A 288,358-nucleotide genomic window follows, 5' to 3' on the forward strand; every position below is an offset into this window, starting at 1 on the left:
AGATGGGCTTTGAAAGATAGATAAAGTTTTAACATTGACGACTGGAAAATGAAGCAGGCATTCTGAGTACAGGAAAGAGAGAGAATATAAAAGCAGAGATCACTATCATTTCTTCAGGCTTTAGAATAGTCATATTCTATCGTACATTCAGACCCTCAAATTTCTAACCCAATCATTTTTAAATATGTCCTGTTTGGGGTGTACTGCCATTAGTCTGCCCTCTATGGCTGACATGGATTTCATGGGACCACGGTTTGGTAAGCTTCATCGCATAGTGGTTGAGGGGTTTAGTGAGGACCATGGCACCACACAGCTGGATACTTCCCATGTCTGGCATATGACAGCAGTGCAATCTTAGCTGAGTCACCTATCATCTCTGAACCTCAGTGTCTTCATCTATAAAATGAAGGTGATGACATTATCTCTCTATACAAAATGTGATGAGAGCTTTGGCACAGTGCTGGTTCTCACTGAGCTCAGCGTTCAATAAAAGGTAACCATTGGTATCATTTTATTTCTTCAAAATTTGAATTACAGAAACCACATATAAATATATAAAATCCCTAAAAATCAAGTGCTCATAGTCTTGACATTTTTATTGTAGGCATTTTCCAATTATTAAAAAAAAAAAAAAAAAAAACTTTTTTTCTTTCTTTGAAGTCTCCCTCTAGGCAATAGAAAAGGTACCGTTTTCAACGTTATCACATCACGTGGCCTTTGTCAAATTAAGTAGTCAATGTGTGATCCTTTCCAGAACTGCATTTGCTCTCCTCCTCGTGTGACCTGCCTGAATGTGGAAGAGTTTGTGAGTGAGGACAGTTTGGGCACTACTCTTTCCCCGTCCTCACCTTGGTTGCTCCCTCCCTCTGCTGAACTTTGTACAGACTCAGGTACAAACATGTTAACAAGCGAGAGAAGATGAAGTGTGAGCATCAAAAGTCATTTTAACTTTAATAAATACAATATCTAATAATATTCAATTTTGAGTACAAACAGAAAAATATCTGAAAAGTAAATGGATTTTTTATTTTTCATTACCTCTTTTGACTAAGCATGAAATTCTGTCTTCGGGAAAAAAAAGAAAGGCTCTCATAGAAAGAACATGTGCAGCTGAGTTCTGTGAAAGGTAACATGGAAACAAATGGGCTGACATCCATGATTGGCATTTGAGTGGCAGATAGAAAACCAAGCCCCCCAAAAGCTAATGTATGATACAGTCCAAGTGGGTAAAGCAGAGCTTGGCGAGGGGTGAAAATTTGAATGGAATTGCATAAAATGAAGCAGAACATCACAGAGAAGTTAATTTCCCTTCAAATCTGATGTTCCAGGTTTGATACCCCCAAAGCATTTCCACTGTATTCCACATCACCCCAAAAAGCAATATCCACTCTTCATTTGGCAGTTCCTTATATTCACAGCTTAAATGACTCTAGAAAATGAGATATTTTTCTTCAACTGGAGAAGAGAAAAGAATTTCCTATCTTAATAATATTTCGAATTACAAAACTTGAAAGCAAAGAAAAAAGAAAGGAAAGAAGAAAGCTGAATGTATTTTTAATTCATTTAGTCCAACAAAAATAAAAACTTTGGAACGAAAAAAAAATTAACTTTATGTGTATCCCCATTAGCCAAATATTATTTTCTTCCCATTTCTATGATTAAAAAAGTGGCCTTTATGTTTCTTTTGAGTAGTTGTACTACAAAAAGCACAGAACTGGAAGTCAGGAATCCTTGGGCTGAGTCTTACGTCAGTCACTATTTGTGTTACTGGGTATAAATCATGTAATCTCACTGGGTCAGTTTTCTGTCAACATGAGGTAGCTGAATTGGGCAACTGCTACATATCCTACAAACCTAACATCTAATAATGATCTCTCTGTGTGGATTTATTTCATCTGCCCCTACCCTCTCTTCTTCTTCATAGAGATAATAGCATCTGACAGTTAAACCAATAGGAATAAGTAATTGTTTTTACCAATGGTTCCGAAAGTAGGGTCATAGATGATAGGGATTGGAGAGGGTTTTTAAAGATATGTTTTCATTTTAATTATTAAATATATTATAATTATATAAGTACATATCTTTATTGAGATATAATTGTCATATTCCATTATATTAATTTCAAGTGTACAATATAATGGTTAAATATATGATAAATTGTGAAATGATCACCAATATGTCTAGTTAGCATCCATCACCACACATAGTTACAAATTCTTCTCTTGCGAAAAATAAATATATATTTTTATATTTATATGATTATATAAATATACATAATATAATCAAAACAAAAACTTTCATATGTTTTTAAAACCCTCTTAGAGACCTACCATCTATAGCCCCTACATATATATGTAATACACAGATGAAACTGTTAAGTTTATAAAGGAATACCCTTTTTAAATTATTTGGATGTCCATTATGTAACCATATACAGCCATTTATATTTGTGTCTTTGTTACCCCATTGGGAACAAGTTACTACCTAAAGATTCAGCAAATTGTTTCAGTTTTGTTGGTAAATATGAATGACTGTCCCATAACTTAAAATGTCCTAAATATAAAAAACGACAATTGCCCCATACGCCTTCACGTGGATTCTTTTAAGCAGTTACATAAGCCAAACTTATAAAAGTGCAGATTTGAAAGCTGTTATCATACCATATACCTTAGTTCAAGTTCACTCTTCTAAAGTTGGAGGTCACCTTCCTGTGTTTGAGAAACACTGGCGTATAATACCGTATATATCATCTGAACAATAAAATATAAATGCAATAGTTTTTCTTAAGTAGGTTTTTCCCTAAAGTATTCCTATTTAAATAAATGAGGAAAAAATAGTTTGTGTCCTAAACAGTGGTACAAGATTCAAAAAAACTCTAAGAACCAGAATACATCTTTAACATGAGCTAAACACTGAAAGGAAACAGAAAATTAGAAAGAAAAAGAATATGCTGCTTCTAAAAAGAGGGGGAAACCGCACATTTTTCTATCAGTTGTAAAGTCCATGGTACTTTCCCACAAATCAACACTTATTCTATCTTCTTTGTTTTGAGTAACTCCACATTGGTTTTTTGGGTCATATTAACAATGTACTTCTCTGCTCTCCAGAATAACAACTGCTCTCATCTATAATGTCATATTCATTTCTGGAATATCCATATGACAATCAAATATTTCTTCTTATAGTTCCCTGACTTCTCTATTCCTTTCAGGTGTTCCAAAATCTGAATTGCATTGCACAAGTTATCTAATAAACCTGACTCTCTTCCAAATATCCCAGCAGGCTGCCCTTTTCCCATAATGCCATCCAGATGGCCCTCAACCCACATGAAGCTATTAGAAACACAATAATATTCCTAAAGTCCTTGCCCCATCAACTCCCTCTTCTCATGTTCAGTTTATTTCCTCGATCCCACTTGCTGAATTCAGATGAGATACAGGAAAAATTTTGAGAAAAGCAGAGGCTTAAACAGGGCCTCTGCTATCTTTGTGTTTGTGTGTTTCTATGGGCTTCTCTCTCACGGACAAAATGAAAGAAGAACAAGATGAGCTGGATTATAAGACTTGCTGACCAATGAGGGAAAACTAAAGGCAATTGGCATGACTTAAACCACACAAATGGCTTTAAATCTACCAGCAAACCCCCAGTATCAATGCACATGTAAGTGAGTGGTTAGAAAGCAGCGCTCCTCAGGATATTTCCTCTTATATAAAAACTTATTCTCCCAAGGCCTATAGGGCTTCTTCACCTTGAAAACACAACAAGAAGAAATAAGTCATAGCATAATGAAGATTCAGCAATGAGAGTTTTCAGCCACTGGAATGAGAAAAAAGTGTTTGGACCAACATCTCTGAGCCTCAGGTTAGTCCTGACCAAAATGAGCATAGGTGAATTTTATGACAGCTCAAAATCCCTTCCAGACCTATATTTCTCTAAGGAAAAGAAAGGGTCTGACCGGACAGATTTATTAAAGGTCAGTACTTAGTGAGTCGTACTTAACTAGCAGCTAGAGGTCTTCAGGGCTTTTATTTCTCTGCCCCAGGATGCTTGAGAAGGAAAATGCTCACCTTGAGATTCTTAGACATCTCCTTGCCTTCTTCCTCTTATCCTGCATTCACACCCATGAGTGACAAGTGTAGGTAAATTCCAAGGAGGTAAATGTAGGTAAATGTCTAAATATACACAATTATGTAGTCCTGCAAGGGAAGTCAATGGAAGCAGGTACAAAAGCAGGGTCAAAAGCTTGCTTCCAATTCCGGTAACCAAAAATGAAACTGGTTCCAAAACCATCATCATGCAGATGGACTGGCTTTTGTCGCTTGTTTTTAAAAATGTTCCTAAGCATAAAAAACCAGCAACCAACAATTTCTTGCTTTGGCCTAAGTACTGCGGGTGTTCTTCCAGTCCATTTGCTGACTTATAGTTTCCATGTTAATAATAGCTAATTATTTGGCAAAAACAACCAACAACCTATTTTCCCTCGATCTCCATAATTCAAGTGGTTTAGAAAAGATGATTCTCACATCATGGTGGTTACTTTTCATCTAATTGAATTACATAGATTCAGAACTAGACTATTTGATCAAAATCCGAAGACATTCTTTTATAGCATTTTGATCTTCAAATGTCTTAAGGAAGATATATAGCCTATTTTCTACTTTTCCTTTAAAAAAATCAAAGCAGATACAAACTTATAAATGACACTCTGGAAGGATACTTTATTTTATTTTTAGTGTGTCAAAAATACACCATTTAGGATTTATTTGCAATTTGCCCTGGTAAGCAGCTTCAGTTTCATTTTCCAGCAGCACCTCCACTTTTTTTCTGTGGGGGGTGGAGCGGGGAGGGAGCTGCAAGAAAGATATCTGTAAAATATTTGACTGAATGAATTATTCTCATCTAGACCTCTCCTTAAGCCATGGGAATGTCAAGCCTCTCTCCACTCCAAATTAGTTATGAAATAGAGCTTTAAACATAAGGTAAGGTCTGAAACTAGTAAATGGAGGCTACATAGAAGCAGATGCTGACCCCTGAACCCATGACCCCCTTATGACCTGGCACTAGTCTTTTAATTCTGCTCTATCAAATGCCACTCTGCTCTTTTTTTAATCAGGGTTAATGACCTTTTGCCATGCCAGGATGACCAACTTTCCCAGAAAACCATGAGCTTAGGCAAAGGCTTGTACATCAGTATGTTTTTATTTGAATACCGTCATCCTCCTTCTAACATCCAACATTCTCTGCTAGGGTTTCCAAACTTTAGTAATTCTTGTCTCACTATCCCGGTTGTGACACATCTATGCTACTATCTATACTACTATTTATTCTATGTTAAGCCTTTCTAATAATTCTACTCTTAAAGGAATCTTTATATCACATTAAAAATGGAAAACCAATATTTCTCTAATACAGTGGCCTCTAAAGTTTTTGGTTCACATATCGTATAACTAAAATTTTTGAGAATGTACATCTTGTCATGTATTGTTTTATTTATAACAATGTACACATATTACAAATATATTATTCACATTGTAACAAACAGAAAAACGTAAAGGATAAGTTAAGAAAGGAATATAAGTAGAAGTTCAAATATTTTCTTCTTGCACCAAAATAGATCATCTTGCATAATTCCTAGAGTATGCATGGTAAACTTTGGTGACCACTTTTCTAATACACATTAAAATAAAAACATAGCTATTAATTCTTTTTTTAATTTATGTACTAACTAAAATCATCTAGAGGACCACCACTAGTGTGAATATCACACTTTTCTATTTGCAGAGGAAAGCATTAGCAATACAAAGAGAAAGACTCCAAGTTCTCAAAGAATGCATTAGTCTTTTCACTTTCAAGTCCTTCGTTAATTGGATGACCATTTCCAATTTTTGAATCAGAAGATGAGAAGAGTAGCCCTCATGAGTTTGGAAGAATTTTCATCCTATTCCTCCATTTTCCAAATAGCTCATGTTGACAGCCACAGACATAGATGTGATAACCAGTATGCTGGATAGACACAGCTCTATTTTCAATAATTGGATAAAGCAAAGATTCCACTCCCCAAACACATATAATTTCTAGTGCTTCAACAACCAAAAAAGAAGACACTGATCCAGAGAAGAGACAACCAAATGAAGTCTTTTTCAATTGATTGAATTGATAGAATTGGCTTAGGCTTTTGTATTTTTGTTTGGTTGGTTTTTATTTGCCTTTTGCTTCTTGAAAATCATAGGAGGGAATACTTCAGAAACAACTAAACATTATTGACTACTAACACAAGTGCCCAGGTTTTTTTTCAGATGAGAAAAAGTAAGGGTCAAATTGGCTGTGATTGATCTAAAACCACATGCTGGAGCCAGTATTCAAAAATGAAGTTTGTATTCAAAGCCCCAGGCTCTTCCCAGTACATAGTGGTGTCTCTTTGCTTATTCCAAAATAATGCTACAGAATATTTACAAGGCTTTCCTGTATTTCATCTAGCTCATTGGTTTACTTCTGAATTTCACATATTGCCTAAAGGATGTTACAACAACAAAAAAAGAATGCTATTTAATAAAGAAACTCACAACATCAAAATTAAAATAGCAACTGTTTTCATTTTTCTATGTTCTCTCTCAGTTCTATATCATAACCATAAAATTAACTATAGACATAATAATTAAAGATAAAGTTTATGTTGGGATTTCTTAACATTACATCATACACATCTTCCATATTTCTATAACTTCTTCAGAATGGTTAGTTCAATACTTGAATAATCTACAGATTTCATTAATTATGATGTCATTCTATCATGGCACTCAGATTATATGCAATATCATTTTGCTACATGAAGCTTTCTTTTTCTTTTAATTATTTCCTTATGCTAAAATCTCAGAAAGAGACTCTCTATAACTTTTTTTTTTTTGAGGAAGTTTATCCCTGAGCTAACAACTGCTGCCAATCCTCCTCTTTTTGCTGAGGAAGACTGGCCCTGAGCTAACATCCGTGCCCACTTTCCTCTACTTTATACGTGGGACACCTGCCACTGCCTGGCTTGAGGAGTAGTGTGTAGGTCCGCACCCGGGATCCGAACCGGCAAACCACAGGCCGCCAAAGCGGAACATGAGAACTTAACTGCTGAGCTAGCAGGCTGGCCTCTATAACATCTGATTTATCATTTTCTAAGTGCAGTACCCACTACACCATTGTCATAGAACCTGCCAACGTCACCACAACCTTGCCAATATTAGGAAATCCCTTTTTTTCTTCCTTCCTTAGTTCTTTCCTTCCTTCCTTCCTTCCTTTCCTCCTCCCTCCCTTCCTTCCTTTCTTTCTCTTTTTTCTCTCTCTATCCTTCCTCTCTTCTCTTTTTCTCTCGCTCTTCTCTTTTCTAATTTAAGAGAAATAAAATTAAATGTGTTATTTTATTGTACAGCATTTCATCTTTACTAAGAGGATAAACAATGTTCTATGTAATTATGGACTAACGTGTGTCCCCTTTGTGAATTGTGGCTTTATGTCATTTTCCCACTCATTATTTGATTGGATCAAGCCTTCCTTACTGAGTTCATCCATCATATGTTTGTTTGTTAAGCTTTATCACTCACAAACACATGACCGTCGGCAAGTTATCTCAGCTCACTGTTCCTGGGTTCCTAACGTATAACATGAGAATAATCATCTCAAAAGTTGTTGGAAGCATTAAATGAATCAATACATACTAAATTCATAGAACATTTTCTGGCACAAAGTAACTCCTCAATAAATATAGTATATTTTATCTAAAATATTCAATATATTGCTGGCTTGTAAAGGCATCTCCCCAGTCTCTGTTGGCTCTCTATTTATTGATTCCTTTTTCTTTCCATACATTTATTAATTCACTAACTTACCAGACTGCATAATTTTGCTCATGCTTAGTTCTTGCTAGAAACATTCTGATTTAACGATCACCTTATAGATTGACGGGCCACTTTCGGATTACAGAATTTCAGGTCCAGTAACAAGTTGTGGGCATTGTACAGAGAGAACTCAGAGCCCCACAGACCAGTCATCTACCCATGAGTGTCACCAAGGGCACTGAGGGTTATGAACCAAGTTCAAGATGTGAGCTTGTATGGAAGGGACATTGCAGTGGGTCTCTGCGCACGCTATAGAAAGGATGATCATATGCTATTTTACAAAACATTTCTTAAACACCCCCTATGTATATGTTACTGAGCTATGAAGAAAAAAAACTAGTGAATTCTCTACCTTATGTTTCTTGAATTCATTCAATAAATATTTCCTGAATGCTGTGCTTCATATACTCCCACCCTCATAATGAGGAACATAGAGATTGTGTAGGTTTAGAGTATGGGAGTAGGAAAAACTTTGAATTTGATCTTGATTTTCTGAGACTGTGGTCCAGAAAGACATGTTGAGTAAGCAGTTGGAAAGATTGGCCTGGAGATCAGTAAGGAGGATGCACCAGAGCCATAGACAGCAGCAAAGTCACAAGAATAGATGAGATCGAGTAGGTGGAGTGTGTAGAAAGAAGAGGACCTAGAATGGAGCCCAAGGAAGACAGACTCATAGAACAGGTGCCCACAAAAGAGGCTGAGGAAGAGTAGAGGGAAAAGGAAAAGCAGCAACTAAGTTGTCACAGATTTCAAGGGAAAAGAGAACTTTTTAAGAAAAAAGAAATTACTAACAGTATCAAATCACTGTGAGAAGTCAAAGAACATTGGAATTGCAAGTGGCCTTTAGATTTATAAAAAATGAAGAGAATTGTGGCCATAAGAACATTTTCAGCAAAGTGGTGAAAAATTGGAGTAAGTTGAGGAACAAATGGTAGTTAAGAGAATAGTGAGAGCGGAGAGGCAACTGGTTTTAGAATTTTTGTTCTGAAGGGTGTAGATATATAGAATAGTAGCTGAAGGAGGCATGGGATGGAAGGAGGGTTTTTTTTGGTCTGGGTTCTGTGAGCGTGTGTGTAGAAGATGGGAGAGACTTGAGCATACTGAAATGCTGATGGGACTCAGCCTAGTTGAGACAAAAATGTGTGTGTGTGTGTATTTATAAAATCTCTCAATATGTAGCAAACATCTATATCTATATTTATAAAGACATTAACATCTTATGTTTTTGGAAAGCTCAAAAAGCTGGAACGCAGTAAAAAAAAAATGTTAGATAAAAACATATAGGACTCTGATAATCAAAATGGATTTTACAAATTCATGCACTAAAGTTTCTGGGCACCAATATGTGAAAAAGAAGGAATTTGTTGTCAAATATGCCTGCAATCCAATCCTAACTTACTAGTTGTGTGATTTTGGAATGATTTACTTAAATCTAGTCAGACTCAATTTATTCATCTCTATAAAAGGGATAATACAATTCTCCTAGCAGATGTTTGTGCTGAACAAATAATAATATTGACTACTTACTGTTCAGGGACCGGGAGCCAGGCCTGTGGATCTCAGTGACATTGGTTACTGAAAGCACTACAGATATTGTTGGAGAGGTACATATAAATGATACAGGAATGGAGTTTGAATGGGTATTGACCCCAGCAGTGGTTGCAACTCACTTTTTGAAATAGCCCAAAAGGCCATCTTGCCTTTCGTCCATGACCCTCCGTGTCTATGTTGGAATGAAGTGAGTAGAGCCACGTGAGTCCCATCAAAATTTCCCTGGGTTAATCCTTCCAAGTCATGTGAAGATACTCATTTTATCTTTTATACTTTGCACCATTTTTATAATCATTTTGTTTTTTGCCTTTCACTAGAGGAAAATCGGAATTTGCAATATGCAATGGATTTTGAGATAGACCTAGCTATGATATGCTATCAAACAAATTATCACTTAGAAATATTTCTGCTTAGCATCATATAATGACATCTTAGGCCTTCAAAGTTCAGAGTAGAAAGGTGTGAAGAGTTGTTCCAGAAACATGCACACTAGAGATGCCCTGTGCTTTCTTCTACAGTTTTCTGTGGGTGGATTCTGCTTACCCTGATAACAGAGAAGAGTTCTAATCTTCGGTATCTTCATCCCTGTGTCACTTTGTGTTATTATTACCCTCACTGTTGACTTTAATAACCACAACCACTGCTGATAGCCAGCAAACTTTCATGCTTTTTTTCTGTTCTCCCTCCTTTTCCTCTTTTGTTTCTATCTCCTTTTATCTCCTTCACATTTGTCAATTGTTGCTGGAAATGGTTGATCTTCTATAAGCACCTCTCTGCTTATACGGAGTATCTCTGGAGTCACTAGTTCCAAAAATTGTCTGAGAGAGCTGGGACTTTAATAGAAAAGACAACAGTTCTCATGCATTGAGCATTTACCGTGTGCTGGGCAGTGTCCCAAGAGCTTTCTGTATATGAATCTGCACCAGACCCCTGTGAGTTAGGTATCAGGATTATCTTACTTTATCTGTGAGGCCGCTGAAGCATAGACCGGTCAGTTTCATTAATTAATTTTCTCCAAGTCATCCAGCTAATAAGTGGTTGAACACTGGTAAGCAGGTCTCACGAGCTTTATGATTTTTCTGCCTCTGATGTGTCCTCATTTATTTGAAGTCTGCAGTAGTCTATCCCCTAGCTAAGCAATCCTTATTATTATCAACTTAACTATTGCTCTTATTAAGTAGGGTTGGCTTCTTTAAATGCACATGTCCTGAGTTCAGAAGACCACCACTGAACCTTCCCTCCATGGCATCCAGATCTATATTTTCAGTGATCCTCCTGAAGTCTATCACACTCCGCACCTAGCAGCTCACCTTGCACACAGAGGGTGATTCCGAAGAGATTTGTTAACCAACTGATGGCTCTAGGGCTGGTTTTTAAGTAATAAAATTCATCACATGTAAGGAATTTTGTTATAACCTCTCTGAGTTAATTTGACAACACATAGTGAACCAATAAAAAGCCATTAAACCTGGGGCTGGCCCCGTGGCCGAGTGGTTGGGTTCGCGTGGTCCGCTGCAGGTGGCCCAGTGTTTCATTGGTTCGAATCCTGGGTGCAGACATGGCACTGCTCATCAAACCACGCTGAGGTGGCATCCCACATGCCACAACTAGAAGGACCCACAACGAAGAATATACAACTATGTACTGGGGGGCTTTGGGGAGAAAAAGGAAAAAAATAAAATCTTTAAAAAAAAAAAAAGAAACCATTAAACCTTTTTTAACCACACAAAATGAGGGGCCTTGATAGAAAAGCTCAGAAGTTTTCAGGCAAATAATGTAGTACAACTGAGTGACAAGATGGTTAAGAACACTAGATCTCTTTTTAAATATTTACTATGTCTCCACAGCAAATAAAAAGAAAAATGGTGATTTCAGAACATTTGGAAATGAAAAAGAACAAAAAACTAAAAATTTCCTTAAACCATATAGGTACCTATGTCACAGGGTTTTTTGAGGATTAGGTTAAACAATGCATACAAAGCAGCTGTCAGGACCTAACATATGGAAAGCATCAGCAAAGTTTCATCATTGTTACTGCTTTCATTTCTGTTCCTTGATTAGTGATCTTCAACATTTCTTTGTTTCATATTGCTGCCCTTTGCCTATTTTTCTATCAATAGGTTTATATTTTGCTTATATAATTATTTATTTATTTTTGGAATACATAAATACAATTGTATGATTCAAACACCAAAATTTATAAAAATGTACTCACTGAAGAACATCCTTCCCACCCCTATCCCGCATTAGATGCGCATCCATATCCCCAACTCGGTGATCAGTCTTCTTTGTTTCTTATTTATATTTCCGGAGGACAATATATGCACATGCAAGCCAAGCAAACACACACACACACGTGTGATATATAGTGCATATATATATATATTCTTTTTCTTCTATACGAATCATATCATACCATATACATTTTTCTATGTCTTTCTAATTCCTCCTCATTGGTCTTCCTTTTCAGAAATTTCCTGGATATTCGTGTTGATTTTCATATGAATTATACAATCAACTTGTCTAGTTTTGAAGAAAAAAAGACTTGGTATTTTTATCGGGATCATGTTAAATTTATAAGTAAACTCAGGAAGGATTAGCATCTTAATGATGTTCAGCCTTTCTATCCAAGAACATGCTATGCCTTTCCATTTGTTCGAACAATCTTCTGTGGCCTTCAAAAGTATTTTAAAATTTTCTCCACATAATTCTTACATTTTTTGTTAAGCTCATGCCTATGAATTTTATTTTTTTATTATTATTGTAAAACAGATGTTTTTTCCTATTATATCTTCTAATTTGTTGTTTATGAATGTGGAAAGTATTGACATCTGTAAATTAACTTAGCATCCTGACATCTGAATGGTTTTATTGTTGTAGTACTTTTAGTTGATTTTGTTGGTTTTTCAAAGTATTTAATTATATCATTTGTATCATAATACTTTCAACTCATTGCCAAATTTTATTCTTTTTATTTCTTTCTCACCTATTTACATTGGCCAATTCAACTAGTACAATAATAAACATTGATTGTGGACATCCTTTTTTCTTCTCTTAATATTATATTATTGGATATCCTATTATTGAACCATCCTGCCCATATGGGATTATTCTTCTAATATGCGGCTGGATTCCAAATGCTATTATTTATTTAGGATTTTTGTACTGATATTGTAGAGAGACATTGATCTAGAACAGTGATTATCCTATCTGACTCCATATTACAATGAATAGGAGCTTTAAAAACAAAAGACAAAAAACAGCAACCCAATAGTGACCCACTCCCACTATACACCAGCCAATTATATCACATACTATGAAGGTGAACCGTCAGTATCTGGGAAAGCTAAGGCAAAGCCAGGCATGAAAACATTGGCATATCATTTAGTTTTTGTATAAATTCAAACGTGTTATTATTGCTGTTTTCAAATCGGTGTTATGCTCATTTCTTAAAAGTATTTTGAAACTTTTCCTTTTTACCCATGATCTGGAATTATCTGCTTTTTAGAGATTTGGTGGTAATTCTCCTGTGAAATCATCAGAAGTTGGTTGGTTGTTTTTTTATTGGGGGGGGTGGAGAGGGAGGTATGAATAACTGAAAATGTTTTCTATTTCTTCTATGGAAAAATATTTGCTTATATTTTATATTACTTTTATTTATTTATTTATTTATTTATTTACTGGTGAGGAAGATAGCCCTGAGCTAACATCCATGCTAGTCTTCCTCTATTTTGTATGTGGGTCACCGCCTCAGCATAGCTGATGAGTGGTGTATGTCTGCACCTGGGATCCGAACCCGCAAACGTGGGCCACTGAAACCGACTGCACCAAACTTAATCACTATGTCACAGAGCCAGCCCCATCTACTTTATACTTCTTTTAGAATCAATTTAAGTAAATTATTGTACCTAAAATTTTAAATTTATTTGCAAAATACTGAGTAGTCAGTCTCCTTTGATTTTATTTTCCTCAATTTTGTGGTTATTCTACTTCCCTAACTTTGTGAATTATATTTTAGCCCTTTTTTATCTTTAATAATTTAGCTAACAGCTTAACTATACCGTTTTTGTTCCTTTTCCATTTTTCTAACTCATTAATTTCTGCAGTTCCTTCTTATTTCTTACATTCATTTGGTTGTCCCTTCTTACATCAGATAATTAATTTTTGTAGTCTTCATTATTTATTTGCATAGGAATTAAAGGCTATGAATTTTCTATGAACATTGCTTTAGCTATATCCTATCAGCTGTAATATTTACTATAGTGTGGTCATCATTTCTTAAATATTCTGAAATTTCAGTTTATATTTCCTATTTGATCCCAGAGTTGAGACATTTTCTTCCAGGACATGGGGAACTTTATTTTCTGATTTTGTTAACAATTTTAGTGTTGTTGTTTTGTAATCAGAAAATGTTTGCTTTGCTATTTATATTTTTGGAGACAATTTTGGTTTCCTTGGTTGCTTAGGACGTGATCAGGGTAAGAGTTCATGATTATTGGAAAATAACGTTTTCCCTCTATTTTTATGGAATAGAACTAAACACACAACACATAAATCTATTATTTGTCTTCTGTATTCCTACTTTTTTTTCACTTCATCTAATCATGGGCTATAAGAGGTGAACTATTATTGTGTTCCTATTTTTCTTTGCATTTCTTATATTTTTTTATATGTTAGTGTTATGGTATTGGTGCATATAAAATAACAATTATATCTTCGTTGCAAATTTCATTCTTCAGTATTACAAAGGGACTGTCTTCATCTTATTTATATAAAGCTGTTGGCCTGAATTCCTTTTTGTTTGATATTAATACCATGTTACCTTTTATCTTTTCTGTTTACATTTGCATGGCATGTCTTTGCCTATCTTTCAATTTTTCTAAATCATTTTGATACATGTATCCTGTCCTTATTTCTAACATAAGTAAGAATGCTTCTAATGTTTTCTCAGAAAGCATGATGATGGGTTATATATAATAGATGCTCTCCATCAGGGATGATTCTGCCCCCCTAGGAGATAGTTGGCAATGTCTGGGGATATTTTTGGTTGTCGCAACTGAGGGGGGCAGGGTGCTACTGGCATCTACTGGGAATAATGCAGGGATGTTTCCAAACATCTTACAATGTACAGGACAGCCTCCCACCCACACAGACACCCACAGAATTACCCAGCCCAAAATGTCAACAGTGAGGAGGTTGAGAAACTCTGATATACAGAATGAGTTTGTTCTGTGATACAAATTTAGATCACTAGTCCTTTAATATTTGATTTTAGATGACAACATACTGCTATGATAAATGTATTTGGTCTTAGTTCTGTCGTATTATTTTATGTTTCTTTGTAGTTATTGTTTTTTAAGTCTTTACTATCTGGTCTGTTTTCTTTTGCATGTTTATAGATCTAATGTTTAAGAACGTGGTTTTTAATTTGTTTTAATGATTACTTTTATAGCTATATCTTTATATAATATCTTTGGTTCTCTAATTTTGTGGGCTGTATCAAATAGTTTCCTACTATGAGCAATGAAAAAAGTATCATGTTTTCTCTTTCTTGGCATCCCATTCTGTTCCTCCCCCACTTGATTTTGGTGAATAGTATTATATTTAACATTTACCTTTGTACTACTAAGTGGTTATATTTCTACAAGTTGATTTATCAGTGGTAGATAATATTAATCCACAGCTATTACAGATGAACAAATAGTCACAAATCTTATTTTCCATCTGCTTTCCTCTTCTATTTTCTTGGTGATATTATTTTTACAATGATATACTGCTACTCAAAGCGTGGTCCAGGGACCAGCAGCATCAACATCAGCTGGGAGCTGGTTGGAACGATAGAATCCCAGCCCTCACCAAGACCCAATTTTTAAGACTTTGCACTTTAACAAGGTTCCCAGGTGATTCGCATGTACCTTAAAGTTTGAGAATTGCTAACCTATAAATTTTACATTCTGTCTGTCACTCTGTTTTCTGTGTTGGTGTTAGTCTTAGTTCTATCAAATATATAGAATGTTCACTGCCAGTCCTTTTGCTGTATTTCTTGAAGTTATCTCTTATTTTCTTAAAGTTCATTTTCTAGTAATTTCCTCTAGAGGAGCTCACTGTGAGAATGCACCTTGACTTTTTGCATGTTCAAAACAGTTGGTTTATAGTCTTTATACTAGAAGGAGAGTGTGACTACTATAAAACACCACTCATATATTCTTTCCTTAAGTATCTTGTAGATTTAATTGTACTATGTTTGGGAATTGAAAATTGCTATGGAGAAGTTTGAGACCAGCCTGATCTTTAATCCCTCAAAAATGGCTCACTCTTTTTTGCCTGGCTGCTCAAGTCCTATAACTTTGCTAGAATGTTCTTGGTGTTGAGTGAAATGGGTCAATTTTCCTAGAACCAGGGCCCACTCAACAAGTAAATTCAGTCTTTCTTTTCATGAAAATTTTCTCAAATTATATCTCTAAATAGTTGTTTCATTTCATTAGTATTGTGTTTTCTTCCATAAGGAATCCAAATAAATTAATGGTGGGTCTCCTTTTCATGTCTTCTATTTCTACCATCTTCTTTCTAATTCCTTTTATCACTTTCTTTATACCTATTATATTTCATTGACTTGTCTTATTCCTACCCCATATCCTTATCACGGGCTCCACAGTGCTTCCCATGTCACCTTTTTGTTTGTATTTCATTATTTTCCTTCCACTTCTTTCCTGAGTTTTTCCAGCTCACTTTTCATTCTTTCTAGCCCTCACCATTTCTTTCCTGAATTCTTGCATTTCTGCATTGTGGTTTTGCTTTTTTTTAAGGAGATGATTTTTTAGAAAAATAATGGCATCACATTTATTCACAATTTTCATCTGTCCCAGCAACACTGTTCTAGTGAATGTTTTTGTCAATAAATGATGGTGCTCTTTCTCTCCCTTTTAAATTTCATCCTTTATAGATGCTGGATCCATTTTGTGTTTTTATATTTGTATCTGCGTATTGTATGACTTGGGGTATTTCTGGAAGAGTGAGCTGTTTGTAAGAAGTTGCTATAAGTGTGAAGGAATCAGGTATGACCCAGGCTAGCTATTTCCATAGAATCTCTTCCCAGATAAAGCCAGGGTCCTTCCTGCCAATGTGGCTTATGTTCATAATTCTTCATGGCATCTCCACCTCCTCCAGCATGGTGAGCTTTTTTGGGGGGGAGGGGGTGGCTCTGTCACCTCCCCATTCAACCCCACCTTTGAACCCTCTTTACAGACTAAGAATCGACCTACTGTCCTTTATGGTGTGTCTCTGACTCCAGGAAGTACATTTGTATCAGAGAATTATAGCACCTGGTGCTGTTGGTTCTGTGTCCTCCATATTCTCCCAAACGGATCCATGCAAACACTACTGGCAGCCCTCGCAAGCATTCTACAGTCTGTATTCTAGTTCAATCCAAAATACCAGCTAGTTTTTTTTTTTTTTAAAAGGTTTTATTTTTTTCTTTTCCTCCCCAAAGGCCCCTGGTACATAGTTGTATGTGGGTCCTTCTAGTTGTGGCATGTGGAACGCTGCCTCAGCGTGGTTTGATGAGCAGTGCCATGTCCGCGCCCAGGATTCGAACCAATGAAACACTGGGCCGCCTGCAGCGGAGCGCGTGAACTTAACCACTCAGCCACAGGGCCAGCCCCACCAGCTAGGTTTTTGCTTTCCTTTCTCCATGTTGCTTTTTTGAGAGTTCCCAAGAAGACAAAGGAAGAAGGCTGAGTTTACGGACACATGTTCCTAGGAAAATTCTTCTCTCGCTGATTTTTTTAAGAACTCTTTAGATATATATATATATTAACACTGTCTTTTGTAAATGTTCCAAATATTCACTTGGGGCTTTTTGTTGCCTTTCCGTTTTTGGCATAAATAAAATTTTAATTTTCATTTCATCAAACCTATTTAATTTTTCTCTATGTCTCCTTTCTATGCTTTCATTCTAAAATGGCTTTCCCCACACTGTGATCTATAAGTTGGTAACATATATCACATCTAGATATTTCTTCTGGATTTATTTTTTACATTTAACTTCTTAATTGATCATAAGTATATCTTCATATATTGTGTACGGTAGAGTTCTAAATTCTTTTTTTCATCTTAATTATTGCAGTTTTATAATGTATTTAGTGCAGCTTTTCTCTATCACTTTTCTTTTTCAAAATTAATTATCTTTTTATGTTTAGATTTCTTTCCGGAAAATATTCCCAATTTGGAGATATTCAGTCTCTCTATATATAGATATAGAGATAAATATAGATAATTCCTTCTAATTAATTCCTTCTAATTAATTCATTATTTGACAATAATAATTTTCCTTTTTCTTAAAGATTGGCACCTGAGCTAACAACTGTTGCCAATCTTCTTTTTTTTTCTTCCCAAAGCCCCCCCAGGACACAGCTGCATATTCTAGTTGTGAGTGCCCCTGGTTGTGCTATGTGGGATGCGGCCTCATCATGGCCTGAGGAGTGGTGCCATGTCTGCGCCCGGGATCTGAACCAGCAAAACCCCAGGCCACAGAAGCGGAGTTCGCGAACTTAACCACTCGGCCATGGGGCCGGCCCCAGACAAATAATAATTACTTCCAAGGAAATACAGGTAGCGGGGAAAAAAGTCATGATACATTAAAAAAAAATTAGGTTTAGTGATTCAAGTGTGTGTAAATTATAAATAAAATCAAGATGGTGAATGGTTTAGAACTTCTTTCTTTACCTTCCTCTCTCCATTGTGCTTCATCCAAATCACATAACTTTACTCCTTTTCTATCAATAATCACAACTTGGAAAAAAATAATACTTTCTTAATTTTAAAGTAAGTATAACTTTGAGTCTCAGTATATTCTCCTAAACTAGTTCCTTGAGTTTTGTTTTTTTTAATAAATCCTTCTAGTAATTTAAATCCTTGATAAACAGGGGAAAAAATAACTTAAAGGAGAAGCAAGTAGATAATAGAGAGAACTGTGTGAAACACAGACCACAATATGTTAGATAACATTTAACACAACATAGTGGATTGTTGCCAAAATAAACAATAACAAGAACAATAATCAAAGACTACTAATAATTAGTAGTAGTCGTATTTCACTGGCTACCATTTATTGAGCTCTGGCTTGCCCAGAATTGTGCAGAGTTCACCTAGCATTTCATTTAATTCCTCACAAGCACCGAGGAGGCAGCTGTCTTGATTAGCTCAGTTCCGTTATCAGGAAAGTGGAGCTTACGGAGGCTAAGAACCTGCATGGGTTTGGTCTGCATTGAGGGGGGAGAGAAGGATCCAACCCGGTCTGCCTGATTCCAAAGCCTCTTCACTTCACTATGCTTGCTTGAGGGCACTGTTCAGAGAAGTGAGTATATCAGCAAAAATTCTGCCCGGAAGAACTCGACTCAGTGTGTAAACAGATCAGTAGGCTGTAACTGGATTTTCCAGCTCTTCCCAGAAGCTTACTGCGGGTGCACTGTTGTCATAATGTCACACAGCCGGCGCTGGAAATTCTTCTCTTCTCCTTCCCCAGCACAGTGAACTCACTATAGCAAACATGACCATGCTGGCCACTAAGTGTGCTGTTAGAAGGGTATCCAAGGTGGGAGAGGAGTCAAGTCATGAGGTTAGGAAACAGAAGGAGGTGGACAAGTTAGACGAGCCAGCAGCCATTCATTTGACACTCAAGAAATATTTATTAAGGGCCTGCCCCATGCCAAACACTACTAGAGAGCTTGAGATTCATCAACAAACAAAACAAAGATCCCTGTCCTCATGGAGCTTGTATTCAAGTAGGAGGAGATAGACCAAAAAACAGCCAACAGCAAAATTAGGTCGTAGATTAGAATGGAATAAATGCTCTGGAGAAAGAACAAGAGTAGAGGAGGTGAGAGAGTGGGGTGAGGGGCATGCAGCAAGTGTTAGGGGAGCTCCCATCAAAGCAGTTTCCACTAGGGAAAACTCATTCACATGCCAAGGCTTTCAGAAGTGGTAGAAACACTTGCTTGGTTCTAGCCCCTTTCCCTGTAACAACTGCTAAAGTGCTTATTGGCATCAGTGTTACCACGATCATCATCATCACGATATTATTATTGACTATCATTTATTAAGCAATTATGACATGTCAGACACCATAATGAAACCATTTTACAAATGATTTCACTTAGCACTCGTTTCATGTTATCTTTTCAATTTATCTTTAATTGGCACTTTTGTATAATCTTGTTTGGCCCATGAGAATGGGCCACAGGAGGTCCCACAGTCACTTCCTTCATATTCCTCATGGGGCTCTCCACAATGCGAGGCCTTCAGGAACAGCGTACACAGAGCATAGACACTCAGAACATATTTGCTGATGACTGAAAAACAAATACAGATTCATGGAAAAACAGTGTGAGGACCAAAAATATGGAGGGAGAAATCAAATGGCAGGGGCCTGTGTGCACAATACCAGGAAAGCTGTGAGAAGAGGGCAGCCAGCGCTCAGCAGGAAAATGAAAGCAGAAGCACCACTGACCACCAGTTCTTCGCACTCCCACTTTCCTCCTGTTGCCATTTTCTTTTCCTTTCCTTCTTTTTCCCCTCCCGCTCCCTTAGACATTTCACTTGCCAAGGATGCTGCCTGAACTGCTCCTGAGCAGTCTGTGCTCTCTCGTAATTGATAAATGGAGGTGTTTTCCAATAACCTTATAAATCACAGTATGCAAATGGTTACAATCGGGATGGAGAAAAGGGAATCTGCTAGGTTATAGAAGACATAAGTACCTTGAAAATAAAGAATAACCCGTGCAAAATGACAAAGATAATTTCTTTTAGCATAATTGCCTGGCTAGGTATTAGCCATGAAATTACAGAAGAAAAAAAATAAATAACCAAACACCAACAACAGATATTCCTATTTTAAGAGAATAAAAAGGCATGATGTATTCCAAAACAGTTTGTGATCATTAAATTACATAACCTGTTATGTTTTATCCCTAAATGGCTTATTTTTCACTGTTTTACCCTGTTTGCTACCTCAAGTTCTCTCAAAAGTAGGTGGAATATGAATCTTAAATTAATTTTTTTATCACGTCAGAAAAAAAATCACATGCCAAAGCCAAAGAGGTCAAAACATCAAATTGCTGGGGTATTTCTCACTCTGAGATATAAAGAGTTAATGTTAACTTTTTAAAAATATACGACTGCTATTATTGTTGAATCATTATTTTTGATTCAGCACTTAACATTCATAACAGGAGCTTCTTTAATTTTGTGGGAAGCTTTGCTAAATATTAAATATTTCCAAGACTCTTTACAGCCAGGAATTGTGGATTTCTGTATACAGCATGCTATTGTTATGATTTAACCTAAAGAAAGCCAAATTAAAACTGATTTACTAAATAGGTTAAGGATAGCATACTTATTCACGATTTCAACCCTATTTCATGCTTAGACAGGCAGATCTTAATTATACACAAAAGAATACAAATGTTATTAGCATGATAATAATTATTTAGAAGATGTCCTCTTTAAAAAAAAATTTAAACCAGTATTGTCTTTTGTGCAGCTACATTTTTCCACAGAATGACAGCTTTGCTAGTCATAGATATGTTCAAAGTACATATACAATATTCAAAGCTGTACAGCAGACATGTTATCTGCATGAGCTCGGATATGCAGTGCCAGCGACGCACCGCACACTAATCATCATGTCCTACCCACAGTACTACATGCAAATACAATCCTTTGTGACATTTTGTCAAATATTTTGAGGATTCTATACTCCTTATCACACCTCCATCCCCATGTCCTCATCAACAATCAGGCACCCAGAAATCAGTTCCACGGATGGCACAGACTCCAGCTAATCACAAGCATAATACCATGCCAAATTAATGAAAAGAAAATTAAAGATTATATATAAGTTGCTAACAGGCAGGACACGGGCAAGGCCAACTCAAGTTTGCGTTTACCGCCTTGCTGAGCCGTGTACGGCAGAGGCAGCCCTGGGAAAAGCAACTTCACCCTGTATTTGTATAGCCAGAGATGTAAACATTACATATAGTACCCAGCATATGACATAATGGATAAATCAATGTAAAGGTCCTGCATTTGGAAAACCTACACCATGAGTCAATACCTATTGTCAATGAGCCCATACGATCAGATTGAGAAAATGTAGAAATGTTTCAGGACTAAAGAGTTGGCTCCAGTACAAGCAATGCATTTTTGAACATTGATTTGCCAGAAGTGTATCTGTTGTCTGTTGCTCCAGGCTGGCATTTTTAATTATTTCTGGGACAAATGGATCAGTGATACACAGAAAATCTGTAGGGTTTCTTGTCAAATTAATAAAATAATAATGAAAGTAGTCATCTCAGACTGCAAACTGTCAAAAATCCTTGAGAGATCTATAGTAATCTACATGGTTAAACAAACTAAAATGCTCCTGCACGCTATTTTAAATCCTAAGTGCGATGACATAAAATAGATTGTGCAGTGTCCATTGTCTACAATGACACCTACTGTGACAAAACCCAACTATGTTTAATGACCTTTTTAAATCTTATACCTAGAGTCCATAAAAGCATTGTAATTCAGTTGTAAAACACACTTTAATAATCAAAATGCAGCTGTTAAAATAGCATTGCTCATAATTCTAACTTGAGGCAATTTTTTTGTTTTTAATGCAGAAGAGCAGACCACAGTTTAAAATTCCTATGAGGTCACTATCGGCCATTACAGTGTTTTTTTGCAACTTAATAATAGATGTTTTAAAGTTTAAGTGCAGCCTCAGGCACTCATAAGCATTTATTACAAATCGCTGGTTGCCTCCCTTATGCAGAGAGGAATAACATTTACATACAGTAGCACGGATTAATAAGATAAAAAATTTGAAAAAGCCGTCAGTCAGGGAGCGAAACTGGTGCTAATAAAGCCCACTATATTCTTCGGAAATATCAAGCCGTCTGTTCCAATATTTTGCCATTCCCCATGAGGTATACAAATCCAAATCAGATAAGTCTCCAGCAACGGCAAAGACATGCTGCTCTGCTCTCCAGTGGCACCCGCGGAATCTTTTATTTATCTTCAGAGCAATTGTACATTCTAGTATACTAAAGACTGAAATAAACTGAACATCACTCATCAGAAAGTTTCATAAAACGCGGCCCTCTCCTTCCTTGTTTGCTAAACCATGATTAGTGAGAAAAATGCACCGCAAAGTATGTATCATGGTAAGGAAACATAAGAGTAGGCATGGGACCCCTGTAAGCAAGGGCTAGTTAAACAGAACCACATCTTGCTGGAGTTTAAAATGATGCTCACGTGAAATCGGACCTAGAGGAGAGAAAATTGCTTTAGGAAAGGGAGTCTTGCCTGTCCTCCGTTTTGGAGTGGCTCAAACCCAAAGGTGCAGGGGAAAGCGAAAGCAAAACAGCACACATAATTTTACACAATGATTAAACTGCAAAGATCCTTGTTATAACAAATCACTGTGTCACTCTCCCCAACTGCAGCATAACAAAACTGCACATAAAATCATTTCTGCCCCTCGGAACACTGCTAATTAAAAAGTACAACCGTGAGCGTTCTGATTGGGGATGAGGCTGCCCGTTATTTCCAGCCCTCGTGAACATTGATAAAAGAAATTTATTTATTTATACATAATTATTATTGTTACCCTACTGAACAGTGCTGGGGATTTAGAGAAATGAGACGCCACGGTTCTAATTTTTCTTCAAGAAGTCTGCCATATTAACTCCATTGAATAATTACTGAAAAGTAATACACTCGTGTAATATTACCTTATGCAAAATTGCATTAATCAAAAAGTGAGCTTGCTGCAATCAAGCAATTTGGGGGTAGGGAAGGCATACATGCATAGCATATTTTCCTCAGGACTTATTTTCCTTACAGCAGGGTATTAACTAATAGTTTTGTAGCAATGATCCCATGAAAAAAGGGAAGTAAATCAGAGGGGGGACAAAACACAGCCTTGCTCTTACATAGAGAGGGCCACATAACTGGCAGAGGAATGACCAGTTACTATCTTGACAGCCTCCTTCATTGCTCTGACTCTGTACACAATAAAATAAATCCTGCTTGACCTCTCCAAGGAGCCAGACCATTGTTCCCCACACGCAGAAGTAAATGTAGATGCTTAATTACACCTAGGCAGCTTTAGAGAACATGGGGCTTATGCTACAAAATGAACAGTTTCCTGTTGTGGTAGGCTTTCTTCGGAAATTAAGAAGGAAAAAAAATGTATACGTGTGGCAGATCATTCCAGGTGTGCATGAAACGTGGCAAATTAGCAAGGGTTCTTGTGCATACATAATGTCTCATAAATACCGGAGTCCTAACAGCACTAATGCAAGTGCAATCATTTTTATAGCCTTTTGTCTTGTAAGTTTTGCTGAGAAGAGTGGAAGGTGCCTCTCAGATTAGAATCTAGCCCTGTAAGATCACAGGGGATGAAAGAGCATTCATTAGAGATGTGCATTTCATTTCTTTATTATTAAAAGGCCCAGTGGCAGGGTGGCTGGCTGGGCTGCTGGTTATTTTGTTGTTGTTGTTGTTGTTGTTTGGGTTGTTGTTTTTGTTGCATTCTTCTTAGTGGCCGTGGCTGTGAAGTGTGGTTTCTTCCACCAGCCTCTCCCAGGCTGGCTGTGACTAGTGCCCATTTTGAGATTAGGAGATTAGGTTATTCATCACTTCAGGTGCTCCCCGCTGTGCCGCTACTATCAGAGCGCAGCCAAATCAAAACATCTCTGGAAGGCATTTCAGAATAATTGAATGCATCATAATTTCCCTATTAATACATATCTCATATTACAGATTATGCATGAAATGTTCACATTATCTGTTACTTTTTGTTAACGTCTTGCTCTTTGCCAGTAAATTTAATACACAGAGTGAATCAGCATGCCATGATGAAGGGATAGGTTACTGATAGCCATTTTTTTTCAGGATTCAGTAGAAAATTAAAGTAAATCGATCATTTTATAGCCCCACTGGAATGGCTACAAGGGCATGTTGCTAAGCAAATGGTAATTTAAATGTACTGTGTAATTTTTCTACGCAATTTACTGAAGGCAGATTTTATTTCTCAGTTAATATCAGATGCTCTTTATCTGTTAGTGCATGATGTATTCATGATAGACAAATTATTAATCTATGTTTTGACCAAATGTTGCAGCTTGACAACTAGTCATGTAGGCACGAGAGGAGTTAAATCCTGTACCTTGGAAGAATATGACTATTATTAATACCTGAAAAAGTCAGATGATTAATCCAATATTCACTGGTATAAAAAGCATGCACTAATTTCCAACAAAAAGTAATCAAAGTAAATCCTAATGAAATTTCATAAAAATGTCCACGTCTCATAACAAAAATTTATATTCAGTATTTTCAAATTAATCACAAATTTCTATCTCATGAAAATTATCGGGCCACAAAAGACGCCCTTTTTTAATATTTTAAGATTTTTTTCAACATTTTAAATTTAACATAGAAGCATTTAACTAAGTACTGGAAATATAATAAACATTTTAAGACAATTACATGTTATCCATGGTGAAAACTTGTCCTCGGGCATATTCAAATAGTAAATAATTATTTTTCCTTTTCTTTATAAAAAAGCACTTAGCCTATATACCAGGGTAGTTTCAATTTTATAATAAAACAAAAGTTCCATATTTTAAGACAAATAAGATACATAAAAGTGTCTCTATTTGACGACGCCCATCATTTTTATGAAATTAGAAAAGCAAAAGAAGGCGGGCCCCATTTCCCATTCAGGTCGCTGAAGTAAAGGCGGGATCCTCCTGCTGCTGGTGTACAGAATGTATTATTGTCATTAATGAAAAAGTTAATGGGCCATTTTCTTATATATCAATTTACATTTTACAATTTGAGTATACAAATGATATGTACAGCAGAGAGCTGATTATTTTTGCTCAAGGAAATAGTTTTAATGTGTTTTTATGGACATCAAATGTTGTGAATAATGATGCATCCACAGAATGCAAATAGGATGACAGCTCTTGGGCTGTGATCAACAGTCCTTGGATAAAAGGTCTGCTGGGACAATGATGTTCTGTGGAGGGCCTGAACAGTAAAAAATGGGAAACAAGGAGGACACCGGGATATTTGAAAGGTAGATCAGCAGACGGGATTTGGAGTATGTCACTCAGATTCAGACATCAGATAATAGTCCCAGTATTAAGAGGAAAAGGCATTTAAAAGAGAATGTGTCTGTGTAGCAGTGAACTACAGACAGAAAGATATTGCTGATTCTGCTTGATAAAATCAATTTCTGAAATTAGATATGGCTCACCATATAAGAAATGAATTTTAATAACACATTTATACTACAGTCTCAAATCCCCTTCAGTTTCCTAATGTGGAGATCACGTTTCCTCACCACGGAAAGGCGGTCACTCTGCAGGCAAATAGGAATGTCAGGAATACTACACAACAGAGTTCTTTGGAGGAGATGTGAAGAATAATTTCTTGAATTGACCCAAACTAAGTCCCTTTTCCAAGAGGCAGGGAATTATGTCAGATCTGCGGTGAGACCACGAGTGCTGTCCCTAAAGAGCAGCCATTCCTCTAATTGGCCATTGGAATTGGTGGGCAGGTGCTGTCTGCATATTATAGCCCTTGCATTCCATCCCAAACCTGTAAGGACAACTGAGGATTTTGGCGACCATCCCAGAACTGACCTCACCAATTTCTACCTGGGACCAGGTTACAACATAGGCCTGTAGACATGCACACACACACACACACACTCAGGCTACCATGGCGGAATACCAAGACATCTGGATGTAAGTGAAAAGTTCAGTCACTCATTCATTTCCCCTTTTCATTTGCATATTTGGGAAAGAAACTTAGTATTCTCCTGTCAATGAGACTTCTCCTTAAAAACCAAAACAAAACACTTTTAAATAAGAAAAAAATAGAAGTGAGGCTGAGTTAACTACTTAAAAAAAATACACCTTGGGGAGCTGGCTCCATGGCTGAGTGGTTAAGTTCACGAGCTCCACTGCGGGCAGCCCAGTGTTTCGTTGGTTTGAATCCTGGGTGCGGACATGGCACTGCTCATCAAACCACGCTGAGGCAGCGTCCCACATGCCACAACTAGAAGGACCCACAACAAAGAATATACAACTATGTACCCGGGGGCTTTGGAGAGAAAAAGAAAAAAAAATAAAATCTTAAAAAAAAAAAATACACCTTGGGTGATAACTTTCTGCATAAGTAAATATGATTGAAAGAAGTGCTTATGGGACCATGTAAATGCAAAACAAAATGTTTCAAAAACATTTCCTAATATGTTTCTTATGATTTTGAAAGAGAAAGGGGCCACAGACAGAAGCAAACATGACCTGAAAAATAGCACCCATGGTAAGCTGCATCAGGAAAAATTAAATTAAATGGGAAGACAAAATCCTATACCAGTTACATTTTTATTAAAATATGGGGATTTCCCAAACCATCGACAATGCAGCAAGACTAGAAACGTATATTATGTCTTCAGTATATAATAAGAGACAGCTGAATGTAAAGAAATACCTATCCATATGTGAATACAAATAAGAAACATAATGGAGATGGACAAATTGCTCTTCAGGATGAAATACAGTGATGGAAGTGGAAATCTATTGCTCTGAGAATCCAGGATTATCAAATCTTTATTTTTCATTTTTTTAACAACGCAAGAATTGACAAATTGGCAAAGCTTTTGTTCCCAGATTACTTTCTTATATATTTCTTTCACCACTTCCTACTCTGCCGTGCAAAAGCTCACCTTTAAGTGTTACTTAACCAATGATAAGCAAAGTTTCCTGGGCTGCTTTCATAAGTATTGCCTAGAAAACTGCACAATGAAAACCACCACAACCACCACAAAAATGAATACCACCTTTGAAACTTCCTTCCCCTAAACAAGGACAGTTATGAGTCGCAGGAAATGGAAGACCCATATGCCTGCATTGAAACCTAGATAACTGGAATTATTTGAAATTTGAAACACGGAGCACACAAAAAATTTAAATTTGGAAAGGCTCCTAGAAAATTATTTAAGCTTCCAACATTACTTCGAAGAGAGCGTCCTTTCCACCCACCTCTATGCAAAACAAAGTTACTTCTTTAACTTCTCTCTCTGGTCTGGAAATCAACATACCTACATCCTCTTATATTTGAATTTATCTTCTCTGCCAAAATCCAGCATCAGTGCCTTTAGGCGCACATAGGAAATGAAGTGGGCTGGATCTGCTATCTTTAGCTATCCTTCTATGCGTGACTAAAAGCTGAAGAGAGTTAACTGACCTTATATGTACATAAACTACTAGTACAATAAAACTATTTTCTCCTAAAAAAACTATGCACATAGTTTCTTTATCTTTTTAAATATATATATGCATACATATACATATATATGTTTTAACTCTAACATGTAAGCATAAAGGTATTTTAAAAATATATTTCATTGCAACAGGTCATTCAGTTAATGGAATTTTATTATATAGCTTGAACTATATTATTTTGAGTACAGTTGAGTGTAGCAATTTTTAGTGCAAGTTAGAATTGATCAAGTTTATTTCCTCTACTTGATTATCCAAGAAATCAAAAGTGCTAATGGACCCTGAATATTTTGTCAAAATCGAAAGGATAGTATACATAATCTAAATTTCAGCAAAAGTTGTGTTTCACCTTTCCAGTCTAGATCTAAAAATCTCACTCTGGCTTTCTTTATAAAGAAAATGAAAGTGGTCTCCAACAGAACCAGGCATCACTTGAAAAAAATTGACACTCAAATGATTTTAACTCAGAAAGCCAGAAAATGACGAGACAACTGGTCCCAATCACCTAAAGGAGTCATCATTTTACAAAAGTATTTAGTCTCATTTTTCCCATAAATAATGGTATAAAATTAAAGAATCAAAAAAAATTTTAAAAGTCACCTATGATCCCAACTCTACAAAATAACCTGTATTATTTATTCCATGTCTTCCAGTTCCTAAACATACATACATTTTACATATTATAGATAGCATGTGCATTATACTTTTCCACTTAACACTACGGATTAGGCAATCTTCTTGCTTATCAGAACTCATTGGTCTTTATAGAGACTTTTTTTTTTTTGGTGAGGAAGATTGCCCCTGAGCTAACATCTGTGCCAATTTTCCTCTATTTTGCATGAGGGACCCTTCCCTAGCATGGCTTGATGAGTGGTGTGTAGGTCCACACCCAGGATCCGAACCTGCAAAGCCCAGGCCACCAAAGCAGAGCCCACAAACTTAACCACTACACCACTGGGAAGGCCCCTACAGACTATCTTTTTAATAATTGAATAATTTTTCAATTGGAAGCCGCATCGTCATTTTGTTTTCAAAGAGGAAGCTTTTATCCTCTGATAGAAAATTAAAAAGTTAAGGCCAGAAGCATCATTTCTGACTGCTTAATATCCCCTGTATTGATGTCAGTACCACGATCTACCAGGCTTCTGAACAATGAACTGAGGATCTTAACTTAGAAGCCACAACTTTAATTTCATTCATACTCTCAAACTTTAAGAGAACTTAACCAATCAAGATCACTGAAAAGTACAGAAGTTGCAGTTACGCCTGCCCATCTTTGAGGGACTGAGCTTGCCTCCACAAAAGGCTTCTCCAACAAAAGAATCATTTGCAAATTCCAAACTCTCTTTGGAGCTATTCTCCAGGACACCGAGGCAGTACGACAGCCAGGACCATTTGTAGGTGCATTTTGCAGCCAAGTGAAAAATACATAGAAAACATCTCACAAAAATGGACCAAATCAATAAAGCAAATAAATGCTCCTCTTCAGCACGCAGCAGGTACAGCCTTATTTTCCCACCATTCTAAAGTAAATCAGCAATCTATCCTGAAAAATAAAAAGAATATTTCACCACAAATTGACTGCATTTAATAAAATGCAAGCTCTCTTGCCCACACAGAGAAAATCTGAAATCAATAGTCAAATTCGCCATCTTCTTTTAAGTGAGAGAAACTAACATATAACTTTATTGTTGCCCCATGAATTATCCCACGGTTCTTCACATTGTGGCAAGAACCCTGCCAATTCTTCACTTTTCAGGTAAAGAAGAAAGACAAAGCACAGGAAATAAATCAACAAATGACTGTCTCCTTTGGCAAACAGATGGATTAAAAAGAAAAATAATTTCCTTGTTAAGAATATACTCAGGACACCAATACACGAAATGTATTGTTAGGAAGCAACTAACATTTTTTAAATTGAGAAGAGTTTCTTCTGTAATGGATTTCTGCAGCACTTTCTCTGAAAAACACCATGCAGTGTTGAATTAGTTAAAGGAAAGAAGGAGTTTAATATGGTGCTTCATCCACCATGGTGGAGTACTTTCAAACGGGCACCAAGATGGACGCTTGGGCAAACACAAACTGTGGGCAACGTTTTATAATTCCAACTACTGTGGTAATGCCTCTGCCAAGTAAGCTTGGGAAGAAGAATGCTCCTGAAGGGCCATTTTCCTGGCCTTCTCTGTTGATGGGAATTTGCACGTGTAGAAAGGTCCCAGGGCAAAATGTGTGGCACTTCGGTGCCCCCTTGTGTCCAATTTGGCACCAGCATGAACCACACCAGGACTATGTGGAGAGTGGAGCAGGAATTTTTTAAATCCCACAAGAGTGCAGGTGGGGCGGGGAAGAATTGAAATTTTCTACCTCTCTATCTGTGAAAAAGTCACTTGCTGGTGCAATGAGAGATTTCCACGCTGCTGTTTTCTCACCACACTTAGGATGCCCTCCACCTGAACCCCTTGGATGAATTTCATCTGGCGATAAACCAGAAAGAATAGTCCTGCATCCCTGGCTTCCGGATCCCCATAAAGAAGGAAAATCATTTTAGATTGAAGATATTATGTTCTTGTTACCAAGATATAGAAAAACTGGAGATAGTATTTAAAGTCTTTTTGATAGAGTCTTGCTTGGCCTCAAACCTCTCCCAAATTTTGAATCTTGCTAGGTCATTTTATGCATTTTCGTGACAGTAATTATTTCATTCCCCCACCATTATTCTTTTTGCTACATGCAAAATGACTTTGTAGAAAATTGGGTCACCAATGGATGCAAGAAAGTAACTGCATTTATCAGCTCCATTCTCACTCACCTACACATACCTCAAGCATTAAAAACCAATTCTACATGTAATAAAGCTTGGAAATTTTTCAAATTCAACGTTGGGTTGAGAGCAAAGGACAATTTCTCCCATAAATACAAATTTGCTTGTGATGTTTATTTCTGTAGATGGTTTGACTACAGATCCAGAATTGGATTGCAGTTCTGTCTGCAAGAATTACCTGGAAACCATCTACTCCTTCTCAACACATTTATTCGCACAGCTCCAAAGACATTCCAAAGTGGAGGTTATACGTTTTCTGTGACAGAAACGACTGTTGGACATTTCAAACTTCATATTGTATCAAAGGATGGGAGGATAAGGGAGCCAGTGAGAAATCAGAGAAACAAAAGGCTGGGAAAATAAAGCAGTGAGAAGGGAAGTACATGAATGAAGAAAGGAAAGAGAAGAAAGTGTCAGGCTGCCGATCTCGGTGAGAATGCCTTTTCTGTGTCTAGTGGAAACAGTACAATTGTGACTTCCTTTTTGCTCTTTTTCTGGAAATCATTAGAAATACATGTGGGAATCACAAGATTGCACTTAACGGCTGTCTTTATGTTTTTGGTAACACAGTGGGTCTCATGGACAATGGACTTTCCTCTGTTCACCTTCAAAGGCAGGTAATCCCCGGGTTGTCCCACCACCACTGCTGCTCACTGATTCCCTCCTCTGTCTCCCCCTGCACATTTCCAACACGATGAAGAGGAAAGCCCCTCGGTGACTTTTCAGAATAGTAAACTACAGTTGAAAAATATTTCCACTGAACATTTTCATCCAAAAACAAACCAGAAAAAGGCTACAGATTGAGGAAAGAGCAATGATTTTTCTTCTTCAATCTCAGTCACAGCCTCCTCCATAGCTTGCAACAAACAAATGGTATGCTTTCCATCTTCATCTGCTGTCAATAGTATATTTACTTGACGTACTTTTCCTTCGGTCAGAATGGTTTGGACTTCCATGCCCCGTGCCCCCTGCAACTAAGGACATTTATTTATAAAGACTCCCTCTAGGGAGGGTTGTGAGTCTCTGGAGAATAGGAACTGCCAAAAACAGGGATTGAATCTATCACCTTGACCTCCGTCATGGTACTTTTCAATCCAGGATTTGCCACCTTGTCTGTGGCACAGTACTGTGCCTAGAATACTTGCAAGATAAGTAATGTGTTGAAGCTACTGTTAGTAAAGTACAAAAGTTTGTGAGTGATTTTCTTTACTACATACACAGATGAGAGTAGCTTCAAGGTTTTCCATGAAATAAAATCTATTCCAAGTTTTTGCTTTGGGAGTTGGGAGAGAGAGATGAGGAGTTACAGCTGGTGCCCCTTCTCACCCAGAGCTCAGGACCTAATGTCCAATCCCTTGACGAGGAGATGCACTCAAAAATAACCACCAGGTAGAATATTCACCAGAAGAGTTAAACTATCTTATCTTATGACAGAGACCTTCAGCACAGAGTTAGCCTGGGAAAGGGAGAGCAATCCTCAGTGATCTCCAGCCCAGAAGGAGAAGACAAGAAATATTCCCAGTGTCTAAATTCACATAATCTAAGTTGGAGAACTTGACAAGGGAAGCACCCACATTCTGAAACGTCTTCCTCAGATCATCTCATAAGCTGTGCTCTTAGTTTACTCAAGTTTCTGCTCAAAAGCTGCCTCTTTAGAGAGGCTGTTTCCGATCACCCCATCTAACAGAGCAATGTCAACCTACTCTAGATCCCTATACTATGCTTTATTTTCCTGGGTAGCACGTATTACCGCCTGACATTATATTATACTTGCTTATTGGCTATCTCCCCCAGTTGACCGTAAACTGCATGATGGTTTTGTCCACTGTTATATCTCCAATGCACAGAAGAGTGTCTGCACAGTAAATATTTGTGGAATGGCCAATTGAATGAACTTCGAGTACATCCAAATAAGTATTCCCTATATGTAGACATGCCTTTAAAAAAATCTGGAAATTCTCTGCTTCAATCAATTACCTTATGCTTCTCCAATTTTGGAATGACATACCTGAGAGTAGCCACATCAGGAAATATTCAAATCTCCATGGTTAACATATTTGATATTTTGCTTTACAGTTCTCAAATTTTATTGTGCATCTGAATCACCTGGAGAGCTTGTTGAAAATCAGATAGCTGGCTCCATCCCCGAGTTTCTGATTCAATAAGTGGGTGCCTGAGAATCTGAATTTCTAACAAGTTCCCAGATGATATCGATACTGCTGGTTCGGGGATCACACTTAAACATCACTTTTTGTCTAAAATTGGGCAGTCATGGCAGCAGGGGATGGTTGTTAGGTACTTTAGGACATTAAAACACAGATACATTATGGAGTACAATATAAATTTTCCCTGCATTTTTAAAATAAAATAGGGACTGTTAAGAAATGGCTTGCTTGCTGTGGGTTGACTCAACATGGACTAAGAGTTTAACTCTCCTGTGTCATTAAGGATACTTGAGTGCACACGGTTGAAGAGAACTGATTTAAGCCATGCCGGAGTCAAGATAGACACTTCATGAGTGCTACAAGTTCTTGAATGTAGTGAGTCCCTCAAGAGTTGATTCAGAAGGAAATATCGGAGCCTGGACTGTGGGTGGGTAGGGAGGGGAGGCCCTCTATTAGGTTAACAACAACTTTGAAGTGGTCACAGGAAACAGTTCAGCCTAGCAGTTAGTGGTGGGCAGCCAGGGGCTCGGCGTTGCCAGAGCTCACCACACAGAGTGTGGCTGTAATGTCATGCTCTCAGTTATCTGGGTTAGCCATCTGTGGGGCCTGCTGCTTTTAAATGGTCCTCTTGAGCCTTTGGTTTTCAACTTTCTCTTATACCAGAGAAAGAACAGAAGCGAATGTAATTTAATGTCTTATAAAAAGGCAGATCCTATGTTGTTCACGTAGCCATGGCTCACAGCTCCTTGCATGACTGTTGTGATGGCTCCTTATGAAGACTGATACAGGGCAGACTACCACTAAAATCCAAGGCAGAGTCCTCTTCTGGCTTGACTGTCAGGGAAATGAAAGCCAGTCTTTCTGCATCAAATTACTCTAAATACATTTCCCAAACGTACAGTGTGTATGAAGAGCTCCAAAACTGGATAAAACAGCAGGTAAGCAAGGGAAAGAATATTTCAATGCTTCTGGTAGGTACTGGTTCTTTATCAAACGATGTGGCTAATTCACTTTACATAAACAAAATAAAATCTTGGCTTTGTGTATTCATAAAAATCTTTCAAAGGCTGAAGATCCTTTCCTTTACCATTAATTTCTTCTTTAGAGCTAGTCCAGAAATTAGTGCCCAGGATCAGTTTGATATTTAGAACAATAAGACCTCTCCTTAGGCTGGTTTTTCATAGTAGTGGTAACCTACTTTCTACTCCATTTCCCTAACTTTCTTTCTGTTCTCTTCCCCCAAATAAAAGGAGGGCATGTCCTTCATGGAGAGAGACACTCACCTGCACCTCTCTTCCATCCTAAAAATGCTACTCAGATTTATCGGAGGTTTGCTTAGATTTGAAGCTGTCCTCACACACATGCTATTTTCTACCCAAAATCCTTCTGGCAGGAAACTTTCCTCCCATTCTGAAACTTTATTTATTTCTGTTATTCCAGATGTATGTGCCAATCAGTTTAGCTCCTGCCAATTCTTGTTTATTAATAATGCTAACGAAAGAACTGAAATTCTACCAGATTTCAATCTCTTTTTTCATGCCTCAATAATGAGTCCTAAAAGAGATGAATTCTGATATTGTCTCAGCAACTCAAAGGACTAGGTATGATCAGAGATTTGACTGGCTTTTGCCTACCTTGCACAAACTCAGGAGGGCTATTCGTACTGCTAACTGCCACTGTATATGTGCAGATAATTTGCATTTTCATTGTTCTTTATTTTATGTTATTAGTTATTCATGAGATGAATATCACATTCAACAACTAATCTATAAAGCTTTTGCTTTAAATAACAATGTGCCGTTTTTGTTGTAGGAGGTGGAATGGAGGATGGATGTCCCATTTAGAAATCTTGTACAAAGGATTGAAAAATGAATGACACGTAGGCTTTTCCTTGCCATATGTAAAATTGGGATCTCAAAGAGAGTGGCATTAGAGTTGGGAGAAACAGACTGTACTACATACGTATGTACATATAAGGGCCATATTAACCAGCTGGACCTACTGAGAAAGGTCCCTCACCAGCCAGCCAAAGGGAAGAGAAGGTCAGATTTAACCATACTACGTAATGAACCTGTAAATGACTAATTATTCCTCTCACCAAACAGCACAATCTGCATGTGAGTCGAAAACCAACACAGAAAGCATCTGAACTCATTTTTTTTCAGTTGGATATAGTCCAAGTTTCACACACATTGCTTTCCACTTTTCCCAATAAAGGCTCGTGTCTATATTAACACAAATTGAAAAGAAAAAAGTGCAAAGATTCCACGCTCTTTCTTAGTTTCAGGAAAGAGTATTTAATTCAGTAGAAACCATTCAAATTAGTATGTGAGGTCCCGGCTGTGTTGGGCGATTCTGTATGTGTGTGCATACACTGTGCACGTACATTTAGCTGTGCCTCCTCACCTATCTCGATATGAATGTTGATATAGACAACCCCTAGATAAGTTAGTTTTAAAAGCAGATCAATGATTTCATTTACCAAGAGGGGAGCATAAGGCCTTTACTATACTCAAAGGATTTCACCGGAATCCCACTGTGGTTATCTAGGTAGGGGCTGCTTCACCTTGGAGGCAGTGAATTGCTAGGTCTTGACTTGCTTAGGAAGGAGGTAACTATCTCTCTTAGGGAATAAAAAAATCCATAAGGAGAACTCCATATTTTTTTCAATAATACAACTTTGAAACTCAGAAATTCTGATAGAAAGATACTGGTGCCAGCAGTAATATGACCTAATTCAATGGACAAAACAGAGAAAAATAGCAATCTAAGATTTAAGATTTTTTGAAGACGAGTAATACATCTTTTTCATCCTTTCATCTTTCACAGTACCTGATATTTGGTAAATATTACAGAGTAATGATAATAACAATGATAGCTAACATTTACGGAACTTCCTATGTGCCAGGCATGGTTCTAAGTACTTCATAGGTTTTAATTCATGTTCTCCTCAAAAAAGATCCTGTCAGGGCTGGCCCCAGTGGCTTAGTGGTTAAGTTTGGCACGCTCTGCTTTGGCAACCGAAGTTGGTTCCCAGGCGCAGACCTACACTGCTGGTCAGTGGCCATGCTGTGGCAGTGGGCCACACACAATCTAAAGGTAGATTTGCCACAGATGTTAGCTCAGGGTGAATCTTCCTCAAGCAGAAAGAGGAGGATCAACAATGGATGTTAGCTCAGGGCACATCTTCCTCAGCGGAGGAAAAAAAAAAGATCGTGTGAGTGGGCTACTATCATCCCATTTTACAGATGGGCAAATAGGTGCAGAGAGTTTATGAAACTTGACAAAGGTCACACAGCTAATAAACAGCAGAATGATATTCACATTCAGAGGTCTGGCTCCAGAGCTCAATCTTGTAACTTCTGTGCTAAACTGCCTCTTATTATACAGCATAACAGTAGCTGAACAGAATTGCTGAATTTTATTAAGGAGCTGAATTCTATTGTCTCAGACTAGAAATGTGAACTCATGCAAAATTGAAAAGTCACAGCCAAACTTAGGAATACCAAAAATTACACACACACATACACACTCTGGAATTTATGGTGATTATATATATAATTTTATGGTGACTATATTCTAACAACAGTTAGTTCAAAATAACTGATATTCCCTGAGAAAATTTAATTCTTCAATACTTTAGAATCCATTTGGCCAATAAATCATTTGGTAACATTTGTAAACTGCAAATACATAACCAGTTGAAGATAAAAATTGTAAAATGTGGTCTTTCTTTTGTCATCTCCTTTGCTCTTTCTTTCAGGGTCCAACTCTTCTGTCCTCCCCACACCCAGCTGTCTCATTTTGGCCTGCATTTTATGAGCAGCACCCTTTTTCTTTAATTCTACCATACAAGGAAATGTACATATCACGTGCCTTGTTCCCCAGATGCTGAACTTTCGCAGACAATGCTTTAGTTCTGAACCCTTTTTTCCAGTGAGGTTTAATCGGATGCCTCAAATCTCAAATGTATGAATAGAAGTGTAGAGGACCCGGCGCCTCTTTGCTCAGCCCTTTCCTTCACTAGACCCTAAAGTGTCTGAGACACTGCACAGATCCTAAGCCACCAACTGCTTAGACTCAAACAAATGCTCGATTTGATGGTGGAGATTGGACCATAGCACGTGCACGGATATTTGAGGCATGTCCCAAAGAAGAGCCTGCACATGGTTGACTCCAACCCAGAAAGTTCAGTTCTGCCTTAGCCCCATTCTCCAGGTCCCTCATCTGGGTCTTTGTTTTGACATACATTTTACCCACAAGGGAGCCAAATGAGGACAATAAGGGGCTCTCCACCCTTCCGGAGGAGGGTGTCTTTTTGCTCTCTCTCCTCATTTCTCTGAGCTTAAGCCCTTAGCTTCCTTTCTGTTATTCCTGCTGTTCTTCAAGCTGTTTGAGCTCAGCCTTGTGTGAAACTACCCAAAATCTGGCTATCATGCTTCCTTTCCAAAGGCCACGCTCCTGCTAAAAAAAGGGTTTGACTCCCATACAGGTCCCACTGTATAAACAGAGGGACTGTTTCAGCCTGGCTCCACAACCAGTCTGCTGCTCTCTGATGCCCTGTAGACCTCAAAGGCCCACCCTAGGTGAGTGAGGAGGAAACCAGAAGGGTCTTGTCCAGGAGTAATAGGAGAAGAAAATAATTCTTTGGAAGAGAAACTCATTCTTGCTTGGGGACACACCTCTTGACAATTTCTTGATGCTATTTGAATGCTTCAAAAGTTCTAAAGTACTACCCAATTATGTAGTTTAGCTAAAAAAATTACACAATTAGGCATATTCACTGTAAGAAAAAATAGAAAATACACAGGAAGAACAAGAAAAAAATTGAGCTATAATCCCTCCAGATATTTTTCCATGGACATATGCTCCAAAGTGGGATAATAGTAATTTTATAGATTTCAATTTTATCATAATCATCTTTCAGTATCCATTATATACATCTAAAGCATCATTTGTAGAGTTTGTAGGATTTTTTTTCCTAAACAAATTCCCCATTGCCCAGCTTTAGATTGCTTCTGAACTTTCTCTGCTTTAAGCATCGCGGCAATGACTAAGCAATGAGTACATCAGTGGGGAGGAAGAGCTCTGGGTTCAGAGTGGGTCCAAATCCTAAATAACTGTGTAACTTGGACACTTGGACATATTTTATCAAATCCTCCCATGCCTCATTTCGCCATCTGTTTCAGGGGAGAGTAATTGTAAGAACATAGCTCGTTGGACTGTTCTGAGCCTTAAGCGAGAAAATATATGTAAAGTGCTGAGGACCATGCCTGGCTCATTTCGAGCAGCCAATAAAAGTTGGCTGTGATTAAATAACTCATCATATGATTACTTCTTTAGAACATATTCCTAGAAAGGGAGTCAAAGGGTCACAGGGCCCAAACGTTCTTGAGGATTTTATCTGTATTGCTACTTGTCTCCCATTTTCCTCTCCCAGTGATTAAGAGTGGAAGTGAGAGCCTGCCTCCCACATTCTCCCTGTCTTTGGAAGGTAGTCCTTTTGACAGGAGGCAGCATGGGGAATGGAAAGGGCCCTGAGCTGGGGACAGATGTCCTGAGGTCCAGTCCCAGCTTTGCTATTTATTCAGTAACTACGTGGCCTTGAACTCTCAGTCTCTGACCCTCAGTGTCTTCGTCCGTTAAGAAAAGGGGGTTTGAAAAGCAAGTAGCAGTTTTCACTCTAAAACACTGAATGGTGGAGTAAGTAAAGTAAGTCATGAAAGTACTTTATCAACTATACCTTGCCACCCACACATGAGGTACTTTAGCCCACCTGGGATTCCGCTCTGGCTACCCCTAGAATCATTAAAAGGAGCCTTCTAATTCAATTCAGTTCAATTTAATGGTTATTGAGCATCTATTTTGTGTCAGATACTGAGAAAACCTCTGAAGCCAGAGATGCAAACGACAATGGAAACAGATATCTTGTAAAAATGTAGCTGAGAGGGAATCCTCAGGAGGGCAAGCGAGGGTACAGATATTTAAGGCAATCTAAATAAAATTAGGACAAATTTGATAACCTTGTTGCATACTTTTAAACCCCATCGAAGTTTTTTATCCAAGTTGCCAAACTATCACCCCAAAGTTGTCTGCAGTCAAGCAATTGAGGAATGGGGAGATATTCCTGAACATTCATAACATCAATTACAAAAAGAAAAGGAAAGAAATAAAACAAAAGAAGCGAAAATAAGAATCTCTGCCTTGTTCTGTAACTCAGAAAGTGTGCCTCTGAGTCTTCCCATCCACATACTTGATGGTGGCATCTGCACATGAGTATCTGGTTCTACGGCCAGAGAGGAGGGCCAGCGGAAAGCAAGGACGCACTGTGGGCCCTGGCACACACATCCCCTTCTCCACCAGCCAGGAGAGACCAGCCTCACCCCACCACCTCCCGCCTCATTCTTATTCTCGAGCCCTCACAAGCTTCTTTTCTGTCTTAATCAGCTCTGATCTGCTTTTAGCAGACAATAATAGGAATAAAGAACAGCATAGATTTTGGCATGTGTGTGCTTTTTCCCCCTCCTTAATCTTCTATGCAAAAAAAAAAAAAAAAAAAAGTCGTCTCTCTTTTACAGGCTTGTATTGTTTTAGAAAAGAAAAAAAAATAAGTCAGGAAGAACTGTGACCATAACAGACGACATCTCCTTATAGCAAAGCTGCATATTCCATTATCGGCAGGACCGATCTTAATTTACAGTAGACATTGCTGCTCCTGCATTTTATGTGGAAATAACAGAAACGCTTCTTTATGAAACTTGCAATGAAAAACATAAATAGTATATCTTTTAACGATTAACACCAACGAGTTCTACTGATGCTGAGTAACATGTGCTGAAGAGATGGATTATCTCTGAAACATAATTTTACTAAGCACTGCTATGTAATTTGTTGAGCATTTAGTAATAAGTATGTCTAATAAAATACGAAAAAAAATATTTAGAAAATGAACCATAATTTTAATATAATTTTAATTAATGGGAGTGCAATTGCAGTGGTTTAAATTACATTCCCCAGTGGTGAGAAGCCTTTCAAACCTAATTTGTAAGCCAAGATGGTGGCTCTAATGACTGGCAGCAAAGTTTCTTCAACAGATTTCATGGGGCATGATCCAAAGATAATAGGTTCTCAGCCCAATGACAATCCAATTACAATGCCAATCAAAGCCAACTTCATGCACTCTAATTATCAGATTTAGCTGTCAGCTCAAATACAAACATAACACTTTTATTTAAATAAAAATTTAATTTAGAAAAAAAAAGACGACTTCATGTGTGATTTATTGAGACTGCCAGAGCAATCTAACTTACTTCCCTGGTAATATAATAAAATCAGTCTTGTATTAAAAAAAAAAAAAAAACGTGGAAACTTCCCCCCCCACCCCCACCTATTCTCCTGTATCTGCTATGGTATATTATTTAAGAGTTAATTTAAGCAAAAAGCATAACCTAACATGGCAGGAGATATTTGCCAACTAGAAGTAGGTTAAATAGAGTAGCAAGGTTTCAGGGAGACAAATTTCCAAGTGAATAAATGACAAAACCTAATTAGTTTTTACTAGTCATTAGGAGAAACTGTGTTTCACCTAAAATCCATTTTCCTAGGCCTGAAGCTGAGGACCCTGGCTTTCTCTTCTCTCTGCATTGAGTCATAGTAGAAACGTGGGCAAGCGAGAAAGGAAGGGAAGGCACACAAGACCCACATGAAAATGATGTTAAGACATTTGATATTCAAATCACAAAGACTAATAATCTAGAGCATCAGTAATGGGTAGCAATCGCTCCTCACCACAGCCCCAGGACTGACTCTCAGCTTTTGTTAGAGGTCTCCCTTGAGGATGAAGAATGAAAAGTATCTCTCGGAGCAGCCCTGCCCAGTAGAAATGTTGTGTGAGCGGTAAATGCAGCTACATAGGCAACGTTAAATTTTGCAGTAGCAACATTTGATAAACAGCCAGAAGAAACAGAAAACTAATTTTAATAATATAGTTTACTTAACCCAACATAGCTAAACATTTCAACATGTAATCAACAGTAAAAAAAGATTAATGAGATACTTTCTATTCTTTTTTCCCACAGGAAGCCTTCAGAATTGCTGTCTCTTTTACACTTAAGTGCCCCTCAATTTGGTCACATTTCATGTGCCCAAAAAGAAGGCAAAGAAGTAGCTGCCTTCAAGGTTTAGTCATATGGCTCCAAAGATGACTTACACCCAGGAAAAAAAAAATATATATATATATATATATGCACTGGTTTTCCAAAGAAGCTAAAGCATCCTCTAGTATTTCATTTCTTAAGGCTGAACGGATATGCTACATATATATATTTAAGGGAGAGTTTCGGGAGATTTTCCTTTTCCAAAACGTACCCAGTGAACATGTAATATGAAGATATGCAATCTTTTACAATATAGATTTGCATAAAATTAGGACAAGCCTGAGGCTCCCTGAAAGTCAGGCAGGGAGGTGACATGAGGAGGGCAGTAACAGCGCTGCACAGGAACCAGGGACGAGCTTTCCCTCTACTGCCTCTAAGACCCTGATTACAAATGGAAGTCTCTCACAACCTTCCTCCGGGATCTCCCTTCTTCAGTTAGGGGTGCTCTGTCAGCCCACCCTTGGGGATTTATTTGCCCATTTTGGTACTCTCTCAGGCTTCCTGTCCTTACTCCTGAGGCCAAGATGGGACCCTGAATGCCATCCTCCACACTTCCTGAATTCTTCTCTGATTTAAAAGGAACTTAAAATTTTCAAACCTACCATGTAGTGTTCACAAGAACCACAGCAGGTTAAAATAAAGGGTTAATTTGTTTCATCCTATATACTTGGAATTGGGAGTCACCTGAATTGCACATGCAAATAGATGCAAACATATGCAAATCAGGGTTTCTCTAGATAAATTGAGTGAAAAAAAAAAGCCTTACAGTATTAGTAACATTGAGGGATTTTGTGGTGTTTAAAAGGAAATTATTTCCTTCCTCCAGTTCCTAATGTGAGTAGCTTTCTCAGTCCCGTCTGAATGAAACTACAAGTTACCAGATCTCAAGGAACAATAATTTTTAAAAAGATTGAACCGGATATTAGTCCGATTGAGATTATGTTATACTTAAGCTTTAATCATTACATCTTAAATGCAACTCTCCCAGGAAAAATTAAAAACTTTCTTACTAAAGAACAAAGGAGTTCTCCAAATAAATTTTTGCTTTAGGTCTGACAATAACATAATGAAAAGTGCTTTTAAGAACATGAAGAGTAATGATACACTGCAGGAATGTGAAGGTGACAGACAGCAGAATACACAGACCTATTCGTTATTATTTTCAATAATAGTAACATACATTATGGTACGTTTGCATGTATTATTCCACTCTACTTCCGGAACCAATCCATAGCCTGTAGTGATGGATTTGTTCTTACAACCATGCCATGAGGTAGCATAACTGGTATTATCATTCCCAATTTGGATATGACTTCTGGAGTTCTAGCTTCTGACCTCACATGGTTCTTCACATGAAAACCAGATCTAGCTGCGTCCTGGATACCTGCACCTGGATAGACCAGAGATACCTCAGCCTCTGCAGGTCCAAAGTCAAGCACAACCATAAAAAAAACCTGTCCTTTGAGAGTGCCTTCCCTCAGTCCCTGGTGCCGTCATCTAACATGGCAAGAGAAAACATCAAGTCCTCCTCAAACCTTCTCCATTCCCTAGTCTTACCCTCAGACTTAAACAGATACTGAGTTCGCACAGATGCCTTTAAAAAGATCCGACTCTGGGGCTGGCCCCGTGGCCAAGTGGTTAAGTTCACGCGCTCTGCTGCAGGCGGCCCAGTGTTTCGTGGGTTCGAATCCTGGGTGCGGACATGGCACTGCTCATCAAACCACGCTGAGGCAGCGTCCCACATGCCACAACTATAAGGACCTACAACGAAGAATATACAACTATGTACTGGGGGGTTTTGGGGAGAAAAAGGAAAAAAAATTAAATCTTTAAAAAAAATAAAATAAAAAATAAAAAGATCCGACTCCAATCCTTCACAGTAACAGAAAGAATCACACTAGGGAGGGACGTCTGGAACTTGCAGCCTCCCTCCCACACCCACAGCTTCACCTCCCCCTTAGAACTCATGCAAATTCCTGTTAACAAGGCCACCCAGGACTGCCTCCATTGCATGTTTTTGCCCAACAAGGAAACACAACTTTTTCTTCAATTCCCCAAAGCCCAGCTCAGACAAAATGAAAACAAGACTCCACTAAGCGAGGATAATAGAAAGGGAACGAATATGGAGAATAACAAGCAACTAGATAGTCTACTATGTAAAATCCAGCTCAGTCATTTTTAGTGTGTAGCCCTCTAGGTGTGGATGGTCCTTGCCTAGCTCCAGAATTGTCGCCAGTGATAGATGGTCTTCTCCTATTCCTGAAGGGTGTACCACAAAGCTCCAGCACCACTGTCTCCTTAAAGGGCTGACATGGGGGCCGGGCCTGTGGCCCAGTGGTTAAGTCCACGTGCTCCACTTCAGTGGCCCAGGGTTTCGCCGGTTCGGATCCTGGGCGCGGACATGGCACCACTCATCATGCCATGCTGAGGCTGTGTCCCACATAGCACAACCAGAGGCACTCACAACTAGAATATACAACTATGTACTGGGGGACTTTGGGGAGAAGAAGGGAACAAAAAGGGGGAGGGGTGACCTGAAAGAATGAAATCAGAGAGACTGGTCTAGCCTGGTTAAGGTCCTTCCTATGAACTTCATTTCCCTACATGAGGATCTCAATTTCCCAAATGTCTCTCAGGGAGACCACCCCAGGCCCCTACACCCATAGAGGCCTGGGATTACTTTGTAACCTCAAAAGAACTCAGAAATCAAAATCTAACTCAATAAATCTAAGGCACATGAAATCTACATATGTGGTGGAAGGAGGTCCTTTCTTCACACAACTCCGTGTTTTCAAAATGTCTCTCAACTCTGTCCTCTTCTTTCCACCAGCACTCCACAGACCTGTTAGTCAGTCAATTCTATTTCTCTTCATAATAAAGTCTATGAGCTTTTACTTTTTAATGATAAATGCAATTCATGTCCATTTTAAGAAATCTGCAAAATAATCAGAAATTTAAACACAAAAATGAAAGTCACCCATATGATCTGCACCATCTCTTATCTGAAGGCATGCAGTTGCCCATCAGTTCTTCTAGATTCTGGCCTCTCCCCACTACAGTGCAGCCACAATATTGCCTCTGCATTACATTCACTGCTCATGGATTAAGCATAATTTAATTCAGCAAGAACTTTTACTGATTAGCTCCGAAGTGTCAGACACTGTGAGATGATGCCGAAAAAGATTCAGACTCTCTCTTCACAGAGATCACAGTCATTTTACTCCCCTGTTTGGAGACCTGTGGCTTTGGAATACACTCCAACTACCTCAAACATCTTAGCTCCTTTTCAGCAGACATTGCTGGATGAATTGCCCATACCACCAGGCCCTCATGCATACATGCATCTTGTGCTGCAGCCACAGTGCACCCATTGCAATTCCTCCAGGCATGCACCTGCTTTTAGAAACATTATTTCCTCTACCTGGATCTCCATCCGCTACACACACACACTGCCACCACCACCACCATACTACCACCCTAAGAAGATAGTGTGGATTAAAGAAATATATGTTAAATACAATGAATAAAATATTACATTGTACTGGGTTCACCTGAGATTAAGAGATTTAAATTTGCTCCAAGCACTTAGAATTTAAAATTACCCTTTGGTGAGGACAGGGTATGATTGAAACATATTTTTGCAAAGTTATATCCACAAAAACTCTTTTAATATCATTTGCACCAAAAGGTGAAGTACCTATTAGAGGATACCGGGTAGAAGGCATGCCACGGTCAGTCTCTCGTTTACATTGGAAGAGCAAATTGGAAGAAGTCCCATAATTCTGCCAATCCAGTGGCCTGAAAGAGGTGGGATTTCAGAAACTCTTGGCATAAAGGGAGTATTTTGGAATATGGTGCCAGGAGGCTATTTCAAGCAAAACTGGAAGCTGTGTGAAAAGGCTGAAATGAAAGTGGTATTTTTGGTTGAATAGTCAAAGACGTCCATAAAGAAAGGAAAGGAGAGATTGGAGCATGAAAGGCCCTAAGTATGTTCAAAAGAGCCTACACTTTAAGACTTTTTTAACGACTTTCTTAAATTTAGGAGGGACATCTTAGATGTGGTGCTAGAAAGGAAAAAAAAAAAAAAGACCTTCATTCATGAAGTCCTGTATTTGCATGATTGTCTTAAACTAACTCATGTTTTAGCCACGCTTTATTTCACCACTTCTCTGAGTTTCCCCTAGCAGTTCACCCCGGATTCACCCCCTCCTCCCCAACTGGTTCCATCCTCCAGCTTTGTAGTCTCCTTGGGCAGCTGGCCCTCTACTTCATCTTCCAGCTGGCACCTTGTCTCATCCTTCCTGCCCTGGCATTGCTAACATGACTAATTTGAGATTCTGATCTACCTGGCTTGGTGTCAAGGTTCTCTATCTTACTGTACTCCACAAGGTAGTCGAGAAGCTATAAATAGCAATTCTAATGACATTCCCACTCTCATTTTCCAGCCTCCTGAAGACAAGAGCTGATCAGCAGAAAACTTCAAGGAAAAGTTTGGAAACCTAAGTCTGAATATGAAGCACAAGTGTGAGAGCATAAGAGCAGATCTATCATGTAAGTATTTTCAAAAAGAGGTTTTATGAAAGCGATCTTAGTCATTTTTACGACAACATCACTGATTGAGGATGAGATGTTCTATATTTTTTATGAAGAACCTAAGCCTCTCCTCCCACCAGAGAGGAGGATCCCACTAACTTCTTCATCACTACTCCCCATCTCAGCCCTTTGTCTTTCCTCCAGGGTCTCACACCTTCTGATTACTCCTCAGTTCTCATCTTCAGCAGTTCTGCTGGCTTCTTCTTCTCCATCTACAAACAAGCATAGGGCCACCAGATTCTTTAAAATAAGCAAACAATCCAGCAAGCCTGCCCTTTCACGAACACATCTGTTTTTCTCTCTCTCCCCACTAAAAACCTAGTGAAGAGTAGTTTATAACAATTTCCTCACCACCCTTTTCATATATCTAAAATTTGATTTCTGCCCTCCCTCAAAATTTTATGGATTATAGAATCGTCATCATTTTTTTAATGGACAGAACCACATTCCCGCCTTCCTGCCAGAAAGTTGTGATTGACCATCCTCTGAAAGTCAGTGCATCACATAATAGTTTTAGCCTTGTCTATCTCTTTTGATTGTAAATATGATAGTAACATCTTCACCCTACAGACTGCAACATTCATTTTCTAGGTGGCTAATATATATCACTGCAATGGCATAATCTGGCCCACAGAATTGACATTAGTTCCATTCCCAATGTGTCTACTGTGAGCCCTTGGAAACAGTGGGTTGCCAGACTTAACCGCTAACTCATGTCACCTCTGTGTCTAGGCAACTTGTATGAATAGTTTCTGAATAGTGCATCAGTTTTCCAAGAGGTGGCTAGGTCCCTTGTATCCTATCTAGTTTTTACTAAGTCCTTCCACATGGGGACTAGACCATATATCCTATGCCTACAGCGACTGAATTCTCCAAATGATTATTTGAGACCCCAAGCATCTACACCACCAGGTGTTCGGCATAATTCTGCTGCCATGACTGGATTCATTTTAATTCCATATCTGACCCATTCATGGCAGCCTTAGAGCCAAGCTAATCCATTCCACTAGCCCCTTGTCCAATATGACCTTGGCTTCCTCCTTCCTGAGGGCCTCATTCTAATGCTGACATCTAAGAAAACTTTCAACAATAATCCCATCTGAATTGTGCTATGTACAACCTATCTCACTGCATTTTCTTTCCAAACAAATCATTCTAATGTCCCTGTCTCTGCTTAGGAGACCTGGCTCAAAGTGAAGTCAACTTCCCATTTCTTTCCCTCAGTATTCCAATCTGTTTTCAAGTTTATAGACTCTATCATCATATTCGTTCATTCTCTTCCCTCCATTCTCACTTTCCCTAGTAGAGTTGAGGTCCTTATTACCTCCTAGGCTATTGCTAGAGATCCTCCCTTGATGCCCACCTCTGCCCCCAACTCCGTCTTTTCCCTGTTCCACTATCAGTCTTTTTAAAGTATAGCTCCCATCACATCTCTCTCCTATCCAATAACTTTTAATGATGGCCAATTCCCACCAATTTAGAGGTAAATTAATCTGCCTGGCACTCAAAGTCCTTTCCAAATACAAGTTACCTCTCTAGCTCCATTTCTTACCACTCCAAATGTATTTCATGCTCCATCTATATAATGCTGCTGACCATTTCCCAATATGCTTCACTTTCCCATCTCTCTGTCATTGTTTGTGCTGTTATCTTTGCCTGGAGCATCTTTTCCTAATCTCCATGAATAAAAATAATCCCTACCCTCCATGGTTCTTTATATGAAACCTCTTTAGATTTTCCTAAGCAATAGTAGTTCCTCCTTCTTTTAAACTCCTATAACATCTGGTTTATCCCTCTACTGTGGTTCTTATCATACTTCCTGCATCCTGTCTCTTTATATCCTTGTTTTATCTATCTTAAAGGACTTTAATCTCCCTTATGGCAGGTGTGGTAGGCAAAGTTATAAAATAGACCCCCAAGATTCCTGACCTTTGGTGTATACAACTTCTTTGAATTATTCAATCAAGTATTAATCTAGGTACTGCTGTGAAAAGATTTTGCAAATGGAATTAAGGTCCAAAATCAGTCAACATTAAGATAGAAAGAGTATCTGTGTGGGCCTGACCTAATCACATGAGCCCTTTAAACCAGAAAGTTTTCTCCATCAGAAAAGGAAGCCAGAGAATCAAAGTTGAAGGGGGATTTGAGGCATGAGAAGTTCTCATTGCTGGTTTGAAGTTGGAGGGGACCACGTGGCAAGAAACGCAGGCAGCTTCTAGGAGTTGTGAGCAGCCTCCAGCAAGAAAGCTAGTAAGAAGATGGGGACTTCAGTCTTGCAACCACAAAGAACTGAGTTCTGCCAAGAATGACCTTGGAAGTGAATTCCCCTTGTGAAACCCTGAACAGAGAACCTAGCCACCTTGTGCTGAACTTTTGACCTACAGAAGCTAACAAATAAGTGCTATTTTAAGCTGCTAAATTTGTGGTAATTTATAAAACAACAATGCAAACTAATTTAGCAGGGATAAGATCTTACTTTTCTTATTATACCCAGCAATGTCAAGCTGAGTGCCTTGTACACAAGAGTGTATCAATAAATCTTTAACTTACAGTTGCATAAAAAATATTTGGAATATAAACTCATCAGCAAGAACAAACAGACAAGCAAATAGAATGAAGTCTTTAGGCCTTTAATTACTAGAGAGAATTTAGGAAATTTTCAATTTGTTAACTCTCATAAGGTCACATTCTAGCATATCTTGAAAATCTTGAGTGTAAGTCACCAGAAGAAACTCAGTTCGGAAAATTTGTTTTGTTTTTTAAGATACTTATTTCAAGAAATACACAATTGTGGCCATTTGGGAAAAACACTCCTGCTGATATTACTGAGCAGACACCTAGTTCTGTACCTGTGGTGGCAATGAAGAACCTTGCCATCTACATTTCCAAAGCTAGAACTTCAGCTCTTAAATAAAATTATTAATTCTTCCTTTCAGCATTACTACTATCTTCCTACTAATTTCGTAAAATGGTTTTTCTCTCTTCTGGTCTCAAAATGTGACCAAACTTTATCAAAAAATGAAGAAACATTTTTACTTCAAACTAAAAGCTAAACTAAAGCTCCTCACTCTACACTAGCCATGAAAAGTCTGTCAAGAAGAAAGCAGCTGTCCAGCAGATAGAGGAAGACCCAGCTTCATGTCCAAGCTCTCCATCACAAGAGTTCCAAGGTCCTGGGGAGCCACTTACACTGAGATTCAGTGTTCTCATTGGCTAAACAGGCTCCCAACGCTGCCCTCTCAGAGCTGTTGTAGATTCTAACGAAAAATGACGAACAAAAGGCCTTGAAAACTATAACGGTCACAGCATTGTAATTATCCAATGGGAATCCCCGACTCTCCCATTGGCCTATATACACGCTGGTAATTGTTTTCAATGAAAGTATGGAAAGATTTGTAGGCAGCTAACATGCGTGTTGGGCCATCCATAAGTTTTGCCTTGGTCTAGTCAGACTATTATTTACCCAATAAACTGTAACTGCAGTGGAGACCCAATAATTTAGCATCTGAGAGGGATCTGCTGCGGGAGAAGTTATTACGGTCCATCAGATCAAAAATTCACTCTTAAAGAAGTGTCCAAATAGACATGGACACAATGGGCTCAAATCATTACAGACTATTTTGCCAAATAATACACATTTTCAAAATTACTGAAGCCCCTATCATATACCTCACTGTGTACTTATCCCATACATAGAAGGAACTTTAGTGTTTTTTAAAAAAAATGAGATAAAAAGAGAAAAGAAAAGGTAAAGAAAAAGGACATATAAGCTACCATTTCATAATATAAAGACTACCTTATAAATGTAGAGAAGTCCAAAAGTCTAAGAGGTAGAGACAGGTGTTTTCTTTCTAATTCACATTGTGCAGCTTGTTTTTATTATTTTTTTTTACCCGAAGTCCCATCAGCTGAAAAGACACTGTCAGCCTTCACTCTAAATGTTCTGCGTGTTGTCTGTTTATGTTATTTTAAAAAGGTCTGAACAAAGAGCTTGCCGTATTGCAGGCAATTTGGAAAACCACCAAAGTTACAATAGATGGAGACTATCTTTGCTTCCTTTGGTTTTGCTCCACAGAAAGGAACCAAGGCACCTCTCTTTGATGTCTATTTTGTTTTGTTTTTGTAATCACTTGTGCACGTGGTGTGTACATACAGAATGAAAGAGACTCAGGTTCATGAGAACAATGATAAAATGAAAAGACTTAAAATTCTTAATGTTAAAAGGCTTGATTAGGATAAATACCTCAAATTTCACACACAGATGTAACTAGCTGAGATTTATCAAAAGTTTATTTGTATTAATTAATGCTTTCCATTTAGGAGTAGGAGAGTGTATGCTAAAAATAAAATCACCATTCTACAATCACCAAGTGAGTTCTGGAAACGTTCATATGATGGTTTTATTTGTATTGTTTTCTTGTTACCCACCCCCAACAAATTGTGTGTGTGTGTTCTCTCTCTTTTTTTTGCTCTCTCTTCTCTCTCTCTTTCCCTCCATCTCTCTCTCCCCATCTCTCTCTCAATCCTTCTCTCTTTCTCTCTGATATACAGAGAAAACATCAGATTAATTATAGTGCCCCTAACTTTAGTTTTTTTGTTTGACTCATGAGACTGGAGGGCATTTCACAGCCTATCTCCTTCTAATAATCCATTTTAGTATTTTAAAAGGTATTCCTTAAAAAATTTGCTTACTATTTTATGAGAGCTTATAAGTCAGAACCTGCTTGTTCATTCTTTCTCTTTCTTTTATCAAGATCAGTATTTTTTTCCCCTCTGTCTAGAAATGATCCCTTCAAAAAGTCAGCAAAATATTTTGGCTGTCTTCAGCACCACTTTGGGCTTCTCTGTTACAAATTGTATAAACATTTTCCAGACAGGGGAATTTGAAGGGTCTAAATTATTTTTTTAAATGATGTCTGTATTCTAGTACATTCACATTTGCAAGGGGAAGATGGAGGCAAGGAAAGCTACCACAGAACATAATATGTCTGGAATCAGGGGGCTATTGAGCTCTATGCAAATCTGGGAAGGGAAAATATCCTCCTCAGACATTATCTACAGCAAGGATTCTGAGTTTCCCAGGCTGATGAAACAAATGCTCTCGTTGGCTGCAGTCTGTCATTCATATTGAGCTCACATATTTTACTTCCTGAAACCAAACAAATACTGATAAACTACTTCAGTGAGCCTTTAATCAAAATTTCGGCAGTATGCAGTTGGCGACAGAAAGATCAGTCTGTGGAGCCTGAAACCCTTTCATCATCAAATATACAGAAATAATAATTATATTTATCTGTTTGGTTCAGGCTGCACACCAAGATTTACCCTTGCCCTAAGGACATAGAAATCATCAGGCATTGTCATCTCCAAAGGAAAAAAAAAACTCCTTAATAACTTAGAGGTTAAACAGTTCTCAAGAGTTGTGGGGGCTGAGGAAAAGGAAATAAAAATAATACATTACATTTAGCATTTTTTTCCCTTGTAATGCTAAAATCAGCTATGTGGTGTACTAACCAATTAGCACTTCTCATATAATAACTCTGAAAGCACTAGTCAGCATCTAGCCTGACCAATAAAAAAATTTTGAAGGGAAAAGAGATTGTCCATAATTCTGTTCCCCATTCTTTCAGCAACTGTGTCTGTACAAACGTATTTCCATCCAACTTATTCCAAAAACAGTTGAAAAATCAGATCAAATGAACAGAGGAGTTGAATTTGAGAGACACTGTATGGTGGAAATAGGGTATCTTAATTTGGATTCCTACAAAAGCAGAAACTGAGACAAGGACTTGGTGAACTGAGGTTATTTGGATGTGAGTTCAAGAAGATGGAGTGAAGGAGCAGGGAGTAAGTCAGGGAAGGAGGGAAAACAAGCAAGCATAAGTTCTGAGCTGACTATCACTGTGGACACCTGAGGCTTATCCCCTCTGGGGTCCCTCAGGAACCAAGAAGAAATGAACCTCAGAACTATGCCAGTGCAGAATTAGAAGGCTGGAGCATTTATCCTCTGATCCAGTCCACAGTTGAGAGCTGCCCCTACCCTGAGAGCTTCAAGTCCGCATCTTCAAGGCTACACCTAATAAGGGCTAAACCAGCTAAGGCTTAAGAGAAAGCTCTGAAGTAGTGAAGCTGAGAGAAGCTTGAGGTGGGAAGCCACCAGCATGCACAGGGATTGCTCACTAGGGCTGAGGGGGCCAAGGGAATGTGGGTGGGGGCACCAATACCACCTACTACATATTTCTTGCTCTAGGATAACTTGAGAAGATCATTTTATGTTCCTCTTTAAAAGTAAGTATAAGATATCAAGCCATGAAAAGACATGGAGGAACTTGAAATTCCTACTATTAAGAGAAAGAAGCCAATCTGAAAAGGATACACACTGTTCGATTCCAACTATATGACATTCTGGAAAAGTCCAAATCATAGAGACAGTGAGAAGATCAGTGGTTGCCAGGGGTTGGGAAGGTAGGGGGCTGGGGAAAATGAATAGGCAAAGCACAGAGGATTTTTAGGACAGTGAAAATACTCTGTATAATATTATAATGATGGATATATGTCATTATATATTTGTCCAAACTCATAGAATGTACAACACCATGAGTGACCTGTAATGTAAACTGCAGACTTTGGGTGATTATGATGTGTCAATGTATGTTCATCGACTGTAACAAATGCACCACTCTGGTGGGGGATGTTGATAACGGGGAGACTATGCATGTGTGGGGACAGTGGGTATATGAGGTATATGGAAAATCTCTGTACCTTCTTCTCAATTTTGCTATGAACCTAAAACTGCTCTAAAAAATAAAGTCTTAATAAAAAAGTAAGTATAAGAGCATTGACCTAGTAATTAACACCACATATCATTTACGTGGAATTACCTTTGCAAAATACACACGTATTCAGAGAAAGGTCTGTATTATCCCCTCTGCTATTTGCCTCAAGACGAATACCACCACTTTCCTCCTCCGGTTCTCCTTTTTAGGTCCTCTTTGTCACACTTTTCTTCTTACCTTCTTCTCACTCACCTCAACAGTTTTTCTTCCTCCTTAGTTGTATTTGCCTTTCCACAATCTCCAAGAGTTGTAGAACATGCTCTTTACCCAATTAAGACAAAAAATGGCCCCCAAATTGCCACTAAAACAATATTTGGTCATTTGATTATTAGAATATTAGCTATTAAAACAGCAAGAAGCTCTGTCTTATTTGTCACATTGAATATTGGAAAAATATCTAAATTAAAGTTCCACTTTGGTCTATTTTTAGAGAAGGAAGAAGAGGGAGAAAGGGAGACAGAGACAGTGAGAGAAGACGGAGGAGGAGGAGGAAGAAGGGGAAGAAGCAGGGGAGGAAAAGGAAGGGGAGGGGGAAGGGGAGGAGAAAAGCAAGGGGAAGAGGGAGGGGCGTGGGGAGGAGGAAAGGAAGGAAGGAGCGAGTCTGTGATTTTATTTGAAATCTTTCCTGGTCAGTTAGGATATATCCTATAAATCCACCACTTTGGGATATATTTGCCCATTTTTGACACTTTCTCTGACCAAACAAGCCCACAAGCTTCATTCTAATTACTGAATCTAGAGGTCATTAGAGTCTCCTGTTAGAACTTACTACAATGTCTACAGTTGCCACATCTCTAATTTAAGAGGACACACACCTGCTCTAATTACAGGGCCCTTGAGAGATAACAAGATATAAGTAACATGACCAGATGAGAGTCAATTGCTGAAATTGTTTTCTGATAAAATGTGTTTAGCTCCAGAGGCTAAAGCTCACTAGCTCACTAACTCTTTCCTATACAGCATCAAGGTGTCAACAGGAACAAGGCCAGTGGGAATAATTGAAATGCCTCTCTTCATTGGGAAACTACCCATACAGGAAACAAAACCCACACGACATAGCAGTAGATGTTAGAGTCATTTCTGACTTGTTCTGCCATCCGAAGAGAATCTGGACATGAGAAAACTGTAGTGGAATATCCCAGTGCAGATATTATCCAAAGCTTACATCTCCCCTCAGTAAACATAATCTTATGCACCAAACTACCATCCTTGGGATTTAGTCCTCAGTTTGTTTGCTATGTTTTGGGGTTTTTTTTCAATTTTTTGTATACAACCTTGAAGAGAGTAGCAAAAATGCATTTTATTGTTTTTCAACCTGCAGCTTTCTATTAATGGGTGAGAAGTTGAACAGAATAACATTACATAAGAACCGGGAACCGTAAGCAGAGCATTCAAGACATTTGCCAACTTTAAGTCCATACTATCTTACCTATAGAATAATATTCCTGCCACTTAGCAGGTCTGATTGTCACCAGCCTATCTCACTGTAAGAGTCAAGGATAGGACTTAGTGGTCTAAGCCAAAAGAGTTTATGTCATGCTCACACAAAGTCTGCTGCAGTTCCAAGCAGCTCCCAAATGAAGCAACTCAGACATACAAGTTCTTTCCATCTTGGGTCTCTACCATCTCAACCAGGGGCCTCCAGGGTTGCCACAACAGGGGAAAAGAGAGCTGGAGGGTCATGCACTGACTCCTAAACACATTGCCTGGAAGTGAAATATGTCTGTTCACAGCCCATGGGCCAGAATTAGTAACATGGCATTGCTAGTTGGGAAAGGCCTGAGATATAGGGAGGAGCACTCAGATATTCAGGAAGTAGTAACGGTCTTTGCCACACTTCTCAATAATACATTCTTCACACCCACAACAAACTAATATTCCTCAAATACTATTTTTATGATGGTCCTTCCTCAGTACAAAGCTTAGGAATATTTTCCCAGCACCTGGTGTTTTTATGTGACATAACATTTAGTCAATTTTTTCCAATAAGTTCAAGTCTTCAAGAGGCCATAATTAAGATAATATTTTTGAAAGAGATCATGATGAAGATTCTGTAGGTTTGGCACAAGGACAGGGTTCTGGGGATAAAATAAGATCATGGGGAGCAGAGCCTATGTCTGTATTCTTCATCATCGAATCTCCATCACTATCACCTATTACAATATCAGGAAATACTTTTAAAATTTAATTGAACTGCATAATTTTTCCTGTGGCTAGTTCTGTCCCTTGAAGCAAGTCTACCCTCCTTTCCACTAGGAATGGCCTTCTTAGGTCCTCTCTCCTACTTCTCTCCAACACACTCCCCACCCCCGCCCCCCATACACAGTCACAAGTACAATGATGATGAACACAACAATAAAATTTGGATTTACAACTTACAAGGCACTTTCACAAGTATTATTTTTGAGCCATCAACTCCTCTGTAAGATATTCAAAGTAGGTATAATTATTCCATTTTATAGAAGAAGTAGAATGCCAGAAACATTAAATATTTCCTACTTCTTCTGACTTGGCCCAGGTTCTTTTCGCCATTCCCATATTCATGGTAACCCATGCTACACGTTTTTCCTTATGCTGTTCCCAGCCCTGCTCCACCCCCCTGCTCCCCTCCACCCTGCGTTGCAATGTCTCCTTCTTACTCTTTCTTCTAGACCTGTTCACGTTCTCCCTCCTCCAGAGTATCTGTTTGACTACACCAAAGCATTCTTCTCCCTCCTAATTCTGTTTGGATGTATGATCCACATGTGCTCTGAGTCTTCTCTCTAAACAGTCTGGAAACTCTCATGGGGGGTAAATTGTATCTTCCAACCATTTTCTATGCCCCCAAGCCTATAGCCAAGCATTCAGCAGTATGCTTGGTGCATAGTTACTGACCATTTCCATTACACTTCGAAGCAAGAAGAAAAGAATCTGAGTACCATCCATGCTTATTGAAGAACCCAATTCTAAATGACACCTAGGTTGACTTGGTTTATAAATTCCCATATTGATATCTTACAGCTATTATAGAGTTTAAAGCGACCCTAATTTTAGATAGATCTTAAAAACGCTTTGTTTATGAATTCAGAGATCCTTATGAAGAATTAAACACCTATTTTTACTCTAAGGAACATTCCATAAAGATAGAATAAATGGGCCAAGAATTAGTAGCAAATCTTTTAATAACTAATTGAAAATAGAAAAAAAATAAACCACACGACTTAACCACTGTCAATTTAATTCAGTCCCTGCTTTCTTGCAGTAAAACTAGAGGAGGGAGGGCAAGGAGATATTTCTGGGGAATGGAATAGGGGTCCTCAACGGCATCAACTTCAAATTAGTGAACATAATTAAATCCATTTTAAAGCTATTTTTCTTCCACTTTGAGTACTGTATTCTATTTAATAACTATCTATTATGTAAAGTAGCACTTATATTTTTTGTACAAAGGCTGCCTATAGTCCAAGTATCCTAAAAATCGTTAAAGAAGTTATCTCACCTGTATTTTACACAATCCATCTCCTAAGCAACCCTTGTTATCCAGACTCTGAGTGAGTCCTCTTTTGTCTTAGTGAGATTACAGAAACTTATGGTATTTCTGAAGTGAGTTGATTTTTTCCAAAGTACAAGAGCAAAATATTTTTAAAAATTAAATTGCCTCCTATATTGAACATGCTTGCTCTGTTACAACATATTGTAACAGTAAGATATAGACCCAAATCAAATACCATTCCTCTACATCGCCAGTGGGATTTTGTGGGTGGTGAGGAAAACGCATGACATTCTAGTTAAAGAGGGTAGATGCAATTCTCTGTGCTTATCATCAACATCTTCAAATCACACACTTCCACAGCCCAGCATTCTCTTGGCTTACACTCATAATTCTTTTTAACTTTACTGAGTGGGGAAGCTAGAGAATGGGCAAGGAGATAAAGATGTGGGTAAGGTTTCTAAGGGGTTGAGTCAGATATGTATTTAGATATGCAGAAACAGAATTTCACATTAGGATCAAGAAAAGGGTAACACACTGGCTTATTTCTCCCCCAACAAGAAAGATTGAAAAGCTAAGACAAAGTAGGCCGCAGCAAAGTTTAAAGTGTAGATGTTTTCAAATTATTCAGGGCATTTATGCTAATTGTACTGACAAAGAGTCTATGATTATTTTGCTTCCCTCACTGAGAATATTAAAAGATCTAGGCTGACATAAAGGGGTATGTAAAAGCGAAGTTTTATTACAGATGTCAAATTTGTTAAAGAGTGATTCATGATAGATTTCTTTATTGAAGCAAGTAATAAGTTTAATTACAAATCTTTTCAAATCTTTTTTTCCCCCTTAACTCAATAAAGAAATGGAAGAAGGTATGGTTTATCTTCAAAGGGGAGAGAAAAATTATTCATGGGGACAATATGGCAAAAACTCATTTAATCCCTAGAAGTTTAAAATTAAAAAAAAAAAAGGAAAGAAAGAATCAGCAAAATATGGCTGGAACTGGTGGTGTATGATTACACTAAGTACTTTTTTGTGGAGACAGGAAAAAGATTTATGTTCCACAGCAAAAGAATGTGTGTAGAGTGAATGATACCGAAAGGTAACTGAACAGGGGCTGATGCGGGAGATAAGGGAGCAAATGCTCATGCAGTCTTGTGTTGGGTCAGAGACATGTGGCGGGAAGAATGTTAAATGTCTCTGGCTCTGGAATGATCACAGATGATTTTTTATAAGTGTACTCTTTACTTTTCCACTCTACACATCTGTTAGCTTTTTAAAAATTAAAACACATGTACTTCCAAATTTATATACAAATATCCTTGCATTACGAGATTGACTTTTAAAGAAATATGTTGGGTGAGGGGAAGCCCATGTCATTAGGGGCCATTAGAATAAGTACCTGGATTCCAAGTGGGATAGAAAGAATGCCCTGCTAATACACTCAAGGCTGAGCCCTCCCCTCCCTTTCCAGACAAATTTGGTGCAGTTTTTCAGTTCATTTGATGGTGAAGCAGTTGGCCTAGAGATGGATAAAATGCGATAGACAGTGCCCACTGTAATGGAAACCATGTCATTCATCCTTTCTAATTTTCCAAGCCAGACGTATTTTTCTCCATCTTTTGGATGTCTTGTGTTTCTATTTCTCAAACTGCATTATAGTAGTTATTTTGCACTCATTTTTTTTCCTGCATCACAACTTTTTCCTCATTTGCGGGTTCCCTGTGTCTCCACATTCAGTGTCTTACAAAAATGAATTATGCGATTATTAAATTGTAATCCCTCTGTTAGTGCTATTTATAGCAAAGATAAGTGAGTTGACCATTACAAGAAGTATGTAATGGCTGCCTATTGCATGCCCAGCTCTATGGGAAACAGGAGAAAAAGCCTCCTTACCCTCAATCTGCGTACCAGTTGGACGATCAAGACGAAGGCGGACTAAACCAGATTTGATTATGGATATCTGCTCAGATGCCAAGTATAATGAAGGGTTATTTGTGAAGCACAGGAAAATCAGTGTAAAAGCAATTTGCGGACAAATAATAGAATGTGGGGTTGAATTCATCAGAGAAGGCTTCAAGGAGGACATGCAGTACAAGTTAGGCTTTGAAATATGATACATGTGCAGATGGACAGAAACTAAAAAGTGAAGAAAGTTACCATTCATTGAGAACCAATTACGGGCCAAGCTCTACTAAGTCAATCTGATTATACTCATTTCATAGTTGAGAGATACGGGACTGGGAGAGATTTAGAGAGGTTTAGTAATACATTTCCCAGGAACAAACCTCTATTAAGTTGTATAGCTTGGATTCAAATCCAGGCCTGCCCAGCCCCAATGTTTGAACACTCTTCACTACATGGAAAAAGGAATACTAGGAGGGATAAGAAATACAGGTGGTGGAGGCAGTTAGATGATCTGCTTTGCTAGCAAAGCAAACCATCCTAGACATCATTTATACCAATTCCTTTGTTTACAGATCCAAAGGTTGTAAAAAATAAGGCGAGATCAGCAGAATCTTGGCAAACAGGCCGAAGAGACACACTCAAGCTTTGGAGACGGGCATGGGGTATTTTAAGATCATTTGTATGCCACAGGCTGAGCATTTTTCTGTGGCATAGGGCTCTTCAAATCCAGTCTATGCGTGATCTTCCCCTCCCAAAGGAACTCTGAACATTTGGTGTGTCTCTGGGTTTAAGGGGCCACCAGAATTTCTGAGCAAGGAAGAGGCCAAACGAAGGTGAGCTGCCAGGTGAGATGCTTCGGTAGCCCTGAATAAGGCAGCGCTGCTCTCAACCCTTAAACCTCACTGACTCAGAGGTCAAAAAGAGTTGGCTTCTAGAAGCCCTGCACCCAGAAATGAACGAATATTTTTTGGAGTATTGGCTACATGCGCAGCACTAGGCTCCTAAGTCTACAAGCCCACAGTTGTGAACATCACTTGAGAAACTCTGGCTTATGTAACGAAATGTAGAGGTCAAGCACACGGGCTCTGCTGCCGACTCCCTGGGTTCCATACTTCACCCTCTCACTTCCCTGCAAGGGGAACTTCAGCAATTTATCTCCTTGGGCTTCAGCTTCCTGATCTGTAAATGAGGAAAATAATACTACCTACCTCACAGGGTTATTGTGAGGATTCATTTAGATTATCCAAGTAAAGCTATTAGAAAAAACCCAGCAGCTCTTAGAAATAAACGTCAGAAGTGAGGAGGAGGGAGGGGAGGAAGTCAGGACTGCTACTGCCGTTTGTTGGTCCTATTATAACTGGTCCATTTTTAATTTCTTCTTTGATTATCTGTATACTCACAACAAGTCTTTGAGGATGCAAAAACAGATAGCTATTCATAACTGTTTTGCTGGATCTGATTCATCAGTATAGTTAGCGGTATTGTATGGAAACGTATTATAGGTAGGAACATATTAAACTGAAATTTTTCTGGGTTTTTTTTTTTTTTTTGAGGAAGATTTGCCCTGGCTGACATCCACTGCCAATCCTCCTCTTTTTGCTGAGGAATATTGGCCCTGAGCTAACATCCATGCCCGTCTTCCTCTACTTATATGTGGGATGCCTGCCACAGCATGGCTTGATAAGTGCTACCTAAGTCCATGCCTGGGATCCAAACCGGCGAACCCCAGCCGCTGAAGCAGAGCACACAAACTTAACCACTAGGCCACTGGGATGGCCCCCTTCTGGTCTTTTTATTTTAGTGAACTTTATGCTACAGTGAACTACTGTATCGTTTAGGACAGGATAATATGTGCTGTGGTACCAAATAAACCTTAAGATTTCAGTGGCTTAACACCCTCCCCACACACAACACACTCTTTGTGATTTGGATAATTCTCTACTGGGTGACTCACGACTTGGGCTGCTTCTGTCTGGCATCCTCCATCTAATGCCCTTCACTTCTAATACTCAAATGGAGACAGCGAGGGAGAGGGGAGGGAGAGAGGGAAGGGGAAAGAGAGGCAGGGAAACGGAAAAAAAGTAAGGATGCAGCAGGCCTACCACTTTTAACGGCCTTGGACAGGAAATGACAGATCACTTCTATTCATGTGCCATCAGTAAGAAACACACCTACATGGACAGAGACTGGGAAACGGAGAGGACACATGGAGAGCTGGTAACTAACATTTTCTTGTGTGTTATATCCCAGCCTAATCACCAGATTTGTGGTTAAAATCCCTGAACTAGAACAACTGAGGAGACTCATGGCCCCCTGTGACCTCAGTGTTTGGCCCCACTTATGGCAAAGGGATATTCCTCAAACTGTACAGAACTGAAATATTTATATGGGTGGATTCTGGGATACAGAAAAGGCTTTCAATATAGACCTTTAGTAAAGGACCTCAGTCACTTCCTAAGAGATGTTATGAGAAAAAGAAGAGAATTTTACGAAGAACCTGATAAAAAGTTGGAACCATTTTATTCCGTAAATGCAAAATGTTACTATAAGACAGCACACATTGAGACACAGTTTTGTAAGAGCTGGATCTGTGCCTATCCCCATTAGAGAAAGACCTTTCCTGTAACAGTAGCTGCACTAAGAGTGTCTCTCTAACCAGAAACTGGGATGCTGGAGTGGAGTTTATCCTCACTCAAATACCTAGACCATAACCTGCTCGTCAGCCATTTCCACTTAAACAACCTAAGAATTTTTTTCTTTCAACTAAGGATTCATTAAAACAAAATTTAATTAATTTTTTTTTTTTTGGCCAAAAGAGACTTTATTGCCTCTTGGGTTTTTTCCAAGATTTTATCAATGAAATAAGTTGTATTAAACCAAGATTAATTTTAAATATTTCGTAAATCAAATGTTTGTTTGTACACATATATATGTGCAAAAGCTCTCTTAACAGCCTACAAACCAATGAAACATGAGAACAAACGAAATAATTACTGTGTCTATGAAACTACACTCAATACTTTGGAAAAATAGATAAAGTTGAGCTACCCTCACAACACCACCACCACACACACACAAACACACACACACGTGTGTGCACGTGCTCACACACATGCACACAGGCTGTAGTATTAGTTCCGGGTAAGGTCACCATAGATTGAAAAAGTTAACAACAAAAAAACTTGAAGGATTCTGCTATCAGATTTCTCCAGAAGCATCTGTAATTTTTCATTCTACTTGAAAGAAATTGAAATTGAAAATCACAAAAGCTAGATTATTGGCATACTTTATGCAAGAAAGGCTATATGGAATTTCAATCATTGGATCCATACTCAAAGTTTTAATTTAAAATAAAATAATTCTTATATATAGATATTATTTTTGTGACTTGATCTTATCAACTTTTCCAATAATTTGAACAACTACCAGTCCGAACTGAGTCAGGTAAGAAGACATTTACTATACATATATATATAGACATTTCTGTCTTCAGTGTGCAACATCTGGATACATTCATCCCACAAAAAATTATTGAACATCTACTATATCTTTTAACTATTTCTTGCTTATAGCATGGATTAAATAATCATATTAATTTTACATCAATTATTGGAGTGCAGCGTACATGGTGGAGTAGATAATGCTTCCCACACTAATTTGAAAACATTTTTTTAATAGAGCATCTTGAGGTACTGGTACTCCATGGAACACACTTTGGAAACGCTGATTTAGTCTGGACTTCTACCATTCATCTAAGCCTCTACTTGAATATCCCCAGGGATAGCTCACATGATCAGAGGAACTTACGTCATGGCCAGAAAGCATTGATCATTACTGTTGCAAAGCGGCTGTTATGGGTAGTGTTGGTTGAAATAATAATAATGATGATGATGATGATGATAATTCTGATCCAAAATCTGCCACCTTAAATCATCCTTTCCTTTGTCCCTAGTTCTGCCTGCTACAGAATCTTGAAGAATTAGTAAAAAGCAAGATTTAGTTATGGAAGTGGTGACTAAATTAGACAGATTTAAACAGTGAAGAAACCAGATATTTTACATTCAAGCTGAAGCTGGAAAATCAATGCTTTGTTTCTCTTTACATTATGACATTCGAAACTGACTTATTTTTTTAAATGCATCAGATATGGTTGTTTAGCAGTGTTCTATCCAAGTGTCGCATGTCAAGGAGCCGACCACTCCTGCCTGAGAGTTCAGAATCTGTTTTCCATAAGCTAAGGGTGAGTGGTCTCTGTCTAGCCATAAAGATTGATCTCTAAGAACCTGAGAGACATCTTCGAATTTTGTTTCCTGAGAAGAAATCATGGTTTTACATTTGGTCTAAAAACAGACCCTTCCAACAAATATATTAACATCCTTAGAACAAAGCACAATCTGATATCTTTCCTTGGACACTTGAACTAAGCTATAGACATGAAACTCATACTAACAGCCTGAGAAATGCAACTTGCAACTTCCAGTCATTACCGGTCAAATGGAATTTAATGTGCGCTTGATGAGTAAGTCAAGGGGAGAAAAAGGCACCCTTGTTTTGCAGCCTTCATCAGCATTTGCTCCTGAATCACCCCACTTCTTTCCTCCCTTAATAATCAAGTAATTCTCTAGCCTTTCATGATTTTGCTGTGCACATCTTTTTGGCTATCTAATTAACACTGTGATTTTTGTTCCACATATGTTGTATAATAGTTGATTCTGTCCTATCCTTACAAAACATATTAAGCTTAATAAATATATTTATGAGAATTACTTTGTATAGTCCTTATGCAATCAACCATGCTGGGTATGATGGCCCAAGACGATGAAAACCCATTGACTTTTTGTAGCAAATTAGTCTACCACCTAATCGGTGAACCCTGCTAAGCTTTTGAATTATGACGAGAACCAGCAGCTCAGTTAGAACACTCAAATGAATTATATCAATTCATAAACTTGTTCATGTCCAGATTTCATTAGCCACACATTAACAGCATTTTATGTTTATTACTGCTCTGACATAATCTATAAATAACTGAAATGCTAATCATAGTGTTCTGCCGGGCATCATCATTTAATCATAAAGAGATACATTATTATAAACTATAATAGATAATAACAAGTCTGGGTCAATGGCCGCATATTAAAAGATCACAATTATATCCTATAAGGGTATGTACCTCATACATTTGGTGACACATAGGTCCATATCTAATCACTTGCAAATGTTTCCCTTCTGACATACTTATTGTACAAGGTGACACAATTAAGAAAATATGCTTGTAAAACAGTACAATCCTTGAACATCAAAGTAAACAGAAAACAATTAATAGTGGTAGAAAACATCTTCTTGCCAATGCCAATTCAATTAACTCTTTATTGGTGGGTTTGTTTTTCAGCGGAAAGGGAATTCACGTTGCTAAAGAAGAAAAAAAAAGATGTGCATCTTATCAAAATGTAACTAGGAAAGCTATTAAATAAAAGCTAAATTCAGTTACAACTGAGTTAAAATTGTAAAACAAAGCCTAACTACTGATTAGATCTTCTCCAAGTCCTATTAATGGTTTATTGCAAACTGTAACACAGTAATCTTATATTACATTATAAAATAATTTCATCTGAGAGTATTCACACTTCCTTGCGAGAAGTAATAACTTCCAAACTCAGCAAAGCTACAGATTTCAAATGGCCCTGCTCTTACTGTTCATGCCATGAGGCTGTCATCACTGTCGTGTTTTGACTAGTTGATGACAGAGCACTGATCAAGTTTGGATATCGATTTAACAAGATGATGTGGTCATTACCTTTGTAGCTTATGTGATGCCCGTGTTTTTGCTTCAGGAAAATATCCTGATGAAATACCAGCTGCTACACAAATAATTTCTAAAATGGATTATCAGCGGAAAGAATTTTGAATGAGAAACGAGGCTGACCCAGAGTCCAAGAATTAATGACAGATTATTAAACTAAAGTATTTTATACCGAGAATTAGCCACTAATTTAAAGCCTCAGTCGAACAGGACTCTGAGATGGAGTCTGTCATTGCAAGCACTTGCACCTCAGAGCTCAGGGTGAATCGAGGGAGATAAAGAAAGGAATGTAAAACACTATGGAAACCAACCTCTGGAGACTTAATATTCTGATCAGCTCACCTCCGAACATCTGGCTCTTAAATGTTCAAGCACAAAAACAAGAGAGCTAATGAAAGCAGCACATATTATCTCTCCCATCAATGTACCTCACAAACACCTGCTAAAATTAAAACAAATTGAATCTTGATTGCTGATTAAGTACCCCTTCTTTAGCTAGATATTCTGTCATTATTTGCCCTGGCGCACAATGCATAAACTGATGAATGGCGAGTGGTGGGCTGCAGCAGCAAAGGTGGATAAAAGGCGATTCAAAGTAGATGAATATAAATGGTAGCAGATTAACTTTGTGTACTCTAACCCAGCAAAAAAGTGAGTTTTCACCCCCACCCCCTACACAGGAATTAAAGTGCTAAAACTACATTTAAAACAGAAAGGTGAGTCTGTGCATTATAGACACCTCCTCCCTCCAGCCAAGTTCCTTGTCAGGCAGGCCTTGCTGCATTTAATTTACTCACTACAGCTTGGTGACTGAGCTTAAGAAGTACTCTTGACCTGTATTACTGACTGCTTTTATTCAGTTTCTTAGCTGCTGCAAATGCTTTTTTCTTTTTAGATTTGCAAACCTTTCCAGACACAGGCTGGTAATACCAAAAACAGACCCTTCCATGACACATTTGGTTTGTCCATATCTGAAACAAATACTTGGACTGTGGTTAAAAAAAAAAAGTTACACAATTTACTGCCAATAAACCAAGAGACTATTCAGCGTGCACACTTCAGTTAGAATAAAAATACCCATTCGAGTTTTCATCACACATATATAAATACCTTCCTGTGCAAACACTGATGACAGATGTGTGGCTAATCTACCATGTTAACTTCATTTGAGAAATTGTGGTTTTGTTCAAACTTTATTAGCTAAACTCGAATTGATCCTGGTAAGTTTTAACTCAATATTTTACCTGGTTCAAGTATATTTCCAGAATTCATACAACTCAACAGCTCCCCTTTATTTGCAATACATTCACATAAATTTTCTGTGAAAATAATCGACTTGTATTTGTTTCAATGTCTTTTGATTAAAACAAACAAAAAGACTTGGGTGAGAGAGAAATAACAGTGTGTAAATCCTTCTTAACACTACAACCGACACAACCTGGTTTTATTTATTTATTTATATATTTATTTGACTAACACAATAAGGTCACAACAGCACATATGTTGGGCATATGCATTTCATCATTGATGATTATGCTCTATCCAAAAAGTAGCTTCAAAACGACAGGTTACTCCAGGATCTCCTATAGAGCATTCGAACAAAGGGAAAGAAATGTCCATGAATCACTTATTGTTCCATGGCTTTTTTTCTTATTGCATTCTAAATTATTTAAATATACTATTAGGCATCATATTGGAAAAAACAGATGTTTTCTAATTATGAACTGATTTTACAGTGTGATGGTGTCACATATTTAAATTACAAATACACATTTTTAGCATTCCAGCTGTGCTTTACAAGAGTTTAATTTGCTTCTTCTGATATGTCACATTGCACCTGCCTTTTTAAAACTCCTATAAATGTAAAACATTACTCAAACACAATTATTAAGACATGTTGAAGAATTCTAAAGATTCTGAACAGCTTATAGAAGATGAATTTTATATAGAGATTCAATAATGAATCTACCAAATGTGTATTTGGAGTAACATTTACAAATATTTTTAGAGGAATATGAATTTGGAGTGATGATTTGTGTGTGTGTGTATATATATATATGTGGATGTACGATAGTATGTATAATATGATTTTATTTTTATAGAAGCTTCCATATTAACTGTATCTTCAAACACAGTCATACAAACTTGAGTTTAAAATACCTGCTGTGTATTAACAACATGAAAATAAAAATTTAGCAACTATTATGAACTTAAAGAGGACTTTTATTGGATGGAAAGCAAGACGGTACTATGCCCAAAGATTGAGCATTGGTTAAATTACTATTCCTTCCCTTTTTAAGGACAACTCTATCAAATAATCAGATTGTTCAATCATTTCAGAAAAATAAATTCTGAAAATTGAAAATTTAAATTAATTTGAGTCATCCTACAAAATCAATGACCAAAGAGTCAATAGTGAAGGACCCATTTTTGCTAGATTGACTTTATCTCATTGTGAGGTAAGGATTCTTAAGAGTGCTTGAGTTCTGTGAGAAATATTTCATCCACATAAAGTTAAATGATATCCCAGGGCTTAAAATGCCATGTGATGAGTATTAAAACTAATATATTCACATACATATGTGAACGAAGATACATCCATAGGCAAAGGCATCAACAACAAAATAGACTTTGCAGGGAGGAAGAACTATTCCTCTACTCTCTGTGTTCTTCTGGCTGTTCTAAGAATTAAACTGACATGAGACAGAAGAACAGGAGAAAATCAAAGTTTAGTAACATATATACAGGGGAGAAATCCAGGCAAACTGAGTAACTCACCAAAATGGTGGAAGCTACTAGCTTAAATATCATCTTCAGCTGAGGACAAAGGAAGACGTTGGGGATAGTGGTTTGGGACTTGAAAGGGGAGGAAGGCAATTTACATGGAGATGGAAAAGCAAATGTTTGATAAACAAATGTTGACTATGCCTTGCAAAGACAATGAAAGATAGAGAGGACTTTGATTAAAAGACTCTTGCTAAGTTCCTCCTTGTCTATCACACCTAGTTTATATTATACTATAGTTATCTTATGATATCAGCTGTTTCCTGAAACAGGCTTCTATCTTAAATTCTTTTAGGTAGTTACGGGGAAGATCAAAGTTTCTTTCAGACTCTTTTGTTCTTAAAAATAATCAAGTCAAAGAGACACATTTTGGGGTGGCAAATTCTGATCCCCCACAGTCTTAATATGAGATGTTATTTAAAAAAAATGGAAATGGACCATATGCTTTATTTCTGGAACCCACAGAAATATTTTAAGCCTCAAAATAAATAGATTCAGAGAAATCTATATATGAAACCCATGTATAAAATTGATATAAAAGTAATATTTCTTTTACACTTATTACACATATTCAAGAGGTACTTATTTCTTGGTACACTCCCTAAAAATACCAATTATTATTTCAGAAATGTATATTCATATTAAAAGTGGCTATGAGAGAATAGCTCAAGAGGAAACAAACCAGATATAAGTTATTCACCCAATCCTGTTGTTTCAAAATAATAAGAAGCTTTTCCTCAACATTATTTTGAAGAATTGACATGTTTAAATGATAGTGTGGGGTGTTTTTTCCCCCTTTTTCTATTTTCACAATAATGGCTGAAAATAAACCATTTATAACCTTTCAAATCTTAATATGGCTAAATGATTTATTTCTGTAAAAACTGATTTCACTGTCCTCGGAATAAAATATTCAAGACAAAGCCAATAAGAATGTATACACTATGAAACTGGACCCCCCACCTCAGTGTGAGTAGCTAACATAATGGTGAATTGACTTTTTTTAAAGAGAAGTCTGAAGATTAAATGAGGATGGTAAAAGTATTACGGTAATAAATTTTACTAGCAAACAAATAAAATCACATTGTAAAACCTTTCCAAAAAAGAGGCTTTAACTGCAACGCATAATCATATATAAAAACCTAAAATGGAAATTTTTATCTATTAAAGTGTGAACAAGCTAATTCAGAATAAATGGGAGGGCATTTGGAACGATAAAGTGTGCAGCCAGCTCTCTTATTGAACAAAGGCCTTATTTTAATCATAAGGTTATTGACTGCAAAGCAAAGTGTTTTTGCCAAATACAGAACTTTCAAAATGGCTCATCCATAAGTCTTATTTTCCATAGGCTATAGTGGTCTGCACAGCCTAAGACTGCCTATCTTGACCAGATTTCTTTTCTTGAGTTTCCCGGGCCATGCATCCTGCTCTCTGGGCTCAGCTCTCTGGGTGAGTCCTGAGCAGTCCTTCTAGCCCTTTGTGTCCTTCAATCTTAAAAAAGCCCCTGAGATCCAGGGAGCCACCTGTGTGAGTAGAAGGTAAAATGAGGGTGACGTACCCCTTGGCTCTTTGGTTCTGGTTACTGGCCCTTATCTCTACACCCCTCCCCAAAGCTTCTTCCTGGTTCTGGATTTGGCTTCACGTTTCCCACCATTTAAGAGTGGCCATCTCAAGGTTGGAAGACACTAAAGTGCCTTTAGATTTCTACCAAGCAGGGAGTCTAAGGAATAAGAAGAGGGAGTCTCAAAGCAGGGGCCCCAATTGTGCTTTGAAAAGGAGTCCTAGACTAAAGATGTACAAGAGCAGGCAATATTTAATCTTTCTGAAACTGACAACCAACACTACATTCAGTCTGCCATAAAATGACAGTGACAGCCCTCACTCTAAGTAGGAAAGTCTCTTGAAGTTGCAGAAGTTCCTGCTCTATTCTGAACAGGGACAGGAATGTGAATTCAAAAGCTGCATGCACGAATGAGAGACATCTCTAAAAATGGCTCCCTTGGGATGCACAAAACTTAAGTCTAAAGACAGTTTTCCTAAAATGTTACTCTCAACACACAGCTGAGACCACAATGTACAGATTATTCAATTTAGGCACTAAGACGGCTAATAATCAGAATTGCAAAGATCTTCTAAGTATCATCAGTTGACCCAAACTCCCAGATCCTTGGCTTCTTCACACTCCCAGCCAATTCGCCTTTATACATTCCTTTTATTTATGACGCATGATAAGTCCTCTAGATTCTCTAATATGAACACAATAATTGTTTCCAATATTCCTAAATGAATGGTGGTGAGGTCACCACCCTTGGATCCTCAGAGAAGCCTTGGTTCTGATCTCCTACTAACTACTTTATTTATTTTTTAAGATTTTATTTTTCCTTTTTCTACCCAAAGCCCCCAAGTACATAGTTGTGTATTTTTAGTTGCGGGTCCTTCTAATTGTGGCGTGCAGGATGCCGCTTCAGCACGGCTTGATAAGCGGTGCCATGTCCATGCCCAGGATCCGAACTGGCGAAACCCTGGGTCGCCAAAGCAGAGAGCGTGAACTTAACCACTTGGCCACGGGGCCAGCCTCAACCAACAACTTTATACTGAAAGTGTCCTTACTCGCTACTCAGTTTTACCCGAAGCCTGTGGGGCATCACTCTTTATGAATCATACTTTGCATGCTTCTGTGTTAGGATAGGGGTTATTCAGGGGCATCTGATTTCACCCTTCTCTTCACACCCTTGAAACACAGGGGAAAAAAGATAAGTTGCAACAGTGGAGAAAACTGGATATAATAATAAATAATCTGATATATTCCAGGAGAAATTTCATGAAATCAAAGAGTGGATGGAGCCCTGAGATAAGACAGGAAGTCTACAGGAAAAAAAACTTGGGGCTTTCCAGTCACCTCCACTGTGCACCTCTTGCCAACAACATGATGGCCTGCTGACTATAGAACCAGGAACTGAGTTGAAGCTGCTTTAGGAGATTATCAGAGCTAATCCATCTTCACTGTGCCACCCCATTCTTAACTCCTGTCCATCCCTCCTGTCCTATGTTCTTTCCATAGGCTAGAATTTTATTTTATTTATTTTAGTTTTTATTTTTATTTGTATTTATTTATATTTTTTTTTTGGTGAGGAAGATTTGCCCTGAGCAAACAGCTGTTGCCAATCTTCCTCTTTTTTTTTTCTCCCCAAAGCCCCAGTACACGGTTGTATATCCTAGTTGTAAGTCATTCTAGTTCTTCTATGTGGAATGCTGCCACAGCATGGCTTGATGAGCAGTGTGTAGGTCTGCACACCAGGATCTAAACTGGTTAACCCTGGGCCACTGAAGTGTAGCATGCAAACTTAACCACTCAGCCACAGGGCTGGCTCCCATAGGCTACAATTTTAGAAAGGCATTATATGAAGCAGTGAAACAGGCAGTGACATAGTCAATCTGAGACAAAAGCATGTGAAATCAAGAAGAGCCCTGGAAGAGATGCTGTTTGGACGTTACAGATTTTATGTATTTCTTCTGAAATGAGAAAATCCAAATGATGCCTAAAATTATTCAAATTGAGATGACCAAAACAGAACAGAAAATTCCTCCCCAGTTCAAAAGAATGTCACAAGATAGATGATTGCTTGACACTGGACATTTGGCCATCAGCTTAAGATCTGAGAGAAATTCTAATGACAAGGAAAACAGTGAGGTGTTCCAAGGGGAATCGGCCAACCTGGCATGATATATTCACAAAACCCAGCCCGGACAGATCATACCTTACTCTTGGACAAGCAAATCAATCAAAAACAGTTTAGCAAAAGATTCTCCAACATAAAATTGGAGGACAACAACACACAAGCAGCAGAGAAAAAGCACAAAAAAGGCTTTTCCTTAACTAAAGAGGGGAAAAAAAATCTCCTTAGTGTTCTCATTAAGATTTAAGAAAACTTGCCCTCAAAAGCAGATGAATGATGAAATGATCAGGAAACAGACTAGTTTGAAAAGAGAGTTAGTTGAGACATATGTACAGGTGATAAACAAGTTGAAGGAATTAAGAAAACATCTAAAGGGATCCAGGATTCTCTTATGATAAGTGAATCTGCATCAAAGAAGCAATGCACAGACTGTGTGAAAAAAATGTGGTCAGGGGCATCCAAGTCAATGCCAGGAACATTTCCAGAAGGTAGAGAGAAAGGACAGCAACAGAAAATAATGAGGCCCAAGGCAAAGACTATAGGAAGACAGAATGGAGAGCCCGACTATGGACAACTGTAAAAAAAAAAAATGCGGGGGGGTGGGGCGTGAGAGGAGAAGTATAAAAATATAGCAATAAGCTATTTGTATCTGAAAAGAAATATAGGTTAGTTACAAAGAAGTAAAAAAGCCAAGCTAGTCTTACACTTGCGTTGGGCTTCATTAAACACTAGGTGCCAATGAAACAATGCCTACATAATTTTGTGTGGAAAAGTTTGTGACCCAAGAATTCTATATACAGACAAGTGTATATACCTATAAGGGCAATTAAAAGATATTCTCAGATATGTAAGGGCTCAGAAAGTATATCATCCAGGTCCTCAAATTACTCAAAGGTATATGTAAGCTAAGAGAGAATACTCAAAAACTTTAAAAATGAAAATAGCAAAGTATCACTAGAAAATAAATGATAGTAAATAAATAAAATATTAAATCTAAAATATGTTTATTAAGATGAATTAGTATTTTAAAAAACAGTTCTTTCAAGAGAAGCATAATGTTTAAAAACATCATTATTTAACATCTATTATCCAGATCTAACACCTCAGATTGTATTAACACAAACTGGGAAGTGATTTAAAGAAAAGAAAGTAATAAAAGAAGATAATTTCTTCATCTTACATAGTAGTTAATCAAAAGTAGTATTTTCTCCATGCTGGTAATTAAAGAAATATAGGCTTAAGAAGTTTTATTTTAAGGGCTGGCCCAGTGGCACAGCAGTTAAGTTCGCACGTTCCACTTCAGTGGCCCAGGGTTCGTGAGTTCAGATCCCAAGTGCGGACCTACCTACTGCTCATCAAGCCATGCTGTGGCAGCATCCCACATACAAACTAGAGGAAGACTGGCACAGATGTTAACTCAGTGCCAATCTCCCTCACAAAAAAAAAAAAAAACAAGAAAGAAAAGTTGTATTTTAATGTAAAGATAGTTATTAGTGTTAAAAACAAATGTATACCTAAAGCATTCTACAGATACAAGGCAGTCCCAATCAGAATCCCAATGACATTCTTCATAAAAATAGAACAAAGAATCCTAAAATTTGTATGGAAGAACAAAAGATCCCAAACAGCCAAAGGAATCCTGAGAAAGAAGAACAAAGTTGGAGGTATCACACTCCCTATACTACAAAGCTACAATGATCAAAACAGCATGGTACTGCTACAAAAACAGACACACAGATCAATGGACCAGAATTGAGAGACCAGAAATAAAACCATACACCTATGGATAGTTAAACTTTGACATAGGAGCCAAGAATATACAATGAAGAAAGGAAAGTCTTTTCAATAAACGGTGTTGGGAAAACCGGACAGCCACATGCAAAATAGATCATTATCTTACACCATAAACAAAATTAACTCACAAAGAATTAAATACTTGAATGTAAGACCTGAAATCATAAAACTCCTTGAAGAAAATAAAGGCAGTACACTCTTTGACATTGGTCTTAGCAGTATCTTTTTGAAGATGTCTACTCAGGCAAGGGAAAGAAAAGAAAAAATAAACAAATGAGACTACATCAAACTAAAAAGGCTTCTACAAGGCAAAGGAAACTATCAACAAAATGAAAAGACAACCCACCAACCAGGAAAAAATATTTGCACATCATATATCTGACAAAGGGTTAATTTCCAAAATGTAGATAGAACTTATTCACCTCAACAACCATAAAATGAACAACCCAATCAAATAATGGGCAAAGGATATGAACAGACATTTTTCCAAAGAAGATATAGAGATGGCCAAAAGGCACTTGAAAAAATGTTCAACATCACTAATTATTAGGGAAATGCAAATCAAAACTGACAATGAGATATCACCTCACACCCATCAGAATGGCTGTAATTAACAAGATAAGAAATAACAAGTGTTGGAGAGGATGTGGAGAAAACGAACCCTCATACACTGCTGGTGGGAATGCAAACTCCTGCAGCCACTATGGAAAACAGTACGGAGATTTCTCAAACAATTGAAAATAGGAATACAAAATGATTGAGGTATTCCACTACTAGGTATTTATCCAAAGAACATGAAATCAATAATTCACAAAGATATATGCACCTTTACATTCATTTCAGCATTATTCACAATACCTAAGATGTGGAAGCAACCCAAGTGCCCATCAACAGATGAATGGATAAAGAAGATGTGGTGTACATACAATGCAGTACTACTCAGACATAAAAAAGGACAAAATTGTGCCATTTGCGATAATTTGGATGGACCTTAAGGGTATCATGCTAAGCAAAATAGGTCGGACAGAGAAAGACAAATACCATATGATTTCATTTATATGTGGAAGATAAACAAACACATAGATAAGGAGAACAGATTGGTGGTTACCAAAGGGGAAGAGGGTGGGAGGAGAGTGAAAGAGGTAAAGGGGCACATAAGTCTGGTGATGGATAAAAACTAGACTAGTGGTGGTTAACACAACACACACCAAAAAGCCACTGAAAAATGATAATGTACACCTGAAATTTACACAATGTTATAAGCCAATATGATCTCAATAAAATAATTTTCAAAAATTAAAAACCAAAAAACCAAGTGTATACCTTATAATTAACTGTAGGGAATAAAAGCAAATAGAAGAAAGGATGGAAGAAATAAAAAAAGAAATTTAATCTATAAAGCAATAGAGAAAACAAAAGCAATAGACAGCATAAAAACATTTCAAACAAATATAAGAAATGATATCAAATATATCAATTATGACACAAAATATTAATATGGAGAACTATTTTTAAAAGCCAACAAAATATTGAGTTTGGAATAAGTCATTTCTGATGTATGTTGCTAATAGAAACACGGCCAATACGAAAGGACAAAGTCAGATTAGAATGAAAAGGATATCTTTCAATATCATACTATCAAAATAAAAACAAAGCTACAGTCGCAACTACAATATTAGACATAGACGAATTAGAATTAAAAACTTAAACAGAACAAAAAGAATCATAATATAATAGGCAAAATCTGCCATGTAGTTAAAATAATAACAATAATACCAACAACTAAATTTTATGCTCCGAATAATATAGTACCTAAGTTTATAAAGGAAAAACAATGGGAGACATTAAGCTAAACTGAAATAAAGAAGTAAATGATTTAAAGAATTTAAGGAAATGGTGATAACAATCTGCCATTTATTGAATGCTTATTATGTGCCAGGCATTGTGCTAAGTTCTTTAATATGTAGCTCATTAGATCTTAACAACTCCTTAAGGTTGGTTTATGACTCTTCTCACACATTAAGAAACCACAACCAAGACTTGCATAACTTGCTCAACTTCACACAACTGGTAGTGCCAAAAATGAACTTCCAAGCTACATCTGTTTCTTAAAGGAACTGCAAAGAAAGTTCTAGAAAATGGCCAAATATAAACTAAATATACAAAAATGAATCATTTTCTTCTATAGCTACAATAACAGAACAGAAAAGAAAAATGCTTCTCAAAGTACAACAAAAACATAAAGTTCTCCCCAGAGAGAACCGTAATAAAAAAAAATACTCAGGAAAAATACTCAGAATATCACAGATCTCCACTGAAAATCATAAAAGAATACATAAATAGACCTTTTGTGTCTCAGGTACAGAAAACTGAATTTTGTAAGAATGTCAATTCCTCTCTACTTCATGGGTTTAGTGTTATCACAATTAAAATCTCTGCTTTTTCTTTAACTTGACAAAGTGATTTTGGACTTCAGTTTAAAAGGAAATATAAGACTTTGTTTAGACTTATGTCACGTGTCTGCTGAGAACAGATATATCTATCTTGCCGAGCATCCCTAGCCCAGAGGAAGAACTCCATAAATATTTATTGAATGAAAAATAGCTAAGAAAATTTTGAAAAAATATTCTAATTAATGTCTCTAACTAAATAAGCTAATGTTTCTAACATTCTAACAAGTGAAAACTTCTCAATGAAGGTTAATATCTCTGATGTAGACAAAGGAATACAAAAAGTCTTTGATGGTTCCAAGGAAACAATTAGAAATAAAAATAACTTGTTTATGGGTATATTCATTCAAGGGTTATTAATAACAGTAAAAAATTTGTCCCTACCTAATGATAATAAATCAGTAAAATTAATTATATCATGTCCATATAAAGAATAATATACAGGCTTTTAATGCATTATTGAATATTTAATGGCTTTCATTCAGTTTATACTTTGTACAAATGCTCATAACATAATGGTAAAAGAAAAAGCAAAATGCAAGAGTATAAACAAATCAAGGCCTGATTTTTTTTTTCAAAAAAAGAGAGAGATTTGAGAAGCACTGAAAAAAACACACGAAAGAAATATATCAAAACATCAACAGTAGTTATATCTGGGTTGTGGAATTATTCATTACATTTTATTTTCTTATTTACATATTTCTAAAATTTTCATATTTTCTATACCGAGTTTACTTAACTCTTAGGATGAGAAACAGTGATCCTCTAAAGACTAGTTTATTCAAGGTAATAGAGCCAGATTACTAAAAGTGAAAATAAATCTGGCCTTCCTTTCTATTTTGGTGTCTCCAAATTTCAGGGAACGTCAATTTCCATATGCTGTAAGATCCCAGGAAAAACCTGATTTTTCAATCTGTACAGCCAAAATAGGAACTTTCCCTGAAAGGACTATTTTCTACAGCCTCTCTTACAAGCTCCACCTGAGACAGAAAACACCAAATTGAAAATATTTGTGTTTTTACAAAATATGACCAACTTAAGATAATTTCTTCAAAACACTCTTTTTCTCTCAATGCTTGTGCAGCAGATAAGAGAAAGAAAGGACTCATTGAGATAGAAGGGAGGAAAAATGCCCATGAAGAACATAGAGACATCAAAAAATAATAATCAGAACAAACAACTTCTCAACAACAGGGTTATCAAAATCATGAAAACACTAATTAACAATACAATGCTTGTGAAAGATAATATATTTTTAATGCCTTGATGTTCCCTAATATTAAAAAAAAAAAAAAAAAAAGGATATCCAAGAATTACAGCAAAGCCTTCTCATGTGTGTTTCTCAACTGGAACATCATATCTTGACATTAAGAATTAAACTAAAGATCATTTCATCCATTAAGTTGAATCACCTTTGGAAAGTATGAGTGTTTGAGAAGAGAAACTAAGTTCCTACCTGTTTCCGGAGTTTTTAGCAAGAGAGCAAATAATTTGGATTATATATTCTAAATCTTTAGAAGAAAAGAGAAACATGCACAAATAGTCCCAATAAATGATTGGTAACCTTTTAATAAAACTTTGTCCATCTATGTAGAACTATATCCTCATTCCAACACTTGTAGACAAGTCTCGATGCCGATGAGTTCATTTGAGGAATATATAACTTAACGAGTTGTCAGGTTTAAAATAGGAACGTGCATCTTACTCATGAGTCTTTCGTTTTTAATGGATAAGAGATGTTGTGGCTTTTGAAGCTTCCGGATAAGGAAGCCTGGACCAATGCTTTTAGGGACTGACTCTCATTATGCACTCACAGGCACAGAATTACCCTGGCAACCACCCCAATGGGATAGTCTACGATGGGAAATCTAATTTTCACTCAGCAGAGCTCTGTAGATGTGGAAACCCTTAAATAACTTAGAGTCAATATTAACAACAATATCTTTTAAAAATAACATACTAAGTTATATGGTGCACTTAGAGTTTGCCATTACATGACTTGCTGTCATTCTCACAATAGCTCTGCGACATCAGCAGGAAAGGCACGATTTCTATTTTGCATTTGAGGTCATGAGAGCTCTGAGTAATCAGCAGTTGACAAGATCACAGGGCTCAGACCACGGGTGGGATGCGAACCTAGGCCTAAGGAAGCCTTTTCTAGTATTCTTTTCACTAAATCATGTGGGTTTTCAAGGAAACAAGTTTCCAAATAAGGCCCCTCCTACTCTCCCTTGGGTAGCTTTAATAAACTCAGTGTAAAACAAACAACAAATTGGCTGTTCCCAAGCAGATGGTGCTGCTCAGCTGCGGTTAAGCAAGGAGGCCTGCAACATGCCAAACTTTCACAAACATTACTTACTTACTATTTTATCATGCTGGTAAAGGCAGACAATTCACATGCGGTGTCCTTCTTATCATAGCATGGGCCACAGTCCTGCTAACTGCCCTGCTGGAGCAGACCAGCTCATGTGTGGAAGGGAGGGTGTGGGGATGTGGCTAGAGACACCGCACTGCCAACAAGTCTAGCCTCAAAGGAAAACTCCCAAATCCAGACAGAATGGAAAAAGGCAGTGGGAACCAAACCCATTGGTCTGTGGCAAATAGGTTATAGCTGTGCCACATGAGAATAATGGCTACAAAATCTTGTAAAAATTCAAAATTTTTATTTGGGACTTTTATGAAAATTCAATATTAAATATTAAATTTTCCCAAATGCTTGGTTTTCTTTTTCTTACTAGAATTAAACAAAAAGTAAAATATAATTACCTTTTTTTAACCAAAGTCCATATCCCTTCTTGATACCTTTCAAGTTTTACTATATTTTCTATGTCCTGAGGTGAAACTCTTTGTAAAATATTGGCCTAGAGGCTGCCCATCAGTCCTTATGATGGTGAAACAATTCAGTAGAGGAACCAGGGGGATTTGTGACATTCATTCATTTATTAAATGATTAGATACAAATTTATTGAGCATCTACTATGTGCCAGGCATCATTCTAGGTGCTAAGATACAGCAAAGAACCAAACAAAGTCTCATGGAGCTTACATTCTGAGTAACGAAAATAGGGCAGTGAAAACATACACAAGTAATGCAGGGTCCCCAGAATGAAAACACAGCAGGGTCAAAAGTGAGAGAGTGACTGCCAGGGATGCCATCTGAGCCGGGCTCAATGGGCAAAGTCTTCCTGAGCAAGACTGGCAGGAAGTGAGTGTGTTCGAGCAGCTGGAGCAGAAAGCACAAAGTCCCGGAGGGGGAATTTTCTTGGTGGTTCAAAGAACAGCTAGGAGGTCAGCATAGGTGGAGCTGAGAGAACAAGGGAGAATGTGTGGGGGACAAAATCAGATAATAAAAGATCCAAGCAGACAGTCTGCATCAGAAAAACTTGTAATCACACCGTAAGAAGCAGGCTAAGCTGGACACTTCTGGTATAGCCCCAGAGGTCACAGGAACAGGTGAGCATCTCCGCAGCCCGCCTTAGACAGGCCTTTGTCTCTCCTTCCAACTGTGCCAGCATCTCCCAATAAGCCTTTCTGAGTCCATTCATCGCCCACACAACCACAGCAACCTGTGTGACTGCCACAAGTCCAGCGGCTCCCCAAAGATCTGCACCGGAGAATGAAATCCCCACACCTACAGGCTTATCACAATAGGAAGCCATCCCACGCTCTGAGCCTGCTCTGCTCCATTCTTACGTATGCTAAACTCTAAAGACACTAGTTAATTGGCAATGTCCAACCAGGCTACTCCTTCTCAAGTCTTCAGACACACAGCCCTCTCTGCTGTGAAACCCTCTCCTCACCTCCGAGACCCGCTCATTATTATCTGCTGAATTCTACTCATTCTTCAGGGCTGACATACAGACAACCCGCTGGGAAGCCTCCGCCAACCATTTCTGAAAAATTAGTCCCTCTTACCATAGCACTTACCTACTCCCCCGCTTCTATTCTATTCTCTTCACCCGGCCTTTCTAGATGGCCAAGTATGTGCCAGTGTCCTGGAGTAAGGTACAAAGACAAACAAAATGCAGTTGTATTCTGGAAGGATTTGTACTCTAGTCAGAAAAAGATGAAAATAATTTTATATTGCATTATTACTATATCAAATGCTGTAACATGAAGTGCTCTGGGAAGATGAACTTTCTTTTTCTTTTCTGCTAGGTTGGAGCAGGTCGTCAGGAAAAGCAGCAGAGGAGGAACACCATTTCAGTAGGATCCTGAACGATGACTAGAGACTCACTCGGTGAATGAGAAAGGGCAGGACACGCCCAGGACACGCCCGGGAGGAAGCAGCAAGAGGACAGGCTTGGAGATGGCAAGTGCCTGGCATCTTTGGGGAGGAGTGAGCAGTTCAGGATAGCTGAGCTCTGGTGGAGGGCAGCTCCAGAGGAGACAGAAAAGGCAGGTGATGGCAGGTTCTGAAGGGCCAAGAGTTACTTAATAGGCAACAGTAGTCAGAGGTTTGCAACCAGAAAGTGACACCATCAGATGAGGGTTTTAGAAAAAAATAGCTCTGGGAGCAACCTGCAGGATGAGATGAAGGAAGAGGAGGGCTATTGCAGCATTTGCCCAAATTATACAGAAATTAAGCTTTTAATGGTTTTTTTTTGTATTCTGTTTTGTTTGGTTTCTTGATTTGGTAGAATTCTCAAGAGCCATGATAGTGTTTCTGTGTACATAATAGTCACTCAACGTTTGTTAAATGAAGCGAGTGAATGAATGAATGAATACATATATCTCATGGGGAAATTTTTTAATTTGAAAAAAATCTAATCCAGGAGTCAAGTTTCCTAAAACTGTGATGTCAGGATTATGTTGAAAGAATTTATCTTGCCTCATTGTGGAATCAGGTGTTCCACATAACTAGTTTTCCAAATAGCTTAAGTGTTCATGTCCTGACACCAAAAAATCCATCTTTTAATTTCAAGGTAATTCTTTCAAGACACGTTGCTTTTTTACTTCCTTAAGTTGAAGCCATAGAACTTAATTTTTTCTTGGAAGACACAAGCTCATGGATACCCACTGCAGCACAAGGAGGTGGCATGGTAAAACAGAATGACATCATGACGTAGGAGTCAGACAGACCATGGGAGAATTCTGGAACTGCCACTTACTAGCTGTGATGGTTTTGTCAATTTACATCTCAGCTTGAATTTGCTCATCTATAGAATGGGAACATTGATGCCTAAATCGTGGAATGAAGTTAGATGATTATGGAAAAGCACCTGACACATAGTAGGTGCTCCAGAGACTATATTTACCAAGAGAAATGCAGTTATGAATTTTTCAGGTTTATATTTTCCCAAAATATCAGACTACCAGCTATCATTTCTGATGTCATTTGTCTGCATCTAACAAATCCTCCTTTTCTCAATTCTCCTTCTAATAAGCTAATTCTAATTTTCTTTAATTATTACCCGATAATATATGCCCCTTAATAAGCACAGATAAAGCAACAAGTGTCTGAATGAAGGAAGGCCTAGGAAGATCACCGTTTGGGTGAAAAGGTTATGTGAAAGCCAACAGGAGTGCTCAGAAGCCCAGCTTGTTTACTTCCCAATCCCAAATTGTGTCCTAAATGTTAACAACACCAAGACTGTCTTCCTCCGAATACCTAAGATGTGATTACGTAGAAAGTAGAAAAGACACAAAGCTAGACTATTTGGAGTAAATATCTGTTGATAAAGGTATAAAGCATTGAGGCCAAAAACAAATTCACTAACAATTTAAAATGAAAACTAAAATTTGAGGGAAAGAAAAATGATATGAGAAACTAGAAGGAAGAACAAATCCCCGTAGACTATGATAAAAGACTTTAGTCACTGGATAGGTAAAGGAAAAATCGAGTTTATTGGAAGTAATTTAGTGACTACTTATGGAATTACAATAAAGGTCACAAAAATCCCAGAATTTGTAAGGCAAATGTAAATATAAATATAAATCAATTACTGGCTTATTATTTCATTAAATTGAAGATGGAAAGGACCAATTCTTGAGTCACAGTGTTTGCCTCCTGGGGTCCTAAATAGCTTTCTCTGTCAAATTAAAATAAAAAAGATAAATAAACATGAGAAATTAAGAATGTCGAAGTCTATGAAGGGAAAAGGAAAGAAGGGGGAAAATAATGTTTCACAATTATTATCCAGGCTAAGAGAAACAAAATTACTTGATCATAAATTCAAGATAATCTGGTTTTCTTTATGAGTTCCCATTTTATTAATGAAAGGAAGGTAACACCTTATTGTACCCGGGTGAATTAAAATGCCTATTTGAAGAAGCAATCCTCCATAGGGGTCTTTAATAGAATCTGTGAATGGTTCTAGAGCCAGATAATTTAGCTGTAAAAAGGCAATATTAATATTAACCTCTCCATGTGCACAGACCTACCTTGAGGGGCATAGGGACAGTGAAATGTTAACAGAATGAACCAGACACATCATTTCTTTTCTTAAAAAATCTGAACTATTTCAGGGGCAAAAATTGGATAAACCTCTTCTACAAAATTGCTTGCAACGTGCACTGTTAATTCTTTATGCCTCTTGCTTCTAACAACACTGGCCAGCAATTCAGCACTCTCAGTGCTGCTCATATTATTTTCTGACTTTGTATTCAGAGCATATGACTTGCAAGAAGTCTAATAGCCAAGCATTTAATTGAAATAAACGGAATAGAAAACGAACTTCCAAATGCAGAACAGTCTCAACAGGAGCCATGACAACACATTTCCAAATTAGAGGCAGGCGCTCAGTAGGGTCCCTGAAGTCTATGACTTAATACAATAAAAACAGGTAATTCGAAGAAAGAGGCAAATGTACTTTAATTGAGCAACTGGTCAGTTGGTGAGAAATATAGACATAATAACAAATGGCTCATCTCTTTGTCCCAGACATGCAGTTAGTTTTTAATGGAAATGCCAATATATTGCACTCTCGCTCTTTATAACTCCCATCACCAATACCATATCTGCCCTCATCACCACCTTCCAGACTACTGCAAACCTCCTAGCATCGCTGTACCCAAACTCTTTCAATGCATCCTAGGTAGCCCAGTTGGATTTTTCTTCCTGGTGCCCCACGTTGTCTGTGGCACACCCCCAGTCAAACACCTTCAACTGCCCACCATTAGTTACTGAACTCCTAGTTGAACTTCTGTTAGCTGCCATAAATGACCTTTCACCATAAGGACTCAATCTACATTTCCAGCCTTCTAACTCATTAATCCTGAAAGATGGATTTCTCTAAATTCTATGATTTGCTATTACCCAATGTCTCCATGCCCTTCATACTCCAGTTACATTTTCCCAACATCTAGATTTTCTCCTTTATCCCCATCTCCACATATTAAAATCCTATTAGTTCTTCAAGTCCTAATTCAAATGCCACACTTCCATGATGCTTCCCCCTAATTATTCCACAAAGAAGTAGGCTTTCCTAACCCTCATAGGTTTTTTCGATACTTATCAACTTTCACTTCATACTACAATTACTTATAAATATATATTATTTCCTTCCCTCCCACTCCACTAAGACAAGGTCTTAGAAGAAGCGGTTTAGCTTAGTTGGTAAAGAACAGGCTTTTCAATCCAACAAAGCAAAGTGTGATACCAAGCTCCTTTACCATCTAGCTATACAAACTTAAGCAAGAAATCAGCTTTCTTAAACTGTTTGCTCAACTGGAAAATGCTTGATAATTATGCCTGCCTTAATTCATGCTATGAGGATGAATAACATTGTATGTAGTGATAGCACAATGCCAGGCATATACTAATTTCTCAATAAATGATAGCTATCATTACTATGAAAGTGGACAGTACTTATTATCAATCTTTGTGTTTGACAGAGCACACAATAATTAGCATACCTTGCATATACTAGGTATTCAACAAATGTGTATTGAATGAAAGAATTAATGAATGAGAATGCGGGGGAGGAAGGAATTTTTCTCTACCTTTTCTAGGTTCTTCTGGCTGATCTAAGAACTAAATTGACATGAGACAGATTAATAGGAGAAAATCAAATTTAATTGCATAGGTAGAGGAACCCCACATTCATGAGAGGGTCAGAGACCCCATATACGTGAGAGGTTCATAGACAGAAAGGTAAAATGAAGTATATATGCCATCTTGAGCTAAGGAATGGGATAGGGGCCTGAGGCTTCAGACGGGAGGAGAGTAATTCATGTGACGATAAGAAGAGCAGATGCTCACTAATTAGAGGTTTGCCCTGCCATACAGATAGGTCATAAAAAGTTATTTCTTATAATAACTCTTATTATGGGCAAGACTCCCAATTTATATTCTTTAAGAGAGAGGTAAAAGTTTTTCTGGAACCTGCAGGGTCTTGATTGCCTTTAGCTCAAAATATTCCACATGCCAAAGTGGCACATCTTGGGGAGGCCTGTTCTGAGCCCCTTCAAGTGAAAGACTCAAAGATTGTTTCTGATCCCACTGAATGCTCTCAAAAGTTAGCAGATGGTGAGAAGCCTGACTAGAGGTGCAATGTGGTCACCACATTCCTTTCGTTTGAAAACACCATTACTACGACCATCGTTAACCTTGGGGAACTAGAAGAGAAATGAGAAACTACAAAATCCAATCCAATGGAGTAAAGTTGAGGTCCTGAATAATCCAGAAGAACAATCCATCCCAAAACATTTAAATTTGATGTTGCAATGTGGTTTTGATATTTGTATTTAATTTGGGAATCATTTATTATTTTAGAATTCACAAGCCATCTAATTTAATTGTTACAAATGACTCTCTGCTTACAACTATTTCCTCTTCCTTTCTCCCCAAGAGAAATAGCATTCTCCCCCTATAAATGGAAGCAAGCCACCTGCTTATTAGGAGTTATTTTTGGCTGTGGATATTATACTTGGATGTATATATTTTACAACTTCTCAATATTGAAGGGAAGGTAATTGTAGCAGATTGCATTTTCCAGAAGTGACCACAGCAATTTGAAGTCTTACATTCTCTTTCAGAATCTTCTCACTCCCCATGAAAAGGTGGAGTCTATTTCCCCTTCCCTTGAACTTGTTAGGCTTATGACTGCTCACATGAATAGAGTGGATGGACGTGATGGTACATGAGTGCCCAACTCAAAACGATACAGCTTAGCTTCTGCCCAGGTCTCTCTCAACATGTTATGAGCAAGCCCAGAGCACATGGAGAGGTCACATGGAGGTCTTCTGGTCAATAGCCACAGATGAGTTTCAGCCTACAGTGAGCATCAACTGCCAGAAATCTAAGTGAGCAAACTTCCAATGATTCTCAGCTCCCAGCTTTCAAGTCTTCCAGCTACGGCCGCAGACATTGTGGATGGAGACAAGCTGTCCCCACCATGACCAGATTAAATTTCTGACCCACGGAATCAATAAGCCTAATAAATAATTGTTTTATGCCAGTGAATTTGGGATGATTTGTTATGCAGCCATAGTAACCGGAATGATAATTAGGTATCTTGTTGTTTTTTAAGTGTCCAGCTGGATTGTAGGTTTCATGAGTAGGGGAAAACTGAAAAGAAACAACAGATGAGTTTGCACAAGTTATTTTAAACCCTTAGCATGATTGATTCGCATATCAAAAATGTGGCAGGTCCATCCTGGGATAATTAAAAGTTAGAATTTTTAATAGTAACAACTGGAGACAGGAATGAGGTTTTGCTCTACTATTTACCAGGAAGCGAGAAAGAGACAAATGGACAACAGTAACCAATCCAGTTAACTAGCAACATGCAGAGTTAATCCAGTATCTGGAATAATTTAGCAACTGTCTGAAAAAGTCTGTTTTTGCCTATCTGAGAGTTTTGAAATAAAGCTACATAACTATTAGGGCTTTTCCCACTTTTCTTGTTTCATTGTCTAGCATGAAGCCTCATTTTATTATCGCACATGAGAAATCTTGACTCTTAGCTAAAATCTGAGAATAATAGTGGTACATGCCCATTATAAAAACTGCATACACATCTGGAAGGAACATTAATGTCTTGTCTTTTCCTAGTTTCTATTTTTTGGTCCATAAAATATTATACCCATTACATGGATCAGACAAGTGACGGCCAGGGGAATTCAGTATCTTACCAGTTTATACAGCTACTAGGAGCAGGAAACCAAAATTCAAGCCCACTTTCTTTTATTCCAAGTTCTTTCTCTAATGATCCTACCTCTCAATAGAAGAATGAATGATAGTTATACTATATAAACAAGAATGTCAACTTTCTTACTTTCTAATAAAAAAACAAATAAAATTGGTCAATATGAACCATTTCCTCTTTTCAAGGTATATGGACTGTTACTTCCATCCCACAAATTTGCAGCCAGGAAGGCAAAGGGAGGCTGCTGTGGCTTTACAAAAAGGCTGAGAGACGTTAACCCTCCCAGCTTCCCATTCCCAGAGGAAAACCGAGGGAGGAGGTACCATCTCTATACAGTCTGTAGGATTATTTTTTTTTTTTGGTTTTGCTTTTTGCTTTTTTCCATCTCTCTACCTGTATCAGTCTTGTCTGTCTACCTTGTTGCCTTGATTAGTTAAACCAGAATCTTCTATTTAGGCTCTGATATATCTAATACTTCATCTGGTTTCTTGCATTCAAAAAAGAAAGAAGAGAAGAGAAAAGAAAGTCATCTGTAGCGTCTTGTTTTCCCAAGTCTTCATGAAATTCATTAAGCCCCACTGACGCTTTCATTTACTTTTAGACAATATTTCTCCTTGCCTGGGAAGGGAAATACTTGCTGGCTTACTACAGGTTGAATATATACATAAAACCTGTAAATCACAAAGGATCTAAATGCTTTCTACAGTTTTTCAATGCTCTAGACTTGAATAGAAAGAAAGCTTTAATGGAAAGAGGAAAAAGAAACCACCATTTCAAGTAAATTAAAAGCAACCTCCAGGCAAAGGACTATACCTGGAAAATAACTTTCCTTCTAGTATGAAATTTAGAATAGAGGAACAGAAGGAGCCCATTTCTAAAAGCAGCAGCTTCCAATCCATTCATTTACCACTCACTAAAATTCAAAAGTCAGTTCATTGTCGAATATAGTCATTACGCCATAATATCGGGCTCTAACAAATTGAGATTTCTTTTATGTATTTGTTCTCTATGCTGGATAAAAATAGCAGTAGGTGAAAAAGCCATTCAGAAACTTAGAAGTAGACAGAATTGCTCAGGAACATAAGCTTAGATTCTGATGATGCAAATGTATTTCAAGAAACTTCATTTCCGCGCAAGACCTATTTAACAATTCCTTAACAATTGAGCAATTACTGAAGTCCCGATACTCTTTGGATGCTCACCAAGTGAGTGAAAGTTGATTAAGCTGAAATTTGTGGCAGGTCTCCTGGTATGAAGAGAAGAGGGCCTGATGCCCTTGTTAATTAGACAATCCTCTGTGGAATGGAACAATATGGTGCCAAAGCTGTGCACTAAGTTCATGACTCTATCATTAACCCGCTGCACGCTCCTCGGGCCTACATAATACACAGGGAGGCTGAACCAGAGCTCTCTGCTCCTGAATCCCCCTCACCTTGCCGTCCAGCCTGAAGGTCCATTTCAAAACCTCAAAAGCCCACAAGGCTCTTTTGGGGCCGTGGGTGGGGTCTTGGGCAGGGTTGGAGCTAACCACTAACCATACAGCTGTGGTCTCTAAATGGCTCACCCTGCAACAGCCTCACGCAGATTTTGGCAGGAACATATTCACAATTCCCCACTGTGTGTGCAAAGCACACTGAAGCAGTAGGAGACATTCTTCCTGCTTCTTTAGACAAGGTCAAAGTAGCTTGAAAATGCTCAGATGGGAGTTTGGAATGTGTTGTGAAAACCTTTTCTTACTAGTCAGATAACCTGTCAGTGACAATAACAACACACACATTGTTTGCCAGCTGATTAAGTCACTTCCTGGAAGGCATTGACCAGATTTTCTTTTCCTCTTAACCAAATAAATGAGTGAAGTGGTTTAAACACATTTGACCAGCAAATAATAAGATTATGTAATACTTTTGGTTAAAGTATTCCACTCTCTAAAATTAGCAGCTTTGCTTTTATTCTCAGAGGAAAGAGACATTTGAGGGGAGGAGGGGAGCCTCCAAGGAGATACTTTAAGAAAAAAAATTCCTGAGTAAATTTTCCCTGAAGTCTTGGGCTAAAAGAATCTTCCTGTGGGAGAAAGGATCCAATGGAGGGGCTCCCCTGATCACAGCTTCCCATTATGATCACAGGGACTCGGGCACAAAGTTCTCCAAGGGAGGCCTCCACTTACTGCTGGGGGGAGAGGGCAACAGAAAGTGTGCAGACTTTTGCTTCTCTAAGGAGGGGAACGCATATTGGACTTCTTTGGGTGGCAAGATAGTTTTATTATGAAAATGACCTTTCCATAAAGCTGTTGGAGTGAATTAATGTCAACTCAGTCAAAAATAACATGAGATTTACTCAATACTGATTTGCTAATAACGCTAGCGATAATAGCAGTAGTATCATTCTCAGTATCCAGATGAGGAACTGAGGAAGTAAAAGATCATTGCCTTACGAGAGTTACACAGCTCAGCGGCTGGTATAGAAACCTATTACCCTTGGTTCCTGACTCAGTCTTCTCTCATAGATAATTTGGCATATTGTCTATTTCCAGACACTTCTCTGTCTTTGTTTTTTAATAACACCTCCAGCAATCAGAAAAGAGACTCACTGTAATGTTAGCAAGGTCATCAAAACTCGGTAGGAGAAAGGGTTGAAGTAAACAGTAAAGCAGTGGTCAGTAGATTCTGTCTGAATCCCGTTTATCTGCATCCCTGATTAGCATATACTATAGAGAATTGTGGGCAGTTGGCTGTACTAGTTCTTCATTGATTTGATCTAATTTGACTAACAAAGATTGCGTGTTCCAAGGGTCTGATAGCTCAATAAAATAGGAATATATCATCCACCATATCTCATTCTATTTTTGATAAGCAATTCAGGTATTAAAAATAAAAAAGCAGCAAGCCCCCAGCTGGAGATTATGAGTGAACATTATTCATGTGGAAGCCAAGAGAAATACAAAAACAAAAACCACAAAGATTTCATCTCTGTTTCTTCTGCGCGTGGACCTGGGTGACAGAGGGCAAGTTGTCCAACCTCTCCTCCATGCTCCATCTTCACCTAATAAATGCTGCCCTGCCCAGGGTGCTACTCAAATGCTACTTCCTCCCCAGAATTACCCCTGATCATCCTGGATAGAAGAGGCCAGTTCCTCACCTTTCAGTTCTGAAGCAGGAATTGTATTACCATTCCTGAATCATTCATTTCACTGTATCTTACGTGGGATTTATGTGTATATGTGTATGTGTTTTGTCACCCAAAGTGGAAAAAAACAGACAACATGGATCGTGGAGTAGGGCACTCCAGACCTTAGGGCTGTACCTTTGCATGTCCTTAAGCAGGTTGCCTAACCTCTCCATGACTCAGTTTCCTCACTTGAATAATGAGGGTATTACTCATCTCCAGTGTGTATAAAGATTCAACAAGGTATAAATGCATGAAGCGCTAAGCAGGGCACTGACATAGAGGAGACTGTCAGCGAGTGTTGGTTTCTCTCCCTTTCTCCTAACAAGATTATAAACTCCCAGACTGGGATCACATCTTACATGTCAGCACAGACTTGAAAGAGGCAGTCATTTCAAATATTTGTGGAATTCATATTTTGAATAATAATGAGAGAAGTATAAAAAGGTAAAAGACTAAAATAACAAGTACAACAGAAAGAAAACTGATATTTGGACATATGACAATCTTGTTTATTTCAGGAAATATGAGGAAATGATTCCTTGTGGCTGCTGGAGAAGAGGGAAATGATAGTTCCATGTGGATGGGGATTATAGTGCAAGCATTTGACATGGAGGCTGACAAGAGAGAACGGAAGGAGAATCATGCCTGGAGAAAGAATGGGTGAGGTGGCAATGAATGCTAGTGTTTGAAAGTGAGAAAAAGTTAAAATATTCCATCTCTATTATGTTTCCTTTGATGAAGAGACTGTAATTTGTTATAAAAATTTTTAAACAGCATTATGTAAGAAAAAATCATAGGAAAAATTTTTAATGACTTATCACCTTCATGATCACGTGATATCTTCCAAACTAAAAATGCAAATTCGACCCCAAAATTTGGCTAGGGGAGATCTCAAATCACTGAGAATTAAAATATACTAATCATACTATATTTTCCTTAGCAGATTAGTGGTTACTAATTAAGAGTTATTTCGAGCTCAAAGGGAAAACAAATATAAAACTTGAAAGATGCATCCCCGGGTAATCTTTTACAAATTTGGAAAAAGGAAGAAGAGCCAAAGAACCTGGATACTCTTAAGCTCATGAAATGTATCAGTGTCAAAGCCAAATAAAAACTATCACCTTCTATATGGACTCCACCTTAGAAATGCGCTATTGAATCATTTCAGTATTTTACTGAACTCTTCCATTATGACACCCTCCATAGACTAGGCCCCCTCCTCCCCACCTCCCTTGTTTTCTAAAAAAATCACACTGGTAAGCACCCACTCAACTCACTCCTAAGCATCCCGCATGTTAATTTCTCAACAACACAAATTTAATTTGTCTCAGCATTATTCTCCTGTGGTGCGTACCCCTCCATATAAACAAAATGGGGATTCGTTGCCATGACAACAGAGTGTGACTTTGATCAGCTTCAATGATCATTGGCAGTCACATGCCTTTGATAGATACCAAATTGTGAGTAAGGTTTGATTATCCAATTTTTCAATCTCTGATTATACAAGAGGCTACTCCCATTTGCCAGAGGAGTTGGGAAAGAAAAAAGAAACAAAACAAAAAACTGTAAGATAGCTGTACTTTTGAGACAACGGCATAAAGTGCTTGGTGGAATGTAAAATCAATGAGGTAGTGAGTACCTGAGAATGACTTTCCTTCCCCTTCTGTACAATTCCGTGCATGGGCTCTACCCACCCACCAGGAAGGAGAGGCTGTTTCCCTTCCCCTTTCATGGCAGATGCAGGTGATATTTAAGGTTGCGTGTGCAGGTGTTTTGGGGGTTGATTTGTGTGGGAAGAGGAGAGGTGGTAGCCTGTAGCTTGACAGAAGAGGAGGGAAAAAAAATCTGAACAATGTGTTGAAAAAGACTACAGTCTGAGCTGCACAGGACCAGCTGTTTTTGCTAATTAGAATAACAAAAATAGCACATGCTAAAATGTTTTTCTTTTTTTTCTCAAAAGCAATGAATGCTCTAGGAACTATAAGGAATGAGCTTTAAAATCCATTTAAATGGAGGAACATTTCAGGAACCATATGGGGAAGGAACTGAAAGGGAGGAGAGTAGGGAAATAACATTTGATTTTCGGCTGAATTTTTTTGAAAGATGAAAAATCGGGGCTATTTTTCCTTTTTTCTTAAGATTTAATAGGAAATGTTTTCATCATATCTCGATTTCACAAAACTGCTACTGCTTCTGTATTTTACAGGAACGAGGTATGTGAGCATCAAGCCCACTCCAAACCAAGGGAGGGCAGGCGCTGCGAAGAGCTGCATATGCTCTATCATGCATATTGCATGTCTCATCTCCTTTCTCACGTTTTCTCTGAAGCAGTAAAGAGTAATTCAAAAACTTTGAATATAGGAATAACATTTGTGACAACAACAACATTCTGGACATCTGCACTGTTAGAGTACTTATAATAAAGTCACATGGCCATGGGGAAATTTCACAGAATTACAATCTCAGTAATTTGCCAAGGTGTATAACTAGTTTGTTTTCAGCTGTTCTTCTCATGAATAATTATCAAGCAGGAATATCCTAAAGCTAGCACAAGCTGTCACTTAACCAAAATATTCAATATTTAACATCGAATTTAGAATTTCATAAATGAAAATAATACTGTAAAAGCAAAATAATATACAGTGTGTATATTTGCATGCCTAAATGCACACAGCTACATGTTAAAATTCAGATTCCAAAGCATCCTTATCAAAGGAGAGCATGTCTTGAAAGTTGAGGAGGAATAGAAGAGATCTAAGCACAAGGAAATCTCAGCCATTTTCAAGTACAGCTTGGTCTTCAGTCCTTTAAGGACTGCCTCTCAAGGCAAAGTGGGAAATGAAAACCAGCCTCTGCATATTGATGGTAGCTGATTACAATTGTGTTAGAATCTTTATTGGAGTTTTTAAATGTTTGAAAACAAATACTATATAATGGGTAGCATAGTATATAGGTTATGTTTTTAAATTAATACAAGTGCATCACTAAACATTTTAGCATTAATTTCTGGAGTGAATATCACAGTTCAACCTTAAGTACCTTCTAAAAAATTTACTCCTATAGAGAAGGTGACAAGAATGTCATTTCTTGTAATACACATCACCAAGTTATATTAAACCCGATTTTGCATACATATTATATATATATGTTATATATATATATATAATTTCTAGTACCTCTCTAAAAATTATTTGACTAAAGCAAATGGAGATTTCTTTCTCCATTCCAGAAACCTATAAATGTATCGTGAGTTTATAAAATGGGTACTTGAAGCCATTCGAGCAATTCTAGTGTATATTAAGGATTTTTGTTCTACTGTTTACTTTCCCATTAGTAGAAAACTTCTCAGTAATACAGCTTAAGAATGTTTTTTCACTTGAGTAAAAGATAAATGATATTGGGGAAGAAATTCAAACATGAGAAGCAAATCTATATAACTGAATTGTGGGTAATAGGTAGAAATTCCTTTGGGGGATAAATAATATTTTCACTTGGATAACACCATTCGGTTCTCTGAATAGAATATTGGTTTCCCCAAAACTTTAGGGAAATAATTCTATTTTGTCTGTCTTGTGATTTATTTTAATCACACCTATATGAGATTGATAAAAGAAATGTATTCATTGGAACTAGGACTTATTACAAGTAGAACAAAGGTACAAAATGGCTTCCATCTTAACTTGTAAATTATCAAAAGTTTTCAGATAGTTACATGACTTTTCTTGAGCCTGAAAGTACATAATCCTAGTGAAAAGAGTACTTGGAAATCAAAAATAAGATTAGTGACCCAACTAGGTCTATCAGGGATTCCTCAAGATTTATGCCAATTCCAATTTATGCTTTAGTTTTCCCATCACTAGAAATGTGACTGTTAGGCACAATAAGAAAGATATTAATACTATTGCCAAAACAATGTGCTAAAATAAGTGGATTTATTTGATCACAACCCAAACACATGAGTGATAACCTTAAAGCAGGTAAAAGGTGGAGTTGCAAATGTTGAAAACAGAAATGGTTTATTTTTACATATCAATTACTTTAACCACTGTATCACACATGTTCCTGTACATGATTGGCAGATCAGAAGAACCAGTCTTCAAACTGGTTCAAACTTCTCCCTCGTTCTCTATTTCTCCACTGTACACTTATAAACCTGCCATTTCCTCTCCATCCCTGCTGCTGCTATTCAACTTCATTCTCCCATCTTTACTTGCCTGGCTGATTTTAATTGTTCCAACCTCAGTCTTCCTACCATCCATCTTTCCCCATTCCAATCCACCATCCTCACAAATGGGGGCCCCATAAACCTCTTCAGTTTAATCACCTGCACCCTATCATCACTCCTGATCTCATACTACACTCTCTTATGTCACCATGCTTTACCTTCTGCTTAGGATGCCCTGACCTCTCTACCCAGCCTCTGAATATCTATTTATACCCCGAGATTCACTTCGCTGTATTGTCTTTCCAATTTTCCAAGGAGAAAAGTAGTTTTGACTCTAGTGTACCATAGACATTTCAACCTAACTCTGTCATAGTCCTAATCATAATACTTTGGAGCAAAAGCCATTTCTATTCTACTAAGTCTTGGGTATATTTTTAAAAATACACATAGTAGGTGTTGAATTTAATTGATCCCTAAGAAAACTGGTCTTGCTGGAAGAAATAAAAGTACTCCCAACAAATGTACTCATGTATAACCATTTAATGTAGATAAGAGAAGACTTCTGGTATATAATGGCATCTGGCCACCATCCCCTGGCACTGCCTCTCCCAATTGTCAATAACATACATACGAAATGGAAAACTCTAACATAGAGAATTAAGACTGACAGGAAACCCAGTGCCAGAAATCTGGGAAAAATTTAGAGTGATTATAAGGCTGATGCTTCAAGAGTCAGAAAACAGTCGGTAGCCTATCCAAGCATCACCTCGTAAAACAGAAAAGTCTACCTCCTTGAAAGAGCATAGAGTTTTTTGTTTTTTCTGTTCAAAACGAGTGCTGATTTTCAGGCAGGCAGAATATTATACTCCCTTCCTGTCCCTCATATTTCTTAGCTATTCAGATAGAAAAACTCTCAGAAAATAATAGTTGAGAAAGAGAGACGTGAGAAGATAATTACAGCCCATTGCATCCTGGGAGATATTGTACCCACAAATGCAGTGTGGAAGGAAGAACTGGAAGAGTCCTGCTCTCAATGAATCCTAAAGGTTATAGTTTCAATTAATTCCATTATTCTGGGTGGGTAGTGGGGGTAGTGGAAGATTCCACCTCAGCAGAACAGGACCACACCCTGTCAATGGCCACTGGTCACTGCAAATCAGGAAGGAAAATGGACACATTAAGCTCTCCAACAGTATGTAGAGAAAGGTGCAAGGAGCAAAAATGAAAAACAATGACCTGGGAAAAAAGTTCTCATTTGAGTAAATGTAAGAGAAATAAAACAACAAGTGACCTGAGGTTAAATATGGTAAAACAAGCAAAGAAAATATCGTTCAGAAGTTTTAGATATTTCTCACTCTTATAGAAACCATGAAAACATTTTAGAAAATTGTTTGCCCTCTTCAATATACCATAAAAAGAAAGAATAATCTGAGATAAAAGGAGAATAGATTGGGATGAAAAGTCTACTAAAACTTGAATTAAAATTAAAAATCTCCTGAATAGGAGAGTTGAGATATACAACCTAGAGATGAGTCCTGAAATAATTAAACATAAGTGTTAGCCCTAAATAGCTCTTGCAAATATATTTTCAAATCTGAATGCAGATGTCAAAAATAATTCCTATAAAAGAATAGATCTGAAGTAAAAATAATTTAATAATATCAATCAAGGTCAAACACCCCTTTGGAAATGAACCAGTCAGGAGTGGGGATGGATAAGGAACTATAAAAGCATTCCTTGTGGATAAACAGAAGATATTATTTTTTTCTCGAGTTTAATATTCAGAAAAATAGAAGTTGGATATTTTGGAAAATAAGTAGAAAAAGTATCAAGATGTCTCCTTGCCTAGTCACTGGAGAAGACAAACGTCTAGTCCATTAAAACAACAGCAACCAAAACAAAGGTAACAAAAAAAATAGAGAAATGCAAAAATTGAAGGAAATGAAAGAGAACATAAAAAGGAAGATAAGCATAACAAAAGAGATAAGACCAAATTTATCAGTTTTGAAAAAACTGGAAATAGCTGGAAAACTATCGGATTGAGTCAAAAGACACACTCTGTGTGCTGATACTATGATATCCCTAATTTGGAAGTGCATGTAAATGTTAAAAATAAAAGAGTGAGTAGAGATTTCTCAAGCAAATACAAATTAAATCAAAGTAGAGGTGACAGTGTTAATTTTGGACAATGGAGGTTTTAAGGTAGGAAGCATAAAATGGGATAAAAGAAATTTGTTTTATATTGATAAAAGTTATGATAATGAAAATATAGCAGCCATGAATCTTTACACGTCAAATAATACAACATTTAAGAACATTAAGGTAAAACTGGCAGGCAAATATGAAATGAAAAACAGACAGAAATAAAGTTGTCTTGATAGATTTCAATACCTCTTGGACAGATCATGAATAATTTGAAAACATGGAGAATTGGACTATTATCATTAAAACAATGGCAACATGGAGAATTGAATTAGTATAGTTAATAACAAGATATGTATTGAGCTGCCTACTCTAAAAGAGAGTTTATTTGTCTTTGAAGAATCCATGTATAATATATTTAAAAATTGATTCGATACTAACTCATGAGGGAAAGCTGAATAAATTATCAGAAGCAGAAATAATACAGATCAAATAATCCGATTACATATCCTGCAACTGCAAATCTTTTAATCAACCTTAAAAGACTCCCCAATCACTTGAAAACATTTGTATCAGAGTATGTGTGTATATACATACTCACGCACATGCACACATACACACATACACACAAATACTCGCACACACACATATTCTAAAATATACATTAATGTCACTATATTTCATAATGTCTAGGATTTGCTTTAAAATACTACAGGAAAAAAAAGTTGGGGGCACAGGTGAAATGAGTAAGGCAAAATGCTGATAATTCTTGAAACTTGGTGAAAGGTACATAGGGGTTGATTAAACTATATATTGGATATGTGTGAAATCCCACATAATATAAATACTTTAAAAAGTACCACAAATCATAATTTATGGGTTGCTTAAAAAGCTGAAAACTGGAGGCAAATTCATAATCCTAAATGCTATCAACAAAAAAACATAAGAAAATCAGAAAGAAGAAAATATTAAAGATAAAAAGTAGAAATGAGTAAAAATGTTTAAAAAGTGAAAAATCTAAAATTAATAAGTAATTATAAGAGCTAGTTTTTGTAAAAATTATTACAGTAAATATTCAACACGTTCAATCAAGAAAGAAGTTACAAGTACCCCAAACTTAAGTAAGTAATGATAATAATGGGGAAAAGAATTTAACATTAAAAAAAAAGAAACTACAAAAGCATTAATGATCAATTAATAAAGAAAAGATAATCTAGAGAAATATCTATATGATATTTAGCATTTTTCATGGTAGATTAGTACTGTCTAAGCATTAAAACAATGGAAGGAATTAAAAAGTAAAAATTTTGATGGATATATTTTATGGTAACATTTACACCTATACATGAAAATGAACAAAAACAAAATTAAAATTCAGATGACAAACATGAGGGCCTGAATTAGGATAGTGATAATAAGGATGCAGAGGAAAAAGATTCAAGAAACACATTAAAATAGATAAAAATGGGGGAAACGATTATTATTTGAAGATGGGATGATAATGATGTCACACCTAACAGAGAGAACATAGGGGTATAGAGGGTAGATGACAAGTTCAAATTCAGACTTGTTGATTTCAAGGTTCATCTAAACATCCAGTTGGTAGGCCATTGGATTTATAATTCTGAAGCTCAGGAAGAATTTTGGAGCCAGTGAGACAGTATGGGGAGTCATTAGCACACAGCTGATAGCTGTAAGCATGAACGTCAGTAAAAGCATCCAGGAAGAGAGGGTAGAACAAGAAGAGAAGAGGGTGGAAGTTTTAAAACTGGATAAAACGATTTTTTAATGTCAGAACTGTAGAAGTGAAGTCCATGAAGGGAACCAAGAATGAGAGCTGGAAGAAGAACAAGGAGAAAAGAGTATTGTAGAAGTCAAAGGAATTGATGAGCAAACAGCAATCAGGAAGCCGACTGGGAGGAGACTGACATCTGATGGTCACAAGTTTTGGGGCATCAATTAGTGTCAGATACAATACATCTGGAATTGCTGCCCAGCAGACATTTACTCCAGTCCTGGTCTAGGGCCAGAGATGAATGAGAGCCTTGTACTAGCCAATGGAATCAGAATCTTGAGACAACCAGAAGTCCTGTTGTTTTGGATTACCAAAAGTTTACTGTGGAGACGCAGTGACTTCATCCTGCCCTAGTACAACTTTCTGGGTTTGTTTCTTATTTTCTGATCTGGCTGAGAGTTGGCTAAACAGGGCATGAGGCTCATCTATGACAAAATAATATGATGGGCTGCAAGTTGCACAGGTGTCCAATGAAATCACAATGCCATCTACCGACAATGGTAGAACAGAGGGATCATCACTTACACCCAAGGGACTGTATTCTCTACAGTCAGATCCCTATTTTCCTTGACCCAAGTAACTTTCAAAAGAGAGTAGTTCTCTGCATAAAGTTAGGGCCAGTCAAAAGACTACGAATTACAGTGAATATTTCAAGGTATTGTCCAGCAATGGGCAGGAGTTGACACAATAAAATAGGGTCTGCCTGGCAGTTAGAAATAAGGACCATGCCAAATAAATTAATTAATGAGTTTCAAGCTCACTGCTTAATGAGGTGGAGAGGCATTTCAACAAACTCCAAAAGCTGAAATTCAGGCATAAAATGAAGTTTGAAAAGCTTATAGTGTATAGTCAAGCTCAATACAATGCATATGGTAGTGATCACTTTAACAATCACCTTCCTATGACAACGACTACTCTTCTTGTGCCATCTATGTAGTATAATAATAATAATTAGAGCAACTAGCCATAATAGCCAAGATATATTGAGAATTGACGATGTCCCAGGTACTAGTCCAACTGGTAAGATAAGGAGCCAGAATTCAAACCAGTTATCTGGCTCCGGAGCCAACCTGTTCAGCCCCGAGGTCCTACTGCCTCCCACCCGCTTCTGCACTGGAGAGGATGAGGCTTTGACTTCAGAGAAACTGCTTCAATCTGGTCTTTGCCACATACAAACTGCAAGGCCCTGGGCAATTTCCAAATCCTCGGAGGCTTTGCATATTATCACTCACTGAAGATAACACCTACCAGCAAGTGGTAGTAAGAACTGGATGAGACTATCTAGGTAAAGCACTAAAGAGAGAGAGAGGAAATCCTCCACAAAGGGTAACCAGGAGATGTTGAGGAGGAGGAGGAAGTGGAAGGGGAAGAAGAGGAGGAAGAGGAAGTGGAAGAGGAGGATAATCTTTTCATTGGGGTTATATTAGTTTTCTACTGCTGTTGGGACAAATTACCACAAACTTAGTGGTTTAAAGCAACAAAAAGTTATTATCTTACAATTCTGTATGTCTGAAGTCTAATGCAGGTCTCTCTGGGCTAAAATCAAGGTGCCCGGAGGGCTACATCCCTTTCCGGAGAGCTTCTAGGGGACAATCTGTTTTCAGGCCTTTCCAGCTTCTAACGGCTGCCTATATCTCTTGATTTGAGGCCCCCTTCTGTTTGCAAAGCCGGCAGTGGTGAAGTGAGTTCTTCTCATATTGTTATCACTCCAACTTCCTCTTCTATTTCCCTCTTCCACTTTTAAGGATCCCTGTAATTCAATTGGGCCCACCCAGATAATCCAGAATAATCTCCCTATTTTCAGATCGACTGACTCACAACCTTAATTCCATCTTCTACCTTAATTCCCTTTTGCCATATAACCTAATACATTCACAGGTTCTGGGAATTGGAACATGAACATATTTGGGGGGGGTGGCATTATTCTGCCTAACATAAGGACATTTTCCAGAAAAATATTCTTTAACTTCTTGAGGACTATACAGAGTCATACTGAGTTAACTGACCTCCTATTAACACTGTCTGTAAAGCGTATAAAGGATGGGGTAGTCTACCACCACATTAATGGGCAACCACTCCTAGGCTTTATTTGTTTGTTGTTCAAATAAATCTGCACATGGAAGATGACAGTCATCCTACAGATTGGTGCTGTTGAGAAAGTGAACTGTTGAAAAGGGAGTATGAATTTTTCCATTGCCTAGTTCTGGCCAATATGATAAGAAAGGGAAAGGACCCAAATAAAAACATTTTATGGGGCCAGCCAGGTGGCACAGCAGTTAAATTCACACGTTCCACTTTGGCAGCCCGGGTTCACTGGTACAGATCTTGGGTGCGGACTTACACACCACTCATCAAGCCAGGCTGTAGCAGGTGTCCTACATGTAAAATAGAGGAAGATGGGCACAGATGTTAGCTCAGGGCCAATCTTCCTCAGGAAAAAGAGGAAGATTGGTGGCAAATGTTAGCTCAGGGCTAATCTTCAAAAGAAAGAAAGAAAAAAATTTATTCTGTGATACTTGCAAATCAAAGTACATCTGAGAATGGAAGATTATCTGTTCAATTAAAGGTCATCCACACACATATATTTCATTTTAAGTTACTTTCACAGAAACACATTTTTCTGTATAATCTTCCATAATGCTAGTTCATTCATATCACTTTCTTAATCAAAAGTCACCCGTGGTTTTCCATTATATACAGAAAAGTGCTAAACATTCTTAGTTCATCCTTTAATGTCCCAAACAGTCTTGCCCTTATATAAGGTCACGCATTTCTAAGCAAATTTCTAATCACTATGTCCCAGAGAGAAATAGCCCTGGGCCACACCATTTCTACCTAGAATGCCTCCCCTATCGCCACCTAATTATCTGAATTCTTCTTTATCCTCAAAACTCCATTTAAATATAATTCTACCTGAGATGCTTTTCCTGATAAATACACTCACCCAGTGCTCCCTTGCTCCTCTAAAATTTCAGTAACAAGAAATGCCAGTACCCTCCTTTGTCATTCATCATGGACAAATGTCTATGGACCCAATCTTGGTGAGCGCTCACTTTCAAAATATTTGAAATGAAATGATTGCCTGATTGATCTGTCTATCCCACAATATTGTCTCTGCAAAGTTTTCTAAACCAACTCTGATGTTTGAGGTTTTTCCCAACACATACTCTGAAAGTGTATTTCTAAAAAGTATTATGCAATTTCATAGACCCAAATGAACATTTAAAATGGGATAAATTACAATAAAATAGTGTGGTACTTTCCTGCCACCAGATCGCAGGGATACTATTATCCTAATAAATAAAAATGGATATGATAAACTGTTTTCAATTATGCACTATTTGGAACTATATTAAGTATTCTAATAAGAGGAGAAAATGGCAATATAAAAATGCTTATGGAGAAATGCAACAGAATAAACATTTAATGAAAGGTTCAGAGGGGAGAAATGTATTCTATTCTTTTGAGAAACAAAGCTTCTTGATACGAGAGACCGATTCCACTGCAGAATGGGGAGGTAGAAGGAGTGCAGGAAAAAGAAAGTCAACCACTGAGGAGGCGGAGGATCCTGGACAAGTCAGACAACATCGCCAGCCTCAGTTTACACACTTATAGAACAGAGAACACTGGCCTACCGGGTTTCCAAGACTGACCCATCTACCGAAATTCTAGGATAATTTGATGTAAGGAACCACCATCTAGGTAAATGCCATAGTTCACAATTCATTTCGAATAATCTTTGTCTTTTTAACAAAAGATCGTTCTAATATACATAAATGTTATTCAGAGTTAAAACATTATCTTTAAACTCATTAAAATTAAATGATAATAAAAATTTACTTTCTACCTAAAGGAAGAAAATATAGCAATCGTTCTTAAAGATGTAAGACAATCTTAATTTTAAAATATATGTTACGAGTTTATTTTATCATATTAAACATCACTGAAATGCTCTGTTTTAATTTCTATGCAACAATTGTATACTGCTGAATAGACCCTTGCTTTCATAAAACAACACACTTCCACATAATTTCCCCCATGTGATCTTTCTATTTGTGAGATAGTTACTGAATTAAAACACTTGATTATGAGCATGAGCATTTTAGCTGCTTTTTCTATTTATTTAAATAGGTTTGTCAAGCACATATTATTCGAAAGATTTGTCAACCATATATTACACACAGACTAAAAAATCTTTTTTCTGTACCACAAGGTGGCATCTTCTTATTTTGGTATAAACCTCTGAATATTAACTTAATTTGAATAATTCCATACACCTGAACTATTTTTTAAAATTTTAAGACAATCATTTTAACAGCTGTGCAAATATCTGGCAATTCTGTTGGCTAATGCAAGTAATACTTGTGGATATTTATGTTCCTGGAATATTCAGAATATTGAATCTCCAACAGAATGATGAGCTGTTCACACTAAAAAATCAATAAATATTGTTCTCTAAATGTTAAGCTCACAAAGATTAGTAACACAAAGCATACACTGTAAAAGATATGTATCTAAATGGAAGCTTCCTTAGAAATAGCCAAAAATGTGGAAGAGACAAAAACAGATCAGTTTACAAACTATTTTTAATAGCCAAATTAAATAAGTAATTCACATTTATGCAATGCCTACTCTGTGGCTGCCACTATGCCAGGCACTTTCATATATCTTTTCACAACATTTCATGACAAGTTTCCCCAAATACACTGATTCTAAACCCAGAAACAGTAGTCTAGTGCTTCTTAAACTTTCAATGGCTATATAAATCATCTAAGGAGCTAGATAAAACATAAAATCCCAAGCCCCATTTCCTAGAAATTTCAAGTCTAAAAGAGTGGGATACAAAATAAAAATGTACAAATATTAATAAGGAATTCTACCACATTAAAAATGAACTGTAAGATAACCCTGAAAAAGTAATCTCAAAAAGAGCGACTACTAATACAAAATAAATTGGTGAATATATGAAATATATTGATAAAATCCTAAACTTGCTTCTGAAAATCATGATTCTTAATATGGTTCTCTTGAAATTTTGTATCATTATTTTCTGTCCCACATATAATGATGAAAAATTGAAGATGAGAGTGGTGAGAGTTTTTAAGATGGGAAAAAAGGAGAATGTGTAGTGTAAGATTTATCTCAGTCACTACAGTCTCCTGTAGCCAAGTTATCCAATAACTTGCAAGTTTGTAAAGAATAAATAGAAGATGTACTCTATGGGGACACAAAAAAATACAGTGACAATTATTTTAGGGCCACAAAAGCACTGTGCTAGGGAGTGGTTCCACAAACTTTCTGCCTCAAATTATTCACTGATTACAAGATTTGATCATTGGCAGCCCCTTGTCTGTGGACATATTCTGTCCTGGCACATGAGTACCCCTGCAGCTAAAACACTGTAGTTTACTACTCCTTAAGATAGCATGATTATTGACTAAAGATGCAGGCATTGTCCATGAAGAAAACTTTCCAAGTCTATGAAAAACGGGGCTAATAAGATCATAGAGCCACATTGGAAATTGTTCCCAGAACCATAATTGTCATCCCACAGGCATGCTCCCTTGCATGCCCTGGTACCTGCACATTCACACTCATGAAAGCCTCAGGCAATTCCTGTTACATTTAACTCTGCTTTTTGGTAGAAAACCAAATAATCCTGCAGAACCACTGTGATCTACATTGGGTCTACCAGATGTGAGATGTTTAACTTGTTCCTTTCTAATCTTTTTAGTCTTTTGCGTGCCATCTCTGGCATGTTTAGAAAGAAATAGAAAAGGTGCATTTTAAACAAAATTATAAACTGGAAAATATCCCTGCCTCACACCATACATCAAATTTAATTCCAAAACATTAAAAAAAAGAAAAGACATACAATCACAGGGCAGGAAAATTATAATACCTGAAGCCAAAAGTGTACCATAACAGAAAATATTGATGAACTTGGTTACTCAAAAATAAAAACAGGGCCAGCCCTGGTGGCCTAGTGGTTAAGTTTAGTGCACTCCACTTTGGTGGCCTGGGTTTGGTTCCCCAGCACTGACCTACACCACTTGTTTGTCAGTGGCTATGCTGTCGCAGCAGTTCACATATAAAAAGAGGAAGATTGGCAACGGATGTTAGCTCAGGGCATACCTTCCTCAGCAAAAAAATAAATAAATAAAATATATAAGTAAATAAACAAAAAGCAAATCTTCAGTATATCAAAAAGATTATAAGCAAAATTAAAAGGCAAATAGTGAATGGGAGGAAACACTTGCAAAATATATGATAACCAAAGTGATTATACATGTTGTATATAATTTTGATAAAAAGAAAATGACACGCTTCTTAATAGAAACTGGTCAAAGTGGACAATTCACAAAGAAATGCAAATATCAATAAACTTAAGAAAAGCATCCAACATCAATAGAATCAAATTCAAATTACAACAGTGAAAGGTCTTTTTTATCTTTCAGACTGCAATATGTTTTATTCTAACACCTAATACTGAAAAGGAGAAGGGAAACAGCCCTCTGGAATATTGACATTGGGATGTAAACTGGTACAACATTTCCGGAAGGCAATTGAGCAATGCATGCAAAAAGTTTTAAAATGTGCATATTTTTAACTAGCAAATGCATGTGTAGTAAAATATTCTAAGGTAAGCGTGAAAAGATATAATGTCCTTCTAAAATTGAAAACCTAAGGGTTCAACAATTCCTTCAATTGGTTATATTGCAGCTATTAAACATGAGTTGCAGAAGAAATCATTTTAATGAAATGAAAAGGTGTTTATAGTCTTAAGAGAATAAGGAGTTATGAGATAAAATAAACACTATATTCTCAACTTCAGAAAAAGAAGATATATAAACAGAAGAGAAAGACTATATGGATACATATTGAAATGTAGGCAGAGATCATTCACAGGCATTTGATTACAAGTGCTTTTTTAATATCTATTTTCAGTTTACATTAAATTTTCCAAAATTTCCTGAATGAGTGTGAACGTTTACCTTATATGTCAATTTAGCTAGGCTATGGTGCTCAGTTGTTTGGTCAAACAGCAGTCTCGATGTTGCTGTGAAGGTACTTTTTTAGATGTGATTAACATTTACAACTGTAGACTTTAAGCAAAGCAGATTACTCTCCATATGTGGTGGGCCTCATCCAATCAGTTGAAGACCTTAAAAGCAAAGACTGAGGTTTCCCATAGAAGAAAGAATTTTGTCTCAAGACTGCAACATAGAAACCCTGTCTGAGTTTCCAGTTGGCCTGGCCTGCCCTGCAGATTTCAGACTCAAGACTGCAACATCAACTTCTGGCTGAGTTTCCAGGCTGCCAGCCCACCCTACAAGTTTCAGAAGTGCCAGCCCCACAATCCTGGGAGCCAGTTTCTTGAAATAAATCTCTCTCTGTCTCTCACTGTATATGTATATGTATGTATATGTGTGTGTGTGTGTGTACATCCCCTATTGCTTCTGTTTCTCTGGAGAACCCTGACTAATGCAATGAGCATGTGCTAGTGCTTTGGCATAAGAAAGAAATGAGCAGGCAGATCTTTAGAAATTACACAATGAATTGGGAATGAGAAAAAAAGACCAAAATTCTCCTAGAGATAAAGCAATGTAGCTGAGAAAAAAGATCCAGTGTCTACTCATTATTTAAGGGTCACTGTCTGTCATACACAGGGTAGACGAAAATGTTATATTAGCCCTGAATAATCACATCTCTACCATCTGTATTATGTGAATGACGAAATTTGTCACTTGTCTGCTATTTACAGGTGAAATTTTAATAATTTATACCATATAACCATTTTCTGATAAGATAAACTGCAGTCCTGAGGGTCTTTCACTTGAAAAGTAAGAAACATTTTCCATTTTGTTGCCTTTTCATATTAATATCTGCTAGTCTATCACGCTAATTAATAAATGTAGCAGGCATTGTAAGTCTCAGGGTTTTTTTCTAATTTTGTTTAATTTATCAAATGGAAAATAATCTAGCAAAGAGTCATTAATTTAATTTCTTCTGAGAGGGAATCATTACTAGATATGTTAGATTTTCAACAATGTAGCTTCAAAACAGCTGTAGCCATGGAAAATTTTTATAGTTTTAATTGAACATCTGTGCATTTTAATTGATTAATTTGAAGAAAATAGAGGAAAAAAGAAAGAACAGTAGGTAATATGAATTTAACAAACCACTTTTTTGTTTTCTCTGCTTCTTAGTTAATGCTTTTTCAGTACAAACAAAACAAGAGATTATCAAACAACATTCAATAATTCCCATGGCCATAAATACAATCGTGCCGAATCAGGAGAGTAGATAAATGTTTTACAATAGGATTGTTTTCAATCAAAAATATGGACAAGGATACATATGTGAACATATATAGTGTTTATAGGGTCACTGTCACTATGGCAAATTTTGGAACAAGTCACTTAGGACAAGGTCCAAATAGTGTAACTACTCGCCAACACCCCAGTCAGAGCTGCTGCCACTACCAGGCACATAAGGATGAGCAGAACCGAGGATATTTCAGTAACTTCTGCAACAGCCCAAAGATCACCCTTCCTGGTATTTCTTTTCTCTTTTAAATGTATAGCTTTCTTATCAACTCACATTTTCTTAATACTTCACCTATTTCACTATCAAAACTTAATTATCACAGGCATGGCGGTAGCCTCAGATTTCTCATTTTTTGCCAGTATTGGGAGAGAATGTGGCTCCAGAACAATATATTAGCTATAAAAAGAGCTGTGACAAATCTGTCGAGGCACAGCAGTAAACTAGCCACATCGTTCTAATAGACACTGAGTCATATGAAGAACTGGGGGGAGTCTGCTCCCAGTTATCATTGCTATTAACTGGCATACGCATTTCATTTTTAAGATCTAAAGATATTTTTATCAACACTATTCAGAAACTGAGGAAAAGGATTAATGAAGAAAAATGGATGCACAGACAGGAGAAAAAAAAGCATTGTCAAGAGATGAAACAAAAGTAAAGTCTCTTGTAGTTTAAAGGGACAAGTTCTAATAATTTTGCATAATCCTGAATAAAAATAATCATCATAGTAGTATTTTTAATAATATATTTACAGTAATTCAAAAATTAGTCCAGGGGCCAGCCGGGTGGTTCAGCGGTTAAGTTTGCACGTTCCACTTCAGTGGCCCGGGGTTCACCAGTTCAGATCCCGGGTGTGGACCTGCCCGCCACTTATCAAGCCATGCTGTGGTGGGCATCCCACATATGAAGTAGAGGAGATGGGCACAGATGTTAGTTTAGGGCTGATCTTCCTCAGCAAAAAAGAGGAGGATTGGTGGCAGATGTTAGCTCAGGGCTACTCTTCCTCCAAAAAAAAAAAAAAATCAGTCCATTTTAAACTTTAAGTAAGATATTAGTCTTGGTTCTTTCTGTGTTAGAAGAATTTGTACAGAGAAACATGCCCATTTTAGAAACTGATCTGTTTCCTAAGCACTTTTAAAACTACATGAGCGGCCATGCTGGGCAGCACAGTGTTTGACTTATACCACTTGCTCATTTAATGTTTGAAAGCACTTTGAGGGCTTTCCGTTTAGAAATTGAAGGTGCTAATTACAGATTAGTCTAATATATCCATTAAAGAAGGTAATAAAGGACAGATAGCTGGTAACGTGCTTTTAGCTTCTGATTCTCTACTTACATGAATGTAATATGAGTATTTACTTCACAATAGTTTATCACTACCTAACCTGCAAGCAAGTTATTCCCTATGAAGCTAGCTATTCCCTATGAATGCTGGGGTGACTACCCCTGTGTAAAATGTCCCCATCCTAGACAACAATTCACATTCCCAGAATTTTTTTAATGTAAACATGTTACCAATTCTCACCACAAATTTGTAAGACATTCAAATTAGCAAGCCACTTATTTCAAATGGGTAGTATTGTGCATATATGTAGGTAGACATTTAATGTATTTTTAAAAGATAATTATAATCTGTGATGAAAGGAAAAAATGATTCACCAGAATTTCTTTCAGGGTGAGCATAATCTTTGTTGAAAGTAACTCTTTGATAAAATTAGAGCAGAACTAGACACAGAGATGACACTAAATGCGAATGGAAGTTTTCTTAATGAGATCTGCCTCTACCTCAAGTGAATGGGATGGGTATTAGAGAGCAGAAAAGTAATTGTGAAAAGAACCTATAGCTGCATGATGTGACATCTTCCCCTCTGTCATTCCTCTTCTCCCTCACAATATACATACGCACACGTGCATAAATAAAACCCATGGAGGACTGGGCTTGGGGTCTCAATTGTCCTGTGCTGCATGAGACAGCAACTTAGATTCAGGAGCATGAAGATTCAAAAAAAGCAAGACAAGGGGACCACCAATGGTTATTTATCATCCCAGGAGGTGCAATTGGTCTCGAGAGTCAGGAGATCTTAAGTCCCTGGGTTCCACAGCTATAGAACAGGAGCTGAATTCCAGACCTGAAGAGTAACTTGCAGGAATACTGAGGAGGGGATTAAAGTTTCAAAACAGGAGTTAACCTTGAAGACCTTTCCAAAGTGGAAAGCCTCAGTTTCTATTAATATATTTATAGTTGAGAGAAACGATTAGCAAATTAGCCTTCTAATTATACTTCAGTATTATAAACTAATTGCTAGGTAAACCCAGAGGCCTCGATCAAAGCTGATTTTACATAAAGGTGCTCCATTATTTTGCCTTTTGGCGTAGAACAAAATCTTATAAAATGCAAACACTTTCTATCCATGCTTCATAGGTGTGACTATTGAATTTCAGCTAAGACACATGGCACAATTACAAAATATAATCTTATTAAGTTCTAGAATGGAAGTAGAGATGTTCACGTTCCCAAGAGAATTTTGGCAATAAGGACATCTAACTCACATTTTTAGGTCCAGAAAGTCATAATGCAGCAGATCCAAATATTTATATAATCAAAGACTACTTTTGCTTTTCTCAGGAGTTCTGTGTGTATTTTGTGTAAAGTGTGGATTTTTAGCACAAAGGTTTATAGATAGGGCAATCAAACAAAATTTAGAATAAATAATAGGTTAGTAACACAATAAGGCAACAATTAGAAATCATGGGAATGAATTGTCAAACAGAAAGTATTGAGAAAATGAAAGAAACGTTGAGAAGGGGATTGTGTTAAATTCTCACCACGATGAATACTGGAAATACCTGAAACACTCTCCTGTGAAAATCAAAGTGAAAATCAAAGAGACATGACATGCTAGTCAGCATGCAGAGTATTTTTGTATGTTCATATAAAATATGCCAGAAATTTTGAAATACTGAAAATTGCTCATCAACTTCCATTGCAATCTTCATGTGTCAGAAACCTCAAGATTTGAATAATAGCCATAATTCTTATAATTCTTTACATTTATATTTAAAGAATTGAAAATTAAATTCATATATTAAAAAAAGTACAAAAACAGGCATAGTGAGACTTCTAATTTCATCAACATGGCAGACAAGATAGCCTGAAAGTTCTTTCTGCTGCAGATATCTAGAAGGGCTAGATAAAACACAACAAATATCCTTTTAACACACAATTCAGTGAGCAAGAAAGTTAACTGAATCCCCAGGGCTTGAACTAAAGAAAACCCTGAAAACTAGAGAAGAAAAGCTCATGCACTGCCGTGGGAAGGGCTGTATGGAGGTGTCTATAGAGCTCTTTCTTGGAAATCTAGGGTCTTGGTTTTTGTTGTTTTGTTTTGTTTGAGGAAAATTGGCCCTGAGCTAACGTCCGTGCCCATCTTCCTCTAGTTTATAAGTGGAACACCTGCCACAGCATGGCTTGATAAACCATGAATAGGTCCATACCTGGAATCCAAACTGGCAAACCCTGGGCCACCCAAGTGGAGTGCAGGAAGTTAACTGCTGCACCACCGGGCCAGCCCCCCAGGGGCTTGGTTTTTAACACACATCCAGAGACAGGAGAAAAAGCCCTAAGCTTCTGAAGAAAGGAATGTAGTTATAATAATATCAGGCAAGTTAATCGATAAGTATTACCAGAAATAAAAAGGGACACTACATAATGAACAAAGGGTCAATTTATCAGGAAGTCGTGACATGACGAACTGTATGAACCTAATAACAGAGCTTCAAATTACCTAAAACAAACACTGGCAGAAATAAAGAGAGAAACATGCATGGTCTTAGTTATAGATTTTGACACTTGCCTCTCAATAACTGATAGAACAAGTATACTAAAATCAATAAGGATATAGAATACTTCCCCAGTTGATCTAATTGACATTTATAGAATAGTACACCCAACTACAGAATACCATTCTTTTCATGTTTGCAGTGGACCACAAATAAAGCTAAATAAATTTAAAAGTACTGAAATATTACAGAGCATTTTTTTAAGACAACAGAATTAAGACCTGGAATCAATCAAAATAAAGTAGCTAAAAAATCCCAAAATATTTGAAAATTAAATAATACACTAATTTGAACTGTGGATCAAAGAAGGGATCACAAAGAGAAATTAGAAAATATTTAAACTGAATACTAATAGCAACCCAACATATCAATAGTTGTGAGATACAGTTTAAAAGAAATGTATGGTATTATGTTTATACTAGAAAGGAGCGAAAAAAGTATAAAATCAGTGATCTAAGTTTCTGTCTTAAGAGGAGAATTACGTTAAACCCAAGGAGAAAGAAGAAAATAAAGAGAAAAGCAGCTACAATGAAATATAAAAGAGACAATAGAAAAGTGACAAAGCCAAATTTTATTTTTAAAAGATTAACAAAATTTATAAACTTGTATCAAAACTCATCAAGAAAAGGACAACGCAAAATTCCAATATTAGAAATGAAAGTGGGGATATCAGTACAGATCCTACAGATAACAAAATGCTATTAAGAAAATATTATGTACCAATGTATGCTCATAAATTCAAGAATTTAGAAGAAATGGATAAATTTCTTATAAAACACAATTTGCCAAAAGCAACACAGAAGCAACAGAAAATCTGCATAGCCCCGTATCAACTAAATAAAATTAAATTTTTACTGAAGCCTTTCCCACAAAGAAAACTCCAGACCCAGCTGGTTTCATTGGTGAATTCTATCAAATATTTAAAAAACAAAATTGTAACTATCTTAAACAAACTCTTTCCAAAAATAGGGGAGGAGAGCTCATTTTCCAACTCATTCTATGAGCCAACATAACTCTGATATCAAAACCTGGTAAGGATGTTCTCAGGAAAAGAAAAACAAAAATAAAGAACTACAGACTGATGCTTCTCAGGAATAAACACACAAGAATCGTTCACAAAATATTATCAAATTAAATCAAACAATATATAAAAAGGATGATACATCATAACCAAGTGGTTATGATAATACATCATAACTAATACACCGAAGGCTGGCTTTATATTTGAAAATAAATCAATGAAATTCATCTTATTAACAGAGTGAAAAAGAGAAACTGTATGACCTTCCCAATAGATGCAAGGGGAAAAAAATGACAAAACGTAACATCCATTCATGATAAAATCTCTCAGAAAACTAGAAATGAAGGGAACTACTTCCATCTAACAGAGGGTATCAGCTAAAAACTACAACTAACATCATATTTGATAGTAAATATTGAGCATTTTCTTTCCAAGATTGGAACAAGGCATTTCCATTCTCACCATGTCATTTTACTAGAGGTCTTGTATAGTGCAATAAGACAAGCAAAAGAAATAAAGGCGTAAAATTGGAAAAGGATAGGTAAAATGGCCTTTATTCAGACCATATAATTACACACATAGGAAATTCTACAAAAAAGCTCCGAAGTAAGTTTAACAGGGTCTTAGGATACAATTTTAAAAATCAATTGTAGTTCTATATACATGCAGCAAACACTGAAGAAAAATCAATTTCAAAAAAGCAATGCAACTAAAAATAGTAATGCATGTGATTCCCTGGGATTACCTCCCAAACAAACCATCTTCCAGAAGCCTTTGTTTCAGGCTAACACAGGCAGCTAATATCAAGCAAAATACACATGACACTCCACAGAGAAGGCTGGAAGTCCAACTATATATAAAAAATCAGGAATTACAGATTATTTTTATTTTTTCATATTGCTCAACCATACTTTCTAATTTTCCCAAAAAAACAAATCACATTTACTTAAAGAGAAAATAGTTATCAACTTTCAAAATTCTATTAAGAAAAATAGCCAAGTGATTTCAACATTTATAGTGAGTGAGCTAATTTGCCAAAAATTATTGACTAACGTATCAAAATTTAATATATCAACTTTAGAAATTTAAATGACAACATAATTGTTAATAATAAGTGATCGAGTTAAATATAAATATTTCAAATATTCCACTGAGGTCAAAAAGTTGGTTATAAGGTCTTTTCATAAATTAATATTAAAATACATAATATTCTATCAACAAATCATGAAAATATAATTATTTTTCTTTTCATATGTTATTCAACATATTTACTGAATATCAACTATATGCAAGTATTATTCTAAGTGAGGAGGAAAATAGATAAAAACTATTGAGTGCCAGACCTGTCATAAATATTTCACACACAAGGTATCCTTTATCCTCCCCAATAACAGTATAAGCAGATGCTAACATAGTCTCCATCTTCATATGGGAAAACTGAGCCACACAGAATGAAGCAACTGGTGTGAAATCACAGAACAGTGGGTGTCAGTGGCAGCATCCAAACCTGGTGAATCTGATCCCACAGTCTACAGCCTTAACCAAGATGTTGAACACAATGCTCATGGGTAAACAAGACAAAAAGGTTTGTGTTCTCATGAAGCTCACATGTTAGTAGTGGAATACAGAACAAGGCAAATAAAGAAGAAAGTAATCAGATAATGATAAGCTTTGAAGGAAATGAAACACTAGAGACAGTGAAGGATGCATGTCCGGAAAGCCTGTGAGATGGCATTTAAGCAAGACCTAAATGCTGTGAAGCAGCCAGTTCTGTAAAAATCCGGGGAAAGAGTGTTCCAAGCAGACAAAACATCTATGGAAAGGCCCTGAGTAAGAGCAACAGTGAGGTGTCTGAAGAATAGGAATGAGGGTACAGAGGAGATGACTTTGGAAAAGTAGGGCCTCATAGACAATGAGAAAAAATTTGGCCTTTATCCCAAGTATGATGGGAAGTCATCGGAGGGATTTAGGAAGAAGTCAGCACCATTGTTGTATTTGTATTTTTAAAATATCCCTTTATGGAGCATAGATTGTAAGGGAAGCAAGAGGGGAAACAGAGAAACCAGGAGGCCATTGCAGTGGGATAAGGGAGAGTGACAGGTCACTTAGGCAGAGCGGCTAAGGTGGGGAAAGAAAAGAAGGACAGAAGCAGACAGAATCAGATATGTTCCAGAGACAGACCCAGAAGGACTTTCTAATAGATTCGTGTGGTGGGTGAAGAAAGAGAGGAAACAAAGATGATAACTAAGTTTTTGGCTTGAGCAATTTCGCATGGTGGTAATACCTACTGAAATAGGAATGATGGAGGATGAGATGGCCCGGGGGAAAATCAGGTTTTAGATGCTTATTTACATCTTAGGTGAGATGTCAAATAGGCAGTTGGATAAGTGAACTGAAGTACCATGAGAGGGGTCATCCTGGAGACAGGAATTTGGCAGCCATCAGTGTAGAGATGGCATTCAAAGCCTCCAGACTGGATGAAGTCACAAGGGGGAGTGTGTAGGTGGGGTGAGCGAGGAGCAGGAAGCCAAGTCCCCAGGCATGCTAATTTACAGGACTGAGCAAGGACAGGTGCCAGTGGAGAAGCCTGGAAAGGAGCAGCCCCTGAGGCTGGAGGAAACTAAGACTGGCTGGATAAGCAAAAGATTAGCAAGAATCTTAGAGACCAGAAGGAGGGAGGGCTCATCTGGGTCAAACTCTTTCTTCAGTGTTGAGTGAAGGGAAGCAGTATCTTACTTTAGACCACCAATATGTTCTTGCAAATCTTGTGTAAATTTAAATCTCTCATTCTTATAGAAAAGCCTGATACCTTAAAGAACACTAAAAAAAAGAATTTTATAAAGTTAAATATCTTTTATAAAATGAAGAGCACATCTCAAATAATCAGATGAATAAACCAAGATTCTCATATAAAACAGAATTTTTACCTTGCTTAAAACAGAATTTATCTTGCAGTACACCCAGTCCTGGGTGAGATTATGTTAGGTTTGAACTCAGATGCCATCAGAGGTAAACTCTAATATTGGGTCATACTGTGCTATCTTTACCTTCTAGAGCTCACGTAAAAATTATCAGCATCATAGTTGCTAACACTGATTAAATGCTTACTTTATATTAATCAATTTAATCTCACCAGAGTCTTATGAATTAAAGGCTTTTATTATATACACATTTTTATTTTTTAATATGAGGAACTGACCCTAAAAGGGGTTGAAGTGACTTTCTCAATGTCAGCTAGAATCTCACATTGGTCATAATTAGAGACTTTGGTCCTTATTTTGATGACAGTTAAAGATCTCAGGGCTCTGCCTTTAAAATTTCATGGTAAAGTTTGTTCCCTGCTCTATTTTCTCTGCTATCCATCTACCTTATACACCCATCCTGCCAATAAGAGAGCGACAAGAAAAACAAGGTAAAGGAACAAGAAAAGAATGAATGAGAGATGGAAAAATAGATAATCCTAACTGAAAACTCAGCTAACAAAAGTGAGCATTATTGAATTTTTGAGTTTCCTAGCAGCACAGGCAAAAAGGAATACACAATGGATTACAAATTTCCATTTTCTAATAAAAGGAAACACACCAGTTAGGCAAGAGACATTTCTTGTCCCAATCCTTAAGTCCAACAGTATTACATGTGTTTCTTTTAGGGAGCCTGAACCATATAAAGATCAAATACTTCACGAGCAATTCCTCCAATGGCAAAGAAATGTTCTTCATCTGATTTTAACTAGAATTTTCCAGTTAAAATGTGGTCAACAGCTCACTGTTCTCTAGTATGAGACTGGTATACAGTTCATGGTCATCTCACTTTTTTAAAACAACCTTAATAGCTGTCCAATAACTTAAGGTCCACGACCTGAACTTTTACAACTGTCACACAGGCTCAACAGAAATGACCTACTGTATACTCTGTACAGATGGCCTATATGGCATCTCTCTCAGAGGTGGCATCATCTATGTGAAACGAAATCTTGGCAAAAATTTCAACACATTGCTTGCCCCCCAGCTCTAATTTATGTCCCTTCACAAACCAATTGCCATGGGTTTTAACTAATGAAAAACCGATTTGTTTTTAGAAAACATCCTCATTATTGGCTAATATAACAGAAATGACCAGGAAAGAGCATGATTTAATATGAATTAAATGTGAATACAACTCAGAAGCTTTCTTCTTGTTGAATTAGATAATCAAAACTATTAAACAGTATTTCAAAATGCTTTTCATAATCCTAGGACCATTAATGTCATGTTCAAATCACGGTGGATTTTCGTTGTTGTTGTTGCTTTTACTATTCATAGGGATACAATGAGTCATTGGCACATTTCCAGTGCAAGATGCATTTGAATAATACATGACATGCCCTTTAGCTAGCATCATGATGCCAGATTTAAAACAAGGTAAGAAGTTTCCTCCGTGTACACTTGCAGTGTTCAGCTGTTCATAATCTATAGCGTTAACAATTTATCATCAAACCCAGCGACTTGCTGCCAACTTATCAAAGTGGCCACTGGATGCATATGATCAAGTCTGAGCATCTGGCTCTCCTCTGTTCCTGACATTAGCACAGACAACAGAATCAGTGGACTATTGAATGCAATTACAGTAAGCGAGACAGACAATAAAGATTGATAGCGCCTTCTCTTTTTATCACACACAAAACTAGTGGGGGTTAAAGCTTTGCCTTGAGCTGCCTTCATTTAACAATGATTGAAAATATGCAATTGTGTTGGTAAAACACTGTAGCCTGTACCACTTCATTTACTGGACACATTATCAAATTAAATGAAAAGTGAACTGCCAAAAGCAACAGTTATTATATATTAATGATGAATATTTACTTAGCATTGTTCACAAATCATACAGAGAACAGAATCCTTCTTGTTATCTTCTTTGCAGGTTACAGTTGAGTGGGTTTAACATTTCTATGTTTACGTTAAGTCTTCCGTCTACAAATCTCTAAATACAGACTTGCACGATTGGTTTTGTGACTATCCATGTGATTACAATGTGTAATTAATAAAATGCTCGAGTTGTAGATGAATCCTAATTATTGAAGAGCTTTTACCCCCTTTATAACAATTCTCATTCTAGTAGCTATTTTTGTAGTAAGAGAAACTTAGCCAGGATATGTGTTGTGACCGAGAACTCCAGCTTCATCGGGCTTCCAAAATATGGAATGTGAAAAAAAACCCCAAAATACGGACAAGTCAAAAATTTATATTTTGTACTTTTCTCCAAAGAGTATTCTTTAGTAGCTATGGGGTGATATAATAGTTCACCCATAATTTAACCTCTAAAATAAGAAATACATAAGTAGCAGAAGGCAAAATGGATCAGTACAGAAAGGTTGCACAGACAAGGGAAATGGACTCAATTCCACAGTCATACAGGAGGAATCTGCATTCTAAGTAAATATCTATAGATCTGGGAATACAAAACTAAGTGTCTCATTGTTAAGGAGACAAACATTTGGTGTGCATACTGACATGTCAGAAAGACATGACGGCAGGCAGACGTGACTGTTCAAAGTTATGTAGATTAATTCAAGGTTCTTTTAAAAACACACACATCTGGCCCTGCCTTTCCAATGATAGATACAGGAAAAGAAGGTGCTCATATATGAAATGTACTCATATGTCTTTCCTAAGAGCTCAATAACCTGAAGAGCTCCGTGACGTATCCCAAACACAAAGAAAATAAGAAGAGGTAAAAGAAAAGTGGAGGTGAAGAACCACCATCCTACTAGTTATTCTGTAAACAATTAGGTACATGCTCAGAAGCACTGAGTTTGGAATTAGAGCACCAGCCATATGCAGTTAATATAAATAGCAGCATGAGGTATAGGATATTCAGCAAGTGTGGAAAACACACCAAAGGAATAACATCACCACAGTAGACTGAGAGTCTGGAAGCCAAAAAGGAGTGCTGAATCAGTCTTCGTGAAATGTAAAGGAAACAGTTCTGCTCTGGAGAATTTACCTTCAAGCAAAATCTAAGTGAAATCACTCTTTCTAGGCAAATTCAAATTCTCAGGTCCATGTTGTCTTGAAATCCTTTGGAGATGTGTGGCCTTTGCCGGTTATCCTCGAACTCTGCTAACCTCCAGACTTATCTCAGGAGCTTTGTAAAATGCAGATCCCTGGGTCCTGATCTTTGCGATTTTCATTCAGTACCTTTTGAGTGGAGCAATGGGTACTCACTACGGAATGTTTGGCAAAGAAAGTATGAAAAAGCAGAAAGAAAACCTATCACCTATAAAGCCACCATTCATGATCCATCTTTTTATCCATGCAAATATTTTTACTTATGAATGTAAATTTCTTAAGTCAATAATATTTTCAGTAACTTTGGGGTGTCACTTTAAAAAAATTTAAATGAAAAGGAAATATATGCTTATGGCTAAAAATCAATACACTACATATCAATACAAGTAAAAACATGAAAGAATGCTCTCGCTATCCCCTCAATGCTTTCCCTCACAGAGTTACTATTAAATATAGATGTGTCTTTACCATCTCTTTATGTATTCAATTTATTCATGTATATATTTATATTACCAAAATTGGACTACACATACTGTTCTGTGAATTGACTTTTTCACTTCATGTTTTTCTGATTTATCTCTAGATCTATCTAAAACCATCTATTTTTCCTATTTTTAATGGCTATATAGTATTCCATAATATAAATAACTGTAATTATTTTAGCCTTTATCTTACTTTTACTGTTGATCCTAACTTATTAGTTAGTTTTACCAAAAAAAAAATACATATATATGCTTCCATGGACATCTTTATTGTATCTTCATTTACATGTAGGTCTTTTTGCAGTATAGATTCCCACAAATGGAATTTCTACTTCAAAGTTACATGAATTCAAAATTTTAATAGATTCTGAAAAATTGCCCTCCCAAAAGGCTATATCATTTTCTACTCTCACCTACAAAAAGTATGAGGGCCTATTTTTCCACAACTCATTGATGCTAAATATTTTTCATAATTTAAAGTTTTACCAATCTAATGCATTAAAAATGACATCTCATTTTTTAATTTTCATTCTTAGCTTCATTTTATATGTGTATTAGCCATTCTCATTTCTTCTATGAACTGCCTGTTTATATCCTACACCCATTTTTGTATTGTGTGATTTATCCTTTCCTTATGACTTTCTAAACGCTCTCTACTTGACTTTTAACTTTGTATAATGTAAATACACATAAGCTTTTGTCTGTTCCTTAGAATGGTCTTTCTCAACTGACAATTATAAAAACTCATCTCTTGTGTTATATTTTTATGGTTTCTAAAGTTTAGATTTTGAATATCTCTGGGATTTATTTTTATGTACAATATGAAAATATGTGTTTTTTTTAAAAACTCCTCCAAAATAAGTGATTCTTATTACCGTCCAAATACAGCAAACACTGCCATAGATTGCAGTGGAGCCCAAATGCCTGTGTTTGAATCCCAGCAATTTGTTTTACTGCACTGTTCATCTGTAAACTTGAGATAATATACCCGTCTCATAGCATTATGGGAAGATTAAATGAGATAAGAAATATAAGGAGGCTAGCATGATGCGTCCCACAGAGAAAATGCTCAATAAACATCAGCTGTAAGCGTCATTAGCATTATTATAACATAGCTCAAACACCTTGTTTTTGTATTCAACTCCAAGTGTCTTTCTTTTTCCCAAATTTCTCCCAAAACTAAGGGCTGTGACTCAATGTAGATCTTCATGGGACAATCCCCTTTATAGAGCCAAAGGCACCTTAAGGAGATGCTACTTTTTACTTCCTTGGTCACCAGACTATTTCTACAGTAGTTGAGCCCTGAGGGCCTTAAAAGCCAAGTGCCAGCTCCTGAGAGTGGATTACAACACAGCATTTTGAGTGGTGCTGGCAACACTCTGCTTAATCAAAGAACGCGTCCGGCACTCAACTACACATTTTAAAAACACCTGTGGGTAACCTCTGTCTGGCAGTCCAGCCCTGAATGCCCAGTGGACCCTGCTGTGTCTGGGACTCCTAGACTCTAAGGCTGAGCCACTCTCTCCAGTGGACAAAGAAAGGGCCTCGTGGCCCATCCCTCTGAGAGATCAGAGGACACACACCTGGTCTGTGCCATTCATGCTACACAGGCTGAGATTCTCCAGAGGAAAAAATGCCAGGTTCCTGAGAACCCTCAGGCTCTCAGAAGACCCCAGCCCTTCTTTTCTACTGCCCTTCTAACTAGTTCCTCTCCTTTCTGATGAAGGACCTTTGGGTCTTTGGAGGCCAGGAGGTGACATTAAAGCGTGCTTGCTTTATCCACACTTTGTGAGTCCAACTCTCTATCAAAGTCTGCTTAAAAAGAACCTGCTCCTAACTCCACCTCTAAAAGCAGGAAATAAATCTGTAATCCGAGAAAATTCTGAAAGGATATTACATTTGTCCAGCACCAGGGCAAGTGTAGCATTCCATAAGTATCTGTGGTTATTATGATTATTAGAGAAATAATATTTGCTGAATACTGTTTTCATCTGCCCGGGCTGCTGTAACAAAATATCATAGACTGGGTGGCTTACTCAACAGAAATTGATTGCTCACAGTTCTGGAGATCTGGGAAGTCCAAGATCAAGGTCCAGGCAGATTCAGTGTCCTGAGGGCCTGCTTCTTGGCTTGTAGACAACCATCTTCTAGTTGTGTCCTCACACAGGCTTTCCTCGGTGGTGATCCTGGAGAGAGAAATCTCTCTCTCTTCCTCTTCTTAGAGGGGCACTAAGGCTATCATGAGGGCCGCACCCTCCTGATCCAATCTCAACTTAATTGCCTCTCAAAGGCCTCACCTTCTAATACTATCACACTAGGGGTTAGGACTTCAATTTATGAGTTTGGGGAGGACACAAACATTCAGCCCATCAGAAGCACTTGCTGTGAGCCAGCCACCATGCTGAGCACTTTCCATGTATTGTCTCAACTAATCCTCCCAGCACCCCTTTGAAGCACTTCTATTCGTTAACCACAACATGCAGAGGAAGAATCAATTGGAGGTGCAGGGTAGCTGAGTAACTTGCTCAAGGTCAATAGTTAGTACGCAGTCAAGTGCACTCAAAAATCTGCTCTCTTAACCCCCAAGATAAAACTGGCTGCCTACTGCCATGCTGTCATAGAAAGAAAAAGAGATGACTTCCTTTTGCAAAAAAATTCAAACAAGATTTGTTTGTTTTATGAAATAAACTTTTCCCCTTTCTCCAACCTTCACTTCTTAAAGCAACAAAACACAACCACCTACATTAATTGTAATAAATTACTTTCAATCGCTTATAACAAAAGTGCAGAAGAGAATGAAAGTTGGGGCAATAATTCTCCAAGTATGTTAGTAGAAATGAATGAAAATACTATCATTCTACCAAATATTTCGAAAGTCCAGTTGTTATGGGCTGGAATTGTGTGCTCCCAAATTTATATATTGAAGTCCTAACCCTCTCAGGATGTAATCATATTGGGAGATAAGGTCTTTAAAGAAGTGATTAAATTAAAATCAAGACTTTAGGATGGGCCCTAATCCAAGATGACTGGTGTCTTTATAAGAAGAGGAAATTTAGACACAAAGAGACACCAGACACATGTGCATGCAGAGAGACAATCACGTGAAGACACAGGGAGAAGACCGCCATCTGTAAACCAAGGAGTGAGGTCTCAGCAGAAACCAACCCTGCCAGCACCGTGATCCAGACTTCCAGCCTCAGGAACTGTGAGGAAATAAAGCTCAGCTGTTAAGTCACCCAGTCTACCCTATTTTGTTAGGGCAGCCCTAGCAGACTCACACACCAGCATTCTTGTCAAAGAAACGGAGGGAGCTAGAATGTAGGACTCACTGGGAATTTCACTCGAACTCACAGCTTCTACAAAGGCTGCCAGTAATTTACAAGAATTTTTTTAAGTAAGGGATTAAAGTGGGAGTCTAAAGGGTACAAAAATAATCTTAGGCCTGGGGAAAATAACTATTTTTGCTTGAAAAGAACCCCAATTTTCATAATCAAGACTTTACAAATTCCCTGTACATAGATTGGCAGATATTTTCTTCCTCTCTCTCTCTCTCTCTCCCCTCCTGTTAGCATTTCATTCACCATCCTTATTGTGCTCAGCCTCACCTTCTCCACAGGTAGATAGGTGTGCTGATTAGACTAAAAATACATCTCACTACAGAGAAATGAGTTATGGCTAGAGACATGGCATGAGGTTCTGACCAGAAAACTTCTCCTTAACATCTAATTCACATTATATATTTGTTGAGCAGCACAAGTAGAAAGAAATCAACTAATATCTGCTACTTGTGGTTTACTCACTCACATTACCTCATCACTGCCATGTCTCCTCTTTGCCATCAGTCAATGGTCCAGGAGCAAAATCAAACACTGACCTGAGCTGGAACGTTCACAGCCACTCTCCCCTAGGAGCTGTGGGATAGCTGGCTTTATGCCAGGAGAAGTCAGCCTTCCCTCATCCGTGTTCACTAATAACCTTTCCTCGATTCTGTTTGGATCTTAATGACCTCAACCCTTCACAAGAGGTTTGCCTCTTATTTTTGCTCAACATGCGCACAAAATGGCAGATAACCCAAAGAAATAAATATAATTTAGATGTAAAATAAACTCTATCTACTAGTGTGTGTATGCATGCCTATGTGTCTCATTGGCATGCACCAGATTGGACTAAATGGCAGGAATTTCCCAAGGGAAGATAACCTCCAGATACTGCTACAAAAGCTTTATTCCCCACACTCTGCAAATTATTTAATTTAAACACTGCTTGATATGACTCTCTGAGGAGAAGGGTGTTTCCCCAGATCCATTTTTAATTTGTTGGTGTGTATATGCATGTGTGCATATAGAATGAGTCCCACAAACGCTTTCACTGCTACAGTGAGTCTAAGCACGAGCTTCTGATTGCAGAACCAGGGACTGCAAATTGCTGTGCAAAACTAGGAAAATGATGAGATGCACATGTAATTTCTTCTCTTTTTTTGATGAGGAAAAATAGGTAGAGGTTCAGTTGTTCCTCTCCTAGGGTCCCCAACCCCAGACATTTCCCATTTCCTTGGGACATAAAATTAAGTATTTTTAAAAATCTCATGTGTGTGTGTGTATACATGCACCATGGTTAATTTCTCACAGTAGAAAATGGTCACAGTCATTGAGGCATTTTACTAAAGCAGGAGAAGCAACGCAAAGATTAAAGAATCAGTTTTCACCAGCAGTGGTAGTGCTGCCAAATTTCATCATGAAAAATCTTGCCTTTGTAAAGAGTTTACAGGTCCCATTAAAAGATTCAAATGAATTTCTCCCCTAGACAGAATTTCTTTACATAAGCTTCCACAGAAGGGCTAACCCTGCCACAAATGCAAACTTGCACACACAGGGCCCACACTGGAGATAGTCTTGTTATCTTAGTTAAATCAATTTCAAAGCAAATAAGCATTAGACAATAATTTCAATATTAACTTACTCTTCTTGCTTCCTCATCAGAGCAAGCCGACCGGAGGTGAACTCCTCTCACCTTTCACCTAGGCTGTCCCTAGTCTCTCCCCATGTGGTGCCCTCCACACAGGTAAAGCGACCTCCCTCCTCCTACCAGCCTAGGTATTTATTGACATAAGCTCGCATTCTGGGGCATTATCAGCTTAATGCATAATTCAGAATCTCTTGCATGTGGCCTGCACTTTGGCCTTATCCCCTGCATTCTGAAGGAAAGATAAGAGGAAGTATTTCCAAAGTGGGTACACAAAAGGATCCTGAACACTAACATCGCCCCCCTATGCCACCATTCCTCCACCCCTCAGAAAACTGCACACCTCGCAGCTCCCACACACCCTGGAAAGTGCCCTGCTGAGAACAAAACAATCCCAGAGATGGTCCAAAAGTTTACACTGAGCAGGGCCCGAGAACCTTAGGGAAGAAGAGGTCTCTAAAAGTGGAAAAATCACAATTATTACCTCAAGAGTCACATTCTAGACCGGCAGCCAGATGTTTTCGGCAAAGCAATAGTTTCAAATCTCTGTAATTCAAAGAAAAGAAAAACCAGCTTTAGAATCTTTTTTTTCCAGTGGGGCAAGTGCAAGAGGAGAGGGGAGGGTGAACAGGAAGACAGGGGCAGACGAAAAGAACTCTTAACATGGTGGAGGGAAGATGAAAAGAAAAAGCCAAAAGGGAGGGGCAGGGATGAAGTGTTAGGGTGCGAACTGATTGGGGACAAGAGGGGAGAGAAAGATAGGAGTTCGAGAAGAGAGGGCTTCAAGATCAACTGTATTAGAAGGTTAATTCAGTCAAAATCAATTCAGTAAAAGTGGCCTCAGCAATTTTTTTCCCCATACTGAATTGACTGCCTTCTGATTGAATTGATTAACTTAACTAGTTATTTTTAATGATGTGTGAAGAGAGAGAAAATGAGTAGATAAGCCCACCTGCAAATGCATAGATCCAGGTAACTTGTATGCTCTGATTTGAACACATTAAGAAGTTGACCAGCATTAAAAGAAATACACACACACATACGTATGTATGCACACGTATGTGTGTGTGGCAACGCTGTGCTTTGTAGAAAAGTGCCATTGCTGTCCCCCAGAATATTTACAAGCACGCTATATACATACATACATATAATATATATACTGAGTTTTGTTCTTTCCATGGTCCAAAAATTAATTGTCTTTTTGGGAAGCAGTTTATCTTTGATAGACTAAGTATGCTGTATAAATTCACCAGTATCAATTGTCAGCACCATTTTAAATGTAAAGTTTGCCTCCCGCTAATGCTCTTCTGTCAAAGTCAGGACATGACACTAAAAATCATAAGGTCATCAATATCAGTTGGACATATTACTAAATATGGGATTCTAGTAGATGCTTTTTACATGCATTTTGAGTCCACCAAGCAATAATTCCTCCTTTTTTATAAACACAAAGACATGAATTATTAAAAAATTAAAGACATTTAGAATAACGGTCCTCCATACGCAAAGTATTTATTTCAACTTTCATCATTCATAGTTTATTGCATTGATTTTTTTTCATCAGTTTACTTAGTATTAGGCTTCCACTGAACTCATCAATAAGAAATGAATTTTGGTAACTTTCAAATCCACTATATTATTTTTCCTTTTATTTGTAGTGAATTTTTCTTCTCTCAATGGTATTACTGCAATAAGTCAGTCATTATTTCTTTATGTTTTCCCTTCTTTCTTTAGTATTTCATTTCCCTTTACAGCACATCTTGTGATCACAAAGAAAGCAGAGACACTTATTTCTTTTAACAGTTGAAATTGCTGCAAGTGATTTAGCTGTCATTTAATTTGATTCGTCTCTTCTGTCTGTGGAGAAATATGTTTAATGTACTGGAAATTATGTTAATAAGAAAAAGCATTATCTCATTTAATGAAATAAATATACAAATATTTCAAAATAAAATAAAGAAGCAATCTTCACGGAGAAAAATGTCTCTTATGGTTTGCATAAAATAAACAAATGAGAAAAAAAATCATGAATACATTGAAACACTGACAAAAATTATGCCCACATTCAAAGGGGAGGAGAAGCTTGGTAACTGAATTACCCACAATTTAATCAAACATTTTTTGGAAAAATATGGGCACATACTAAGGATCAAATTATTAATTTTATACTTCTGATTACCTTAAAGATCTTTTTATTTTTCTGGAATGGACACTGGGTTTTTAAAAAGTTTTCTTTGTATTTTTTTTCTTCTATTTCAACTGGTCTTTCAATGATTGCTATTGCTTGAATTAATAATCATCAGCAATCTCATTGAAAATATGACCCAACCCATGTAACTATAAAAAAGGTTAGAATTCCTTTGATTCTGCTAATCAAAACAGAGTCAATGAACTCGTTTCAAAGCTTTTATATATTAAAATTTATCTAATGCATAAAAAGGTTAAGTAAATATTGTTAGTGATTTGCGCAAAACTTGAAGCAATTATGTAATAAAAGCATGACCACAGTAACAGAAACACATAATTAGCAATTTAATTACTGGCATGAAGACAAGCTAAAGATGTCAATAAAAAAAAAATCTTTAGTGACAAGCCGATTTTATTCTCTTTACTGCAATTTGTGAGAAATAGTCACCACCTGATGAGCAAAACCATTTTAATACAAAATACCTTCCCCTCCACAAACTGAAATACCCAATTTCAAATATTTCTGATTTCATATCATTGCATAGTGAATCATTACATTTTCTCCTATTTATATTAGCACTTTCTCTTCTCTGAAAATACAGTATTTCCAGTCAGCAAGTAAAGAACATTATGTTTTTTTAAATGAGTTAAAGTAGCAGGTGTTCTTTGTTTCAATCTCATTTTTTTCCACCTTCAATAATGTGTTTGATAGAAATGCTTCCCTGTATCTGACATTCCAAATATCCTATCTTTTTTCAGCTCCTAACTTTCAGCTGAGAAACACACATAAACCATGGATTATTTTAAAAGGAGACAAATGCCAACTATAGTAGAAATAGTCAGCTAATTAGGCATTCCTCTAGGTCTTTCACAATTTCTTTCTCTACCCCAGCTCTGTATTTAGAGTTATAGGTGGGAGATAAAGGAGAAAAATGGGTAAGTTCAGTGTATTGTGATACGGTCCACTTGTATTTTTTCATCACAATCCCATTTCAGATTTTTAACAGTCCTGAACTACTTATTTTAAAGTGTTCAATGAATGCTTACTACCTTATATGTCACTGGTATTTTACCAGTAGCAGAAAACAGATATTTCAAGATAGAACCATATTGAAAGAAGTTTTCCATCTTGTGATAAAAAGTGAATCATCTTGGCTGGTGTTCAATAGCCACTTGTACAAGCCCAGTGCATGGAGTGAAATCATGAAAGCCAGACTTGCTAAGAAGCTTGGTCTATAAATACTCTTGGGGGCATGATGGAATACACTAAAAAATAAACTCTCGCCACTAAGAATATAATAAATAATAACTCTTAATAACATTACCTTTTATAATTAACCTACTGATTCTAATCATTTTGACATACAGTTCCAATCAGATATCCTAACTAAATATTCCAGTCTTGAGAGAAGGGTATATAATACAAATTCAAAGTTTCTAAGGGAATTGAAAATGTTTTTAAAAGCATATTTTACTTAGCTATAACTTGATAAATACGAAGAAAGCAAATAATTGAGAGAAGACATTTTTGAGACCTGTTGGCTAACATATTGGTTACTAGAACTATTCATTTCTTACATATATTTGGATTGGAAGTCCCTCACTTCCTTAAGAAGTTCCCTTTTCTGGTGAGCTTTTGATCACTGTTCATTATATATCACCATCAGCTTCTAAGTTTCCATTTTAATCATAAACCTAAACTTTGTTGGATTTTTCAACTGCAATCATCTAGGCTTGAAACTCTCTTTCCTCCTATACCTTTATTGTCCAGATACAAGTTGCCATTAACAAGCACATTAATTTACAAACCTCCACGGAACACCTCCTATATTAGCCATTATGGAAGATGGTTAAGCAATGTACCTGCCTTTGGGAAGCTTCCAGTCTCGTTAAGAAGATAGCGTCCCCAAAGGTATCGTTGCCTCATAATTCAAGTGTAGTTATGATAAATTACAAGCAGCTGACACAACAAGTACAAGAAGGTTTATAGAATAAAGGGAGCACAGTGTCTTCGTGGGTAGACCCCTTTACAAGTGGGTAGAATGGGGAGAATTTTGAAAAGCTTTAAAAAGCAACATTGCATTTGAACTTATGAACTAACCACCCCTTGTATAGGTGAAGAAACCAAGATTCAAAGAGGTTAAATAATTTACCCAAACAAAAATGTATTAGAATGAGGACTCAATCATAGGTCTGTTGACTCTAAGTTCTAGGCATGAATAAGAAAGCATTTGAGATGAAAGAATGATCAAGGGAGTATGTCGGGTAGAGAAGAAGGGAAGGGATTCATGAAACATGCAGGACGAAGGTGGGCTGATTACCTGGGGAGAGTAGCAAGAGTAGTGAAAGAAAGATTGGAAATAAAAAAGATGGGAGCAATGGAAAATTGGGAATGTGTTCTCTAGGTAGTGAGGGGTCTTTGATGGTTTCTGAACAGAATGATAAATGCAGAATAAAGCATGAGTTGAAAAAGGTGAGAGACAAAAGCAAAAGGTGCATGCTGCTGGCCCTCCATCCAACTCCTTGACCTGGGGGCAGCCACCTCCTAGTTGCTGGGAGCCTGGCTGATAAAGACCCTCAATCTAGCAGGATCCACTTCACTGGAGAGGTTAAAACCCCTTCCCCTAACAACCCATGCAAAAGCCAGCTCCTTCAACCTGAGGGACATCAACTTGGTGCGCTAACTGAAGCTAGACTCTAGCTAAGGCCACATGCCCTGCCCTGCTTCGTCACTCCCTTTCTCCTCTTCAATGCATCCCTGTCTCAGGCTCCGCAGCTAGGGAACCCTACTGGAGAGGAGGCAGTTAGTGCCTGAGCTGTCTTCCTCTCCCTTAAGGGAAGAACAACTCAGGATATTAACAGCTGAGTGACAGCAGCTTTACCCTGGGGCTCACCCAGAAAATAATCAGTGCATAGGAAAAGCAACCAGGGTACACATGCAGCCCACCTAAATGTAATTTCGCTTTTCTGGGCTTCTTGCTTTCATTGTTCAAAGAATCAAATTTGTATGGCATCTATGGGGGGAGGTTTATAATTCAACCACTGCAGTCTGCACAGGAGATACGACGAAGCCTCCACTAACAGTAGATGTAGAAAAAAAGGAATACTCTCTTATGACAGTCACCCACCAGAAACTCTGACTTTCCCCATCCAAACCCCATCTGAGCTTCACAGCTTAGCAAATCATGAGCTTCCATTTCTCATCCAATGGGAAACATCCCTGCTGCCTGCAAAAAACAAACCCTAAATTCACATCTATGTAAACTGTGAAATGAAAGAGAAAAAATAATATTTTCTAATACTGGGAAACCAAATAATGTTGTTTTCCTCTTTAAATATAATAATCAGATTTCTCTTGCACCCAAACATAAATATTACAGGACCTTGTATTTTTATCCAATGCACCGATATTCTCCATTACACCATTTAGAGACATTAAATACTGTCTACGTCTAGGTGAGATTTCCTGATTCTTCTCTCAGAAAAACACTGGTGCTACTCAACATGACGATTATTGGCCACAGAAAGAAAAATTTTGTTCAATGAACTTTCAGAGTATCTAAGATGCCTCACAACAGTTCTATAATGAGGGAGGGAAGCACAGAGGGAAGAGGGAGAAGAGAGAAGGAGAGGATGATCCACGGGAGAGTATGGAGATGTCCTGCCCAAACCACATACCTTCATGAGCTAGTACAGCTTAAATTTTCTTCTTAATGAAAATCCTTTCGTTTTCACGGGAAACTTCTTTAAAACGATTTGGATCTAATATTCAATCTTTCTCCCTCTTTTCCTATATTGATAACTACCTGATAGCCCATCTTCTCTTCCTACTGTGTAGCTGGGTAACAAATTTATGCTCAGAATGAATATCCTGCCTATGCAAAGGGATTGGATGACTATTTGTAAAAATTAATAGAAATGTCAGAGAATGTTAAAACATGGCAGCAGTGTTCTCAAACTTGAGCAAGCTTAACGTGGGGAGCCTGGTAAACATACAGATTCCTGGGTCTCACCCCCAGAATCTTGGATTCAGCAGATTTGAGGACAGGCCAGGAATTTCTCAGTTTATCAAGTACTAGGGGTGTTTCTGGTGCAGATGTCTGCAGACCAGACCTTACAAACCACTGCTCTAATGAACTCATACTAGTCTTTGAACCATCTTTGTGCATGGTTCATAATCTCCCTTCTACTAAAAACCTCTTTTCTAGCCTAGATGACTGGATTGGCGAATGGTGGCTTGACTGTTCCTAAATTACATGCAAGGAATCATCAAATTCCTTCTTCTAAAACAACGATGCCTATCTTGAAACCCACACCCATATGGAGGGAGAACATCACCAGTCACCAGAAGAAAAGACAACCCCTGAGTGTTGATGTTACTGCCCCTGAAATATAGCCACCAACTTCCCCTAAGTAGAAACTAGCCCTCATGTTAGATCATACCATTTGGAGATTAGACTTGGGTCTCAGATCAGTTTTGAGAATGGACTGTCATCATTTACAGTGATTCTTTTAAAAGTTGAGTAATTTTTGCCTAAATGCAAAATCAGCTAAGTGTAAACTACAGATTTGTTGCTGACTTATTTTCCCTAGAAGTAACGCAGAAATACTCAGAGAAAGATATTTCACTTCCATTTGGGATAAGGTAATCCCTCTTCAGCATCATGAGGGTACACAACTGTGCATCAACAGGGATGAGCCAAAACTCACTTTCTCTCATTTCTGGCAGTTTCTTAAAATAAACATTTGAGGCCACTAAAAGGAACCCCAATAGTAATGGCAATGATGAAAATGAAAGAGGCAGACCTTAACACTATTAAATGTAAAAACAAATTAACATTAGATGCTTCCCCAAAACACAGTCCATCTTCTGGGGCAAGTAAAACGAAGCCGAAATACAATGTGTGGGAAGAGGTGCCATGAAGAAAGGTGCTTTCTTTTTCTTAATTGAATGTAATCCAACAAAGATTTGGCAGACTACATATTTAAAAGGTTGAGAATGCTTGCAGAAATTGATTCATTCACACTGTTGTGAATCATTTAGCACACACTTCAGAGAGAGTTTAGCATCTTAGTCTCTGCCTCCCACTTCCTAAGAAAGGCTGTTAATCAAAATGAAGACTCCTAGATGCAGCCTTGGGAATGGACAAAGAGATGAGAAGGAAGGAACACTGCATGGAATAATTCTCCTCCTCTCTAAGGGCAGTTGGAGCTTTTTTTTGTTTTTCTCTAAGGGTAGAAGGTTTAATGCAGTAGCGTCATATAAATTAATACACAGATTCTCAGACCAAGGTCATTATTACAGTTGCATAAAAACAAAAGCAAGTCCTATACTTAAAAAATGCTTTTGAATGTTCCTGAGTCAAACATATACCACCCATTTCACTTAAACACAGCTCTCTCCTGAATTGTAAGAGTATAAAGACAAGCATTACTATAAATTATCTAAACTAAATGATTAAAAGCATCTCTATTTGTAAAAATCTTATTGCGATTATAAAAGAAAATTAAATCTTTCTTTAAAGAAAAAATTGTATATGCCATTTTAATACAGTTTTGTAAAATAATAAATCTCCCAATTCAGTAGTAGACTTTAGACCAGGACATTAAAAAGAGACTGTAAAAGCTTAAGTTCACACATACTCACACACATACATGAACCTAATAATTTAATAAGGTCAATAAAATGTGCTAGATTTCTTTTATTTTGAAAGTGCCAGTAAATTTACTAGCACTTTCAAAATAAAAGAGGATAGATAAATTGTCAGTTAAGAAAATATGCAAGGGATAAATTGTTCATGGTTAAGGTTTTAAACGATGTTTCCGAGTAATTAAAATAATAAAAAATCATGGTTAAAGAAAACAATGCATAGAGTAAATATGTATTTACTTTACAACTGATGGAGAAAAACAAATGTAGAAGTTTATAAAACCAAAGTAAGGTGAGCCATAGCAGTGGATGGGGTGGTTGGAGTGCCCGGCCACACCTCCCATGGAATTCCTCACTCCCTAGGTCACGACCACTATTCACAGAGCTAAGCTCTTGGATATGGGCCCTATCCCCAAAATAGTCTTCTCCCACAATTATTGCAACATAATAATAAGCTGTATTAACATCATATTCATCTAGGAAAAATAATAATAGAAAGGGGAAAGTGAGGATGAGGAATTCATTTTTCAAGTCTCTGTGATAATAGAGAATTCACAAATAACAGCTCATTTAGAGGTCATTTACATTTGGTTTTAATGTAATGCATTATATACAGGCATAATATACCTACTGATATCCATTTTCATCTATCCCTTTGCTAGATACAAACACAAGTAATGAGAGACAAATTTACTGCTTTGTCATTTGGCCTAAAGCAGAAACTGTGATCTTTAATTCCTTATCTTAAAACACTTACTTCATGCCTTCGATATGTCGATATGTTATATTTTTGATTTAACTCTCACAACCACCCTATCACTATCACCATTTTATAGCTGATGATGAGGGAAGGGAGTGGGTGAGTAACTTGCCTGGCTTTGTGCATTCACGCCCTGTCTCACCAGTTCTCGTTCTGAATCAAAGGCAGGGGGAAGACATCCGGTGCAGTCATCGTTTTCATATTCATAACCCTTGGTCAGAGCTTCTGTTCTCAGGCCTCGGTCAAGTGCCTTATTCTGTGTAAGTAGGTTACAAAAAGAATTTCATAACATAGATTCTCTTTCCCTCCGTGTATATAATTAATTTTCACTTATGTAAGACTGGCACTTTGTGACTAGAGATGTGAATGCTGAAAAAGTAATTCCTACAGACTGAGGGCGAACTTGTATGTTGTTTAATCTTGAGCAGTGCTTCTCAACCCTGGCTGCACAATTAGAACCACCTGGGGAGCTTTTTAAAAAATCTTTGCCCAGGCCCCATCCCCGGAGATGCTGACTTAATGGGCTGGGGTGGGGCCCGGGCACTGATATTTTTTCAAAAGCTCCCCAGGTGACTCTAATGTGCAGGCAGGGTTGAGACCCACTGATTTTACAGCATGGGTATGGCAGCCAGGTATAACAACACAACAAGGCAGGAAAGCTGATTTCTAACCTATGGTATACAACAGATTTATCTTATAGGCAAGTGGATCTTGGTTTGTAAGCAATAAAATGGGAATAATAGTGTATTACATACCAAAGCTAAAGAATTAAATTAGAAGCTTTTATTCTTATCCCTTCCAGATATGGGTTGACTTGAAGCTTAAGGCACTTGTTTTGGTATCTTGGAGGAGGGAACGTGGAACATAAGTACAAAAATTAAAGGAGGATATTATTAACACCAATTCTTAAAAAAAATCAATGTTCTCCATTTAGACAGGAGGAAAAATGTATTTGATAAATACATGTTAAAAGCTAGCTTAGAATAAGTTTTGAAGTGCATTTTCTCAACCTCTCATTTCAAATTCACATTTACTATTACACAATTTAAGATCCTTGGAGGCAATGAGGTATTGTTATAAGATGGATGGATTCATCTTCCAACGTATTAGAATAATGACACTGCCCACATTCAGGCTTCAACCTTTACCTGAGAAATTTCTGTTAGGAAAAACCCAACCCTGAGAGACATGTGTCAAAACTTAATCATTCGACTTCTCAAGAAAAAGTTACAAAAAATTATAGCAAACCACCATTTTCTTTTAATTTTTAAAGAAAAGTATTCCAAATAGTAATGACTTTCAAAAGCATTTTCACTCCACTGATGCTTTTCAGGTTCCCAGCCACAGCACCGGGTTAACAGTAGCATTGTGAATGCCTTAAAGTAAAACCAGTAGGGCAGATATTTCATTAAAATCTCAGAGTCTTTTTTAACTCCAGTGGTAGGACTGAGTGACATGATAATTACATTACATAGAGATTTATTACATTTGATATTGGCCAACATCCCTTGGCCTATATTTGTATCTGTGATATACCTGAGGTTTTCACAGAAAGCAAGACTAGTACAAGAGTGATGAGGAGCTCAAACACAATACTTGACCTAAATACATTATGTAGCACTGGATATCTGTTAAATAGGTCAGCCTGGGCTCTTAAAAGTTATGCAAAACTTATTTCTGCCACACAGGAGATATGTCACTAGTCAAGCTGTATAAAAATCAGCTTTCTAGGCAGGAAGAAAATGCTCCTCATCACTGGAGAGAAAAAAACTCTTCCACCATACATAAAATGTCTTAAATACCATACTACGCTTGTCATATGTCTTTAGGCCACAGAAAGTAATAAAAGCAATGAGGCTGATGAAATGCCTAACAATTCCAGGATTCATTTAAGTGATGGGAGTTCTTTGAACACTGCTATAGAAATTTTTACTCTTCCAGCAAAAGCAAATGGGATTTTGAAGGTGCACAGGTTTCAGCTACCAAACCAAAGCAATGTATATCGTCACAGGATGCAGACCTGGCTGATTGCTTTTAGCAGTGATGAAACATGGAAAGGTTTGTCTCTTCAAGGCTAAGGTGTTTCCACCAGTACCTCCTACTAGTTTGGACCAAGCTGTCCAGTTCTTCCCCAATGTGGGTCCGTTACCTGCCTTAGATGTGCAAGTGGTTATTTTTAAAATACTAAATAAATTGAAGGCTCACAAAATTCTTTCCACGATCAAATCAATAATGTTTGATAGGGCTAAGCTTTCTACCTGACCACTAGGCACTGAAAACATAGGTAATGCTTCTCAGAGTGTGGTTCCAGGGATCAGCAGCATCAACATCAACTGGGCAACTGTTAGAAATGCGAATAATAACATAGCCCGTAGGGACCCACTGAATCAGAAACTCTGGAGTGGAGGCACAGTGATTTGTGCCTTAACTGGCCCTCCAGTTTGAGAACCTCTGAACTAAGCTGTTAATTACTTAGCTTGAGAGCAGACATAACAGTTCCAACTTAACAAAACAACTCTCATTGTACTTAACAATTAGGGATATGAATCAAGGTAAACTAAACGACATCCCAAAGCTCATATCAGCCAACATCAACCTCTCCCTCCAAATAAACTTTTATGAACAACGGGCAAGTACAATGTTTACAAGAGGTCCCAAACCCCTTCCAACTTAAACTTAAAAACTCTCACAGGGCTTCTCTCCTTCTGGAAATATGAATTAAAGCAGTGGACTTGTTCAGAAGAAATAAGATGTGAAAATAAACGCAAATTGTTCAGACTATTCACTATTCATATAGTCATGCGCCGCATAACAATGTTTCAGTCAACAACAGACTGCATATATGTCAGTGGTCCCATAAGATTAGTACAATATAGCCTGCGTGTGTAGTAGGCTACACCATCCAGGTTTGTGTAAGTACATTCTATGATGTTCACACAACGACGAAATCGCCTAATGACAGGTTTCTCAGATTTCTCGGAACTATCCCCATCGTTAAGTGACACATGAGTATAGTTTAACCTTAGGAATTGAAAAAAAATTATACAGAGTTTAATAAAGAAGTTAATTCATAGCAAGGTGCCATTTGTGGGCTTTAAAAAAAAAAACACACATTTCCTTAAGCCAGACAGAGAAAGACAAATACTGTATGATTTCACTCATATGTAGAAGATAAACAAACACGTGGCTAAGGAGAACAGATTAGTGGTTACCAGAGGGGAAGGGGGTGGATGGGGGGCAAAAGGGGTAAAGGGGCACATATGTATGGCGACAGATGAAAAATAGACTATTGGTGGTGAGCAAGATGCGGTCTACACAGAAACTGATATATAATCACGTACACCTGAACTTACACAATGTTATAAGCCACTATGACCTCAATAAAATAAATAAAGTGGCAAATTGGGGTAGGAAAAAACCCCACATTTCTGGAAGAGTGCACTGTCATAGGTAGGCACTGGGGAATATAAATTCCACAAATCCCCACAGATTTATGAACATAATAATATATACTAAGTTTGGATGTTTGGTCCTGATCAGTAGCTCTTCCATGCTAAAATAAAATTAGATGCTTTAGACTTCTCACTAATACTGAATTTTTACCTCTCACCTCATTACCCTCCACACACTCTTAGTAAGTTTAGTTTAATGTATTTGAGTTCCATTTCCGAGAGCACAAACTCATGATTTTGCATGATTGAAAGACATTCATTAAAGAGACAGGAAATGAAGTGTATGCAAATTTGAAGAAAGCTAATAAACTAAATTTCTTTAAAGAAAAAAACCTATCTGTTCCCAGGAACGCACTAAAAACAAAACTGAGAGCAAAACAGATCACAGCTGCTCAACTAAACTGTAATACGCTCAGGGAGATGGCACCCACCTTATCCCATGCACCTGTTTACCAACAGTGAGGCGGCAGCAAAACCTGCATGAGGAAATTCAAAGGCAAAAAGTAAACAAGCTTCTTCCTTTTGCATTATCACCCTAGAGTCTCAAACAGGTTTTTCCTACCAGCTTCTTGCTGATAGACTGAGCTTCACGGAGGTTAGGCACATACTGCAGGTAGCTTTTGAGTCCAATTCAGTTCCTCTGGGACAAGTGATTATTTTCTTCTCTCTGACCTAGTGCATGCAGCAATGCTCCACATATACAGTATTTCTGCCCTAAAGTCATTTGTGTCCCGCCACCTTACCCCTTAATGCTCATAATCATGCTAGGCAAAGTGACAAAAAGAAGTCTGCCCTTAGTTTGCATATTGAAAACAAAATACATACAATGCTGCTGCTGCTTTTATTGCTTTGTTATTTCATCATTATTCACCACAGTTCTTGCCTTCATTTGCAGAGTTTGGGTTTTAATGTAATGGCCATTCAATAAAAATGTTGCTTTTAAGGGTTTGCATATCATCCCATTTTCTCTTCAACCCTTCAGCAACCATATGGCAAGCAATCAGGTCTGCAATCACTAGGTCCATATTATGTAGAGCATGATTTCGGCATTATGCTATTACCCATCTGTTTCTGTAGAAAAAGACATGAACCCGTGTATAAGAGGTCAGTGATTTCATTGCACACCGTATTCCAGAAATCTATCTCTGTTCACTTGAGATCACTTTTGTGATTTACTCTAGTCTTCAGGCCAGACTTTCTCTCCCTCTCTCCTTTTTTTTTTAAAGAAATACAGACAATCAGCACAATTTGTCTGTCTGCCTATTGTATAAAATTATTTGCAACTGTCAGAGTAGGCACTTAAACTTTCTTACTTAAGGATATTTATCCAGAGATTCTGCACTTAAAAAAAAATGTGGGCGGTAGAGCGAGGAGAAATCAATCTCACCTGATTTTACATTTTTAACTGTCTACACAATAAAGACGACAGAATTGTCAGGCAGAAGCAGACACAGAGGAAGAGAAAGTTCAGGCTCCAGCCTCCAATTTGAGGACTCCTTGCACTAACCTAGACTAACCAATTTTTCTGGGCTCAAGAAAGATCATCATATCTATATCCACATTTACATTTCGTTTCTGTATATATATCCTTGACCTGTGGGTTCACAAACATGATTTTTGAATAGCCGACCCCATTTGAGTGTTGAATGTTAATTCAGTGGAATTACTTAGGTATTCCGTAAACAGAGTGCTTATAATGAAGTTCAGATGCAATCAATTATGCTTATGAAAAGACTCAAAGTTTGGAATTCCATGTATTGTAATGAGCCAATGACTTTGTTGGGTAAAACTTGTTACAAAATACTTCCAGTGTCTCCTGTATTGTATCAAGCAATTATTGGCTTGAAATTGATTTAGGAAGCAGGATAGGAACACACCAAATGGGTGTGAGGCCTGAGGCACAGAATCTTTTGCAAAATCTACTGAGGCCATCAGAAGGGGTTGAGAGCAGATGTGCTTTCTGCCCAACCCACTGGTTCTCAAACCTGGCTGCATGTTGGAATCAGCTGGGGAGGTTTAAAAAATTCTGATACCTGGGTCCAAACCCCAGAGATTCTGACTTAATTAATCTGGGGGGCAGCATGGACAATTAGAGTTTTAAAAGTTCCCCAGGCGTTTCTCTTGTGCAGCCCAGACTGAGAACTCTGGTCCAATAAGACAAATTAAATAAAGATCATCTTACTTCATTTTACTATTAAAAATAGGCAATGGCTGAGTAGGATGTAAATACTACAAAAATTAGTGAAAATTATAAAATTTTCAAGGTATAACGAGGCCAAAAATTACAGGCTGACAACCATCAATTACAAAATAAATGCTATTCAACAGTGGAAATAATAATAGTGGCAAGACTTCTATATAGATCTGGCCTACAGTTTTATTTACAATTTTCAAGAAAACTGCTTGTCATAGAACATGAATAAACAATATTAATACTTGAACTTTAGTAAAATACTGCCAAATTTAATTAAAACTCTACAATTTAAAAAGATCATTACAAGGTAAGGGTTGGAAAAAATAAAGCCAAATTACTCAGTATTTATTATATACATACAATAATTATTCACGTAAAAATTATACAGGAAAAGACTAAATATCCCTTTCATAGATCATTTCTGTGACCGTACACTCTTAAAGTTTTGGCAGGTGTTATATTTTAAAAGCAATATTCTTAAGGACAAATACTTCGGAAAACAAAACTGAATTATTCACAGGTTTTAAAAAGATAAAGTTTCAATTACATTAATGTTTAACACAACAGGCTACAAGCAAGAAAATCTACAATTGAGGCTGACTTCCAGAACTTAGCTCACAGAACCGAGCAGGAAATGTACGGATAGATGGTAAGCAGGTTTGTATTGCGGCTGTTGGGATTCTTTTTGCAAATACCCCGTCCACCTTGACAACCAGCTTACAAACAAGTAAGAAATAGATAAATAAGAAAAGTCTACTAACCCTTCCTGATCTGCAAGGGCAGAAAGTACTCCAGCACAGAACTATAGTTTTTCTTCCTCCTGTCTTCCAACACAACCTCCTTCACTGCTCTCCTTTTTCCTCCAAACCTTCATGCTTTCTCATCCTTTATTTCCTCTCTACACATCAAAATCTATCACAGACATTTCATTCATCCAAAGAGCAAATGCAGAAAAACAGTTAAAATATGATGTTGCTCAGATGATCTGTATTTAAACAAGACCCAAAGGCTTAAATGGATGGAACTTTAACGGCAATGTGCAGGTATCAAAGTGGATGGGTCTGCATCTGGGCACAGTGAACACACACGACCAGGTAGCCTAATTCCATTTTCCCATGGCCACGGCCACAGCCACCCACAAGAACTCTTCTTGATGCAGGAGAAGAAACTGTTTGTAAGACTATAATCTTGCTGGTGGATGCACCCCAATCTACACCAAAAATGGCAGACTCTGCTCTCTCACCTCTGTGGGTTGGACATCAGCACCTTATGGAAGGTGATCCACAGAGATTGATTCTAGTGGGGTGTTGTACACACTACGTAAGTCCCTCTAAATTTGTTCAACTTCATAGTCACTCCCATGTCTCCTTTAGATATAGCTTTCGGTATTATTATTCCTTAATCATTTACTTTCTATTAGAACTCACCCTCTGCTTCACACGCCCCAAATGCTCAACCAGCTGAATCAGGGTTTGGTTAAGAGGATGTGAGGAACCTAGTTTTCTTAGTAGTGAAGAAAAGTCATCATTCATCCTTTTCAACATCACTTGGCATAGAAACAAACTGTGCTGATGGATTATATGTTGATATACAAGTCATTATTCATTACCCAAAAATCCTTTCCAAAAGTTACTCAAATTTGGTTACAATATAGAACATATTTACAGTAAGATTAAATGGTTTTAAGCTTTCAAAGAAAGAAAAAGGAATTATTCCAGTTGTGAAGGTTAAATAGTTTCCATGATTATCATAAACTTGGCCCTGCGCTTCCTGGCAGTCAGGGAAAGAGAGAAACATGGTAATTTGTATGAGCTTTATCATCATAAAGAAGAGAGCACAACAGTTCTTCGAATTAGACAAAGATTTTCCTGGCACTAAATTTTGGAAGGCTGTCTCATGGGGATATTATACAGGTGGAATTCACTAGCATAATGCCCACTGTCTTCGGTAATCTTTTTATTGCAAAAGAAGACACGGGCACTAGATCTCTGTGCATGGATTTTGCGTACCCTCCTCTCCCATGGCTTCTTTTTTTAATCCATATTTTCTATTCATAATGTGCAGGTATTTAATCTTCTTTTTTCTAATCCATATTTTTTATTTCCAACAATATCATTATCATGTTTGTTGTTGCTATTATTATTCTCTTTAAAGTATTGTACTACATATGCTTTATAAGCCACCCTACACCCTTCTGGTAACAACGCAGGGTGTAGAAAGTAAAGAAATAATTATTAAGGAGTTAATGAAGAAGTGCTGATCCATCAGGTTTGGAATGCAAGACTTAGTTAAGACTCTTGCAACTCAAGGCGAGATTTCTGGTAATTTGCGGACTGCTGTGATGGAAGTCGTAGCCCAGTGACCTAAAAATCTAAGCATGAGACTCCAAGGCATTGTTTTTCAGACTTTAATGTGCATGTGAGTCACCTGTTAAAGATGAGGATTCTGATGGAGGAGTTTGGAGTTAGGTCTGAGATTCAGCATTTCTAACAACCTCCAAGTTGATCCTAAAGCTGCTGGTCTGCAGACAAAACTGTGAATAGCAAGGATGGATAACCAATGACTGACGTTGCACTCTCTAGTCAGGGCATGAGTATTCCATATTGCCAACTAGAAGTCCCAAGCCTGGGAAACCAAGTGAGCTGGTAGTAAGGTTTCATTTTATTGAGAAAATTGTGAAACTTAGCCATATAGTCTCTGCATGCAAGTGACCACTTCTCTGTGAGTGCTTCTGGCTATATGTGAAAAAGGCTCTTGGTCTCAAATCTCAGACAAATTTATTCTGCCTAATTGCTAATTGGTTTTAGTTGTTTGCAAATTTTGTCTCCGGTCAACTGAGATAGTAAGCATCTTGAAGGCAAGCACTATGTTTATACATCTTTGTCATCCTCCACTTCTCCTAGCGAATAGTAGTTACAGGTGTTTCAGAAATATGTGTTGGTTGTAAACAAATAGTCAATCAACAACCAAAACTCCAGGATATGGCCTTACCACTGGTGAATCACAAGCAGTATTAAGGTTTTAAAATCTTGAAACCTTTAGTGTCAAAGCATTGTAAAGATAGAGACTGAGTAAAACTGGTAGCATACAGTTGACAAAAAGCCCATCATATTTGAATTGCATTATCCATGAATCTTGCTCAAAAAGCCATCCATTCATTCATGAATTCATGAAACATTTATTGAGCACCTCATTGCTTACAGTCTTTTGAAGCTGATAGAAATAAGGCTGACAATGAAAATCCAAAAAGAATAAGAATAAACTAAAAGCACCGTGTTAGTCTGGGTCCTCTGAGAAGCAGATGCCAAGACAAGATTATAGGAGAGGCTGGGAGAGCCCTCAGATCATGATGCGGTCTGACTATGAAGGAAGAATGGGTAGCTTCTATATTGGTAGACGATTCCTAGACCGCCCTGCCAGGAAGGCTCAGCAAGCCATAGGGGAGGCCTTGTTCCAAAGTCGGCTGTCAGAGGAGATCCAAGTGTCCCAGGAACAGGTTTGACTTAGCTTGCTGCCAAGCTCAGTGATTGGCTGAGCCATGTAGGAGGGCTTAGACTAAATTCAGAAGTGGATTCAGAGCACAGGAGCTGGGGACCGTGGTCAATTACCCTCTCTCTAGTTGAGGTGTGCAGGTATATCCCCATGGCTGCCACAGGCAATTCATAGATGTTGGTACACATATGAGGCTACTAACTGAGTCTTGACACATTCAGAGGTGTGAGTAGATGTAAAGAATGTTCTAATTTGATGCTCTCGCAGAAAATCTAGTGAAAGTGTGGGCATCATATCATCAAACATGTCTGTAAGAGTAAATATACTCAATAAAACCATATGTACCTTAACGTAAGGGAAATATATGAACATGCTATATATTAACAGATTCCTCTGTTCACTCAAATTGTATTATTTGAAATTCATGAAACTGTTTTTAGATACTTTAGGGATCTAGCAAAATAAAACACACACACACACCCCCCAAGTTAAACACTTAACTCCAAATCTTTGTTTTGCTTGATTTATTCTTTAAACTATAAAGTCAATTATAATCCTTGTGTTTATCTTACAGAAGTGGTATTCTACTTGTATTTGCATATGTTTAAAATTGTCCAATTAATTTCTGTATAAATTTCCTATAGATTCAAAGCTAGAAGAATTTAAGACGCTTTTTAATTTATTCATTAAAGTAACCCAGCTTTTTATTATTTTCTTTATGCATATCTACCAGTCTCACCAATTGAGTCAGGATGAATTTGAGAATATTATATACTTAATATCTTTAAAATAAACTTGTGTTGCATTGATTATAAAATCTTTTTGTTAGTTGATATCCGGTAAAAATTCATGGTTTTATTTTTCTATTTCTACTGAGCCTTTTCTATATGAGTCGATATTCTATTTTTTGGCAAAAATAACATATAATTCCACACTATCTGATCACCATTTCCCAGTTCAGTATTAAACGCACTAGGGGACATTTTGAGTTCGATTTGTTATACCAATCAAATTTAATAATCCAATTCATTTGGTTGCCTGCGTTGCCATTCTGTGGCCAGCCATGAATCAGCTTCCCCTGAGTATAGATATGATCGCCCAGTTTGATGTTCAAAAGAGTCTGGATGAGCACATTTTCGGTCCCTTGGATTGTCCATTCTCATGCCCAAGGAGGTACACGGCAGGTTAGGAGGGCACTGTCATAGCTAAACTGTTTGATCCCTGCTGCTGTTTCCCAAAGATAGAGAAATAAAAGATGCCTGTGGCTCCTCTATTATTCCATTTTGTCTTGTTTTAAATGTGATGGCCTAACCTCTCACACAAGCAGCAGGGAACTTTGAACTTTTCAGAATTTATTTAAAAATATTCAGCTCGGTATTTGTTAATGATATAAAATTACATCACCACAGAATTTACCATGGACCTGCGAAATACGAAATAATTTACAAGACTAAAGGAAGGTTTTTCCTCTCAAACCTGAGAATAAAATTTCAAGAGAAAAGTCTCTCAAATAAGATCTCAAGATATTACAGGCAGAACTGAAGAAAGCTTATGTCAAAACCCAATTCTTATGGGAAGAGGTCAAACTCCAGAGCTAGGAGAAATCTGACACGTTATTCTGTGATTAGGTCATATGAGAATGCTTAAGGGAAGTGAGACGGAGGAAAGTTACACGGAGTATTATATCCTTGCTATTAGTGAATGTTTGCCACATTTACACATAGGTACACACACACACACACACATTACAAATACATAAATACATGTATGTATGTATACTTCATAGCAATCCCCTTGGAATGAGGTCTTTTCCAACATACTGCGCTCATCATAATTAAACATTTCAGAAGAAGGACTCAAAGGAGCCAAACAATCTTAGCAACAAGATTATAAAGCCTTTCTATTCCAATACACCAAGTGCAAATAGGGCTGCTGAAACAATGAGGGAAAGAGAAAAAGAAACAAAAGAATACTTAGGGTAACAACTCCAAAATGGATTATTGTTTCTTGGAAGGGAGGTTCACATTTAATGAGCATTACTGCATTTTTATAACTCATATTAAAAGAAAACAAAATGAAAAAACAAGAGAAAAGTTAAGCTGAAGAGATTCTCAACTACAAATCAGTATGATTACAATCTAATTTGTTACAGCAAGTTTTGTTGTTCCATACTCATAAAATTACCACATCAGAATTCTGCACAAAAAGTAAGATGTCATACTTATTTAAGGGGTCTTCAAATTATAACCATGTAATTCCATGAATATACTCTTAAAACTTTTGAAAACAACTCTCATGGGACTTTCTTAAATTGACATGGAATGATTAAATAATAACAACAACTGTACAATAACAGCAGCAACAAACAGCTCTTTTAAGAAAAATCCTTCCTGGACTTTGACTACCTAGATACGGATACAGAGGGATGGCAAATGGATGGCACGTCTGTTGTCATTCCACTCTCCTACCACCATGGGATCCACTGATAATCAATAAGGAGACTCTTGCAGCTAATCTCAGACTTATCTCAGAAGCCTCAATATAGCACCAGAAGCAGCCCCTGCCAATCAATAGGATTTGGCAAGTGATTTGCAATCTAGTTGCCATTGCAGACTTAAAGCATGTATTCTTTGGAACACTCAATTCAGCACTTATTTATCTACCTCTTGATATTATTGTGTGTGTGTTTGTGTGTGTGTGTATGGGAGGAAGGGAGACAGAGAAACTCTCATGTACCAAAATTCATTGTAAATTCTACAAGAGCAGAGACCATGCTTCTACTCCTTTAGCATGCCCCTGGGCACCTAGCACAGTGCTTGGCTCATATTAGTTAAAAAATATTTGTTCACTTTTTATTCAAAACATTAGGTCTACCAGTAAGGTTCTTACCATATTTGTCCCTATTTGCTTGTTTGATTACAGCAATATATTATGACCCAATTGAAATAAAAATTAAAACTATGACACCAAAAAGCAACTGGAATGTTTGAGTGAGTATAGAAACACTGGTCTGCAATCTCCCATCTGCAACTCGGAACACAAAAAGCTCTGAAAGGTTTTTCATAACTCATGTGGCAGCAAAACCAGACCTGAACTAATTTCAAGGAGATTATTTCCAGTCTTTATTTATCCCACTCAGTGTGAATATTCATACATTGCAATGCAGAAATATGAATGTGTTTGATTATAGGGTGCTGCCCTAGATCCAGCTGGAGGTATTGCATAATCTGCGGTATAGGCACCATATTACCTTTCTAAAATAGCAAATTTCTGAATGCAGAAATACATCTGCCCCATGGGCTTTGGGTAAGGGACTGTAGACCTGCATGTGCGGACTTCCGGCAACTCAGTTCCTGACCTATTTCACAAAGGAGCTATATCACTTAGTCTAATTAAATAATTTTTAAAGAAGAGACATTTGGAAGAGACAATGCTAAACAAATCAACTTTTATGCCATATCAGATCTTGTCATATTATGAAGAGTCGAGGAGAAGATGAGTCTGGGCTGTTGATCTCTTTACATTGGGAACACATTTCCCATCACTTCTGCATAAAGGCATCTTCAATCTATGTACAACCACTGGGAATTTCACACTCCCTCTACTGGATTTTCAGAATAAATCCCATGTTAAAGGCTGATTAAATCATATTAGAATTTCATTTGACCCAGTGTATTTGTAAATACATACAGCAACGTTAGTGTTCCCTTAATGGCCTGGCTTCACTGAAGATACTAATACATACATAGGAAAGAAGTGCATTTGCATGAATTATTTTTAATGTCATAAATTTTAAAGAAAACTTATTTGAGCCCTACAAAATGCAAAAGAATAAAAAAAATCAAAAACATGATTTTCAGTTTTTAAGAAGCAGAAGTTGTACAGCAATAACATACAAAGGCATTTCACAGGGTCCCTTTAAGCTTGCAGCATTATTCACTCAGCCTTTGCCAAATGCTTCCTTTTTGCGTGAGTTTGCCACCTTCCAGCAATGCAGTTTATTGTCGCATGTGATGGGGAACAGACCTGTTTGTGCTGTCACAATGGCCAATAAAACTGAGCTGGAGACTCTTCATTTTAAACCTAAAATAAATAACTAGATTTCATTTAAACCTCCCTGTGTGAAGCACCGCAATCTTCTCATAGTCTTCACTTTAGCTGCTTTTAATGCCCAACTACTTAGGAATCATGAGAGTGTTGGAGTGTTTAGTGACTCTGATCCTCCCATCAGTAAACTGATCCGGTGATAAAATGGAAAGGGCCTTGTACTATTTGCATTTTTACTCAGTTTAGTCACAGATCACAAAATAAATTAGTAAATTGAGCAACAAGCCTTCCCATTTGCAAAACCCCAACGTTCGAAGTAATCATCTATGCTTAAATTCACAAATCCCTAAAAATGTAATAATTTCCCTGTCAACGAATGAAAATAACAGCGCTACAGCATCCATTTAGAACCCCCTCCATGCCAAAGGCCCTGGGCTGTGTTTGAATTTGGAATTAAAAAAAAAAATGAGAAATGAATAGATTGTATAGGTGCATTTTTCTGACTTCCTTCCCTCCTTTCAAATAGTTAGGACATATGATGAAGACGAGGGAGAAAGGGAGAGAAGGAATCTGATAACCCAGCAGATTAACTCATAGTCAAGTACACTCAGATTTAAATGGCCACTGAAATAATGTCATATGTAAGGTCTCTCAAGCAATCAAGAGAATCTGGCTTAGATCCTTTGGCCAATGTGCCAGCTCAAACAGGTTTGCTCCCCATCACCCAAGACAAAAAGAACTCCATTGCTTGGAGATAGTAAGCTCATGCCAAACTCTACAAAAATTTCAAACTCAAAATATTATTCTTCTCCAATAGAGGCAAGAGTGACTCACAAGGACACTGACACACATTCTCAGTTCAGAGTAGGAAACCTGGTGAAGGACTCTGGAGCAAAGACTATAATGAAGAGTTTTCCCATCTACACAGTACTCCAAGCAATGTCTCATCTCACACTGGCCTTCCCCCAAGAAATATTTAGCTTCCCGGTCTTAAGGGAAGTTTAGGTTTGCAAATTCTGAAACCAGAGGCCCAGAACTTTGCTTCTTTCTAAAAGAGAGGGCTCTTGGTGGAATCGAATCCAGACATCTGTGGTAAGAAAGCCCACGCCAAGCCTTTGGACCACCTAAGCTGAGTTAATCATACTATACAGTAGCAACCAGTACAAAGGCCCTGAGTTTGCTCCAGGCTAGGCAATATCTTTATCAATATCGCTGCAGAATGAAATGCACAACTTTGAGTCTTTTTACTAGTGGTATCAGGTAACCAATTAAAGGTAATGGAAAAAGGGAGGGAAAAAGGCCAATACCCAAACAATTTGATTTTGGAATGTCCAAGTTATTCTGTTTCAACCAAAATTACTGAACACTAGAAGCAACTCAACAATGAACTTTATCAACAAAAATCCAAATATCAGCCCAAACTATTTTGTTTTTATTGTGCTTAATTTCTACTGATGGTTGTGAATTGTCAAACATGCCACGGGGAACAAGGTACACGATCTAATAAATATAGTACAAAGGCTGCCATAAGCACACAGGACTCTAAATAGCTCATGGTTTTATTGGCAACTACTTTGTTTTTAATAACCACAGTTTTAAAATATAATTTACTGTTATTTTTTGAAAACGAGCTCTCAGAGTTAAAAATAAATAAGTAAATCATAGTAGCAATGTAACCCTAGGACTATATTCTTATATAGTGAGATATTTTCTTTATGTGTCATAAAAATACAGATGAAAAACTACTGTTCCTGGTCCTTGAGTTTGAAGCACATTGTTTCTGAAAATGTAATATGACTCCACACTACCTCTACCAAAGGTATAAGTAAGAAATTAAACAAAAAAACAAAAAATTCCTATCTCATTCATCATAACACATTCCTTCCTAATGCTAACCTCATTTCTTCACTGTGATACTCCTCAATAATAGTGGTCATCCAAGTACTGTTAATCCTTTTAGCAAGCACTAATAATTATGCATTAGTACAAATAACATTAAAGCCTTTTTTCAAATAATTACATATATAATGGATGTGTCTTTTAAAAGTTGTTTACAGCTAATTAACCAATGAATAATTGTTTTCTCTTCCTGAAACAGGGAAAGCTTATCTTGGAGTCACAGTTAAAAATGCTTTTTTCCAGTTTTACAGATGTTGTTAGCAATTAAAACTGTTAAAACACTATTAAAAAGAAATTCTTGTATTAAAGGGCTTACTCATTCCAGTTGTTGCGGTTTCTCAGCTACTGCATCTTTTAAGAATCATTTCCAGTTTGCAAGGGCACTGGTGGCCTGAACACAGCAGACCCCTTTCTAAATAGTTCAGACCCTTTAGTATCGTAACACCGTGTGCTTGTTGCTATATGACTAGTTTAATTGTGGGCTGTAATAAAGGTCATAATTAATATCCCAACACAGACACTAACAAACAATTTTAAATTGCCAGCATAATCAAATGATGCAAACATCTATGAGCTACAAAAGTTCATTGCCGCAACTGACAATTTCTTAATTGTATTCAGTCATTCATGGAAATTTTATTAACATCGAACTGATGTATCCTGCCCTTACTCTGTCACAACACCAGGGATCTAATTTCATTATTTTCCACAAGATTTGCTTGACTACTGCCATGATTCTAATATTGCTTTAGTCCAGATGTTTATGCTATTTAAATTAGGAAGAAAAGGCTTTTGGGTAAACACAATTAAAGAAGTTTTTTTTCAAATTTAGTTTAACAAACTTCTTTTAATTAATGCATATAGCTGCAATGTTGAGGCTTTTTCACTGGTTTTATGTTCATTTCCTACGGTGTGCAACATACATTGAGTGTACAGCTATAGCTAAATATAACCACCTTCTAATTTTTCACTTACATCTGAGTGCTCATTAAAGTGAAAAATACAAGCACACAACTGCACTTTTAACTTTAATCAATCTTGTGTGTGTGTGTGTGTATGTGTGTGTATGCACACTTTGCAACCATACACACAAACACATCACAAAAACACAGAAACACTTATATATTGAAAAAGACGGGACAAATTTCTCTCATATTTAGTCACCTCTAGAATCCCTTTTTTGTAAAATAATCCCATAGTAGTAAGTGTATTTAACAACACCCCACACCCGCCAAACATTCTCTAAATTATAATGGCATTTTCAGTGCACTGAGAAGCATTTAAAAAACAACAAAACAAAAACTCTGTTAATGGATTACTGGTGCAATATGCTTCTGGAACTCATATGTCCAACTTATAGGAGTTCTAATAAATAAGATCTTTGTTCTCTCAGGCAATCATTTTCATTCTTTGGCTTCTTCATTTATTATAATAACTCAAATACTGGCATGTTGTTTAATACTGGAAAGCCAATAAATTTGTATCACGTTTGGAAAAAGTGTTACAGGTCAAAATGGCAATGTATAGCTAATGGATATTGTACATCAACTCTTAAGATAACATTATTTACAAACATTGGATAAATTATTAAATTGACTTCCAAGGAATGCCATCTCCTATTTAAGAGTGTTTGCAGATGTTATAGAATGCATAATGAAAGTCTCAGCCACTTGAATATTTTTTAAACCAAAGAATTAGTCTTAAATTCAGACAGTCTGAAGAAACTAGTGTTTTTATGCAAAACAGAACCTCAGAGATACTTTTAAAATCATCTGTGAGAATGCCACTGACAAGAATTTCAAGCTCACCTTGTTTTAATATCTTATTTCAATTCTGATATTACCTCAATCAATTATACAACTTCAACTGACTGATGAAACTCCCCCAAGTATATCTGAGCAAAAACAATACAATTTCTAAGATCTAGGCTCAAAATGTCTCAATATTTCATTAGCACAGGGATATTTACAAACAACTACAACATCTGCTATCACTCTGAAATCATACCTGCTTCCATTTATCTGGAAGAGGTTAGAATTTTCTCAATCCACAAAATCTTTTCCCCACCAGGAGTTCAGTAGAAGCATAATATCACTTTATGGATGGGTTTCTTCTACTATTATTATTTCCCTGTTACTGCATTGACCAGGACTGGCTATTTCTTGGACAGCTCATATTACCTGGAAAATCCTCCTACTAAGAAACACAAATGACATCGAACATTTCCCCTCATTTTAGAAACTTCATCATAAAACGGAGCCTGGCCTCCTTCCTGCCCCGTGTAGAATTCAGGTGACAATGCAAGTTGACACTTGCTTAGGGATTGTTCTTGGGTTTATTTATTTATTACACGATTACTGTTACCCTGAAGGGAAGAATAATAGTCAAGCATCTGGTTATTCTCATTCCTAAAACATAATTACAAAAAAACAGAAGAGAAAAACTTGATTTCTCTAATTTTAAAAGACTTCCATAAAAAACATAACATGAGGTTTTTGTGTGGTGTTTGTGCCTTACTGAAAAGATTTGCCCAGGGTGGGTTCTATACCTTTAAATGTTAGTTTATTTCCCTCGTGAGCTCTCTATTTTAGAGAGCTACGTTTGGCAAAGTTTCCAAGTATACCGTGTCAATTTTATAAAAACTAAAAATATTGTTGAAAAAATATTATCCCAAGAACATACGTAAAATTATAAATATTCAGCACATCAAGCTTTTGATATACTTTAGTGCACATGAACTGAGTAGCTGTCAAAATTACAACAGGCAACTCAAGTAATTATGCAGATTTATGCAAAACATTAACAAGAAGAATTAAATGCACAAATGAGGTGGCTACACTTGAATTGTTAAGATTATGAATAATTACCATGAATCTTTTTGCTCTTAATATAACTTGTTTTTGATAAACAAAGCCTTAATTATCAGAATACTTTTGAGAATTTTGGTGACCTTCATTAATCTTACAAAACAAGTCTCTTGTGTTCTGCATTGTAAAAGGCACATGCTCAGAATAAGTACACGAAACCTTGGGAAAAGCATATGTTAATGGCTACTACAAACTGGTGAAGAATACCTCTGGTTTCAGGTACACGGCATTCTGCACACGTAGCCAAATAACACTGAGCACTAGAAGGTACTTTCAGCTGGAAAACAAAGCAAGACAAAACAAAAAAAAAACCATGTGACCGAACTGTGGAGGGAGGCAGGAGGAATAGGAGAAACTCTGAAAAAGAATTTCAATTTTGTAAAATATTGGGTTAATTTTGAAACAGAAGGAAAATAGCAACCTATTAATTCTTCCTTTCTAAGATGCAATGAGTTCAATAAATCACTTCTAAAATAACAAAGTACTGAAAACACTCAGTCATAACTCTTTTACATGTATCTTTCAGCCACCAATTTTCCTTAGGCAAACGCCTCTCCCAAAGACTATGGAAATTGTACCCACCACCTTGGGTTACTAGGCACAATTTTCTGAATGTGTTCTTCACTCAGCTCCATTGGTAATTTTTACCCTGCCCTCCTTCTCTCAGATAAGCAGTGGGACCTCTTCATGTCCCCTCAGTTAATTTCAGAATTAATTTGCAACGCTGTCATCAACACTGTAACAATTCACTGATCAACAGTTGCAATTCTTCATAACACTGTCAAACTCCCAGCTGCCACCGTGGCAAGCTGCACTGCCCCAGCTCCAGACACACTGCTTTGGGACTGGTGCTAGAAAAGGACTTTGGAAGCATTAAGGCTTTAAAGCTACCCACAATATCTCTTCCCTAGAGAGCAAGCTGTCAGATCAACGGTGTTTTTGTCATTAAAAAAAAAAAAAAAAAAAAAAAACATTCTCCAAGAGACTTGAATTTGTTTGGGTAAATGTCAAATAGCTTTGATGCATAAAAATTAACTTAAAGAGGTCACACTCCGACAGGGTACAAGCTTGCACTTTAAGAATGGTTGTATCTTTATATATCATTACATGACAAAATAGACCAGGCCAGGAAGGTCTAAATATCCCAGGGACAGTACAGATTGTGCAATGACTCAGAGGAACAGACAGTAAATACTGCTAAATTATGCCCAGACGAGTTAATAATTCTCAAGCATATTTCTGAAGACCATCCTGGCTAAAACACATTACCAGCACATTGCCAAGTCCCTGCCTGCTGTCCCAGAAACTTTAAAGATTTAAAGAGAGGAACTTATTTTAAATGATTTTTTTCCCCTAGGATTGTGTCCAAGTCAACAGAAAAGTAGCCGCCTGGGACAATCTGCTCCCATGTCTGTCCCTCGTCTCATCACATGTGTGACTGTGCTATTGGAGTCACACTGCTGGCTCAACACTGCAGACACACAGAGGGGTTGACCAACAAAAGAAAGAAAACGACGGCCCTTTTCAAACTGAGAACAAAGAGACTGACTTTAGTTTTAAAAAATGGGAGAAATTTATCTAAACTTGGCCTAGATCAATCAAGTAATAACAAGATCATTTCTTCTTTCACAAAAACAAAAATGTAAAAGCTAGATGTGCCATCTACAGCAAGAAAGAGTTTTCTTTCTACTCATCCCTAATTCATCAGCAGTCTTTCTCATCAGTTCTCACTACTTGTGGCAGACAGTATTCAATGGTGTCCTTTCCCCTTCCTGACACCCACCCCCATCACACACACACACGCATACCACTTTCTGATTTTGCCTAGGTGTTTACCATCCTTAATGAGGTCAAAATACAGATAGAACTCAATAGTATCATAGCCATTATTTCTATTCATTATCTACGATAGGAAATGAATACAACTTCCCCAAATGGTGCTCAGTGAAAGACGATCAATATAGGAAGTATATCCAGACTCATAGTTGGGAAATCCACACACGTGCTCAAATGCCTGTTCCTCTGGATGCTCTAGACCAAAATTTCATCTTAGTTTTCTTTTCCATCTGTGATAGACAAATATACAACCTTTTATCCAGGAAAATGTCACTTTTTTGTTGTTTTCAAAATTATAACAATATCTTAAGGTGAGAAATCTCCTGAACTTTATAGTACATAAATCAAACAGTATGGAGAAAAATGGTTAAATGTAGCACCCCAAAATTTTAATTTTTTTAAAGAGGAAAACATAAAGGGACATAAAAAGACCTGCTACTGATGGACTACAGCAGTTGAGGAAGGGGACTAGGAAACGGTTAGACATCCTGTATGTACACAGTAGCTCACACACTATTTCATCACTCTTCTTAGGGGATGGGTTTTCCCTTCTCTTTTCCTGGTGACTTGACTGGAAGTATCCTGAGAAAAGATACAGAGAGTGCAGAGGGGTTTTTCAGTTTCCTATTTTCATGTGAAATTTCAACTGGACTCTGTTAAAAATTAAGACAGAGTAGATGTTCAAGTCATTAGAAATGATATCCAATCACAGTGCCTGAACTTGAAGGATATTTCCAAGAAGAGTTCACTCATCCATCCAATTTTCACTCAAAATTATGTATTGAGTACCTCCTGCTTTACAATTGACATGTCAGTCTCAGAAACCCACATTTACATGGTACGTTGTTTGTTGCTGTTTGATGATATTCCTGAATCTCCTACTATCTCTCACAGCTGATAATAGAGAGATTTGGCAAGAGGGATGCAGGGTCATTTGGTCTTGATCTCAGATGCACAAAAAGCCTCAAATTTAGACCAACATTACACATAGAGCCAGGGAGAAAGCTTGGCAGAATTGAAAGATGATTTTCATCATAGAATGTTAAACAATTGTCCCATTATTGGACTAAGGCGAAGATAACCTTCATCATATTCTTTTCTCCTTCCAGAAACTCAGAAAATTCACTTCTCAGCTCCCTTGCAGTCAGCTAGGCCATAGGACTAGGATGAAAAGTGAGCTAAAATGATATGTACCCCTCTGTCCCTCTCCAGTGGAAGGAGGCCATACACATGACATCCCTGACAGTAGAGTAATGGGAAAGTGGAGCATTAGTCAGCCTAGACTGCTAAATCACTGGGGTTCCCTGGAGAATCATCCAGATCTGCCGTGGACTTTGCAAGGTGGCGGGGGCGGGGGGGGGGGCGGTGCAGAACTTTGATTCTATTAAATTACTGAAATTTGAGGGCTGTTTGTTACTTCAGCATACCTCAGCCATTGCTAATACATTGACCTTAGTATTTACTGTTTTAAATGCTGTGATTGTGATTTGCACAACAGTATAGCATTGTGGGGTTACTGAGGGTATTTGCTGTGTGTATGCTGGAGGTAGGGGAGGTGATTGTAAAGGTTAATGTTTACTTGTAAACATTTAAAATGTACATTTTCAAACATAACATTTGAAAATGAGAATTTAGGGGCTCTGCCTTTTTTTTGGATAATTTCTTCTCAACATTCATAAGGATCCTGGGCCTTCCTCCATCCCTGAGAACTTCTGACTGAATGATCTGCAAACATAGGAAAAAGATGCACTAGGAAAACAATAATTAAGTCACTGGACTGACTGTCACAGATCACAGTGCCTAGCCTAACTTTGAAAAAAGGTTGTTAATCTCTTTGGTTTCATATTCTTTATTCATTTGCCAGAGACAAGAGTTGCCTATCTGTCTCATTACAACCACTGTGGTCAAAGGTTCAAAGAACATTTAGAAAATAATATTGCTAAGCAGGGTCCAAATCTTCAGACCCAGAATTAAAGAGAATGACTGTCAATTCCATGAATCGACTATAAAAATATGTCGTAATTCACTAGGCCAATTTTCAGCACTTAAGCCAGAGTAGAGATCCAGCACAGGTTTCATAGGACACCTTTTGAACCCAGAAATAAAGTGGGTAATCTTCATGGTAGGAAGATGTACCCAAGAGGATAAGTCTCCCACTAAATATCCATTCTCCCTTCTTTGATTGGAATAATCTTGCGTGTATTTAGGGAGGCAATGTGCTCAGCTAAGAGATTCTATTTCCCAGCCTCCTTTGAATCTAGATGTGATTATGTGACTATGTTTTGGCCAATGAGAAGTTAACAGAGAAAGCTCTTAATGACTTGACAGACAGCTAGAGACCCTCTTTTGCTTCCCCCTTTCTGCCTTCCTGCCCAGCTATGACAGCTGGAGATCAGGTGCCATCTTTCTACTGACTGATGCCAAAGATGGTGGAACATAAACATAAGGAACTCAAGCTCCTGATGCCCCCGGGAAGTCTGCCTGCCTGCCCTGAACTGCGCTCTCACAGGCTTCCCTTCATATGAGAGGAAAACTTCTAACTTATTAGGCCATTGACTTTCCCATCTCCCTTACTATCAGCAGAACACAATTCCTAACTGATAGAACAGTGTCACAGGGCAGGCCCAAGGGACAGGGCTGTGAGAGTCTGGAGCTGAGATAACTGCCTGACGCTGTCAACTTCCCAGGAGCCTCTCCCAGAGGAGTTTCTGACCAAATCTCTGCTCTGAGCACGGGACTGAAACCTCAGGAGACAATATGACATTAGCGGTTAAGAGCATGGTCTTTGGAGTGTGACCATTCCTGGGCTGAAGCCCAGCGCTGCCACCTACTATCTAGGTCTTGGGAAGTTATAGAACAACCCTGAGCTGCAGTGTCCTCGTGGATAAAGTGAGAATAATAATAGTTCTTCCTTCATCCCTTTGCTCTGAGAATTAAAGGAATAATATGAGAAATGGGGTGAGCATATTGCCTGGCATACAGTAAGCCACAAAAGACTCTCGATTAACCCTATCCTCTAGAGAGAATTCCAATTATTCAATTGGCCTTACAGGGTTGTTTTTACTTCCTTCAAGAGTGTCATGGATGGGTGGTGTCTCCTAACCCCATGTCAAGCTCAACAAAGTGGACCACATATGTCCTAGAGGCACCTGAACACCCATCTGGGGCTCCCTGTCCACCTGGACAAGGAAGCAGGGCACAGGCCCAGGTTAGTCTTTTACGTTAACATTAACTATAGGGTCCAGTGGCTGAGATGGAAAGAGCTATGGTTATCTTGGTTAAAAAGAGAGTAATTTTATCCTTGAGAATTCAGGATCTGCAAGTTGACAGCACAGATTACTCGAGAACCCAAAACAGTCATTACCTTTATCTCTATCATTATAGAAATAGAAATATAATAGAAACAGAAACACAGATATAACTATATGACTGTTTCTATGTTTCTATATGGTGTTCTATAGGATTTAGCTATTTTGAAAGTAGTAAAATTGCAACTTTCCTATAAGTTTGAGATTACATCAAAATAAAAAGTTACAAAGAAGAAAAAGGCTCAGCCCTCCTTAGCTCCTACACATCATTCAAGAACAACTTCAGGTCCTGCTTCTGTGATAGAGCTGTCAGATTCAACTTCACTCCGCACTTCTGGACTCTCACAGTCCAGATCTTACTATGTGAACATCATACATGTTCACTGTGCCATAAATACATTTGGAAAGAATGAACATGGAAACTCAATGGCCACTTACCTAGCCTTCCTGCTTCCTAGCTACCCTTGACACCTCCCCTGGGATAATCATGCTGCCCCTCTGTTTAAACTCCATCAGGATTTCCCCTTGGTCCATTGCAGTGGCCTTCATTTTTTAAAAAAAGTCTCCAGAACAATTCTTTCAAGAAAAGGTGACTCAAAAGCCCAAAAGATAAAACAAATAAAGGAGGAGCCATCCTGGTGGAAATGGGGGCAAGAGGCCCAGAGCACTGCAGATCAGCTTTCTTGCGTTCCACAGCCACCATCCCATCATCCCACAGAGGTTCCAGGGAGAACAGTTGGAAACCATTAGCTTAAATACTCAATTTTAACTCCTTGCTTTTCATCACTCACCTCCAGCCCTTGCCCCCCAATATATAAAGCAAACACTCAGCCATGTGGAATTGCCCACGGTTTTCTTCACTTTCATCCTTTCCTTGTTTTGTTCCCTGTATGAAGAATTCCGTTCTCCATCTTGCTGCCTGGTAAAATCCAATCCATGACCGAAACTGCTGCCCTTTGTCCGTGAAGTGTTCTCTGAGGGATGCAAGGCACATTGGTCTCCTCTTCCTTTGGGTAGCCATAATGCCTTGTGTGTGCATATCTCTTAGCTTTCACGGTACCTTATTATAATCATATGCATTCCCCATTTTCATCACTCTCATTGGGTGGTATTCCTCAAGACAAGCCCTATACCTTATTCATCTTTGTGTTCCAGGTGCCTATCGAAAAATCTGGTATATAGTAGATGCTCAGTAAGTCACTGTTAAATGAATGGCTAAACAACTGATACATCATAAGAGTGATTATTTCATATTGTTTGCTACTTATTTTGTTACTCTGCCTTTTCTTTATATGCATATAATAAATAATTTGAAGACAGGGACCAAGTCTTATATTTTTCTTAGTTTTACCTTAACACAATTCTAGGAACACGGATACACCAATAAAATACTTTCTATTGAAATAAATTACATTTGAAGGAGTTGGCATCTTGTCAACAAATATATCTAGGGTGTTTAACACATGGCAAGTTGTACTAACATCCAAAAACATGCAATGAAAATAAAACATTTGCATTCTACCCCAGAGACAAGACAGATATATTTTTGGTAGCAAGAAATCAATTTTGGAAATAAAAGTGGCATTTAAATGTCATAATAATTTAAGAACTTAGAGTTTGGGGACATTAGATGTTTTTAAAGTGACCGTGTTATTTCAGAGTTCAAGAAGCCAGAACAAGAAAGAGCTAAGCATAGTCATATCGGTATGGTACATTTTAGAAAAGGTGATTTCAAAGTGTTATGTGGAAAGATAAGCAAGATCTCAGGCCAGAGACTCATAAAAGAAAAAGCTTCTCAAGACGGTAGAGAGATTTTCAAAAATGAAATTCTGACACTGCAAAAGGGAGAGCTATCTAAACAGTTGTGCAGCGGCCCAGGGAGCAACATGACAACTGTAGATTCTGTAAAGGTGCATGCAGTAGATTAAAGGAGGGGTAAATCACCAATGGAGAAGAGAGTACCCTCTAGGGAGGAGCAGCATCATTTGAGTAGAAAGCCCAAAGTGAGTGGAGATTTGTGAGCAACCCTAATGACAACAGCCTTTGAAAGCTCTATCAGAGCAAGAGGAAGACGCAAGTGTCAGAAGTCTACTTGGGACAGAAGGTATAAAATACCTGATGACAGAGAGAGAGAGTAAAGCCGTTCAACTCTTTTTCACTTTCTCTCTCAAAGAAAGTCATTTTTTTTTAATGTATAAAAGAGTAAACACATTAAAGGGGGCACGTGAAGTCCAGGGTAGGTGGAAAGATGAGTGACAGGGGAGTTCGTAGCACCTGGAGATTGCCAACAACTTTATGGCTCATGGGCTCGTGGCTCAGGACACTGAGAGAACTCACAATTGACATTTTGGCCACATCTTAGGAAAGCGCTGATGGATCTGAAGAGGAAAAATATCTTCAACATGAAATGAGTTCTACAGTGAGGGATCATAGAACTCTTCCCTTAGCTGTGTCCAGCATCAGTGATTTGATTCACCATGTAGATGTCATGTTTATTGAATACTTGGATGCTTCAGAGCTGAGAAAACTCATACATCAGATGGCACAATGTGGGTCTAGAAATATCCCAGCATGTTGTGATAATGGGTTGAATCAACTGAGATTCAATTTAATAGGGACTAATATCTTCCACTGGATAAAAAGAGAATTATTACAAAATGTAGAAGATTTCAAAAATGAGGCCTAGAATTGATGGCTTGATTGAAAAGCATTTAGGACTCTTAGTTAGCTGTAAGCTCCATGTGCATCAAATATCATGATATGGCTGCCAAAAATGTTAATTCAATCTTAAGCAGCATGAATAGCAGCAAAATTCCAATAATAAAGATAATGGCCCCACTCTCCTATTAAAAATATGACCTACAATATTTTGCTCATTTCTGAGAGCTATATTTAAGATGATACATCACTCACTGAAATACATTCAAAAAAGAGCTATCAAATAGTGTGGAAACTCAAAATCATATGCTCTGTATAATGACAGAAGGGACTGATGGCCCTCTATCTGCAGAAGGGACAATTAGGGAGATTAATACACCATCTTCAAGCATTTGCAAGGCTCTCAGATCAAATTTGTATCAAACATATCCTACCTAGATCTAGGTTCCAAGAGTAAAAGTGAGAGGGAAGCAGTCTTTGACATGGCAGAGCAGTTTCCGAACTTTCTGATCTCAGAATCCGTTTACATTTGAAAAATGTTGAGGACTCCTATAACTTTTAATTTATGTGGGTCATATCTGTTGATAATTATCCTATTTGAGATTAAAAATGAGAAATTGAAAAATATTTATTAATTCACTTAAAAACAACAATAATTAATCCATTACAGGTAAACATAAATAACATTTTGAATGAAAAATAGCTATTTTCTAAGACAAAATAATTTTTAGAAAGAGTGGCATTGTTTTTCTTTTTTTCCCCAAATCTATTAAGGGTCTGGTTCAATAGGACACAGCTGGATTTTCATATCTGCTTCTACATTCAGTCCATTATGATGTCACATGTCGCACAGCCACTGAAAAATTCCACTGTGGGAGGATGGGAATGTAAAGACAAATAATGTCTTAGTATTATGAAAATATTTTCTACTCTGAGGGCCCCCTGAAAGAGTTTTAGGAACTCTCAGGGTCCCCAGATAACTTTTGGAGCACCACTGGACTAGTATAAGGAGAAATTATTAATAATTAGAATCATACAAATTGAGGTGGATCACCTCATGAGACAATAAGTTCTAAGTTCCTGGAGCTGTTGAAGGGAAGGCTGAATTACCACTTGTCAAGAACTTCCTGTTGTAGGAAGGGAGTATCTATGGCAATGTTAGAAATTGCTTTTCCACAGATACATATTTTTAGAGAATGTATCGTTTAAAAAATATCCATGTCAGGGGCAGTTTCCATGGCCAAGTGTTTAAGTTGGCACGCTCCACTTTGGTGGGCTGAGGTTCACTGGTTCGGATCCTGGGTGTGGACATACACATGGCTCATCAGGTCATGCTGTGGTGGTGTCCCACATAGAAGAACTAGAATGACCTACAACTAGGATACATAACTATGTACTGGGGCTTTGGGGAGAAAAAAAAAGAGGAAGATTGGCAACAGATGTTAGCTCAGGGCCAACCTTCCTCACCAAAATGCATACCTAAAAAAAAAAATATATATATATATATATATCTCTCCATGTCTATCAAGTCTATCAAGTAGGTATAGTGATAGAGTAGCTGGGGAATGCAGAGGTCTGTGGTTCAATTTCTCACATGCTGCAGAACTCCCTATGCAACATTTCTGAAGGAGGTCAACCAACATCAAGGCTTAAACTCTTTGGTGAGAAACATCTATTTCAGAAAACTCAACTACTTCCATTCTCTAAATGTTACAAATTCTTTTGTTTCCCTGGAAATCTCCCTTTCACTGCCCATAAGAACAATCTAGAATAATACTTCTCCCTCTTCTACACGACAGGCCTTCAAATATTTAAGACAGTGATTTTATGTTTAGATGCCTTTTTAATAAACAGGTTAGGCTTTTTTTGTGAGATAAATATGATTTTGTTGATCGTTTAAGCTGTAATCTTATAACACGTGGGCTAAAAGCTATTCCCCAAAAAGTATTTTTAATGAAAAAATGACATATTACCAGGAAGTTATTGAACCTTTCTCTCTACAGAAGTTTTTTTTTTAAATAGTTCCTTTAAAATACCATGCTGTGTTCCAAAGGAACTCTATAAATCACCCAGGTTCCCCCTTTACCTGAACGATTAATTTACTAGTCTGAAGTTGACTTGTTGAAGGTATTTTTTAATCTATCAAAATAGAGTTTTAAGTCTGATTTATAGTAGATTAATCAAGATAGAATACAAAGTGGTTTTGTGTTTTGTGAAGTTACATTATATGAACTCTAATTCAGGTTACTGAACTGATTATTAATGAAAGAAATATGCATTATGTATCATAACCTGGAGTCAAAATCGGTTTATGTTTGAGCTGACCCATCAGTGACAAATGAACTTCCCCACCCACTTCCCCCCCAATAATAACGGAAAATACTGATCAACAGCAGCCTAGGCGCTCAGAAAACTTGCATTCTAGCAGAGCTATGCTAATTGGCTTCACTTTCACGGATACTCAAGGCACACACAATTAAACCCTAGGGCTCTGCATCCCCTCTCAGAAACCCATGAGGAAGAGGTGAGTAATTACTCCTGTGGTTGCCTGAGTTTAGAACCACATCTGGATTACTAGCTGCATCCTAGTATGCAAAATTTCATCCTCTTGTTTTACTAACAAATTCTTCATGTTTTTCTTGAGTCTTAGGTACAGCAACTAAATTTGGGGTACCACTTGGGGGCCTTGTAAACAATATAAAACAAAGCCAGTCTTTCAGAATGGGAAATGTCTATTATCTTCCAAACTTGAGGAGGTGCTTGTGTTATTTGAAGTTCTGAAATCATGAAGAATAATATAATATGAGGAAGGAAATTTATTTGTCTTTTTTTGTTTGTTTTCTATCAGCATGAAGGGCAGAGTGAAATAACTACAGACTGCTGCTTTGCCTAAACTTAGAACACCCTCCAATTGAGAACTAAGTGAATTCATCTCTTCCAATCATTGCTGTAAATAATATCTACTTTCCTGCCCGTAAACCACTAACATCCTATTGTTTTCTATAAGGTAGGTCCTCAATCCTCCCATTGTCAACTTTTCCACTTACCATAAAAGCCTGCCTCCACCCTTTCTTTTTATTGAGGTAAAATTTACATGTAGTTAAATGCACAGATCTTAAGAGTACAATTTGATTTCTTTGGATAAATGTAGACATCCATATAACCATTGCCCCAGTCAAGAAAAAGATCATTTCTACCACCCAAGAATGTTCTCACATGTCTCCTTCTAATCAATCATTCACCCACAGTTCTGTCTGTTCTTCAACTTCATGTAACAGAACATACGTTATCATATCAGGCTTCTTTCATTCAACGCAATGTTTTTGAGTTTCATCCATGTTGTTGAATGCATCAGTATGTGTATATGTGGTTGGTTAGTATTTGATTGTATGAATATACCATAATTAACTATTCTCCTATTTGTGGGCAACTGGATTGCTTCACTTTGGGGCTATTATGAATAAAACTGCTATAAACTTTCCTATACAAGTCTTTGACTATAGATGTAAGTTTTCATCTCTCTTGGGTAAATATCTAGGAGTGGTGTTGCCAGGTCAGAGGGCAAGTCTAAGTTTAACTTCACAAGAAACTCCTGTTTGTATAAGAGTTTCAATTGCTCCACATCTTCACCAAGATTTGATATTAGGAAGCTCCCATCCATCCTCCTTTTTTTTAGGGCTAGTTTCAATTAAATCAAGTTTCTTACATTAAGTCACTTACATTTGTAATCATCACTGCTCGTGTAAAAAATGTTTTGACATTCCCACCAGTTTTCCAAAGTAGGTTCTACAGTTTCCACCAGAAATATATGAGAATTTTGCCTATACATAATACTATCAACCCTTCCCGCCTACCCACCCTGACATACAAACTTTTTAAAAGGCTAATTCTCAATTAGATCAATTTTCTTGCAATATGTCTCTTAAAATTTTTAATCAGCTTTTGTGATCTAGAGAATGTCAAATAAAATATTCCCAAAGGTGAATAAATTATGATTCATGCTACAGATAGAATTTTAAAACTGGGTCTTTGATATAATCTGCCCAAAGCCTAAATTTTACAGAACAGAAATTGAGACACAGAGTTTAAAGAACTTCCCGAAGGAGAAGCACCTAAGAGGGGACAGAGGCAAAATTATAACTTTCTCCTCATCCTGTCTGACAACCTTCTGACAATTCCACGTTGACCTTTATTTTTGGTTCAGACAAAGACTGACATTCTACTTTAAGGGGCAAATTTAAGTCCAAACTGTCTTTATGTGACTTTATTCTCTGAAAGCTAATACCAAGTGGTTTATTATAACTCTTTACACTCATGCGATTAACAGTATCTCATATTTATTTAATAGCATTTTCAGAAAATATTAAAGATATTTTCTGAGATAGTAGTGCATCCTAGGTCAACCTTATATGTAGGGAAAGATAATTTCCCCATATTTTATAAAGGGCAAACAACATACAAAGAATTAAGTAATTCCCAAGATCAAGGAGGCAAAACTCGGGCTTCCTAACTCAGAAGCTTACCACCAAAGCAGACCATTTCTTTTGCACAGGATTCACTAAACAGTCACTATTTTTATACGTATTGTTGTACTCCATTTTTGAAAATGTAAGATTGACCCAACTTTTTACCATAGCACATTTATTCCTGGAGAGCTTTCACACAGAACGGTTATTAGTGTGAAGGAGACATGGCATAAATTGCTTTTTAATCATACTGCTCCGGATGCCCAAGCATAGCATGCCTGCCCTGAGCACACCCCTCCCCAGATCACTGTGAGGATGACCTCACCTCAGGCTTTTTGTGTGTGCTTTGTGTGTGTGTGTGTGTGTGTGGTAGTGCTAACCAAGCAGGCAAAAGAATGAATTTTTTATAGATTTATGTCAAAATCAATCATTTTAAAAAGTTGAAAAATCAGTTTTTAAAATCTCCTGTAACATAAAGAACATTTGATTTGCTATAGATCAAAGAATTTAACACATTTCAGATGTATTGAATCTACAGAAAAAATGGAAGAAATAAGGAAAGTTAACATTTTCTAATAGTAAATCCTGAAGAGCCTTTTGGAGTAAGTAGACATGATTTATTTTTATATTATGGAAAACTGGGTGCTGAGAAAACCCAGTTTATTGCATTACATCATTTTTCTAATACTGTCTTTTCACATGTATTTTCCTCTAACATCAAACATATTTTAACACCTCTATTTGGGGCAGTTTTTATAAACAATTACGTTTACCTTGGAAAAACATGAATGTTTTTTATCTCAGGTATTCAGAACACCTTGTAAAACTTCTATCACCAGAAGCTAAAAATCTATCATTTGGTTTAGTTAATATTGAGTTTGCAGGAGTAAAATCCTCAGCCGACAGCAGCTGTGTGCTGCGTGGTAAATCTAGAGCCGGCATTAGTCTATCAGATACGCAAATATTTATATCCTCATTGGCTAAGTGAACTGTTCGGCTCTGAAGAAATGATAGGTTTGTTTTGGAATACTATAAGTGACTCCCTTTTCTAATAATTGCTTTGCTTGTGCTGAAATTCATACTTCTAATGTGAATTTGCTAAAATTTCCAACACAAAAACTAGCAGAAATTCTTATATACCTCTGGAAAAAGAAATCAGATCAATAGATATCAAAGGATACAAAGAATTGGATAGACCAGATACGGAAAAAAAATTTATTGCAATTTTGACCTTCAATTTTCAAATATACAAATAGAGGAATTCTTAGAAAAATACAGCATTCATTTTAAAAATTTTAAAAGCAAACATATTAGGGTGTATTAATGAATAAGGATTCAAGTCTTTGCTTTAGTGAATGTGTCTTACTAAATTCAAATAATCCCTTGTTTTGGATAAATCAGAGCTTTTTTCCTAATTTCATATAATTATAAATAAACCTATAGTAAATATCCAAATATATATATATATATCTCTTTGTGTGCACTTCTGCTTTTGTTTCTTTAGGATGGACTTCCATAAGTGGAATTGTTGAGCCAAAGGGCATTAATAGTTTTAAAAATCTTGATACTTATTGAAAATTGTTTAATCTCTATGAACATCAGTTTCTTAAATTGTGAAATGGGATAAATAAGATATACCTAGCAAGATTGTTAGGAGAGGTAGAGACAAAAGTTGTCAATTTTCTAATTCTTCCAAAAGTGTGGATTTATTCCTAAGGAAATTAATTATCAATTTTCTGGAAGAAATTTTATTTTTCTCATTTCTAAATAAGATAATTATCATCCTGTCAGAGATGACAATTATCTATGATTTGGACACTATGGTCAGCATAGAAATACTTACAGCCAACAACAGTGCCAGGCTTTTTACACATATTTCCTCCTGTATGTCCACCTTTAACGGCTCATGTAACCTCACGAAGCAGGTATTAATATCATAATATATAGACGAAAAAATCAAGGCTCAGAGAAGTGGAGTAATCCACCCTAAGTCTCCCAGCTATAAAGCAGCTCTGCCCCACTCGAAGCCCAGGCTTCTCCACGTGCTGTGACAATAGTTGTGTGCTGTGTCATGAGAAAGGGAGATCGTTTAAATAGGTCATAAAAGGCTTCATTGTGAAAATGATGTGTGAATTAAGTCAAGCCAAGAAGAAGAAGAAAAATCAAAGGAGAAGAAACAGCAAGAACCAAAACCTTATGGGGAAAAATTATGTTGATTCACTGAATAGCTGCCATATGGGAACCACTGTCCCAGGTGATAGAAAGATGTAGATGAAAATCACTCTCAGCAAGATTTCATAAGCAGGTAGGACAGACCAGTAGGTAAAAGTATTGTATCAATACAACTATTGTGTTTGAGCTATGCCCAGGATGTTACAGGCATGGAGGACAGATACCTAAACCAGGCCAATAGAAAGAGGCCACCTAGTTTGAGGCTTGAAGGATGAGTAACGATAAACTAAGCAGAGAATCATGCAAGTGAGGGAATTTCACGCTGAGGAAGTGGCAAGTGCAAAGTTGTGAAGGTAAGAGAGACCATGACCCATGCTCCAAGGTGCTGGAGGTTCAGAACTCCCAGCACAGATGGATTTACGAAGATGGCGTGAAATGATGTCAGAGTGCTGGCAGAGCCAGATAACAATGGTTCTTTGAAAAGCACTATGGTAGGGGCTTGTACTTCATCCTGAAAATGATTTATTCTTTCACAGACATTACTGAACCCTTTTGTTATAATTACTACTACAACAATGGTGACAATAATGGTAATGAATGCCTAATGTTTATGTTTTATATGAATAATCTAATTTAATCCTTAAAACAATGCTATGAGGTGAATACCCTTATTATTATGTGCCAATCATTGTGTTAGTCTCTATGGATAGAAAAGTGAACAAGAATGTTATGGATATTAAACAGAGAAGGGCTTATTCAGATTTGTATTTTCAATGATCATTTTAGCAGGGCTTTGGAGGATGGCACTGAAAAGGCTATCTTGCAAGATGAAACTGATCATGAAATATCTACCATACCCAGGCAAGGTGTGAAGTCCAGATTTAAGGCAGAAGTGGTAGGTCTTGAGAGAAGGGAGTAGACCTGGGAGCTACTTAAAAGCAGGCCATGGTTACCAATTTTATATGGAGGATCAGGTGATGGGAGGAATCTGGGATATCAGCTACGTTCTGGCTTTAGCTTCTGGGTAGAGGTAATCCTGTCCTCTGAAACAGACAAAACAGGAGGAGAAATCGATTTTATGCAGGAAAATAATCTCTTTATACCAGGAATGCAGATTTTGGAGTCATAGTTTAGAGGCAGTACGTCCACAGTCATGGGTATGTGGGAAAAGCAAGAAGAGAAAAGGGATGATAATGGACGCTATTGTTTAAGGAGCCATTGATCAGTTATTGGTAGTGTTATTACGTGTATGGCTAGAGATCTAAAGCTGAGGGGCAACAATATATATTTGCAGTTATACACATGTAAGTGGAGGTTGGACCTATAAGTGGAAATGAACTTCCTAAAAGAAAGAATATGAATTGAGAGGGGGGATGAGGATGGAATTAAGGAAAGTATCGACATATGCTGTATATATAGATGAAGACCATTCTAATGAAGACATGATAGAGTCTTCCAAAATATAAGAAAAGATAAAAAGAACATTTCAAAGAGCAGAACATGGCTTCATGTTGATCTGATTATACTTTCAGCCTCTCCTGTTCCCTTTCAGATCACATCACCCAAAAACCAAAGAGCCAACTATAGCCAAGTACCATAACCTTGACCTTGAAGGAGGGTGAAAATAATTAATTGAAGGGCATGAAGTGTCAAACTCCTGGTCTTCTAACCAAAAATTGCTAACCAGGGGTCGGCCCAGTGGTGCAGTGGTTAAGTTCCCACGTTCCGCTGCTCAGCAGCCCAGGGTTCGCCGGTTCGGATCCTGGGTGTGGACATGGCACTGCTTAGCAAGCCATGCTGTGGTAGGCGTCCCACATATAAAGCAGAGGAAGATGGGCATAGATGTTAGCTCAGGGCCAGTCTTCCTCAGCGAAAAGAGGAGGATTGGCAGATGTTAGCTCAGGGCTAATCTTCCTCAAAAAAAAAAAAAAAAGAAAATTGCTAACCAACTATAGACCCCTTTTCTAGACTCATCTCAAATTTCTAGTCTAAATACTCATTTTTTTCAATTCCTTTTGATATGCGAAGCAACTAGTTAAAGATTTTAATTGACATTTTTAAGAAGTCATTGAATCTCACTTGAAGTCTTCAAATTGAACTGATATGTTGAAAATTAATCTTGTGGAAACTAGAAAAGCTGTTTTACATGTGACATGAAGAAAGACAATCTCAGCTTTACTTAGGCTGAGGGAAAAAAAACTTTTTCTATCATAAGTTTCTCCTTTTTAAGGAGAGATAATGGGTTAGAGACTATTTCCACAATTGCTTCTAATGCCATTACTGCCTGAGAAATAATACAGCAAGACACTTCTAGCTGATCTGCTAACCACGCTTTCTTAATACACTATTCCACCAAGGTGAAAACGTTTAGGGTTCTTCAATTCATAAAGAAATAAACTTCTAACTTGTTGAAAGCAAAACCAAATATATATATATATATATATATAAAACAATACTTATGATGCTATATAAACAATCTTTTTTTTCTACTTTAGAGCAAAGTACTGTATGGAGATAGTAATCAGCTGTAATTATTGCTTTTGAAAACTCAAGCGTTAAACCCACAAAATACTTTAAAAATAAATGCAGGAAGCTTCGTAAAATACATTTTCTCAATTCAACAAAGAAAAAAAATCAAACCAGTTAGGACACTCAAGTGTTATTTGCAGCAATCATGATAAGTCAATTTTGGCTTAAACCATGATTGTTATAAACACTCACAAAACATATTATTTACCAGATGGCAATCTTACTCAAGCAAACACATAAAACTTATGTTTCATTATTATCAAATAAGGATGAACTTGCCACTGGGATAACCTCCAGTAGTTAAACAAACACATCTCCACAAAATGAGTGCTGTGGTTTCTATCATTGGATAAGTATATAGAGCAAAGGAACTGTCTTAATATTTAGCAGTATTAGCTTATAGTCAAGAACCAAAGCTTACAACAGAATATACACACACGCAAAATGGCATATTCTTGTCTGCGCTTGGACTTCTGCTTCCACTTTCTTAGTAAAAAAGCTATTGCATTTAGTATTCAAAGAAGAAACAGTCTAAAACTATGACCTAAGCCAAAATGCCTGTATAAATAATTATTAATTGGTGCTATGAAATGTATAAAGCAATCCTAAGACTTTTTTATTACTACGCCTCCACCATATACAATAGCAGAATCTATCGGCATCTATCATCTGTGGAATGTGGACTATAAGAGTTATACTTTATAAGTCATAATATCACAGACTAATGGCAGGATACTAAAAGTCTATTTGTGACGAATGCCAGATTATCATATCAGTGTGTGTGTGTGTGTGCACGTGTGTGTGTGTGTATGTTACTATGCTTGAAAAGGGACCCTTTTTGTAACTGAAAATATTTTTTAAGAAGATAATAGAAATTTAGAAATAGTTTCAAAATTAGTTTTTTATTGCATTATAACAATTAAAATGGAATGAGAACTGAGAGCTTCGTTTGCTTATTTATTTGTTTCCTGGCCACAAGCAATACTCTCAAACAAGCTGTCACTCAGAAGCTCTATTGGAAAATGAGGCAGACATTCCTTGAATTTCTACAAGCACGATGAGGGCCCAGAGGTATTACAGCAGAGGGAGCCACAGAAATAATAAGAAATTGAGACCATGGACAAAAACATTAGGACTCAAAGAGAGACAAAAATGACAGATCTTGTCTCCTCATTTTGTCAGGTCCTACAAGGCAGAACTCAAGCACTATGGAATGAAATACTACAGAGCATTTATGTCCAACAGGACAATAGAAAGTCCAGATTGTCTCTCTCTAGGCTACCTCACTTTTTGCAATACTTTGTGCTGAAAATCCCCAGGTTTCTCTTTACCCCTGAAATTAGTGGCCGTAGCAGAAGTCGGTAAACTGGCAGCTTTCTGAATGCAAACACAATTCTTACACATGAAGATAACAAAAGCAAAGAACCAAATTCTGGTCTTTGATGAGTTCAATAGATATATTAAATTAGAAAAGTATTCTGAAGACTTTCCTCTTCCCCAAATGGTTCTCTAAAACTAATAGTTAAGGGCAAGGACTTCTCATTGGAGGGCGCTGAGATGAGGGACAATCTCTCTGGAGAGGAGTTGGCAGGCACTTCACCTGGCAGAACGTCTTGCCATTGAAGGACAGATTGCCTTTAGATTGCAACTTCCTTGAGGGTCGAGTCTTTCTCTATTACATTCTGAATTGCACCTAAAACACTGAGGACTTTCAAAGAATATTGGTTTGTGACAGACAAAATGGATCACTTTCACTGTACATCAGTACCAAAAACTTTAATGCACTCGAGCAAGGTCATTTCATCATTACCAAGGAGCCAGAGAAAAGACAACTAGAGAGAGAGAACCTTTTTGACAGTTGTTCTTTTGTGAGTGCTCTCCTAACTTGGACCAAAATTGAACTATGATTCCAGAAAGAAAAAAAAGTATTTGATGTGCTTACAACCTCTAATATCCCAGTAAATTTACTTGGGGTGTATTTTTCGTCTGAAGGTCTATTATACTCATTTCTGGCTCCTTAGAAAAAAAGTTAATGACCCAGGCAGGACACGTGGCAACACATCCAAAGACCAACTTTTTAAGTGGCCATTTTATATATATAATTGAAGTGTATATTGCTATTAGTCTTTCTTGTTTCCACTCAAATTAAATGCTGGTGGAAATTTTATAAAACTGATAACACAATTGTAGCATCTAATAAAGACATTTATTATTCATTGGTATTATAAACACATTTCCTTTAGATAATTAGTGTAGCTTCATTACAAAATCGTTTGGAAAACTATCTCCCATAATTCCTCCATCCTAATACACCCTGACTTACTAGCCTACCACCCATCACAGAGCAGCCCTCCTCCTAGTGATGGGGTGACAGAAAATTCTCTTTGAGATAAACACAAGAAGATCAGTTTTTAAATGAGCTATCCTCACATAAATGCCCAAAAAGTGCAATTCAATAATTCTACGTTGAATTTCCTCAACTGCAAAGACTGATATTCCTTAAAAGTGAAAAAAAAATTATTTTATGGCTATAGAGAAAAAGAAATTGAACTTATTTCCCTACACACTTTATTCCTTCATGGACAGAAGGTAACAGTGAACAGCATTTCTCTCTGTTAATGTGGCTTGAAATTCTGCAATACATTTGAATAGGCTCTCTACAGCGGACCGCTGGGAAATATCATCTATACACATTTGTGCCTCTAGTTCTCATATACATCCCTCAGTGCCCCTGGTTAATAATGTGATATTTCCCTAGATAATGAAAGGCATAGAGCCACGACCCTTTTCGGCAGAAGGAATGCATGACAATATAAGTTCTCATCTGCCATGAAGGCTGGGTACAATAGCCTTTCCTCTGCAGCAAATTCAAGTGTGTAGGTGCTTAGAGAGGCCTCTGTTAGTTGGAATCTGAGCGCCATCTCTGAACATTGTCGGGAGCTTCCCCATGGTGTCAAATCTGGTCCATGCTCTAAAAAGTCTCAGTGTGGGAGGTTCTTTGCATTTTCATCTCTCCAACAGTGAAAGGGGAACAACACATGGGAACTAGAGTAAAAGGATCCAGACTCCAATCTCAGTCTTGCCACTTCACGGCAGGCCACTTTCTCTTGCCAAGCCTCAACTTCTCCATCTGAGAAATGGGGACAACTCTAATGCTCATTTCATGGGCTTGTCATAGGAATCTAAGGAGACAATGTGCCTTTAAGTGTTGTATAAATTCTTGAGGATATTGTACACTTTCGTTATTGAGAATATAATTATGATTTATTAATGTTAGCATACTACGTTAGGGCTATTGTTTCCTTGGAATGTTTAGAACCACAAAAATCAGAAAATAATTCCTATTGATCTCATAACAAGCATAGAAACATAAAGCTGAAAAACAAGACGCTTGTAATTAAGCACCTCTATTCTCTCTAATTTTTAGAGTACAATACGATATTGTAACTCTTTACTTTTATTAACTGCCAGAATCAATCTCAGAACACATTTTCCCAATACTCTGGAATAAAAAAGATGGGACTTTTTTCCTTAGACACACAGATGCAATTTCATCTAGATGCACGCATTTCAGAGGCATTATTTCAGCCATAGCGCATATAATGAACAAACTGTAATCATGTCTTTGTCCCAGCTCAATTACAAAATGAACTCATAACTTAGAGCCCTGCAATAAATATCTATTTCCAATTTTAGGCTGATCATTAAATATGGTTCACACTAGGAATCTGTTAAATGAAAGAATGCTAAAATTCACTTACATCACTTAGAGTATATTGATTCTGATGACTGTTAATCCACATAAAACAAGTGGTACATCTACGGAGACAACAGCATTTCAGGAAAATTCCACTCAACTCCCGTGAGTTGCTGGCTGTGTTCCCTTTATTTCTGTACATCCTCTCTGTCTCTGTCTCTCTGCCTCTCTGTCTCTGTCTCTCTCTCTATGTCTGTCTGTCTCTGTGTCTCTCTCCCCATGTGTACCCTACCCTTTCTTTGGTGGTCCCCTTCTTTTCCTCTCGGACATTGGTGTTCACTTCCTTTCATCATCCTCCTCCTCCCTATCAAATCCTACTCTCAGGAAAGAAGTGAAATGAATTATTCACATTTAGAAAGGCTTAGTGAACAGAACTCAAAAATTATAAATCCCAGGAGCAATTGCATTTTACTAGGCAGTTTGTCAATCTAGTAAAATTGTCCTTTACCCAGAAACCTCTTAAAAAAATATACCTGTCTGGAGATGTTAGCTCTGTTATTTTAAACAAGTGAGTCATTCTTTAGAATTCTATTTCTTTATCTGTGATACACGAAGATTGAACTATATGGAGTTTCCAATATTCAACAATCTTTTAAATGTTAAAAATATGTGGTAATTTCATGTGGTTTAACTCAATAGATTAGAAGTGATAAACATAAATACTTTGGTAGGCTAGGTGGGTAGCATAAATAGATCCAGTAGGGAGTTGTGAGAAAATAGAGTACTGAGGTCTTTAGGAACCTACAGAACACACACCTCGTTTGAAGAGATTCAGACGAGAAACGACAAACAAACAAGCAAAACTCATTATGCCAGTCAAACTAAACAATGCTGAGGTGAGGGCTGGTGGACCACCAGTTTGTGAATGCCAAACTACACAATTACAGAGATTCCCTCCAGCTCCAGCTTTCTGTCATTCTGTGAAGTGCGTCTGGCTAGGGAAGAGGAGTTCTCAAAAATATTACCTTCGTTCTTTCGCAACCATCGAGACATCACACAGGAGCTATGTTAAAAAGTGATAACTTCAACAAGCAACATTCTGCTACTTCTCCTGTAAAGACAGGCTCTCAAACAACAGCCACTCTGATTAGGAAACCAGAAAGCAAGAAAATGACAAGTCAACACGAATGAAAAAGGAAAGCCAATAAACTGCCAAATTTTCACCGTGACAAATACAGAGGTGGTAGAACTCTGCTCTACCTTCTCCATTCCAGAAAATGACACGCTCCTCATCCGTGGTCATAAAAAATAAATGGGGCAACTCTGAAACGCATTACATACTATGATTTATAAAGATAATGACAAGTTAATCTGAATTTTAAAAATAGGAAGAAACGAAACCAAAAGTTTTCATCCATTCTTTAAAAAGTGTCTTTACTATATGGATCTCAAATATATTGTCCAAGAAGAGCTCCACTTCCCCATTCTTAGCATTTGCTAGACAATAAACAGAAAATCTAAGCCACGCAAGAATGCAAATGCCACCGTGTGAGTTTGGTTAGGTTAAATGCATGCTCATAATGAGTTATAGGTTTAAAAAATCAATTTTACCCTCTTGAGTCAATTGTGGAAGTCTTAATATTGACCACGTTTACTCAACTGTCTGCCCCATATATCTTATGGCTATTTTAGGGCTTATTTATAAATGATATGTATATAACACCCTGTCTTAAAAAAAAAAAGTGGTTTAAAAAATTCTTTTGCTTTTCTCTTCTCTTTAATGGGGAAATGTCACCAGCTCAAAATGTCTATATGTATAGTATGTAGATCTTTATGAGAACATTTACTGACTACAGAAAGAGCAACTACAATAAGCAGTACAGAGGATCTTAAAGGTGTATTTCTTACAATAAAAAGGAAATATGTAATCAAAGTTTTACAGAAGAAAAACATTTCTTCTTCTTTTGGCTCCTGCTTGCCTAAGACTTCGCACACGACCATATCTGGGATCTGATTTCATTTCAAAACCTATATAAATCTGGTAATTTTACTTCTAAGGACTTGAGCACTAGAGTTACACAACACCGACAAAGTGTGGTAAATTTTGAACATGATTTTGCTGATGAGATAGACAAAGATGCTAGTGAAGTGCGTGGTAAAATATAAAAAGACTTGAAGTTTCTGATTCCTTGGTTACATTTTTAAGTATTACAGAAAATCAAATGTCCAAAAAATACATATTTGTTTGGGTCTTCTTGCTGTTAAGTATAGGTGCTTATAAAATATGGATGTCTAGAATCTATATACATTGTGCAGAAATCACTGCAATCTGGTTTAAAAGTTTCCTGGAAGATTTATAATAAGATTTATGATAGTGATTCATTGCTGTCTTACTATTTCAAGCATCAGACCTGATGAAAGAAAAGCATATATCTTCTCATAAAGAAATAACAGTACTTGACAAAGTAGCCATTTTTATAAGCAATACAGTGAATTGATCCAATCAGATGTGTGATTATCAGCACAAAATATCTTTGACATAATTAGCTTAAAATCATTACAGAAACTTAATGATTTCCACTCTCTATAAACCCCCTACATCTGCCCTGGATCTTCTCACTACTATCTCAAACATGGAATAGCTTAAGCATGGGTTACCAGCTAATCATACCACACTCAAAATATACAGTATCTAAAAGGAAAAAGATAATGTCGAAATTTTCATAGATTTATAAAATCTCAGGATAGGAAACCCTATAAGCCAGGTGAAAATTCTAATGCTTACAGAGAACAGAGAAGTAATGGGATTGTGAGCTGTGTTCCATGACAAACAGGAGATCCTGTCTCATCTCAAGGGACAATAGCTACGTTCCTCCAGCGGTCTTGCCACTTACAGAGGGTAGTACCCCACTGACAAATATTCCAGTTTTTCAAGAAAATCCAGGACTCCGTGTCTTGTGAATTCTTCCAACTTTTAAGCGTTGGCAAATAGTTCAAAAATTATAAAACCCAAAAGGGACAGACAAAACCTCTCTGGAGACCGTGGCCTTCCTCTGGGCCACATGTTAACAAGCTGTGGATAAGCTACTTAGTCCAGGCTTTCTGACTGACACCTCTTATTACCACACTCCTGCCAAGCTGCTCTTGCCTGGGTTCGAATACCTCTAACTATGAAGAATTCAGTGTTCCTCAAGTCATAGTCCATATTTTGGACAGCTCTTCCTTATTTTGAGTCAAAATTTACTTGTCATCATTGTTTCTAGAGCACCCCTCAGCATCATAGAAAACTTCTTCAGAAAAGCTTTCAAATACCTGAAGATATAAGCATACAATATATGTATTTGGATGAACAAACTTCAAAATCTCCAAATATATATATAAATATATATGACTCACAATTTAGGCATATCTTTTTAGACATCAGACCAATTTTCCTTCATAGGATTTAATAACAAAAATTAAAAACAGGAATAGCATGAGATCAGGTGTTAGGAGATCTTGCCAGTGGCTCAGTAAAACAGACGCGAGGAGAAGGACCTCAGTGGAGGCTGACGCAATACTCCACGCCTTCCCAATCCTACCGTGATGATCTCATTCCTTTACTCAGGTCAGTGCATCAGTGTTGTGGACGATGGCCCTGTCCATTTCCTCACATTTACAGTTCCGAAATACTACATCCCACTCCCTTATCCTCAATCAATTCCTCTCATATGTACATCCAATTCAAAATTCCACTTCTGGTTTTCAATCCCCCGTGGACCTGCAGCAGTCTACTCCACATCCTTTCACTCTCACTAATCTCCTCAAACCACCCTCCCCTCCTGCTTCTTCCACAGACACTGGTCCCTTGCCTTTCTTACCTTTTGGACAGTCTTCCAATAAGTCTCCCTCCTGGCAACTCTCCGTTTATTACCATGCCTCAATTACCCATCCCCCGAATATTGTTCCACACAAAAGACTTCCAGTCATAATTACTCGAGATGTTTTAGAAAATAGTTGTGTAATACTATTCATTTGCCACCTGCATTTAGCTGTTGAAAAATCCATGTTGGAAATGAATAGCATTGTGCTTTCTGGGTTTTTTTCTCAGACATGTGAAAATGTGATTTTGTGACAATTTTGTTAGGGGTGAGAATTTTGCCTTCTTTTCCCCTTCATATAATGGTCTCCAGTGTCAACATTGCCTATGAAGTGAGTAAAGGCCCTTGAGTTAAAACAGCCATATCACTCTTTTTTTAATCAAGGAAAGAAGGATAAGATGAAATCTCCCTGGGGCTGGCCCCGTGGCTGAGTGGTTAAGTTTGCACGCTCTGCTGCAGGCGGCCCAGTGTTTCGTTGGTTTGAATCCTGGGCGTGGACATGGCACCACTCATCAAACCACGCTGAGGCAGCGTCCCACATGCCACAACTAGAAGGACCCACAATGAAGAATATACAACTATGTACCAGGGGGCTTTGGGGAGAAAAAGGAAAAAATAAAATCTCAAAAAAAAAAAAAAGATGAAATCTCCCTCAAGTGCTAAAAAGATAGCAGTTTATTTAAAGAAAGTATTTACACTCCTCACTAATTACTTCGGTGTGCTCACAGTGATACTGGTGGAGAACTTTATACTCTTCAAACGCCTTCAATATATCATTAAATTAAACTCATAAAGAAATGTGGGTTTAAATCAGAAACATGCTTCAGCAATCGGGAATATAATATCCTTCAACTTTCTCACTTTTCTTTTTAACAGAAGAAAAAACTAATAGAATTTTTCTTAGAGGCAAAGTACATTCATCCAAGTGGGCATATATTCTCAGCATAAATATAGCATGACTGCCCTTGTTCGATTGAAGTTTTGTAATAGAGAAATACCCATCATCCCGCCTATTTTACAAGGTAAAAAAGAATTTGACTAAAAGAAAAACATGGACTGACCAATTTGGAGAAAGAACTTTAAACTATCCTCCCCAGATTTAGTAACGGAATATTTTCTTGCCCAGATTCTTTTCTGAATTTTCTACATCTCCAAAGGAATTCCCTCTCTATGTTCTTTTTCTTTTCCCAATCAATATTTACTGAGTGGCTTCTGTGTGTAAAGAACTGTAGTAGACATTGGGATGAAAGCAGAGAACAACAGACATAAGATCCCTACCTTCATGGATACTACCACCCCATTGCAATAGCAAAGATGATTATTTCCTCAGTTAACTATTTAGTTACACTTTGTGATAAGTGTTGGATAAAGGAGGATGACAGAGTATAATAAAAGCATATAGCAGAAGGACCTGGAAGGTCAGCAAATGCTTCCTTTAGGAAGTGAAAAAGCAGCAATTAATTATTTAGCATGTAAAGGGGGATGAGGATTTCCAGGGTAAGGGAAGAGAACATGTGAAGGCTCTTAGCCAGGAAGGAGCATGGGCACTAATGGGTCTGGGACTCAAAGATTGAGCAGGGGAGAGGTTCAAGCAGGTAGAGAGGCAGATTGCCAATCATTCGGGGCTTGAGACTGTGTTAAGGGTTTTGATTTTTAGTTTTAGAGCAGTGGGAAGCTAATTAGAATAAACAGATGGAAAGTTGACTGGAAGAGCTATGTGGGACTAACAGTTAAGAGGCCATGTAACAAAGGGAAAGAGATCATGGTAGCTTCATCTAGAACAATGAGACTATAAAAGGTAAGAAGTGTACAGAGTCAAGAGAAATTTAGGAGGTAAGACCAATAGAACATAGTGAATATCTGGAGATGGGAGGTGAGAGACAGAATGCAAGGTTGCCATAGGGGAAAGTGGAAGATTTCGTATGGGGTAGGAGGGACGATGAGTTCAGTTTTTGATGGACTGAGTTTACCCACGAAACAAGTAGTAGGGGGTGGAGGAGTGGGTGGTCTCACATATGAGTCTGAAGGGAAGTCCATGCTAGAGATACACAATTATAAGTCATCATGCAATGATTCTGTAATTCAGAATGTGCTTAGAGCCATAGGCATAAGTAAAATTTCCTGGGGAAGAAAAAGCCTGTAAAGAGAAGAGGGATAGGCACAAAGCTTTGACACTCTCAAACATTTAAAGATTGAGGAGAAAAGAGTGAGCTGATAAAGGCAATTAAGTAGAAGTAACCAGACTCATAGAAGAAAAACCAGAAGATGTGGTGTCACAAACCAAGGGAAGAACATCCTTGTTCATTTAGGAGAGAGTAATTCAATGTCAAAAGATGCTGAAGGGTCACAAAAAATGAAGACCAAGAATGCCTGTAGGTTATTGTCTGTCCTTCTGAGAGCTGAACTGGTTCAATAATGGAAACTCATTGAGTTGAGGGGCAAGGAAACAAAGACAGTATAGAAAAAATTTTAGAGAGACGTATGACTAAACATCACATAATATTCTGGCCACATCTGGGAGCATCCTAAGTTCTGAATCCTCAGGGAAAAACAAAACTACCATTTTACACACAATCATAGCCACACAGTCTCCCAATTCCTGCCTCCCCCTTCCCATCGCCTCTCCCACTCAGCAGAAAATTCCTTTTCCAATCTTCCCTTCCAACTTTGGGCCCACTCACATCTCTCTCCTACGCTTTCCTCCTTAAACTTTGAGCATCTTGAGTATGAGCAGACTGGGTGGGCAAACTCATACGCAGGGGACACTTTATAACGTGATATTCAGACATATTGTGGAGACACATTTAACTCATGAGCCTCACAGTTCAAAAGACTGATGGCTGATAATTTCTTAAGAAAAGGCAGAAGGACCTGATTTTTTAACGTAATAGGGAGTTAAATAAAAAATGTCACCGTTCACTTGTGCTACCTCAACCATAACTGTATTGCATTGAAATTGTCCTTATCTATTCAATAACTAACTGTATCTTGTCATGTAAAAGCTCTGACAAGACAATTAACATCTCTGTTATTCTGCAAGTAAAATTAAATCGCTCACTAGTAAAATAGAATAAAGACAACCAGGAAAGGCAGCTACACCACCTATCTGCTTGTTCCCATCTATCCCCATGTGCCTTCTTCTCTGCAACTTACGGGGGGGAATGGGAGGGGAGCTTAGACATTTTTTCCGTGATGTAATAGACAATTCACCCACCAAATTATGCGTCAAAGCACATTCAGACCTGTAAAGTTACCCTGCATATTGGAAGGAGATAAGTGCAGGTAAACCTTACCAAGCCCAACACAGTTCATCTTTCCAAAAGCCCCTGCCATGTGCTCCCCAGTATGTCTGTGAGGATCAGGTAAGTGTTACTCAGGACCCACCTGTGTCAGGCACTGCAATAGACGCATCATGTACCTTCTCTCCACAGGTGGTCAGGTGATATTTCTATTTCCATTTTCCAGATATGGCTAAACTAGAGAAGTTAAACAATTTGCCCAAGGTCAGCCAATTGTTAAGCAGATAATGACTAAATGTCTCCAAATGTGACAGTCTTCCCACCCCACCATGCTGCCCTCCTAAATGAAACTTATTTTCAAACTGAAGAACTTAATCAATGTGAACTATTAAATTATATACATATGAATCCATGAGAGGGCCGTGAAGTGTCAGGGTTGGAGAGTGGACTCTTGGGTTCAAACCCCAGCTTTTTTTCTTATTAGCTGTTTGACCCTGTGACCTTGACAGAGAGTGAGTTACTCAACTTCTTTGTACCTCAATTTCTTCATCTGTAAAATGGTGATAGTAATATGTCAAACTTAAAGTTCTTGGAGGATTAAAGGAATCTATATACCTTGAGATATAGCAAATTAATAGTAAATACTATGAAACTATTTGTTAATATCACCATATAATGAACCCAAATTAGTGGTCAGTACTCCTAGCTTCAATGGCCGTAGGTTAAGATTGCTCTAAGGGTCCATTAGCTTTGCAAAAAGAAAAAGAAAAAAAAGCAAACAAAACTTTCCATTCTGCACAGTTAAAGTAACCATGTAGACCAGCAATTTGTAACTCCAGCTGTGCAACCAAATCACTGCCAAAGCTGGGAATGTTCGTCCTCCCTCTGAAGTATCCAACTGCATTGTTCTGAGGTGGGGCTTTGGAATGTGATTCCAGCACTCTCTGCCTGCTGCACCACCACGGTGGAGGAACTGCTGATGTCGCATTGAAAGATGCACACTTTCATTGTAGTGAGAAAACAAAAATAGATTAAAATAGCATGCTCCCTTCCTTTTTTAAAAAATTCAAGAATGCTATCCACTAAAATGTTAACAGCATTTGTCTTTGGGCGGTGGAAGTATTGGTAGTACTGACTTTCTATTTTACTTTTTATGAAGTCTTTAAATTTTTACCATTCACTTATATATTCATCCCACATATCTGTTTTGCTACCATGTCCTTGGCACTGTTTTAGGCACTGAAGATATGACACAGAACAAAACAAAGTCCCGGTGCTTGTGGGCTTACAGTGTTGTGGGGGAGGTGAGGAATAAACAAATAAAAAAAGAATATAAGTTCAGAAGGTGGTATACCCAGTGAAGAAAATTAAAATAGAGAAATGTGAAGGTGATTGAGAGAAACTACTGGACTATCATATTTAGGAGGGTCAAAGAAGACCTCGCAAGGGGGTGATATTCGAGTGGAGACTTGAATGAAACAAAGGACTCAGCTACGAGCATCACAGGGAGAAGAGCATTCTTGGCAGAGAATAATTCCAAAGCCCTGAGGGTTGTAAACATACATTTCTTTTATAATCAGGTTAAAAAATTATAAGCTTATTTCATTTGGGTGAAAAAGAAAAAAAAAAATTTTTTTCAAGGCCCTAGAATGTTCCCTAGCCGTGGCCCTCCAGCATCAAACTGGCCTCTCTGACACTCTATCAACTATGAAAACAAGGGGGTGGACCCGAGCTTCCACCCTTCATTTTATAGTACTAGTTTCAAAAGCAAATTATACAAGTGACTAGGGTGGTTTCCTTCACTCATCAATAATAGCTAAGAGGAAAACATGAGTCAGCATCATTCCCTTTCCTGTCAAGGAACAGCTGCTGGATGCTTGTACTGTGCCCAGTTACCGAGGGATGTGGGGAGCGTAGGAGAAGCATGAAACATATTGCCGGCTATTCTTTAAGCAAGCTCAACAAGAATGCTCCAGGTCTGGAACGATTAGAGGCTACTGCAATGCTAGAGTGTTCTAAGGCCCACACTGCTGTGTGCTGCAGATGACTGAGAGAGATAGGGAACTAAGAGTCAGTGGGTTCCAGAGGCCATGAACTATGGTAGTTTTTAAGAAGGTAAGGACAGTCATTGATCAACTCCTTTAGCCCCCTTTCATCGAAATACATTGTTTTTATTTAGTCCAGAAAAAGCAATATAAGTACCAAGGTCATGCAAAGCCCGACAAGGACATTTTCCATTTCTAGGAACAGAGACCCTTTCAAGGTAGTGAAAGGAGAGTTTTAAGGATTTAATCATGTCATGGACATCAGGGCATCCAAGGACAGGAAACACAGCAGAGTTGGACCTCGACTTGGAAACTAGGATGTGGTAACAGAGACCGCTCCCTCAGTTCTTTAGGGCCTGTAGGGTCTCATCTTTACTTCTCTCTGCACATTTGATCCATCCCCCTTACTCAGCTGCTTAGTCACATCTTCACTGCCCAGCCCTTCATGACTTCAGTTGTATGTGATATTAGGAAAGCAGTCCCAGCACTAATTCCACATAACCTTGCTCTTTCATCTCAAGGGCCCACATTAGACTACAAGTTCTCTCTCTTCCTGCTTCCAATTCTATGAGGGGAAAAATCTGATTGACTTGTTTGTAAACCACTGGGCTGCCCCAGAGTCAGGAGGCCCCCTGTGTTCCAATTGGCTGTGGCAGATGGGTGTGGCAGTCAAAGAATCCTGTCTAGTTCTGATTACAACAGGATCCTGGCTTTCAGAATGTATAAAAAGATCCACTGGACCTACCAGGTATTCCTAAGAAAGGTAATAAATGCATAGTTCAGGCTGTCAGTCACCATCTGCTCTGGTCTAAAGGGGTACAGATTTGCTGGTAAGGGGTTTTGAGGGACAGATTTTAGGGATTCAAGGGACTTCTATGGAGAAGTTAAAAAACTATCTCAGAGTACTAAAAAGTTCCCTTACCAGAGTTTAAACCAAATTTCCTCTATCCAGATGGCTTCCAAGGCCAAGAGGGAGGGAAGTCCTGCTGCCTTTTTATGTTGGTCTTGATTGTTGTTAATGATCCCCAGCTGTATGGCTCCCACATCTCTTTAACCTCTCTCTGGTTGGCCTCACATCTCCGCATCTCTTGCAGGGAAAATGGAACACTAAACACAGCACCCATTCCCCAGCAGAGCGTGTGCTGCACAATACAGGGAGGTCAGCCTCCAAATGGACCCTAAGGCTTGCTCAGTTAGCATTGCCAGGACCTTTCATTCATCCTGGAAGGAGCTGGCCTCAGCATTCTCATTCCTGGAGGCAATGTGGAGCCATGCCAGCTGCCAGTAGGAGAGCCAGGGCACACGGTCACCTGTGGCCCATGCTAAGAGGTTTCCTCTTCTGGATGCATAGAAATCACTGCCAGGCAAGGGCATACTTTTCAGGGATGAGATATGCAATAGAGATTCCGATTCTGAAATGGCACTCTGCCACATAAATTTTCTTCCCAAGAGTATGCAGCTAAAGTAGCAATGAGAAGTTCATGACTATTTTTCTGATACTCTCTTATTCAAAAAAGAGTCATTCAAAAAACTTTTCTTGAGTTAGTTATGGATTGCCAACACTAAGAGGCAGGGAGAACAGAGCTAAAACAAGTCACTATGATGAAGGAGCTCAGAGCCTGGTCAGGGACTCAGCATCTGCCATCATTGCACTATATGTAAGGTATGCATAAGTGCTAATGTAAGATGGAGGAGCAACACTCTACTCAGGGTAGTGGACATTGTGGGGCAGAGGAGGTACCTCTCTTGGAAGACTTCCTGGAGGAGGTGGCATAAACGTGTGTTTGGAAAGATAAGTAGGATTCAACCAGGTTATGTGAATGAACAATCAAAGGAACAAATGAAGAGAGAGGAAACTTCCAGGCAGAGAGAGCATATGTAAAGATGCACAGACAGGAGGCTGTAGGGCATACGAGAAGAACTGCAATTCTTTCTTAGGACATATACGAGGATGTGATAAGGATGAGTCAAGCAAAGCAGCCAGGCACTCCATCTTGAATGCCATACTAGGGAGTACCTCTTTCATCCTGGTACGATATCCACTTCCAAGAACGTCGCCCTGCCTACTCTAATCAGCACCATCATTGACCTTTCCGACCACCCCCATCCCACTGACTATTTATGGAAACTTACAGGCCAACTAACTATGACCAACTGAGCACTTTATTTCTGCCCTCCCCCCCTTTTTTTAAAATTGATTCCTGCGTAAGTTGTCTGCTTAACCATAACACCAGACCCAGGAGAGGAGGGAACCCTTTGCTCTCATTGCCCTGCAAATAGTAGGCAGTAGACAAATACTTGTTCAAATGAATTGAAAATGTCCCCAAGAGGAGACTGTTCCCTCACTGGAAACAATTAAAAGTTTTAACTTTCCTTATCGAAAATATTTCCTTAATCCTCCCACACACACACACACACACACACACACACACACACACACTCTGTGACACATCCACCAAGTCTGCACAGTAGCGTTCCAATTGTCTACCCTAGGGTCAGAAGCCAAGTCCAAATGAAATGCCCCCAAGTCCAGGTGAAGCTCCTACTCCAGGATTTTAAAAATGGACCCAATAAAGAAAATTCAATTTGCAGGCATGGAATCAAGTTTCCTTTGTTCTTTCATCTTATTCTGGGCCAGAGGGAGCGAGACCCTCCTGGTGCCTTTATTAGAGTTCTAAAGAAGGAAAGAAGAGATTTGAATCTTAACTGTGAAAACCCCAGCTAAGAGAGGGCAGCCATGGTGGCATCCAAACCAAGGAAAAGGAAGGCAGGATTGTGAGCAGGCAGTGGTCGTGCTTCATTCCACTTGTACAACAAAGGGGCCACGCTGCCTGCTAAACTCTCACCCACCTGGCCTTGCTCCTCTCTCTTCCCACTCAACACCTTAGTCCTTCTCCCCCTGCCTGCCTCCCCTTGCTTCCTTCCTCCTGAGACTTCCTCAATATTCTATTTAACAAGGCTCTTCTGTCCATCTTTTGTAAGAGCTACAAACATTACCTTTAAGTGCAAACACAATAGAAAACTAGGAAACCACTGGTTGTAGATACTGGCGTGGTACGTAACTAATGTATCCCACCTCGGACAGTGTTTGTGTCAAGAGTCTTGCTTTAGTGAGCCCTTGATAAAGAGGAAAATGGGTTTTAAGTCTATCTGATTCCAATACCCTTAGCCTTCCTTTTTTATCACATAGAAAATTCATAAGAAAGGCCGTAAGATTCATGTAAAAGTTGTATTGAGTTTGCTCTATATTTTATTTCGAACATCCAGCATTTACATCAAAAGGAACAAGCAATCAAAACAGGAAAGAGAATTAGCCTATTTCAAGAACTTATTATACGACAGCATTTTACACATATGTGAATTCACTTACTTCCAACATCTCTAGGAGGAAGGTTTTATATCTGTGATAAAGATGAGGACACTGGGATCAAATCAGGAAGGGACATTCCAGATTGAGACTCAGAGCGACCTGACTTCCACAGCCTGCCCCTTCTCCTGTACCACATGGCAAATTAAAGGTAGCTCCCACCCTGAATAAACACTGAACTCCTTTTGGAGGATATTTATTACAGGCCTGTTGTGCCCACCGCCATGTTAGAGGCCACAGATAAATGCGGAGTAAGACCAGGGAGAAGGGGAAAGTCTCCATTTCCAGGCCTCAGGAAACAAGACCACTCATACAAAAGCCAGAGCATAGAAAATAAAGTAGGAGTATATTGCAAGTTACACATCAGCCCTGCTGCACGGACACATAAAAATTCTGTTCAGAGAGTTGTTGAGATTTTCCTCAAATGCCAAAAGTCAGTCTGTTAAAAAAAGCACACCCCTGGGACAGATAGACAATCCCTCTCTGACCTACTGTCATGTTTCCTCAGTTTACTTCCAGTCAAAATGCATATTTTTCCCACTGCTCCCAGGACTGGGGGTCAGCCTAGCTAATGAAAATCAAGCTGTCTTTTTTTCCCTGCCATCAACAATGGTCAGATAACAAAATGCAGGTTCTGATCCTGGCATGTTTATCGTTGGTGATGATGTATACACTGATGGCCGACAGCTTCATTTTCTCTAAGCCGGGAAGGCCCTGCTGGGAGAACTGGGGAGGAAAAAACTTTTGATTTTGACTAGTAGTAAAACAGTTGGATAAACATGACATGACATGGATGTCAGAGTGCATAATGCAACGGCATGAACCCAGATGGGACTAGAGAATATACAGACACGGATAGAATACGTGGAACGGAGATTCAGGCACGGATTCATAACCCTCTGTGTTCCTACGATATTGTGAAATATTAGAATTGAGTTTTGACTAAAAGGAACACGTGGGAAAGGTCTTGGAAATGAACAATAATCTTTTTAACTTCACTGTGATTTTGTAAAATAAAGCAAGAAATAAACTAAAAATCACTAAGTAATTTCAGTTCTAAGGGTATATGCCAAGGACATGTGGCATCAGGGTCATTATGGAAGACGTGGAGTTGAGACCGAAAACTGGGCTAGAGCATGTTTTTGAGAGCCTGACAGCTGAATTAGAACGCTAGGTGAAGTGCAAAGGTATACTAGATTCAGAGCAGCGAGAGCCGGGCTTTCACACTGGCTCTGCCAGTGCACCGGGTGAGGTATTTAACCTGTTCTAGGCCCGAGTTTCCTTTCGATCTACATGCCCCCCCCCCCCCACCCTCACCTCTTGAATGCTCCTTAGCTCTGAGGGTTCATCCCTAGGCAAGCAAACCAGTTCTTGCTACTGGAGAAGCTGGATTCCATCTTCTCCTTAATTTATTACAGAGCATTTTGTGGTCAAGTTTGCAGTATAGAATAATGTACTAGATATCACAGGGCATAGCCAAAATGTTTTCTCTCTACAGCTCCTTAGAGCAGTGTTTTGACCGCTTTTAGATTGCAGACAACTTTGATATCCTGATAAAAGAAAGGGAACTCATCTCAGAAAAAAAATGCTCACACGTGCAAAATGCCAGACACAATTTCAGAAGGTTAAAAGATTCCTTGAAACTAAGGCAGTTCATGAATCCCAGACCTAAAAGCAGTAAAAATTCACGGGGTACCACTAGCTTCCTCTTAGCCACATACCCCAGTTACTGAATTCATTTCCATATTCTACCTAAAACAAGATTCCATGGCTTTAGTTGTTGTTTTGCAACCTGTAATAAACATAGAGAATAAGAATGGCTCCTTTCCTCCTTCAGTCTTGGAGTTTTGGTGCTTCTCCTGTTTACTGCCTTTAGACTCCGTGGGGAAGTAAACACATCATGAGAGGTCTCAAATACTTTCAAACCCACAGGTGACTATTCTGCTGTGTTTGCTCACTCTCTGTTCTCCACCAGTCCCGTCCTTCAGTCTCTTACTAGACATCCTGGTCCCATCTGCCATCATCTAAGGTCTATGCACCTCCCTCAATGCCTGTCTCACCCCTCTTCTCTTGTGCAGGGGTTCCAACCCATGGGCCAGCAGCATCAATGAAGATGGAGAAGAAAGAAGAGGGCCACAGCACCCCTGCAGGAGGAGAGGCTGTCCCTCAGGAATCTGTGAAATTGTGGCCACTGGGATTGTTTGAGACCAGTTAAATCAATGTTGCCTTGGCTCCAAGACAGTGTTTATTGCTGGAAGAAACTGTCAGCTCAATTTGTGGATGAGATCAGCTGGCTCAGGGCCAGAAATACTAGCTCCCCAAATGGAGGGTCAATACGGAAGGGAGTGAAATTAATCCCCTTTGCTGGGTGGTTTTCCTGCAGTTGTGGCTCAGGGTTCAGGATGTGCTGAAGCCTTTCATTCAGGGATGAAGTCTGACCCTTCAAGGCTGGTCAGATCAATAATGAGATTCAGTACTCATTAATGGAACGAAGCAGGACACACGCTACCATAGACAGATTTCTAAATGGAATCTGAAAAACCCTGAACTCTTCACTACCTTCAACTCAGGGGTGGGCACAGACTATCTTCAGGCATACACTTCAACGAGTGCTTCTTAGAACCTTCCTCTTCAAAGTGTAGCCAGGGGACTACAGGTTGTTAGAAATGTAGAATCTTGGGACCCACCCCAGATCTACGGAATCAGAGTCTGTATTTTGAAAAAGATATCAGATAATTGATATGCACATTGAAAGTCAAGAAGCACTTTAGAGAACCCAAAGAAAATAAGACTGTGTTTTCAGAGAACTCTCTAGCAACTCAGACTAAGTCATTCTCTCTTTTGATGGATGAAAACAAATTTAATTGATATGCTTCAGTGGCAAGAATATGGCTTTCAGAATATATTAGAGCCAGAAGAAATGCAACACTTTGATGTCCCTTCTCAGCACCAGAGAAGATATACTCGGATGCATGGGTGCAGGCGGTGTGAAGCAAAGCTTGTCTTGGCCACACGGAGAAGGCAAGAAGGCCCCCAGCGGCAAGCAGAAGCAGAATAAAACCATGGCTGACCTCTCTGCAGCCCAGCAGCTTCTGGACTGAAGCCTGTTGGGAGGTTGTGATTCAGTTACTTGTGATTTTCCTGCCACGTTAGGCGTCCTCTAATTAGTGTCTGCGAAGTTCCAGGTGTGAACAATGGTGATGGAGCCCTGTGATGGAGCACCCCCTCTCTGTCCATCACAAGGCCCATAGATTACCGCAGACCTAATGGAAAGGCAGACATGATATGCTGTCCATGGAACTGTCACTCATGATATATGAATTACACAGGTCTCCATGTTTTAGGGACTCCTGTGAAGTGTCAGATCAAACAAAGCCATCAAAAACTTAGAGAAAGGGGCAAAAAGAAATATAGTAAGCACCGCCCAGTCACTGATACAATGCTGATATATGAAGCAAAAAATTCCCAAATGTCAAGTTACCACATTTATATTAGGCAAATACTGTAAAATACGGATTTCAATTATAAAAATTGTTCTGAAATGTCTTAGAAGTCTTTACCACATAATATCAGCTATAAGAAGCAATGAAATCTTCAGTCTCCCTAGTAGTTCAGAATGCTTCTCCAAATCCTTTCACTGTTGATAGCACAGCATTTATGTGAGCATCTTTACATTAATTCATATTCAGTGGTCCAAGACAGGTGCATCTTTGTTTATAGTTAGAAGCCAAAGGTCAGTTGGCAAAAATAAACAAGGGGCAAACAACTATTCATCAGACACTGGTTTTCAAAGCCACAGATAAACATAGGGAGAGCAACACTCAGGTGTAGAACAGGCAGGAAATAGTACAAGTGTGAACCTCAAATAAGAAAAAAGCACCAGGTGAGATGACCGCTCCAGACTCACAAATGGACACTATTGAAAAGGACAGAGTTGGTCAAATGCCAACTACTCAAGCTACCCGAGGTTTCCATACTCTGCATCTGTTTGAAGGCTCAACAGTGTCCCATGCAGACCTGCTCAGGGCATTGCGTACAGGAGCAGAAACACAAAGGAGAATTGTTTCCCCAGAGCTATTTCACTCTATGTGTTCTGAAGGCCTAAAGACTTTATAATTCGGTTATTATTTTTTATATTTGTGATGCAGCAGAATGCAATGATTGATTTAAATACATTAGGGGCCAAGTGTCTAAGGTGAGACCCAAACTAGAATTCTTCCTTAAATTTCATTTATATCAGAGGCTCCCCTCGACTATTTTTATTCATAAATTGCTTTATACGCCTCGATGAATGAGGTTTGTTCAGAGGAGCTTTTGTCCTAATGAAGATCTGTTTTGAAGGCCTGCTTGTCTCTTATCTGCTTGCTGATACACATATATTAAATCTTCTAGTGTCAAAGTTAGGATACAGTTTAAAAAATAAAGTGCTAGCCAACATTTGCATGAGCAATTAACACAGCCCTCACCCTAGGTCTGAAGAAGGCCTTTAAAATGGACACATTGAGAAATAATGAAGTGTTTGTTGCCAGTTTGTTGAGATTCAGATGTGGAGCAGCATCCTTTTTCCTTGAAGCAAACTGAATAGAATGTTAAAAAAAAAAAAAAACGAAGATGTGGCCAGCCGGGGGCATAATGGTTGAGTTACCGTGCTCCACTTCAGTGACCTAGGGTTCGCAGGTTCAGATCCCGAGCGTGGACCTAGCACTGCTCATCAAGCCACGCTGTGGCAGCATCCCACATAAAACAGAGGAAGATTCACACAGATGTTAGCTCAGTGACAATCTCCCTCAAGCAAAAAAGAGGGAGATTGGCAACAGATGTTAGCTCAGGGCCAATCTTCCTTACAAAAAAAAAAGAAGAAGAAGCAACAGAATATGCTCCTGATGCTTGACCAAATATAAACACATGTTGTAATAGGATATAATCATAATAGTAATGTCACAACTGATCCTGCTTCACTCAATCTTAAGATATTTGGTAAGTCTGAAGAATTATTAAAGAACCACTGCACTACCCCATATGCATTTGGGGTATCTAAGAAATAGGTATAGGAATCCAATGGGCTACACAACTGTTAATATTGAAGTTCAGTGGTAAGGAAAGACACTATGGAGACACTGGAACACTGGGAATAAAGAACTTATGAAACACCCAGATGCAATGCTAGCATTTACCCACTCTCTCGCTGTTTCTGCTGGGGAAGGTCACAGAAAAATCAGGCCTTTCCAAGCTTATCAAATGCTCCTCATTAATGATGGATGCTAACACAGACACTCGGTCACCACTCATTGAGAAATACATTGAATTAATCCCTTTAGTTAGGACTGTATATTTCTGTTCTCCATCAACCAGAACATGGAAATTTTGCCTTCCTGGATTGTAGGGGTGACAGCTTATCATGATATTAACTTCAATATGATAATGTGGGAACTGAACTATCAGAAAAACTTTGAGGAAATTCTTGTATCTCAGTAAGTTAAAAAAATTAAAAGAAAAAGAAAAAACGTCGAATTTGGATCCTCTAACACATCAGAGTTGCTGATAGTGACTCAATTCAGCATGAAATGGCAAGTCATCAGCTGAGGCTCTCCAAATCCAGAACAAGGAATTCCAGGATAATTTTTCTACATCTTTCATCCACAAAAACCAACAATCCTAAGCTGCTTCATAACGTATTCTATATATCTAGAATCACGAGAACTTCTGGATCGCTAGCTGTTTAATCAACAAACATTTGTTGATGTCTATAATGTGTTAGACACTGTTCTAAGTGCTGGGGTAGATGCAAGATATTGGCTTCAAAAAATACAGTCTAGCAAAGGGATATAGGTACATGACAAAGGAACTAGTAAGTGATAAGTACTATAAAAAATTTAAAGTTCGTCAAGATGGAAATACAGGAATTTTACCAGCAACAAAGAAAGGGGAAGAACACCCCCAACAGAAGGAAGAGAAACATAAAAGAGCCAAAAAAATATTCAGAGAATGGCAAGCTGTTCCTCTGGTCTGGAGCACACAATGTGTTGGAGACACGAGAGGGAGACATGAGGCTGGAGGTGAAGGTTGGGACCAACTTGTGCAAAGAAGAGAGGAGTCAACTTTTTTGAGCAGAGGAGCAAACTGATCTAATTGATGTTATATAAACCAGAAGGTGCACTGTTCAATTCAGTTTTTCTTTTCTTTTGAATTCCTACTAGTGATTTGTTTCAATTGGTGTACACTGCACTGATTGAAAATAGTGGGGCCCAAAGGAGGTTTTGTTCAATAAGATGTTAATAATAATAATAATAACAACAACAAAAACACCTCCACAGAATTATAGAATTTTAGAAATGGTGAACATTTCAGATAGTATCTTGATAGTTTCCCAAATGAAGAAACTGAGAACTAAAGAGGCTAAGCAACTTGCAGAAGGTGAATTTGAAAATTGGTGGCAGAAAAGAGATCACGACCCAGGCCTTCCAACTGCAGTTCTATAATATTGCTACTCAGCTAAATAGACTTCACCTCTTTAGTAGTTTCTCAGCGTTAACATTGGTCCTTCACAAAGACTGAATAACCTCAGTCTAAGATAGATATGCTGAAAAGATATTTTTTAAAAAACTGAAAATTATTGAGTGTTCATTTAGATTTAAAAAAATCTTGGATAGGAATTTTTGTTAGTCAGTGGTTCTATTTATCCCAAAATAATTTGGACTTTTATGATTTGCCGTGCAAGAAAAGGCTCAGTTTCACCAGCACATCATAAAGTAGACCGTGGGCAATAAAGCTTGCGCTGAAGCACGGAACCATCAAACAGGTCAATCATTCCAAAGTGGCAGTTTGGGATGAGCAAAACATATATATTAAGAAAAAAAAAAAAAGAAGGGGAGGTGTGCGTAAGGCAAGTTATTTTTTACATTGCCAGAACAAAAATGAAAACGGGCACTGCTCAGATTTAGAACTTTTTTTCACTCCAGCATGTGAATGCAGCAGGATTTCCTCCACTCCCAATCAAAACTTTTGCAAACCTTTTGTTTGTACTGTATTTTACCTTTAGAGACCATGGGATGGATATAGATATTTTTGGTACTGTCTGCTCGGACTGTGTGTATATATATTCCTGCATGGACTATTTTGAAAAACTACCTGGTTGTAATCCAGTGGACAGGCTGTTGAAAATATCAGAAATGTAATACATACTGGGCCCCATGGTGGTCTAGTCAGCCCGGCAATCTGCTTCCGGCATCAGCCTGGCAAGGGATCAAAAGTGTCTATGCACCACATGCCCCTGCTTGTTCTTGTCCCCACACCTGCAGCCAGCACCACACTCGGCCCCCCATTTAAAATGACCCCTAATCCTGATAAATGCCAGTTGCTAACTTTATGGGATCGAAAACCCATAAAATGAGTTCAAAACTTCTTTAAATTCGTTTCAAAATATACTATCTTTTAGAGTAAAGTTACATAATTTCAATAGCTACTGTGCAAAATATCTCTCAGATCCTCTTCCTCTAAATGTCTTCTTTCAAGCTTTGAGAACTCTCTCCAGCTTAAATTCTGGGGTTTGTAGAGAAGTCCACTTTCTTGAACCTTATTATAAAATCCCTTTACCCCTTTACTCATTCTGGTTGGTTCACTATACCTTGTCAGTTGCAGAAATTTAATGATATGGGATGTGAGTAGAAACCAAAAAATGCAGTAAAAGTTTACCTTCCATGGTCATATACCTAACAGTCATAGTATTGTCAAACCTGAGTTCTTCCTTACCTGAAACACACACATACCAAAAAAAAAAAAAAGCCCTTCAAGAGATAGACCGGTGGGCCGGCCCAGTGGTATAGTGGTTAAGTTTATGTGCTCCACTTCAGCGGCCCAGGGCTCACCGGTTCAGATCCCAGGCATGGACCTAAGCAGTGCTTATCAAGCCATGCTGTGGCAGGTGTCACACATATAAAATAGAGGAAGATGGGCACGGATGTCAGCTCAGGGCCAATCTTCCTCAGCAAAACGAGGAGGACTGGCAGTGGATGTTAGCTCAGAGCTAATCTTCCTAAAAAAAAAAAAGAGAGAGAGAGAAAGAGATAGACTGGCTAAAGCAGGAAAGAAAATTAGCAAGCTAGATAATGCAAATTCATAGGTTCGAAAATGTATGAATGACATTGATCCCAGAAGCTACCATTTCTTGCATCTTTACTATGTGCCAGTAATGTGCCGAGCACCTGCCAAATATTGTTTGACAAAACACTTACAATAACCCTATGAGCAACTTCTTATTATCCTCATTTTTCAGAAAAGGAACCAAAGCTCAGTGCTATTCAGGAAGTGACTCAAGGCACACAGCAGGTAAGTGGCACTTTAGCAGGCTTATCTGATTGGAAAGTCAGTGTGCATAACGTTTACTCTGCACCAAGACCAGGCACTTTTAACCTTGGGCTCCAGGACACCCTACATCTCAGTCTACTGTTACAGCAGAAGCCAGGATGCCATAGCCCATAAATTTTGTGAATGCTGTTTGTGACAAAGAATGTTCATCATTACCCAGCCTTATAGGTATATGATGGGCTCACAGAAAGATCAGCTAATAACCATTTGTTAGGAAGCCTGACAACAATGGTCTGGCAGATAAGTGGCTCAGGGAAGAAAGTGCTCAGCACCACCCACCCTCTCCTCTCATAGTAGAGAAAGTTTTGATACTGAGAGCTCTCCAAGGAGGAAAAATATGAATTTTCTCCATCTCAGAAACAATTTTAGTACACCCAGATTTTTTTTTTTACCTGAATTAACTCTTTTCATTAAGCATGCTGTCTCCCTGACTGGATGATACAGCCTCCCCTGGGCCTCCACTGTGGATCACGGATCCTTATGAGACAGATTCTGAACACTAAGAATCAAACCTATGCTTTACAAACCTCAACGGAGAAGCCAAGGGTTCTCCTAGGTCAGAAGTGGTTGAATGTGGACCAAACTGTCCCTTTGAAAGTTCACAGAATTCACATGATTTTTTCTCAGCAACTGCAGTATGCACTTTCAGTTAGTTCTTTCTGTTGGTTTGATATAATAGGTATTAATTATTACTCTTGCTATGATGTACCTCATTACCTGCTCTGTGCAACTTCGATCTGTCTGCCTCAATCATCCCATCCATAAAATGGGGTTAACAATATTGGCCCTCGTTTACCTTGAACAAATGCTGCTGGAGAAAGTGAGAATATAAATTAAATTGCTTGCTGTTCTTTGGAAGAAAGTTGCCTTAGAAACACAGGCTTACTATTTCTCCATAGAAAAAGTGAAATATGTGAGGGTTTGCCCAATGTTGCTAGCTGTGATTTTGCTCATTTTTAACCCTAGGCAGAAGGACTACATTAATTCCAGTCCCTAGGTGAACCTTTATTCCATTTTCCACTGGAGGAAAAAAAAGTTACTTTGCAAAGAAAGGAAAGAAAGAAAAAAATGTAGTATTCCCAAATCTCATTTATGGAACATTCTGTTCTCCAAATTACAGCACAGCAAGCAGGCAAGTGGGAACTTTTAGAATCCTGCAGCCAAGCCGGTTCCACACAGCACCCACTAATACAAAATGGCTTTAATTACTTTAATATAAATCCTGGAAATGTGCAGATGGATTGTAATAATTATGCAAAACTGCGATGGTCCTTTATAGAAACACAGATCTTGCTAGCTTAAAAGAGAATGAAAGGAACACAAGTTCAACACAATATGTCAGGAAGCATATCTCCTAAGAAGTCCTGTATTTCAAATGCCAAGCTGTACGTTTCATCTGATGTGGCAGTTGTTATGGAAACTATGCTTTTTGATTGAATAGCAGAATAAATACCTACCTAAAATCAGCATGATGGGCTAGTGCATAAATTAAGAACTCCCCAAGACAACAATTACTTGGAGTTCTTCCTCGAGATAAATTTGAGAAAAAAAATATATATATATATAATATATATGGAATCTATTATGAGTTTCAATTTTTCTGAACTGAACACACTTGCTTACCTGGAACAGTCAAACCTGCTTCACTGTGTGAGTGTGAATCTGTTGATCCTCCAAACACATTCACTCACACCCTTGTGCACTTAAGGCTTAGTGAATGAGAAGATCTCATGCTTTGCCAGAAAGACAAATTTTCTTTTTAAATCGCATTTCTTCACTTTCCTCCTAAATTAGTACAGGGGAAGCCTTGGGAAACGAATGTTAAATTATTATCATTGTCATTTTTAAATCAAGTGGGTCATATATAAAAGTGGAAAAATCCCCAGGCATGAGAGAAAGGTCAGTTAAACATGGTTTTCATATTTTCGTGAGTCTAATATTAGACTGTTGCTGATGCCTATTGATATTAACAATCTTTCATAAACCATAATACAAATACTTCTATCTTTCCGTGCAGATATAATTCACCCATTTGCTGACTTAATTAAAGACCCACTGTACAAAGTATGAAATAAAACATATTGAGGTTTGTTTTCCTCTCTCACGTTTTACGTGGAATGATATGCCATGGAAAAAAGTGAGTGCAACAGGCACCTGGATCACAAACTTCTCCATAATGGGCATGCATTCGCCCATTGGATCAACATCTTTCAATTTATTAGCATGACAAAGGACACAATTATTTTGGATATGCCTGAATGCAATTTTCATTAACTTTGCAATGATTTATTAACAAAAGTGTCAGGAATGTAATAAAAGCAGCAGGACTCCTCAAAATGCCAAAATAAAAAAAAAAAGGAAGAATACAGCAGAATTTCCCAACACGCCTTACGGCATCAGGTCAATAAGGTTGCCTGATTCCATCAAAAGCATCACCATGGTGAGTGAACTCTGCAATTAACAAAGAGTAAGCACAAAAAATGCTAATATCTCATTTGAATGTAATTATGCACAGATTACTGTTCACTGGAACAAGAAAAGGGATTTTAATTGTCATCCAAAGTTACATGCAAACCCTGGATTCTAGTTAACTTTTTTTTTTTGGTTGAGGAGTTCATGTGAGAATAAGGCATGCAGTTCACAAATTCTTATGTTCAGGGACATTGTAAAAGGCATTGCCTTTGTTTAAAGGATACAACTTGCAAAGTTTGAAAATAACATCATTCTGTGTATGCTGGGAAGGTTAGTTTGTAATAAGTTTCACCATCGTTTGCATTTTAATACTATTTGATCTCATTTACATGTTTAAATTTGTTCCTGTAATAAAATTCATTAGTATGTTTATCATAACCACATAATGAATATAGCCCTTATGTAAAATAAAAAATTGAAAGTACATTAGAGACATTACAGGCTGTTTGAAATTACTGTGCTTTGCATATTATACCTTATTAATTAAATTATAAATTATTTATTTATGTATTTTTTTAATCAGGGGCAAGCACTAGAACAATATTATATTAGTATAAGAAACACACTACAATTCAAAGCTAACTCACATGTGGACCAATTTGACGTGGAGGCATGCAGATCCACTTTGCCTGGGGTGGTGAATGCCACTCCCCCTGCTGAGCATCAAGGGATGCGAAATCACTGTTTAAAGGAGAGTGGAGGGCAGAGGGATTAGAAATGTTTCTTGTGCAAGTTAAAAACTTCACTTGTTAGTATAATATCTCCCTTTGCCTTCTCATTTTATTAGTGTAATTAGATCAGACATGCAGATGGAAGCAAAGAGCAAATCATTGTAGGAATTGATACCAGGTCCACTTTATCTGGAGTCCATGGGAAAGGAAAAAGTAGTCTTTTCTATTCTTTTCTTTTTTCCTTTGGTTTCCTTTGTCAGCAATGATAGAGAATATGTATGAGAGAGAGGGAAAGGAGAAAAAAGGAGAGAAAAAATATATTGGAAAATGAACCCAATATTTAGAGGAAAAGCACTCATTTCATTTTTCTTATTCATATTTTTAACTAATTTTTTAAAAACTATATGCAGAATATCTGTGATCTCATTCTCATTATGTTTATATGACTTACAGATCTCTTTTTGAGTTCGTTTTCTAATCCTGGTTTGAGCACCCTAGTTTGATTATGGGCTCAGCTCATCTCTATACACACAGCAGATCTGACTGTTTTGATAAGCAGTTACTTCTGTCTCCATGGTCAAATAGGATAAGCCTTGGATAAGGCCTCCAGCCATTAAAGAAGGCTGCGGAGTCAGGGTGGGCCAGGAGCAGGGCAGTCAAGGGACCACCTGGTGTGGAAAGTGCACGGGTTTTAGAGTCAAAGAGGTCTGGATTTGAATCAAAGCAGTGTCCTCTTCTTCCAAATAGGGATAATTCTAACTCACAGAGTTGTTCTGACCATTAAATGAGATTAACACTTGCAAAGGCTTTAGCATGACTGCATAGTAGCTGTTCAATAAATGCTAATTCCAGGGCTGTTTTTGTGCAGTAACACAATAGAACAATATACCAGGATCTCCTCAGGATTCCACAAGGCTGCATGGTACGCTGGAATTCATTTTTAAAAGATGTCAGCCTCCGATATAGGGAAAAGCAAGCTAAATACTGAGAAGGACAATGTTCAAAGCAAAGGATAAAAGAGACCAATGCCAGTTAGTTATAAATAACTGCTTAAATAATAAAAATAATTTTATTTTCTTCATCAGTTTTAAGTTTGGTGTGCAGTTCCCTCTCATCCCACAGTTTCCACAATTTGGTAAACACTGGAAGACAAGAGTAGGTGGGGGGAGCAGTAGCATGAAGAGAAATGGCAGGATGTGGAGAGGTCCACTGTCTTGAGTATTTTGGGTTGCTCATTTAAAGTGTCATTGGCAGATTGCTAAAACCAAGACCTATCTGTATGCCCTTCTCCTTGGCACCCAGCTAAACTTCCTTTCTGAGCTACCCCACAGTTAGATGGAGCCATATAACTGGGTTCAGGCTGGACAGATAGACAACTGGGTAGATGGAAGTGATACACGCTATTTCTATGATATTTGCTGGTCTCTAAAAACTCCTGCCAATCTACCATGCTATTTCCTTGTCCTCTACCCTCTCTGTCTGGATAGAAATGAACCAGCCAAGGGTACTGAGTCTTCTGGAGAGAGGATAGGGTGGGCCACTGGATGGCAAGAACCTGAGTCCCTAAATCATTGTGTGAAGCAAAGCACCCCCCATCTTAATTAGACTGTCAAGAGGGAGAAACCAAACTTTGTTGTCTTACGCCACTGAGAATTTAGACTTCTTGTAACTGTTACACCATCCTGACCAGAACTTGGTCCTAACGAAAGGTGGGCAGGTTTTACTTTTCTGAAAAATTTCCTTTTATTAGAAATACAATTCTAGATATAATTCATTCAATTTGTGTCAGAAAAGATGCCCTAAATCATTTTTTTTAATTTTAAATGAAATTTGACAAAGAGAATACAATCCTGCAAGATTCTTTCAACAAAGGAGCTTTCTCCAGTACTATACTTTCTATTTCCATATACATTTAAAAATTTTTTTACTGAGATATAGTTGCCATATAACATTGTGTAAGTTTTAGGTGTACAACGTGTTTATCTGATACATTGATATATTGCAATATGATTACCACTTTAGCGTTAGCTAACACCTACTACTATAGGCATTTTCTAAAGTAATAAATGATCACTAAAAATACATGACTGTATATTGTGTTTTCAAGTAGCACTCTCTAAATAACCACAGGACAGAAAAATTAACCCTTGAGAAAGAAATAGACCAATACATGTGGATGTTCATTATGAGAAATTAGATTCATTCAACAAAAGGTTTCATCAAAAACACGTTTCCAATCAGTGTGCTGTGCTTTCCTGAGGGCAAATTTCCAGCCAAAATGCTTCCTTAGCAAATAATCAAGACACCTTTGTGCTACTTCTGAACTAGGAGCTGTCAGTGGGCCACATGGAAAGGATGGACAAGGGACACACTGAGCACAGAAGCTCTAAAATCAATAAACAAAATAGAAACATAACTATGTTACGGACCCACTCAGTCATGGAGCAACGTGGGATGCCATGTGGGAAAAGAATGTCAATAGAGAGGAGAAATAAAATTCACTTTTACTACATTTCTAATAATTCAATAGGTAAAGAATTCCAGATGGTCCAATATTCTATCAGTTGCTATTTTGATGAGCACATTAAAAAATCAGTTGCACCTGTCAATATGGGGCATAATATAAAGCATCTTTTGCAATCTGTGTGCATTTTCTCAGTGTTTATTTAAGCTCCTAAATAGCCTTTATTGGTTATGAGCCTATTAGCATGAGGTTGAATGTTCTTCAAGGGTAAGGGCATAAAGGTTCATTCAAAAGTTTATTCAGTTTGCTTTATGTGATAGCACCCCAAAATTCAGATGGTCTATTGATAAATACTTGCTAAGGTAGGTATTACGGTATACTCACCAGAAAAGGAGAAAGTACAAAGAGATATGGCTTAATTCAAGTAAACCTGAACTCTAAAAGTATTTTAAATCAAAAAGCAGAGCCTATAGTCAATAGATATAGAATGATACATCTTCAGAAGAAATGAAGAAAACACATAAACAAACATGGATACAATAAATAATTTGCCCCCTGGACTCTATTTATATCTAGTTTGTATAAAAAATGGCAAATCATCATTCAAAAGGTAAAAAAGTAAATAAATAAAAATAGGGCAACTCATGATTGTTGAGCACCCACTGTGTAACAAGTGCTCTAATTCCCATGTCCCATGGAAACACTTCTTTTCAAGGGTACAGTGACTTCTCCTGGTTTTCCATATCCAGCTGGCCCTCTCCACTGAACCCCAGATCAACGCGTTTGCCCAACTCCCAGCTCTTAGCTTCATTGGGATGTCCTAGGGGCTTCTCAAATTTTAAGATGGTTAACAACGAGATCTTCCTGTCTCCCCATACCGCCTCCTGCCACAGATTCCTTCATCTCAGCAAATGATAATTCCCTCTCGCCAGTTTCTCAGGCTAAAAAATACTTGAGTCCTTCTGGACTCCTCTCTTTTCTCACATCCCACATCCAAATCCACAGCAAATCCTGCCAACTCTACCTGCAGTGCACATGCAAAATCTAACTACTTCTCATACCTTCGCTGACACCAAACCACAATGGGATCTCTTGCTTTGAAAACAAGAAGTTAGATGTAGTCTACACAGAAATTGAAAAATAATGATGTACATCTGAAATTTATATAATGTTATAAACCAATGTTACCTCAATAGAAACAAAAAGACAAAAAACAAAATGGAAGTTAGAGGATGTCATTCTCCAGCTTGAAACCTCCACTCACACTCAGGATAAAACCCAGAGTCCTGACAAAACCCAACAGCCCTGTGTGTTGGGCCTCATGGTTACCTCCTGACTGTGTCTTCCTCCACTCTTCTACTCACTTACTCCTCTCCAGCCAAACTGGCCTCTTGGCAGTTTATTCACACATTCCAAGCATGCTTTTGCCTCAGGATCTTTGCACCTGCTGTTCCCACTACTTAGAATACTCTTCTCAGTGAGACTTTTGTTCAAATGTCATCTTTTCTGATGACCTTCTTTTAAATTGCCATCTTTCCACTTCTTTCTCCAGCATTCTCTATCCCCTTCTTTTGTGGCCTATTTTTTTTCCATAGTACATATTACATTTGTCATTTATTTGTTTGTTGTCTGTCTTCTCCCATTAGAACATAAGCTATATGAGGGATTGTTTTTTCCTGTTTTGTTTTCTGCTTTATTTCCAGAACCAAGAAACTCAAAATGCTTGAGAGGATCACATTATCTTATTTAATTCAAATGAACACTTTGAGTTAGGAATTATTAGCATTCTCACTTAATAGTTGAAAAACCTAAAGTTCAGAAAGAATAAGTAATTGTCCAATTAGCAAAGGTAGGAAAAGGCAGATGGATGAATGAAGTCTTGGTCTGTCTTTGGAGATATCTTGCTGTTTCCATCACCCGACTTTACATCAGAGATATCACACCTTATTTACTTAAAGTCGTTTGGGGCATTAAAGTCTGAGGTGAGTGAAATATTCTGTTGTTGTTTTGCTTTATTTTTCCCTTTCCCTAATCCATTTTTTTGAGTTTCTTTGACTTACCTGAGTTTTAAAAACTATTTTACCTAAAACTTAAAATAGTATTATATCAAATTTTAAAAAGTATTTTCTTCAAAGTTTACACAGTATCAAACCAGGAATAGAATCACTGATGTGAACCAACTTCCTAGGGCATAGCTGAAATTTATAAAATGTTTCCTTTGATTTCATGCTGCAAGAAAAAGAAAGTTGAAAAAATAAGTTTCAAGGAAAGGGCAGTCTCTTCAATAAACGGTGTTGGGAAAATTGGACAGCCACATGCAAAAAGTGAAACTGGATCTTACACCAGACACAAAAAGTATCTCAAAATGAATTAAAGACTTGAATGTAAGATCTGAAACCATAAAAGTCCTAGAAGAAAACATAGGTGGTAAGCTCTTCAAATAGAACTTGGCAATGATTTTTTGAATCTGACACCAAAAGCAAAAGCAACAAAAGCAAAAATGAACCTGGAACTACATCAAACTAAAATGCTTCTGCACAGCAAAGCAAACCATCAACAAAACGAAAAGGCAACCTGTTGAATGGGAGAAAATAACTGCAAATCATATATCTGATGAGGAGCTAATATCCAAAATATATAAAGAACTCATACAACTCAATAGCAAAAAAATAAACAATCCAAATTAAAAGAGGGCAGAAGATCTAATAGACATTTTTCCAAAGAAGACATACAGATGGCCAACAGATACATGAAAAGATGCTCAACATCACTAATCTTGAGAAAAATGCAGATCAAAACCACAATGCAATATCACCTCACACCCGTTAAAATGGCTATTCTCAAAAAGACAAGAAATAACAAGTGTTGGCAAGGATGTGGAGAAAAGGGAACCCTGGTGCACTCAGTGAGAATGTAAATTGGTGCAACACTCCATATGATCCAGCAATTCCACGTCTGGGTAATTATCCAAAGAAAACAAAAACACTAATTTGAAAAGATATATGCACCCCTATGTTCACTACAGCATTATTTACAACAGCCAAGATATAGAAACAATCTAAGTGTCCATAAATGGATGAATGGATAAAGATATTGTGATATGTATACACAATGGAATATTATTCAGCCATAAAAAAGAATGAAATCTTGCCATATGCAACAACATGGATAGACCTCAAGGGCATCATGCTAAGTGAAACAAATAAGATGGAGAAAGACAAATACCATATTATCCCTCTTATATGTGAAATTAAAAAAAAAAACAAGCTTATAGACACAGACAATAGATTGATGGTTGCAACAGGTGGGGGATGGAGGGTGGGAGAAATGGGTGAACTATATTTTTTAGTTTAAATAAACTGTATATAAATTTTTTAAAAAATGTAAAGTGACTTGAAGAAGGAGCCCCGAATGCTAGGCTGGGTGATGCTGTTTGAGTGCATGGCTTCCTGCTGATTGGCTGGAACAGTCATATAGAGAGTTTCCCTACCTCTAGACATCCCATCCACATATCGCCCGTATAATTTTGCCATAGCTGAGTATCCCTGGGCTACTATTTTTTTAACTTAAATTTATTTAAGGAGGAAATTTTATATCATCATCATAAGTGGAAAATTAGTATCTTCCTATTACACATTAAAATAAACACCTAACTTTTAAAATAAATTTACACTCGTATATCACTTAAAGGCCTCTTGAGTACCACAGTATTCACATTCTGAGCAACACTGACTAGTAAAAGTAATTAAAACACAGTTCCATGACAATTTGCAAGGAAAAGTTGATGCACTCCAAGGAGATTTCATTTATAGGGAAGCAAAACCAAATTTTTTAGATGTTCAAGATTAAGAATATTCTAGAAGGTAGAATGTTAAGTATTAAGTGCAACTGAAAGAACCATTCAGAATCTTGTACACATCTCTAGCGCTAACCTCATTATTCACAATTGTCTACTTACATCTCTGTCTGCCCCACTTGTCTAAAAGGTCCTCTGGGGCTGGGTGTGTCTCATTGATCTCTCTCTATCCATCAACCAGCAAACAGCAGAACAGGCAATAAGGGTCTTTGCAAGAACAAAAACATGTGTAAGGCATTTATTTTTGCTGCAAGTATCATCTCTTACATTTGCCTTATGCAAATAACTGACACATTTTTGTTGGCTGTAAAAACGTATTTTTGAGCAAAATTTTGGTCAGAAAAAATAAGCAAAATATTGGCTTTCCTTGCTCACCCATGACTTCAGATTGCTATTTAGTACCCATCTAGGTAAACTGTGGGAGCAATTCACTGGAACTGAATTGACACTTGATTACCATCTGAGTAGCAAATCATGTGTGGAACCTCGTAGACATCCTGAGGCTAGAGCTCTACCTCTGGACATTCTGGTTCAGTCATGAAATCACACATCTATGGCTGCACACAGAGGTACACAGCTCTGGAGTAAGGCAAAAAATAAAAATAAAAAAAATAAATAAGTTTAATGGGCTGATGGTAATTTGGATTGTTTTCTCGTCTCCCTGTACTGATAATTCATTTTTCATTCAACAGACACATAAAAAGAGCAGAAGAAGAAGGGAAGGGAAGGGAGGAAGGGAGGAAGGGATGGAGGAAGAGAGAAAAGGATGAAGGACAAGAGAGCTGCACTTCACAAATAGTAACAGTCATTCTTATTTAAATCTGTCTCCCAAAATTTAGAGAAAATTTAAAGAGTTCTTCAAATAGCTTTGGGACCTTTAAAAACTGTAATTCAATTCTGACAACAATTTGTAGTTGAGACGACAGGCAGAAGAGAAACCAAGGGCCAAAGACTGCAGATTCCATGCCCACAGAAATAAAATAAGCTATGTTTTGTTGATCTAATTTAGTTTCCAAATAACACACACACACACATACACACGCACACGCACACGCACACGCAGAGACACACCATGGACGTTTATACTAAGCCACCTTGAATATTTGGGGATTTCCACAGTTCTTTGTGATTCTGAAACTGGCATCCCTTATCCTGAACTTATTGGATATTATTCTGTGGAAAGATACAGCCTACTAAATTTAGAGATGAAAATTCATTCCTCAAGCCTAGATGTTTAAACAAAATTAAAAGTAATTTTTAATATAAAAAATATGTAGAAATAAGATACCTTCCACTAACTGCTAAATATTAAGTTTCCCATATGGAAACGCATACTTCGATTAGTATGTTTAAGTAAGGAGGGTAAGAGTAAGAAGGAAGCCATACATATTCCTCTCACAAAACCCGGTTGCTTTCAAAGGGATCACACATAGATGTTAACACTTAAAAATAAATAAGTAATAAGAAGTACCTTAGCAAAGTTTCAAGTCAAATAACAACTGGAATTATTACTCCTAAAATTTGAGAACGATTTTTTAATTCATAGATGTTAACACTTAAAAATAAATAAGTAAATAAGCAATACCTTAGCAAAGTTTCACATCAAATAAAAACTGGAATTATTACTCCTAAAATTTGAGAACGATTTTTTAATTCTCAAAAAGGCTAGATAATTCTGTTTCATCCCCTGTTTGCCTCCTAAGCATCTTACACTTGCGACACAAAGTGTGAAGCATGGACCAATTGCATCTGCTTCACCTGGGAGCTTATAAGAAATGCAGAATTTTGAGGCCACCCAGACCTACTGGGTCACACTCTGCCTTTTATCAGAGTCCCCCAAAGATTCATATGCACATTAAAGTTTGAGGAGCATTTATGTAATTATTGTGCAAAATATGTTTGTTTAGTCAAGTTACAAGAATTAAACACCTTTGGACCACCACCACCCAAAACAAATAGGAATAGGCTTTCGGTATATTTGGAGGAAAAGAAGAGACTCTACCTTAGGGACCCTATTTCTCTTGCTTCTCATTTTGTACAGAGAGTAAATGCTAATCAGAACCTATATGAAGCAGCTATGGCTTCTTAAACATTGACTCAACTAGCCTGAAAGCAGTATTTTTGAGCTCTGCCAAGAGGATTGCCATTATCATCTGAATAAAAATAATTTCATTCTCAAGTCTAACATTTAAATGATATAAGATTCCAATTCAATTAGGACAACAATGTGAAGCCAGCTCAAATAAAAAGCAGGGACAATTTTCTAATGGATTTAAATTATGAGCTTGTGACAGACTATGACAGATGATATATTTACTTTTCATAGGATCTAAACAAATACCTTAGATAAAATGTGAGATAAAAACACAGCAAATTTAAAATTAATGAATCCATTGACAATATATTTCTAAAGAATAGTTTCTTTTATAAGGGAAAATAGATCTGTAAAGCCAAACAGTTAGTTAAAATGGCAAAATCCAATACATTATTGGAGCTCAGTAATGAGTTGGGAATTTGACCTTTCTTCAGAAATTGAAGATGCTCTAATCAGAATTAGCCAGGTGCACATTGGGGTCAAGCGCCATCCTGAAGTTTCACTAAATAGCTTCTATCTTGCCTCTGATCACAAAAGCTTCAGATCCCAGGCTTTGACATCTCAGTGGTTCAGTATTGTGGTTAGACAGCTGCCACTTATTTCTTTTTCAATGCATCAAGTTTTGCATGCCTTAACTAGGGGCCTTTCAGCAAAATGTTTAATCTAATAAATTCATGATCTAGCATTTTGTCTTCCTTATTGTGTCCTTCGTCTCCTTAAGAAAGAGAGAATTCAAATATGACTGCAGAAACTGAGTGGAAAATGAGAATATAAGTGTACACGTGCTTGAAGACATCGCAGTGAACTAATGACTAATTACTGTGCAATTGAATACTAATGGAGAGACTCATGAAATCAACATGAACAGGAAATGAACTCAATATGACCAATGGTTCCACAATTAAAATCAAATAAATGCCTAGTAATAGAAAGACTTAAAAGATATTACTACGACCAGTCAATTATTCTTCAGGTTACACTTTACTAAAAAGTAAGCATAAAGCTTGGTAGAAGTACCTAGCTCGATATCTTTTGAAAAGTTAATGTGCATCTGAAATGTGAATTATAGTACAGTAATTATCTTCAAATTAAAGTACGTAAAACTAGTTCAATAGCAAGTCACTTATTAAAGCAAATCAGATAAACATGAATTTCAGGAAGGAAACTTGAGAGGTTAACTTCCTAGGACCCCTTAATTAATTAATTGTTGCTCTGAATTTTTAACTCTTTAAGCCTTGGCAGTCCAGTGAGAAAATTATCAATAGAAAACAAGTTCAGGCATTGGGGAAAAAACAACACACAAAACAAACAAACAAATTTTAAAATCCTTTACCTTCAAGGCGTAAAGGGTTAATGGCAATTATAAAAATTGTTTAATAAATTTTACCACTACTCTGAAGAAAATTGCATGCCTATTTCCTTTAGTTCTATTTCATTTACTTCCTTTTGCACAACCCGGTGGCTGAAGGAGGCAGATTGAAATAAACTGCAATATTTTCTCTTGAAAAGTCTGCTCACTTATCAGCTGTGGATCTAATCAAGGACCTAATAAGTCCATAATGGTACATTTGCTTCCCAGGAGAAACCACTGTTTCTCATCATTCCAGAAAATACCCCTTGCAAGGTGCAACCAAGAGCCACAGACTCACTGCAACAGTCTAATAATTTGATTGGGAGCCCTTAGGCAGGGATAACTTAAATTACAATTAGAGAGCCCTCACACTGGTGCTAACATCTGTGTACTGAACCACTGTATACTGATTAAAGGTTTTTAAAAGAGAACGAAGTACTTCCCACATTAGAGACGAGTCTAATTCTAATGGCCCTCGTCCTTGGTATGAAATACTTCAACATTCCCTGCTGAGCTTCCTGCTTGTGAGGCCAAAGAATGCACACCCTGGGTAATAACTGTCTTAGAAATGCCCAATAAATGCTCCGGTGTAAATGGGCGGAAGGGCACAGATGGGAAAGAGAGCACTGTTCATTTCATCACTCTTCCTGTGTCTACTTTCCCCCTTTGCGGCTCCATAGTTGAGGTGTTTTTGTTTTTGTTTTTCTGTTAAAAGAGTGATTGTAAGAAAAGGGTCAGAACTCAGAGAAATTGCCATGGGGGCATCAATTAATGAAAGTTGAAATGAATGAGGACACGTGCGCGGCATCCCTCAGTGTCCTCCTGCCTGGTTATTAAATGAATCGTGCATGCAAGGAGAATGGAGCCAGAAGAACGCAGAGCCACAGAGCTCTCCCCCCACACCCTAGCCCTCTCCTCCTTCCCCCTCCATTCATTAGGGCCCTTTTCAAGCACATGGCCACAGCAGATGTCCCTGAGAGAACATTTTGTTTCCCCCCTGCATCCAGGCTCAAACACCTGGGCTCTGACATGACGTCCGGTGGAGGCTATTTTCTTTTTCCTTTTTTAAACTTTCCTTTTATTTGGTTTGCATACAAGGCTAATAATGAGGTTTAAAAAACTATACACAATCAGTATACAATTACACTCATCGGGAGCCTGACATGTAATTTCTGATAAACCCATATAACTATGAACAGCAAAAGGAACCACGGAGTGCACACAATGTGTGGGGTCATCAGAACACAATGGCAACACAATCTCTGCGTCAAGTCTTGTTACATAGTATTAATCAGTGCAAATATTGTTTGGGAAATGAAAGGGGAGAGAAAGAGCAGTTTCCCAGCTGCTAGTGCTTTGCCATCAAATCTGATGGTTCCATCTAATATAAGAGACTTCAGTAATAAAGCTTAGGATCAACTAATGACTCTCGAGGAGTCTGCTTAAACTGTTCAAAATGAAATCAAATAACAAATCCCTGTATATAATCCCAACTCTCCTGGTAATTTCACATCAAATGTTTCTTTAGCAATTTGTATATTTTCACAAGTTTAGGAAATGTATTACCATCTTTAACAACTATATTAGGTGGCTATTGAGTATCCACATTATCTAAAGGATCAGTGTTCTAGACTAGTACATCACTACAATTTTGATTTATTTCACATTTTCAAATCGTACATGTTGAAACATAATTATTTTTTCTGTTGATTGTTATAGGTAAAGGATACGATAAGGTTTCATTAAGAAAGAATTATCCAGGACCACAAGATGACAGCCCCGGTCACTGGGGAGCACAATGCAATAGTATTGTCAATACTATTGATATGTCTTAGGAAAAGTGAGTCTGGGAAATGCAGAAATGTCACAAGCTTTGTTTTACCTTCATTTTAATAGAGCATAGCATGACCTGTATGGGAGAGGTTGACTACTTCAATTAGGTTTATGCTATTTTCAATAGGACTTCCAATCAGTGCATTTAGCTGGAAAGCAATTCCTGACTTTATTATTACTGTTGTCATCCTTAAAATGCATTCTACTTATTTTTTTAATTCACCAGGAGGGGCAAAGGGAAGACAGGAGCAATAAAGAAAAGGAGCCAATAACACGCCCTTAGGGACCAATAGCAAAGGAAGAAGAATCACAGGAGAAGAGAGATAGGAGATGAAAATGAAAGACGTATCTTATTAAACCATCATAATTAAGAAGTAATAGGTATTCATAAAGAGACCCATGCCCAAAGCCCTGAAGATGTCTACAGCAGCAAGGGCAAATGTTTTCTAATAGGTAATAATCAACAAATAATCTACAGCAAAAAGCAAACCGGACTCCACAAGAATGAGAAGGCAGGGATCTGACTTCTTGCAACGCTCCCGTCTCCAGTTCAGTGCGAACAGACCCACACTGAAACAAACCAAAGAAAAGAAAAATTGGTGACCTCTTTCCAACTACATGTAAATTCTGGCAACACAGAGGTAAAAAGCATTTGATAACAGAGCATCTCGCTCCCTGTCACCTGTGGCTTATATTATGGCATGGTCCCTGGCTCTGAACCCTGAGATTACAATTGCTGCCAGAGATCCAAGGGAATCGGGGCCTGATGATGAAACTGACCCCATATCATTCATTTCAGCAGAAGACAGGAATTAATTGGATGGATTTTCCCTTAGCTCCTGTACTTTAAGTGAGCTCAGTACTAGGAGTACTGAGGAGACAAGTTTGAAGGGAAGGAGAAATACATTTGGTCCTTGGACACCCCCTAGTGTCTATGTGAGCATGAGAACGTCTCGCAGGTATCTTCCTTTCCTGCTACATTGAACAAGGCGAACAAGAGTGGCTCCTAAAGATGAAGTACCAGGATAGCAGGACTCCAGGCAGGGGGGAATCTGCTTCCCTCTCGGGTCAAGAATCAAGATATCAGACTCAAAACCCCTTTTGGATACTTGCTAGAATTTCTGCTTGCTATTACCTTTGTCTCAATGTGGCAGAGTCTGTTTCAAGAAAATGTGGAAAATTATGGGTGGAGCCAGGAGAGGTTTATCATTTTCTTCCAAAAAAAAAAAAAAAGGATGAATTTCACAGTTAATATACAGGATGCAAAATGAAAAAGAGAAATGGAGAGAAAATATATTTCAGAGAATATATGGTAGTTTGTCTTTATATAGATAACTTGTGAGTGTTTGAATAAATGCTGTGATGTATTTATGTTGACCAATGTGATTGGATGTGAATACTGAATAAAATCTGGGAAGACCGCTTGCCACTTCTCTCAGTCAGCGGTTCTTTGAGCAATATTTCATTTGTGTGATGAAGATATAATTTAAAAGTGTCTTGGAAAAGCTTCAGTGTAAGCTCCTTTGAAAGTTCCCACACAAATTGTTGTGATTCCCTTTCCATCTAGGTAAATTAATTTTTTTGTGTTCCAGAGTTATCTATGGACTAGGCTTTCTCTGTTAAAATTATAAAGTGTTACCACGAGTTTCATCCACAGTCACCTCAAAGGTGTAAATGCGCCAGAATGTCATTACTAATATTTGGCTGTTGTAAATAGCCAAATCTGCCCCAGACAGTGTGCACAATTCTAGGAAAAGCATCCCTATATATGACTTACTGGAAGAGACACTTTCTATTTGCCTAGTTTTTCTAGCATAATGCTTTCACCCTAGCTGTTTTGGGGAAGCACTGTGTCATTCTATTAAACTTTGAAGCATGTATTGTGGCAAAACAGAGCACTTTTTCTTGTTGCATCTGGGAGGATTGTATTTGCAACCTACGCAAGATCTGATTCTTTACAGATTCACAGAATTTTAAAGGGCAAGGATCCTAAGAGACCACCTGATTCATACCCTTATTTAAGCAATGGGAAATTGAGAGTGACTTCATGACTTGCTCAGAGCCACGGGGCAAGGTTAGCAGAAGGCTAGAACAGGAACCTAGCAGTCTTGCACCCAGCGATTTTTGGTCACTGATGTTTCTATGTATAAAATCATACAGTGGGAGCTTTATAAATGTGAAGACATCGTTTGTGACACGAAAAGAGAAGCCTGATTGCAGTGTTTGTTCCCTCCATGTTGGGGACACATTTCCTGAAAGGTGAAGGTATCCAGCCAGCTCCTACAGTACCACCTGGGAAGAGCATGACTGTGGACTCAACAGATCTTTTGCCCTTGATTTTTCATCCACAACTCACATACGAGACTTACACTGTAGAAAGAAGAAGGAAAGGAGGAGAGGAATGTCAGAAACATCTTGCCCCCACCCCACACACCCCAAGCATGTGAATGAAATAGTTCTGTTCCTTCCCCAGCAGGAAATGCTACTGTTTCAAATACCAAATAAAGATAGCACTTGCTTCTGGTTACAGACTACACAAAATAAACTTACTTTTAAAAAGGACTCGTGGCATATGGTAACGAAACCTATATAATTCTCTTGATCTTTAATCTCTATGCCAATGTCTTGTTTACAGATTATGGCCTCAGCCCCTGACAAATCTGCTTAGTGAATTTTTGGCTGACAAATCTGGCAACACAAGCGCTGTCTGAAATACATTCAAAAGGCTAAACGTTTTCATAATAGCTACTTTACATAGCCTAGTAGGTTTCCCTTTAGGACACCAATTAGATTTTTTTTAAAGTGACAGTGTTAATTTTTATGATTACATACAGAACTCAGATTTTCATTTAATACACTGTGCTTTCTTTTAAAGCTTTTCAAGGGGATCAACCACTTTGCCAACAGACGGGTGTTACAGCAGGGGTGATTATAGTAATTTTTCATGTAATTGGGAGTCACCATTCGCTTGCTATCTTTCACATGCTTGTTGACTCATCATATAATCCTTTATAATATAGGTTTGTTGTATGTCAGAGGAACATGCCAAGCCGCCAGGGAATAACAAACAGAGGAATCCTCTGGCTGGTGGGGACTACAAGGGTTTTTAACATCTGCCCAGTTCTTTAGACTGTAACCCTGGGCCCATTTAGAGCCAATTTGAACGGACCTCCATCTCTGATCAACAAAAATGATTAAGGATTGTCTTTCAGAAAAACTGCAAAGCCACCCAGCCAGGGCATGCCCAAAAGAAGAAATCGTGACCTGAAATGACCTCAGTACCAAAGATCCTCCTCCACACAGAACCCAAGGACAGGGACACGACCAGAACTTGAAAGCCAGACTCTTCTCAGAAGCAAGGGGTGCAGCATTCAGGAAGATCTGGTGTTAAAATTCTTTCTCCACCACGTGCCAAATGTTTAGAACCCTGTCATAAATGCTTAGAACCTCACCATAAATACCTGAAGCCCACCAATCAAAACCAGTCCCACCAGCCTTTCCACGCGCCAGCCTATGCTCCCTAACCTCTTAAATTTTGTCCCAAATCATGAATCAGAGAGACATGTCTGAGGGCACACCCCCCCCCCCCCCCCCCGTCTCCCTGGAGATCGATCTTGCAGAATAAAGCTGACTTCTCCCCTCAAAGGCTGGTGCCAGAATTAATTGGCTTGTTTATGTGCATCGGGCAGAGAACCCCAATTTTGGGCAGCAACAAGACTGCAGTAAATTTTACCTAGTAGCAGTGACCAAACACTGACAGAAGGGTTTCAGAGGATTTGGGGAGAATCTACGTTTTCTCTCAAGAGAAGATGTCTCAAAAAACAGATTCTATTACACACCATGATAGTACACGATAGTACTCATTAGAGCTATCAAAGACTCTTCCCACAAATTCAAGAATTTAAGCCCAGAGCAAGTGCAGCATGTTGTCCGTCAAATTCACTTATCAAAATTTTACTTTCCATCTCATCTTTTGAATCCCAGTAGTTAGCAAAGTGCTTTAACGGGACCAATGCATGAACAGAAGTTACATGTTAATATTAAATGCTGCATAAAACAATGGGCAAAGGTCAGAGCTGCAAGTTGGGACACCCGAGTTGGGTTCTTGGCCCAGCTCTGTCACCTTGGGAGAGTCATGTGAACATACCTAAGCCTCAAATTCCCTTAACATTTTAAGTGAAGAGGAGGTCCGCTATGATTCACAAGCCTCCACAAGAAAGAGGTCAAATAAATGAGTAAGTCTGCAAACATTCCATGAGTTCAAGAGCTAAATACTAGGCCTTATAGTTGACTTGGGATGATGGTTTCTGTTAACACTTTGCTTTCTGCTAACCAGTAAAGTTGGCACAGCCATCTATACTGTGCATTCCGACACTGTGTACATATTTCCTTTAGAATTTTCCAGGAGTTTTAGAACTAAACTGCTCTTTTTTATGAAAAGTATCTGATGAAAAGCCCCTCACCATTTACTTCTAACAGGTTCAGAAGAACGACTTATATTAACTTATCAGCAACTGCTTTTTCTTTCATATAAGTCCCATAACTATTGGTAGCCATGTCACCTGAAGAGCATTTCAGCTAGACCCAACTCTTGAATATTGATTTGACAAAGAACTTGGATTTACTTTTAACTTAGTTATCTAAGTACTCTTCTATAACTCAAGCACAATATTAAATATGCACAACCTTACTTAGTTTCTAAGATCTGAGATAAAGGTCATTTGCCTCACTAACCATGTGTTACAAATTAGCCATAAAATGAGTTAGCCCTAGGTGAGGTATCTTCAACAAATCTTATACAATTATATATCATGCTTTTAAATAAACAAACATAAGATACAGCTATAAACAAAAACCTGACAATACAAATAAACCATTTACTTAACCAACTTTAACAGTTATAACACCAAAAATGAATATAAAATGAGATTATCCTATTAGAGATTAGAAATGAGTATGTAGCATATACTTTTAGACTGCTGCTTAACCATACTTCTACCATTTAATGTCACATATTCATTGCCTTCAAAAGGCCATCAGTGACATAGGTTTTTGATAGAAGCTATTTGAATAGTAGGCCATCAAAGAAGATAGGTGATAAAAAATCAAACCTATTTTGAGCTAATAATTACCTCAGATAACTAAAAGTAAAGGCAGAATCCATGAGACAATTTCCTCTTTGGTAATGCTGGGCGTCAGAATTGGCCACCCCAAAATGTGTCTCTTCAGCTTGATTATTTTTAAGAACAAAAGACCCTGAAAGAAACTTTGACATTCCTCCTAACTGCCTAAAACGATTTAAGATAAAAGACCTGTTCCAGGAAGGAGCTAATCTCATAAGATAACTATAGTATAATGTAAAATAAGTCTAATAGACAAAAAGTCACCAGCAAGCCCATTTTTATCGAAGTCCTGTCTCTCGGGTCACATTGTCTACAGATGGCCCAGGAAACACTTGTTTGTTCCATGTCCATGTAAATTGTCTTCCTCCCCTTTGAAATCCCAAACAACTATACCCAACACCCTCCTTTGTCTTAGGTAAAGATGGCATTTAAGGTGGTAGCTTCAGACATTCTGTCGAGTTACTCAGTTTTCCTGGGTTTCTCCCATGTGTACATGTTATTAAACTTTGTTTGATTTTCTCTGTTACTCTGTCTCATGTCAGTCTAATTCTTAGACCCACCAGAAGAACCTAGAGGGTAGAGGAATAGGTCTTCCTCCCCTACAGTAACCAAATCTATAAATAATCAAATAGATAACTTTATGCTTTCTAAGAACACTTAGTCAATATGACACTAATTACTGTGTATTCGTATCTGTCCATTGACACAGGAATTAATAATTAAATTACTGACTAGTAAATAAACAAGCTTTCAGAATCAGGATTAGAAGTTTATTTTATAAATTACTATCAACTTTTAATTTACACAAAAGGAAAAAGATTGCTTTGTGACATTCAGTTCCACCATGTAGGTGAGAAAGACATTCCACACTGATCATGACTTTTATCCCACTCCTAATGTTCATGACTACAAAATCCACAACATACAAAATTATAAAACTAGCTTACAGGTAATATGCCACTATTTTCCCAAATAGAGGAAAAGATTGTCTCAACTGAATCATATTTAGAAATAGTAAATCTGCAAGAATTCCTTGCCTTTCATGGCTTCCCCTTGTTGGATTCACACTTTTCCTTCTGATGAATTACTTGTATCTAGCCAAATGACACTGATGAAATTATGGAGCAAAAAAATTACGTACTCTTTGTCATATTCTTTTATTACAAAGCTAACAACTTATTTAACTCCATTAACAAATTTGGTTTGGTAATGGTTTTATCACTTTCCTCTTTGTTTTTTTAAACTTAGAAAAAGAGGGAGGTACATGAAGACAAGGGCCTATTAGGATTGATGTAGCTTCTAGTTTTCCTCTTGAGTTTAAAATCATAAACTATTCACTAATGTGAATTCTGAGGAGCAGCCTGTCAGATCCATTGTGATAATTAATATAATGGCATACTGTAAATGCCACTGTTGTTAAGACTGTTATCTTGGTGATTGCTGTTGTTTCTGACAACGCTATTAATAACATTACTGTGTTGATATTGATACTAACAAACAACGTTAAACACAAACAACACAATGCACTTTGTACTATACATACATTCTAGAATACTGAAATAAGTACATTTCCTGGCTAGAAGCTAATCATCTAAATCGTAAGCGACACCCACAGCACTTGTCTGCAGAGCATCTATATATTGGATGTGAGTGGGTGAGACTTAGCAAAAGAGCTAGGAAACCAGTTTTACATAATAGCTCTTCAGAGTACAAATTGGAAGTTGGAGGATTGTGTGAAGATTTGAAGAAGAGTCATCTTTGGTAAGATGAGAACAATGTGAATCGAGAAGTTAGTGAGAAGTTAAGATTTAGACTGTTAGAATATCAAAGAAGTATATATTATAGCAGTGACAAACAACAACTTTATTTTCCTAATTTTTTCCTGATTGCAAATGCAAGATACTCAATTAAAAAAAATGTGGATGACCACAGAATAGTATAAAGAGGAAAATAAGAAGCATGTGTAATACTATGAAAGAGTAGATAATTTAAATTTTGAGTCCTTTATTTTGTAATGGGAGAACCCTAATTAGATCAACAGTTTGGTGCTTTTCTAATATTGCATCACAACCCATTAGTGGAAGACACAATCAATTTTTTGTTTTATGATCAGCAGCTTTTTTTTTTTTTACAATACAATGGCAGTTTTTGCAGTACAATAGAAGTTTTTCATGAAATTTTTATTCCTAGATAAGATGCATGCAGGGACAGGGTCATGATGTAAAATGTATTTCTAAGTGTAGGTCACAGACACACATTGAAACTAACTGCTAAAAGACTTCAATTGTCATGATTTTAGTTGATTTATTTGAAAAAGGGGAAGGAATTGGTAAGGAGTTCTAAAAAATAATGAGACATATTGCACAATAAATTTAATATTAGTAAGAAATATCTTAAAAATACTACATTATTATGATACTGATGGGATATCAACTGCCTTCACCTGGTTGCATTCTTATACGCTGGATGCCATTGAGTAAAAACAGACACTGTTGTTAACCTTATGGAGCTCACAAACTAGATATTAATCAGATAACCAAGCAAATGCACGTATAATTTCAGCTGTGATAAATGCCATGGTGCTCTGAGAGTCCATAACAAGGGAATGTAATCTAATTTAACCTCAAGGAGAATTCAGGGAAGGCTGCTCTGAACAGTAGCACTGCTGCATTTTGAAGGGTAAGCAGAAGGTGAAGAGGAGACATCCCAGGCAGAGAGGACAGTGTATTCAAATGCCTGCTCATCAGAGGTTCCCCAGAAGTACAAAGACCAAATGGTCCCCACTTCAGACCTGCTCACAAGGAGACTCTCACAGGTGCTCTATGACCTGGATTTAGCATATATGTATGTCCAGTGGGGAGAGGCATCATCTTTCCTTGATGACGTCAAACAAAAGGAACCCAACTGCTTCAAAAAGCTTAGGTGACTCTTGGCTTGAAATATAAATGTGAAAAAACTGAAGCGTACAAATGTGGAATGATGGGACAGATCCATGAGAGATCATCATGTCTAGGTGATCTTTTACGTAGTCTTCCAATTCTGCTCTTTATTTTGTTTTTGTTTTCTAAATTGTGTTGATAGTTGACCTGCAGAACAGAAACCTGAAAAGGCTTAAAATGTAAATAGATATCTTGAGGGTCAGTGCTCATTTATATACAAATGAATATACATATCAATAATTTCTTCACAGAAACCAGTACATCTCACATAATAATAATAGTCCATTTATTTCTCTGCTTAGGGGAAAAGGAACTAGGAAACTTTTAAATACATCCTCTAGATACTGAAAGGCACACAAATACACACTGATCAGCTATAATTCTGAATTCTAAAAACCGTATGGTAGGGGCACATTTTGGGCTCTTGGTTTCTTCTACTCTGAAATCACTTGGCAGCTTGCCAGGTATTTCGCATTAGAAAGCTTTAATTTAAAGAAAGCCAAGATTTCAAAAAAAGAAACCAACTTAATTTAAGCAGATAGTCCTGCAAAAGTCAATCTCTTGAATTATAAATAGATAACAGAGTAGGAAAAACAAAAGAAAATTAGGATAAATTTCATTTTGCCATTAGAACTACTTAGCAATACTTTCTCAGAGTCATTTTAGCAGGTAATTCTCTCTCCATTATTGGCTATCAAAATATAATTTGTCTTTAAAGCATTGTTCCACACATGGTCTGCAAATTCATTTATTCATTATTTACTCAACTAACACTAATTAGACACATATAATTATGATTAAAATATTTATTGAATTATCTGGATATGAAAGAAACTCCTCTTACCCGTTTCCTACATGGCAACAGGAATAATTTTGTAAGTCTTATTGATATTCCCTGCTTCAAAGGTATTCCTCTGCACTTTGGATAAAAATCTAAATCCATATCGTGGCTTTTTATAAAGTTCTGAAAAATCTAGTCCTTGCCTATTTTCCAGCCTCGTATCACCAAGCCTCAATTACTATGCTCTGGTCACAGCTCTCAGCTCCCACTCGGGGCCCTAACACAGGCCAATTCGTCACAGAGAACAGAATTGCCTCCATTCTTCACTGATGTGATATTTCCTCATTGTTTAGGTCGCCACTTACACATTCCAATGGAAACACCAATTGAAATTATGTCCCCCTATGGGAACATCTGCACTTTTTCTTCATAATATTTACCACAATTTATAATCATGTATATTATTGAGTGAATCTTTTTTTTTTTTTTAATATTGGTTTTCTTCACTAGATTGTAGGCCCCAGAAGGGCAAAGATCATGTCTGGTTTCTTCACTACCATATTTCTAGAGTTTAGCTCAATAAATATTTATAGAATGCTTGTGTTTCAATCCTAGATCTACCACTAATTATTTAGCCTGACACAAGTCACGTAACCTTTCTGAAACCACTTTTATCATCTAAAAATGACTACAATACAACCTTCCTTTAGCATTATATTCAGATTTTTAAAAATACCATTGCCTAGAACTAAGTAGGGCTTAATAAATGAATAAACTTTTCTCCCCACTCCCTGTCCTTCACCTCCATGAACATCTAAAAATGTTTCAACACTCTGTCCAAAATAAAGCAATGATTCACAAGTCTGGCATTTACCAGCCACTAGTTTACTTTTCCCTTCCTACTCCCCAATTAAGAGAAAGCTCATTTTGAGGTTTAATGGAGAGTGTCGCAGGTTCATCAGAGTTCAATTCAGCAGTCTGGAGTGAATCTGTAATAATCCATGACCACAGACCAGTTTGTATTTTTCCACTAATAAAACTCCAGAATGGCTATGTTTAAATGGAATTTTGCAGGTCATTAATCCTTTCTAAGGACTGACTCTTTTGGCTGTTTAATTGGGAAACAGTGGTGGTAGGAGCAGATTAAGAATCTGGATTTACCTAAAAGATAAGGTGGTCAACTGTTTAGATTTTATTAATTTATACTTCAAAAGAATTTCCAAATGACTTAAATCAAAAAATTCTGAAAACCACTGTCACCCTTCTAAATCCAACAGGATTCAGATGATACAATTTGCAGTGACCCCACAGAACGCAAACTCTAGTTCCAGGGGTGGAAAGGTTCTTCCTTATTTGAAACTAAAGAAAAAAGCTATAGAAGATTTGACAGACCTGTTCTGAATTGACCACAGTCCTCTATTTTGCTACTTCAGAAAAAGACTCATCCCTTTTGTGATTGGTTGAAACACATGCAAGTGCCACAGTTCTGGCCAATGAAACATGAGTGGATGCTGGTGGGGGGGGGGGGGGGTGGGGGGGGGGGGGGGTTGGGGGTTAGGAGAGCTTTCTCCATCTTTAAATGGTACACAAACAAGAGGGACATTCCCTTTTTCTGTCTCTGGATGTTATAAACTGTAAGATATCTGGTATGCGGCAGCTGTTTGGAAATGACAGCTCGGAGCAAGTGGGATAAGAAATATTATTATCTGCATTTAACAGAAGAAAAAACTGAAGTGTGTAAGTGTGGAACGATTGAACCAAGTCCAATCTGCGCATGACACAGATTGCCTCAGTCGCTATAAATGATCTGGTAATTCTCTACTCCCCTCCTCCCTTTTTTTTTTTTTCCCCATATTCCAACCAGTCCTGGAAGTTTTAATCCTGGCAAACGCCTACACCAATGCCTCATCACTCCCCAAACACCATATTTTTAAAAAATTCTAAAGTACCAACTGGAAGAAAGATGGCCGTTTACTAATCTCACACTTCGATGGGGATACATGGATAGACAGGTAGATAGATAGATAAATAAGATAGATAAATAGATAAATACAGATATCTCACACATACACTTATTTAACATATATTGAATATATGTATATTAACATATCTCATATACATTTAACATATACACATTTAACAAATATATTTAACATATTTTTACATATGTGTATTTTGCATATATATTTTACATGTGTGTAGCATGTGTGTGTAAGTATGTGTATATATATACAAAGAGAGAAAGACAATAGTTAATGGCTTATGGAAATCCAAAACAAGACAAAATAATCCTCAATCCTCAGAAACTCGCAGATTCAGTGTTTACGTGAATGACTAGCATTGTTCTTTTCCCAGCACATCCATGAGGGAGGTTAATGAAAGCAATGTTGGTAAGTATTTCCTTATCACTGCAGAGGGTTTAATGAATGACTAACTGCCACTGCTCTCCTTTATTTATCTATTTTCTTTGGAATTGTAATGGTTCACCCTAAAGATGATGACTGAATGTCCACAGTGATTTTAATACTGTCACCCACAGTAAGGACACAGCTAGAAACTGTCAATAATTAGGATAACCAGGAAATACCAGATTTCTGCAAGAAAAGACAACGAGATCACCACGAGAAATGTTAGTTGGTGTTTAAAGTAGATGCATATGAAGGTAATAACAAACACACACATAGTCACTAACACAGTCATTCCAGAATTATCACCATTCTGTCTCCATTTCTTTCATGTTGCACACAGCTTAAAAACCTCGTTTGAATGAAATGTTTGATTTTGTTCTACTTTTGTTGAGAAGCTTGACACCTTGACCCTAAATGTAACATTCCTGCCCCTCAGTATCTAGCACCGCACCTAACAAACAAGCCTGAGAGCAGGAGCAGCCCCCTCTCCCCAACTGGTACTTGCAAGAGGGCAGCAGAGATATTTAGAAAACCAAGGATTTGGCGTGGAAGTAGCTGTTTTTTCTTTTTTTTAAATACGATTATAGGTACTCCTCGTTCATTCATAAATTATTTGCCTCCCCTCCCATCTCTAAAGCATTAATCCCCAACCAATGATTAAATCATCTTATCACTAAAAGTAAAATAACTTTTCTTTGTTGCCTGTTAGTGTATTCCTTCAGGACCCTCCTCCTCATTTTTTTTCTATACTGATCAGTGAGCCAGGAAGAAGTAAATAAGTTTTAGTGTTTAACGAACAACATGGCATACTACAGTCCCTGTAAATGACAGTAGTAGGTTTTCAGAATTCACATGTATACTGATCATTTGTTTTTGTTTTAGCAGCATCTTATTTTTTAACTCAGAATAGGTGGTTTGAATAGGTGGGCTTTTAATGGATATCAACAAATTAACAAACAGAAATACATATTGTCTATTAGAGGAAAGATGTTGAAATAGAATGCTCTGACATGTAACACTATCATATTGCCAAAACACGTCACTAAAATGAGGATCGTATGTGTCCAATATGCTGCTTCAAGAAAATATGGATTTAAAAATTACAGCCTATGAGACTTCACTTTAAGATGACATAATAGAGGATATATTAGTCAATGTTTCTCACAAATGAATCAACCCATTGCATAATTACAATCACATTTAATCATGATAGCAAACTACAGGGAGCAACATAATCTTTTCTATTTGCACAACTCATCTCTGACTAGAATTGGCCTGAAAGGAAATTCATTGTGGGTGGCTCATATGGTTATACTGACCATTACATATAAATTAATTTTTTTTAAAAAATCTGGGTTTCAACAGAAACATGGCTTTCTAAAATAAATGTAGATTTTTAATGTAATCACTCAATGTTTGTTTAATGTTTGATTCACTCAATAGCAATTCCTCCTTTAAGCATTTGTGAAGTAGTTTGTGGACGTGCTAGCAGTAGTATACTTGTGTGCAAAAATCAAACATAAAAACTGATCACATGCTCACAGCTGGAAACCATGTCAGGCTTTATTCAGGAAGGTATCAGGCATTATCATTTAGCGCTCCCACAGCGGGAGGAAAAATGGTGGCACAGAGGAGACCGATCACATCAGACACACTCCAGGGGTTTCCTTTCCCTGCATTGTTCCTCTCCCAAATGTAACTCTTTAAATTTTAAATAGGAAAAGAACACACAGAATCATTGCTCAGAACAAAAAAAAAAAGGGGGGGGGAGTAGATATGGAGGAGGAAGGTAGTGGCAAAACAAGAAGAAAACATTCCTCATTAAATAAAGTGAATACAGTCCTAGAAAGTTCAACACACACTTTCATGTGTCCTTAAGACCTACAGAAGTGCACATATCAAAGAAGGATTGAAGACCTACTTTAGTGCACACACAGTGGTGTTTTACTGGGCTCGTTTTACAATTGTTGATCTCGAACAAGTTACTCCTTAGTCATCAAATGCAAATGCATTCAAGAATAGCTAATTGATGAGGTTTTGTCTTATAAACCTATACTTAACGGATCCAATATCTATTAGTACATATTAAGATAACTGAAAGAGTTGAAGACACATGAACTGGAGCACATTTTATTTTTCCTTCTCCAGAAAAGAAATCATCTTCGAACCCTGTTATCTAATTCCATTTCTTCATTGAAAATTATAATTTAGGAATTAATTTTAACCTCTGGAAATCCCAATTTTCATGTTAGTCCCTGCTTAATACAATAATACCATCATTATTTTAGAAAAAATTATTACAGTACTAGGTTTATTTTACCAGAAAAGCAAAACTTATGAGAGATTTAGTTTCAGCAAGTGGAAGAATTTCTAAAGGACTAATGATTGCTTTCTTATCAATGGTAGTCCATGACAATGCCTTCAACAGCGGTATAGCCAGCTCCTGAAGGGCCACAGATGGATGGTCTATTCCATGTTTCTCCTTCAATGGATTTTCTGCACCCATTGCTCTTCTTGTTGACGTTGTAGGCATCTTTGCATACTTTGCACTGTAGATTGAAAAGTGGCCCTCTGAGCCCCAGACACTTGGCTACCTACCCTGCTTTTGGAATGGTTGGAGAAAGAAATCTTTATCAGCATGTAATAGCTAATTAAAGGTAGAAAACAGATCTAGGTCCATCCATCCATCCTTTTGTAAATCCCCTAGAATTAAAGATGAATCATCCTCATTCCTAAATTTCATTCTGAAATATTATGGTAAAATTTTAATATGCCTTTCTTGTGACTCTATGCCATAAAGAGATGAGTTACACTACTAGCCTAAAGTAAATCTTAAATTAAATTTAGATGTGACCTCTAGCCTCCTGACTGCAAAGCTGTGTTTCCATTAGCTCCTATGCTGAGACATATGTACGTGGATGAGTATATATGCGTATACTGTATACACGACATACAATGAATATATATAGTTCATATACATGTGAATATATGCAAATATTTATGGTATATATACATATGAATATATAGTATATATATGTGAATATACACACACATACACATATATCCGTATCCATATACACACACATCTTTTTAAACTTTTAGTTTTTTGTTAAAAGGAGAAAAATATAACAGATCCTTGGGTGGAAATAAGAAGGAACAAACTGAATATGTGCATTTTCTTTTTAAACAGGGAATCAGATCAGTCTAACAAGATGTTTCCCTGAAATATTGGCCTCAAATGAGTCCATTCAGCCATGGCAAGGAGAGGTTTCCAGCCAAAACATTTAATTAGTGCCCAATTAAGACAGCCAGAATGATGCGAAGTCCGGGCTCTGGCCGCGTGCGTGCCTCAGGATGGGTAAGCAGCTTAAGTGAGTCTAGTCTGACTAAAAGCTGTCAACTGTCAAACTGTCAGTGGGCCATATGGGTCAGGCAGCATCTCTCTGAAGAATTCAGCTTGTCCACTCAACAGGGGAAAAACACCTCCAACACCATTGAGTTGACAAATGCCCAGCGGTTCCTCAAAGTGGGAAAGAATTTGAAGTTATGGTCGGATTAAAGGAAGAGCCATGTCACGTCCTCTTTTTAAACTTTCCTGGCACTCCATCAGCTATAGGAAAAGGTCCAAACTCCTTAAAATAGCAGACAACACCCCTACCTAATTATCTGGCCTCCTCTCTCATCCCTCCCTCTCACTGCTTTATCCTTGAGCGACTTTAAACTGCTTGACATGCCCTCCATATGCACTTGCGCTTTCAGGACTCCAAGGCTTTGCTAATACAGTACCCTCCGTCAACAATAGCATTCTTTCTTCTCCCTCCACTTCAGCTCATTCATCTCTTTCACTCAAATTCATCCTCTCATATTAAATTTAGGAGTCAGCTGCTACAAGAAGCCTTCCCTATCCATCCCCTCTCCCACTAACCTCATGCAAGGTTACAGACCCCCTCCCCTGCTCTCCTAAGTCTGTGGGTGTCTAGCATCAACCTTAACACATATGATTCTCATCATCTCTTTATGAGCCCAGGTTCCTCTCTTGTACACAAGCTGATGGCAGGAATGAACCTTCTTTGTCTTCCTAATCCTAGCACCAGGGGCACTGAATGTTCCTAATAATTGTTATTGATAAGAATCAACAAATGAATCATGAAATAATCAAGTTAGAACAAATCTTACTCCATGTTTATCTCCTTCTTTTGTTTCAAAATGCCCCTTTTAGGCAAGCAAATATCACCATACAATTGGATTGATTTGCCTGAGTAGACATAGTAAGTCAATACACAAGTGAGTCACTGTAACCCTATTGTTCATCCTGTGCTGAGGTCAGTGAGTACCCCTTTCCAAGAGGGCATGCACAGGGCAGAGGAGCCTGGAATTAAAATCAATTAAGGCATTAGGCCGAGTGCTATCAATGGAGGAGCATACCGGCAATCAAAGTCAAATGATCTTCAAAACAAATTTTTTTAACTCTAGTATTTTATCATAACCAGGAATCAAATAAGATGTGGAAGACTCTGGAGCAAGGAGGAGAGTCTTGGTTTGTGAAAACACCCTAATCTTCTTCTAGCTTCTTCCTCACCAAAGATGTTTTTATGTGAATATTACAAAGTAGAAAATGTCAAAGGCAAACTTGAAAAGAAGAGAAGATGGGGAGAAGATGCTACCAGAGCTCAACTACAGCTTGAAGCCTGTTTGTGTGTATGCATTTGGGGGATCAAGGCACTAATTGCCCAGAACCTATTCAGTAAATATGAGAGATTGGGATCTTTTCATGCATCTGTCTACCACCTTCTTGAGTAAATGTGCTGCATTAATTCTCTCCAATGCGGGCCCATCTCTGCCCCCTAAAGACCCAGGACCAAAGGGTGTTGCCCCCCCCAGTGGTTCTGTAAGAAAATGTAACATTTCTTTTTTTTAATTTTAGATTAAGAATTAGCCTACTCTAAACCTTTAGAGCAACTATCTTAAAATTAGATCAAAGATTAGAAATATTAACTCAATCCCAAATGTCACATAATAATTAAATTTAACCAAAAATGAAAAAAATCTTTGATGAAGATCGTGCATTAGAAAACAATAAACATTCTCAAACTTAATACTTCCTAAGCTCAGAACAAAGGCAGAACCTGTGAACTAATCATTCGACAGAAGATCTTGAAAAAGAGCACATGTAAATGATGTCATTTTGCAAATAGCAACTGTTGGTCACACCTCCCAGTACAGCTAAATCAGGCTGTAGCTTTTACCAAAAAAAAGTTAAAACATAAATTATTTTAATCCAGTGGTGAACCACTTTTAAAAATAATGCTTATACACAGACCTGGAAAACTGCTTTGTCTGGGCTGTAAGGAAAAGGACCCTGGAGCTCTGCATGGAGTAACTGCACAGAGATATGTGAAGAGTCATATGCTTCTCCTACAAGTAGGGTCTGTCGTGTGGACAACAAATTGGTGGAAGAGCCTTATGCTGGGGTAGGCATTCCAGCAGACAAATAAAGGAAAAGGATTAGAATGTAACTACGACTTTCTACCTAAATTATCAAATGCGTCGCTCCAAAATATGTAATTTTTTCTTCATTCCCAAAGGAGAAAGGCTTGTCTTATTTCCACCTTCACAAAAAGAACGCAAGGGTCTGCGAGAGGACACAGAATCACCAAGTCCATAAAGAACTCTCCAGGGTGCCTGCAAACTGCAGAACGCAGCCTTTCACCAAGCCAGGGTGGTGACTGAGCCAGCAGCGTCTCTCCCTCTATCCACAGCCAAACCACATCAGCTGATAGCACCCACTCCACTTTTCCTGCTGGAGCAGGAACAACCAGAAGTGCAAAGGCTCTTCCTGGCCTCTCTACATCTGCAGGAAAAAGTTTCTGAGACTCTTCAAAGAGATGCTAAGAATACTCATGCGGCAGGATGGGGCTTCTTCGCCCTTTTTCACTTGCCTCTTCTCTCCTCCCTTTGCATTTGTCCTCTGCTTGGGAGAATGCTACTTGGTAAGACCAAAAGAGACAGAGAACCTCTTAGCATAATAAAGTATAGGTCAAGCAACAAGGGGTGGTGAGAATTCAAGAGAGAGGTAGAGAGAAAGAGAGAGCATGAGCTGTTTGCTGGCTCATGCAGATGACTAGGTCCCTGAAATCTCTCTTGCTCCCTCCTGCAGAGAATGTAGAAGGAGACACAGAAAGCAGCCTCCCCTTTTCAGAGAGCATTCCTTCCCTAATTCAGAGTGAAGAAGTGAACTGTATTGCAAGGAATCCTTAATCTGAGTATACTTATCTTGCAATGTACAGCATAGGTCAGAAAGGAATCAGAGTAGGGCTGTTTGCGTAGAAAAAATGAAAGTCCTAGGCAAGGATGTTGTAGGAGGAAGTTCCTAGATTCTTGGTACTGAGTCTATACGGTGGGTTAATCATAGTTAGGAAAGAACCTAAGGTCATGAGTGTCAAATCAACTTCATACTCAAAGGGACCATAGCGATCAGGGTCAGGGCAGAATTTGGGAAAAACATACATAGATAGAAGGAAGTCATGTCAGAATCAGACACCTGGGCCAAGATTTTTTTAAAAGTCAGAACACAGTGGATATAGAAGGCCCATGACTCAGATTCACAAGTCTTCATAGGCAGGACCACAGAGCCAGGTCATAGCCAACAGAACAATGATGTCTCCATATCTGTGGGTTTTAATAGCAAGAGCTGAAAGAACAAAACTAGCAAACACATAGGTACTGTTCTAAGATTTATTTTGTAAAGACACATCATGGTACAAAGAAGGTATCATACTCCATAGGCCTTGTGAGAGTAACAACAAGCTTTGTATTGGTCATAACAAAGGATTATAATTGGACTTTAACTGATATATAATAATGGAGGAAATCAAGCACTGAGCTTGCTACTGACATATAAATGCTGAATTAGAAAAAAAAATACCCAATTCCCTTGACTTGGATTAACACAGATGACAGGTCTAGTAAAGCAAACTGAATGAGAACCTTCTAGGTGATAATGATCATAAGGTCTGTAGGCTGTATCTAGAATGAAAGAGGAAAATAAGAAAGCGAAAAACTGTCTAAGGTGGTGAAACCCTGAAAATCAAATGGCAACTGTCAAAGTAGAGAAAGGATTGCAAATTGAAATTTAGCAATATCAAAATTATTCCGGGTTACCGAAAAATGACAGTACTCTTTCTAATAATGCTAGAGACTATGCTCAATAAACATTTATATATATAGGGCTAAAAACATGGAAAGAAACACTAACATTAAAAAGAATAAAAGAACTTTAACTCTTTCAAGGTATTAAAATAGGTATACGAAAATATAAAAACAATGGAATTTTTAAAAATCAATATTTCTAGGATGTAAAGTTCAAAAAAGTAAGAAAGAACAAGCATTTTATTAAGTTGTCAGTCACCTAGGAGGAGGTATGGGGGACGCACCTATGATCCTCGTTATGTTTAGTTTCTTGATCTGGGTATGTTCAATTTGTAACAATTCACTGAGCTATACAATTATGATTTGTGCATTTTTATGAATTAATGCTATACTTCAGTAAAAAGTTTTCTAAAGAAAAAAAGACATCAGTCACCGTCGATGTTCCTAAAATGTTGAGTTTATCGTTGCTAGGGTATTTAAGACTGAGGCTCAGGATAAAAACCAATAACAGCGTCCTAGGTTGTAAAGAACGTAATTCTCTAAAAGGCTTGTATTAACTCCCACTTGGTCAATATATTTAAAGTCTTTAAAAAGTATCCTAAGAGATACCTGTTTGAATCCTAAGAAAATGGGCAACGGATGTGAGCAGGGAACCTGACTCTGCGAGGTGTGGAGCTGGGTCTGCTTAACTTGAATGAACTATTTCAGGAGTAAAATCTGCTTGACCAAGATCCTTGAGACCAACTTAATGACCTAAAGGAGGATTTCTTCTAGTCCCTGGTGACACAGAATGTGTCCAGCTACAAAATCAAAATTCCCGTATTCAAGTCCCAATTCCACTACTTCTAAACTGCTGCTCTTTGGGCAAAACATTTAACATCATTGAGTCTATGATTTCTATGTACAGTCATGGGCTATAGAACAATGTTTCAGCCAACACCAGACTGCACGTACAGTGGTCCCACACATTAGTACCGTATAGCCCAGGTGTGTAGCAGGCTGTACCACCTAGGTTTGAGTAAGTGCACCCTCTGATGACCACACAGTGATGAAGTTGCCTAATGACACATTTCTCGGAACGTATCCCTGTCATTAAGTGACGTGTGACTGTACATATAATGGGATAACACGGCATGTCCTATCTACCTTCTTGGGTTATTTTGAGCCTTACACAAGATAATGTAAGCAAAAGTCCTCTGAAAGCTGTAAAAAAAACTATAACAGGGTGTTAAATTAATTGAACTAGAAGGCTATTAGACCCAGGTACTCTGATGCCTATTGAACAAACCAACAGCTCAGCCTGTAATGCCTCAAGGTTAAGAAACTGAGCCTAAAGACAACCCATCACAAACAGGCAACTAGGCTTTCCTAAATAAGGTGACTGCTTAAGCTGTAGCCAATCAAATAATTTCTTGCTTTGCTTCCGCATCTTCCCTATGAAAGTCTTTTCTTGGGAGCACTCCTAACCACTTTCGGTTTGGCACTGCCCGAGTCAAATCCATTTTTGCTCAAATTCTTAAAATTCGTAATATGCCTCAGTTTATCTTTTAACAAGTAAAACAATATGACTCTGTTGGTTCTCAACCTCCTGGATGAAATCTGAAACCAGCCCCCTTACACAGAGGGTAGGGAGAGACTGAAGAAAGAGGCAGACCACTCCAGATTGGGGGGTGGCAGATTTAATAAGCAAGGGAACTTACTTACAGGCTTGTCTTGGGAGGCTGCAAGATGAGTAGCTCTCTGCCCCTGACTGCCAGAATCCTAAGAGTTTATATAGAGACTTTAAGGGAGTCAGTCATGTGCACGGTCAAGACAGTCCAGCAACACATTGCTCTCAAGGCTGCATCCTTGAAATGGCCCTGGCTATGGGAATGGTGGCCTGAAGTACATTCCAAGGACAGGGGAGGGAATAAAGGGCCCAGGTCCAGCTCAGGGGTCAACTGGTGGTCACGTCCTCTCAATGACCTTGTCTCCTCCCACATACTCCCAATTGAAAGGCTTAAATTTGATAACCCAGTCTGATTGAGCTCCATTTATTCTCTTCCATCTACCCTGTATACTATTCTTCACCTTTGACTTCTTTTATTTGTTTGTTTGTTTTTGCTGAGGAAGATTCACCCTGAGCTAACATCTGTTGCCAATCTTCCTCTTTTTTTGCTTGAGGAAGATTCACTCTGAGCTAACATCTGTACCAGTCTTCCTCTATTTTGTATGTGGGTTGCTGCCACAACATGGCTGCCCATGAGTGGTAGAGGTCCGCACCCAGATCCCTAACCCAGGCCACAGAAGCAGAGTGCACCGAACTTAAACACTAGGCGATGAGGCCAGCCCGCACTTTGAACTTCTTAAAAACACATATTTGTTACATTGTGCCCTTGTTTCAAACCTCCAGCAGGTCCCTCCTTCTGCAGCCTCAAATCTTTGACAATAAGGTTCCAGCCTTCCTAGTCACCCTTATCACCTGCAATGCTCCGTGTGGAGGGCAATGCCACAGGTTTCTGAATCATACCACGTCCCTCACTTCCTCTACAAATTTGCTCCTGTTATATCCTTCCCTCACTGTGTTCTTCTTACTCCTCTTCGTCTTTCAAATTCAACTCAATCTATCCTTTAAGGCCTTGTTCACAGCCTTCCTTTTCCATGAAGCCTCCCCTATTAACTCTAGTATATTGATTTATTATCCCTGAATTTCTGTGGATATTATCTTCTGCATCTAAATTTACAATTTGGCTATATGTTTCTCTAAAGATCTGTGTGCATTAAGACTCCACACCAAACTGCAAAATCTCTTTAGAAGAGGGACCATCTCCTATATTTCTTTCCCCTTTTCCCAGTAACTTGCATAGTATTGAGCAAATGGTGATGAAACTGAAGTTCAGTAAATATTGGGGTTCTCAAAAACTATCCATGGAACTAAGTACAGTTAATAATTCGTATGGGGGCATGGGACAGTTACACTGATGTCTGTGTTCCAAAAGCATTATTTCTCTCATTCATTCCAAATACACCTTCTGAGAAGTGCTTTGAGAAACTACAGACAAATGCAGTCCTATATTAGAAAGACCAGAGAACCAACCTATGTCACTGTCCCTAATACAAGGACTTAGACAAATACGAAAAATTAATCCATACACAGGACTCAGATAAATATAAAACCAATCCAAAACAAACAAATACAAAAGATTAATAATGGAAAACATGATTGGGAATTATAAATGCTTAAGGAGTAGTTGAGTTTTGACAAAGGGCATTCTGCCAAGTTTTATCAAAATTAGATTCAACAAACCAGGTCACTAAGGATGAGGGAGAAAAATGGGTAAGTGGTCCAAAATTCAGCAGCATTTTGGACTTGGCCATTAAGTGGCATCTGATCAAACTCCTGAAAAGAGGTCTGACTATAGGTGGGTGATGGCACGAGACTAGGAGGCTGCACAATGAGGAAGGGAGGAGAAAGAAAGGTGGGGAGGAGAGTGAGGAAATGAAGGCAGAGACATTTGAAGACCACTTTCTTTGGCTAACCTTTGTGATTCCAATTTTTGGCTTTTTTTTTTTTTTTTACATTTTTTTCCCTCCATTTTGTACTCATGCCCAGATTCAAAGTGATGGCTTCATAATAATAAGTAAATAATTAAGGAACCAAGAAAAGATATAAAAGATATGCCAACAAGGGTTACAAGCTTGGCTCCAGATCTCACTGTAGCAAGAGACAGAAAGGAGGTTTGGGTTTACCTGTCTGGATGGCTGGAAAGCAGTGATAGACATCCAATTGTAGAGCTCAGGGGGCCTTTTCTCTTGCCACCAGTAGATGCCCAGACTGTCTGGCATTCATATTTTAAAACATTTCTTCAAGGAGTAGTAATGTTTTTTCTTCCCTTCTAGGGGGCTTAAATGTAGACATATCTTCCGAAAGACCTTTCTTCAGGTTCAGGAATGAGCTGGCTTTGAGGAAAACCCCTACAGAGCTAATGACCTGGAGAACTATGGCTCTGACATCACCAGCTGAGATTGCATGCCTTTCAGCACTTGCCTCCAGCCTCCAAGACAGGCCCAGTGAACAAGAAGGTAGAGAGAGGAGCAGGTGCTACATAGAGATGAGGATTTGGACAGACTGCTAACTTAAGTTCATGGACTTTTTTTTTAACATCTTTTAAAATGTTTTCACAACTGTTATCTCCTTTGATCCTCACACACCCTGTAAAGCTGGCAGAGTAAAGATGATCATCCTCATTGTGTAAACAAGGCAGAAGTTCAGGGAAACGACCTGCCAAGCTCTTGGTCACAGAGCTGGTGCACTGTGGGACTGGAATCTAGGCACCCCAACTGCATCCAGATAGACACAGGTGCAGAAACAGAGGACTGAGATACTTGAACAGAGAGGAGCTCAGGAATCTTCTGGAAGATATGCAACAGATATAAAATCCCCAAATCAAAAGGAAGTTTAGAAAATATCTAAGGCCAACTCCCTTATTTTACAGATAAGATCCAATTTGGTTGAACAACTGGCCCAAAATTATCCATCAAATTCGTACAAAAGTCAGCTCTCCTAACTCCCAGTCCAGTGTTCTTTTCCCCCAATGATGATGATGATATCTCCTCTATTGAGCCTGGTTTAAACAAAAACTCAAGAAGTCAGTGAGACAGGTTGGGATCCATTTACCCCAGCAAAGTATATCGGAGGTGGCAACAAATACCAGATGAGACTGGGACCTGAAAATGGGTTAACTATAGTTACAAGACTCCCCTTGTAAAATAAGAAAAGCCAAGAAGAGGGCTGAGAGGTCGGAAAAAGTACCAGATCCAGAATTTGTAGGTTCTCATTTGCCGCTCAGCCCGGCCCCTCCCTATAGAATGATTCTGGCAGCCCGGCAGAGGGTCGGCTTCTTCATTTGCAATACCCTCTGTGAACAAAGCCTACTTCATTGGATTGTTGAGAGACAGTAATGAGAAAACAGGTGTGAAAGTTCATTGCAAATGATGAGAAGGTATTTTCATCCTTACTGCTGTGGCTTGCTTTCCTGAACTACCTAGCTCGTTGTCCCTCCTTTCACTTGATTTTTGTTTTTGTTTACCTGGCCCAAGCTAGCTGTCTAGTGTGATGATGAAAGCCCATGGCATAATCACTCCCAGGTGAGACTTTAAAATTGTCCTTTTCCATCCAGGTGCCTCAAACAAGACAGTGAGTGTAAATGGATACTCCAGAATGTGGAACTAAGATTACCTCTGAGAAGTTGGAAAACAATGCCTAATAAATGAGCTTAGACATCTATGAATAAAAGTCACATAAAAGATTGTTCAGCTACGTCTGAGGAAGAAGATTTGGGAGTATTCAAGTTTTAAAGGAATATGGATATTTATTACTAACGGAGCTACAACTGAAGAGGCAAGGAAAATGAATGGAGAATTCCCAAATTAAGAGTTTATCAAGATGTCTCCAGCCCTGTCCAAGGTAAAGGATATTTAAACATTTGGGTTCAAAGAGTAGAAACAAATCCATAAGGCTATCAGAACTTGAGGATACCACTTCTTAAGATCCAGATAAACCCACTGGCTCTGAGGCCTTCTTCGCCAACAAAAAATAGTGTTTAAACTTTAGCTTTTTAACAAGACTTGCTGAAGGAGGGAACATGCTGATCAGTTACACAATACCCAATCTTGTTTTTAAATGAGTAAACTAGCATTAATTATTACATCAGTTTCATGTGAGCTTGGGTCACAGTTAGTTTGTCCTCCTGACCTTAGCTACTCTGGGAATAGATAGGAAAGGAAACCGGAAGACCTCACCTGTTTACAGGTGGCTATGATGAGGATGTTACAAGCAGCAAGTGACCTGAGAGAATCAGAAGGATTGCTATTTGTAGCATCCTCACCACAGCCACCTGTAAACAGGACTGGGTTACACGTAAGAGCAGTTAGTGGTGGAAAAACCATATTATTCAAGAGGGCTGCCCCTATTCTGTGCTTATAATCAATGAGAATTGATATACACCAGAAAATATACTAATTTGATTTTCCTTTCAAAAATACTTTTGGAAAAAGATATGGCAACAACACTAACCAATTTTTTAAGTTAGGTTATGCTCTATGGGGGGTACAAATTTCGTTCAATTCTCCACCTTTCTGAGGAGTTTTTGACAATGCCCAAGATAAGAAATGACAAGGAAGTACATAAAAGCAGAGATTCGATATTTTTATATACTCTATCACTAAAGTTAAAAAGTGAACAAATATATTCAAGAAAAAATATTTCAATTAAAGTAGCTGGAATTAAAGGAATCATATTACCTTTCAATTAACCAGAAAATTCAATTAACCAAAGTCACTTATTCTCTATGCCTTTCAGTCAATGAAGATTTTGGAAAATTTAATAATAGCTATACATCAGAATTTGTCACAAAGATAATATCCAATCGTTATAGTACATATTGTGCCGAGAATTTCTTTCAATTGTGATTGTATTGAGTGCTATTTATTTCAGAAATAGTCTAGAATTAAAGAGGGGTGACATTCTAGTGATTAATCTTAAATCCTTTCAAGATGGGAACATGGCCCTTGGCCAGCAAAATGGAGAAGCTACACTGCAAAAAAAAAAAGTCAGCAATTCCTTCCTCAAACTTCCTAATCCAAGTGGCCAATTGCTGGTTGTCATTGTATTAATCTAATTATAACTCTTTCCTATTGAATTTTAAAATACATGAAATGACTAGAAAAAATAGCAACTTGTAAAAATCAAAGGGTCCCACAGTTAATGCTACATTCAAAGGTAATTACTTAACACACGCAAAGCTGAACGGCACAACCTACAACTCTGCAACTTTCTATAGGCTCTTTGGCTCCTACTTTAAATAAAAGAAATCCCTTTCATTTTGTCAAGAAAACTTTTCTCTACCTCACTACTGCCTGACAAGGGAACAGATGGCAATTTAAGGGGAGAATTTATGAGAAGCCACAATCTTAATGTTGCATAAAGGAAAGAAAAAGACTCGCATCAAAACCACTGACAAATGTACTTGCTAATATTAATGCACTCCCCATTCATCCAATATGCTTCCTAATTGCTTTTCTGTACATAATAATGTGGCACCTGCTGCTCAACATTGCAAACGCATCAGGATTTCTCCAAAGTCAAACAGCTCTGCAACTGGCCCTCTCCCAGTGATAAATGTAGAGCACTGTATCACGCACAGTTCCTGTCAGTGGCATAATTAAAATTTTATACTTACAGAAAAAGATAGTAAACAATCAGTTCTTAAATGGATTCACAAGAGGAACTCTTGTTACAGCCAACTTTATAATTAGTATGCATCATGTACTGCTAATATATCCATGACAAGAAAATACGAAAAAAATTAGGAACTTGAGTTGTTCGCTTTAATGCAATGTTAAACTACTAAAAAAACAAAAGAAAAGAATCTACTATTACTGTACTATTGCATCAAGAACCTTCTCTCATGTTAGCATAACTATTTCTTCCCGACAACTTGTCTGTGCTTTCTCAAGTGGTGGGGAGAAGAAGATCGAAGATTACAATGGAGAAAATTTTTGCATGCACACTTGAATGACAGCATGACCCTAAATTCCATACATTGTGTAGTGTAGGGGGTCAGCAAATCATAGCCTGCTGGCCAAAACCAGCCCACAGACTGTTTTTGTAAGGTCTGTGCACTGAGAATGATTTTTACACTTTTAAATATTGCAAGAAAAAGAAAAATAATATTTTGTGACATGAAATGACATGAACATCAAATTTCAGTGTCCATAAATAAAGTTTTATTGGAACACAGCCAAGCTCATTCATTTACGTATCACCAAGCTACAAGGGCAGAATTGAGAAGTTGCAACAGAGGCTGTAGGGCCTGTAAAGCCTAAAATATTTACTATCTGGCCTGGTTCAGAAAGAGTTTGCTGACCCTGGATCAAAGGCACTTGTACCCTATAAATCCATGCAGCTGGAGTGTGTAGTTATTTATATGGGTGTGCACACATAAACAGCAATTAGTGATCAATGAGACAAAAGTAGGGTGACAACAAGCTCATATCTCTGGAGTGCACGTGCATACGTGTGTGAAAGGTTAAAAATTATAATTCTAAGTGTAATTAAAAATTAATGTCTGAGTTGTGATAAAAATCAAATTATATTAATTATCTAGCTGGGCTTTTCTTTGGGTTATAATTATATCTTGCAAAATCTAGCGCTTCACTTTTGAATCTAAACATTTTATGTTCCTACGTCTGTGAAGAGTCCATTTATTAAATAACAAAATAACAATAACAACAACAACAAAAAGATTTACCTTTGGCTATCATTCCATGTTGAAATAATGGGAGATTTAGGAAAATATCACCATTGTTTAAGATACTTGGCTATTTTTTTACAAAGCTATGAGTAAGCTCAAAAAAAAGTTATTTGGAGCCAGCCGTGTGGCTGAGTGGTTAAGTTCGCACGCTCTGCCTCGGTGGCCCTGGGTTTCGGGTTCGAATCCTGGGCACGGACATGGCACTGCTCATCAGGCCATGCTGAGGCGGCATCCCACCTGCCACAACTAGAAGGACCCACAACTAAAAATACACAACTATGTTATTTGATAAAATTGCTTAGAACTACACATGCACACACAAACAAACAAATACACAAATGAAGGCATGTAAACTGGTAAAATCTGAATACTGTTTAGGGATGCTATCAATGTCAGTTTCCTGGTGTTGATACTGTACTATAATGATGTCATGTTACCAGGGGCGGAAACTGGCTGAAGGGGACATGAGACCTCTCTGTACTATTTTCGCAACTTCCTGTGAATCGACAATTACTGCAAAGTAAAGTTTTTAAAAAAGTTATCTGAGAACAGAAAACTTCTGTGGACAATGGGTTGGCTCCTCTATCTTATATGAAATCATATTGCACCCAGCTTTTTAAAAAGGGAAAAAGCATATAATAATAGAGAGAAACAAACAAATAGATCTGAAGATTTACACACTCTCCATATAAAAAATGGGGCTGAAACAAACAAATCAGTTTAATTTTTATAGTAAATAGAGTGGAGGGTGGGAAAGGGGACAAGGAACCAGCCACACAGATTATTTGGCTTGGTGGACAAAGTGCCTAGCAGACTAGCTGCCCATTTTCCTTCAGGTGGGTTGTCAAGCTTCGCTTTTCAGTAAATCTGGCCTGCAGGGCCTGATGACTATTTCTTTGCTCCTCTTTTCACGTCTTCCAGGCGCATTCCTATTGGTCAGAAACTGTCCCTTATTGTACAATTACCATCTTTTACATCTAGATGAAAATCCTTTTCTTCACAGCTGAAAGAGAAGGGAATTTGAATCTAGAGGATTTTTAACTCGCTTTGCTTCACTGGAAAGCGTGCCCCGTACGATGTAGTGCCTTTTTAAAATTGCTGCTCCTTTGAGCAAATAGCATTAATTCCAACACTTTTTAAAAGAGGGGAAGAACTTCCTGTGAATATAAATAAAGTGACAAATTCCACAACTAAAGATCTCCGGGAGATTAAGGTCTCAATCAGAGGCGCAGATGCAGATAAAATAATTTGTATCATGAATGAAAACGTTACACACTAAACTCTGAGGAAAAACAAAATCTTTTTGAAGATAAAACTGCATAAAAATTGCTGACGTGAGGGAGGAAATAAAGTATGTTTCCAGTTTTCATGGCAGAAAGAAGATGAGAATCATTTTTATACCAGCTCCACAAAGGTTTGCTAGCAACCTGCTTAGAATACAATAGATGGGATTTAAATTTTCTTTTCCTTTAGGTGGCTTGCTCATTTGCATGCTAGGCCCCAGAATGGTCTTCTCTCTCTCTGCCATTTCACAGAAACACTGGGATCTGAGTGCTGGGAGCAAAATGAAAGGTTCAAGGGTGCTTGTGAGTTCAGCATAAAGCTCTTTTATCAATGTATTTGCAAGGGAAAAATGTAGTCCTTTCCCCACTTCATTGGGCAACTTTTCCTTTGAGGAACAGCTTCAAAAATCTCCCCCTCAGAACACCTTTCAGCCCAGAAAGTGCTCCAGCTTCCTCAAAAACACAGACACAAACTCGCCATGGGGACTGCTAATGAACAAAGACGAAATTAGTGTTGGTTTAGAAGGATTTTTAGAAACAGGATCACTACCCTCTCCATCCCAGTGTCAGTTCCTCAAATTTCTTCATTTATAATATTATACACAGCTGTTATTCAAGCTTATAGGAAAGTGTCCAAGGAGACCGAGACATGGAGATAATATCCAGAGCTTCTTTTCTAATATACTTTCGGATGACTAAAGTCTACACAAAGGGACAACTATCCAATCCAGTGGCTAATAATTTAAAAGAAGAAAAGGAAATAAACACAAGGCATTTAGCAGCTCAAATATCAATTCAGTCCAATGATTGCAGTCGGTTTTTTAAGCCTCATCATAAAAAGCCATCCTGTACATGAAGAGAAATGCTCCCTCACCGCACTATAAAGATCTCAGATGTGATGCCCAACGAAACAATAAAAGGACTATATTCATCAACAGACTTAAAACTACACGTTATTCTCTGTTACTGACAGAGGACTGCTCAGAGGAACTGAAAGAGGTAGGGATGGCATTCCTATGTAAATAAGACGGAGTGGTGCTAGAGTGTTGTTTTTTCCAGCCTTGCAAGAGCCCTCACAGCAGGAAATGTTTTATTGTAATGCAAATATATTTGATTTCCTCCAAAATCCCCTTTCACTGTCTTTCCTGTCTGAATGTATCATCACACCATATTTGCAATTCTATTAAGCACCATTTTATATTAGCCTAATTTACGTAACCTGCCTAATAGGAAACGGAAATGTTACAGTTATTTTACTGGATCCAATTAGTATTTCATTGTTTTAGCCTGAGCACAATATTGTACAATAGTCCTCAATACTCAGCTAAATGGAATAGGATGTACTCCACGTAATACGATAAATGGAAGCATATGTTTTAAGCTAATTAAAACGCAGTTAAAACCTGCCTGAACTGAAACCAATTGCATCCTTTAATATCTGGTGAGTGACTATTTAAAAAAAAAATCTAATAATGAAATGTCATATCATGGTGAACTTCAGGAAAAAAACACAAAAGTTAAGCACTGAAAATAGCTGGACTAAATTACTAGTAGATTGTTTCCTGGAAACGCATTTTCTCTTTTTACGTGTCACCAGTGAAGAAGAGCGAGTTTTCCCAAGTTAAATACACAAATTCGCAAAATGTGTAAAATTATTGGTTTAAGCATGTCAGTTAACAAGAGGAGGGAGGAGTATTTTTAAGTATTCCTATAATTAAAAATATAGCTTGTTATCCTATTTCTCATTTTAACATCTGTTCAATTTTAAGAAATACATCAAGTCTTGCCTTTTGTGCATATATGAAATAATATATTTAGAAAAAAGAAGTTACATGACTTCAAATCAAGAAAGTTTTGCAACAACGATCAATTTTACAAGTGTACCAAAGGTTACACAAATTTACAGGAAAGCTACAGAATGTAAAGACTGATACATTGTGTCAAAATTGTGAAAATAATAACAGTAATCACTGTAGCTATTAACAGTATAAATATATATCTTATATATAATATATATAATTCCTTAGAATGTAAGAAAATCTTCTTTTACTAATTTCAGAATTTTGCTACTGAATTCATGGTGGGTTGTTACATTGTTTTTATCTTGGTATTGTCTCCCTGAGAATCACAGGCTCTTTAAAACATAAGCAGGAAATAATCAACATATATGCAGGAGGAGATAACCCAATTGAGAGCATATTTGCTTCTTAGTTTTTATACAGACCCCCCTGAAACTCCATTCCAATGAAGAGAAAATAGTTTTTTAAATTTTCTGCTTTTGCCAAAAATAACTTTCATAAAAAGAAAATAAGTACAAGAGGTTTTTCATATATTAGAGGAGAGGCAAAAGTTTAATGTTTAGCAAAATATCAAATGCAATATTTGGTGAACAAAATCTTTTTTTTCACTCATAACAATAGCAAGAAACAATGCTAAAGTGAACTCCTAGGCTGACTGGAGAATTTTAACGGTAATATTATGAGGGTTGCACTAAGCAAGAGAGTGTGCTTTATGTCATTTCTTTTGACTTTGCCATTAACTCCATAACAGCTGGCACCAAATATACTAAATTGTGATATAATGAGCTTGTATATTGCTAGCAATTACAGAGTTAAGTTGAATAAACCCTTAGAGTACAAAATAAGTGTGCTTTCCACCTGACAATAAATTAAAGGTGACACCTGCCTTAATTTAAAATTGCCTAAGATCATATATAAAAATCAACAAAAAATACTGCGATTGAAACCACATCTCAAAATTTGCCAGGTTTGACTATATCCATTTCATATATGTTTATGACATCTGTCATCTCGATCTATTATTTAAACACTTTTTATGCATTGCTGAGTTATGAAGTATGTTTGTGATAACTATACTTCTGAATTTGAAAGCTCAGATTGTGAATGCTATATTTCTTAGTTTCCTTGTCAATATATATACTTGAACAGAAACTAGATAACCAGACCATAATATTCTTTTAAAGTGTAATAGCAGAGGGGCTGTGCTTTTAGAAAAACAATACAGTTAAACGTCTGAGGCCCAGATTTTGTTGGATGCTATTGGTTACCACATAACCATTACTTATTCAGTGAAACTCATACATGTCATGAAATTAATTTTTTCTTTAATTAATTTTGGAAAAATATATTTTATAAAAATATAATTTGGACCATAGATTAATGGACTATATCCAAAAGGAATTCAGATGGCAGCTGCAGTTAGACAGACTCAAACAGCCAGGGGCTCCGATTTGATCTGTCAGGATAAAAACATCTTATGCAAATTAGACAGGGGGATGGAACAGGTAATAATACAAGACCACTCTCTGCACAGACATACGTACACACACAGAGCAAATATTAAAAGTTAAATAAGAGCCACGGAGCCTTATGGATTACATAGAGCTGGAAGTGATTTTAAGAAGTGATTAGAGGCAGCCTTTTTGTATCTAGGAGGGGAATAAAACTATCCCAACTGATAGTCATATTTTTCCTTTCTGAATATTTTCAGGGATGGAAACAATATAATTTGAGAGGTAGCTCCTTCTTTTCTGAAAATCTGGCATCTTCCCATCTTGAACACTCCATAGCTCAAATGAATCTATTATGTACTCTAAAATCTTTCAGTGATCTAGAAGGTGTAAGGCCATCTTATAAACACAATACAACCCTTAATATTTCCATTCCAACAAAGCAGGCTGCCTGTTTAGGGACATTAATCAGTCTCATCATCTCTTATAGAATCAATTTGTGTTATTGGGTATGAAGGCACAGAGTGAGATAGATCCAAAGTACTGAAATCAGATCAGTCCTAAAAGAAACTAAGCTTGTAGGCAGGCCGGAATTACAAAATGTAACAATCAACCATTACTTCCTTAATTGCCTAATTCTCAGAGCTTGAGTGGGGTAGAAGCAAAGGTGAAAATCTGAGGTCTAAGAGAAATGTTTCTCAGCCATTTCTACACCCAAGGACAAAATCAAATACAAGACAATCAATTCAGAATTCTTAAATCTTTTTCGGTTAGCTGTGCATTGATTCCAAAGAATTAGCTATGTGGTGACCAAATTCGATGGCACACATGGCTGAAATGACCCCAAAGACAGATTTGGGGATATTTATCTGCAAAGCGCTTACAGATGCACATGTTCACAGATACACATTTTGCAACCACAGATTGACTAAGAGAGGATCTACGGACCAAAAACAAAGAGGGAAGGTGTTAATGAGAATTGTTTCCCTGTCACATGGTATTTACCTGTTTAATATTGCAAAGAATTTTAGAACAACCTAAACTCTTGTGCTCGGCCAGAACATCTCAAAGTTACTTCTCAGAGCATCTGTCTCTCCTTGCTCCTCTGCAACTTCGTAATGCTGTCTTATTAAAAATAATAATAATAATCAACAAAGAAAATATTCTGGAGGAAAAGGAAAAGACCATCTCTAATTGATTTGGAAACAAGAGGTCAGTGTTGAAATCTGAATTTATAAAAAGTGTACCACGATGCCTTACATGATTAAATAATCAGCTGACAAACATGCCCATTAATCTCTTGAATCTAAACAACATGTGAATTTCTCTTTTACTCCTAACTCATAAAACCGTAAGGAAACTCATGGACTGGCATTCCTTCTTTCAATGGCCAAAGCTTCAAATGGGTCAGACCACGTTACTTTTATTCTGGGTGGGATGTGGATTTGTGGGCAGATGACAAGGTGCTAATGAGGAGCTAATGTCCCTGCTGCTGGCAAACTGCCAACCTCAGGATGGGAGGATCCGAGCATTTGTCTGCATTAGCCCTAGAGAAAGGAGGGAGGGGCTGGGGGAAAGCCAACTCCAGGTTAAATAACTTGACTCACCTTGGAGTCTGTGTCCCCTTCCTAAGGTAACGGCTACTTCAGGATAATTATGCACTTTTACTAGGTGACATGGCGAGTTTTCACGTGGATACACTTGACGTGGTTCTCTTTCTGGAATAAATTAGTTAGAATAGGCAAGTCCAGAACCTCTCCCACCTCATCACCAACTCAGGATATAATCATATTAATGAGGAACCAGGTGAAGCTTCTTGTCCACGTTATATTCACTCATCATGAATGTAAAGTTAGTTTATACAAGTGTCTAGCCAGATCACTTCTTGAATTCAAAATTCATTTTTAAAAGAGAAGGGCACTTTATTTTCTAATTTTGCCATCAAAAATTCACATCATGAGTTTCTAAGTCAGGCGGTTGATTGGAAAAGAACCCCAGAGAGACTTGAAATTTCAATAGAATCCTAGGGCCTGAGCAGAATGCAGCTGAGGTGCTTCCACCTGGGCCTTTCTCACCCAGGTCTCCCCAACACTCATTTCAATAACAATGATCCCTGTTACATTTTAAAATCTCACCAATAAGCTTACTAATGTGGATTTTCACGTACATAAGAAAAACAAGGAAGGTTTTTAATGGAAATACAGGTTTGGAGGGATAAAATAAACACTTTCTTTTCCTGGAAATGATTTTTTAAAAAGCTTGAAACATGAAAGTGAATATTATTAACATGCTAAATAACAATTCTAAACTGCACTCACATTAAGTTACATCATGTAATTTTAAGAGGACTTAGAGAATCATGGCATGTCTCCAGTTTGGAGTGGTTGGTCCACCAATTTCCCTCCTTCAGATGGATCTGAATCACAAGCTCCTTCTCTCCCTCTCACCATATTGCATAAAAAATTTGCTTTGTTCATAGCTCTGAAAAGTCCAGCTTCTGATGCCTTATGATCTTTGACTTTCTTTGGCCCTGGCTATCGTTTTTTTTTTTTAAAGATTTTATTTTTTTCCTTTTTCTCCCCAAAGCCTCCCAGTACATAGTTGTGTATTTTTAGTTGTGGGTCCTTCTAGTTGTGGCATGTGGCATGCCGCCTCAGCGTGGCTTGATGAGTGGTGCCATGTCCGTGCCCAGGATTCGAACTGACGAAATACTGGGCCACCTGCAGTGGAGCACGCAAACTTAACCACTTGGCCACGGGGTCGGCCCCTAGCCCTGGCTATCCTTGAGCACTCACAGCTCTCTCTTTATTTCTCAAAAAGATTCTTATCAGCAAAATGACAACCAATATTAGCTAGGTTGCTATTATTGACCATATGCAAGGAAACTGTAAGTTTGTACCAGGTCAGGGAGACATAATATGGGAACCATTGCCCACAGGGGTACAGGGAAGTCTGTGAGTGTGTGACTTTCAAACCATGGCTGATACGAGTTGAAGAAACGGCCTTAGCAAACACAACTGATTAACTCAAGAAACTTTCGACAGATAATTGAGGACCAAAAAGCACTTGTGGTAAACCAACACTTCACTTCCTGAAGACAAAGGCAGGTGTGATCCCACATGAAGACTGAAGACTATTAACCAGACTAGGATTCTAAGGACATGAATTGAGTCAGCAGGAATTGTGTGAAGGCAGAAATAGACTAGCTCCACAATGATGCTGAAAACTGGTAGGAGAAAAGGACAAGGGAAGTAGTAATACCCCAAAGAAAATATTTTGTCAATGCAGTTGCTGGTTCTACTGATTTTGTTTTCATCACTCACATATAAGATCTGATGAACAATGAATGTAGACTCCAAAAATAACTATCTAGCTGAGTGTGGGTAATAGCTGGGTTAGCTGATACCAATGGGTGGCTAATTTCATACACCATTTAAATTGTAATAGTACCAATCTACCTTTAACCAAAAGGTTGACCCTTTGGCTAAGTCAGCAAACTTTTTCTAAAAAGGCCAGAGAGTAAATAATTTCGGCTTTGCAGGTCATATGATCTCTGTCACAATTACTCAACTCTGCCATTGTGGTGCCAAAGCAGCTGTAATGCAGTAAAACTGATAAAGAGTTGATAATACAGAAATGAGTAAGTGTAGCTGTGTGCCAACAAAACTTCATTTTTGGATGCTGAAATTTGAATGTCATATCATATTCATCTGTCAGGAAATATTATTCTTATTTTGATTTTGTTTCAGCCATTTAAAAATGTAAAAACCATTCCTAGCTCACAGGCTATATGAAAACAGGCAAGAGGACAAGATTTGGCCCAGAGGCCATAGTTTGCTGACCTCTGCCTTCCACTATTATGGAAAAACATCAAACAAACAACTCTAGGAGGGACTGTTAAAAGGATGTAAGTCTTTTGGAGTATCAGATTTTTTAAAAATAAATTAACCATATTCCTTATATTTGAACGTCATTTTTAAACTTTTTATTCAAGTATATACATACAGAAAAGTATATAGCATGATGAATAATCACAAACCAAACACAACTGTGTCACCAGCACGACACAGATCAAGAAACAGAACATTATCAGCATCCAGAAGCTTCCCTCATGCTCCTCACCTGTCAGCCACCACCCCACCCCCACTCCAGGGGTCGCCACTACTCTGACTGCTAAATGCACAGAGTAGTATGGGGAGAGGAGGCAGGGAATGGGCTGGTTTGGTATGGTTAGTTGACTTTTAAAAAACAAATTTTAAAATGTTGTAAGATAAAGTATCATTCTACAACAAAAAAGACAATTAGCTGCTGTAACTGAAATTTATAAATTTGTAACCACATAATCATAGCTTCTAGACTTGCAGGAGATTTTAGAGAACATCCTATTTATACATTCATATCACACCAGATTCTCAGAGTCACAAAACTAATATATTTATAATTCAATTGTCTATCCAAATATTAGTTAGATAAGCATTATGCACATGTGCATGTGGTCAAATTCCATACATCAATAATAATATCAACACTGAGTAAAATAATAAATTAAATTTCTGGCTTATTGTCAAAATTATTGCCAAAGCTAATATCTCCCTCATTTTCATTACATAATTGACACAGCACTGAATTTTTTTACACTGAACATCTAGGAATAGCCAATACCTTCAACTATTGGCACCGTTAACGAAGACAAAGGTCTTTACAACATCTCACAAATGATTAGCCTTCATGAAAAGGTGCAAAGTGAATAACATTTAATGATTTTATTAACTATTTTCCTTTGCTACAGATAACAAGGTATGTCCATATTTTAGCTGTAATATCAACAAAAACTTTTTTTATAGCAATCCACCAACATTGGGCATTTTAACAATCTTAGAGGAAAAATTTAAAAATTATGTGCTGCATTTCCAAACTATGATGCAAGTACAGGAGCAAAGTTAGATAAAAAGTAAGACGTGGAGCGGTTTTCGAACCCACGTTATACAGCCTTCTGGGCCACACCTTCTTTCTTTTTTCTTTCCCCTCAACAGTGAATGTTTTCACTAGAAAGGTATTTTATACGAACAGTATCTGAAAATGTTTGTCTTATGGAGAAAAATTAGAACATGTTATTATTTAAGTGTGAATAGCAATGTATAATTTATCCTGAAATAACCCATTAGTATTTCTAAGCATAAAAATAGACCAATTCCAAAGATTTAAATGGGACTGGATAAATCTGCCCAGTGCTGTTCTGGTTTCCCCTTTGTGACAAAGCTCTTGCTTTGTGACCTTGACCATGGCAAATGACCTTGAAACTCAGTTTCCTCATCTCAAATGTGATATTGTGAAGTTTCTTTCCAGTTCTAAAAATATAATTATTCTAAGAATGAGAAAGTAATTAACATCCAAGCAAAAGAATGTCCTCTTTCCTGAAATGCCCGAATATAGCACAGTTAAAAGAATTACAGGTTAAAAACATTTTCTTAAAATGTTATGCATTTCTCTAATAATTCAGAGGCTAAATATTAAAACACTTCAACATTAAGAAACGAATGTTTTAAATAAAAATACACTCTCCCAAAAGTCTGTTAAACTTTCCAACTTCTGTTCAAAAAACTTCATCAACGCTTCATCTTTTAAAAGTGAGACTTCTGTGGTTGGCCCATAGCGATCAGTATAAATTCAATCCAATTTAAAGCACACTAACAATGTGGGCAGTCTCAGACTATTACTTTCAATGGGATTGAGTCCCTAAGGATGGCAACGACTGAGTCCCATTGAAAGTAATGGAGTACGCAATCACATGCCATTACCTTCAAGGAGACACAGTCTCTACTACCCATAATGACATGGTGATATAAATCTGCACTGACTCATCAGCATGAAGAATGAAAATGTAAAAGAATTTCAAAGCCAAAAATGTGCACCCTGAGACGCGCCCCCCCCCCCTCAAAAATCCTCTTCTCTTTTTAGCAGAGCTAGAAAGGTCCAAGAACCCAGGGGAAGGCAGGATGAATCCCAGGAAGAGGGTCCTGTCCCTCCCACCTGTCCCTTTGAGCTACTGTTGACATGCTGTTAAGTGTTTTCTGTAATCACACTCCTATTTTGTGGCCTTTTCATTCTCACTTTTGTTTTTAAATATCAGTAACTAACAGAAGAATGGTTTTTCCGCCCAAAGAACCACAATTGGTCAAATTCATTATAATGAGCTTTTTCCTTCTGAATTAATACCTAAGTGTTGATTTCCCCAATAGGTGAAAAATTCAATCTTGATTTCTTTCCACACGACGCGGCTAAAATTCCAAGAAAACCTGTGTCTCAGACACAAGAGAACTTTCCAAGATTTCCTCGTTTCATTTCCTTTCCCTAGAAACTAGTTTTGAACAAGACGTTTGCTCTTCCAAACCTCCCCTGGATCCTAATCTCTCAACCAGTGAAAACAATATGATCAGAGATTGGAGGTACTTAGATTAAGTGTAGGTGAGGTTCCTTTTGTCAAAGGAATGATCAAGAGAATCATAGTTAAACACCTGCAAAGGTGTATCTAGAAGTGTGCTAGTGTGCAACAGCTAGCTCTCTGGTAGGCAAAAAGCTCTAATTGTCACATTTGCCCATTTTCCTTGTGTAAATACTACCACCATGGCTGATTTCAAATGACCAAAATGATGATACTAAATGGAGAGTATGGGCAAAGATGTGCAGTAGCACACCATTACACAGGATTTTCACCGCAAATATAGAAGAGACGTAAATGACCTCAAGACCAGAGACAATACAATAAAATGTCACAGAGTAATTACAAAGCGATGAGTTTTGAGTATCAATTACCTTTCTTTTAAACATAATTAATTTAACTGTAAGTGTAATAACTTAATTTTTAGTAATGCTTGTATTTAACAATGGACTTACAAATCTAAAACTTGGCTCTCATGAGCCAGTACCAACCAGCTGTGGCACAACTGGGTGTTATTCTCTTTAACTTGAACTTGAAACAGTCAAGTTGATATTATGTCAAGGATCACAAGGCACTCGTGAGTAAGTGAAGACTTTCCCAGACTGTCCTTAGACCAGAGGGATTTGTTCTAAGTAAAAGATGCAAGTGGACTTAAAAGTCTGAAAAGTCACATGCAACCTGCTTGTCACATGACTCAACCTGTCTGATGCAAATGAATTAAGGTTTTTATCTAAAAATTTTGATGTGGAAAAGGCATTTGCATCAGACAAACCCAGCTTTATCTCAGCTCCCCTTTGCTATTTGTGTGCCTTGGTTTATTTGCTTTAACTATTTTGTGCCCTAGTTACCTCACTTATAAAATGAGGCTAATATTAGATTATACTCTTGACAATTATGAGGGCTATAACCAGAGGCCTTCTCAAATCCTTAAATTTCCAAATACCACAATACTAAATAATTTCCCTCATGAACTGAAATAATGTAAGTGAAAAAAAATTAGGCAACTCTCTCAGACCGCTAATGATCTTTTCTTTTTTTTTGAGGAAGATTAGCCCTGAGCTAACATCTGCTGCCAATCCTCCTCTTTTTGCTGAGGAAGACTGGCCCTGAGCTAACATCCGTGCCCATCTTCTTCCACTTTACATGTGGGACGCCTACCACAGCATGGCTTGCCAAGTGGTGCCATGTCCGCACCCAGGATCCAAACCGGTGAACCCTGGGCCACGAAAGCAGAACAAGCACACTTAACCACTGCGCCACGGGGCCAGCCCCACCCCAATGATCTTATAAATACAAGTTTTAAGTAATTTATGAAGCTATTAAAATAAATTCTACCATCTGTAATTTTCACAAAGTTTCCCCTTTTATTTAAAGAACAACTTTTGACACTCTGAAACAGCTTCATGAGTCACTTTTTTTTCTGCCTTTTCAGTGTATATAGTGGATTCTTACAGATTTGAGCCACAGACAAATGCACATTGCATTCTTAAATATATCCAGAACTTCTAATTTTTTAACAAAGATACATCATTTTCTTAGACTTCTTCACTTCTTCCCCCAGCACCTGACTTGTCCTAGGAATTTTTTTCTCACACACAGAAAAGTAAACAGCAGTATTTAAATTACAACAATTCTCAGGGAGGAGAAGAGAAAACAAAGGCACATGAAGGTGTGGATGTTATGAGATCCACCAGGTGTATTCACTGTCCAGTCCCTACCCCTACAGATTAGCCTCACAGAACAATTCAGAACCCTTCTTCAGTATAATTAAAAATCCTACATGCAGCAGACCTTTCAGTGACTCATGAGGAGCCATGACTGGGAATGACTCATTTACAAATGCCAAGCTTCCACTTACTGGAGCTTCCCAGCATGATTTTGAGAGTATCAAATAAGATGGTACCTGTGAAGTACTGGGAACAATGCTTGGGACTTAAATATATCAGGTGCCTCTCCCTTAGCTCCTACGGTCATGGTTAAAATGGCCCCAGAAGAAGACAAAACGTAGACAGAAAGCTCTAGGTTGCTTTCCATGCTAGTTTTAGACTCTTCGCATTGAAGGCATCAGCATGTCCACCACTCCTTAACATTCAGCAATTGACAGCTCTAGAGAAAGGATGAACAACAGTTGCCTCTCAGGTGTGCCTCCACTAACTCATTTCTTTCTGCCTATTTGGAGCTTCCCCTTTGCTAGATTGTCCCTTCAACTTATCCCCCCAAAACTGGGGGGGAAATTGTTCCTTTTAGCAACAATTATTGATACATCTCTTGCTTCCCCCTCCCTCCTTCCTTCATTGTTTTCTCATGTGGCTCAGCTATACATACCACCAGAACTTTCCATGCCTGTTTCCCCATTCTCTTAGTTGGTTCAGGCTGCTAGAACAGAAATCCCATAAGCTAACAACAGAAATTAATTTCTTACAGTTCCAGAGGCTGGGAAATCCAAGACCAGAGTGCCAGCATGACTGGGTTCTGGTGAAAATTCTCTTCCTGGTTCATAGATGGTCCTCGTCTTCCTGTGTCCTCACATGGCAAAGAGCAGAAAGAGAGACAGACAGACAGACAGAAAGCAAGCTCTCGCCTGTCTCTTCTTATTAGGGCTCTAATCCCATCAGGAGAGCTCCATCCTTATGATCTAATTACCTCTCAGGGACCCCACCTCCTCATACCATCCCGCTGGGAATTAGAATTTCAACCTATGAATTTTGGAAGTCCAGAACCTACGAATTTATGCAGTTCATATCACCTATCTTCTACCTCTATTCTACTGGATCCTTTGAAATTCCCAGTCCTTAATGACAAAGTACCGTAAGTTTTCCTTGAGTATGCCTTGAATGTCCCTGTGCAGATCAAATTCGCTCTCTTTGGCAATGCCACATAGCTAAAAAGCCTAAAAAGTAAGTCAGTGTCTCAAAAGGGGGCAGTCCTAGGAGAAAAACTTAAAATGGAAATATTTTTACTAGAAAAATAATACAAAGTGGGAAAAGTAAGTCTTCCATTTTAGCATATAAACTCTGTTGTTTTTCACAGGATGGGAGTATTCTGCCAAATACAGGGTTAGGCATGACTTCAGCTTTAAAAAAGCACACAAGGTTCTCAGGGAACCACGCCCAAAGAATCCATCTCTATAAATCGAATGTATAAGCTCAGACCTCTGATGCCTCAGCCAAAATATTTCCTGGGGTATATGTCTACAGTTAATTAATAAATGTTTGCGGATTTATAGTACTAAATTACTTCATCAAATATAGAATATTCTAAAATCGAGGGATTTCTTCTAATACAGATAATTTTAGAGTCTTTAAGGTCTAATATCACAAAATCAGGAAGCCTACGAAAGAATCTGAAAGTTAAAATATACTTATTTCATCATAAAAAGAAAGCTTAAATAAGAAAAAGAAAAAAAAGCCCTGTGAACTATATTATTATTACAACACAATCTCATAAATATTTAGTTATTTAGTCTAGAAAAAAATCCCCTCCCTTTCCCACCTCACTGTATCTCCATCTTTCTTCTAGCTACCAAAACTAGTTCCCTTCTGGCCACACGTTAGACTCACAAGCAGTATTTTGGACGTGCTCTCTGGTATTAACCTATCCTTAATATTTATGTGTTTCAAAGAAGTCCAAGGAATACAGTTGAATAATAGGGAATAATTTAAACAGTGCAGGCAAATTGTCATGAAGAAATGAAGAGGAAATTGTGTCAAAACAGAATGTTCACATTATAATAAAAAAAGAAAAGAATGATTTTCAATGCCTACTGACTTCTCAAAAAATATTTCAATCCCACTAGACTGAGCTTTAAAGATGTCACCATTGCTGTGAAAACTCAAAGCTAAGAAACTAGGCCATCCAGGACTTGAAAATAGGTAAACACACTCTTTTGAGGACTCTCATGAACATTTTTTAGGAACTATTTGGGTTATATCTGCTATAAGCAATGGTACTGACAAGAGACACATTTGTATTCAGTTCATTATTCACTGTACAACCCTAGAATTTTGCCCAGTTGTCATTTTTGAAACAGTCTCAGGACTATAGACAAATTTCAACATGAAAGTACTAGCGAGGTGATAATATCATCAACTAAGCATGGATAGGTTTAAACAAACTTGGTACAGCATTTACTTCCTTAGACAAGTCTTCTTCCTTCCTTTTTTTCCCCTCATTATCTGCTTCCATCTACAGTAGCTTCAATTTTTTCTATTCTGTATAAACCTACATATATACATATATACCCACACACACACATAGATATATATAGGGATTTTTGGTGAGGAAGATTCACCCTGAGCTAACATCTGTTGTCAATCTTCCTCCTTTTTTTTTTTTTTTTTTTGCTTGAGGAAGACCAGCCCTGAGGTAACATCTATGCTAATTCCCCTCGATTTTTTGTATGTGGGACACATCCATAGCATAGCTGGTGCGTGGAGTAGGTCCGCACCCGGGATCTCAACCTGTGAAGCCAGGCCGCCAAAGTGGAGCACCCAGAACTTTAACCACTTGGCCACAAGGCTGGCCCCTAAACCTCTACATTTTTAAGAATTTATCAGTGAAAAGAAGTTAGTCATTTCCTAAAGTGGTCTGAAGAGCACAACCAAAAGGGAATAATAACAATAATTTAAATAGTTGAAATTCGTCTTATATCTCTTTTAAAAGTTATTTTATCTTACTAATACTAGTTATATATAAAAACCCAGTCAGTAAACACTCATTTTTCAATTTTTTTTTCCTAGAGTTACACTCTTTTAACATCTATGAATTTGAGAAAGAAAAGCAAAGAAAGATGGAACAAGAAAGAGAGTAGAAAAAGATTAAGAGATTGGTTAAAATGGTATTTTAATTCAGTTCTTCCTAACTACAAGCAAAACAAAAAACAGGACAAATTAACAGTAGAATCTGGGGCTGACCCCATGGCCAAGTGCTTAAGTTTGCATGCTCCACTTTGGTGGGCCAGGGTTCGCTGGTTCAGATCCTGGGTGCAGACCTACACACCACTTATCAAGCCATGCTGTGGTGGCATCCCACATAGAGGAACCAGAATGACTTACACCTAGGATACACAACTATCTACTGTGGCTTTGGGGAGAAAAAAAAGAGAGAGAGAAAAGAGGGAGAGTGGCAACAGATGTTAGTTCAGGGCCAATCTTCCTCACCAAAAATAAAAAAAAAAAGTGCCCACAATGCCAAAAAAAGGAAAAAAAAACAGTAGACTCTTACTTTAGTATCATAACTATATAGAGTTGGCACTCTCTCAGGCAAATTCTGTGCATCAATACCTAATACTCACATAAAAGAGTTTACTTGTTTCTCAGATGAATGGTAATCTTATACCAAACCATATTTATATTTGAATGAGAAGTGTCAAAGAGTTTTGTTGAATGATGAGAGGAAGCTGATTTAAATATGGAAATCCACCAAACTGAAGTTAACATGCAGAAACTATTTGATCTTTCAGAAAACTTGAAAGCTTAAAATAGCTGTTTATCAATAGATGGGATTTTCAAGGTAGAGATAAGTGGAGAGAAAATGATTTATATCCTGTGTTCTTTCTTAGCCGGGGCTTCTGTTCGATTATTTTGTTTTGTTTTATGATACCTGTTGGTTGCAATTCACCTTTCATAGCCTCTAACAGGCGCCATGTCCTCCTCTAGAAGTTTTAGGTGAGTTTTCTGTGTGTAGTATTTTATTATCATTTATAAATGCTTGTCCTGTGTTAAGCCCCTTTCTCTTAGAGGATTCTGGAATCAAAGGACCAGGAGGTCACATGGCAGTGTGTCCCGGGTCTTGCAGCCTTGTCAGCCACGTCATTGTTATGATCTGTTAGTCATCTGCACACACAGTAAGTTGAGGAGCAGATCTGACTCTAACATAGTGGCCACTCCATTCCTTTCGAAATGACTGTAGTTCTCCTCTTCGAAGGCAATTTCACAAATTATACGGACAAGTTTAACATGGTCTCCAAATGGAAACAGAATGTTGAGGCTCTAAAACTGTTTTCACATGATACACATAAAAAACTAACTCTTAAATGCTCTTGAGTCCTGTTCTCAGTTTCTGCAAATTATCTTTCCCTTGAAATTTCAGGATTCTTTCATTTGGTACCTCTGAAAACTGAAATAATCATTGGGTTTATTTTTTATGGTTTGCATATTTTAAGGAAAAAAAATGGTAAATAAATCATTCATACATTAAGAATGATTACCAGCGTGTAAAGTGGAATGCAGAATTACCCTAGATATATTACGCCCAATGCTTTTCAGGACGGCAGCTAATTTCCAGCAGAAAGGTCATGCAAAAAATAATGTGATTAGAAGAGGTTGAAGGAAAAAAATAGCCACATATTTGGACATAGACCAAATTCCCTTTTTGCCACTGTAACTGAAAACCATTGCTTCAATATTTAATGAAACGCTTATGGTGCAGCACCTGGTCACATTGTCAGCACTGCCTAACCACTGCCTCCCCCGTGGGTCATTACTGCAGCCATCTGAAAGGGGGCAAACTGTTCATCGAGGACAATAATGCCAGTCTTTAAGAATCTACAGCTACAAAACAGCAGGAGACAGAGTTACTTTGGCTTTGATCTTGGGAAAAATGGCTGGGGGCAAAATGCTGTTTCCTACCATCAGAGACTATACAGTTAGCAATAATTCTGTAAGTCAAAGCCATTCACAGGACTCAACTTGGCTGCCCTGCTTTGCTTTCTCTCTCCCCTTGCAGAAAGCTAGCAGCTCCTGGTGAGAGATCCTTGTCAACAGGAAAACACTAGTTCACGCTACCCTGCTAATGATCCAATGCATCAATACCTCAAACAATCACAACAAGCAGATGTCCTAAGTTAATCTAGACTTCCCTGGGATTTTTCTGGTGAAACATGGCTTTAAAAGGCATTAGTCTTTTGTCCTCGCTAGAGAACGGCGAAATCCTGGCACCAATTCCTTGGGTATGTGAACCTCAGCCTAATGGAATTTAATTACTTTAGTGGTATTAATCATCTGTACAGTAGAGCAAAGAGTATTTTATTACCACTTTTAAGGGTTATCGGCACATTTATTTCAAATGAACTGTCAAACTGCATTACGTGTAAGGCATGCCAGGTTTGAATTCTGCAGCTCAGGTGAAAATAAATTTACAGTTTAAAACTCTTCCTCTATCATCAGCATCCCACCCATTAATAGTGGCAGCACATATGTAAGACTCTCAAAATTAAAAGAAATTAAGTGTTGAATTAGCTATTCATTTTTTACTCTCTGGTTTTATTCCTTATTCCAACCATTTTGACTACTCATTTGCAAAGGTTGCTTTATACCAAGGACCCCAGGAACACCAATTGGCATCAAATAGGCTGTGACACCATTACAGGCTTAGTTACAGAAAAGTGGCGCTAATCTTGTCCATTATCAGGCAACAAGCACCAGCTCAATAATATAAGATTCCTCCAACTCACACCATGCAGCAAATGCTTTTGTTTTTGTTCATATTCAGGGAAAATGAATGTGTACTTCTCTCCTCTTGGTTGTTTTTAGCCCTATTTGAATTGTTCTATAAAGAACTCTAAGAAACTCTTGCATCATTTATAAAGCTCTCCTCCTGTGCTAAATAGATCTAAGAGTGGATTGCAAGATGCCAAACTCAGGTTAATTCCGTAGACTTCAGTAAACTTTCTGTTTGTCACAAAGCATTCTACAGAACTCAGGGGGAGCCAACCATGAGAGTGGGAGTGGGAAAATGCAGGACAAGAGTCTTGATGCAAATGTGGCCAGAGAGCTTCCTAGGGCTCTGGAATCAGACTGCCTGGACTTTACTCTCCAACTATTGGTTATATTTGGTCTGTGTCCCTGGTGCCTGGCACAAAGCTCCTCAAACTCTTGGAATTTCTGGAGCAATAGGAGTGTTTTTCATCATTCACAAGGAGCCCCTTTTGGGCTTATGCTAACGAGGTGACTTAGGGTGAGGCCTAGGGATGGGGCTGGTCAGCAGAAAGACAAAGTGATTAGAGGGTTGGAACTTTCAGCTCCACCCATCGAACTCTGGGAGAGGGAAAGATGAGGGGGCTGCCGATGAAGCTCTGTAAAAACTCTTGAACAACAAGATTTGATGAGATTCCAGGTTGGTGAACATATGGAGCTGCTATAGGAGAGTGGCACACTCGGAGAAGGCATGGAAGCTCCCCATCCCTTTCCCCATACCTCGCCCTATGCATCTACTCCATCTGGCTGTTCCTGAGTTACATCCTTCTCTAACAAACCTGTAATCGAGTAAGGAAAATGTTTCTCAGAGCTCTGTGAGCTGCTCCAGCAAATTAATCAAACCCACGGAGAGACTCATGGGAACCTATGATCTATACCCAGTCGGTCAGAAGCAAGGTAAAAACCTGGACTTGAGACTGGAGCCTGAAGTGGAGGGGAGGGCAGTCTTGTAGGACTGAGCCCTTAACCTGTGGGATCTGACATTATCTCCAGGTATATAGTGTCAAAATTCAGTTAATTGCTTGGTAGTCCTGGGAAAAACACATATACTGGAGATATCTTAGGTAAATTCTTTAACCTCCCTTGGTTTCCTGATCTGCAAAATCGGAATATAAGCACAGGCTTATTTTAAGCTTCAAAGATAACATGTACAAATAAAATAGTCTTAGCACAAGGTCTGTTATGTAGTGGGCTCTATTATGAAGGCTACATAATATTTGAAAAGCCATATATTCCACCTTATGACATAGGTGAATATGATGTTGAATGAATTCCCTTTGAATTCCAGTGACTTTTAAGGTATCTTCCTTTTTCCCCTTGCTCAATCTACCCCTCCTCCATCAAAGTCCTTAGAGCCCCCCGACCTGTTCCACATCCACCTGTTTAAGGCATTTTCCACTCATCTCATTTCAGAGACATTCTGCAGTGAGAAGTAAATGAGAGCAATTTGTGACATGAGATACTGCATGTGCAAAAGACACATAATTAGTGTCAAAATGGATGCATTTGCTTTTTAAAGTCTATTTGTCCTGTGATTTCAAATGAATCAAGCTGCTATATCTCTCTCAACAGCTTCATACTACTCCATAATGAATTAAATGGCTCCTTTGAAAAAAAAGTGTAAGCTTTATGAGTAAAATGCTTTTTCAAATGTTAGGATAAGAAGGACTTAAAAAGACTCTTATGTCTAGTACCCCTTCGTTTAAAGATCTTCTCCAAACTCAGAATCTTTGAAAGAAAAGCATTCTCCAAGGGGAAAAAAAAAACACCACTCTTGTTTTTCCCCCCATCTTTCCAAACGTTATAATTACCAGCGGGGGGTAGAAAAAAGCTACAGCATTCAGCAAAGGCAGAATAGGGCCCTGAATTTCCCTACCCCTGCTTAGAACTCTGACGTCCTAAACATGCAATCAAGTCCCCAAATCCTTTTCAAAGACATTTCATAAGAGAGGAAAGAATGCTCCACTCAATGCTCTAAATGTTTAGATTCCACTATTCAGCTCCTCTATTTCCACTTTATTTCTATCCTTCTCTCTTTCTTCTCTGAAAATCTCTGGTATTGAAATAATATACCTTCTGAGTTCATTCTCTTAACTTTACCTTTGAAATAAGCTTGGTTTCTCCAAGATCCCCAAACTTTGGTCTTTACTAATCTCCTTATAGATTTGAAAAAAGGAACAAGGAATTTTGGAATCTCACTAACAGTAGTCTATAGAAAAGGCAGAAATGGAACTTTTGGAAAACCAGAGCTACAGATGACTAAAGGGAAGAGTGTTAACAAGTAATTTAATTATGGGACCAGCCCCATGGCCGAGTGGTTAAGTTCGCACGCTCCGCTTCGGCAGCCCAGGGTTTCGCCGGTTCAGATCCTGGGCACGGACCTAGTATCAGGCCATGCTGAGGAGGCGTCTCACACGCCACCACTAGAAGGACCCACAATTAAAAGACACAACTATGTACTGGGGGGATTTGGGGCAAAAAAGCAGAAAAAAAAAAGTAACAATTGAAAGTAATTGGAGAGTCAAGAAAACAATCTGCACTGGCCCAGCTAGATATATGCATGTCCAGATTATACACAAGCCCAATTTCTAGTAATGGTACATGCTTCAAATTTCAGAAGGAAGCTAAAACTATCAGTAGATTTATGGGACTAATCTTTTCCTATTTGAACAAGCAGAAAATAAACAAAGAAGAGCTTGTCTCAGATTCCATCCAAGGGTCCATGGGGTCAAGTTTACCTCACTGCTGTCACTTGCATGAAGAAAACTAATTCATTGTAAAGGCTGTAAACTAGGCTCACAGGGAAGGGTTTAGGATTCAATCCTAGTTCTGTTGTATTCTTACAACCATAAACTCTGTTTCTTCATTGTGAAATGAAGATAATGTTAATCAACTTAAGCACATGAGGAGAAATTAGATAAAATTTATATACCAAATCCAACTACATAAATCCAACATGTTAGAAAATGACAACTATACTAAAAGAAAAATTTAAAAATTTCATTTCTTTTCTTAGGGGAAGTCCCAGACTTTATAATAGTGAAGGCCTAGTTCCAGGTAATAGGCACCAAGTATCCTTTGTACTAAGAACGGCTTTCTTATAATCTATGTTCTCCAAACCTAGAATTCCTTTGGGATAATTTCTCTGTCCTTCAGCTGTTTGTCTCTAGACTCAGCCATGATCAGTATGCTATCAGAAACTACTGACTAGGTTCCCAGTTGCACAGGGAACTGGGCTAATGGAGATACCAAGCAAACCAAACAGATGTTTATACTCTAGAGGGGAAAGGCTAAAGAGAGGTGAATACACGTAACTTGAAATAAACACAGATGGAAAAAATAGCCAGTGGGAGCCATTCCTTCTTACAAGCAGGGTCATTAAGTTCATCATTTTATCAAAAATTTCCTATTCATTAATCACTTGATTTTTTTTTTTTAAAGATTGGCACCTGAGCCAACAACTTGTTGCTAATCTTTTTTTTTTTTCCTGCTTTTTCTCCCCAAACCCCCCAGTACATAGTTGCGTATTTTAGTTGTGGGTCCTTCTATTTGTGGCACGTGGGACGTGCCTCAGAGTGGCCTGAGGAGCAGTTCCATGTCCACGCCCAGGATCCAAACCAGCAAAACCCTGGGCGGCCGAAGCAGAGTGCTCGAACTTAACTACTCGGCCATGGGGCCAGTGCCACTTGATAAGTTTATCTCAGACACAGTACAAAATTGTCAATATCAGGATCATCACTTTCACAGAAATGATTGCATAAATTGTGGTACATCTATTGATGCAATATTATTGTATCAAAATTATCACTGAGAGCTTATAGTAACACAGAAATACGTTTTTGCTAAAATGAAAAGAAACAGAAAACAATTGTTTCCATGGTGTGATTACAACTATATAAAATAAAGCCACCAAGCATTACATATAGATAAATGTTGGAAGAAAATAATCAAAATGCTAACCGTGATCAGTTTTGGTTGGGAACAGTAAGAAATTTTTTCCTCTTTCTAATTTTCCCAAATTTATTAATATTCTATAAGTATGTTCTTTTATTCTGACAAAACACACAAGTAATTTGTTAATTAGTAAAAAAAGACAAGGGACCTTATTTTACACTTTTGTGTCACCATAGAAGGGTACAAACCTATAACTGTGCTTTATGTTGGTTGAGGACACAGGCAAATAGAAAACTTGGTAAAGAATAAGGCCGCTGGCACAGAGGTTCTGTTTCCAACATTGATGCCCTTATTCAGTTCTTTTTAATCAGCAACCCTTTTCTAATCCAAGACTACTGATTTTAAGTATCGTTTCACTTCTCAGACAATATTCTCTACTTTTATTTATTGTTTAGGTTTATTTATTGTTGCTACTTATTTTATTATAAGCATCAATCACTCAATTACCAAAATGTCCTTTATTGTGCTGTTTGAGAAAACAAGTGACTTCCCACTTCAAAAAACCTAGCTTTTAGAAATAAATGATCTTTATCTGAATTCACCCCCAATTTACTCATTTTCTCCATTCCTCTGGATAGTTTCAGTCTCTGCTTGACATGTCTTAAGGTGCATTGACTGAAATTAGACTCGGTATTCTAGATGAAAGTGTATCATTATTTGATATAACATCAACTTAATATTTCCATATTATTTTCTCCCTTTTTAATGCACCCTGGAGTCCTATTTGCCTTCCTAACGGCCTCTGTGTGATGGGGAGACTTCTTCCTTGAGCTGTCTGTGATGACTCCTAATTCATTTAAACAGCACACACTGTTTTAATCATATCTGTTTCCACAGATATCACATCTTTTTATGAGCTGAACTATTCTTTTGCTAACTTGGCTTTTCTTTTATGTGAAATGTTCTAGGTCAGATAAGTAACACAGTATTCAAAGATATGATGATAAGAAGTAAGGTTAGCTCAGTAGCAAAAAGAAATTATGTTTCAAACACAGTGCTAATCATTTCTACAAATATATTAGAATTACATTAAAAGATTTTCATATGAGTGAATATTGGAATATTTAACACTTATGAAAGAGATTTATGTGTCTATCTTGTTTTTCATAAATGTCTTTGCCATTTTACTAATTAACCAAAGATACCTTTGTTTAGACAAAGTTTGTCTCCATCGCAGCCTATGCTCTTTCTTACATTACTTTTTCCTGCAGTGAAATTAAAGCGCTCAGTTATACGCACTAATCATCCTCTAGGTAACAGATTGCTATATTGTGAATACAAAAGTAGGAGACAGGAAGATGGGACTTTTGGGTTCTCACCCCGGATCTTTTGCCCAATGTGTTCTGTGCTTCCTCCTTTGCCTCCGTCAACTTGTTCAAAGAATGGATGTAGCAATTTTAACTACCTTACAAGATGTCGCAATTCTTGTGGTTTAAAAAAATGATTTGTGACTATTTTTCCTCAGATTACATTTGAATGTTCCTAATCACATCTTTATATACCATCCTAAAATTATGACCGACGAGAATGTGTCCCCAGGCATAGCTTCAGACTTAAGTTTTATGGCTGAACTTCATTGCTAAAGCATTTCAAATTCTTTCCAACCAGCCTGTTTTCAAAGCATATTCTTAGCGCAAAATTGAAAGAAGGCATTCGCCCAGCCCAGTCCGGCGGATACTCATGCTTTTCATGATCCCCACACCTTTCCTTTCAGATTTAGTCAATATCTATTCAGAGAGAAATATCACTTTGTCAATTATTTGAGGCAAGAGCTTCATCCCACCCTGGTTTCGCCCTTCTAGCATGCCTCTCATCCACTTTGAGATTGTGCTCAGGACATAAAAATCAGCATTTATACTAGTGGTCTTAGTAAAAATAAATCATAATTAGTGAAATAAGCATTGTATAAAATACATACATATTTGCAAATATTTATATTAGATTAATAGATTAGATCTGAATTTATAAAACAGACCTCTTTCAAACAGTTACTGTGTTCCCCTTGAATCATCCCAACAGCATACGAATTTAGTTACAGGTTGAAATGGAGGGTGACTCATTTTTACACAGAGAGAGAAAACAGATACAGGGATTGAAATGTGAATAGCACACTGTAGCTACCTTGAAGTATTGCTGACTCATTCATTTATTTTATTCTATAGATATTTATTGAGTATTTATTACAGACCAAGAACTATTCTACGAAGTGGGGACACAAGAATGAACACAACAGAAAAGTCTCTTCTATCACAGAGCTTACAAATAAACAAGAAATATGAATTAGCCTAAGCTCCATACACTGGCAGTTTCTATAGGACAGAAATGGGGATCATCTACAATTTCATATGGTTCAGCTTAAGTAATATGTCAGCTGGGGATAAGTGACACGGAGAACAATAAAGCTGCGGTAAAAGAGAGAGCAAGTCTATATGGGATATTGCTCTTTTAAACAGGGTAGTTGGGAAGGAAGGGGTCTTAAATAAGGGCAGGAGCAAGACGATGTGGGTATCTCTTCGAAAGAATGTTCAAAGAACAGGGAATAACAGAAACAAAATCCCAGAGCAGGATTGGATTTAGTTACTGATAAGGCACTGGTGTGGCTGGAGCAGGGTGGGCAAGGAGGAAGAGCAGGAGACGGTGAGATCAGAAAAGTAGAGAAGGGACTTGCAGGCAGCAAGTTCTTGTAGGGCCACGTGGCCACAATAAGGAATGTGATTTTACTCGGATAATATTGGAAGTTCTCGGAGGGCTTTGAGCAAAGAAGTAACATGATGCAATTTACTTTTTAATAGGACTATCCTGGCTGTTGGGTAGAGAATAGCATGTAAGAGGGCAGAGAAAAGAGCAGAAGCGAAGAAGCATATTAGGAAGCTCTCACAACAATCCAGACAAGAAGTGAGGGTAGCTTGGACCAGCAGGTAGAAGTAACGTGGTGAGAAGTAGTCAAATTCAGGATGTAAACTGGAGGTAGGGTTGACAGGTCTGTTAATGGATTGGACATAGGCTGAGGGAGAACAGGGTGGCTGAGCCCCAAAATTTGGATTTTTAATAAGTCCCAGGGGATGCTGAGTCTACTGGTCTGGGGACCAAACTTTGAGAACCACTGGTTTAGAATGTGATCATGGATGAGGTAGGGTGGAAAACAAGACCACTGCAGGAGAGGAAGTCAAGGAACCTGGAAGCTGGGGAATTAGAAGAATCATCCACGCAACTAACACACAAACAGAGCTATTCAATCCACAAACAGATTTTATTCAGCCACCAATTGTGAGTCCAGTGTCCTTTCTGATGTGAGGTCTTATACAGAATCAAAAAACAAAAGCAAACAAATCAAGAAACGCTTTTACTTCTGTGAGACTCACATTTTAAAATCATGTCTGTCCCATGGAAAGATGCAGCACATTTACAGGCTTGTTTATTCCTTTGCAAAGTACAGAATTCCTAGTGTACTTTGTCCAGAGCAAAGAACATGTGTTTCTGAAAAGTGACATATAAATGACGTACTTTTAAATGTTTAGGAGAGCTCATTTAATAAAATGTTACTTAATCATTTCATAAAGTGAACATCACCCACTTTATAAATTTGGATTTCTATGTATTGAGTATTTTTATATATGTATTAAAGTGCACGGTAAAGTAAGGCAAGAGTGAAAAGTAACATGGAGAGCAACTATCTTTGGTATGACTATCAGCATCAGACAAAAGAGCCTTAACCCCAGCTTTGTTACTGAGTATTTTAGCAATACTACATACCCTTGGTAGTAAATCCAGCTCTGCTGGTACTTTCAAACTCAATGACCATCAACTACCCATGAATCACTACAACATTTGAGAATCTGATCAAAATTATGGACTCTTTTCCCACAGCGGGGAAAGAAGTCCCCAAACATACAATGTTATTCATATAATTTCAGGGAGTTTAAGGACCCTATGAAGCCCACCCACATTAAGCATCTTTGATCTAACTGGAAATCCACCACTGAGAGAACTGTAGAAAAAATGCTTTTGTATCTTTCCTCTGCCCATACCACACACAGCCCTTTTCAATGAAAGCAAACTTCTTTTGTAAAAAAAAAAAAAAAAAAAAAAAAAAAATCAAATATATTTTCTAAGCACAGGAAGTTTTATGACTATCTCTTTGGTGATCAAATCAACAAAATTTGACTATATATTTTCATGGATCCTGAGCACTCTGAAGCATCTAAAGAGATATAAGGTTATAGTTTTGGACCTCAAAACCATACTATTCTAGATATTATAGTTTTATATTATGAAAGGGAATATAAGGCACACACACATGAAATTTACCTGAAAATACCTGGGTCCAAGTAAGAATGCCAGAAGGCAAAAGGAGAGATGTCACAACACTGATAATAAATTTGTTGTCAAAATAAGAGCTCAAATATTACCAGCTACTAAGGCTTTCATGTCAGAATAGTGAAGATTGGCTTGCTGAAAGAAATCAGGCTTGGGCCTTGTAGCAGGAGGCAAAACAATTGAAATCAACATGTAGAAAGGATGTCACAGAGACAGGGATGGCTGGCTACCTGTTGGTCTGAAATTTGACATGTTTGGCAAGTTCTCCATCAAAACGCACCAGGCCTGTCATTAGAGAGTGAAATGGGCCAAACAATCTGCAAGATCTCAGCAGAGCAGATGAGCAGATTCAAATTAATGCAGAAGCTAAAGTACTAGAAAGTGTCCTCCAGGAAGTTGCTTGCCTGGTACCAGTTGGTGCTTTGGGAATACGCAACTATCAGCCTTGTTCAAAAGACCCACTGTCATCATTGTTCTCATTATCATATATCTGTGAGCACTTTACACTTCATAAAGGTGTTTCACATACATGGCCTCATTTCTTGCTGTTCAGTATTTGTATTGACCACTCATTAAGCAAATTTGGGGAGATAAACAATGAGGAAAATGGATGCAATTATTTGATCTATGTTAACTCTTGTCCTATTAAAAAAGATAAGTCATTAAGAAGTCACATAGATTGACACAATTTGCACCAAAAGAGTAATGGAGCACATACCTTCACTATTGTTCCATGTTAGGTCGAGTTTCATGAGTCAAAGAGAAGAGGAACAAAATTTGCCTCTGGATAATTAACCAGGAAAAAGTATCATATTCTTCTGAATTTCACAGGTTGCTGAAACAAATGTGTTTTGCTCTTGCGTTTGTTTCTTTTACCAAATTCTCCAAATCAAATAACTCTGTCAAAATTGGCAATATTCAAAGTATTTGATTAATAAGTTTTCTGGTTAACATGGGTATAGTAAATTGAACATAATTTAATATTTTTTTCATAATTTCAACCTGGAAAGCTCTCCTGCTCATCGGTGACCCAGGGCGGCAGGAAGATGACAAGACTGAGTTGAACATGAACCACCTCAGCACTAAAGTGGGGAAGGCCAGTGCTGAAAACACATCCACAGAATTAATGGTTCTGGCGAGTTAGGATCCAGATTACTAGGCCTCTAAATAAAATAAAAAATCAAAACTTTGCAGTTTAATAATTTTAACTATCTCTTTCACCTCCTAGACCTGGCCTTACTAGCCTCAATATCTTATTTTCCGCCTTTAGAAAATCCTTTAATAAAAAAGTTGAGAAGTTAGCCATATCTTGGAAAGAGAGAATGAAGGCCTGACATATTGAACAAAGCTATCTTTTCCGAACACTCAAAATGTTCTATTACTGGGAACTTGTGGAACTTTCTAGACTGAGCATAATGAAGCCTGGAATGATGGCAAGGTCCCACCCACACACCCCAGTTGGGCCTGGGAAAATCCGGAGACACTTTCTGACTCTTCAAAGGCCAAAATACAATTACTTGGTTTTAGTTTTAGGAAAAGTTAATTTGGCTCTGATTATTAGAAAACTAATCATCTATAAATTATATACGGAACACATATATATGAATATTTGGTTAAACAAAGTATTTTATTTTACAATCATTCCAGATAACAGAGTTCATTTTAGTTTTTATTCAGAAACTTAATCATTAACATTAAAACCCTCCTCTGCATCTATCTATGATGATGTAGTTGAAAAATGACTAAACTTCCTTTGGGTCATGAAAAACCGTATGTACCCGCCTGGAAGTAAAAGATTTAGGAAGAAAACCCAAATAAATCTGGAACCAAGAAAAAGAGCACAAGGTATCCAATTTCACCCACTAGTGATTAAAATCTCCAAACTACATGTAAAGTTTTGCTGACTGGATTCAGCCAGAAGTAACATAAAGGAAGCAAAAGTTTTTTTATACCTAGTAAAAAAAAAAAAAAAATTATGGATAATCATAAGCTCTGCTCCACCAGGAAAATATAACAAGATTTAAAATTGTTGTAATAAGGCAGTGGTTAAGAATACAACTACATTATGCTAATTACCATAGTTATACCATTAACCAATGTAAATTACTACACTTATTAAAGGAACAAAATGGCTCTGTGCTTAGAAGATACAGATAAGTTATAGTAAAGTTTATAGGTTGAGATTAAAATTATGCCTCTTTTGCAATAAAAATAATGGTTTTAAATAGAAAATAATAAATAACCTGAGTGAACATGCAAGTGTATAATAATTAGTTTAACTTTTATAGAGGGCAGGACCTTAGTTTTATTATCAATAGTGTATCACATTCACTCCAGCTCTGTACAACTGTGCCCTTCTTTAGTTAAAGCAAATGTTTGGTGTGTCATTATGGCTTTAATTCCTGCAAGGGAGCAGTCATTTTTTCTTTTTCTGTTTGCACCAATGAAGAACGAACCAAAATAATTTTCAAGACCCTTTGATTCAATAGTTATTTTAAGTTCCACATAGTCTTTACCCCAAGCCTCAAGTCAAAGCTTGGGAGATAGATATTCTTGACATCTCCACACCACCAATCAATTGTCAAGACCTGTGAATTCTATTTCCTAAATGCTGCTCAAATCTGTTCTGTTCTCTCCATCTCTACTATCAACATCCCAGTCTGAGGTGCCTCATTTCCCACCTCAACTCTATCAATAGTCTTTTGACTGCCCTCTGTTCTTACGCCCTACTCTGAACCAGGCAGAGCACTTCAATATCACCACGTCTCTCTGAAGCTTCTGCTGCTCTGGGGATAACTTCCAAAATCTTCCCTTTGACCGACAAGCCCTGCAGAATCTTGCCCCAACTCACTCTCTGGCTTTATTTCAACATAATTTTGCTATTTATATTCCAGGCTCTCCCAGCTTTTTTCAGATCCTTCAATGTTCTATTCTCCTTCCTGCCTTAAGGTGTTCCCTCTTCTTCAAGGCTTTTCCCCAAAGCATGGCATACTCAGCTTAACAATCACTTTAATCCAACTCGCATCAAAACAAATAATGTCTGTCCACAATCACAAAGGACAAACCACATATTAATTACAACACTATGAGGTAAATTCACCTATCATAGCAACAATGTCAAACAAAAAGTTCACTTTGCTATCCACCTAAGTCAGGACAAAAATTACGTGTACCTTATACAAGTCTGCTGTATAATGATCACAATTCTAATTATTTCTTTATATTTCTATTATTCCCATCTCCTCTGCCCTACAGATACCTCCTCTCAAAAACACACTCATAGACACAAACTTTGTGAGGGCAGGGTCCATGGAAGTCTTGTTTTCTACTGGATCTCCAGCCCCAAGAACAAGCCATATTACATAATATAAACGTCCCCACAAACTGTTGGAAAGCTCCTCTCCTGAAGGGAAAAGACATTCCATGGGTTTAGTGTTGGGAACCAAGGATGTCTCCATTGAAGAATAAACTTGGGTAAAAAGCAGTAGGAATTAAATCATGTTCTCTGAAAGGAACTTGACTTTGCTTATCCTAAACATCGTATTTTGAGCATCAGTAAATTGGGGGCACAAATAACTACTGGACATCATGCACAATGTTCTAATAAAACAATTTTGATGAAAGTTCTTTCTAAATTATAAAGGGCTATACTATATAAATACAAGTTATTACTGGGATATGTGTATATAAGTGTTGATTTGAAGATGTATTTAGATATAATTATAAATATTTATATTTCCCCAACTGTGCTGTGATTTTCTCAAGGGTAGAGATTGTGTCTTCTTTTAGTGAAGTAAAAATTATCTTTGTTTTTCAAAGCTGGAACAAGTAATGGCTTCTTTTCTAGGTTTTAACCAGTAATGGGTACACAAGGGTTGCCTACAAATGCTTCAAGAATGAAGAGTTCAATGGTCTTTAATAATCAAAGAACAAAAAGCCATGCACAGTGACAGGCTCTGCGAGGAATCGCTAATAAGCAAATTACACATAGCTTCTCCCGGGACAGCTGGGCATCGCTCTGTACTTACATTCAAACACACTCACAGATGAATGCAGTGGTGCTGGATCCGAATATGAAACACTCATGATTCATATAAGACTTGATGGGAAGGGGCTTATCTCTGTATTTTCCCTAAGAAGCAGCCAGTCAAGAAGCAATCTTTTCTTGCTAATCAGGATTAAAATTTACAGATTTAGCCACAGAAATATGTAGAAATTATCTAGTTATTTATTTCAGGATGAGTTCTTAAATCTATTGCTTTTAAGATGCAAGATTTTTTTAAAAAAGTAATTTTTCTTGCCTACAATAAAAAAAATGTTTAGGTATGTTAATAGAAACTCAGAAAAAAAATGTAACAAGGAAAGAAAATTATGAACAATAAAACCACCTTAATCCAAATAGTATGGGACTAGCATAGGAACAGTCAGAGAGATCCATGGAATACACTAGAGAAATCAGAAAAAGTCAATAGCAGGAATTTAATATACAGAAAGATGCAATTTCAATCAAGTGAAGAAAGGATAATTTATTAAAAAATAACAATATACAAGTGGCTGTCCCTCTGAGAAAAAAAAATCATATACTAAAATTCCCATTTGCTTAAAAATTTAAATGTAAACCTAAACCAATAAAAGTGTTAGAAGAAACTTTAGGAGACTGAATGTCCAACCCAGAGATTAAAGAAAAGATAGATATATCTGAGTGGGTAAAAATGATAACCTTTCATACGACAAGTAATTGTATAAAGAAATTCATCAGCAGTTAATATATGAAGGAAGCTTTTGCAACCCCGATGACATCAAAGTTTTAAAATCTAGAATCCACAGATAGCTTTTCAACTTGGTAACAAAAAGATATGCCACCCACGCAGATGCACCTTGAAAACATTATAAGTGAAAGAAGCCAGACACAAAAGGTCACATATTGTATGATTTCATTTATAGAAAATATCCAGAATAGGTAAATTCAGAGTGACAGAAAGTAGATTGGGGGTTGCCAGAGGCTAGGAAATGCTTAATAGGTACAGGGTTTTCTTTTGGGGTGATGAAAATGTTCTGGAACTAGATAGGAGTGTGGTTGCACAAGATTGTGAATGTACTAAATGCCTAAGTGCCACTGAATTGTTCACTTTAAAATGGTTAGTTTTATGTTATGTGAATTTCACCTCAATTTAAAAAAAAAAAAGATTTACCACTCAGTAGATGTCTAAAGCATTTGAAGAGGCATTTCACAAAAGAGTAAATTCTAATGCCCAATAAACTTGTAAGAAAGATGTTCAACCTCCCTAGCAGACAGGAAAATGTAAATTCCATAAGATATTTTATGTCCATCACATTAGAAAAAATTAAACAGAGAAGGAACACCTTCTTCTGGTGAGAATTCAAGAAAATGGTTACATTTAATAACTAGCTGCTGGAAATGTGAATTGTGCCAGACCTTTTTAAAAGTAATGCAGACAGATCTATAAAAATTAAAATTGTATATACCCTGATCCCAGTAATTCTATTCCAGAGAATCAATCTCAAAAATAAAAGCATCAATAGGTAACAAGTATGTTTACTGAAACACAAAGAATTGGAAACAAAGAAAATGCTTTCAATAGGGAAATGTTTGAAGATCAACCGAATAGGAAGGATTTTTTTCCCTAATGTCAAGCGACAACATACAGAGAAGTCTATACAATGTGATCCCATTTTTGTAAAGCAAAGGAAATACATATCTTTATATATGATTCTATGAACACAGAGAAGGTCATGGAGCATACACACAGGTTATTACCTTGAGTGACAGAGTAGGGGAGAGGGAGATGCAGAGGGTCTGAGGAAGAGAAAGGGGAGAGGGAAAGAGGAAAAGAAAACAAACCCTGTCTTAATAGTTATGGCTTCACTTTAAGCAAGTACCAAACAAAAATCTAAGCTTTCAGCACTGGGGCCCAGAAGGAGACTCCCAGCCCCATCTGGCTAGAACAAGTCCAGTCTGGGACGCCGGGAAAGGCTCCTACGTTCATTAAAACTCCTTCCTTGGCCACAGTGATTAAAGATGTAAGGGTTTTAACTGGTGTTAGGAGGAAGACTGTGAGATTGGCATCAGAAGCCGCCAGACATCTAGTCAGCTTAAACAAGGGGCGCCTCCCCTTATTAGCCGTAAGACTTTGGGCGAGTCATTTAATTATTTAACCTGAAATTTCTCACCTACACATCTATATAGTTGGAATAATAGTACCTAATCGATAGGGCTGTTGTGAAAATTAAGTAAGACAATGTCTTATCAGAATGCCGGGCACTTGGTAAGGTTTTGGTAAATGGAAGCTAGTAGAAGTGGAGCAGATCCCAAAACTAGAGCAAACTCCAAATCCAATACTTCCCCATTACCTACGCTGGTCTCTCACTACTGGAATTTGAAGAGACCGTCCTAATTAAAAATGCACCAAAGAGAAGCGGTCGCTCTTTCTGCTATGCATAAACAGGTATTAAAATATCTGTCCCTGGAAAAATACAGTAGGGTTACATTATCAATGATTCCAGTATGAGAGCGTTTTCCAAAATGGTTTTGTTTTTGTTTTGTTTTCTTCACTAAGAACTGTACACAGTCTCCCCTTCTGTAAAATGGGTGTCTTATAATACTGCTCTATACCTTGTGATGGCTTACATCTCACCAAGAGTAAAAGTTCTGATGACAGCTTTCAAGATTAGACTCCTACAGGATGAAGCTCCTTATTACCTCTCTAACCTCATCTATGACTAGTCCCTCCCAATCTCATCTCTATGCTTCAACCACACTCCCTTCCTTGTTATTCTGCAAATATATCTGGCCCTCTGCCCCAGGATCTTTGCACTTGCCTCTACTTCTGCCTGGAATGCTTTACCCCAAATATCCATGTGACTCCTTCCTCCACTTCTTTCAGGTCATTGTTTAAAAGTCATCCTCTTACTCCCTGACCTTCCTAGCTAAAATTTCAACAAAACTAAAAGAACTCTGACATTTCATATCTCCTTTTTCTGCTTTATTTTACTTATTAATCTGATTTATTGTCTGTCTTCCCTTCTCAAATGTAAGTTATTGTCTGTATTCCCAACTATAACGTAAGGCAGGGATTTTTGTATATTTTCTTCTCTTTTGTATTTCTAGTATCTAGAAAAGTGGCACATTGTAGGTACTTCATAAATATTTGTCTAACGAATGAGAAGCATTGTTTAAAAATTTTATTGAGATAATAGCTATTACATACATATATATACATAACATACATATATATATATTGAAACACATATAACAATCATTATTAACTAGTGTAAAATGTGAACACTAAAATGACAACTTTAAACGGAAGATATTTTTAAACAAGTTTATTGAATTAAAAACAAGTTCATCTTTTCAGACCTGAAGTAAATATATCAAAGATTTCAAATCGCTAGTTTGCATATATTTAATGTCACCCAGGAAAGTTGAAAATAATCTTCATATTGTTGGGGTATTACAAAGGGAATTGATATTTGTAGAATATAGACGTCTATGAGATTGAGCTTTACGATAAGAAAGAGCATCTGCTCCAAGAGGAAGAGTCCTTAATAATACAAGGCTATCTCTAATTAAATTACACAGATGAAACCAGATGTCATGAACAAAAGCTGTCCAAGAAATCCTGAACTTCAGATTCTACCATAGAAACACATTCCTGAGAATAATTAATGTTGCCCCATAGCTACCATTTAGTGCCCTTGGGTCACTCCCGTAGGAGAGATGGCGGGGCAGGTGTCCCTCAGAGAGATTCATAGATGGCATTGTCACACCGGAATAAGACAGAAGTTAATTCCTAGAGACCTAAAATCTTGACTGTGGTATAAAACATATTCATTAAAAGAGGAAAGAAAACTATACTGATAGAAATTCATATTTTATAGGTGTGAGGTTAGATATTTTCATTACCATCAGATGTAAGAAAACAGGAGATCTTAGAAGATTTTTTAATACAAGACCGTATTTATTAATTTGGAAATATGAATTGCAATATGCCTTTTCAGGCCAAGCCAATCAATTAATTTCTAACTATTTACCCAGCAGCCACCTGGTGCCCAGCCGTTTGCAGAGCACTGTGAAGGATAGAAAAGAAACTTCTGACATGGTCTTTTCCTTTAAGAGGATTGCAATCTATCTGGCTGGGAAGATAAAACTAGCACCCAGGAAGTGAGTCAAGAACAATTAAGCTTTGTCGGTACAATTACAGGAGAGCAAATGGTGTCATCTCCATGGAGAAGGTGTGATCTGAATCGAGTCTTAAACAGAAGGGTGGGATAGGAGAGGCCAAGGGCTGGGGGAGCCACAAAGAAGGTACTGGAGGTGGCAGTGAGCACACCACATGTCAGGGCTCAGGGAATAAGGCAGGACAAGTAGGTGAAATGAAAGTGTTCAGGACCTGAAAGTGCAGACTGAAGAATTTGGATTGTACGCCAACCAAAAGGAGAAACATTAAGGCTGCAATTTGCTCCTTTGCCCTCCCGTCCACAGTCGTCTCTTTTATAAGACACAGATCTCAGATTTCTTTAGTTTGAGATGAGAGCTAATTTGGTTTTTCCAAATCTTCTGAAAATGGCCCAGACAGGCCATTTTGCTAAGCCTATTACTACAACCAAAACTTGTTTCTTCAAAGCACAATGAATTCCACTTTTTATATCCGTGCACATTATAATGGGTTTCTCCTTTCTCTCAGTCCCTGCCCATTTCACCTTACACAATCAACGGTAATAAAAATCTTCAGTGATGCCCAGGCTGCAAGCTTAGAGCCAATCCTGAGTCAGATCCTAAAGCCCTCCTGAGGTCAGGGTCCTTAGATTGTTCCCTCTGATGTGTGAAGCCTATTTCTCCAAACCTGCACTCTTTGCCCGGGCATAAGGTTATCCTGCTGCCTTAGTTTCCAGGGAGTCTTCCAGCTCCTTGATCTCTCTTTTCTGCCCTGGGGCTCAAGCCCTGCCCTCAACTTCAGCTTATCTGCCTTCGGCCTGGACCTGGTTCTCTGACCAATATTATGTTCCTGTTGCCTGGACTTTTCTTCTGTACTCGCAGGCCCTTTTTCAGTACAGCTAGATCTTTCTGAAATAATGATAATGGCATATATTGCTATTAATAGGACCTATGCCAGAGATTCTTGCTTCCATGGCATCCCACTCAACAGATTGGATCCCACAGGTGTCCTTGCCAGCATGGATTTTTGGATTCCAGTTGGACAGATGACTTGACCTATGTGGTGAGTACTGTGATGTGCCATCCAGATGCCCCTTCCATAAAAGGCCTGTTGTCCTAGCTTCCAGGTAGGCTGTCAGCAGACAGTCTTCATTTGTTAGCCCTGTTGGGGATCGTTCCAGTTCCAAAGAGTGGCCTTACTCAATTTTACACCCCTTCTTGGAGCAGTCCTCATACAATGAGCGATCACTGTGAGACTACACATATCTGGCCATCCTGGGCAACTCAGAGAGGCCACCCTAGCTCTGGAGCTCTACATTAGGTCCCCCAAAGTAAGCAGTAAGCCTGTATCACAGCTTCACTTTTCCTTCTGCTCAGTGCTGATTGCACAGGTGCTCATCCCCAGGGCATCCTCTTATAAACATCCTGCAGACAAAACACAGTCTCAAGAGTTTGCATCCTGGGAAACCCAGCTTACACCACACTACGACTGGTCTCTCCCCCCAGCACAAGCCCTATGCGTTTTTGTCTTAGTCCCCTTTTCATTTCAGTTCACCTTTAAGGGACACCTTTGGTTGAGTTATGACAATTTCTTAGCTAAATTTGGGGAGAATTTTTTAGCACAATTCAGTAAAAAATAATTTTTCTTTTAAAAATTGCAAATCTAGAAATGGTCACATGCTCATAATTAGAGGATCTGTTATAATTTCAAGTACCTGAAAATCTAAAATAAAGCTTTCAATACAGATCATATCTTATATTTACATGATTTTTGCCTATTTAACTTCTGTTATTCAACCCAAATATGAAAGACTCAATGATACTTAGCTTGGGGTGGGTGCCACTTATCTGTCTCCTTTATATACAATACAGCAGTAGTCGCTGGTAATCATACGGTTCTCAATGGAAAGCCCTAGGAGTCATTTTAGAAAACGTGGGGACATTTTTGGTAGTTATAATGATGGAGAGGATCCTTTGGCATTTAATGAGTACAGGCAAGAGATGCTAAATATCTTGCAATAACTGAGTTGATTCCACATGTAACAAGAAACTAATCCACACCCTGAATAATTTTCTATTGTCTTGCAATACATTCATATAGTTGAAAAACCCATTTATAATTATTTGAGCCTAGGGTATAACTCCTTCTTACACATAAAAACAAAGCATTTCTGGCACAAATTTAACATAAACTGAATTTTCTGGGAATGCAACTATCATGTCATCAAGGGAAGATTATACACTGTTTTGTCCATAACATTTTACCAAGAGTTATTCATCATTTAGTAACGTACTTCACTAATGGCAAAGCCACTCCTGTGTTTGAGTAGAAAACCATCATACTAGCAATGGTCATAGTCAGCGCAATCATTTCACACAGGCAAACCTAGGCCAATTTTTTTCCATCTTCTGGTGTGGGTCCTGCCAAGCATTCACATCCTGAGATACATAGTACTTTATTATAAATCATGCTCCTTTTTCTTTTCCTTTACATTACAATTAGGGAATTATGTTGACTTTTAAAAAAATTTATATTACATTAAATATGAATTTCATCTCAGGATAATAATGGACGTTACACAACGTTTATAATAGAAAGATTATTGACTGAGATAAGATTGATAAATATTTTGCCAGTTGTCAAAAGAAGTCAATTTACCTCTTTTTGATATACAAAACGCTGTACATATTTAGTGTATACAACTTGATGAGCTTGGAGATAAGTATATACCCATGAAACCATCACCACATTCAATGTCATAAACATATCCATCACCTCCAAAACTTTCCTACCATCCTCTTTATTTATTATTTTATTTTAGTAATAAGAACACTTAGCAAAGAGCTACCCTCTTAGCATCGTTTTAATAACACTTTCTAAGTAGAGAAAATATAAGGCTGTGATCACAAAATAGAGGCCTTAAAGATACACCCATAATTATTGTTCATACTTTAATTCATAATTAAAACATGACGTGAAACAGAAATAAAAGCATCTACAAAATTGCAAAGTAGATTTGTCCTATTTCTCATCTGTCCACATATTCTAATGGCAGAGGCAAAGTTATCTCCCTAAAGAGTCAACATTTTATTGCTTAAGTCTTTTTTAATCAGAATTTTACAATACATAAAATGGTTTTAAAAAGATATCAGTAACATAAACCTTATGCTGTGCCATCACCCTAATGACTTTTACCTCAAAAGTTATTTGATAAGACAAAGTTCCAAAGTAAACACAAACATTACCTGTAGTTATGAAGCCATTGAGACCTTGAAAAGAGCCGCATGCCAAAGCTTTCCCTATCATATTAGCATAATACACTACTAATAAAAAATCGATATGAATAATGTATAATCAAGAGTTGCATGCTTTCTCTTACTATGCCATACAAAGGCCTTTGTTGTAAAATAACACATTTCTTTCTACACTATCAATTTCAGTTAATATATAATGATCATTTAAATGTAATTTTAAACAGTAGTTATGATGCCTTTTGTTTAAAACAATATTTCTGAAAGTTTAAAGTATTTTCTTTATAAACCTATGAAGTTGCAGTATTCATTGCAATTTTAGAAATGAGGTCAAGAAGTCTGCCCTGGTCATTAAACAAAACAAAAAAACAGAGGCGTAACTAGAGGCCATACAGACCCTGGACACTCAACTCAGGTGAATTGTTCTCATTACAGCTTCTGAAAATTAAGAAACATTGTGCCTGAAAAGTATTGCCATTTTGGTTTAAAATTCAGAAAGAAAGGTTAATGGCAGACGAAAAACTACATAAAAGAGATGATGAAAATGGTCGGAAAAGAATAATTTCACCCACCAAAAAAGCTTCCTGTATTCTTAACATACCACTTTTAACCCCAGGATAATCCACAGTTGCAATACAGCCCCATAATGTATATCTGTTCATTTGATAGACTCTGCTCTGTTTTTCTCTTTGTACCCAAGAGGGCGCGCATATGTGAGATGAGGAGACCTGTCTCTTGGAGACACCCTTTTACTCTTGATGGCCTATTATCCTCCCTTAAAAGCAGGATTATTTCTGATGTGGTATAAAAGTATTTTAATCTCACCTCGACACCAATCATAGACTTTTTCTTCAATAAATCACCGAAGAAAACACTGTATTTACTCTTATGATACTAGGATTCCCTTCTCCTGATCCTTTATTGTGAGTATTCAAACACAGTCATTCTTGTCATCACCATCTCCAAACCCACCTCCCTATACACACACACACACACATTTTCCCGATCTTCACTAAGAGAGGAAGGAACTTACATATTAATCAAGCCTCAAGAGATGGTTTTCGTTTAATCATCCTCACTCTCTTTCAGGAAGAATAGATTCACTCAGGTACTCAGCAATCAGAGGCAAAGTTAGTTGGTTGATATATTTTATTAAGTGCTCTCCTTGCTTTCTGCAGTTCTTAATCTTCTTTAAAAGGGGAGGGAGGATGATTAAAGCAAAAGGACGGTTCAAGGTGGTACCATAGCCAACACTCATTCATTATTAAACACGTATTTCTTGAGCGTGTACTAGATGCCAGGAACTCTGTTTATTATTACTCTATTTATTATTATATGGCAGAGGTGAGCAAAACCTGACTTAGCCCCTAGCCTCATAGACACTGATCAACTAACTAAACAAATAAAAGCATTATACAAACTATGGCACAAGGTGTCATGTGAGACCATACAAGAGCCAGATGTGCCTTGGAGGAATCAGAGAAAGCTTTCCAGAAGAAATGAAGAATGAATGGGCGACTAAGTTAAGAAAGAGGTGACCAGGTAAATGGGGGGAGGATGATGGAGGGATAGCACTCCCCGAGAAAAAAAACATATTGTTCAATGGTCACATGGTCAAAAAGAGAAAGGACTGGCTAAAGAACTGAAAGACGTCCAGTGTGGCTGAAGGGCAGCACGTGAGTGGCGAGTGATGAAACAAGGCTGTGTAACTGGAGGTCAGATTACGCAAAACCAAGTGGTGCTAGGAGAGGCTTTTGGTCTTTATTCTCAAAGCACCAGGAAGTTATTAAAGAGCTTATTTACATGTAAATAATAAAAGCGTAGCTAAAAAAACAGCCCAGTTTATAGAAGTAACTAGAGATACAGCATCTAAAAGATATTCTACAGATAAATTTAAGTTAATCTTTTGTTGGAATCTTTGAATAATTATCTACCTAAACATCACACTTTACAGTTTAATGTCAACAATCATAATTCTATAGACTAAAGAGAGAAAAAAAGAAAGACAACCGAAAAAAATCTGATTATAAGTATGTAAACTGAATTAACTGAATTGAGAAATATCTGTAACAAATAAATTATGTATATGCATTTTATATCAATAATATAACAAAGGAAATTATTTAGTCTAGCAAAAAAGTCACAATTCCACATTAAAAATACAACAGAAATGTATAAAACCAAAAAACCATACATTTATAAGGTAATACCCACTACACAGAAAAGAAGAGATAGCAGATTGGGGATCTCAAGGCTTAAATCCATGAAAGTTCCCTAAATTCTCAATATTAGTACTTTCATTTTCACCTAGACCAGAATAATTTATAGTAGCAGAAAGAAATAGACTTATTTGTTGAGTGAATTGATGAACTTTCTCAAATGTTTAACATGCAATAAAGCAATCCAGGTAACTTAAAAATATTGTGCCTGTTTATAACAGCTGCCGTTAATAGGAAGTTGAGGGAGAAAAGCAAAGCACAAATGTTTGTCTTTTCTCTGCCTCTAAGTATACTGGGAATCCACATTTCAGAAGGGAAGGAGGGAAGCTCAGTTTCATTCCACTATTGATCTATCAGACAAGAACTTAATCAATCTTCTTTATAAGCTATTAAAGCTGAGCTCAAGAAATGAACTCACCTGACGCATTCAACATTGATTGCCTCTTTCTAAGAACTGAATATGTCAGTTTCTTATCTACTACTACAGCTGTGATTCAATTTTTAAGGGACAAGATTTTTTCCTTCATTAGTTTCCCCAAAATGCTCCAATTAAGAAAAAGCATTTTTGATAGTGGTCCACAGTAAATGACTTAAAACAAAATGATGACCATAACCCGCAATTTCAGTCACAGCCTCCAGAGAAAACGAGAGACCAAAAGCATATGTTCATCAAAGGAAATTCAGCCCAATTCCCAGGATCCTGCTCTAGCGTGAATTCTAAAGAATGCTCTAGCAGCATAAACTAACGTTGAGACCTTAAGCTCAGATAAATCTTGGAAATTCAAAGGGAAACTCAAGGCAGCTATAAATCTGTCTTTACTACATATACATGTCAGCCAAGGGCTTCTATATGTAGTATTAGGTTATGTGACATCCCATTCAGCATCTAACCGCCTCATAAATATACGCAGAGAGGTCATTTTATATTTACAGGGCACCCCCAAAGTGCTAGAGGCTATACGCTGGGGGTGGATGGAGGGGGAGGGCCCTTCATCTCGGTTTATTAGGAAAGGTTAATAGCACAAATCCTCAATGACCAAAGACAGTTCCCTTTGGCTCAGCTTTCTGGTTTCCATTTCCTCTTTCTAGGTCCCTTAACAGTCAAAAAATTAAATACTGGGAGAAGCAGCAATAAAGAGTTGTCTTTACAATGCTCCAAGGCTCTTGAGGGTATTTGCCTACTTCAATATGGAAATATTGCCAACTCCCTAATACAATATGAAGAACATTTTCTCTGGATTTGTTGTTAGCTTGTTTTCCTATGGCTTATAAGAGGGAAGAAAATATCTAGTCCCACCTCCCCCAACTCCTCTTTTATTTCTCTATATTCTCTGCAAATATACCACAGCTCTATCATGGGCTATTGGGTTTCTTTGACAAGGTGTGATTTTCACAGGCTCCCCAATCATACACACCTGAATCCTTTCACATCATTCCTAATGAATTCACCCCCAGGCCGGGATTGTAGCAAAGTAGAGAGAGAAGCAAAAGGCCTAGGGCAACACTCCTTATCAGGACTGTCTTCCGCACCCTCTCCCCAACTGTCTTCTGGAAGCTTCTCTAAAGCAGATTAGGAAGGGATTAGATTGCGCCACTCTGAGGAACCAAACAGCCACTGGCTAGTTCAGCTCCTTCCTCAGAGTCTTCACTCAGCCCCAGTGCCCTTCAGCCTCACATCCCAATAAAAGAATCAACCTGTCAAAGGTGCTATTCTATGTGTGAAATCCTGTAGAAATCCAAGGAATTAATGGCCTCAATATCTCCAGAATATCTAATACATTCAAGAAGATGGGATGCAGTATGGGGTCTAATGTTTATTTATTGCAAAAGTCAAGAATAGCTGGAAGTCCATTAAGAGGATGTTAAGCAGATTATATTAATTTGTAATTAATTTTCAGTGGTATTTATGAGAGAACCCTTTAATCAGCATAATTCAGACTTTGAAAATTATAATATTAACTAATATTAATTAAATAATAATTTATAAATTTCAATAGTTTTAATTATCTTTTGATTAAATTACCTGTTAGTCAATTCCACACTGCTTTTGATATTAATTAGCTAACTTAAACATAATCTACTGCAACTACTCCCCTGTGGATTAGGGCGTATTGTCTAAACAGGTCAACACTGAGATACTTAAGTGTGACAATTTAGATTGCATGATTAGCAAAATTAATTGTTTAAGGCACTGGCTTTTTCATTCTCAATTTGCCAGCGGGTAAGGTCTTTAAAATATGCCCTGGGTTTCCCTAGGCCCAAATTCTGAGACATCCCACATTCTGTTATTCCCTCTCTCCCCCCACCCCCTTACTTCTCTATCCTGTTACAGAACATTCTAGTCTTCTGAGACCTAAATTAGTGTCAGCCTATTAATCAGCCAACAAAATATGTCAGAGGAAAATGAAGTTGCAACCCCACCTCCCTCTACAGGAAGATGGCTTTGCCCCTCTCTCAGCACAGGGTCTCTGCCAGCGGAGCTGGGACCTCAGGGCCACAGCCCAATTTAGGTCTCCTCTGTGCTGTGACAATGAGCCCAGACCTCATTTTTCTGAAAGTTAATATTTAATTTAAAGCCACCTACCATCAAGTTCTCAAAGATAAGCGTGTCGTTGACTCCACATGTGGCTCTTTCGAGTTGGCTGGAGCTGTGCTGCTCCCGGTGCCCAGCCCCCATCCTTGACATCCCACTTCAGAAGTTAAGATCTTTTTAAATGGGTCTTTTGAAAGCAGTTATAAAAGTGACGGTACATATTAATCATGAACATCGAGCAAGGCAGAAGGATATACACTAAACAAATAAAGCAAGAGGGAACTTTTATTTTTGCTGCGTCAAACATAAAAAAAGCATACCAGTTTCCAGAAGCTCCAACTGAACATTTCCTCTTAGGAAACAGCACAGGAGTATTGAAGCTCCATACCAGCTAACAGGACAAAACTTTTTACACAGATGATTCTGATTGGGGGGACAAAATCCTCACCAAGAAGGTGTTACAGACTGTTTTTACAAACAGAGAGTGCAAGTGGTCATTTTAGGCTATTCATATTATAACATATATTATACTCTAAATAATTTCATCCCCGAACTCCCTATTTTCAGTGATTAATGAGAATAAGTTCTATTTCAGAGCCCTTGACCTTCTCTAGGGTGGTATCTGATGTGGGGCTTGCACTCGAGCTGAGAAGAGTGTAGTACATGAGTGTGCAAAGCAACAGCATTACATGAAGTAAAAGGGGCATTTGTTACGTCCTGAAATTTCAAAAATAAACAGGGAAAAAAAGAAATGGTAACATCCATGTGTTGCTTGTTATTTCTGAATTATGTTATATAGTTTTGCTATTTATATAAACTAAGCCTATAAAATGTACATATGATACAAGAGGGGGTATATTGCTACTTTTGAGTTATGTTTATATTTATCATGCTTTTCTATAATTCAAGGTCTAGCGATTTTCTTTTGGTTTTACCTTCAATTGCTTACACTACTCTTAAAAAAAAGGAATGAGTTGTTCCCTTGCCAGACACAATATAGAAAATTCTTTCTATCTATATACTTGGAAAGAAGGTAGGGGTTTTTTTTTTTTTCCAAAAATTGATTTTAAATGACTTAGAATTATTTAAACAGTGTTAAATTTATTTTCATGGTGTATTTCTGGGTGACTGACAAGTTGTTCAACTGACATGCAATTTTTGTATAAATACAAATGACAAATTCTCTGTTAGTTATTTTGATAAAGGGGATAGGGAATGGCAGGGATACAGACAAATGACTATAATGTGAAAATTTTAGAAATCCATAATTTTATATTCATTAAATCCATAAACAGCAAAATCATGTTATGAAAAAAGGAATTCACAGTTTGAAAATATATGATCATAAACTCAAATCTTCCACACAGCACAAAGAGAAAGCTAACTACCAAGTGGGACTAACTGGGAAAATATCACTTAAAATAAAGCTAAATCTCAATTGGAAAACACTTATATATAACACATGAAATATAAAATACTTGACAAGAAACCTAATGAGAAACGTGCAGAAATGAAGAAAACAACAAAGTTTTATTGAGTCACAAAAAAGACTCAAATGATTGGAGAGATGTATTTCTCAAATTGGAAGACCTATCATTGCAAAAATGCAAAATATTTCCAAACTAATTCATAGCTGTACACAATTGCAGTTAAAATTCAACTTTTTTGAACTGGTCATTCTAAAGAACATCTGACAAAACCAAGCAAGAGGAATGGCAAGAATAAAGAAGAATTTGAAAAGAGTATTGGGAAGGAACTGACACTGTCCGTTATCGAAACATATCACAAAACTACAATGGTTAAAGCAATATGATACTGGTTCCACAACAGCAATCAGATGAAGGGATTGATAAAAACCCACAAACACATGCAAATGTATATTAAGTGTTTACTGTTAAAGTGATGCCATTTCTATCAGTGAGGAAATGAAGCAAGGTCCTGGCATCATTATTAAACTATTTGGGGAAAAGAAATGTATCATACTTATGTTACATTATATTAAAAAGAAAATTCATTCCTTAAATAATCTTCCAACAAATTTTTTTATCAAGTGTCTCTATGTTCGACTTCCCAGGTATAGAATAGTTAAAAGAAGGAAGGGAGGGAGGAGACAGGGAGGGCCGGAGGAAGGAAGGGAGGGAAGGAAGGAAGGAAAGAAGGAAGACAGGGAGGAAGGGAGAAAGGAGGGGAAGTCTTTGACTTATATGAGTTCATATTCTGGGGCAGTCAAACATATTAGGGCAACCGACAGTTAACCAACCCACCACTTAACCAATAATATTATTTTAGATAGCAGTAAGTGCTTTGAAGAAAACTAACAGTCAGGGTGTAGGGTAACAGGGAGGGTTAGACCCACCTGCGATGGGATGGTCAGAGAGGGCTTTTTTGAGAGGCTGTATTTGAGAGAAGACAACTAAATAAAGTGAAGGCACAAACCATGTGTATTTGGGAGCAGAGCCTTCCACGTAGAGGTGACTGCAAAGAGCGAAGCCCTGAGGAGAGAGATGGCTCACGTCTTAGACAGCTGCAAGGGGGCCAGTGCGGTCAGAACACAGAAGAGAGATGGGAAACAAGGAAGCTTGGAGTCAGATCATGCAGGGCCTCATAGATCATGCTAAGAACTTAGAATTACGTTCTCACTGTGACCAAGCAGGGGAGTGGCAAGATATCATTTAAACCATGAAAGAATCACAGTTTTGTGAAGCCAGAATGAAAGCAAGGAGACCTGTTAGGACCTCTTGCTGTGGTCCAGGGGAGAGGGGTGGTGACTTGGAGATCAAGTGATGACGAATGTTTGGATTGAAGGTGAAGCCAACACGATTGGCTTATATATTGTATGTGGGATATAAGTTATCTGAATGATGGAAGAAAAAATAACCAAAATAATATCATCATATTGATAATATTTTAGCCAAAACAACAATCTTGGATAGAATGTAAAATAAAGAAAAGCTTTTGTAAAAATACAAAAAATAACTGTCTCACTGGTGAAAGAATGGTGGATGATTCTACAAATCAGACATTCAGAATTTGAGAGGTAGGTAGACAATTACTTTGCAGTCCTGTGGGAAGTGCCATTATCTATTTAACTTTAGTTTCCTCTTCTGATCTCTGTTTCCACTAGTAGAGGCTACTTGAGGCATTAGAATGGAGTTCATAATAGAAAAAAAAAATTAAATCCATAGTCCCCAAACCTCATTTCAATAATTCTTTTCAACCTCAGCAACCATCAGCCACTTTGCCAGGTTGCTGACTAGGTGACACGATTGATGACAAATTTCCACCCCTCTTATTTTCTCGGCTCAAATTCTAGAGAAGGAGTTATATGTTTGTGAACTGGCCCAAAGTTAAACATCCAAATAAAGAAGAGATGTTGGCACATATTTATGCAATAGAATAATTCTATTATTCTTAGAATTATCAAAGTCAAGCCTTTAACTGTAATGCCAAAGTTTTGGAACATGATTCCTAGAAATTTTTAAAGAAATTGTGATGTATAACTAATGATAACAGTAGTTAATTTGGTCCTTTTAAGTTTATTGACATAATTATTTCTATTTGATTGAGGTAAAGATGATATGTAATAATTATTACACAAAATCTGACTTACCAAATGTTATTAGAGAGGTAAGAAATAAAAATTAATCTTGAAACCTGAGCTAAAAATATTGAATTGAAAATAGCGTCCTTTATTTTCATGCATATGCCAATATCCGTATCCTTACATATTTCAAAATTTCCCACAATATCTAATTATTAGATGTGCGATACACAGATTTCTCTCCTTTCGGGCTCTTATCTAAGCTCTTAATAATACGTCAACAAAATCGGTGGTTGTAACTTGACTTGTAAAGTAAAACTCATTTCAAGAGTATCATAAATCTAACAGACCACGTCTTGTGTTTTGATTGGTAGAAAATTGGATGTTAAATACTAGGGACAAACTGATCTTCTAATTCTGGTACTTGAGTAAGTACGAAAAGAAACAAGAAAAGGAGAGAAAAAATCGTTACCAGGAGTTGATAGTTTAACTGATCATGATCAATTTGAAGTCCTTATTGCTTAAGTAAATGACCTTTGGGGTGATTTCATTAGCTCCACATACTGCAAAAGGTTAGATCTGAATTCAATTTTATGACTGAGTCTCAGCATATAAAATCCAAAAATAGTTTGAATGGGTGTTAAAAAAAAAAAAAGAGTCTTTCTGAGACAAAGACTGGACTCTGAAAATCCTGCCTGGTGCTGCTCTAATTGCTGGCTTCACGAGCAAATAAATATTTGAGCGAGGAATGGCAGTGTGCTGATATCATCATCACTTTGATGTCCGTGGTTAGGAGATGACTTTAAAATTAGCTACCAGTTCCAATGTTTTAGTAGTCTAAATTACTGTAAATAAGATTTGGTCCCCCTGGATCTATTTTATTTGTTTGAGGAATTCTCTCTGCCTTTATAGAGTTTGGTCTGGGTTCTACCTTCCTTTCCCTCTTAAAACTGCTACAAGGCATGTGCTTATTATTTTATTAAATTAAGATATCTCTTAAATGCTTGTGGAAAGAAATTTCACATGCTCCCTTGAGACATACCAGGCAGAAGAACCAAGAAAGGATGTTTGAAAAACAGATTAGGCATAGACACTTCTAATCTTCGCATGTTATTGGCAGATGAAATAGGGCCAAATGGTAATCTCTAAATACTCCCCAAATCAGGAAAAACAAGGTTAGAGAAAAAAATACAGAAATTTATCAAAAGAAATGAAACTATGTTTTTATCCAACAGACTTTGAAACCAATATAATTATTCATTTTCTTGATGCTTCATTCTCTTCAGCCATTATTGCTTTTTAGGATATTTCAAAAACACTAAGGTAGTCCCTGTCTTTTACATTAGCCTGTTTCATAATAAGTCTCCTACTTAAAAGTTCAGGACCGCTCTTATATTCCTTTCCATTCCTACAATTTCTCCTCCATCTTCTTCTCTCTTCCTACCGCAGGCCTTTTCACAATGAGAGCCACTTCCCCGAGTCTCGTCTCAACCTCTTCCTGAGTCTTCCCTGGCAGTCAACGACAGGATCTGTGGCAGCAGTGGTCCAAAGGAAGAGAAGGAGGAAGTGATGTGACCCTCTGTGGTCCCTCTTTCCTCTCCTCCTCCAGCTCACTCTGGAATCCACATAAAGGATGTCAGACCAGACTCCACCACCTCTAGCTATGTGACAATGTAATCATCTTGCATCTTTGAACTCCAGCCTTTTCACCAAATGAGACTCAAAACCCCTGGTCTACATGCCTTACAGGGCTGCTTAGAAGTCTTCTGAATTAAAAGCTCTGGTGAACCATTTGTTCCTTGGAAACTTAAAAGATGGCTATTGAATACTTTATTTTAAAAGAAGCAGAAAGACAAAGTGGAACAAGTGGACAGCAGAGAGCTGGCTTTGAGTCTGGACTGTGCTACTTCCTGGTTGTGTCCTCCTGGTCACTTCACCCAAGCTCTTTGCACCCCAATTTCCTTATCTGTAAAAGGAGGACAAATGATATTAGCTCATCTATCACCTATAAAAGTAGTAATAATAATATTTACCTCAATTTTATTGCAAGGATTGAGAAAATGATTTCAAGGACCCTTTGTGCAATACAAATAGAACATAATAGTTGTCCAACTGACTATGGAAACTGTGTTTAACAGGTACTGTTACTAGCTCTTGTTACGTAAAGTATGGGATACTCTTCCTTAAAGAAGAACAATGATTCCTGAGGAACAAATAGTATAACCTTTTTTATGAATTTCATTTATGAACTTAACATTGCATAGTATAATTTTGTGATTATTAAATTATTAAGTCAGTGGATTGATGATATAAAGTAAGATAATTTTTAGGCTTCTGTGGTTTGATGAGTAGTTGATGATTTAAAAAAAATAGTTAAAAATCAACTGACATTGATAGTGGCTACCCTTCTGAGGAAGGTCTGGGTCGTGACTGGGGTGCGGGATGGGGGGAATGGAGCTTCCAGGGTGTTGGAAATGTTCTCTTGACTAGAATGAGAGCTGCCTGATGTTCACTTGGAAATATTCATCAAAGCTGTGCTTTATGTTTTATATGCTATTACTAATTTTGTGATATAATTTGAAATTTAAAAGTGTTACAAATTGAAAAAAAATGCAACTTATCAATTTTTATCATTTGGCAAGTTTCCGAATCTACAGTGCTCCATGGAAAACAGGTTCAATGTTCTTTTATACTTTTTCATTCATTTTAATGGCATTAATTCTCCCATATACTGAAGGATGTATGAAGGAGAAGGAACATGGGCCCTGCATGTCAATATTATCATGATGCACAAGAAGTGGTTGTTCATATTTGCACATATCATCCTGCACTAACCCATTCCTCAGAGCTGTTGTTTCTATATGACTGGACATGTAGGATACAGGATAATTAAGTCTCACACATTTTGAAGGTTTAGGAAGATAACTATTTTAGCCATGCCTTAGAGTTTTGGAAATTCTATTTTTCCTTTTTCACTTTTAAAACATGCTATCCTCTTCCTGCTTCCACCCCCTCCCCAGGAAAGCCTTCCAACTCAAATGTTCAAACTATAATAAGGCTATTTTACAGTGGGGTAGATAAGATTCAGATTCTGGAGCTAGACTGCCTGAATTCAAAGCTCATGTGCCCTTTTTATTAGCTATATGACTTTGTACAATTGTGCCTCAGTTTCTTCATCTGATAAACGGGTATAGTAGTAGCACCTATGTCACAGGGTTGTTGTGATTTAATACATGCAAAGTGCCTATGACAGTGCCTTACACACACATAGTAAATGCTTCCTCAGGGCCCAAGAAAGAAAATCTTCCTTTCAGGTCTAGCCTTGCTCTGCTGAAGCCCAGAAATTCCTTCTTATTTAATTAAGTTTCTTACATCCTTCTTTGAGCCATTAGTCTGCTTAGGAATAGATACTGCTAAATATTATTTATTGTTGCATTTTTCTCTGGTCACTTGCTACCTAAAGCAGACCTTATCATGTGTTTTCCTTTCATGATATAAATCCTAAAACATTTTTGGGTGGATGACTCATTAAAATATCATTTATGTTCTGACTTTGAAAGACCAGAGGCTTCTCATTCATCATCATCCCATTCCCACCCCACCTCGTTCTCTGGCAGCACCATCCCACATTAAGTTCTAAAGTTCTCTTTCACTCACCAGCCTCATGCCACACAAATAAGTGCTTTGTAAACCATATAGAAAACATTTCAAAATATTTGGAATCAACCACTTTGCAGCCAGTTTGATTTGTTTGTTTCTTGGTAGAAATGGAGAAAAAGAGGAAAGATGAGGTGACTAAGTATACTACAGTATCTAAGAATTTAATCATCGCTACAGTATTCACTCAGATGATACAAATCAATCACAGACCATGACTGCTAGGAGGAACCTGAGAAACTCTACGAGCCCTCTGCTACAGATAAGGACACTGAGTTTCAGATAGGCCCCCCCCCTTACCCAAAGCAGTGAGGAATAAACACAGAATAGAACCAGGTTTCATGCCTCTGGCCCAGCATTCTTTTTCCCTCTGTCTCATGATGTCTCTTAGTCAAAGTGTCTATGCTGTGATATCTCAGAGGAAAATCAATTAAGAATAACTATCCACACAGCTGAACAACAAAGGTAAATGGCTTTTATACATCAAGGTAAAATCTGATGGAAATACCCCTTCCATCTTCAGCTGTTCAGATAATGAATAGTTTTAGAGTGCTTAAAGCATAATCACATACATTTAATAATTCCAACAATCCTATGAGAAAACTCACTTTCTCTTACCCGAAGTCACAGAGCAAGTGGTTAACTGCCAGGTTCAAGCTCAAGTCTTCTTTAAACACTGACTTATATTCTTAAACAAACCACTCAACAATTACCGAGACAGTATCAAGAGCTTGGTGCAGGAGAAGACAGAGATAAAAGAGCTCAAACCAGGTAAACAACTACACAAAATTAAGGTAAGCACAGTGATAGAGGTATGCACGGAATGCAGTAGAAGCCCAGAGGAAAGAGTCAGAGAACGTTTTTGGAATATGCAATACAAGCTAAGTTTTAAAGAAAGAGAAGATGTCAGCTGGACCAGGCAGTAGGAGAAGGGCAGTCAAGGGACTAAAAAATGCATAATAGCAATAATAATACCTGCTTTATATTGAGCACTTGCTATTCTCTCTGCTTCACTGATTTCAACTATCCTAAAGACTAAATATTATTATATCCCCCTTTATAGTTGAGAAAAGCAAGGACTAGAGAGGTGAGGTAGTTTGCCCAATGTCACATAGAGCCTAGATTTCAACTTAAACAGTCAGGCTTCAGGAGTCCACATGCTTAATAACTGCCCTACATTCCACCACTCACACCATGGAAGAGAACAAGAATAGTGCTTGTTCAAGGTCAGGCCAGGGGTCAGCCCTGTGGCCCAGTGGTTAAGTTCACACACTGCTTCGGCAGCCCAGGGTTTGCCAGTTCGGATCCTGGGCACGGACCTACACACTGCTCATCAAGCCATACTCTGACGCTATCCCACATAGAAGAACCAGAATGACTTACAAGTAGGATATACAACTATGTACTGGGGCTTTGGGGAGAAAAACAAAACAGGAAGATTGGCAACAGATGTTAGCTCAGGGTCAATCTTCCTCACTAAAAAAGCAGGAAAAAAAAAACAAAGGACAGGCCAGTTGTCTGAATTGCAGAAACACAGAATATGCATGAAGATATGTAGTACATAAAGGGTGGCATAATGGGCAGGAACCAGGTCTTGATCGGCATTCTCTGCAAGCATGCTACGGGGCTTGGTGGTTAGTGCCTGGCTCTGCCCTGACAGTGATAAGATGAATGCCACTAGAGAATATCTACCACAGAAGAGGTATAATCTGATCTATGATTAGAAGAGTCCTTCTGGAAAACACAAATGGGATAAATTGGAGGGGGTGAAAATGGAGACAAGGAGACCACTTAGGGGTCTATTATAATAACAGAGGTAAGGAATAGTAAAGAATGCAACTAAGATAGTGGTACTTGGCATGGAGAAGAGAAGACAGATTTGACAGATGTTTAGGGTGTAATATATACACAAGACTTGGTGTTTGAGGGAAGATCCTTGACCCACACCCAAGTTTTTTTGTTTTGCAAAAGGTGAACAGCGGTGTTATCTGCTTAGATATCAAATACAGAAGTGGGAGAGAATTTGAGGTGTTGTGTGGAAATTAGTTCAGTTTTGGACATGACAATTTTGTGGTATGGTGAAAGAGATCAGAGAATTATCTGGCAGTCAGTTGGGTACATAGGTTTAGTGCTTAAAAGAGGCAGGGGGTTAAAGTTTGGGGAACAACACATGGTGTGTGGTAGGGAGGGTCACGGATGTCAATGACAGTAGCTGGGCAGGAGTTTTAGAGTCAGAGGAGGGGCATACCAGAGAGGGAGCCCCAAGAAATGGCCATTTAAGGAGATGGTAGAAGGAGCGAGCCAAGAGGCTGCTTGAGAGGGAGGAGGAAACTCAGGAAATTCTGGTGTAGCTGAAGTCCCAGGGAGAAAGCGCTTCAAAGAGAGAGAACTGGTCCACAGTATCAGTGGCTACAAAAAGGACAAATAAGACAAAACAACCTAGTGTTAAGTGTTGACTTTATACTCACTATCACATTTCTTCAGGCTATTTGAGAGCCAAACACCATCCAGTAAAAATACAAACGGCCCCTTTGATTATTCCATTTGATTATATGTGGAATCTCTACTGTGTACATGATTATTTACTACTGCTTGAAGTGCATGAGAAATTAAGGAAGAACATGAAAAAAATGCAACTTACAATTTATTCGGCTATGCTTTACACAATTAGCAAACAATCTCAACAAGCAAGCTGAATATAATACAGCTATGTGAAAGTGAACTGTGGATAAAAAGATATGAGTTAAGTAAAGGTAACTTCTGAAAGATAAAACATTTTATAACAGGTATTAAAAACCATATAGTCAGACAGAAGTTTAAGAAGAGGTCAGTAGCAACACAGGCAGGGGTGCACTAACAAATTAATATACTCTTGCATCTTTATTATGCATCCTCTAGGCTCCACGTTGCCAGAAGGACTGGAGATGGCATCCCAAAGTATAAGGTAGGGTCTTGGGTAAGGAGACAGGCAATACTAACACACAGGAAAAGCAGGGTCGGCAAACACATGGATGAGAACAAAGGCTTCTGGTCACACAGACCAGGGATGGAGTTCCCTGATCCACCCTTTTTGCCTTTAGGCAAATTAGGTCACCACTCTGAGCTTCAGTTTTGTAATTAATTATATAAAATATTGTATTGCTTTCTGATTAATATAAGGAAATAATAGCTAACATTTATTGTGTATTTGTCATATGCAATATAACATTCACTGTTCTATTTCATTTAATCATCACATATATCCTAATCGGTATGTTACTATCATTATCCCTTTTCCAGATAGGGAAACTGAGGCACAGAAGGGTTCAGAAACTTGTTGAGAGACACACAGACAAAAGCGGCAGAGCTAGGATCTTAAACTAGACAGTCTTAGACTGGAGGACATGCTTCTATAGACCTTAGACGCCTGCCTCTCAGTAAGCATCATGGCGGCTCCAGTAAACACAAATGTCTGTTTCACGGAGACAGAGGGATGGGATTGTGGCACAACAGGACCCGGAGAGGCAAAGAGCACTCCCAACATGGCCGCTGTCCACCAAGCCACGCCCAAACCCAGGCACATTAAAATTCCCACATGTACACATATACATACACATATATGCAAACAGATACATATATACATATAAGTAATTCTATTTTGTGTTTGTCTGTGTGTGTGTGCAAAACAGCAGGATTTTAAGAGAAAATATACTTGACTATGGTGATGCCTCCCTTGCTCAAGGGAAAGCCGAGTTGGCGGGAGCGAAGTTGAAACACTCAGCCTTTCCCCCTGCTCAAAAGCGGACAACCTGTCAATCAGCAGGGAGGCACCTTACCCAGGAGTGGAAAGGCAGTCACCTAACTGCTCCCTACCAATTTAGTTAGGGATTCGTGCTCACTCTATTTGAAGTGCCTAGAAATTAATGTAATATTTCCTGTACTCATTTGCATTGCCTGCGGGCTGGAAGCGCCCCCTGTGAGGGCCACCGCGTTAGGCAGGGAGCTGTATCCAGGGCAACTCAGTACCAAGTTAAAGCAGGAGGAGCCCTTGTAGAGTGGCGCTGACACTGGGATTAGGATCTGTTCTATGAGACCGTGCCCGGCTGATAAATTGAAGTGGTAATTTGGGATTTAACCAGATAGAGCAGTAAATGTATTCGAATGAGGAAAATCCAAGGGGAACTAAGACTAGGGGAACCATACAAGTTGGTGAGTGAGGTTTTGTTTTGTTTTGATTTTTAAATTCAAGTCTTTTCCTTTTGGCTTTGCATTTAAATCCTGAATTTGAGCATCTCTTCTGCTACTGCAAATATATTAGTAAAGTGGATTGCCTTTGTTAGTCTAAATTGCTGTGTGTTTGCAAATACATTTCAAGAGAATGCCACTCAAGAGAAAGCTTCTCTTGGACCCAAATCACAGCGTCTATAAGTAACTCTTGACCTTAATGCATCTGTGCCCTGCATTTAATGAAAGTAGGTGCAGAAGCGGTTGAAATCTTCCCAAACTATTCATCTCTTATTGATTCACTTGTTCTATTGTGAGCAGAGAGACACCTACACACTAGTTTAAAATTAGGAGCTCCCAATACCGTGATGAATGAAAGAGACATGATTTGCCCTCTGGGATTTAGAAGTACAGAATTTTCTCAGCCAGGAATTGCTGAGAACCTTATTATCCTGGCACATCCTAAACCCATTCATTAATTTATTTCTTTAGTCTCCAGATCCCCAAACATTTCTAGGATCCCTTTTTTTTTTTAAGCCCAATTACTTGGCAATTCTTTAAAGCGCTCTATAATTTTTGAATGAATAAAAAATAATTTTTGAGAATTTAAATTAATTGGGGAATATTACAAAGTGTTGGAGGGGAAAAGGCAAAAGGTTTGGAATTCCTTTCACTAAATGAGACTCTAGTAACCACAAATGATGTTGCTGCGTACACACCAGGGAAAAACCAATCCATTCACAGGAATGGTTTAGGAAACCAGCATGGACCACTTTAAATGCATAGATTGTCCTCTATTTCCACTGAAAATATTTCTCTCATTTCTAACACTTTTATTTTAAAAATTGGGTAAAATAAACTTAGTCACCGCCATGCTCACAGAAAATCTGTCACCTCACTTCAGAGCCAGGGTTTATTTTTAAGCAGCTTCCCCTACCCGGAAGTTAGAAACATTTGGAAAAAGCCAGACAACTCATCAGTTCCTACATCCTAAGAATGACCCACATGGCAGGGGAAAAGTTGCAGGCGTAGGGTGAGGCACGAGGCGATATGTTTCCATTCTCATTGTGGTGACGGTGATGAGACTGTTTCCCCATATTTTATACCTTCTTCACCTCTAAGCAATTCCTCCACCTAAAACAGTGAGAGTGGAGTAAATAAAGTCTTCTTTGGTCTTCTGTGTGTACAGCTCTATATCCATCAATATATTTCAACTCCTGCACCTTTGTGCAGTGTTCCATCCACTCAGAATGCCTTCCCAGAGGGAGATATACCAGGAAGCATTTGCATGGGCCTCTTACAAGACTCTGTACCCAGTTTTGTATTTATAATTTACACTATTTATCTTAAGAAAGGACCCAACAGTGCATGCACCTCAGGCCCCACAAAATCCAGATCCTTCCCATGTTTGTCTTATCCTCTCTCCACTTACTCAAATCCTATTCATCTCCTAAGACACTGGTCAGGTCCGACTTCCCTCACCTCACCCTGAAAGCCTCGATACACAATAAGGAAACAATAAAATCTGGATTGCAAAAATATCAGACTGTCCTTTCACTAGCTTAGTCTCCTCTAAATAATATGTTTACAAATAACGAGAACCATTTTATTTTGCATTTTGTAAAACTATTACATAAATACAGGGCAAACAATGTTTACTTTAAAGAAAAATGTCACTGGGCTACATTTCATTGAGGTAAACGTTTTGTCACGGAGCTCATTTGCTTACATACAAGTACGTTATGGATTTCATATTGCCTCATTCATCTGTAAAATTTTAGGTACAAAACTGATTCTTTTTTGAGCTTTTCACACTATAATCCCAAAAACTTAGATTGAACCTATAAAACTAAGCCTTAATCAAAATGAAGACAAAACTGAAAATTTCTGCATCCCAAACAAAGGAGGATACTTAACATTATGAATAAGTAATGTACCTATATTAGTTCATTTATTTTTTCATAAGATGGGACTTTATAAACTCCTGATATCTGACATATAGAGAAAAATTTTTCCCTTTTTATTTATTTATTTTTATTGAAGTCACATTGGTTTATAACATATTATATTTCAATTTCTGTGTAGACTACTTAATGTTCACCCCCAAAGACTAATTACCATCCATCACCGTACCCATGTGCCCTGTCACCTCTTTTGCCCTCCTCCCTCACCCTTTCCCCTCTGACAACAATTTTTAAAAATATAGCATTTTATAATTCTGGGGGGGAGATTTCTTAAAAAGGGTTCTAATGTATTAGAGAATAATTCATAGAAGCTAAACAATCACTTCCACTTTTTCAGAAAGCCAAACCTTGACAACTTGTTAAAGACATTTTTGTATTAGAAAAAAAAAGAATTGATGGGAGAAGAGCAAACAAAAAATTCACTCTCCTGACTCTGCTGATGTGGAGCAGCGCTTCTCAACCACAGCGTTCGCACAAATCATATAGGGATCTTGCAGATTTCCACTGGTCTGGCCTGGAGCTGGAGAATCTGTGTTTCTCACAAGCGACCTGGTGATGCTGACGTTGTTGGTCCTTGGGTTACACTATACAACGAGGGTCTACAACACATCTCCTTTTTCTTTCTTCCACCCTCTGTAACTCACTTTTTTTTTTGAAACACAGATGAGAAATCCTATGACATTCCCATTTCATTAATGGGAGCTAGAAATTTCTTTGTAAAGAGCTCCAGTCTATCAATGATTTGAGGAATAAGTAGTGTGTAAATGGGAAGATATGTCTAAAGAGAAGATCTGACTCCTAGGCTGGAAGTAAGAAAAAACTTGAATTTTTATTAGTGGATCTAAGACTAATAAGTACAATCCTGGGCAAATCACTGGGCCTTTCTAAACCTTGGTGTCTTCATATTCAAAATCAGGATGCTGAACAAGGTCCTTCCAGAGGCCTCCCTCTGGCTTCCAGATTCTATAACATTGGCCATGTGTTTGTGTGTCATGAAAGACAACACATAATTAATCTGTTTACTTTGGCCATTTAATAATCAGTGCAGATTGCCAATCACCATATCTACACAATCAATATAATGATACAGGGGCTTAGTATCAATTAGAAAGATTGCTGAATAAATACTTTGTTTCTCTTTCTTTCTTTGTTCATTTGTTGCCAGCTATAGACTCGGCTTTTGTGTTTTACTCATAGTTGAGGATAATGCCCAAATTGAGGCTTAGATGTGAATCAAGACTTGTCTGTACCACAATCAGCCATGGGTCTTTGAATGAGTCACTTAAACTCTCTGCCAATGGGCTTTCCAATCCTCAGTCTAGGAAAGTAATACCTGGTCTGACTGACTCACAACACCATTAAGAAGCCAGAATGGGACACAGTATACATACGCTGCTTTAGAAAGTTTTAAAAAGTGCCTTGCAAATGTAGGTTATATTTTTATCATTCCCCACATCTTTTCTAAATAATTTATCAACTAGCATACAAAACGCACTTTGCATTTTGTTATGCAGGCATTTTCTTTTCATCTATTTATTGACTGAAATAAACACAAAGAGGCAGGAAAAACAGAAAGAGATGAGTACATGAAAGAAAACATTCTCCAACAACACACCAAAATCTATGGGAATAGATTTTCTCTGAAGAAAAGAGTCCATTAGAATATTCTTAATGATCTAATAAAAGAAAGGAAAAAGACTCAAAAGTTTCATAAATCATCTTGCACTTATTTTGTTATTAGGAGAAAAGGGAATTGTGTGGCAATACGCAAATTATGAACGGGAGCGATTTTAAAGTGCACATCTGCAGAGCAAATAGATGTGTACTCACTGGGAATAGAGTTAATAACGATGCCCACACCATTTTACATTGTGATGGAGTAACTACTAAACTATTAAGGAAACAAAAATTTCCTTGACAAAGTTGCATTTGTAATAGAACCATAATATGTAGGATTATTCCATTTTTCCTCCTACTGCATGGGTATAAGGATAATCATACTAATGTGATCTGGTTTCATTTATTCTGCTCTTCTGATGCTCCAAGTTTATGTAATACATTAAATATGAAGAATAAACTTACACGATCAAAGCAACTAGAGAAACTGTTTTAAGCATTTGTTTGGATTCTTTCTAATTCCAATACAAGCAGAATCACAGACCACTAAGGAAAATACGAAACAAATTTAGTCACCTTGCAGCCCTGCTATTCTAGCTTTGCTTGCCCTACCTTAAAAGCAAGACAATTCTTAAGTCTGTCAAATATAAGTTTTAGTCACATAACTGAATAAAGGTGG

The sequence above is a fragment of the Equus quagga genome, chromosome 5 (genome assembly GCF_021613505.1).
Source record: "Equus quagga isolate Etosha38 chromosome 5, UCLA_HA_Equagga_1.0, whole genome shotgun sequence".
NCBI lineage: Eukaryota > Metazoa > Chordata > Mammalia > Perissodactyla > Equidae > Equus > Equus quagga.